The 288,358-nt window shown below is 42.9% G+C and overlaps 4 protein-coding genes and 2 pseudogenes across 8 annotated transcripts in view; 5 read left to right on the top strand and 1 right to left on the bottom strand.

Moving 5' to 3' along the window:
• The window catches only part of TMEM61 (transmembrane protein 61), a 12,584-nt gene extending 7,564 nt beyond the window's left edge, over positions 1 to 5,020 (top strand). The window contains exon 4 of the mRNA XM_039474561.2: positions 4,572 to 5,020. Within this exon, the coding sequence (XP_039330495.1) occupies positions 4,572 to 4,839 (268 nt within the window). The 3' untranslated portion in view covers positions 4,840 to 5,020. The remainder of the gene's footprint in view (positions 1 to 4,571) is intronic.
• A 6,837-nt stretch (positions 5,021 to 11,857) lies between these two features.
• Positions 11,858 to 26,536, top strand: BSND (barttin CLCNK type accessory subunit beta). Its single transcript, XM_003921515.4, has 4 exons — positions 11,858 to 12,311; positions 19,173 to 19,267; positions 21,395 to 21,667; positions 22,588 to 26,536. Exons 1-4 carry the CDS (start codon positions 12,135 to 12,137, stop codon positions 23,000 to 23,002), a joined length of 960 nt encoding a protein of 319 aa, XP_003921564.2. The 5' UTR covers positions 11,858 to 12,134; the 3' UTR covers positions 23,003 to 26,536.
• A 19,203-nt stretch (positions 26,537 to 45,739) lies between these two features.
• On the top strand, positions 45,740 to 70,580 carry PCSK9 (proprotein convertase subtilisin/kexin type 9). Of its 3 annotated transcripts, XM_010346832.3 has the most exons (13): positions 45,741 to 46,292; positions 50,858 to 51,049; positions 53,511 to 53,634; positions 54,773 to 54,928; positions 59,154 to 59,287; positions 59,500 to 59,641; positions 62,516 to 62,712; positions 63,866 to 64,049; positions 64,685 to 64,858; positions 65,155 to 65,303; positions 66,112 to 66,289; positions 67,191 to 67,372; positions 69,140 to 70,580. In XM_010346832.3, the coding sequence occupies exons 1-13, from the start codon at positions 46,089 to 46,091 to the stop codon at positions 69,353 to 69,355; spliced, it is 2,232 nt and encodes a 743-aa protein (XP_010345134.1). In that variant the 5' UTR covers positions 45,741 to 46,088; the 3' UTR covers positions 69,356 to 70,580. The 3 variants fall into 3 exon arrangements, with proteins under 3 accessions (XP_010345140.1, XP_010345134.1, NP_001266928.1); XM_010346838.3 differs by lacking the exon at positions 67,191 to 67,372 and having other exon boundaries at positions 45,740 to 46,292; NM_001279999.1 differs by lacking the exon at positions 54,773 to 54,928 and having other exon boundaries at positions 46,089 to 46,292; positions 69,140 to 69,355.
• A 1,478-nt stretch (positions 70,581 to 72,058) lies between these two features.
• On the bottom strand, positions 72,059 to 232,460 carry USP24 (ubiquitin specific peptidase 24). 3 transcript variants are annotated; one of them, XM_010350843.3, is made up of 68 exons: positions 231,888 to 232,460; positions 184,102 to 184,267; positions 182,529 to 182,596; positions 178,933 to 179,076; positions 178,122 to 178,244; positions 173,165 to 173,200; positions 172,493 to 172,558; positions 168,775 to 168,840; positions 166,187 to 166,261; positions 165,171 to 165,329; positions 163,201 to 163,315; positions 162,891 to 162,994; positions 160,406 to 160,513; positions 160,103 to 160,198; positions 159,851 to 160,012; positions 159,611 to 159,658; positions 154,169 to 154,276; positions 153,366 to 153,515; positions 152,647 to 152,778; positions 151,714 to 151,825; positions 149,610 to 149,686; positions 148,493 to 148,633; positions 148,253 to 148,306; positions 147,120 to 147,235; positions 144,277 to 144,343; positions 143,941 to 144,051; positions 143,140 to 143,238; positions 142,847 to 143,020; positions 138,868 to 138,953; positions 138,616 to 138,709; positions 136,697 to 136,852; positions 133,439 to 133,536; positions 130,410 to 130,505; positions 130,067 to 130,295; positions 129,217 to 129,376; positions 127,945 to 128,100; positions 125,927 to 125,997; positions 125,106 to 125,266; positions 116,742 to 116,803; positions 113,819 to 114,010; positions 112,717 to 112,834; positions 110,348 to 110,492; positions 107,600 to 107,719; positions 106,816 to 106,941; positions 106,044 to 106,142; positions 104,752 to 104,834; positions 104,232 to 104,373; positions 103,894 to 104,013; positions 103,250 to 103,470; positions 102,797 to 102,921; positions 101,230 to 101,371; positions 99,573 to 99,723; positions 98,485 to 98,580; positions 97,689 to 97,792; positions 95,294 to 95,407; positions 91,720 to 91,816; positions 89,563 to 89,679; positions 89,068 to 89,160; positions 87,112 to 87,214; positions 85,565 to 85,686; positions 84,580 to 84,693; positions 82,977 to 83,042; positions 81,167 to 81,233; positions 79,608 to 79,686; positions 78,569 to 78,644; positions 77,772 to 77,858; positions 77,270 to 77,380; positions 72,059 to 74,813 (listed from the first exon to the last, which is right to left on the bottom strand). In XM_010350843.3, the coding sequence occupies exons 1-68, from the start codon at positions 232,206 to 232,208 to the stop codon at positions 74,751 to 74,753; spliced, it is 7,860 nt and encodes a 2,619-aa protein (XP_010349145.2). In that variant the 5' UTR covers positions 232,209 to 232,460; the 3' UTR covers positions 72,059 to 74,750. The 3 variants fall into 3 exon arrangements, with proteins under 3 accessions (XP_010349145.2, XP_039329773.2, XP_074236975.1); XM_039473839.2 differs by having other exon boundaries at positions 184,102 to 184,264; positions 231,888 to 232,452; XM_074380874.1 differs by lacking the exon at positions 231,888 to 232,460 and adding an exon at positions 224,776 to 231,138.
• Positions 232,461 to 239,432: 6,972 nt separating this feature from the next.
• On the top strand, positions 239,433 to 240,418 carry LOC101049212 (glycogenin-1 pseudogene; annotated as a pseudogene).
• A 28,009-nt stretch (positions 240,419 to 268,427) lies between these two features.
• On the top strand, positions 268,428 to 269,456 carry LOC101048900 (DNA-directed RNA polymerases I, II, and III subunit RPABC1 pseudogene; annotated as a pseudogene).
• The last annotated feature ends 18,902 nt before the right edge of the window (positions 269,457 to 288,358 follow it).

The raw sequence follows: 288,358 nt of genomic DNA on the forward strand, positions 1-288,358 counted from the left end.
GTCCTGTTGAGAACGCATGCATTATACATACCTTTTTATCTACTTATTTATTCAACAAAGTATGGAGTGCGCCTATGTGCCAGGGGCCCGCGTACATATCTCCTGTCCTTTCCATTGCCTCCAAGGTAAGAATGACTGTTGCGTCTGCAGAAAAGGAAGCGAAGGCATAGCTAGAAAGTGGCAGGGGCCTGCTGGCTGCATAGCTGACATTCTTCCGCCCACCCCACTCCTAAGCTCTGGATCCCTGGGTGTGAGGGGCTAAGCCGGACTGCCGTGAGCTGACCTGGGACCTGGGACCCGGATGCTCTTCTTCCCTGTCTTAAGTAAGAGGGAAAATGCATTCTGAGTTAGAGAATGTAGGAGTATTCCCACCACCAACCTGTGACTTCTTAGAGCTAGAGATGGTGCAGAACATCTCATAGGTTGGCCCTCTGTGTCTGTGGGTCTGCATCCATGATTCAACCAACCATGGATCCTGGTTGGCACACAGTAGGTGCACAGCAAATCTCAACTTTTCCTCTAGGGGACATGGTGGAAAAGAGGCAGTCTCTGGTGGTGCCTGCTGTGGGTTACTTCAGGTCAGAAGCAAAGCCTTCCTGGGCAGATGGCTTGGGCAGGTCCCTTCTCCCTTGGGCCTCAGCTTCCCCATTTATTGATCTACTTATTCTTTCACTCACGTACCAAATACTGATTGAGCATACGTAGGTATGCTGGGTCCCATCCAGACAGGATCCATGAGAAAAGAATTATGTCTGTGCTAAACATATACAAACTTCTGTTTCTTGTCATCATTCCCTAAACAATATAGCGTAACAACTATTTATACAGCATTTACATAGTGTGAGATATTTCAGGGCCTTGGGGATTCTCCAGCCAAACCCTTCACTTCTCAGATGAGAGACCTGGGTCTCAGAAAGACCATGTGACCTACCTTGTCATGCAGTGAGTTAGCGGTCAGTTGGAACCAGGCTGGGTCCCAGATGGCCTGGACCAGAGCCTGCTCCTCCCAGCCAGCCAGGTGTGAGTACAGGGGGTGCGTGTTGCCTGTACACACAGCCATATTGATGCAACAGGGTCTAGGCACAGCTGTGTCTGGCAGGTGGGGCCCCTTGGCCTTCACTCTCAGCGGGTCAGGGAGGAAGCCCACCCAGGAGGCCACAGGGTGCCCCCTAGCCCATCAAGCTCCAAGACCCAAGTCGTAGACTCAGAAACTGGGTAACTGGGGGTCGAGGAGGCCGCTTCTGCTGTGGCGCTCTTTCCTGTTCCGAGGCTGACCCAGTCCAGCTGCCTGCAGAGCCCAGCGTCTGGCCCCTTGGGTGGCTGCTCTGCGATTCCTGGTCCCAGGCACCTCAGTCTCTGGTGGTACCTGCTGTGGATAACTTCAGGTCAGAAACAAAGCCTTCCTGGGCAGATGGCTCTGACAGGTCCCTTTCCCTCTTGGGCCTCAGTTTATTCCCCATATATATATCCCCATGTATTCATCTACTTATTCTTTCATGCATGTACCTACTATTGATTGAGCATACTTAGGTATGCTGGGTCCTACTCAGAGAACTGACAGTACCGCAGTGAGCAACACAGAGAAAACCCTGCCCTCAGGAAGCTCATCTCTTCAGTGTAAGTCCCCTAATGAGGCAGCTGGAATGGGGCTTCCAGCAGTCCCTGTCCTTTCTTTTATAAGGTGGGAGTCCTTGAGGATGTTACTTAGACCCTCTGAGATGTGTCTGATGCCCCATCTCTCAGCAGGCGTGACAGACCTTTCCCCTGTGGTCGCTGTCGGGCTCATATGGGGTAGAGTTAGGGAAGCGTGTACTCTGTAGCTGGTGCACACATCCGCTTTCTCTGCCCTTCCTGTTTTAGTTTACAGTGAGCTCTCGTGCCCACTAATTGATTTGAGCCTCAACTGCTTATGAGGTAAGTGTAAGGACTGGGTCCATTTGACAGCTGAGAAAACTGAGGTGAGGAGAGATGAGGTGGCTTGGGGGAGAGGTGTGACAGGTGGACTTAGCTTGAGCTTTGCAGTCAGGCAAAGCTGCGGCTTTGCCACTTAGTTGACACGTGACCTTTACTCATCCATAAAATGGGTGCAGGCCTCTACCCCCCAGGTAGAGGTCGTGAATAAGAAGATTCCAGCACTTAAGTGTTAGGCAAATTGTATTCCATCCCTTGTCCCACTCCTGGCTTTGCCTGACTCTCCTGAAGGGCGGTGGAGCTGGCACCAGGCCCAAGTGTCCAGCCCCCAGCAAGCTCCAAAGAGTAGGGTGAGCCCTGGCCTCCGTGGCACTTCCTATGTGGGGAGACCACCATGGCCCCACGCAGCTGCAGAGGTGCCACATCCAAAGGCACTGAGAATGGGGACCTGCTCCCAGATGGTGCCACGTGGCTGCCCTGCTCGCTGAGTTCCTGGCATCCTTGACGGTGACCTTGGTGACTTGGAGCTGGGCCGGCCCAACTGGCCACTAAGGTGATAGAGGTGGGGTGAGGGCTGCTTCACGTCTGTCCTCTAAGTAAACTTCCTGCTGTGAGCAGAGCTCACGGGCACCTGTGCCCTGCCCTGCCAGCTGTCACCTGCTGGGGTGGCCCCAGACCTATCCAAAGCCTGTCTCAGGTGTCCAGGGCTCCAAGCGTGGCCGGGGCATGGCTGGGAGATGAATAGTCAGGAGATGGGGCTTTGGAAGCTAATTACTCACACTTCTCTGATTGTTGTGAAACATTTTTTTTCCCATTTTTTCTTTCCCTGGATCTGAAAGGGGAATTATTATCCCCATTTTACAGATCAGGAGAAAGAGTTTCACAGAAGATATGAATGTGGTCCAAGTCACACAGCAATAGAACTCAATTTGCCTGCCTCCAGGAGCAATATTCTCTGTCCTGCCCTCATCTGCAAGGATGCTGGGAGCTCAGAGGAGGGCGAGGACAGGCACCTCTCAGCTTCCTGGGCTGTCTTCCAGAGAAGGAAGGAAGGTCTGAGAGTTCACAGGGGCCCTGGACAGGGAGTTTCATGTTTGGGACTCCCAGCTGGTGCCCTGCCCTGTACTGACCTACAGGCTGGGTTTCAAATCCAGGATCCCATCAATCTGCTCCATCACCCTGGTCTGTGGCTGGGAGCAGTGAGGCTCCGCAGGCTGCTGTGAGGCTGAGAAGACACATTGCCAGAGAAAGGCCGCGTCTCCGGTGGGTGCTGGGTGTTCACCTGCGGGGCAGCAGCAGGTTCCCAGCAGGGGCCCCTCCGTCAGCCCTGGAGCTAAGTCCCATCTACTGCTTCTTCTGTTCCCTAGACTGGCCTCTTGCCATGGGCCCCTACTTGGTCTAGGCAGTAGGACCACAGGTATGGATTAAACTGCTTCCCAGCAGCTCCAAACCCACAAGCCCGGCAAGTGACTCAGCCTCTCTGAGCCTGTGGGGCCTGCCATGCGTGAGGCCTGGGATAAGCTTTGCTCTCCCACCCATTCCCCTTGCGATTCTGTTCACGACCCCACTTACGTCGCAGGCATTGAGTGCCGCCCTGCGTGAACTCATTTAACCTGCCCTCTGTCTGTGAGGCAGGTGCCACTATTGTGCCCCATTTTACAGATGAAACCAGGCCCCCATGAATGGAATTACTGATCTCTGACCCCTTGATCTCCCAGCAGGAACATGGCTGAGCAGGGAGGTGAACCAGCCGGTGCTTAGACTCACAACCACCCTGAGTGTTGGAAGGGACCTTCAGAATCACCCCCAAAGCAGGAGCAGCCCACATCTAGGATCAGTGACATTCCCACCCCACTCCCCACTGTGTGTCCCAGGTGGGGAAGGGGCATTGGATCCCCGGAGATGACCCACCGGGGCTCTGAGGGCGCTGACGGCCAGTCTCATTCCTGCCAGCTGGCTGGGGCGTGGGTGATCTGCCTCGGGGTCTGGCCTGCAGAGCCTCGGTCAGCGAGCCTCCAAGGACCTGGTCTCTGCCTCAAGCCCCTGTGGGGTGGTTTAGTTGGCCAGGGGTGGGGATAAGAATAGAGTCACAGGACAGCAAAACTGTCCAGAGGTAGAAGTGATTGATCTGGCAAGTGGTAAGCTCTTCATCCCTGGAGGTATGCAGGCAGAGATAATCACTTGGCACACATCAATCATATCGAAGTGTAAAGCATCCAGATGGGCAGAGGAATTGAGGTCTCTCATTCTGCCCTGAGCACCCCAGTTCTGACCTTGTAAAGGATATTTTAATAGGTGAGAGTCTTTCTGTCCATGGACCATCACTCAGTCTTTCAACAAACACCCCTCAGCCCCTGGACTCTCAGTCACTGCCCTAGGGTAAGACTTTGCCTGCAGAGAGAACTGAGGAGGCACAAGGAGGTTTTGGGGACACAGACAGGGAACTAACTCTCTGGATCAGGGAGGGGGTGGCGGGAAGACTGAGGGCCGCAGGAGCTGGCTCCTGCCAAGTTTCAACTATGTATATGGGCCCCTGGGGACCCGTGAAGGCTTGCAGCAGGGTGGGAAGCCTTTTCCGCCCCCAGCTTTCCTCACTGTCTCCCTGGCAGGCAGCAGCTCTGCCCCAGCCCCTGCTAACAGCCGCTCTTCTGTTTCCACAGGTCCCCCAAGGTGGTTGTCATCCCCACTTATGAGGAAGCCGTGAGCTGCCAGCTGGCTGAGGGGCCCCCAGCGCCACCTGCATACCCTACAGAGGAAGCGCCGGAGCCACGTGCCTCGGGGGACGCCCTGCTGGGCACCCAGCCCCCCTGGCCTCCGCCCAGCTATGAGAGCATAAGCCTTGCTCTTGATGCCATTTCTGCAGAGACAACAGCAATTGCCGAGCGCGCCTGCTCAGGCCTGGCTCAGACTGCAGCGGGAGGAAGTTAAAGGTTCCTAGCGGGCCCTGAATCCAGAGACAAAAGTGCTGTGCCTCTCCAGAGCCTTGTGCAGTGCCTGGGACACAGTAGGCACTCAACAAATGTTCCTTCGAAGGCTGTTCTATTTATCTATTCCTGTATAACAAGCCACCCACAATTTAGTGACTTAAAATAAATCCCAGTTTCTGATGTCTCAGGACTCTATGAGTTGCCTAGGCCCAGCTGGGGGCACTCTGCCCTCGGTGGCATGGGTGGGGCTGCAGTCCTCAGGGGCCCAACTGGCCAGAACGTTCAGGGTGGCACTCCTCTGGCCAGCAGTGAGCGGCTGGCTGTCAGCTGGGAGACTGTGCAGGTGAGAAGGCCGGCCCGCGGCAGAGGCAGAGCTGTGCGCACATCATGTTTCTAACCAGAAGAGCATGGCTCCGAATCCAATCACCTATGCATAGGCTCCACCACGCACCTTTTTTTTTTTTTTTTTGAGAAAGGATCTCCACTGTGTTACCCAGGCTGGAGTGCAGTGGCTCAATCAGGACTCGCTGCAGCCTCTTCCTCCCAGGCTCAAGCGATCCTCCCACCTCAGCCTCCCAAGTAGCTGGAAACACAAGCATGACCAACTCATTTTTGAAAATTTGTTGTAGAGAGGGAGCTTGCTGTGTTGCCCAGGCCCGTCTGAACTCCCAGCCTCCTGAAGTGTTAGGATTACGGACGTAAGCCACTGTGCCTAGTCTACCATGTACCATCTTAGTGACTTGGACAAGTGACTTTCCCTCTCTCTGCTTCAGTCTCCTCATCTGTAAAATGGGAATTGAGGATTCCCTCGAAGAACTGATTTGTGAAGAATCAATGAGATGGTAGCAACTGACGTGTGAGTGTGAACTCACACGGAGGCTGCAGTCAGTGGCGCTGTGCTACAGCACCAGATAATAAAGGCAGGGGTCTCAGCCCTAAGCCACGTAGTAAGTATGCAATCATTGTCAGTCCTATTAGTAGAGGTAACCCTCCTCCACCAAGTGCAAATTCAGCCTCTGCTCCCATACTTCCTGTGACGGGAAGCTCACGACTTTCGCTCACTTTGCAGATATGGCAGAAACACCGACTTCTGACCAGCTCCATTCTGCAGCCCGTCTCTAGCCCACCCCACTTCCATGAAAATAGGTGAAGTCACCTTCCCAGGGTCACACTACCAGCAGGGGTCCAAAGGCCTGGGGCTTAGTCAGCTGGAGAAGGGTGTCATCTGCAGAGCCTACTGTGCGCTGGGCCAGGTCCTCTGCCATTGTGTCATCTTCAAAGTGCCCTGTGACAAGTGGTGGTGTCAGCATTTAACAGGTGAGGAACTAGCCTCGGAGAGGTAAAAATCTCAGACACTAAAGTCACAGCCGGAGGCGTGGGGTCCTCCCTTCTAGGCTGTGTCATTGTCACAGTAGCTGCCATCTAATCTGGTCTTGGTCTCTCTGCTTCTACCTGAGGCTCCTGCAGTCTCTTCTCTGCCCAGCAGGCAGAGTGAGGTGTTCAGACCCAGGCAGATCAAGACCTCCTACCCCCACAGCCAGAACCTGGCATGGCTCCCAGCTCACTTTCAATAATGAAAGCCCAGACACTGGTCTGGGGAGAGGGGGGCTCTGAGGTCTGGCCTGAGCCTGCCCTCTCTCCTGACCCTCTCATCGCCTGCACTCCTCCCCCTGTTCTCTGCTCCAGCCAGTCTCACTGAGGCCTTCGCACTGGCTCTTCCCTCTCTCCTGAAACACTTCCTGGGGGCTGGCTCCTCAGAAACTGGGGCTCTTTTCTGGCCCTCTCCCTCCCTCATCACCAAAACCTGGATCCCTCCTGTGCCCCCCTCCCTTCCTGTCCTCTACAGTCACTGCTTCACCCTCCCCTTCTTGGTATTAACTCAGGACAATCCAGGAGTCTGGAGGTGTAGGTGTGAAGTGACCTTAGGCTGGACACACACACACACACACACACGGACAGGCGGGTTAGGTGAGTTAATGAGTGGCCAGTGTGACCAGGAGGCACCACTTTACTGGGCAGGTGCTAAAGGGACGAGGGTGGGGAGGGCCGGAGGCACAGAGAGACCTTTCCTGCCTTTCTCTTCGATCCACTCATCTGTGTCCTAACAGGAAGCCCGCAGGAGAATCCATGACTTGCTCAAGGTCAACAGCGTCATGGAAGAGGCTGAGTCAGGGCTGCAGAGGGAGACAGTCTCCTGACCAAGCCATGTTACTGTCCCCTTCCAAGCCGAAGTGGCCTCGCTGTGAACAGGGTTCCTCGTGCCCATGGCAAGGTGCCTGACCACGGAGCCACATGAGGGCCAGCTCTGCCACTTTGCAGCCACATGAGGTGCCCCAGCTGTGCCACTCTGCAGCCCGCAGGAGCCACTAGTTTGCTTGCTGGCGTCTTTTCTCTTGGACCCAACCATCCAGTTTCTTCACCTACTATTCAGATCATATCTTCTGCTGGCCACCAGAGTCTCAGATGATAGGGATCCTCAGAGTTCAGGCTCTCCTGCACTTTCCTTGGGTCCCTCCCGGGCTTCTGTTACCTGCTGGGTGGGCTGGTGATTTCTGCACCGGGAGCTCTCCACCTTAAATCAGCCCACCCCAGTCAGAAATCCCTATGCTCTCTGCTCAATGCCTCATTACTGCTCACTGGGATCTTTCTCTCTCTCATTGAAAAATTAAAATCTGGTTCTGGTCTTTCCCCTGCAACCTCATCTAACCTCTGTGAAAAATGTCAGAGACCTTAGCCCCAGGAGGTTTCCTGCCTGCGTTTCCTCTCCAGCCTCCCTCTCCCAGGCACGCAGATTCCATTCCTCGGTTCACACTCACATCCAGAGCCTACCTACTCTGTTCTAGCCCCCGAGGATACAGCAGTGCTCAAAACAAAGTCCCTACCCTGTGGGGGCTGGAGTTCTAGTTGAGGGAAACAGAGACAAGAGACAAGATCGTCATGTGTATGTATGATAGGTGGCTGTGAGCACCACGGAGAAACATGGGGAAAGGAATACAGGGAACCCCTGGGGAGGCGAGTCTGCAGTTTTAGAGCAGGATCAGGGAAGGCCTCACTGTGAAGGCGACATTTGGGCAAAGGCCTGAAGGAGGGAAAGGAGGGAACTGTGCAGCTATCTGGAAGAACAGCACTCCAGGCAGAAGGAACAGCAGGTGCGGGGCCCTGGGGTGCCCGTGTGTTCCCGGAACAGCATGGGGTCAGGGTGGTGGAGCGGGTGAGTGAGAGGGGGCGTGGCAGGAAGCCAGCTGAGAGGATTGATGTGCAGGTATCGTGGGCCAGTTATCCAGAGCCTTTCGGGTCATCTTAAAGCATTTGGCTTTTACTCTGATGAGATGAGGAGCCATTCCAGGGCCCCATGTAGAAGAAAGACAGGATCTGACCCAGTAGTGGGGTTGCAAAGAGACTTCCAAGGTCAGGGATGGAAGCAGAGACCAGGTCGGGAGAGAAACAGATGATAGAGGCTCAGACCTGGTGATGAGCAGTTGCGGGGGTGAGAAGTGATTGGATTCTTGTATCTTGGGGGTAGAGCCCACAGGATGTGGGTGTGAGAAAGCAGGTGAGGTTGGTTCCCTGGATGGCTAACTGGAAGGATGGGGGTGCGAGAGGGGCATGTCTGGAGAGGAGGAGGTCAATGCAGGCAGCCTGTGCACAGGGCTTAGAGCTTTCTCTCCTGCCGTGTGGGCGGTTACATGCCTCAGTGCCTTTGCACATGCTGGCCTCTGTGCCTGGAAGGCTCTTCCTGCCCTGTCAGACTCCAGCGCCTTCTCAAGGGTCCCTTCTGTGACTCTGCCCCTTCACCCTTCATCCCCATCTGCTCCTCCCTCTGTTTTGTGCACCGTCAGGACCCTCATGCATCGCAGCGCCATTTCCACATTGTGCCCAGAAGGTGCCCCAGAAGTTAGGACTGAGCGCCATTCATCCTTGAAGCCCTCTGTTTACGAGTTCCTAACACCTCAGTGTCCCCCACACCGTAGGGGCTCAACCAGAGATCCTGAGGACCTGGGTCGACTCCTAGCTCTACTGTTTGTTCCCAGGTTCTGCCACGTTGGGTCGCTCTCCTTGCCTGCCCGGGCCGGGGTGTCTACCTCTGTCAAATGGGGTGCTCTTTCCCTCCCTGCCTCGGGGCGTCTGGGGAGCCCGCTCGGAGGATCCCGAGAGCAGGGGTTGGCGCGCCCTCTGCCGGAGGACGACAGGCTCCGCGCGCTCTGCTCCCCCGTCCCCGCTTGGCCCGGGGAGGTGAAGTCAGAGGGAGCGGACGGCAGGAGATGAAGGGGAGCTGCTGCACCCGGACTTTTCCAGCGCACCCTACACACATGTCCTCATTTAATCTCCAGCGCGACTCTGTGGAAGAGCTTAGGTGACACCATTTTCCTGCGCGCCTACTTGTTTCCTGCTTGTTACTGAGTGTCTTACTCGTTAGTTTTGTTTGTTTGTTTGTTTGTTTTTAAGGGGAGAAGCAACTCAGAGAGAAGAGGAGCAAAGAAGGCTGTAAAGGAAAGAAGGCGCGAGAGGAGGAGAGTGCCCGGGTGACCGCGAGGCATCTGAGGAATGGCTGAAGACCAGATCCATCTACGTGGGGCTGGGAGGGGGTCCCGTGACCGCTCAGTCGCCGACTCCGCGGAGGGAGACTTTGACCAGCCCCTGCCACTCTGCGGCCTCGGTTTTCTCGCCTGTGAAACGGGGCCGATGACTCTCCTCCCCGCGGCGACTGCTCTTCACCGGTCCGAGCCCAGCCACCCACCCCCGGGGGAGGGGCCTTGCCCAGCGCGAGCTACGACGGCCGCCGGGGGGTGCACGAGGCCCTGCGGGACCGCGGCTGCGGAGACCGTTCCCGCCGCCCCCCTGGGCCCCAGGGCTGAGGTCCCTGGGGCCTCCGTCTCCTTGCCAGGGAGGAGGGGCACTGGTTAGGTGACACGAGACTCGCCGTTTCTCTTCTCTGAGCCTGTAGCAGATGATAATAACATTTCCCTAGACGGTCTTGCTTTGTTAATAGTGACAGCTTACAAAGCACTTGTCCCTTCCCAGCCCTTTATGTCCCTTCCCTGTACAGAACCTGGGAGGCGGCTCAATAGCTATCCCCGATCTGCAGGTGACAAAATTCAAGCCCGGAGCAGAGCTAAGAACCAGTCCTGGCCATGACCTGATCGCTCAGTCATCGCTCAGCCAGGGCCCCTGAGCTCCCTCCTGGACCTCCTCTGCAAACCGTTAAGTGCACCCTCTGTACAGTGTAAACTGTAAAGTGTAAAGCCCACCCTGAGGGCTGGCGCTGGTGGGAGCGAGGAAGGAGAAACCCCTCTTGGAAAAAGAGCCTGTGGGAAGGACGCCCAGTTAGAGGGGCCGCTGTGAGCACAGGTGTGGGGCTAGGGAAGAGCGCCGCCCTGCTGGCCGGAGGGAGAAGAGCGGACGCCATCAGGCAATCCCCAAGCCTCGCAAGTCAGCGACTGCATCGGCGATTTAACCCCGTATAAACGCCAAGTAAACGTTCTCTTGTAGAGTCTGATGATCTTTATTTTCCTGTAATCCTATAAAGGAATCTGATTTCTTCCATCAGCCTGTCCCCAGGACTAAAACGCCTCATTAGTGGTATTCTTAGGAAGGCATCTTCCTAGATCAGGCAGCAAGGAACTGGAGAAAGTGGCTGTCATGGTCACTTACACCCTGCAGGGTCATTAATTCCCAGTGCCTTAGAGGTGGGTGGGAGGCAGCTCACTGAAAACAGACCTGGGTGGTGGACAGCGTGTGAATGTGAAGGGGACAGAGGAACCCAGGGGGGCCAGGCCTGGAGACAGCCTGGTACTGGGAGGTACCATTACGATTCCCATTTTACAGAGGAGGAAACTGAGGTACAGGCATCTAAAGGTATCCTTTAGAGTTTTCATGTATTCCTAGCCGTATGTGTAATTTAGTGATGGGAAGAGCACTGGTTTGGGAGTCCTGGATTCTAGTTCAAGTCCTGTTCCAAACTCTCTATGACCTTTGTCTTTTTGAGCCTCATTTTTTTTCATCTGCAAATGGGACCCCAGCCCCTGTTGCACAGAGCTACACGGGGTCATTATAAAGATAAGAGAAGGCCGGGTGCAGTGGCTCATGCCTGTAATCCCAGCACTTTGGGAGGCCGAGGCAGGTGGATAACCTGAGGTCAGGCGTTGGAGACCAGCCTGGCCAATATAGTGAAACCCCGTCTCTACTAAAAATACAAAAATTAGCTGGGCTTGGTGGTGCATGCCTGTAACCCCAGCTACTCGGGAGGCTGAGGCAGAATTGCTTAAACCCAGGAGGCGGAGGTTGCAGTGAGCTGAGACACGCCGTTGCACTCCAGCCTGGGTGACAATGTGAGAATCTGTCTCAAAAAAAAAAAAAAAAAAAAAGACAGAGAGAGAGAGAGAGAAGAGGTGATATATAACCTGATCATGACCACGCTGTCCCACAGGAGAGAAGCCAGAATCCAGACCCAGGCAGCCTGCCTCACCAACAGAGCCGCACTGTTCAGTTGCTGCAGTTACGCAGTATCATGCTGTGGCAAGGCCCACGGCCTCTGGGTTCATGTTCCATTAGCTCTGCCATCTCTAGCTGTGTGACCTTGGGCAAGTTACTTGTCTGTGCCCCAGGGTCCTTTGTGGAGTGGGGATACTAGTAGCTGCCTCATGGGGTTCCCTTCAATGAGTTAATAGCTGTAACATGTTTAGAATGGTGCCATGCACATAGTCGCCTGCCAGTAAATATGTGTCATTATGCCTGAACCCCGGCTAGGCACATGTCCTGGAAGAGTGTAGAATTCTTCAGGATTCTGAAATGCCAGCCTGTGGGACCCTGGAATCCTCCAATAGCAGCATTCTAGCCTCTCTTGGCTGCAGAACTGTACCCTGCTTCCCAGAGCTGGAAGGTGTGGGGCTGCCTGTCCACCCAGCTCAGCCCCATGGTAGGCAAATGAGGTGATGTCAAAGCCTTGGCTGGGGCCCAGCCCCCGTAACCTCCCACTCTCCCTCCTCTGTGTGCTCCCTCACTCAGATTCACACACACCCCAGACCTGCCGGGCCCAGAGGGAAGGTGAGAGGGAGAGGAGTAAAGGTGGCCGGGTGGGTATGTGGGTCCGTTGAAGCGAGCCGCCTCCAGCCCTGTTGAACTGGTGGGTCCAGGGACCAGAGCTGGACCGAGAGGGATCTTGCTGTCCCCTGAAGCCTTGAGTTGTAGTGATTTCAGAGCGTCTTCTCTCCTTGTGTGAGCCTGTCTGGGTGTTTAGGCTGAACCGCAGCCACCCCTCTGCCAGGGCTGTGCAGGCCAGGGCCTGGCCAGGCAGCCATGGCTGATGAGAAGACCTTTCGCATCGGCTTCATCGTGCTGGGGCTTTTCCTGCTGGCCCTCGGTACGTTCCTCATGAGCCATGATCGGCCCCAGGTCTACGGCACCTTCTATGCCATGGGCAGCATCATGGTGATTGGGGGCATCATCTGGAGCATGTGCCAGTGCTACCCCAAGGTAGGTGGCGGGGGGCTGGGTGCGGCTAGGTCACCTGGGGCCAGGAGGGCTGGACACTGTGCCTTTATGCCATGACTCACCCGCCCCCATCCTTCAGTTGTCTTTTCATTCTTCTCATTTTGACTTGGTCTTCTTTCTGCTCTCCTGAGCATCCATCCCACCCACCCATTCATCCACACACTCACCCACCCACCCATTTATCCATCCACACACCCACTCATCCATCCATCCATTCATACACCCATCCACCCATTTATCCATCCACATGCCCACCCATCCATCCACCCCTCCCTCCCTCATTCCCTCCCTCCTTCCTTCCCTTCCTTCTTCCCTCCCTCCCTCCCTCAGCCTAAGGGTTGATCAGAAGGCCCCTGGATCTGGAGCTCTGAACCAGAAGCTATGGTGTAGACACAGTAAAGCGAAACACGCCATTCATATGCTTAAAACAAACGCTAATGAATGCTGAGCACCTGGCGGGCACGCCTACATTCAGGGTGCCGTTCAGCTCTCATCCTAAGCCTTTTGGTGCCTTCTGTAGTTCCACATTCTGAGCCTTTCTGAGGTCCAGAAGGAGAGGCCCCAAGCTAACAAGCAAGGTTTGGATTGGAGCTCAGATGCATGTCATCATCCGTCATCTTGGGTCTTCTACTTCTGGGTCCCAGAGCTGCTGAGAGCTCTGGAGTAGGTCAGGTCTAACCTTGGTGGCATGCACTGGGCAGTATCCTTTAGAGTCTTCATGTATTCCTAGCCTATGTGTAATTTAGTGATGGAAAGAGCACTGGTTTGGGAGTCCTGGGTTTTAGTTCGAGTTCTGTTCCAAACTCTCTATGACTTTTGTCTTTTTGAGCCTCATTTTTTTCATCCGCAAGTGTGACCCCAGCCCCTATTTTGCACAGAGCTTCACAGGCTCATTTTAAAGATCAGAGAAGAGGTGAGATATAGGAATATTTTGTAAACTGTAAGGTGTTATATATAGATGAAGGGCTACCACTGTTACTGATACCGGTCCTCCAAACAGCTGTGTGGAATGGAAATGGGAGGAGGTGTAAACCTTCAACATCTAGAGAGCCTAAGTGACTCCCAAGGTCACACAGCTGGTCAGGTACAGACCCGGGAGTAAAGGAGAGAAATAGGGACTCTAACTTGGACTCCATCTCTAACTGCCTGGGAGACTTTGCTCACGCCCCTTTCCTCTCTGAGCCTGGTTTCTCATTTGTACAAAGTGTGAGTAAGGAGGAGTGGTGGGGAAGTGGGTATATCTCGGGGTCCTCCTGGACCTAACATCTAGGGCTCCAGGCCCAGGCAGACCCCAGCAACCCCCACACCTCCTCTCCTCCCACCTGGGTGACTGTGCTCAGGGCTTCAGGGAAGGAGGGGGACGGCTCCCGGAGCCCGGGCAGGCTCTCCCCAGCCCCGCCCCCTCCACAGGCCAGCCCTGGGCTGTCATTCTGTTCAGTGCTGGAGCGGTCTGGGCTGGTTTGTAGTCATTTAGCAGGCAGTTTACAGTCAACTTGCCTCTGTCTTTGCAATTCCCTGAGCAGAGGTCATCAGGAGAAATCCCTGGGGCTAAAGCCACCCAGGTCACCACTGCCATCGTAATCCTCCCAGTGAGGAGGCTGGACCCTGGGGGACAGCAGAGGGATGGCAGGGATGTGGAGGGGCGCATCCTTCCTACCCTCCCCTCTTAACTAGAGGTGGCTCTGGAGTGGTGGGCAGGTTGATGGGAGTGGCAGTAGAGGGGAGGGAGGGGAGGAGGGAATATTGCTGGTTATTAATGAGTAACTGTTGATAGATTCATGTGTTCACATGCTGTGGAGGCAGCGAGGGGGACTGGAAATGGCACATGCTGTAGTGACCTCCAGGCCCAGATTCAAATCCCTGCTCCTTCATGTCCCACTACTGTGACCTTGGCAGGAGTCCCCACATCTGCCCCCCAGCTCTGAGCCTTGTACGGCCAATTGGGAGAACACAGTGGGATCGTGTGTGTGTGTGTGTGTGTGTGTGTGTGTGTGTGTGTGTGTGTGTTGGGGGACACCTGGAGACCTGGCACCGTGCCTGACATGGAACGCATGTGACGGCATTGAAGGCATTGTTCTCAGGATTGAGGATTGGTATTTGTGACACTGGGTGGGGGGGGTCTCTTCGTGAGTGCAGGTGTGTGTGAGTGTGTGTTTCAGAGATGCAGGCTGATAGAGCCAGCACAGGCTGACTCCAGGAAGGGAAGAGAGGAAAGCATATTGCAAACCAGGGAGACATTCAAGTGGCGAGCTCCCTGGATCCTGTGTGGTCTCACTGGTGCCTGGGCCAACATCGCCTGCGATGCTCATGCCTATCCTGCCCTCAGCCTCCTCTCCTGGCTCTCTGTGCCGGATCCAGGGAAAGTTTCAATGAATGGGGAGACAGAAATAAAAGGAAATAGAATCAGCTAATTAGAATACAGAGGTGAGGGGCAGCCAATACCAACATGCATTAAGCTGTTCGTGTCTTTTAGGGGCTAGAGGTCTGGTGGGAGAGACTTTTTGCTGCCTGATGGGGAGGAAATAGGCTTCACAGAGAAGGTTAGCTGACCTTTGTAGGTGGGACAGGAGTTCAACAGGCAGAGAAGAAGGGGACAGACATTCTAGGCAGATGAGCAGCATGATCAAAGCAATGTAACTGCTAAGTAAATTACAGCAATATGGTGAAAGAATCAGAACAATGTGGTGAAAGAATAAAGCAAGTGGGCAAGCGTGGGTATGAGAGTCAGAGGGGAGGAAGGTAAAGGTGGAGAGAGAGTGGGGCTCAGCTCTTCAGAGCCTGGAACGCCATGGTAAGGAATCTGGAGCTGATCCTTTAGTTAATGGGACACGACCAGCTTTGCAGTTTGAGAAAGATATCCAGAAGAAGGAAGGTCTGGGGCAGCCATATCAGGGGGGAGGCTTCTTCTCTGGTCCTGGTGAGAGCTGACAGTCATCTGGACTAATGCAGAATTTAAACCCAAAGCTGTAGGAACTCAGGTGACATTTACAGTTCACCACACGTAGAGTACCTGCTGTGGTTATGCATAGCACCAGCACTTCCACTCAGGTTATCTTACTGAATTTCTAAAGTGGACCCGGTCAGATTTGGTGGCCAACTGAGCCCCAGGCATGACAGAAGAGAAGGGATCAGGACAAATCAAATCTAGTGTATGGGGCAGTTGGAGGGGCTGAGCCCGTTAGTGAAGATGGGCCTGGGGAGCTGTGAGCAGGGAAAGGAGTGCCAGGGAGAGCAGGGTCTCTGCCGACACATCCCCCATTCCTCACTCCTGCCTGCTGTGCTGGAGCCCAGGACCAGGGGCCCAACTGTGGTCTCCCTCCCTCTGGAGATGGCTCAATGTTCTGCCTAAACACAAATCTGAGTGTACGCTCCTGCTGAGAACTACTTCAGGACTCCCCATTGCCTCTGGACAATGTTAAGCTTGGTTTGATGTTCTGGTGGTCTCCATGGTCTGATATCCCCTCCCCAGCTTCAACTCTGCCTATTCCTACTCATCAAAAAACTTGTATTTTAAGATGCTCCATTCTCTCCTTCTCTAAGCTTTTCATAGAGAAGGTGATGATGATAAAGATGGTGATAATGAGAGTGTGGTGGGGATGGTGAGGGTGAGAATGGTAATGGTAATAATGATGATGATGTCAGTGATGGTGCTGGTGAGGATGGTGCTGGTGAGGATGGTGATGGTAAAGATGATAGTGAAGATGATGGTGAGGATGGTGATGGTGAGGATGATGATGGTGAAGATGGTGATGGTGAAGATGATAATGGTGGAGATGATGATGGTGAGGATGGTGCTGGTGAGAATGATGATGGTGAGGATGGTGATGGTGAAGATGATGATGGTGAAGATGATGATGGTGAGGATAATGATGGTGAAGATGATGGTGAAGATGGTGATGGTAAAGATGATAGTGAAAATGATGGTGAGGATGGTGATGGTGAGGATGATGATGGTGAAGATGATGGTGAGGATGGTGCTGGTGAGAATGATGATGGTGGGGATGGTGATGGTGAAGATGATGATGGTGAGGGTGACGGTGAGGACGGTGATGGTGAAGATGATGATGGTGAGGATGGTGCTGGTGAGGATGATGGTGAAGATGGTGCTGGTGAGGATGATGATGGTGAGGATGGTGATGTGAAGATGGTGATGGTGAGGATGATAATGGTGATGATGATAATGATAATGATGGTGGGTAAGGATGGTGATGGTGAGAATGGTGATGATGATGATAGTGATGATGATGGCAAGGACAGTGATGGTAAGAATGATAATGGTGACAATGGTGGTGATGATGATGATAATGATAATTATGGTGAGGATGGTGATGGTGAGAATGGTAATGCTGATAATGGGATGATGGTAATGGTTATGATGGTGATAATGATGATAATAGCGATGGTGATGATGGTAATTTTTGTGATAATAATATTTATGGTGATGATTGATGGTAATGAGGATGATGATGGTGATGATGATGGTGCTGAGTAGGCTATGAGGTAATGAGGCAGAGGAAGAGGCAGCTTCTAGGAAGTACAGTACCAGCTAGGAAGTACAAGGCATCCTTAGTGGGGGTGAAAGATGCCCAGATCCCTGCTTAGTTTTCCTCCCTCCCTCCCTCCCTCCCTCCCTCCCTCCCTCCCTCTCTCTTTTCTTTTCCTTCTTTCCTTTTCTTTTTCTTTCTTTCTTTCTTTTCTTTTTCTTTCTTTCTTTCTTTCTTCTTTTTTAGAAACAGGAGCTCAGTCTGTCACTTAGGCTGGAGTGCAGAGGTGCAATCATAGCTCACTGCAGCCTCGAACTCCTGGGATCAACCAATCCTCCTGCCCCAGTCTCCCAAGTAGCTGGGATGACAGGTGCACTCCACCACACCTGGCTAAGTTTGTGATTTATTTATTTTTCTTTTTTTTAGAGACAGGATCTTGCTTCATTGCTCAGGCCCTCTGCTTTATTTCTAGATATCTAGGGGAAGCTCACTCCTTATAGGAGTTCAAAGGCCCCCTCCATCCATCATTTCCTTCTTCCCATCAGAATGGAGCTTTCTTAGTGCACACAAGTATCTTGTACTTACTTCACTCTGTGGGAAGTGAAATAGGGAAGTGCTATTTGTGAATCTGGTATAACACTGCAGAGTCTCAACAAATATTTGTTGGAAAATTTTCAGCTGAAGAGAAGCAAGACTCAGGGAAGTCAGACAACAGAATCATCAGTAGCATCAAGTTATGATTTACTGAGCAGTTACTATGTGCTGGGCACCATGCTGAAGGATTCCCTACATATGATCTCATGAAATTTTCACAGCAACCTCAGGAGGCAGGCATAAATAGCCCCATTTTAAAAACTTGTAAAATACATGTAACATAAAATTTAGTTTCTTAAACATGTTTACGTGTACAGTACAGCTAAGTACATTCACACTGTTGTCCAACCAATTTCCGGAATGCGGTGCATCTTGTAAAGCTAAACTCTATACCCGTTAAATAATCTTATGACCCTGCTCCCTAGTCCCTGGCAACCACCATTCTGCTTTCCGGCTCTATGGATTTGACTATTCTAGGTGCCTCAGAAAAGTAAAATCATACAGTATTTGTCTTTCTTTCTTTCTATTTATTTATTTATTTGAGATGGAGTTTCACTCTTGTTGCCCAGGTTGGAGTGCAACGGCATGATCTAAGCTCACTGTGACTTTCGCCTCCCAGGTTCAAGGAATTCTCCTGCCTCAGCCTCCAGAGTAGCTGGGATTACAAGCATGCACCCCCACGCCTGGCTAATTTTTTTTTTTTTTTTTTTTGTATTTTTAGTAGAGACAAGGTTTCATCATGTTGGCCAGGCTGGTTTCGAACTTCTGACCTCAGGTGGTCCATCTGCCTCAGCCTCCCAAAGTGTTGGCATTACAGGTGTGAGCCAACATGCCCGGCCCAGTATTTGTCTTTCTGCTCAGCATAATGTCCTCAAGGTTCAGTGATGTTGTAGCATGTGCCAGAATTTCTATCCTTAAGGCTGAATAGTATTTTGTTGTGTGGATAGACTACATTTTGTTTATCCATTCATTCACCAGCAGATACTTGAATTGCATCTACCTCTTGGCTCTTGTGAATAGTGGTGCTCTGAGCATAGCTGTGCAAGTATATCTTCGAGGCTAGCCCCTTTATACAGAGGAGCACAGAGAGACTGGGAAGAGAGATGACCTGCCTAGGGCCCACAGCGAGGACCTGGCAGAGGAGGGATCCTCAACCCGTCTCCCAGTCCCCTCAGGCAGAGCTCCTCTCCCTTACCCACTGCCTCCTGCCTGATCTGCCTCCTGCTGTACCACGTAGTGCCCTCCTAGGGCTGGATTTGCAGAGACCTCTTCATTCCTGAAAGCTCAGGGACAGGGACGGGTGGGCATAGCTTCTCTGTCACCCACTGCAGCCCACGTGCCAAAAAAGACATGAGAATGGCTTGCTTTCCACTCATTCACCAAATATGGATGAAGGACCTACTATGTGCCAGGCGTGTGCTGGGCACTGGACGAAGACCCCTGGGAAATGACAAAAGGTGAACTCCCCAAGGACAAGGTTATCTCTTTCAATTCCTGCTGCTCCTAGTGCCCGTGACAGTGCCTGCGCACAGCAGGTACTCAGTAAGTTGAGTGAGTGAAGAAGAACCAGGGAGGGAGCAGGGGCGCAGAGGTTCATCCTCCCTCTGGCGCTGTGCCCCAAGCAGGCCCCTCTCCTGCCAGGCAGGGAGGCTTCCATGGTGCAGCCTGTCTCCCAGGGTGCATGGAGAGGTTTGCCGATTCCCTGGGGGCACAGCAGCCCCCACCCTGGTCAGCTGCACAGAGGCTGTCTCTCCTTTGCTTGTAGATCGCTTTTGTTCCTGCTGACTCTGACTTCCAAGGCATCCTCTCCCCAAAGACCCTGGGCCTGCTGGAGAATGGGCTTGCTGCTGAGATGAAGAGGTAGGTGCCAGGCCTGCTGGGCAGGGGAGCAGTAAGCCCCATCGGCAGTCTCCCCTGACTGAGGAGAGTGAGGGAGAGGCTGGGAAGGCTGTTTGCCTTCTCACTTACTGAGAAGGTGTCATTAGAAATTAAGGACTGTTTTTAACTCTCAATTCTGTGAGTCAGGTGTTATTATTCCCATTGTACGGATAAGGAAACAGACCCAGGGAATTTGTCTTGTTAGGGATGAGACGGTATGTTACAGGGAATACAAGATCTCCATGGAGCAAATCATACAGGGAAACGTACTGTGAGAAACACAGTGAAATAGTCACAGGAGTGACTGCTAGGCATGGTGATGGCCAGGGTACTGCCCTAGGGCTCTGCTGCCTACTCACTGCATGACTTCGGGCAAACTACTGACCTCTCTTTGTCTCGTCTGTAAAATGGGGATACCCATTGTACCTATCTCCTAGGACTTCAGGGAGTGTTAAATGAGGTAATATATGCGGAGTGCTAAGAACAGAACCTGACACACAGTAGGTCTTCTATGAGTGTTTGTCATCATTAGTAAGTGCCTTCTGTGTGCCAGAGACTGAGTCAGGCATGTGTGCCCATCATCTCCATCAGTCCTCATAGAAACCCTGTGAGGTGGAGGTGTTAGGCCCCCCTCTTTTTTTTTTGAGACGGAGTTTCGCTCTTGTTGCCCAGGCTGGAGTGCAATGGCGTGATCTTGGCTCACCGCAACTTCCGCCTCCTGGGTTCAGGCAATTCTTCTGCCTCAGCCTTCTGAGTAGCTGGGATTACAGGCATGCTCCACCATGCCCAGCTAATTTTTTGTATTTTTAGTAGAGACAGGGTTTCATCATTTTGACCAGGATGGTCTCGATCTCTTGACCTCGTGATCCACCTGCCTTGGCCTCCAAAAGTGCTGGGATTATAGGCTTGAGCCACCAGGCCCGGCCACAAGCCCTTTATACAGATGGGAAGGTTGAGGTTCAGAGAAGTGTAGTCACAAACCCCAAACCTCATGGGGAGTCAGTGATGGAAGCAGGGCCTGAACTCAGCAGTGATGGAGGCGGGGTCTGAACTCAGGCCTGATCTGGCTGCAGACTGTTTCCCTCACTGGAGGTTTTGAGCTCTGGCTTCCATGGCACAGTCAAGACTGCTCCAGCTCTGGAGGGGCTGTGGGACCATCAACCCCCTGGGCTGTGACTCTGTGCTCAGGAGGCCTGACTTCAAGCCCAGGATCTGTCGGCTGGGTCAGGGATGCTCTCTGCTTTGCTTGGGAAAGTGGATGATAATGGCATTTTCTGCCCCTGGCACACAAGGTGAACAACTGTCTCAGTGGGAGTGAAGGGGATACACCCCATGGGTATGGAGGCCAGCCTGGGGTCTGTCTCAGTACTGGTTACTTGGGGTGGGCTCCTGTGATGGTGTGGGGGCTCAGGCCACCCTGGGTTCTGAGCTCTTCCCTGTCATTTCCCGGCTGTGTGACCCCAGGCAAGGGCCCTAGTCTCTGAACCTTACTTTCCAGAGGGACTGTAGCACAGTGATAGAGAAATGAAGCCTGGAGCTCCAGTGCCATCACCTAGGGTCCGTGTCACCTGGGTACTAGTCTGTTAGAGACTCTGTGCCTCCGTTTCCTCATAGTATCTCCTGTAATTATGAGAAGGATTAGATGAGCCAACTAACAGAGCCTGGCAGGAAAGGAGCGCCATTGCTGTAGACCATTATTGCTGGCTATGTCCTTGTCTGTAAAACGGCAATGAGAATTTCTGCCTCAAGGCATTGTCTAGAACAACGGGTTGATAAGCATACAGCCTTTACCCACCATCTGGGAGCCAGCAAACTCAATGTTAACTGCTCTTCATTTTGCCATTGCATCTTTGTGGTTAACTTTGGAGACATCGAGTGAAAAGAACACTGGGTAGAGAGTCAGACTTGGGGGCAGGCCAGAGCTTTGCCACTTAATTTACTCACTTTGCTGGGCCTCAGCCTCTTCATCCCTGAAATGGGAGCACTAACACCCCAAAGGCTTCTTGTGAGATGAGGGGAGACCGCATACCCAAGGCAAACGAGTCGGGGGAGAACACTGCTGTTTGCTGAGCGACTCTGTCAATCTGCCTGTTCTCTCTCCCTCTCCAGCCCCGGTCCCCAGCCCCGCTATGTCCGGCTGTGGGAGGAAGCCGCCTATGACCAGAGCCTGCCTGACTTCAGCCACATCCAGATGAAAGTCATAAGCTACAGTGAGGACCCCCGCTCCTCGCTGGCCTCCGAGACGGGACAGCCGAAGCTGGGAACCAGTGATGGAGAAGGTGGCCCTGGTGACGTTCAGGCCTGGATGGAGGCTGCCGTGGTCATCCACAAGGGATCAGATGAGAGTGAAGGGGAAAGAAGGCTAACTCACAGCTGCCTCGAGTGAGTGCTCAGAGGGCAGGAGTGGGGTTCTGCCCAGTTCAGGGGTTAAAAAGGAGAGGAGTCGGGGACCACCAGGGGGTGGGTGGGGACATTGGGAGTAAGGAGAGAGCAGTGGAGTGTGGGGGATGTCCTGAGATGTGGCAGGTGTGGCAGACAAATGAGCATGGGCTTGGGAGTCAGAAAGGCCTTGGTTCAAATCCCAGCTCAAGTGCTGTGTAGCTGTGGTAATTTCCTTACTTTCCCTAGCCTCAGTTTCCCCACACAGGAATGATCATTCCTGCTGCCCAGAAATGTTGAGATTGAGATAGGGCATTTAAATGCCTGGCATACAGCAGCATCTTGCTGGCTCTGAATGCTCGTTGTGAGTAGTAGGGGACCAGGAGCCAGAGGACCTGAGTTCAAATTTGGATCTGCCTCTGGCCTGCTCTGTGACCTTGGGCAAGGCACTCTCCACTCTACTCGCATCCCTGTCTGTCTGTGCACTGGGCTCCTCATTCATCCGTGTATCTATTCATTCCATCCACATTACTCAGCACCAACTCCCTGCCCAGCCTTCATTGGCATCAACCCCTGAGGAGCCCTGAGTCCAACGGGGGAGGAAAAGACACAGAGGGACGCCCCAGAGTAACTGGGCCTGTGAGCAATGCAGGAGAACCTGAATAATTGGAAAAGTAGATGAGTGACCTGGTTCAGATAATAACATAATAATGGTCCTATTTCTTGAGCACCTACTATGTGCCAGGCATGAAGGAAAGAGCTGCAGGAGTGAATACTGTTATTTCCTCCACTTCACAGGGGGAGGAAGCTGAGGCATGGGTAGGTGGATTAACCTACCCTGGGCCTTGCAGCTAGTGGCTGGAATGTGGACCCAGCTATTCTGACTCATAGATGCCCTTACCTTGTGGTCTTTGCCCCTGCAGCCCCCCAGCCTTTCCTGAGGGCCCTGCCCCCTTGGCTTCCTTCCAAGATGACCTGGACATGGGCTCCAGTGAAGGCAGCAGCCCCAACCCATCTCCACACGATGGGGAGGAAGCTTGTTCCCCACAACAGGAGCCCTGGGCCTTCAAGTGCCCTCTGGACCGTTTCCAAGACTTTGCCCTGATCGATGCCCCAACGTTGGAGGATGAGCCCCAAGAGGGGCAGCAGCAGGAGGTAGTCCTGCCCAACAACTGGCAGCAGTACCCAAGGACAAAGGTGGAGGAGAAGGAGGCTTTGGACACAGGCGGGGAGGAACCCAAGGAGGAAGAGGAGGACCTGTACTACGGGCTGCCAGACGGTCCCGGGGACCCCCTCCCAGACAAGGAACTGGGTTTTGAGCCTGACACCCAGGGCTGAGATGGTTGTGCTCCATAGCTTCTAGTCTGGAACTGTTGCTAACCCCTGTGTGACAGCACAGGGCCTCAGTTTCCCTATCTGCAAAATGGGATGATATGGAGGTTCAAATGAGATGGTGCATTTTGAGGATGGTAAAGAAATGCACAGGGAAGGGATGATGACTATCAATGGATGGCTGTTTTTCCAATAGTTAGTTGTCTTCAGCTAACCTTTGAAGGCAAAATGTGATTTGTTTACGTTTGCAGCAGCTGTGGCCCTCAAAACCATTTTCCACCTCCCCCCAAAGCAGGTCTCTGACAGGGACCTTCCTTGGTGCTTCCCCTGGGCCCCTGATCCTTTCTGAAGGCCTCTCAGGGTTCCCATTACTATTGTGTCTTATCGTCTGCTTGGTAGATGGCGTGATCCGTCTTCATGCAAAGGGAGCCTCATCTCCTCCTGGGCCACATTCCTCCTGCAGCTTCCATTCCTCCTTTGCCAGGACGCCAAACCTTCTGTGACTGAGCCCTGCTGACCTCATTCTCTCTGCTCCTCCAATTCCAAGCCTGGCTGCCCCGCCCATCTTGTGGCTCACATTCTTGCCCAAGCTGTTCTCCTCCACCAGGATGCCCTTGGCTCCCTTTTCAGCTTGGCAAATTCATACTCATCCTTCAAACCCCTGCAAAATTGGCCCCCCTCAGAAAGGTTTTCCTGATGTCACTGCCTCCTGGAACCAAGCAGTCTTGCTTTTCTGCACTGCCTCTGGGACCTGTACATTGATCAATGTGGCATGGCTGCCTGCCTCCTGTAAAGGGCAGCGTCTTGATTTTATCCGCCTTGGGATCTCCTGTGCCCAGATGGGCTTTTCTGGCCTGGCCCAGAACTGGTGGTCATCAAGGGTGTACAGAACTCACCAGGACCCGGGAACCTGTTGCAGACAACACCACTCTCCCCCACGCTCCCAACTTTTAGACTCATAGCCCTCTTACTCTCTGGCATTCAAACTTCTAAATGGTCTGATGCATTCACAAAGCAGGCAAAAAGCCCTCAAAGGAACCCCATCCCCAACCCCTGCCTGTGGAGTACATTTGCTTTGACTTGGAATTATAGGTGAAATTCAGCTTCCTGGCCTCCTTCAGTTTGAATGGGTTGGCTGGCCAGGTGCAGTGGCTCATGCCTATAATCTGAGCACTTTGGGAGGCCGGGGTGGGTGGATCACTTGAGGCCAGGAGTTGGAGACCAGCCTGGGCAACATGGCGAAATCCCATCTCTACTAAAAATACAAAAATTAGCTGGGTGTGGTGGCACACGCCTGTAGTCTCAGCTACTTGGGAGGCTGAGCTGGAGGATTCCTTAAGCGCAAGAGATGGAGGTTGCAGTGAGCCAAGATTGCACCACTGCACTCCAGCCTGGGTGACAGAGACCCTGTCTCAAAACAAAATGGAATAGGATGGCATTTAGTGAGCATCTACTATATGCCAGATATTGAGCTATGATCTCTAGGGGTAAAGAGACATGAACTACTGACACTGTCCTTGCCCTCAGAGGGCTTACAGTCTAGGGAGCTTGATTTCCTTGTTAGAGACAGAGCACAGAGCAGAAGCTGAGGTGGGAACAGAGAAATAAACAATGGACACAACAGAGGCAGCAGAGTGACAGCTCCCAGCTGTTTGGGGCGGTGGAGCATGGCGGTAAATAGCTCAGGCTGTCTCCGCAGCCCTTGAAGACATCACTGTATCCTATTGTAGTATCTCTTAGTGACGCTATTATGCTGGTCTCTGCAAAGCCTGTCTGTGCCCCAACCCAGGACTGTGGCAGCTGCAGAGAAAATGGCAGTAACACTACCTCAAACCAGGACACACCCTCAGACCTGTGCCCTGGGCCACCTGGAAGCCGGAGACCTTCACCTGGGCTATGCCTCCAGGTTGAGGTTGGGGGTCCCAGCCTAGGGAAAGAGATGCCCCTGTGTGCTGGGTCACAAGGTCACGGCCCTGGGAACACATTCCTTTTTCTTTCTGGGTCATTTCTGCCTCTGCAGTGAAGGATGTCACAGGGCACACCCTCTCTGCTGGCATGACATGGGACAGGTGTTTCTGCTCACAGCCATTGAGTCTTTGGATGAAGTGAGGGGTAGCGCGCTCCTGTGCTCTGTTGACTAAGGCAGGGCAGCCTGCAACCCACATCAGAAAGAGCACCAGCACCAGGGCTAAAATAAAACCACTTTCAACATTTAAAGGGGTCACCTTCACTCACCTGCAAATTCTTTTCTTTAAAAGAATTTAAAGAAATTCTCATTCCCTCGGGCAGGATAACTGAGGCCTCATCTAGGAGGCACTACAGGCCCTCTTTGGGAACTAAGTGCTCACTGCAGTGGCAAGACTGTGGGGAGCGCTGGGTGGTGCTGACTGAGGGGAGCGCTGGGTGGTGCTGACTGAGGGGAGCGCTGGGTGGTGCTGACTGTGGGGAGCGCTGGGTGGTGCTGACTGAGGGGAGCGCTGTGTGGTGCTGACTGTGGGGAGCGCTGGCTGGTGCTGACTGTGGGGAGCGCTGGGTGGTGCTGACTGAGGGGAGCGCTGGGTGGTGCTGACTGTGGGGAGCGCTGTGTGGTGCTGACTGAGGGGAGCGCTGGGTGGTGCTGACTGTGGGGAGCGCTGGGTGGTGCTGACTGAGGGGAGCGCTGTGTGGTGCTGACTGTGGGGAGCGCTGTGTGGTGCTGACTGTGGGGAGTGCTGGCTGGTGCTGACTGTGGGGAGTGCTGGGTGGGGCTGAATTTCAGGAGTGGCCCCACACCCCTGAACCATAACTGCAGGGGGGGGTGTTAGACTTAAGCAAGAGCCTCTGGGTGCTGGGCCTGCCACCAGGGAGATGCTAACCCCTCTGCAGGGGGCTAGGGTAGTGGAGTGAGATGGTGAGACTTAGGCTTGGTCTTCCTGGCTCTTGCTGCATGATGGGGAAACCGCACACCTGATCTGCCCAGGAAGGTCCTGGTCGACCCCCACTGCCTCTGCTAAGTTAGGAGGAGGCCCCCTTTCCCTCTCAGATACCTCATGCAGGTGATAGAATATGTTACTCTCAAAAGCTTCTCATCTGGATAATACAATATATGACCTTGGGCAAGTCTGGCTGCTTCTGCAGCCCTCAGCTTTCTCACGTGCAAATGATAGATGAAGTGCATGTATTTGGAATCTTGCAGTGTTATGTGAAGCGGGTATTTGCTGGAACCTGTTTAGTCAATGCCCTGCAGCCAAAGACCACCAGAGCACACCTGTAGTTAACAAGCTGGGTTTCTCGTGGCAGCAAGGTGAATGAACACCAGGCAAGCCGGGGGAGCCTGAAAGCAGTATTAGAAAGGACTAGTAGCCAGGCGCAGTGGCTCAAGCCTGTAATCCCAGCACTTTGGGAGGCCGAGGCGGGTGGATCACGAGGTCGAGAGATCGAGACCATCCCGGTCAACATGGTGAAACCTCGTCTCTACAGAAAATACAAAAAAGTAGCTGGGCATGGTGGCGCGTGCCTGTAATCCCAGCTACTCAGGAGGCTGAGGCAGGAGAATTGCCTGAACCCAGGAGGCGGAGGTTGCGGTGAGCCGAGATCGCGCCATTGCACTCCAGCCTGGGTAACAAGAGCGAAACTCCGTCTCAAAAAAAAAAAAAAAAAAAAAAAAAAAGAAAAGAAAAAAGAAAGGACTAGTTATTTGGGCCTGTGTTCGGCAGCCTGGGGAGGATTGAAGGAGTGGACCTGCGCTCTGGACTGGATGCTGTCGGGAGTCGGGGCTCATTCTATGTTTGGGCATCTTCTTCAATCTCTTCTAGGATAAAATAAAATAAAACACTGTGCTTCACGCCCCTCGCCTTGCCAACTTGCAGTCCCCTCGCCTTGCCAACTTGCAGTCCCCTCTAAAGCACCAGGGCCTCTGGGGCAGCCCCTTTCCACTGGGAGAAGTCCTGGGGGAAAGTGGGGAGGCTCTGAAATGGCCAGGAGGGGCTTTTTGAGGTGGCAAAGCCTGGATTCCAGCTTTCGGCCCCAGGCTCCGGGTGTGTGTGCCAGGGTGAAAATGCCTGCTCTTGGTCACTCTCCTGTCAGGTCAGAGGGACTCTGGAAGTTTCCACTCTCTGGGGAGAGAAAGGCCCTGGAGGGACGGCCCCTGCCCTTAACTGGAAAGGGTGGGAAAGGAAAGGCAGGGAGCTTGGGGACAGGGAGCCTGGGCTCTGCCGACTGCTTGTCGTGACCTTGGGCACACCACAGCCCTCCCTGGGCTCCTCTCTCTTTTCTCTGTGAGATATGGTGGGGGTGGGCAAGATTCCACTTCTGCTCCCAGTCCCATATCACTGAGTGCCAGGCACCACCACACCTGTCCCCCCATCTGGTCCTCGAAACAGCCCTGGGGGACCAGTCTGTCAATTCCACATTGCAAATGTTTGTTCAAAATCCCGGACTCTAGAATCAGAAAGACCAGGTTTCACCTTCAGCCTCTGCCAGTTCCTTGCTGTGTGGCCTTGGACAAGTCACAGCCCCTCTCTGAGCCTCAATGTCCACATTTATGCAGTGGGGAGGATCATACCTCCCTCCTGGGCTTCTGTGAAGAAGAACTGGGTATAATGGGTATAATGCCCCCGGCACATTGTAGGTGTTTAGACAATGTTGGTCTCCTTTCCCCTCTGGGTCTCTTCCCTCATCTATGCAGCAGGGAGCCACTGTCCTGCCTATAAATAAAACAATAGGTGAGTGCACTCACCAGGAGGAAGATGCATGTAAAGGCTTCTTGCAAGGGGTAAAGAATGTCTGTGTGCCCGGTGCAGAGAGGCAGGCAAGCCCAGGGACTAAGGCGTATAAAATGCCTCTTGCGGGGCGGGGCGGGAGGGGAGCAATATGCTGAGTGAGAGGGGCAGCACCCCGAAGCTCCTTTGAGGAGGAGCAGGATTGCCTGTGCTGTCAGACAGGTGCCAAACAGTCTTCCAGGCACCTGCTGAGTGCCAGGCGCTTCCCATAAATCATTTTATTGAATTTAATCTTTCCATCTGCCCTGAAAGATGGGCGTTAAGAAACTGGGATTCAAACGTAGGTCCTCTGAGCCTGTGCTCTTTCCACGATGCCACCTGGTCCACACATAGTAAGACTCAACAATGCACCTGCTGTGCTCTGCCTGCTTGATTTGATTTTAGCCTCGCAGCTTGCAAGGTTGGTATGCTGTCCCCATTTTATTTTTATTTTCATTTTCATTTTGAGACAGAGTTTTGCTCTTGTTGCCCAGGCTGAAGTGCGGTGGCATAATCTCAGCTTGCTGCAACCTCCACCTCCTGGTTTCAAGGGACTCTCCTGCCTCAGCCTGCCAAGTAGCTGCGATTACAGGTGCACGCCACCACACCTGGCTAACTTTGTATTTTTATTAGAGATGGGGTTTCACTGTGTTTTCCAGCTGGTCTCAAACTCCTGACCTCAAGTGATCCACCCACCTTGGCCTCCCATAGTGCTGGGATTACAGGTGTGAACCACCACGCCCAGCTGTCCCCATTATATAAATGAGGAACTGAGGTTCGGAGAAGCTGAATAATTTGCCGGTCCTTGCAGAGAAGAGCTAAATGGAGGAGAGGAGGTCAAGCTGCAGGGCCTTCTGTTCCTGGCAGGAATCATCCAATAGCCCCAGGCCATTCTGACCCGAGTGGGACGGGAGAAAAATCAGTATCAATAAGTCAGGCAGCAAGGTTCCACTGAGCATCTACCTGGGCATTTCTCTGTGCTAGTGTGGAGGGAGACACGCACTCCCACGACTTCCATGACTCTCTACTGCCCACAAGATAAAAGGCAGATTCCTCAGGCTGGCATTTGAGGCCCTTTGTGATCCAGCCCCAACTGCCCCATCCAGCTGATTCATCGGCATGTGCCCCTGTGCAGCAGCCCCGGAAACCTCACCTTTCTAGCCACCCTGCCTTGGCTCATGTTGTTCCCTCCACCTGGATGCCTTTCATCCCCTTCTCTGACATCCCCCAAATGCTACCCGTTCCCTGGAGCCTGAATGAGCCCTGCTCTCCCTCCCAGGGTGGAATCCGTCCCCACTGCACCCATTCCTCGAGTCCCTCCCAAACCGCGTGTCCTGCTCTGTCCCCAGCACTTCTGAATGACTAGCTGTGTGAGTACCAGTCTCCCCACCTGGACTGGGGCCTCTTCTCACCCATATTTCTATCCCCAGGACTTAGCAAGAGCAAGGAACAGTAGTACTGGTGGAACAGAGTTGAACCGAACGTGGTTCCCATCCTGAGGGTTCACTGGCCCAGGGGCAAGGACTGCTAACCCAGGGATGCGGATCACCCGCTTTGGAATAAACAGTGCTGGGTTTGAGATGGGGCTTCCCTACGGGCCAGCTCTGTGACTTTGGCCAGGAGACTTAGCCTCTCTGGCCCTCAACCTCCTTATGAATAAATTGAGGTTAATGATATCCACCCAACAGGCATGTTGTGAAGATTGGATGAGATCATGTGTATTGCGTGTAGCATGCACCTGGCACCCGGTGAATCCCCAGGAAAGTCAGTTATCATTATTATTATTTTTTTTTTAAGATGGGGTTTCACCATGATGGCCAGGCTGGTCTTGAACTTCTGACCTCGGCCTCCCAAAGTGCTAGGATTACAGGCATGAGCCACCACGACCGGCCATCAGTTATCATTATTAGTGTCACCTGCAGAGATGATGTTACAATGTAGGCAGCAGGTGCTACAAGCACTGTGTCATCCAAGCACAGGTATAACTCAAGCTCTGGATCGTCAATGCTTCCAAGTGCATGTCAATGGACCCGGCTGGGCTGGTGGCATCAGCTTTAAAGCTGGGAAGCTTTAAAAATCCAGTGTCCTGGAACCATCCTCAGAAAAGTCTGGGCTGGCGTGGATTTCGCATAAGCAAGCCTGGTGATTCTAAAGTGTACAAGGGCTTAGTTGTTTGTTTTTCCTAAAGGAGTTATCAAGCACTGGATAGCTGGTTGACAACTTAGAGGAGGTGGGAATTGCGAGCCAGGATTTAAAACAGTAGAATGAAGGGGTGAGGGTATCTCAGGCAGAGGGCATGGCATAGGCAAAGCCCTGCAGGAGGAAAGGAAGAAGGAGAAAGTGGTGGAGGAAGGAACAATAGAGCTGGTGGAACAGAGTTGAACGTGCGTCTGACCCATGCCTGTCTCGGGGGAGCCTCTACTTCCCCAGTGGTGGAGGACAGGGTCAGAGGAGGCCACAGCTTGGCCGTGGGACTTCTTGAATTCCTGCCATGGAGCCCAGATTCATTCTGATGGACAATGGTGATTCATTGATGGTTCTTGAGCAGAGGAATGCCATGAAAGAAATGTTCAGATCATATGCCGGCTAACAGCTACAAAAGGGAATGGGGACACATATTGGTGGCAAGAAGGCTGGCTTGTGCCCGTGGCAGGGATCTCGTTCTCAACCTGCCCTGTGAAGGGTTTTTTCCACTCCTGTCCCTGGGTGGATGCCGGGTCAGGACTGAAGCTTGCAGAGCCAGTGTCCTGCGTTCCTCGTTGCTGACCACACACCCAGCAGAGCAGGGCAGGGAAGCCTGCGGCAGAGGCTGCTGCTTCCCACCCACCAAGACACCAGAGCCCTGGCCAAGGCAGTGCTCAGTTCACAGATGACCCAGGGCAAGGGCAAATGAGGGCCCCAGTGACTCAGGAAGTCCCCAGGTCAGAAAATGGGTCCCGCTGGTGATTCTGCAGATGGTCCCCGCACATTCCAGAGAAGAGCAGACATGGGATGGTGGGTAGGTGGGCAAGACCAGGCTTTGGGGACCTGACTGGCAAGTCTGGGGGTAGCAAGGGCTAGATTTTATCCCATCATGTGTTCATTTGTTTGTTCATTTGCTCATTTATTCTTACTACAAACACTATGCACCTGCTTCGTGCCACCCCTGTGCTAGGTACTGGGGGCACAGACATGCGTCTGACCCATGCCTGTCTGGGGGAGCCTCTACTCCCCCAGGATAACTGTGGAGTGAGCAGTGACAGGTCAGTGCTGAGCAGAGGGAATCACGGCAGGGATCTGACCCCACCCAGGGGGTCGGCAGGAGCTTCTCAGAGAGGAACTCCCACCAAGCTGTGTCCCAAAGGATCTGCTAGGGAAGAACAGGGAGGGAGAACAGCTTGGGCAAAGGTTCAAGCCCAGAGCCACCCCACCATGTTGCAAGATTGACCTGGGGTAGATGTGAACTGAGCTTCGGATAGGAGAGGAGCGCGGCTGGAGAGGATGTGGATGAGGGGGTGGCTGGGGACTGCACCAGGGTGGGCTGTGGGTGTTGCTCTGGAACACATGGGAAGCCCCAGTGATGGACAAGGACAGAGCTACAGTTTCCATGGAAGGAGAGCTTTGCAGGGCAGGAACATGTATGAAAGAGGTTACAGTGCCTAACAGCGGGGGTGGGGAGAGAGAAAGCTAAAAATCGGATGGGAAAGGAAAGAGAATTCATCCACTGTAAAGATTTGTGATCCCACAAAAGAGGTAAATGAAAACATCGGTTAGCCTCGGGGAATGCAAATTAAAACAACAAGAAGCTATGTTTCATCCATAACACTGACATCATTTTGTAAAGATGATATAATAAAGGTAATAATAGATGGTGCTGGCAGACTGTGGAGGAACAGAGCTCTTTCTGATGTTGCTGATGGGAATGGGAGTGGTGGTAGCTTTTCTGAGAGAGCAGCATTGGCAGCTGTGAGTGTCTCCCCAGGGGCTGCCCCTTCATTCTGCAATTTCACAGGTAGGAATTGCTCATTTATTCTAGTGGGTTTTTTTGTTGTTGTTGATTTTGTTTTGAGACAACGTCTTGCTGTGTTGCCCAGGCTGGTCTCGAACTTCTGGATCTTGATCCTCCGGCCTCAGCCTCCTGAGGTGCTGGGACACAGTGCCTGGCTTTATCCTGAGAATTTACCCTAAGGAAAAAATCAGACAACTGTGCTAAACTATACCTACAGAAGGCTGTTTATCATAGCATTGGCCATGGTAGATGAAATGTGGACAGAATCTCAATGTGCAGCAATAGGAGATTGGTTAAGTCATCCTGCTACAGCTATTCAAGAGGCAGATATATGGCCACTGAAAATGTCGATCCTCCTGATTGAATCAAATCCCCTATCACCCCTCTCACAGCACCACGAATTTCTCTCCTTTGTAGCATTTATTATCATCGTAATTTTACATTTCTTTGTGAATTTCTTTGATGAATTTCTATGTCCTTCATTGGACGCGAAGCTCCGTAAAAGCAAGGACTCCATTACATTCATTATTGTACCCTCAGTGCTTAGCTAAGTTCCTGGAACACAGTATGCTCACAATAAATTATTGTTACATGAATGACTGAATCTCTATTTTGTTATGTGGACAGATTTTGCAGTGTATAATTAAGAGAAAGAGAGCAGATTATAAAGAAGCATGTGTGCTGTAGCAGACATTGTTAATTCTCTCCTTCTTTGGTTTTGTTTGTGAGGGAGGACTACGTCCCCTCTTTCAGTTAATTAACTATGATTGGTTCAAAGCCAATCATGACAATCCTTTTCTCTGCTGCTGGAGGTGGTTCTGGCCAGTGAGACCTAAATCTGTTGGGGGTCACTTTCTGAAGTTTTTGCTTTCATAATAAAAATGCAGACATGACTGCCTTTGCTGGCATTGAAAACAGATGTGGCTGGAGCTGCAGCAGCTATTTTGCAACCATGAGAGAAATTCCAAGAAAGTCACAGAGATGCTGGACCTAACATTTTTGAACCAGTGAACCACAGCCAGCAACCACAGATATGGTAGCTAGGAAGAAAAATGAGTCTCTGCTTCTTTATTTTTATTTTTTTAAATTTTAAATACGATGGGGTTTCACCATGTTGGTCAGGCTGGTCTTGAACTCCTGACCTCAGGTGATCCACCCGCCTTGGCCTCCAAAGTGCTTGGATTACAGGTGTGAGTCACCACGCCGGGCCGAGTCTCTGTTTCTTAAATAATTATACTTGCAGATTAATGCCCCCCGCAACAGACACAGAGTATGATTTTATATGTGTGTGTGTATATATATATATCTGATCATATCTGCATATATATCTGATCAGATATAGGATATATATCTGATCATATAGATATGATATATATCTGTATATGCAAGTTGTTAAAATGCACCCTTTGAATGAAGAGACTCCCCAGACAGGCTTTGTGTTTATGGCTGTTTATTTACCTGAGTGCAGGTGGGCTGGGCCAAAAAGGGCGATAGCGAAGGGTGGTAGGATAGGAGTTGGTTTTATAGATTGGGGCAAATATTTTGGAGAGGGGGCAGGGGTGTTAAGGAGTAAGATCAGTTACAGGGGTAGGGGTGGGCAAGGAGTAGGCATTACCAGAAGTTCAGTTACAATGGCAGGTGGGGCAGGGAGTATTTGTGTTATCATAGTAACAGTTAAGATGGGAGGGTGGGGGAAGCTGAGTTATCAGGGATAATGGCGAACGCAGGGGTGGGAGGTGGGGAGTCAGGGCAGGCAGGACTTCAGACTTTCTGGGTTCAGACTTGCAGATGGAGGCCTGACTCAAATATGAATAGAAAAAATTAAAGTGATTATATCAGGGTGGTAGGATTCCCTTGATATTTTTTGTTTTATGAAGTTTTTCTAATCAGCATGTAAATAATAACCGGAAAAAGACCTTTTAACATTCAGAAAATAAGCAATCATGATAATTCTTTTTTTTTTTTTTTTTTTGAGACAGAATCTCATTCTGTTGCCCAGGCTGAAGTGCAGTAGTGTGATCTCAGCTCACTGCAACCTCCATCTCCTGGGTTCAAGCAATTCTTCTGCCTCAGCCTTCTCACCGAGTAGTTGGGATTACAAGTGCCCCCCACCACGCCCGGCTAATTTTATTTATTTATTTATTTAGTAGAGATGGGTTTCACCATGTTGGCTAGGCTGATCTCGAACTCCTGGCCTCAAGTGATCCGTCCACCCTGGCCTCCCAAAGTGCTGGGATTACAGGGGTGAGCCATGCCCAGCCTAATTCTACTTTAAAAAATAAATAAAATGTTAGGCCCCCAGGAAGGAGATCACTCCCATGTGACAAGTGAATTTGAAGGAAGCTAGATGACCACCTGTGGCCATCCTGGGGCACGGATTCAAACACCAGTGGAAGGCTGGACTTGACCTACAAAGGTCCCCTCCAAAACAGGTGTGATTCCAACCTTCTGTGGGAGGCAGGCAGGCATCATCACCCCAGGAAAATGGATGAAAACCTGAGGCTATGTGAGGAGACGTGATGTCTCTCAGTCACCACAAGGACATATCTGTCCTCACCTGGGATTAGGCCTCCAGGCTTTTGCTGGCCAGCCTGCCAGGAGGATTCTCAACAGCATCAGGGCTATGACAAGGAGAAGGAGGGAGCCCGGCCCTGCAGCTGGGGCAGCTGTGGGGTCTGCAGGTGGTGCCGAAGCCTGTATTGTCTGTAAACACAGATTTTCAGCAAGCCAAGTGTCACCATCTCTTCCCACAACAAACTAGGGTTATCTGTATGAAAATGACCTTGAGGAAAACTAGAGGAAAAGCAAAAAAAAAAAAAGTGTCAGCAAAGAAAGAAAAGAAAAATACACTAGGGAAACTGTTTTGTTTTGTGTTTTTGAGACAGTCTTGCTCTGTTGCCCAGACTGCAGTGCAGTGGTGCGATCTTAGTTCACTGCAAAATCCACCTCCAGGGTTCAAGCAATTCTTTTGCCTCAGCCTCCCTAGTAGCTGGGACTATGGGTGTGCGCCACCACATACCAGCTATTTTTCTTTTTTTTTTTCGTATTTTTTTTTTTTTGAGACGGAGTTTCACTCTTGTTACCCAGGCTGGAGTGCAATGGCGCGATCTTGGCTCACCGCAACCTCCGCCTCCTGGGTTCAGGCAATTCTCCTGCCTCAGCCTCCTGAGTAGCTGGGATTACAGGCACGTGCCACCATGCCCAGCTAATTTTTTGTATTTTTAGTAGAGACAGGGTTTCACCACGTTGACCAGGATGGTCTTGATCTCTTGACCTCGTGATCCACTCGCCTCGGCCTCCCAAAGTGCTGGGATTACAGGTGTGAGCCACCGCGCCCGTCCCCTTTTTTTGTATTTTTAGTAGAGATGGGGTTTCACCATGTTGGTCAGGCTGGTCTTGAACGCCTGACTTTAAGTGATCCACTTGCCTTGGCCTCCCAAAGTGCTGGGGTTACAGGCGTGAGCCACTGCGCCCGGCCATAGAGAAACTTGATTCTCTCCTCAGCAAACACTCTCAGGGTAGCCACTGCAGACTTTGGGGACACAGATGGCAAGGACAGCAGCCGCCGGCATTCCCCACCAGCAGCCCCTTCTACACGCCAGCAGGGTCATTCTCAGCCGGGTCCACTTGGCCGCTGATTTGATTCTTACCTAGTGAGTAGGTGCCATCAGGGGTGAATCAGACACAGCACTGCTCTGCAGGAGGAGCACGGGTCAAAGACGAGCACATGCAACAAGGATCGCTTCAGGGTGGAGATTTTCTTCTTCAGTAGAAGGAGACTGGGCCATCAGGATGTCTTCATGGCAGTGTCCACTCCGGTGAGGACTCTGGACTTAACTGTGATGCCCGTCCCCCTTTTCCTTTTCCCTTAGAATGGGATAGACCAGCCTGGAGCAGCTGGATGTACCATAATGACGCCAGTAACCATATTTTCATCTATTTCTTTTGTGGGATCTCAGATCTTTCCAGTGGATGGATTTCCTTTCTTTTCCTGTCTGATCTTTAGCGCTCTCTCTCTCTCTCTCTCTCTCTCTCTCTCTCTATCTCTCTCTGTTAGGAAGTGTAACCTCTTTCAGACATGTTCCTGCGTATTCTTTGGGCAGCTCTGAGCATTGTCTTCTGCAACCTGAAGTTCAAGTCATCTGCCTGAGCCTGGGGTTTCTCATCTCAATAACAGGGTGCCAGTCAATGCCTCCCTACCTCTTCCTGGGAGCAACTTTGCTCTTCCCTGCCTGCGGTGGCAGATCTAGACCCTGCCCCTGATTCCCTGTGGGGCCTTCCCCAGTCTCAGTTTTCTTCCCGCTGTGGTGGGACAGAAGTCCTGCCTCCCTTCCTCACAGGACTGATCCTAGGCCTGAGGACCTCACGGGAACCTTGGTGGTCATTGCTGTGTTGGGTTTCCGAGCTCTACCCTTCTTCCTGGCTCAGGTGGCTGACTTCTCTGCACCATTAACATCCTGACCACGAGGTGATGGAAATAGTTTGGCCTGGGGGTGAGGGCTAGGGGCCCCTGAAGCAGCTGAAGGTACATTCCTCCCAGTCTCCACCCTCACTTGCCCTGGGGCCCAGGCTGCTGGGGATTCTTTCCTTTCACCCTTGACCTCAGAGCACTGATGCGAATTGGGTGCATGCCCTGGGGGTCCTTTGGATCCAAATGGCTAGGCTGGTTGACACAGTTGGGTGTCTGTGTGGAGGAGCGGGACGGCCATCTGACCACTCAGACCCTGTCCTTCCTCCCGCTCCATGCTTGCCTCACATGATGACTTTCGAAAGCAGTTTCAGATCTGCCATCTCATTTGGCTTTGAGTCTCCCCAGTGAGGGTGGAGTAATTGCCACCATCTTGCTGAGGAGTGAACTGAGGCTCAGAAGGGGCAAGCTGTTGCTGAGGGTCACGCCATGGATTTATAGTAGAGCTGGGATTAGAACTCACGCTCTGGATCCCTGCCTGGGTAGTGTCCCATCTGCCACCAAGGCCTGGCTTTCGCCTCCAAAGGTCCCCTTCCTTTGGGGACAGAGAAAGCCAGGCAGACATGTCAGAGAACAGCGACATCTCTTCCCTTTCTTTTCTCCCCACCGTAGCCACTGTCACCACCCCTCGAGACTGTGCTCACCATCACACGGCCTCTCGCTGGCCCCTGTCTCCAGGCTGGACCCCACCACACCCACCAGAGGGATTCTTCTAAGCAGTAATTGGACTCTAAAACCACTCTCTCCAGACCAATGCAATTTGGCCTGAAGGGGGTCCAGTCTGTAGGAGCTGCTGGTCCAGTGGAAGAGATAGTCACACAGAGGACTCCCTTAGTAAAGAGGAGAGAGGGAGCATGGGACAGAAAGTTCAGGGAGTGCAGCCTGGAGGAGGGGACCCTCCTCGGGGTGGGTCTCCTGAGAATTATCAGGCAAAGAATGCCGGGAAGGGCATTCCAGGAGGAGGGACTAGCATGCGCTGTGGCTGCAGAGTGAAGCTGGCAGCCTGGATGGCTTGAGGCAGTGCTACACTTTCGGGGAGTAAATCTGTGGTTCCCACACTTTGGGCTGCCTCAGTATCTCCTGGGGAGTTTATGAAATGCAGATTTCTTAAAGCGGTAAGGGGGTGTAGGAGGAGTTCCCACAGCCTCGTTCCACGGTTCTGATGCAGGTGGCCCCTGGACCATGCTTGGAGAAACACTGGCAGGACTGAGGTGGCTTTGGCCGGGGCACTGCGGAGAGGTCTGGGGTGGAGGCAGAGGCGGCGTGCGCCGCGGGAGCTCGGCCCTCTGGGACAAGCGTGGATCCTCTTGCCCATCCCCCGTCCCTACTGACACGTTTTCTCCTCTTTTCATCATTCTCTGGTGCTCTCATCATCACTCATAGGCTGAGAATGAATTTATTACCTATTTCACTCAACTATGAGGCTGCGTGAGGAGAGGGATTTTGTCTATCTTGCTCACTGTAGGACCCCGGTGTCCGTAACACGGAAGGCGATTGAAGGAGCTTGTGTTCTGTTTGTGTTTTGTTTTTTTTAGGGTGGAAGAGATCTGAGTGTGCTCAGAGGCTGGCGGGTAAAGGGGCGAGTAAGCTGCGGTGTGGACAAAAGAGACAGAGACAGCCAGGCAGACCTGTCAGAATAGCCACATCTCTTCCCTTTAAAGCGGCAGGGAGGGAGGAGGTGCAGGGTGGAGAGAGGCTGCCTGTGGTAGGTGCCAGGAAGACCCCAGTGGCTTCCTTTTCTCCATGAAGTGGCAGGTAAGGGGCTTCCTGGGAAGAGAAGGGAGAAGAGGAGCGGGTGGAGACTAGTGATTTGTGTTGGGCCCGGAGCCATTCTCGAGCAGGGGGAGAGGAAAGCATTTCTGAGGCTGGCATGTTGGTCACGACCCTCTTTTGTTCAGAATCTGCCTTGGGCTTGAGAGGCTTAAGACCAGCCTCCCATCCCAGTGTCCCGAGCTGGGCTATGCACTGCTTCCTGCCAGCATTATAACTAGACCACAGATCCGGAGCTACCTCCTCCAGGAAGTCTACCCAGATCAAGTGCCCATCTGACTGAGCTCCCGCAGCACCTAGCCTGCCCCTTCTGTGAGACTTGGCTCCTCTCCCCTCTTATCACAGATACCTGTTCTCTGATCTGCCTCCCTGTGGACTCTGAGGGTGGGGCAGAGGCTGATTCAGCTCAGAGGTGAGAGCAGGTGCCAGCCGCTAATGGGCTGGGCTGGGCCTGGGCGATGGGCAGGCGGTGGACTCCAATGACCGGCACCTGGTGCCCTCTGCCGGCCCAGCTGGGCAGGGCTGCTGGTCTGGAGTGGCAGGAAACTTCCTGGGAGAGGCCTGGTTCTCTGGGCCCGGCCCTCTCTCCCTATTCCTTCCTTCCTCCCTTCCTGAAACTTCACTGCATCCTCCAAATCCTAGTCCAGCACCAGCAACTCCCTGCTTTTCAACAGCCTCTGGCAGCGTTTCCGTCCCTTTCCGGCCCTGACTAGAAGACCCCTGTCCCCCAAAAGACGCTGCGGCCGGCCCTGCAGCCCTGCCCCAGGAGGGGTGGGGTCTCCTTGCTCTCAAGGCCCCGGTCTCTGGACCACCATCCTTCTCTCCTCCATAAACTTAGTCCTGCGCCACACAGCAATGTTTCGGGTGACAACAGACTGCACACGTGACAGTGGACTCAGGATTACAGTGGAGCTGAGAAACTCCTGTCACCTTGCCTAGAGACGTCTTAGCCATTGTAACGTTGTAGCACAGTTCCATAAAAAAAAAAAAAAATTAGCATAGCCTAAATGTACAGTTTTGTTGTTGCTGCTGTTGTTTTCGGAGATGGAGTCTTGCTCTGTCACCCAGGCTGGAGTGCAACGGCAAAATCTTGGCTCACTGCAACCTCCGTCTCCTGGGTTCAAGGGAGTCTCCTGCCTCAGCCTCCCAAGCAGCTGGGATTACAGGCACCCACCACCACACCTGGCTCATTTTTGTATTTTTAGTAGTGACTGTGTTTCCTCATGTTGACCAGGCTGGTGTTGAACTCCTGACCTCATGATCCACCGCTTCTGCCTCCCAAAGTGCTGGGATTACAGGTATGAGCCACCATGCCCCGCCAATGTCCAGTTTTTGTAGTTCATAGTCACAAACAGTAATGTCCCAGGTCTTCACTTTCACTCCCCACTCATGCACTCACTCCCCACTCACTCACTCACCCATTCACCCACCCACTCAGCCACCCACCCACTCATTGACTCACCCACCCACTCACTCACCCACCCACCCACTCATTGACTTACCCTCCTACTCATCCACTCACTCACCCACTCACTCACCCTCTCACTCACTCACCCACCCACCTACCCACCCACTCACTCACTCACCCTCCCACTCACTCACTCACCCACTCACCCACTCACCCACTTACTTGCCCTTTCACTCACTCACTCACCCACTCACTCACCCACTCAACCATCCACCCACTCACTGGCTCGCTCACCCTCTCACTCACTCACCCACTCACTCACCCACTCACCCACTCACTCACCCCTCACTCACCCATTCACCCACCCACCTACCCACCCACTCACTCACTCACCCTCCCACTCACTCACTCACCCACTCACCCACTCACCCACTTACTCGCCCTTTCACTCACTCACTCACCCACTCACTCACCCACTCAACCATCCACCCACTCACTGGCTCGCTCACCCTCTCACTCACTCACCCACTCACTCACCCACTCACCCACTCACTCACCCCTCACTCACCCATTCACCCACTCACTCACCCTCCTACTCACCCACTCACCCACTCACTCACCCTCTCACCCACCCACTCACCCACTCACCCTCTCACTCACCCACCCACCCACTCACCTACTCACTCACCCACCCACTCACCCACTGACCCACTCACTCACCCTCTCACTCACTCAGTCACTCACCCACTCACCCTCCCACTCACTCACCCACCCAGAGCCACTTCCAGTTCTGCAAGCTCCATTCCTGGTAAATGCCCTACACAGATGTGCCAATTTTTTCTTTTATACTGTATTTTTACTACAGTATTTTTACTATACCATTTCTACGTTTAGAGTTGTTTAAATGCACAAAGACTTACCATTGTGTTACAGTTGCCTACAGCATTCAGTACTGTGCTGTACAAGTTTGTAGCAATAGGCTGTCTATCCCATATAGCCTAGGTATGTCGTGGGCCAGCCCATCTGGGTCTAAGTATATGATGTTCGCACAATGACAAAATTGCATGACTGTACTCAGTATTGAAGTTCCTGTCATCAAATTACACGGGAAGGCGTAGCTCCGGCTCATGGCCCCTGTCTCCTGCTGGGGGATTTCAGCATGCTCCTAGAGAGCAGGTTGCATGCTCTGGTCTCTCAGTCCTTCCGCCTCTAGAGACCTTGCATGCCCCCTTTTCAGCCTCCCATTCCCACCTGCACACTCCGGCCCTTGTCACTACGGTAACATTAGCTCCTCCAGAATCTCCATTCCAGACCCCCCTTTCTGAACACCACCGTCCTCTTCTCCCACCTCCACCGCTTTTCACGGATGCCAGCCTTTCACCTCTGCCCTTGCGCCTCTCCCCTCCTCCCAGCCCAGACTTCACGGTCCAGCCTGCCCTCCATCCTCCCCACACCCTCATACTAGTTCCTGTACTCACAGGGCAGAAAACCCACTCTGCTTAAACTTAGCCACCCCACCACCTCAGCTCCCGCACCCGGGCGGCTGAGCACAGCCAGAGAAACACACATGCTTTCTGGTCTCACTCACTAACCTCACGCCTCCGGTGGGCCCTGGAGGCGGTCCTAATAACCCACTCAGCTCCCAAGTCCATTACATTGCCTGACTTATTTATTTTATTTTTTATCTCAATGCAAACATTTATAATAGTTACATGTTGCAGGCGACATTCTAAGCACGTTAAGAATATCAACTCATGCCGGGCGCGGTGGCTCACGCCTGTAATCCCAGCACTTTGGGAGGCCGAGACGGGTGGATCATGAGGTCAAGAGATCGAGACCATCCCGGTCAACATGGTGAAACCCCGTCTCTACTAAAAATACAAAAAATTAGCTGGGCATGGTGGCTTGTGCCTGTAATCCCAGCTACTCAGGAGGCTGAGGCAGGAGAATTGCCTGAACCCAGGAGGCGGAGGTTGCGGTGAGCCGAGATCGCGCCATTGCACTCCAGCTTGGGTAACAAGAGTGAAACTCTGTCTCAAAGAAAAAACAAACAAACAAACAAACAAAAATAAATAAATAAATAAAGTTTCTCTATAACCTGGAAGCACCCTCTGCACCCTTCCTCACTTCTACATCTCTGTCTTTCTGGACTTTAAAAAAAAAAAAAAAGAATATCAACTCATTTCTCACGAAATCTGTGAGGTACATTCTATAACTATGGCCATTTCATGGACGAAGAGATACACACACAGGAAGAGACTGAGTGACTTGTCCTGGAGCTCAGGCCCTTGGCCCCGTGCAGGGCTGCCCTGCCCCCCAGGCAATGACTGCAGCGTGCCTTCTCCTTTCTCCTTAAACCTCCAAGTCCTTCTCCCCCAGCCTTCCTTATAGCAGCTGCCTTGCTTCCTACTGCAATGAGAAAAGAGATCCAATAAAGAGAGCACCTCCATGGGCTCCCAGCTCCGCATCTGCCCCCTACCTGCCTGAGCCTCCTTCTCCACCTTCTGGTGATTCTGGCTGTGCCCTGTCTAGAGGATGGAGCCTCCACCTGTGTACTAGGAGCTATCTCTTCTCACCTCCTAAGGGACAGTCTCCACTCTCCAGCACGGCCAGCTTGTCCCTCTCAACTGTATCACTCCCATCAGCTCTGGGCCACCACCCATCTTCCTAGCCTGGTGCTAGGGATGCCAAAGATGACCTGACTCAGACAGGTTGCCTGCTTCTGCTGAGTTCATGACCTGTGGGGGAGACAGATGCATTCCCTGACAGTTAGGTTTGCAGGCATCCCTTTGTATCTGTCACTTTCCAATGCAGCCTTTATTGTGCTTGGGAGGAAATGCCCTGACTTCAGGGCAGCAGACAGCTGCAGCCCTGTCGCCCTGACTTCAGGAGGGAGAGCCCTGGGCTCCAATCCTTGGCCTCTTGGGCTATGGAAAACAGCTGGAAAGGGAGTCTAAGTCCACTCTGACCCATAGCTGTGTGATGTGCACAAAATGCTCTCCCTCTCTAGCCCTCAATTTTCTTGCCTATTAAACAGAAATGATAGTCCCAGCTCAGCATGCCCCACAGGGCTGGGGCGAATGAGACAGGAAGGGTGAAAATGCTTTGTGGACAAAGAGGAGGAGTTCTAAGTGGCTACAGGAGAGATGCCACGTATATTTTACAATCTTATGCTTGGTTTTGTTTTTTTTTTTTTTTGAAACAGAGTCTCACTCTGTTGCGCAGGCTGGAGTGCAATGGTGCAATCTTGGCTCACTGCAATCTCCGCCTCCCAGGTTCAAGTGATTCTCCTGCCCCAGCCTCACCAGTAGCTGGGATTACAGGCACCTACCACTATGCCTGATTAAGTTTTGTATTTTAGTAGAGATGGGGTTTCATCCTGTTAGCTAGGCTGGTCTCAATTTCCTGACCTCAAGTGATCCGTCCTTTGTAGGGATATGAATAAACCTGGAAACCATCATTCTCAGCAAACTGACACAAGAACAGAAAATCAAACACCGCATGTTCTCACTCACAGGCGGGTGTTGAACAATGAGAACACATGGACACAGGGAGGGGAGCACCACACACTGTGGTCTGTTGGGGGGAAAATAGGGGAGGGACAGTAGAAGATGGGGAGTTGGGGAGAGATGGCATGGGGAGAAATGCCAGATATAGGTGATGGGGAGGAAGGCAGCAAATCACACTGCCATGTGTGTACCTATGCAACCGTCTTGCATGTTCTTCAGATGGACCCCAAAACCTAAAATGAAATTTAAAAAAAAGTAGACTATCTCTGAAAAGATACCCAATAAATATTAAATTAGGTATATTAGTTTCCTGGGGCTGTTATAACAGGTTACCACAAATATGCTGGCTTCAAACAACAAAAATGTATTCTCTTGCAGTTATGGAAGGCAGAGTTCTGGAATCAAGGGTTGCAGGGTGGTGACCTCTCCAGAGGCTCCAGGGGAGGAACATTCCTGCTTCTTCCAGCTCCTGGGGGCTCCTGATTCCGTGGCTTAGGTCAGCACAGCTCCAGTCGGCATTTCCAACTTTACGTAGGTGTCTCTGTGTCTCAAGCATCTCTCTCCTTTCTTTTCTGATATCAGTCATTGGATTCAGGTCCTATCCTAAACCCAGGATAATCTCCTCATGTGATCCTTAGATCAACTACATCTGCAGACATCTCATTTCCAAGTAAGGTCACATTCACAGATTCCAAGAGTCAGTCTTGGACTGACCCTTTTGGGGGACACCATTCAACCCACTACCACGGCTAACTGGTTTTCCCTGGGAAGGTGGGGGTTTAGGAGTGGGAGGAAAATGAACTTTTCACTGTATATTCTTTTGAACTATTCCAATTTAAAAAATCATTTTCATGTAAATTTAAAAAAATCGAACATCCATATGCAAAAATAACCCCTCCCTTGTGAAAAGGAGTATGCCTATTTAAAATGTTAAAATGTGCACTCATACCAATGGTGGCTGCAGACTCCAAGTTTCTGAGTTTGGAGAAGGTAGCTAGGGAGCGTAATAGTGAGTTCTGTCTATGCATTCAGGCTGTGAGGGGAAGGCAAGGGCTAGAAGAGCATCTGAGGGAGAGTAAAAGTGGCATTTTTTGGGGGGAAGCCTTGAGGATGCTTGTGGGGGGAAGGGAAACAATGACACAGGAAGAGGGATTTGGAGATAGGAGGAGAGGAGATAGTGGAGGTAGCTGATCCCTGCGGAGGCCAGATTGGGGCAGGCGAGGGTCAGCTGAGTATAGCAGGATGGTCCCCTCTGCCCTGAAGGAGTAAGGCAGGAGGGGAAAAGGATGAGTATTGACCCAGAAAGCACTTGTTGGGGAGGGGAGGCCCCAGAAGAGGCATCTGACTTACCCTGATTGCTGGTATCTCTCAAGGGTTATTTGCTGGCCAGGGCGTAAGGGAAGGTGGGAGGAGGTGAAATAACTCCTTTGGGCAACTTCTGGGAGGGGTAATGGGTGAGGGGTGAAAGCCCTGCCAAGTGGCAGGAGGCTCTGCTGGGGCTGCCCCTCAAAGAGTGCAGTGGAGGATATGGAATGAGAAGTGACTGCCCCTCTGGTTCCATCTGTCGCAGAGCCTAGGGTGCTTCCTTCCTCCCCCCCACCCCCTCGTCAGAACATACCCATTACATGCTGGACAGCGGCCCCCTTCCTGGGCCTGGGGACATCTGTGTCCCTCTGTGCACAGGCTTCACATCCCCTGGGTTCAAGGTAAGAACACTTGGTGGGTGAGAAGCCAAGGTCCCAAAGGGGAAGCAGCAGGGAAAGTTAACTCCCATCTATTCTTCCTCCAGGAGAAGGCCTTTTGATGAGGAAGCTGCCAAAAGCAGCAAATACAACTCCGGTCACAGGCAGCAGGAGGAAAAGCCAGCTCTGCCACTACTGTCCGCAAACCATGAGCTCCTACTCTGTGCGGCGATGGCGGGCTCAGTGGGGATAGCTCTGACCTTACCTGATGGAGTCACTGTCAACCCCTGGGCTTCACAGTTTTTGTGCACTGGCCCTCTGGAGTGAGGTCTTTGCAAACAAAGTGGAAAGGGCACCAACTTTGGACTCCAGCACCTAGATTCAGAGCAGATCATTTCACTCAGAATCTGCTGTGCAGCTGCAAGGGAGAATCATAAAGTCTCCTTTGTTTCTTCCCAGTATTGACAACCCTTCCAGAAAGAGCAAGCCTCATGTCATGCCACATGTACAATCTGAGGCCAGGAGCTCTCTTTCCCCTTTTCATCTTCCTGCCTGGTACACAATAGGTGTTTACTGGATGCTTGTCCAGTTGAGTTCTTGAACATGGTGTGTAAAAGGAATCTTTGCAAATTGAATCTTCTGAAACACTGAGCTTGTGCCTGCCATGGAATTCTGAATGTACCTGTATGACGTCTTTGCAAACTTAAAACCTGAATCTTTGCAATATAAAATCCCTTGAAATTCATGTAGGCTGGACATCAAAAGCAAGCAGTGTCTTCAAGGAACAGCTAGTTGGTATGGTCAGTGTGCAGGGTGCATAAAGGGCAGAGGTCGGAGGGGATCCAGGCTAAGTTAAGAAGGCTGCCAGGCAGGATAAGGCCGATGGAAAGAACTCGGTAGGGAGTGAGGAGTCCACAGTAGGATTGATTCAGAAGGCTTACTGGTCCGCAGGTGACAAGAAGGACCCAGGAAACACTGAAAATGTGGGCCCAGCAGAACTCCCACGCAGGGTGAGAGGCGGAAGAGGAGGTGCCTCCAGACCGCCGGCGCCTTCCACCCAGTTAGAATTTGGGATTTTTTTCCTTCCCTCTGCGCGTGATCTGACGCTGTCTGGGGAGGGCGAGGCCGAAATCTGATCCTCCAGTCCTGGGGTTCCGTTAATGTTTAATCAGATAGGATCGTCCGATGGGGCTCTGGTGGCGTGATCTCCGCGCCCCAGGCTTCAAGCACCCACACCCTAGGTTTCGCAGTGGCGTCGAGGCGCGCAGGGTTGCAGTCGGGCGTCGACGCTCAGTTCAGGGTCTGAGCCTGGAGGAGTCAGCCAGGCAGTGAGACTGTCTTGGGCTGGGACGCGTCGTTGCAGCGCACAGCTCCCAGCCAGGACTTCGCGCGCCTCTTCGCACGCCCTGCCCCTGAGCTCCAGTTTCTGCACCGTCCTCCCCGCCGCAAGGCACAAGGCGCTGCGGGCGTGGATCGCGCACAGCTTCTAGGTCTCCTCGCTAGGACCGCAACCTCTCCTTTGGCCCTGATGGGCACCGTCAGCTCCAGGCGGCTGTGGTGGCCGCTGCCACTGCTGCTGCTGCTGCTGCTCCTGGGCCCCGCAGGCGCCCGTGCGCAGGAGGACGACGACGGCGACTACGAGGAGCTGGTGTTAGCCTTGCGTTCCGAGGAGGACGGCCTGGCTGACGCGCTCCAGCACGGAGCCACCGCCACTTTCCACCGCTGCGCCAAGGTGAGGGCTTAGAGGTGGGAGGCCAGGGCAAACCTGCAGCCAAGACGGTGAGGTGGTGTTTCCTCTCCGGCCTCAGTTTCCCCCCATGTAAGAGAGGGAGTGGAGAGCAGGTATCCGAGGGCTCTTTGCTTGCCACGGTATTTGGGACTGCAGGCAAGGCGGCGGGGGAGGACGGGTCGTGGCAGAGAGAGGGGACAGTCGGCTCTTCGGGGACGCGCTTGGGCGTGCGGCTGCACTAATCAGTGGGAAGGTTCGCGGGGGTGGGAGACTGAGAGGCCGAGAAAGGGCTAGCAGAGCACTGCCAGGATCTCCTGCCCAGATTTCACTCTCCGCCCCGCCGCGGCACAGGTGGGTGAAGGAGTTAATGCCTGGAACGCACTGGGAGCGGCACCGGGCGCAGAGGAAGCGGGCTTACTATTATTGTGGGTTCTGATTTGGTTTGGTTAAATATGGGCAGTGGAGGATGAAGGGCCTGGAGCCGAGACAGGGGCGGAGTGGGAGGGACGACAGACTCTGGGAGCGCGAGGCAATTTCTTTATGGACCCAGAACTCTTGCTCTGAGTCCATCTGTTTCAGCTGAAGGAAAGAACCAGCTGAAGGGCCAAGGGAGACGGGCGGAGTTATTCTCGAGGCCCATTGGTGTCCTTTATAACTCAGGCAGGTAAGGGCCCTTGGTGCTCTGGGGCCAGAGGTGGCGCGCCTGGTGCTGGGACCCCGGAGCTGAGCCCCACCCCCTGCTGACTGGCTGGCTGCCGACGGCGGGGGCGAGTTTGCTTAACAACTCTGCCTGCATCAGGCCCTCAGGCTCTGGGAAGCTTCTTCCCGGGGCGGGGCCGCTAGTTTTTTTCTAAGTATTACCAGCCTAGGACTTGGCTGAGGTTGTGTCCCCCAGCTTAGAGTCAGATCTGGGTCTGAATCCTGCCTTCCTCTCACTAGCTCACTAGCTGTGGTGCTTGACAAGTTACCTAACCTTGAGCTCCACTGCCTGATCTTTAAAAGGGAGGTGACAATCCTCCCTAAGGGTTCAGTGGCAGCAGGTGGGGAGATGAAAGTTCTGTTGACCCCGAGTGACCTCATGATGCAAGCCCAGGGAGGGATTACTTGCAGTTTTGTTCCTGTCTGCGGTGTGACCTGTTGGTGACATCGTCTCCAAACCACAGCTCCTGGGGCAGAGGGGAAAATTCTGCCACTCACAGCTGCCGGCCCACCCTTCTGTCTGAGTGTGCTCAGTGGCAGGATGTCGTGCCCTTACTCAGCTCAGTGTAGCTCTCTTCCTTGTTCCCTGAGCCTTTGACCTTCTAGAGGGAGGTTGTGGGGTTGTGGCCAGGATAAGAAAGGACATATCAAATTACCACTGCTCCAAAAAGCCTGTTCTGGAAGTAGCGAGTACCCCATCCTGAGAGGTGAGTAGGCAGAGGCTTCATGACCACCTGAACCAAGCCCTTGGGCATGTTTCTTCTCTGGTGGAAATTTGGAACACATACCTCGTCAACTTTATTTATTCATTCATTCAATGGATATTTTGTGGGACTCAAATTTAGAATGAAAATGGTTTTTGGCAAGCAGAAAAGGATTTTTAGACCAATCTTTTTTTTTTTTTTTGAGACGGAGTTCCGCTCTTGTTACCCAGGCTGGAGTGCAATGGTGCGATCTCGGCTCACCGCAACCTCCGCCTCCTGGGTTCAGGCAATTCTCCTGCCTCAGCCTCCTGAGTAGCTGGGATTACAGGCACGCGCCACCACGCCCAGCTAACTTTCTGTATTTTTAGTAGAGATGGGGTTTCACCATGTTGACCAGGATGGTCTCGATCTCTTAACCTCGTGATCCACCCGCCTCGGCCTCCCAAAGTGCTGGGATTACAGGCTTGAGCCACCGCGCCCGGCCCCAGACCAATCCTTTTCTTTTAGTCATGAGAAATTAAGGCCCAGAGAAAGGAGGTGCATCCGAGTGCATTAGAACGGGGTTTTCAGAACTCACATTCCACTGCACAGTGTAGTCTCCCAATTCATTCAATTTTTATTTAGCAAAAGGCATTTTAGATGGGTCTTTGAAGCATTAGTAGGAGTTTAGCAATGACAGTGTCAGGAGAATTTTATTCTAAGAGTAGGAGGTACCATGAACAAAGGTACAGAGCTGGGAAAACCAGAGGTGGAGGATAAGGAGCAGGTGTCACAGTTCTTTTTCTTTTTCTTTTCTTTTTTTTTTTTTTTTTAAGATGGAGTTTCCCTCTTGTTGCCCAGGTTGGAGTGCAATGGCATGATCTCAGCTTACTGCAACCTCTGCCCCCTGGGTTCAAGTGATTCTCCTGCCTCAGCCTCCCAAGAAGCTGGCATTACAGGTGCCTGCCACCACGCCTGGCTAATTTTTGTATTTTTAGTAGAGATGGGGTTTCAGCATGTTGGCCAGGCCAGTCTCAAACTCCTGACCTTAGGTGATCTGCCCACCTCGGCCTCCCGAAGTGCTGGGATTGTAGTGTGAACCCCCACACCCAGCCTCCACAGTTCTTTATCCATCTTCTGAAATGTAAAATGTTCTGAAAACTGAAAGGTTTTTTTTGTGATTTGATTGATGGTAGCACCTGACATGAACTGCCATGAGATGATTTTTAATCCATGTGTGTGCATATGCATATTCATATATTTTGCTGCACAGATTACAGATGCAGCTCCAGATTCCTCCAAGCAGACTCTCTGATTGCTCATTACTGCCTTTCTAAAATCCAAACAAGTCTGAGGTTCAAAGCTGATTTGGCCCTAAGGCTTTGGGTAATGGGGTGGACTCTGTTCTACTCTGACTGGCATCCAAGATGCATATATACAGAGATGTGGGTGATGAGGCTGCAAAGGTGAGCTGGGGTAGCGGCCCAGGAGGAGCATGGAGTTTGGACTCGATCCATTGGGCCAGGCGTCCCCAAACTATGGCCCGTGGGCCACATGTGACCCCCTGAGGCCATTTATCCGGCCCCCCACCGCACTTCAGGAAGGGGCACCTCTTTCATTGGTGGTCAGTAAGAAGAGCACAGTATGCGGCAGCCCTCCAACGGTCTGAGGGACAGTGAACTGGCCCCCTGTGTAAAAAGTTTGGGGATGACTGCATTAGGCAGTGGGGAGCCAGTTCTTTCTTCCTGTTCTTGAGCAGGTGTGTCTGCTTGAGAGCAGTTGGAGCAGACAAGAGGTAAAACCAAATGCATCATCTGCAGACAGTGACTGCTCTAGTTTGTTTGTCCCCTTCAAATCTCATGTGGAAATTTGCTCCCCAGTATAGGAAGTGGGGCCTAATGGGAGATGTCTGGGTCGTGGGGGAGGAACTTCCATGAAAGGCTTGGTGCCATCCTTGTGATAATGAGTAAGTTCTCCCTCTTATTTCCCTTGAAGGTTGATTATTAAAAAGAGTTTGGCACCCCCCTCCCTTCTCTCTTGCTTCTTCTCCTGCCACGTGATTGATCTCCACATGTGCAGGCTCTCCTTCACCTTCCGCCATCAGTGGAAGCAGCTTGAGGCCCTTACCAGAAGTAGATGCTGGTGCCATGCTTTCTGGAGAGCCTGCAGAACCAGGAGCTGGATAAATCCCTTTTCCTTATAAATGACCCACATTCAGGTATTCCTTTATATAGCAACACGAGAGAATTAAGACAGTGGCCCTGACTACTCTGTCTAAATTTAAGAAGTGTTGCCGCCGGGTGCAGTGGCTCACACCTGTAATCCCAGCACTCTGAGAGGCTGAGGCGAGCGGATCACCTGAGGTGGGGAGTTCGAGACCAGCCTGACCAACATGGAGAAACCTGTTTCTACTAAAAATAAAAAATTAGCTGGGCATGGTGGCGCACTCCTGTAATCCCAGCTGCTCAGGAGGCTGAGACAGGAGAATCGCTTGAACCTGGGAGGTGGAGGTTGCGATAAGCCAAGATTGCGCCACTGCACTTCAGCCTGGGTGGCAAGAGGGAAATATCATCTCAAAAAAAAAAAAAAGAATTGTTGCCTTTGCTCACTTCATCATCCCTTCTGCCTGCATTTCTAGAGCATTCAGCTGGGAGATTTATACTACCGTCACTCCTGACCTTCCCAGCAGACCTATGTCATAGGTACTACGGTCTCTACAATACGGCGGAGCTATGTGAGGCTCAGAGGTGGAGTGATCTACTCATGGCCGCACAGCCAGTAAATATTGGAGCTGGAATTCAGGTCCATGGTTTTCTGGCTTCCAAGCCCATGAGTTTCTCCCTCAATTTATTCTAATTGGGGCGTGGGGGAGGGGGTGGCCAGGCCCATAGAGAGCTGGGTGCAGGTACAGAGGAGAACCTGCTTTTGAGTGTGGCTCATGGTTCCTATTCCTGCCTGACTGCCACATTTGGAGGTGTTCTATAACTATGTGAATAATGATAGTTGGCCTATATGAGTTTTTTAATTTGCTTTTTGGTCTGCATTTGGTAACTTCTTTATCATTTCCTATACTCTGTGGTGTCTCTTTTGTTGCAATTCTAACTTGTAAGTAGGGGTGAGATAAAGTACACGTAGGGTTTGCTGGGTTTCTTCCATGTCATTGTGTTCCTCCTTGCTTGGGGTCAGGAGCCCTGGAGGCTGCCTGGCACCTATGTGGTGGTGCTGAAGGAAGAGACCCACCGCTCGCAGCCAGAGCGCACCGCCCGCCGCCTGCAGGCCCAAGCTGCCCGCCGGGGATACCTCATCAAGCTCCTGCATGTCTTCCACGACCTTCTTCCTGGCTTCCTGGTGAAGATGAGCCGCGACCTGCTGGAGCTGGTGAGCCACCCTTTTTGGAAATGGCACTTCCTGACAGGGTTGGGCCACTGCATATATGCTGGGCACTCCGCTTAGTAGGCCCATTGCTGAAAATCAGAAGGGGACAGCAAGTATGCATTGAGCACCTACTGGGTACCAAGGACAGCAACTGCTGGCTTTCTGTATAGAATGCCCTTTAAGCCTGGCCATGCCCCAGTGGTATGTCCATCTTCATTTGAAGATGCGGAGACCAAAGTTCAGAAGGGACCACACAGATGGCTAGGGGTAGAGTCTGGATCAAACCCAGTGGTCTGCCTGCCAGCCATTCTTGTGCCAATGCATCTGCTACCTATGGGAACCCATAGGGATAGGCCCTGGGATGTTCAATGGAGCCTGAGTCATTTGATAAAAAAGCATGACTCAAGGGTCCAAAATTTCATTGAAGCTGCTCCTTAAAGTTCCTTCTCTAGGACAGGGTGGCTCTCCTCCCTCCTGGATGTCACATCTTTGGTGGAAGGGCAGAAAGGGGACTGGGTATTCTCCTCACGCTGGCCCTAATGCTTCAAATCTTAAAAAAAAACTTTCTTGGTTTGTTTCTGTCCCACCTTCTAGCCCACCCCTCTCCCTGGCCTCTTGATGAGAACATGTGTCATTTTCACACTGATTCTCCACATGGAGGGAGTGGGTGCTTCTCAGCCTCCTGCAGACAGCGGGGCGCAGGCTCTTGTCCAAGGTCACACAGTGTGATGGGCAGGTCAGGGTCTGGACCTGGGTCTCCTAGCTGCACTGCATTGCTGCCCCATGGGTAGTCAGCTCAGCATCCAGTGGCTGAACAGCTACCGCATGCCAAGGCCTGTGGGGCCATGACAGGGATTGACAGGGTCCCTGCCTTGGGAACCTGGCACCTAAGCAGAGGAGGCTGACAAGTCAATGCCTTCCAACAGTCTACTTGACACACATTTCCCAAGTGCCTGCTGTGTGCTGCAGAGGCGAATGTGACACAGCCCAGGCCTTTCCCTTGAGCTTACAGTTCAGGAGGAGAGGCTGACCAGCGGCTGCCAGTACCGCTGGCTATGGGACAATGTGCTCAGCACTGGGGAGGGGCGAAGAAGGTGCCCGCATCGCACCAGATGGCAGGCACAAGCCCCACAGGCCAGGGCACCTGCTGAGAGGAGAGGAGGTGGAGCAGAAGGCTGCAGACATTTGCCATCAAGAGCCAGGCTTCAAGCTGGGTATCCTACCAGCCTAGCTCGAATCCCACCCAGCCCCTTATTGGTTTGTCTAACCCTGGACAAATGCATTCACCTCTCTGAGCCTCACTCCCCTATCTGTAAATCAGGCATAATAATGGGAACATTCTTTTAAGGACTAAATGAGATTGTGAAGCATTCAGCAGATGCTAGGTACCCGCTGAAGTGTGGGCAGGTTAAGAAGCCTCTGGGGATAGCAAGGCATCCAGGGACCAGTTATGGCAGGAAGTTGTTACCACCTAGGTCTAAAGGGTAAGGAGTGGGAATAGTTTTCCCTCTGCCCAGCTGGAGCTGGTGGCATGGAGAGGCTGCCCATGGGGAGTCAGCTGAGGGTTCGGCACTGCCAAGTGCAGGGAGTCACGTGGCTGTGAGGGAATGGGGCAGATGCACACTTTTTTTCTTTTTTTTTTGAGACAGAGTCTCTGTCACCCAGGCTGGAGTGCAATGGCACAATATCAGCTCACTGCAACCGCGCCTCCCAGGTTCAAGCGATTCTCATGCCTCAGCCTCCCATGTAGCTGGGATTAGAGGCATACACCACCATGCCAGACTAATTTTTGTATTTTTAGTAGAGACGGGGTTTCACCATGTTGGCCAGACTGGTCTCAAACTCCTGACCTCAGGTGATCTGCCCGCCTTGGTCTTCCAAAGTGCTGGGATTCCAGGCATGAGTCATTACTCCCGGTCGCAGATGCACTCTTGTCCCTTCAGCTCCTGCTGGTGCCTCGCATTGGCTGAGCCCAGCTGAAAGCTGTGCCAGGGAGCTCGTGCTGCAGTTTGCACTGAGCAGGCGGGAGAAGGATGGGAATAGACTGGAGGACAGACAGAATTGCCAGTGCTGTTATGTCACGATTCAGGCATGGAGTCCAGGGCCTGAGCTTCACTCCATGTCTGTCCTGCCCAGAGCCTTGGCACAGCCTGGCTCCCAGACGAGATGTCAAGTTCAGAATCCTCTCTAAAAGGAATCCTCTGTGCCAGGCTGCGTTGCAGAGATATGGGAGTGCTGGGTTCCCAGCCTGAGCAAGGAGTGAGAAAACTCCGGCTTTTCCAGTCTGTCCTCCAGGGCACCAGGAGGGAGTCAGGGACAAGGGCTGCGGTCTGCTGGGACAAGGTGGGAGGCTGCTGGGCTGGGATGTGGGGATAGGTTTAACCAGGTGAGGCTGGGCTGTGGCTGTGTTTGCTGCTGTCCAAATGGCTTAAGCAGAGGCCCTCGGCCTCTCTGGCTTCTGCAGGCCCTGAAGTTGCCCCATGTTGACTACATCGAGGAGGACTCCTCTGTCTTTGCCCAGAGCATCCCGTGGAACCTGGAGCGGATTACCCCTGCGCGGTACCGGGCGGATGAATACCAGCCCCCCAGTAAGATGCCCCTCTGTGCCTTCCCTCCCCATCTAAGCTGAATTTGTTTGCTCTGCTCTGGCCTCGCCTCCCTGCCGGTGGTTTCCACCTCTCAGGGGCTCTGGGACTCAGCACCTCCACTGACCCCTTTTTTTCTGTCCCATCCCCAACCTCTGCAGCCCACACTGCCTGCCTGCCTTCTGCTCCACAAACGCAAAAGTCTTTCCTTAAATCATCTTCTCTTCCTCCTTCTCTCTTGTTTTCCTCTTCTCTCCATTCAGAATGGCCCAACAGGCTCCACTTACCTTGGGGAGAGGGTTAATCTGATGCTGACTCTACCTAGACCCCCCAGGTCTCCAGAACTCCCAGTGCCCTGCAGACTGGACCAGATCCTGAAGGGACAGACGCAGCCTGGTCTGGGGGCCCTGCCTAGCTTCCTGTTGTGCTGCTCCACCTGCCTCCAGCTCCATTAGGCTTTGTGGGGCTCCCTGCATGGGCCACTTTGTGTCTTCCGTCTGCCTGGTGTAGCCTGGCTATGGGGGGAGGGAGGAGGAGAGGCCAAGAAAAACGGTCTGCATTCTAGCAGGGCCTTGCAGGTGGCAATTATTTAGTCGGGGAAGACTACATGCACCTGGTCTGAGGAGAGGCTGAAGGGTTCTCACCGGACTGTGTTAAGTTTGAGGTGCCATGATGTGAGGTCTGGGGCTCAGTGCAGAGACGATGCAATGTGGTGAGTCCATGCAACATGGGGCCAGGACACAGAGCTTGGGGTGAACTCAGCTTCCAACCCTTACTGGTTCTTGTGGGGTCTTGGGAAGCCACTTGCTTCTATGAGCCTCACCTTCCTCATCTGTAAAATGGGCATATAACCCTGTCCCTGTCCTCACAGGTTGCTGTGAGACTCCAATGAGGTGAAGGATGTGCAAATATTTTTTGGAACTGACAAGTTGGGGGACTTCTGAGTTGCTGCCATGGCGACAATCAGAGCTGGTGGGCAGGGTGTGGAGATAGGGTGTGTGGGGGGGACATCTTCTGGCAAGGGTGTCAGCAGCGGAGGTGAGGGGCCTGGCTAGTTGTGTGTGCTGACCTGGCCTGAGCCGCCTGTGGCCAGGGAGAGGACAGGCTCCTGTGTAGCAAGAGCCTGTTCCTTTCCAACCAGGCCAGACCTCTTCAGTGGAGTCCTGGAGCCCCTGCACTTCACATCGGTGCCCCAGGGACCTCCCGGAGCAGGCTAATATGAGACTGAGAGGGACACTGGCAGAGGGTCACCGAGACCCCCGTCCCGGCAGAAGAGCGAGGAGATCTTGCCCCCCAGGTTAGCTTCCTAGCACTGCTGTGACAAAGCACCGCACCCTCAGCTGGAACAAGATGATTCTCTGCAGTCCTGGGGGACAAAAGCCTGCATCAACTGCGGCGGACCCGCGTTCTCCCCGGGGGCTCCAGGGGGGAAGCTTCTCTTGTCTCTTCCGTCTCCCAGCGGCGGCAGCACTCCCATCTCAGCGTCTGTCTTCACACAGCCTTCTCCGGGCCTCTCTCCTCTTCACTGTCTCTTAAGGACTCTTGTTGGATTTCGCGTCCACTGGATGATGCAGGCGGATCTCATGGGGAGAACTTTAACCACAGCTGCAAGGACCCTTTTTCCAAATCAGGTCACAGCCACAGGTCGTAGGGTTCCGATGTGAGCGGATCTCTTTGGCAGCCACCGTTCTCTCCTCTCCCTTGGGCCAGAAGCAGACACGAGGTCCCTTCCTCTCCCTAGGACGCCCGTGGATTACCCCCTCCCCACTTCCCCTGAGTGGCTATGGGAAGTGGCAGGAATGGCAGGCAGGGGTGTGGAACCCCTTCGGGAGTCACATCAAGGTTTCGGCTGGAGGAAGTCCTCCCGGAGCTGCGGGGCTGGCGTGGGGCAGCAGCCTCTTCACTCACGGGGAGGCCATGAGCATGGGCGCTGGAGCTGGCAGCCGCTCTCAGACCCAGCCCCTGCACTCTTAACTGTGTGACCTTGCGTACGTCACTCACCCTCTCTGAGCCTCAGGTTCCTCTGCAAAAGGGAGGTAATGATAACCCTCACCCTGGGGGGCTGTTTAGAGGGTTAAATGAGTTATTGCTGTAGCACGCAATTATCTGTCAGGTATTGAGTGAGGTGCTGTGATTTTAGCCCTGCTTTCTTTTTTACCATTCAACAATAATGTCTTGAGCACCTACTGTGCACTAGGCACCATATTAGGTGCTGGGGATACAAAGGTGAACGTGGGGGATATGGTCTCTGTCCCCAGCAGTGTATCCAGAAGATCGATCCATTCCTTAAACAAATGCTGCTTGGCACAAATTGTTCTGGTTGGGCTGAGAGCTCTGAAGGAGTGCTGGCAGCTGTGGGTATGTGTAACTGGCAGAGGGGTCAGGAAAGGCTTCCTGGAGGAAGTGTGTTCCAGCCAAGACCTGCGGGGGCCATTATTAACCAGGCAAAGGGGACAGTGTGCCAGCAGAGGAATGAACAAGGACAGAAGCTGTGCAGAAGGAACTGAGGCAGGCGAGACCAGCGGGGCCTGGGTGGCCTCCAGGGCAGCTGTGAAAGGAAGAGCTCGGCCACAGTCTGAGCTTCTTAGGCATGGCACGGCTGCCTGGTGAGAGGGGATGAGCTCCTTGCTCTGGAGATATGCAAGCAGGACTGGGCTCCCACCTGCCAGAGGCCACAGAGCTTTGTGTAGCAAGCCAGAGGCTGGAAGAGGCCACTCCAAGGCCTCTTTGCCCCTGAGAATGATGGCTCTTCTTGAGGCCACCTTGCCACGCTGTCAAAGGCAACAGTAGCAGCCCCTGCCTCACACGGGGGGCGGTGGTTGGAAGATGTAGGGGGGTCTAGGAAATGGCCCGGGGGCCCTGTGTCCCATCCAAGCCGGGCCCCTTCCCAGCCTCTCACTGGAAGGAAGCCCAAGGAGGTTCCTGCAGGGGTCTTGGCTTGCGCTTTTGCTCCAGATGTGGAGGCCATGGTGGGGTCGTGGGCCGTGGGTGGGCATTCCAGGCTTACAGCCTCTCTCCTAGCAGTGTCTTACTAAGAGCTGCCCCTTCGCCAGGCCCACCTGCCCTCTGCTAGCCATGCTTGCAGCCTCCTGACTCTGTCCCAGCAGGACAGCAGGCTGGTGTGGGCGGGCAGGAACCACCTGCATTTAGATGGGTGGGGCTGCCTCCCCGAGCTTCCACCTGCCGCTGGCCCAGGGATATGACTTCACCGTGGTCACATCATCTTCCAGCGGACCCCAGGTACAGCTCCTGGAGCAGATGGCGGTCCCGAGTACAGGTGGGCCCAGAAAGGACTCTCACCTGGGCTAACGCAGTTGCAGCCTCAGCTCACTCCTCACCCACGAGGAGCATGGACTGGAAGCCTGCCCAGTGGGCCTTCTGCTTGATGTGCCTTCCGTGGCTTCTGTCCAGGGAGGGAAGCGGAGATGAGCCTGTGTCCTGCAGGCTGTCTGCCAATGTATCCAGTTGTCCCGTCAGCCTGGAAGCTCTGAGGGAGAACCCTGGGCTGCTTCCTGAGCACCTGCGTCCCCCACAGCCAGCACGGGGCCTCTGACAGGAGCACACTGGCCATGGCTTATAGGCCTCTACCCACCTTGTCATGTGTCTGCCCCTTCGACATTCCACAGCCCAGCTCAATATCTAGTGGTTCCTCTAGGGGGACCAGCACCCTTTGGTCTCCGATGTCTTTAGGTGGGAGCTCACAGCACTCTCAGCCACTCCTTCCCGGCATAGTACCAGGCACTGGCAGATGCCCGCTGATGAGTGAAAACTCCTAACACACTCAGAGAGCAAGGACTCTGCCTTATCCCGTGGCCTGGGAGGAGAGGTAGACTGCTGAGGACCTGCTCAGCATGCTATAGAAGTCACCAAAGTGCTCACGGGCACTGATCAGTGGAGCTTCCTGCCGAGACTGGAGGCTGTAGGGCAGGGTAGACAGTGTGTGTGCAGGCTGGGAACTGACTGCCTTGCCCAGCCCTAATGGCATAGTGGATGGACGGGAGGAAGTAAGACTAGGGGCTGACCTTGCCTGAAATTAGTGTGGGATCTCAGAGCAGCCACTGAATTGCTCTGTAGTGGGCTAAATAGCAGCCCCACAGACACATGCACGCAGACAGAGCCTGTAAGCCTGGCCTTATTTGGAGAAAAGGTCTTTGTAGATGTAATTGAGCATCTCAAGATGGCATCATCTGGATTCTGCAGTGGGCTCTAAGCCCAGTGATGTGTCTTTATGAGAGAAAGGTGGAGGGAGATTTGAGACACACAGGAGGGGCCACGTGGAGATAGAGGTGGAGATTGGAGAAATGTGGCCACAAGCCAGGGAGCACCAGCAGCCACCAGAAGCGAGAAGCGGTGATGCAGGGTTCTCCCCTGGAGCCTTCACAGCTGAGTTTGGGAATTTGTTACCGAAGCCATAAGAAGCGAGTACACGCCCTGAGCCTCCTGCACTTGCTCGCCTGTCCTGAGACGAGAATCTGTACTCTGCAGCATATTTGGAGGATCACTGTGAGGTCCACGGAGGTGCTGCTCAGATGGCACTTCAGAAGACTCAGGAGGACCCTGGGGCAGGAGCAGGTTGACTGACAGCCCCCAGGGTTGCCCTCTGGGTCCACCTGAGGCCCTGCTTCTCCTGGCTGCAGGGGTTCCAGGGCCAGGCCATTTCCGCTGGCGCAGGACTCTGTGTGCGTCCAACCTGCCTCAAGTTTTCCTTTGGCCTGGCTGAGTTTCTGAGAACTGCGCTGAAGCGGACGTGCTTCCTTCCTTGCCTCCCTTCCTCCTGCCTCCCATCTCGGTCCAGCGGGCTGGACCTGCCTTGCAACTGTGAGCTCTCACCACGTCCTCCCAACCTTGGTCCTGCGCAGGCGACTCCCCCCGTGGTTCTCTTGCGGCTTCTACCCCAGTGCCTGCTTCTTGGAGAATCCAAATGGATCCAGTTAGGGCTGAGGAAGTGTCGGGTAGGCTCTCGGTGACTGTTTTCTCTGAGGCTGTGACTCGTGCGAGGCGGAGGCAGCTCCTGTGAGCCCTCCCAATGCCTCGTGGAGTGGAGAGCACTTGCACCTGGGGCCAGGAGGCCCACACTCACACATCCTGTCTGAGCGCAGCTTCCTCGCTCTAAAACGAGCCGGCCGGCTCAGGTGGCCAGACATCACTGTTACTCTCCTTTTAGTCTTTACATTTTGTCTTTCTCTCAGGCTCAGTGAGTTGTGAAAGGCTACGATAGGGGCTTGGTTTACTTAACACTATGATATTTTTTGAACCTTCATATTATTGTTGCATATTGACATTAACGTGAAGGAGCAGGATGACTTGGGTCCTTCCTGGCAGTGTCATTGCCAGCTGGCGGCCTTGGACAGTTACCTGCTCTCTCTAGGCCTCCCTTTCCTTGTCTGTGAAATACAGAATAGGATGTAGCATGTGAGGAATTTTTTTGGAGGTTAAATGAGTGAATGTATTTACTGTGCGTTAACTGTTAAGGTTGACTTCACGCTCATTCCCTCCTCTCCCTTAAATGTCACCTTGGAAAGACGGAGGCAGCCTGGTAGAGGTGTATCTCCTAGACACCAGCATACAGAGTGGCCACCGGGAAATTGAGGGCAGGGTCATGGTCACTGACTTTGGGAGTGTGCCCGAGGAGGATGGGACCCGCTTCCACAGACAGGTAAGCACGGCCCTTCAACATGAGGGCTGCCTCTGCCCTCATCCCCATCCTGGAGGTGGGTGGGGACTGCTCCCCAGGAGCGTTGCAGCTGTACTGCTGGGCTGCCCCCTTTCTCAGCTGTCACTGTCCCCTCCTTGCCATCAGTTGTGGGAAGGGCCACCTGCTGATCTGTTATGGGATGGTGGGGGGTCTTCCTCATGTTGGTTGAGCAGGCCAGCAAGTGTGACAGCCACGGCACCCACCTGGCAGGGGTGGTCAGCGGCAGGGACGCTGGTGTGGCCAAGGGCGCCAGCCTACGCAGCCTGCGCGTGCTCAACTGCCAAGGGAAGGGCACGGTCAGCAGCACCCTCATAGGTGAGTGATGGCCCCGGACAGTGCTGGTCTCTCTCCATCATGGACCTGGCCTGGGAGGTGGCTTGGGCTGGGCCCAGGAAGAGCTAATGTCTCCTAATCAAGAATGCTGTGGCAGCCTCTGCCACAGAGCCGGAGAACCAGAGTGTCAGGGCTGGCAGGGTCCCCGGAGGCCACAAGTGTAGATGAAGAAACCCAGGCTCTGAGAGGGTCATGCAGGTAGCCAGGGAGTTCAGTCTTGACCCTGGGTCAGTGACCTTTCCACAATTCCACACTGCTCCCCTTTTCAAATCCGGTGACGTCTTTATGTCTTTTGTGATGTTATCTTCCATGTAGAGGGACTTGAGGTGATCGAAGCAAACTTTTTCTATCTTCTGCTTACATACCTCTGAGACCAGGGGACTCACTCACTTGCATGACTGGGCCCTGCAGGTCACCCTGGCCAGGCAGACATGTGGAGGAACGGCAGAGGACTTTTTCTAGACTTTTGCAGGTGACTACATTTTGTCCACCCGGCAGGCCCCGTGTGAAGTCCAGCTGAGAGCTAGGACTCCAGGCCTGTGGACAGAGAAGAGGGAGGGTGCTGTCTCTTCCTGACTTCCTGCTGTGGCCAGACATTGAGCAAAGGCCTTTGTACAGCATGTCCTGGGGCTGGCCTTGCCATCGCTGCTAAACAGTTGATAAAACCAGTCCAGAGAGGGGAGGGGACAGCCCGGGGTCACACAGCTCAAGCTGGTGACCTCACTGGGGAAGGTGCTGGCTCTGGGCAGCAGCTTGACTTCCACTGCAAGCCCCAGGCCCCAGGGTCAAACACTGGCTCTGGAGCTGGCAGAGGCAGCCCACGGGACTGTTTGAAAGGCTGAGAAAGCCCAGGAGTCTGCCTTGTGCTCCACTAGTTCTGTCCTGAGACTTTCCTACAGAGTACAGGTTTTGAAATTCAGTTTTAAAGGTAAGAATCAACCTTCTGTCCCATCAGGTGACCCCTCGTACCTGTCCCACCCTTTTATTGACTGACCTCGGCTCAGGCAGGCCAGTTCCTGAAGGTCAGTGTGTGGAGGGGAGGCTGCTCTTTCACAGAAAGGCTTCCCCAGGCCTGGTGCTCTGGCCTCTGGAGGACTTCCCGGAGAAGTCCCTTCTTTGGGGTCCCAGTCAGTGCATGGGAAGCCCCTGTTGCATTACCTGGCAGGGGACAGGGACCCAGCAGTCACTATTGCATTCATTGCCACCGCTGTTTCCTCCTCTGTAAGCAGGTGATTGTGTGTTGAGTCTGAGCAAAGAGATAAGCACATAGTAGGTGCTTAACTAGCAGCTGCAGGCCGGGCGCGGTGGCTCTTGCCTGTAATCCCAGCACTTTGGGAGGCCGAGGTGGGCAGATTACCTGAGGTCAGGAGTTCGGGACCAGCCTGGCCAACATAATGAAACCCCGTCTCTACTAAAAGTACAAAAGTTGGCTGGGCAGGGTGGTGGGCACCTGTAATCCTAGTTACTTGAGAGACTGAGGCAGGAGAATTGCTTGAAGGTGGAGGATGCAGTGAGCCGAGATCATGCCACTGCAATCCAGCCTGGGCAACAGATTGAGACTCTGTCTCATAAATAAATAAATAACTAGTAGCTGTAAATGTGGCTATTGTTCTTCATCTCCAAACTGAGTGCCACTCCGCTCCCTCCCTCTGTGGTGTGAGGGGCCTCACTAGCTGTCTCCTAGGAGGAGCATGGCTGTGGGATTCCAACTCCCACCTTGGCCACGGCTCCTGGAGATGTCTCAGAGGCCAGGATGCAGAAGACTCCCACACCCCATCTGACGGGGAAGAAGCTGTCAGCTCCAGGTCCCCGTGCACGTCAGGGCCAGAGCTGATTTAGGCCCCCAGTCTCCAGGCCACTGGGCCAGAGCTCACAGGCTGGCAAAGGGTTAGAACTGTCATTGGTGAGAGTACCATAAGGTAGACCATGGTCTGCACCAAAATGGGGCAATGCAGTGCCACCGAGACCAGAGAACCACACCCTCAAGGGTGGGGAGTTATGGTATGGGGGCCCTGGGCATGGAGGCTTTTAATTCTTCAGACAATCCTGGGAGCAGCTGTCACTGTTTCACAGAGGGTGGGGCCACACAGCTGGGGAGAGGCCAAGCAAGACTCCGTTTGAGTTTGTGTGGATCCAACACTTGCGACCACGGTGGAGGGGCATCTGAGCCCGCTCTCGGAGACTGGCAGGGGGAAGTTGGGCAGGGCCCAGCTCACTCCTTCTCATTCCTCTGAGATTCATCCTCTGTTTCCTGGAAAGGGATAATAAGGTTATTGTGAGGATCCCATAAGTTCATATATTTAGACACTTAGAACAGAGCCAGGCACACAGAAGGACCCACGGTTGGCTAGTTTGATTGCTGGTGTGATTGCTAATATCTTCCAGTTTGTATTGGCCAGGGTTCTGCAGACAAACAGAACAGGTAGGATGTATATATTAAAGAGTTTCAAGGAATTGGCTCATGTGACCGTGGGGGCTGGCAAGTCTGAAATCCGCAGGGCAGGCCAGGCAGGCTGGCAATTCCTGCAGAATTTGATGTTGCCCTATTGAGTCCTAAGGTAGTCCTGGGCAGAATTCCGTCTTCCCTGGGAGACTTCAGTCTGTTCTCTCAAGGCCTTCAGTTGATTGAGGCCCACTCACGTTATGGAAAGTAACCTCCCTTACTCAGTCTTCTGATTTAAATGTTAGTCACATCTAACAAATATTTTTGCAGCAGCATTTCCACTGACTTTTGACCAAATATCAGGCCACCAAGTTGATCCCCCCCAAATTAACTATCACTCTGTGCCTGTAAGGGAGGGGCTGGGGAAGGGGAGCAGGTCTCCCCAGGGGGTGACCTTGGCTTTGTCCTCCCAGGCCTGGAGTTTATTCGGAAAAGCCAGCTGGTCCAGCCCGTGGGGCCGCTGGTGGTGCTGCTGCCCCTGGCGGGTGGGTACAGCCGGGTCCTAAACGCCGCCTGCCAGCGCCTGGCGAGGGCTGGGGTTGTGCTGGTCGCCGCTGCCGGCAACTTCCGGGACGATGCCTGCCTCTACTCCCCAGCCTCGGCTCCCGAGGTAGGTGCTGAGGCTGCTGCCCCACGGCCGGGGGCGGAGGGCGGAGAGGCAGGTGCTAAGGCTGCAGCCCCAAGGCAGGCGGGCCCCGTCGGCTTCTTGCGGCCGAATCCTTCTAGCTTTGGGAGGAGTCGCCAGCGACCCAGCCATGCGGGAGGCTGGGGACAAAGTGGCTGGAACCTCCACCATCCCAGAGTCTGAACAGCAGCGGCCCAGCCACGCCCCCATGTGGCGGCGTCCACGTAGCCACGCCCCCAGGTTCCCCGTGGGTGTGCTCGGGCCTGAAGGTCTCCTGGTACCCGCCCCTTCCCCATCTCCATCCCCAGGTCCTGCGTACTCTGCCCAATACTTTTAGGGCCTCCCCATTGTCCAGCTCCCTCCGTGGCTCCATGAGTGACCACTTGAGCAAGGCTAATGAGAATGGGAGCTGTTGAGGGCTCAGACCTCTCACCCGAGGAACATCCAGAGCGTGTGCCGCATGCCCGGTGCAGTGTGGCTGCGGGGACACAGACACGGAGCCTCTGCCCTGAGGAGCTGGGGGGCAGTGACCGTTCCTTTTCTGACCACCACTCCCCGGACACCTACTGTGTGTCCAGTTGTCAGGACATTGAGGAGAAGGAATCTTGTTCCACTTCAAGTCTGAACTTCAGATCTGTGTGTGCGCACTCCTGTATGTGCACATGCGTGTGCGTTGGGGGCGGGGATTGCGGAGCAGATGCGTTCCTGACGGTGCAGCCCAGGCCCTCCCTGGCCTATGAGAGGCTTCCCTGGCGGCCGAATTTAAAGGCATCAAGCAAACAAAACCCATGATATCTTCTCTGCCTTGCCCTCTTAATTCCCCCCCAGTGGCACTTAGGACCACCTGATAAACCGAATAGTTTCCTGTTTGTTTACTGTCTCTCCCCCAGTAGAATGTAAGCTCCACAGGGGCATTGGAAATGGTGCCTGACTATGGTAGGGACGGAGGGGAGCACCAGGGCGGGCAGGGGTGCCAGAATTCGGCCTGGGAAGTCAGATTTTCTTTAGGAGGGGACATTTGAATGGAACCCAAACAGGTGTACAGCAGGTGGCCAGCCCAGCTGTCAAGGCCTCAGTCTGCCCCTGCAACCCCTCTCTTGGACTCCTGTCTCTGCCACCCACCTCCTCACCTTTCCAGGTCATCACAGTTGGGGCCACCAATGCCCAGGACCAGCCAGTGACCCTGGGGACTTTGGGGACCAACTTTGGCCGCTGTGTGGACCTCTTTGCTCCAGGGGAGGACATCATTGGTGCCTCCAGCGACTGTAGCACCTGCTTTGTGTCTCGGAGTGGGACATCACAGGCTGCTGCCCATGTGGCTGGTGAGTCACCCCACCACCGCCTCGGCCACTGTGATGCTAACAGCCCCTTTGGCAGTCAGGGTCTGTGCCGGGACCTCCTGTGCCAGGCTCTGTGCGGGGGGACCGGAGATGAGGCAGGCCTCATGGTGCCTCAGTCTGATGAGGGAGGTGAGTGCACCAAGGGAACACGAGGTCAGGCCTGTATTAGAGGGAGCCCAGAGGAGGCACGTGCCCAGCCCGAGGGTCAGAGAAGGCTTCTTGGAGGAGGGATATTTGATCTGGAGCTTGATGGATGAATAGGAGCTCACCTGCCCAATAAGACAGCAACTCCCAAGGCTTAGAGGTGTGAGAGGAGGCTGTCTTACCTTACTGAGTAAGGAACTGTAGGCAGTTTACCTTTGGGAAGAGAGCTTGGTGTCTGTGTGTGTGCATGTGTGTTTGTGTGTGAGTGTGTGTGCACATGGGCAGGAGTTCCCTGCTGGGGCAGGAGGGCCAGGCCACCTTGGGCAGGTAGACAGTCTACCTTCAGGAAGAGAGCTTGGTGTGTGTACATGTGTGTTTGTGTGTATGTGTATGTGTTCAGACATGGGCAGGAGTCCCCTGCTGGGGCAGGTAGACAGTCTACCTTCATCTTTCACTGTTCACCCCTTCACTAGGTATTGCAGCTGTGATGCTGTCTGCTGAGCCGGAGCTCACCCTGGCCGAGTTGAGGCAGAGACTGATCCACTTCTCTGCCAAAGACGTCATCAATGAGGCCTGGTTCCCTGAGGACCAGCGGGTACTGACCCCCAACCTGGTGGCCGCCCTGCCTCCCAGCACCCATGGGGCAGGTAAGCAGGATGGCAGGGTGGGCAAGTCCAGGCTGGGGCTTGGGAGGTGTGTGTGACCTTGACAGTCTCTCCCTTCTCCCTTGTCTGTGTAAGGAGGATGATGCCACCTTAAATACGATTAAATGAGAATGGGGCTCTGAAAGGGCTTTGCAATATTTTCATAACATGTTTTTATACAGACAGTTGAGTATGTTCTTTAAGCCCTCCTCTCACATGAACTAAAGATTTTTCTAGGGTCCGTGGTGGAGCTCCCCTCACTCCCAGAACCCCCTCCTCACCCTGGGCCCTTTTTGCAGGTTGGCAGCTGTTTTGCAGGACTGTGTGGTCAGCGCACTCGGGGCCTACGCGGATGGCCACAGCCATGGCCCGGTGTGCCCCAGATGAGGAGCTGCTGAGCTGCTCCAGTTTCTCCAGCAGTGGGAAGCGGCGGGGCGAGCGCATCGAGGTGACCGCACCCCTTCTTCGTGTGTGTGTGCGTGCAGGTGCACACATGTGTGTCAGCACTGGGCCCTCAGAGACCCCCAGAAAGCCCCTCTGTCCTCCGGACTCCAGCCCTTCTGTAAGCTTCAGGGCTGGCCAGAGCGGGAGTGGGACACTCCTCATCTCACTCAGTTGGAGGCTGCTGGAGAGAACCACAGCAAGAAGGGTTTCCTGGAGGCTGCAGGACAGTGCTGGATGGATTCTCAGCGCCCATCTGGGTGTGAGCGTGGGGCAGGGCAGTGTGAGGGTCAGGGACATGCTACTCTGGACTCAGCCATCTCACTCAGATGCTCCATGCTTCTGGGAGCTGAGAAATCTCAAACCAGCAAAAAGGGGGAATTGGTGTTGATGCTACGGGATAGTGCACAGATGCCATCTGGCCATAGCATTTTGGTGGAAGGGCAGTGCCCAGCCAGGAGAGTGAGGAGAGGCAGGCATTTCTGGCCTGGGAGATGGTGTCCCAGTGCTCATGTGAGAGGCAGAGCGGGTGGGGTGGAGCTGACTGGGTCCTTGCTTTGGCCTCTTGGATTTCTCTGTATATCTCCATTTTGAAATCACCCCACGTTTGGAAGAACTTTCGAGTATTCAGAGCTGCCCCTTGGCAGAACAGTCTACCCTGGGCAGGAACGAGCTCTTTGTCCCCGGAAGGCTAGAAGCAGGGTCTGGCTGGCAGGGACACTGATGAGGGTGCTTGAGCTGATCCTGTCTAGTCTCTTCCTGTGTTTTCAAAGCCCATTCTAAAGCTGATTCCCATTTCTGTCTTTGACTCTCAGGCCCAAGGGGGCAGGCGGGTCTGCCTGGCCCACAACGCTTTTGGGGGCAAGGGTGTCTATGCCATTGCCAGGTGCTGCCTGCTACCCCAGGCCAACTGCAGCATCCACACAGCTCCACCAGCTGGGGCCAGCATGGGGACCCGTGCCCACTGCCACCAGCAGGGCCACGTCCTCACAGGTAGGAGGCTGGGCCTGCCCGGGGGTGAGGAGGGTTCCCTGTCTCCTTATGCATCCACTGCCCTCGAGGCTTGGCCCTAACAAGTGTGATCGGTGAGACTTGAGCCTGACTTTCCATGGCATACTCTGGTCCTGCCACTTCCATGCCCTTTGACCCTGGGCAGGTGACCTTACTTCTCCTCATCTCAGCTTCCTCCTCCATAAGAGGGAAAAGGGTATTAGCTGCCTCATTGGGTTGCGAGGAGATGGGCAGCATCTAGGGCACTGGCCGGGAGCGTGGCAGGTGCTTTGCCTAAGGTGATGCAGCGCAGCAGAGGTGGCTCAAGAGAGGCCCCAGGCTGGGCTGAACGGAGGGCAGACCTTGGTTTAATTTCACTGCCACTCAATAGCTGTGTGACCTGGGCAAGTTACTTAACATCTCTGTGTGCCTCATTTGCCTCATCAGAGGAAATGATGGGTGCTAAGCACTTAGCTTAGTGCTGGGACAATAGAAATTCTAGCTATCGTTACTATTGTTGTCATCACCCATTGCTTTAAAATTTAGTCTCTGATATAGGCAATTATTGCCTGGGGAGGGGCTGGGGGGAGTTTGAGCATCTGAGGCCATGGATCCCCTGCCTCATTTCCTCCATCTCTGGGTGGAGAGGAGATGATGTTTTTCCTGAGAAACTAAGGTTCAGAGAGGTTGAATGGCTCTCCCAAGGTCACACAGCTGGTCAGCAGCGGAGTTGAGAACACAGGAGTCCTGGTGCTCAGGCCAGCATCTCTTTTCTTCTTTGAGTTGTTTCTGGGTTTCGTAGCTCTTGCCTCAGACCTTAAAGAGAGACGGTCTGATGGGAATGGGCACTGGAGAAGAAGTGTCCCAGCATTTCGGTATCTGAGCTGGCCCTCCTCTGCCCCAGGCTGCAGCGCCCACTGGGAGGTGGAGGAGCTTGGCACCCACAAGCCGCCTGTGCTGAGGCCGGGAGGTCAGCCCAGCCAGTGCATGGGCCACAGCGGGGCCAGCACCCACGCTACCTGCTGCCATGCCCCAGGTCTGGAATGCAAAGTCAAGGAGCATGGGCTCCCGGCCCCTCAGGAGCAGGTGAAGAGGCGCGTGGGGCCGGGTGGGTGGGGTGCCGCAGGGTGGTGTGTGTCTGTCCTGTGCAGCTTCTCTATGTCAGTTTGTGCCACCACTGTGACATGGTCATGCATCAGAGTGGCGGTTTGTGGGTAGATGCTGTGGGCAGCTTTGGCCATTGTGTGGACAGCACATGTATGTGTTTGTGTGTGGCTGGGTCTGTTTTTGCTTTTGTCCAGATCAGTAAGGTTTGCTACGTGGGTACCCCGCTCCACTTTGTGCAGAGATGGGGTCTTGCTATGTTGCCCAGGCTGTTCTCAAATTCCTGGGCTCAATTGATCTTCTGGCCTCAGCCTCCCCAAGTGTTGTGATTACAGGCAGGAACTATTGCACCTGGCCTCACAGATCTATTTAACAAACCTGGGAGGTTCTCAGGGTCAGGAGCAGCACTGGGCTCTGAGGACACAGAGCTCTCAGCCATGACCCCGAGGGGGTGCCTGAGCTGCAGGCTGAAGGTTATTAGCATGACCAGCAAGGCGAGAGAGGGCTCTGCTGAGATTAGTGAGGCACGTGCCAAGCCCTGGAATGTGAGAGCCAGGCCTTCTAGAAACCTGGGTGTGGACATGGCCAACAGTTGCTCTGTAACGCTCCTTTTTAAAAGCCAGTGGGAGCTTCTTAAAAGGCAACCCTGAGGAGTCCACTCTTAAGTGAACTCAGACTTGGTTTTAAAATGCAAGTCTGTGTTCATTCAGGTCTGGATGGTGCATTCCTCGAGAGCAAAAGACTGTCTTGGTCTTGGATCCACTTGCCCTGTGTGCACTGAGGGCTGCTAGGCTCCAGGTGCTGCTGGTTTCAGGCGCTGGGGAGGGATACAGGCCGGTCAGACATGTTGTTCTTCTTCCCGGAGCATCTATTTTAGTGGGCGAGGACAGAGAACAAACCAGTCAATGATAGAATACTGAAAAGATGCTATGGAGGAAGGGAATGGCGTGGGGGTGAGGTCAGCAGAGGTCTTGCTGAGAAGGTGGAGGAAACAGGCATGAGGACAGGGTAGAGAACACGTTCTAGGCAGAGCAAAGGCCCTGGGAGGGGGATGTGCCCGGGGGTACCAGGAGGCCAGAGAGGTAGGAGCAGTTATGAGGCGGGGGGTGCCTCAGAGGGGACAGGGCCAAGTCAGGTGAGACTTGAGGGCCACGAAGGGGTCTGGCCTAGGAGGAGTGTGATCTGGCCTGGCTCTGAACATCTCACTGCAGCCCAGCTGCTGAGCTGAGAAGAGATGACCAGGGCCTTGTGCAGAAGCAGGGAGACTGGAGGGTCCAGGTGTTGGGGCAGGGCTCAGCCTGGGGCTGGAGATGTGGCAGATACTGGAGTCTGAAGGGAGCCTGCAGGCCTGGTGGCTGCATGTGGGCGGGAGAAGGGGAGGACGGCAGCAAGGCTCGGGCCCCTGGACAGATGGAGTTGCCATTAAGTGGGATGGGACAAGCTGTAGGGTCGTCAGTTTCAGAGGGAAGATGAGTTTGGCACTGGCATGGTAGGCATCTGTCTCCGCACCTCCTCAACGCAGGCATGAAGCAGGAGCTCACGGGTTTGGTCAGTGAGGGTGCAGAACCGCCGAGGCAGGAGGTGTGGGCTGGAGATAAGCAGTTGTGTCCCAAATGGGCCCTGAGCTGGCGAGGGCCGTCTGCATTTCAGCCCCACAGCGGGATGTCGGGGCGGGAGAGAAATGAAGTCTGAGTGAGGGTCCCGGCCATGATGGACATGTGCTTTCTTCTTCTTCTTGGGCTCTGGCAGGTCACCGTGGCCTGCGAGGAGGGCTGGACCCTGACGGGCTGCAGTGCCCTCCCTGGGACCTCCCACATCCTGGGGGCCTATGCTGTAGACGACACGTGTGTGGTCAGGAGCCAGGACGTCAGCACCACAGGCAGCACCAGTGAAGAGGCTGTGGCAGCCGTTGCCATCTGCTGCCGGAGCCGGCACCTGGCGCAGGCCTCCCAGGAGCTCCAGTGACAGCCCCACCTCAGGACGGGTGCCTGGGGAGGGTCAGAGGCTGAGCTTTCAAATGGTTCCGACTTGCCCCTACCTCAGCCTTCCATGGCCTGGCCCGAGGAGACAGGGATACTTACACCTTCCTGGAGCTGCTGGCCTGACCCTTGCATGGGGCGGGCTTCTTGCCTGGAACTCACTCATTCTGGATGCCCCCTCCTATGGTGGAGGTGCCAGGAAGCTCCCTCCCTCGCTGTGGAGCATTTCACCATTGAAACAGTGGAGCTGTGCTCAGGTTCTGCCAGCTGCTGCCAACATGCTGACGCCTGTGGGCAGAATGATTTTATTGAACTCTTGTTCCGTGCCAGGCATTCAATCCTCAGGTCTCCACCAAGAAGGCAGGATTCTTCCCATGGGTAGGGGAGGAGGTGGTAGGGGCTTCAGGGACAAGCATTGTCAGGGGGTGAGTGCTCACTGTGAAGCCCCTTAGGGCTCCCTGATTAATGGAGGCTCAGCTTTCTGGATGGCATGTAACCAGAGGCTGGAGACTGATGTGTCCCTGGTGGTCATGGGCTGTGCCTTGGTTTCCTGAGCCACCCCTTACTCTGTTCTATGCCAGCTTGTGCTAATTAACCCAAGGGGTGGCCTGCAGGGAGCCGTCAGCTCGACTGACTCCGCAGTGTGCAGTGGTGCACGTGCCGTCTCAGCCAACCCGCTCCACTACCTGGCAGAGTACACATTTGCACCCCCACTTTACAGAGGAAGAAACCTGGAACCAGAGGGGGCATGCCTGCCAAGCTCACCCCGCCAGGAAGTGAGCCAGAAACCCGGACTGTGCTGGCTCTGAAGCCAAGCCTCTTCTTACTTTACCTGGCTGGGCACCCCATTTTTACAGGTAACAGTGAGGCAGGGAAGGGGAACACAGACCAGGAAGCTCGGTGAGTGATGGCAGAACCACGCCTGCAGGCACGGGACTTTTCCCGTATCACCTCGGCCTGATTCACTGTGGCCTGGTGGAGATGCTTCTAAGGGATGGGGCAGGTGGAGAGGGACAAGTGTCCCTCCTTGAGCACCAGCCCCACCCAAGCAAGCAGACATTTATCTTTTGGGCCTGTCCTCTCTTGCCTTTTTACAGCCAGCTTTTTTAGACCTGTTTTGCTTTTGTAACTTGAAGATATTTATTCTGGGTTTTGTAGCATTTTTATTAGTATGGTGACTTTTTAAAATAAAAAACCAACTTTGTCCCTGACTCTTGCTTAGACTTGAATACCTAGGGTGATGGCTTGCTTGTACTAGGACCTGGGTAAGTTTGTTAAATAGTTGAGTAAGCCAAGTATTTGAAGAGTTCTTGTATCCTGAGTACAAGTATTTGACAAGTACTGGTGATGTGAGTTTATTCCTACGCCTGTCCTGGGAGTGAAATGAATGTCTTCCTGCAGCTCCCCTGACCACCCTGGCAGTCAAAGTGCCTCCTCCTTGCTGACGGGTGCCCTACGGCACGCTAGATGCTCTGTTGTCCTGATCTCCCAATGCCGTTTTCATTCTTTTCTCCCCAGTACCTGGCACAAAGCCTGACCCAGAGTATTTATGGGATAAGTTAGTGCCAGATGCTTCTGTAATGAGCCAGTGCTATGTCCATGGCCATCTTTCATGATTTACAATTCAGAACAGTGGCTCACACCTGTAAATCCTGGTACTTTGGGAGGCTGAGGCAGGAGGATTGCTTGGGTTTAGGAGTTCAAGACTCTGGGCAACATAGTGAGACCCCAGCTCTATAAAAAATTATAAAAAATTAACTGGGTGTGATAACACATGCCTGTGGTCCCAGCTACTCAGGATGCTGTGGGAGGCTCGCTTGAGCTGGGAGGTTGAGAGTGCAATGAGCCATAATTGCATCACTGCACTGTAGCCTGGGTTACAGAGTGCATAATGATCCCATTCAATGTGGGACCTCCTGGCCCTTCCACTCTAAGGTTAGTGAGGACAGCTGTCTGAAGCAAGTTCTATCTCTACACAGCCCATGTCATCAGGAATCTCAGGCAAAAATCTTCCCAGATTACATTTTTGGACAATTCAGTGTCATATATGGAAAGCATTCAAGAGTTGACAGATGGCAATGGCTCGAACACCCTGTGTATCTCTGCCCATTGGAACCTATGCCTGTTGTGCAGCCCTGGACTCTCACTCTCCTTCCCTCCCCAGGATATCATGTGTCAGCTGGTTAGATATCCACACCGACAGCCCTGTGATGTTGTGACAACTTGGTTCTTGCAGAGGGTTGGCAGATGGTCACCAGGAATGGGGGAGGAAGGGGTGTGACTTGCAGGAAGAAGATCTGGACTAGCAAATAGGGAAGGGAACCCATGTGAGCAACGCTGGACACTAGGACTGAGACGGACACCTGTGCAATCTAGCAAGAAGCCCAGCGTGACCAGTGACACAAATCTATGCTGGGGACCACTTGGGAAAGTGGAAAGCTTTGGTGGAGATGAATGTAGACCATCAACCTAAGTTCAGCATCCTCCTCTAAGCTTTGCAGATGAATCCTACAACAGTCAGCCTCTCCAGACGAAAGAACAGAAAAGGCTGAGAACCCACAGTCTCCTTTATCAGTGTTAAGTGCTAAGAGGAATCATAATACCATTTAGCACCAGGCACAGGCCCGTGCTGTTCCGCCGCCCACTACGGCTGTATTCTGCTGTATGAAAAATCGTGAGACACCAACTCTTTTATGTTTTTGAAAAATTTATTTTATACTCTTAGAAGCTAAGAACTTTGCCACGCATGAACCAAATTTTGAATTAAGGTTCTTCCCTAGTGTATCTACTTCCGTTTCAAATTTTATAAACAAGATTTTATACACAAGAGGTAGCAGAGGAAAATTCCAGTCTGCTTGTTCCAAGCTCAAAAGGTAACTGCACACACCTCAATGTTAGCAGGGAAGGCGGGGCAGGACAGGGTAAGTTTGATGATACGGCGCTCTAGTTCCTAAAACTGATTGTAGTTGTCAGTGACTATGTGAGGACTGCAGGAGAAGTCATGGTGAGATGCCCGCTGGGATGCTTGTTTTCTTTCCCAGGATGCCTTCAGCGGGCAGAATCGGCCATCCTAAGATTGGCCTCACTAAGGGAGCTGCTTGAGAACACACAGCATTGAGTTAATTGTGCAATTCCTGCTCTGTTTGCAGACCATTTTGAAAGGTTTATAAAAACATCTTCATCCAAAAAATTGGCAGTAAAAATGACAACTCTTCCAAGGTAAGCCTGTCATAATTGTCACTGTTGTACATTAAAAAAAGTCATCAGCAGGTTCACTGACTGTAGCTGTCAGAAATCAAGTGGTTACCAGCAAAGTGAAAACAATGGTCACTGCAGCAACGACGTAAGCAACATGAATTGAAGCATACAATATATTCTGTGGGCGATCCTGATGAAGCTTTACAGTGAGGAGAGCAGGTGCTGGGGTGTGGAAGGCGTTGTTTCCATAGGAAATAAGGGGACTAGAAGTGGCGATTTCACTCCTGATTTTGGGCTCCTGAGAGTGCAGTGGCCAGCGATGACATCCCAGCGTGGATCACTGCCAGCATTTCAAGGTCACGTCCCACACAATCTCTTGGTGAGGATGGGGGTGGAGAGAAGGTGAGGAGAGGGTAGGGGAAACAGTAGGACATGAAGCATTCACGAACTCAAAACCAATGCTGGAACATGACATTTCAAACTGCAAGAACATTGGAATTGTCTGAAGTTTGCCACTCGCCTCTGTCTGTTTCTCTAAGGGTACAGTTCTGCTCTTAAGTGCTGGCCCTTCCATCTTCTTCGCGTGTTTGACAAAGGCCATCCCGAGCCTCCAGGAAGTCACAGAATAACAAAGTGAAGTCTGACGGCACAGAAACCCTCACTGTCAGACGATGAAGTGACTGGGCCACGGCGAGAGCACAGCAATGAGACGCCATCTGCCTGGCCACGTGCCCACACAATGCCACAGCAGCCAGACTTTGGGGCTGGCTGCGCCTCTGTGACTTGGCAAATCTCACTGACAGTGGAAACCTGGCACTTCCTAAAGCTCCCTAGTTCTGTGCACGGTGAGAGGAAAATAAGGCAGAACCTGTAACTAAAGGCAAAACAGGGCTGAAAATGTGAGCAATTCAAAATACAAAATGTACAAAATATTTATGAAATACGTGGGTGTCATTTTTCTCCCCCACCAAAAAGGGAGCTGGTATAAATGAATGAATGGTGCTATACTTTGGAAATACAACTAAATAGATGGTTATTCAATTGCTTTATATTTATTTCTGGGAAAATAAATCTTAAACCCTGACTGTCTTTTCGGTGTTAATTAGTCATGTTGAGGAGAAACAATTCTCAAATTCCTTCTCTGCATTAAAATTACTATGAAACTCGCAAACAGTATGTACCAACTCAAACGGTTAACTTCATATACAACCAACACCAAGGGTTTCAGTAATTATGTTTTAAGCAAAAGCAAATGATTGCAGATCACATGATTTAAGACTACAGTTTATTCAATATGTCTCCAAGCATTAAAAAGATAATTTTGTGAAGTCAAACTCAGTAAAATTATATCTTAAAGTGCTTTTATTTTGCTGTTTTAAAAATCTGTTTGGGAAACAACTTATAACTTCTTTAAGTGACTGATGTCAAAGAATCCACCCTGTACTTCTGGAGAACACAGCATTTTAAAAATTGCTCTTTTCAATCCCAATTATATCAGAAAAATACCTTCGAGACCTTAATATTTCCCAATTTTTCATCTTGATCCTGGTAACCTTTCATCAAGATTCAAGCTTATGCATAGGGTTCTCATCTAGACCCATGTGAAATTCTATACAAATAAGGAGACATATTAAATACAAAGGTCTGTGTAAATTGACTTCTTTAACTACAATTTTACAATGAAAAGGAATTTTATCACATATGTTTACATCATTTTAAATTGGATATTCCTGTTCAATGTTACTGCAAGATTAAAAATTTGCCCCCATATATCTAAAAGCAGCTTGCTTTTTTCCTTAAAATATAAAAACCAAAGGAATTTCTTTTGTAGCATTGCAGAGAAAGCAACAGCTTTATGCTCACTCTTGTATGTTCATGTAACAAAAAAGTCTGCCACTGGCTTTATTTCTGAAAATCTCCACAGAAATGTGAATCCACATATAGACCGCACTCCCAGGACAGCTGATCCACATGCCGGAATTCTCACTGCCAAACAGCTCCCAAACCTGCTAGCGGCCTAAAAACGCTTTCCTTGAGAAATATGCGATCCGCCGAAGTCACAGCAGCTTTCCCAGTCCAATCTGCAGGTTCTTCCAAAAGGTTCAAGGATGAAATTCTGACTCCAAGAAGGTAATGAGCATCCAGTATTGTGACTTGACTCCTCTCAGATTGGGCACGTGCCTCTAGGGATCAACGTCATCAAGGTCACTTCTCAACTCGCCAATCATCATGGGAGATTCTGAACCCTGAAGAAAAGAAGAGGAAGCTAAAGTTCAGATGGTTAGAGAAAAGGTTTTCTAAGGCAACTGAATTGTGTTCTAAAATTTAAACATGTCTTTGCCTGGCAATTTAATGCAGTGTTTATGACAGGGTAAGAAAACATGATAACTATTACATCTAACATTTGACAACTCATTATTATGTAAAACATATACATTTCTATGCTCTCATTTAGTCAGTGAAACAACCCAGTGACTTGTCTAAAGTCACAACGCTACTCCACACCCATGTGAGAAGACAGAGCAGTGATAAAGCCAGGAGAGGCATTAGTGACTCCCTGCCATGCACCTGTTAGAGATGGGCTCTGGGCCACTCCTGGGTCTGAAGGCTGCCTCTGTTACCATCTGTGCGGCCTTTGGCTTACACATGTGGTGATCATTCTGAATACTCACTGTGTGCTGTGGGACTCATCACGCTGGGGTGGGGAGGAGCAAGGACAGTCTGGAAGTGACAACCTAAACTGAGTGAGAGTTTGGGGTGAGTAGGAGGGGTCTGAGGTGGAAGGAAGAGAGTACATTTGATAAATGAAATTCAGAAAATGGAGTCGGGGGGTGCACAGGGGCCAGATCAAGCAGGACTGGGTTGAGGATTCTGGCTTTTCTCCTCATAGTAAAGGAAAGCCTTTGAAAGGTTTTAGCTTGTGACCCAGAGGGAAGCAGGACTGGAGGTGAGAGGATCCTTACAGAGATCAGGAGAAGAGGGGCTTAGACAGATGGAGGAAAGGGATGAGCACTCTTTAGAAGGGAGCTGTCTGGGATGACACGGGGGTGCTGTGTGTGAGATAAGGAACACTGACTGAGGGCCAGCTTCGGAGGGGGCAGGGAGCAGGGGCTGAGCACGTTGAGTCTGAGGTCTTTAAGGTATGCCAAGTAGAGAATGTCGAGAACAAGAAAGCTCGCTGTTCATGTCCAGAAATCCAAGGTGAGTGCGGAGAGAGTACTGAGTGTGGGCAGGAGGACACAGGTCGGAGACTCCACGAGCCTTTACTGGTGGCCTCGAAGAGGCTGTACTAGGAAGGAGATGGAGAAGGAACAGCCAGAAAGGTTCGAGGAAAACTATGAGAGAGAAGTGTCAGGAAAGCCCCGGAAGAGAGTGTTTCAAACAGGAAGAGCACCAGGAGCGCCAGAGGATGCTGGGGAGTCAGCTAAGATGAGGTCTGCAAGATGCAGGTCACCTGTCACCCCAACTGCTGAGGTGGAGAGAAGAGGAAGGGAGTCGGGGGAAGAGGCTGAAGAGGGAGTGAGAGATGAGAAAATGGGGAAAGTGAAGTTTAGAGAATTATTCGAAGTTTGGCTGCAAAGAGAGGAAAGAAGGCAGGGGCAACAGGGAGAGGCTTTGACAGAACAAAAGAGAAGCAGTGTGCTGAGACACTGCTGGGTAGGGTCTAGCAGGGAGGGAGTGTTCCGGATACCGAAGAGTTACATGCATGCACACAGGAACACTAGAATGCAACGCTCTGCCATGGTGGGGATGAGCTTTGGGTGGACAGAGGCAAACTTCCCACTGTCACAGGAGAGGAGACAAGAACAGAGCAGATGCTGGGGAATTAGTGGCCACAGGAGCTCTCCTGTGACCACTTTTATTTTCTCTGCAAATGGAGCAGGTGATGAGGTGACGTGTGGAGTGACCTTGGGCTAAGTCACATCACTGTGCTGGGCCAGTTACCTTTCTGTAAAATCAGGGTGACAGTTCCTCAAATGGTGGTTATGAGGATCTGAAAGGTAACACTTAAAAAAAAAAAGACACCCACTACATCAGCAACTTTCATTTAATGGGGCCTATTCTGTACCAAGTACTGTGAAGGGACCACAGAAGAGACCGCTATTAAGGAAGGTTACAGGCTACTGGAAAGATTTAATAATTACAATTAATTACACTGTTCAGTGTTTGCACACAGTGAGTGTTCAATACATATTTATATTCTTTTTCTACTATCATGATTGGTATTAAAACTGTTTTTTTTTTTTTTTCTTTTTTTAAAAAAAATAAACATCAGAATTTTCTTGGACTCCCCTGGTGTATTTCAAGGGCATGGGAACTTTTCTTTCATGCATCCATGTTTCCAGGAAGGCTGGTGAGAGCAAAAGAGGGACTTTCAGTAACCTGGCAAAATAAAGTGAACAAGCTGGAACAAATCCACCTGTGGCCTGTCTTCATCAGGACTACCTGCAGGTTGATTAGGGTGGCTGGCCACAGACACCTCTATGAAGGCCTTGCATTCACTTCATACTGCAGCACTGCTCAGCCCTATAAACACACGGTTAGTGTGTGCTGAGCTGAGAGCACTAGAGGGCAGAGCTGGTGTCTCTCTGGACTCACATTCCAGAGGAGGCATCTTGTTTTCCTGGACTGTGGAAATTCTTTTTGGAAAGCTTAAGAGCAAGGCTGCCCTTTGCACACAAGGACATGCTGACAGTTATACCTGCTGCAGATGCCTGTCTCCGTTCTCATTGGCAGGACTGCTCTCCGACCCATTACTGCTTCCTGATTGCTCTTTTTCATTCAACAAAGCTGTGGCATACGCTAATGTGTCCTGCAAAAGATTCAAATACAAGATGACAAAGTTAAGGGCCATTCAGTGGCGGCAGCAACCACCAGGGAAGACCACCTTTCATTTGGCCTTCTGTGGTACCAGAGGCCTGAGAGTGAGGCCTTCATCACAGCCACTAGAACCCCTCAATCCCTGTTCACTTTTGTGACTAGACTGCCCAACCTGTATGACTTTCCTTTTAGGCAAATAATCTGCACATATTTGCATCAGTGTACACCAATCTATTGTCTTTTCATAGAAATTAAATTGTTTCTTCTGCTTATTTTCATTTTCAACTCATATCTCTCTTCTCAGAGGTTGCAGTTTCTGAGAAACACACTGAAAATCCTCCATAAGGGATTTAAATCACACGAATACAAAAGACGACTCTCACCTGAGCTGAAATGGTTCGCTGAAAGGTTTTTCCAGTTGATGTTTCATTAGAGACATTACTCTGTGGTGTCCAATAATGTTCTGACATCTGCAATGAAAGGTCAAAAATGCCATCAGAGGTGACAAATAAGCCCCTGTGAGTTCACAGCTTCTACCATTAGATATTGAGTCTTAAAAGCATCCAAAATAGGGTGTAAGTCTACTCAGACCTTCCATCACATAAGGTGATTCAAGACCTCAGTCAAATTCTAGACCTCAGTCAAGACCTCAGTCTTACATCATCATCCCTACCTTTTCCCCTATGAAGTTAAGACATATGTATTAAGACAAAATTAATGCATACAAGATACAAACTGGGCCGGGCGCGGTGGCTCAAGCCTGTAATCCCAGCACTTTGGGAGGCCAAGGCGGGTGGATCACAAGGTCAAGAGATCGAGACCATCCTGGTCAACATGGTGAAACCCCATCTCTACTAAAAAAGTACAAAAAATTGGCTGGGCATGGTGGCGTGTGCCTATAATCTCAGCTGCTCAGGAGGCTGAGGCAGGAGAATTGCCTGAACCCAGGAGGCGGAGGTTGTGGTGAGCCGAGATCGTGCCATTGCACTCCTGCCTGGGTAACAAGAGCGAAACTCCGTCTCAAAAAAAAAAAAAAAGATACAAACTGTACCAAATAAACGTTTGAAATCTGAAAACACTTTAAGGTTAGTCTCCATATTCAGTTTCAGAGACTTTTCCTGACAAGATGTGCTATTATTGATTCCTGTGTTGCAGCTAGAAAGATTCAATGTTCAATTACCTTCTTCTGTAGCCACTGCACAGCCCAGCTCCAGTGGTGGGAATTCTCCTTGAAGTACTCCTTAGCTGCAGGACACCTGGTGACCGAGGAGATTTTTGTTAGCCAAGTTCTTTCTTTGCAAATATACTTGTTCCTAGTACTTCTCTATTTTGAAATGTAAATGCTAATTTCATTAAAATTCAGTTGTCTTTATATTTATGATTCTACTTAAATGGAGTTCCGAGAGTAGTCAAATTCATGGAGACAGAAATTAGAATTGCTTCCCCAGTGGCTGGGGGAAGGGAGGAATAGGGAGTTATTCTTCAATAGGTACCGAGTTTCAGTTTCAAAAGATGAAAAGAGTTCTGGAGCTAGATGGTGGTGATGGTTGCACAACAATGTGAATGCACTTAAACTCACTGAACCATACCCTTAAAAATGGTTGAAATAGTAAATTTTATGTTATATACATTTCATCACAATTAAAAAAAAAGAACCTTCATTTTGCACTCAATCAGCCTGTGTTCAAGTTTTCGCTCTATGATCCTAGGCATGTCACTTAAACCACCCATGATACGTGATTCACGCCTGTGCTAACCGCCTGAAGTTGTTATAAAGATAAAATAAGATAATACAGGCAAGGTTCTTGGCACAGTGCCTGGGTTCACAAACACTCAGGAGCTACAGGTGTGAGAGGCTATTTTGAGGTTGGAACCTAGAGCCTGAAGAGCTGGTGGCTGGGTTACACTATTGAGAGACCTTGAGTTGAAGCTCATGAACTCTTGCTCTTAAGGCTTCCATATCTGCCCTGATTCCTGACCTTCTGACATAGGGTCTGGTGGGTGACCTTTTCTGGGATTCTTTAAGATATGCTACTCTTTTAATACTCCCCCTCATAGTTTTTTGAGCTCATTCTAATAGGGTTCTGTACCTTCCAAGCAAGCATGCCCTGACTGAGTCAGATTCTCCAGGTATCAAAACCGGGCACGTTTTTCTTCTGGTCATATTTGACTTGTAATTAAAACACCATTTCCTCCCTGCATTTAAAGTTGGCACTTACTTTTGAGCAAGAGTGACAAGAAATTTAACACACTGGTAGCAGCGACTGCTATCCACATGATTACTGTGGTGCATCAAAGCTGAAGGAAGAGAAGAGGACATTGTAACAATAAAGCACTCAACTGAAAGTGGCTCCAAGTAACAACAAGCTCTCTTGTTCTAAGAATTGGCAAACTATTTTAATAAACTGATAAGGAACAACTTAACTAAAAGCATGGCAGTGACTGACTTAACAGAATCTCCAAATTCTAATGGGTAGAAAGACACACTACTTTAAGTATGTTAAAAAAAAAAAAACATACATGGTGCCACAAGTTTGACTTTTAGGAGGACTGAACAGGAACAAAACTTTTTACTGCCTGATTATTCACCTCGAGACTTTTCCACATGCCATATTACTGACAGTAGTTATAACACTTTTAATTTGATAAATGAAATTTTATGATACTAGGGTCAGTGCAGCAATTATCACGTGGTCTGTGTTTTAGGGATTTAACCACAAATAGGCCAGGCATGGTGGCTCCTGCCTGTAATCCCTGCACTTTGGGAGGCCAAGGCGGGTAGATCACTTGAAGTCACGAGCTCAAGATCAGCCTGAGCAACATGGCAAAACCCTATTAAAAAAATATAAAACTTAGCAGGGCTAGTGGCATGTGCCCATAATCCCACCAACTTGGGAGGATGAGGTGAGAGGATCACTTGAGCTCAGGAGCCAGAGGTTGCAGTGATCTGAGATCAATGTCACTGTATTCTGGCCTGGATAACAAAGTGAGATCCTGGCTCAAAATAAAAAAAATAAAAATAAAAAAAATAATACTTGGTCCTGCTCTTGAGGAGTTTATAGTTTTTAAGTTCCAGAGAGCCTGTGTATGGTTCTGACTAGAGTACACCATTCCAAATGGTGGCCTGAAAAGCTGAAGCTACAAAACTTTTTAGTTTAAATCTCCTTTCTACCACAAAAGGAGGCCCTAAATCTCTTAATACATAGCAAAATCTAAAATAGACTCAGATTAGTGGAAATACAGGTAAATGGTGGAAGCTGGCTAAAATTATTCTTAACTAAACCTTTTCTAATAAATAGCTCAGGAAAGTCAATTGAGCCTTCTGAAAAAGAAAGTCCTGCCAAAAAAACTTAAGAGTATACAGTGAAAATATGATTACGCTCAAACCATAGGTAAAAAGACATTCACATTTCATGAGCCTGACAACATCCTGAGTCTCAGGTTTCAGTTTTTCTCTCCCCAGTGGCTACAGAGTACATCAGGGAGTGGGCATTAGCTTGTTGAATAAAGTTCACAGCACTCCTGAATCCTACCTGATCTGGTAAAATAATGCCAAGCTACACCTTACTGACTAAAAGTAGGAGAACATGTAGGGTGAGAAGATCCCTGGGTGTTAATTCTTCTGATCAGAATGAGGAAGCCCAGTGGCCCTGACCAGATTTGTACTGTATGAGTCACTGTAGATCCACCGAGAGCAGCAGGTGGCAGAACTGGCCAGAACAATAGACTATCCACATATCTACTGTAGACATTTGTGCATAAGGTCAGGCATACTTGCCTAGTAATCCATTTTCTGTCTCAAACACAAATTTGACTCGCTCTACTTGTATGGGATCTTCAATAACCTGTGAAAGGAAGAAACAAAAGTTAGTAAATGAAATAAGAAGCTTGTGTCGTAGCCATGGGTGCTTTTTAAAATAATTCTATTCAAGAGATTAATTTAGTGTTAAACAACAACAACAACAAAACCAATACAGGACAGGCACAGTGGCTCATGACTGTGATCTCAGCATTTTGCAAGGCCAAGGCAGGAGGATCACTTAAGGCCAAGAGTTCTGAACTAGCCTGGGCAACAAGTGAGACCCCGTCTCTACAAAAAAAAAAAAGTTGGGCACAGTGACATGTGCCTGTAGTCCCAGCTATTTGGGAGGCTGGGGCAGAAGGATCATTTGTGCCCAGGAGTCTGAGGCTACAGTGAGCTATGACTGTGTCTAGCCTGGGTGCCACTGCACTTCAGCCTGGGCAACAGAGGGAGACTCTGTCTCAAAAAAAAAAAAAGGGTAAGAAAACAAAAACCCAATACAAACCAGTATTACATCACTGCTAGACATCTCAAATATATCTTAAAACTAAGATAAAAAACTATTAAGTAATACTTAAAGATCCGTTCATTTCCTACATATGTGTTGCTATCAACTAGATCTACAGTTCTCTGTGGGTTATGAGGACATATACTCTATGATCCTAAGGATAAGAGGTTTATGCTTTAACTTGCTTACTAAAAATGTGAAGCTTTGCTATCAGAGCTGTATTTCTAGTTCTTAGTACTGAACTATGCATGGTATATAAACTACCAATATACACAATGTTCATCTGCCAACAAAAGTTTTGACAGATGAACTATATATACGTTTGTTTGTTGTTGACAGATTAACAATACACAGTCCTACCCCTAAGGAGCAATAATCTACCAAAGGTTGTAAAAGCATTAGAACCAAAAGGAGGTAAAGAACTTGAAAAGTAAGCTTTTAACAAATGGCACCCACGATGTCTTTTCTTACTCAAAACTCTTTGTTAAATGCCCAGTCTGTGCCAAGCCCTCTATGAAGTATAAGGAATCCAAAGGAAACCCAGGCCCTCACTCTCTACGGAACCTCTGGACCACACTCATGTAACTCATAACCAGTCACCAAATCCCACTGATTCTCTTTCCATAAGACCTCTTGACCTGTCTGTTCCTTGCCCCACCACAGGCCCTGTTATTTCACACTTAGAATATTCCCAGACCCCTAAATGCTCTTCCAATTCCTAATCTTGTATCCTTCTTTAGCCCATCCTTCAATGTAACTGCCAGAGGATTTTTTTTTCCCCCTGCTACTCATACTTCTGAAACTGGAAAGCATCCTACAATTGGTTACATTTCAGTTTCATAGCTCTTAAAAATATTTTCAGTAGTACATATATATAATCAATAGTGTCTGAGATTCGATGATAAACTGTAAAGTCAGAAATTCACCTCTGAGGATGACTGTAAAGTTTAACCCTAGCAACATCTGTGCTAACACAATGCCTTCTCCACTGTGAGGCCCTGGCAAGGGTTAACCATCACCTAGCACTCCCCTTCACTCTGCACTACAGCTGCCTGTGTACTTATCTCACTCCCTCACTCAACTTTGAGCTCCGAGGAGGTAGTTTTACTACTGCTCACCTCTAAACCAAATGTATTAAATACGTGACTGACGTGAAGAAGACTCAATAAACGCAGACCAAATGAATGGAAAAACAATAATGACATAATTTTTTATTTATAAACACTTGTCGACTAATACATTCCTAAATAAAAGTGAATCAGAACAGTTATGACTTACCAATATTTCATGAAGTAGTTGGAACGTATTCTTTAACTCATGGGGTGGAGCCGTTTCTAGCTGGTTCTGAAATATTTTTTAAAAGCATAAAAATTTCAGTGGAAAAGATAATAAACAATGCTAGATTCAAACCCTAGTTCTATCACCATCTGGCTGACCTTGAGCAAGTCAATTCCCCTTTCTGGGCCTCAGTTTCTCAAATGCTAAATCTGGAACTGAAATGAACAACCTCTAAGGTTCTTCCAGCTGCAACACTCTGATACTTCACTATGAAATTAGGAAGGAAGAAAGAGAAGAGATTTCAAGTCACTAAACAGATCCGATTTTACATATGTCCATATGCTAGCATGTTTTCCAGAATATGCTGGTAGAGCTACAAGTATACAAATGAGAAGCTGGGTGCGGTGGCTCATGCTTGTAATCCCAGCACTTTGGGAGGCTGAGGCGGGCAGATCACCTGAGGTCGGGAGTTCGAGACCAGCCTGACCAACAATGGAGAAATCTCGTCTCTACTAAAAATACAAAAATAGCTGGGCATGGTGGAGCACGACTGTAATACAAGCTACTTAGGAGGCTGAGGCAGGAGAATCGCTTGAACCTGGGAGGCAGAGGTTTCGGTGAGTGGAGATTATGCCATTGCACTCCAGCCTGAAACTCGGTCCAAAAAGACAAAAACAAAACAAAACAAAACAAACAAACAAAAACAACAGATGAGAATACTGAGTTAAGGATGCTATGAACGAAGTACCTAAAAAGTCAGCTTATTAAATAGAAAAATGTGCCAAGATACGCTAAGCAAAAAAGGTAAAATTCATAAAACACAGTCCCCTTCAGCCATTTTAAATAACATTTATATGTATAAAAGGTGGGAAAGACCATTGTGTTAAAATACCACACTTCCAAGAGGCCAGGTATGGTACTATTTGAGCCCGTCACATACTATACCACCTCAGCGAATCCTCACAACCTGTGAAATCAGTCACAGAGGAGGAAACTGCCCAAGGGCATATAATGAGTAACTAGCAAAGGTAGGAACTTAATCACTTCTGACATAGGCCTGTACAGAAAAGGCTGAGGGCAAAACATATTGTGGTAAGAGTCTAAAGACATAATCTACTAATCGCCTGCTTCTTGTTAAGACTACATGTATCACCACTATAAATACTGGTGCAGAAAAGAAGGCATGCAGGAATTCTGTGGGCAGAAACTAATATATACACAGTGTAAATGCATGCAAAGAGGCCTGGAGGGAAACAGCAATGTAACAGTGTCGGTCCCTGGGGTACAGTGGGCAAGGATGACTGCTGGTGACCAGAGTAGACTTTGGTCTCACTTCCCTTTTATTTATTTTTTTATTCTTTTCCCAGCCTATATTTTTTCTTTTGGCCTCATTTCTATGCTTAAATTCTCCCCAAAGAGAGTGTAGTAATTTATCTATGTAATTAAAAATTAAAGATTAAAAATGAATCAAAATGAGCCTATGCTATCATGATTAGGAGAAACAAATTCCGAGAACAAGCACACTGCATTGGGGCAAACAAATGCTCTCCTAGAGTCTCACATAAAGGCTACCTGGCTATGACTAGTTTAACTGAGGTCCTACCTTAATGAAATGCAGCATCGTGAAGGAAAAATGCTCATTACAGAAACAGCAGTACACCACCATCTCAATGAGTGCCAAGAGCGAACCCGTCAGCTCCCGCAAAGCAAACATGACCTGGTGGGAGGACGTAACAGAGTCAGCTCTTCATGTCACAGGTAACAGTCCATCTGTTGTTGCTGCCTTTAACTCAAATCTTCCAGATTTTAAGATAATTAACACTCTCTCAAAACAGAGTTTCTTAACTGTGAGAAGTCTATAGATAGATGCCAGGGTGTCTAAGCCGGACTGAAATTTTACACAACTTTGCGAAAATGTGCACTTTTTTCTAGGAGTTGTTTCCATCAGTTTTTCAAAGGCAAAAGCTTCCACAATTAAAAAAAAATCAACAATTTATCCAAAAAATATTAAGCCAAAAAAAAAGATGTATTAAATAGCACAACACTGTTGATTTACTTAAAAAAAAAAACAGAATTATATTGTTCATAGATTCACATATCTGTCAATCAGTTAGGAAAGGAGGACTGGAAGATGGCGTCCATAGCTCTGTTGGAAGGGGAGGGTTGGATTGAGGGCTGAGCCATACAAGTGCCACGATGGAGAGCTGAGAGCAGCCCACCCCATCCTGAGGTTTAACAACATGTGTGGTTCATAGTTGTAGTATTCCAGGACCAGGGACACACAAGAGAGATTGGGGTCAAAACCTCTACAATGAATGAAATGATTTTGATGGGTGAAGTGCCATTTACCTCCCTCTGGGGCCCTGATTGGTAGCTGGCTGGGCTGGACCAGGAGGTCTGGACCTTGGCTGAAGAGAGGACTAATAATATTCTCTTCCACCAATTATTCTTTTTGACATATAAGAAACTTAATTTGAAAGAATAATTTCTTCTCTTAACAATACTCTTCATGCCAAACACAACTAATAACAAAAAGCAATTTTCCTCAAATAGGAGAAAAAAATGGCTTTAGAATAACAAGTACATACCTCTAACAGGTAAGGTTTCCCTTCAGACATGAACAACAAGGCTTCTACCTCCTCATGGAGGGGCAGCAGAGGGCTTGAGGGAGCAATGCTAATGGGTGGTCGCTGCTTAAATACGCCAGGAGCTTCAGGAGACCAAAGAAACAAAACAGAACCTGTCTCACCTGGTGTTACTCCACAGAATACACACCCATAAGGAAATATGCCTCCTTCAAGACTTGCACACACACTGAGTACTCACACAGGCGGATCCCTCACAGTCTAGAGGATACCTAGTGATTTCTACTTGATAATATCTCAAAGAGGTAAAAATATAGTCCACAAAATAGTGCCGAAAGCTGCCACTGAAGAAGTGGAGAAGACACTTTTGTTCCTCAAACAACTGTTCCCAAATAATGGCTAACACCAATTATGCTAAGCAGAATCAACCATATGGAAGGAGTTACCTCATTCGCTAGAAAAATCAGAATGCATACTTTAATTTTCTTTACAAAACTGTCTGGACTCACGAAATTAGGTAGCTTTGTCTTTTTAGATGAGTCAGAGTTTAGTAAGCAAACTCTACCTTACAACCATCCAAGTGTTCCTCCAATGTTCCTTTAGACAATAAACATTTCTCTTGTCAGAATGAGGCTCTCTGTTTTTTAGTTTCCTGCCATTAGACCTTCCTAGCAGCTTCTGGGTCTGAGCTTGCATTTATGCCTTGGCTTCTAGGCTACTAACTAGCTATACGACCTTGTGGAGGTTACTCAACCTTTCTGTATCTTAGTCTTTGCGTCCATAGGCTGGGACGAACACTCCTCATAGGTTTGGTATGGGGATCAAACACAGTACGTTTAAAGCACTGTTGTGCTTTAAACAGAATAAATTTAAAGCACAGCACATAGAAAACACTGAAAAGCTGTTTGGTTGTATTATTACTATGGTTGTTGTTACTATCATGACAAGGCCTGGGAAGAGTATAAAAACAGTACATACATGGGTTAGGACACTGGATAATCATATAGGACAATTGTTTTTTTTGCTGTATTAAATGATGACTGTGCTACTAGTTCTGGGAGGGAAAATGGAAAATGCTACCAACTATATCTTACATACAAATGTATTTCGATGATGTGATTTATTTCTGCATCCCCTTTGTTTTTACAAAGTACTTTATCTCATTATCTTGTAATACCTGGGGAATTATGTTTTTAGTATTTTGCACTGAAGATCAGAACGATCAGGTGGCTTGGTCAGGTTCACACAGCTAGAAGACCCACACCATGGCTATGCCTCCACAGTATCAGCTCAAATTAAGGTGACAAATGAGCTCTGAATTAGCCTTTAATCCTAGAGAGTTATTAAAAAAAATACTTATATACCCTCTCACCTCCCCCAAATAAATGACTCATTTTCTCTTATGACAAACCAGTAAAATATTACCAAGTTTAACGTGAATTCAAACAAAAATTTTAAGTGAATGAGAAACAAGGGAAATTCACTTAATTGCTATTATTACTCCCCAAGCTAGACAAATTCAATACCTCTTTAAGATATGTTAAGCTTACCAACATTCCTTTGGGATGAGACATCTGAATGCAAAACAAGTAATGCCACTGTATTGTGAAGATTCCCAAATTCTCGTGCTTGTGCTGAACTCCATCGACGTATCTGTCATCAGAGAAGATAAAATGGCTGTCAGTGTTTTAGTTAGAAAAAATATGAAGAGGAAGGGAGAGGGTTTGCTGGCTCATAATATTCTGGGCTTTAATTATTTCTCAATGCTTGATAGAAGAGGTCAAAGTACAAGAAAACCACAGGTTTAAGCCAGCTCAAAGGGTTCTATTAACTCATATTCTAAAACCAGTCCCTTCAGGTATTCACTTTAGGTACTGAGTGTTTACAATGTGCCAGGTAATCTTCCTGGGCCTCAGTACAACGGAAAAAACCCTGAGGCTGGAGATCTGCAGGTCTGGCCCTGCCTCTATCACTCACTATGCTGTATAATGTGGGTGAGTTCTTCACCACAACAGTATCTGAGTTCTTCATGTACTGGCAGAGATAAGGCTACCTCCTTATTCTGCCTACTTTGTGATTTTTGAGGACCAAATGAAATATAGAAGTGAAAATGTTTTCAAAAGTAAAAATGTGCTCCATAGATGCAAAACAGTATTAATTACATGTGCAGCTGAATTATAGTGAATTTAAATCAATTGCTAGTGTCAACGGGGTCTTAGATATGGAAGAGCTTGAAGTGGAAAAGGGATACTGTAAATCTCAACATAACATCAACACACAGAGCACACGACGGTGTCAGTACTTGTTTTTTTAACACTGAAGAGGAAGCTGAGAGGAAGCCTAGGCTGAAAAGCTGTCTTTTGTAGCCTGTGCAATGTGTTACATACAGTGGAAAAGGCTCCGGCTTTGACACCAGCAGAGCTGGGTCTGAATCCCTGCTCCACCAATGCATTAGCTTTGTGACCTTGGATAAGTTACTTAACATCTCTGAGCTTTAATCCTTGCCTGAAAACGAGGATGAAGCTGCTTAATTTTACTGAATTGTGAGTAACAAAGTATACCACCATAAAGTGATCAGTTGTATTGAGTACACAGCAAGTGCTCCATAAATAGTACTGTTCATCACCGCATGCTAGCATTTCATATATTTTCAATCTATCGAACAAAATATAATGGATGGGAGAAACACAGCATTAAAGGAATTTCCAACAGGAGAGTTGGTTTTGGATACATTCAACCCTATTATGACAAAATAACCTCAGTAAGCCGAGGTGGGCGGATGGCTTGAGCCCAGTAGTTTGAGACCAGCTTGGGTAACTTGGTGAAACCCTGTCTCTACACGAAATACAAAAATTAGCCAGGTGTGGTGGCATGTACCTATAGTCCCAGCTACTAGGAGGCAGAGAAGGGAGGATCGCTTGAGCCTGGAAGGCCTAGGCTACAGTGATCCCTGATCACACCACTGCCTCCAACCTGGGTGACAGCAGCCTGGTGACAGAGTGAGAGCTTGTCTCAACCAACCAACCAACAGAAAAACCCAAAACAACTATCTTTTCATTTGAACAAGAGTATTTATTATATCTGCAATATCATTCAGTTTATAACAGCACAACTTCGCATTTGAATTCTGACTGTGTTTTCAGCATCTGACTTAAAAGGACCACTACCAAAATAGTCTTGTTCACAGCCCCAGAGAGGAAGTAGAAGACCCCAATGCCACCTATTCCTTAAAGGTTTTTGAAATCCCTTCCCCAGTCAGAATCCATCTTTCCCTCTTATGACACTCACACTTCACATTTTGATTGACATTCTAGTTAGTAATTTCCATGGGTTATTAGACTAAATCCTATGGAGAAGCTGTAAAAATAATTTAACTCCAAAGAATTTTAAAGTCTCCTAGTGCTTAGACTTTTATGAAATTAAAAACATTTATCACCTACGAAAAGGGAACACAGTGGCTATGAAAATCATAGCCATTCCACTAGAAACATAAAAGCAGTCCTTACCTGATTGTTCTGCCGACTGGCCCCTAGGAGAAAGCTGATCATGTGTCGCAGAGCTGAATGCCTCAGAAGAAGATCTCCAGCCCTAATACCTTGCTGTCACAAGATATTGAGAATAACAAATTATATTTCTATAAAGACAAAAATTTGTTTTTAAAACACAGCTAAATAAGTTTTAAGGAGTCAATATATTTTTTAAAAATAGTATTTCCATATAAGAAAGTACTTGTTAAAATCTAATTTAAAAAACTCCTGGAGCCTCACATTGGTTCACAATAACTACTAAACAATTAACTCCTAGTTTTAATGCAGACTTCTACTGCTATCAATAAGCAATGATACTCACCTTTATCAGAATTCTTAGAAGTAATATAATTCACAAGTTTTTTAAGAATAAACATAATAAAAAACATATAGAACTTTACTAACCAGTCTGAAAAGTTTTTAGAGTATAAATCCTCTGTATTAGGAAAAGATATTAGGAAAGAAATTATTTACCTTTTGCACAAAAGTGTTGAACAGGAAAAAGTACTGAGCACAGTTTTTACAATTTTCTGGAACGTCTTTATCGAGCAGAGCAAGTAGTACCTCCAGCAACTGATGAAGGCTTTTTAACTGGTTAGAGGAAAGATAAAATTACATGAAGAAAAAGAACATAAGACAGACATTTATAACAGGATTAATTTGAGGTAAATCATCATAAGAACAAAAGGAAAGTCTGATTGATACAATCCAGTCTCAGATTCAGATGGACTTAGGCTTTGAAGAGCAAAAACAGAATTAACCATTTTACCTTCCAGAGAAAGATTGGTACCATAGAAATAATTAAAAGAAAAGCTTAGTTTCAGTTCCTAGATTTCAGAGTCAAGGGCATGATGCTACCGCCGAGTCACATTTTCTCCAGAGCCAGTATCTCTCTGTCTCTTAAAAAAAGGTGGGGTGTTTAGGGAAGACATTTCTGAATCCCTCCCTCCACTATGTTGCTTCTTCACATAATCACAGATGCAAAGAATAAAAAACACAGACACAGGCATAGGGGCTGGAAACCAAGCCGATGGAGCAAATGGAGAGCAACAGCCTGACAGAATGACAACGGTGATATCGACTCAGCCGTGAACTTACTTGAGAGCCCGCTGACGCCTCATGGAAAGCTTTGAAAAACATTTTATTTGTTTAGAAACCATTTTGGTTATGACATTGCTTCTTCTTTCCCTCCCACCCCAACTGTTTTTGGACAAGTCCCTAGAAGTTCATCTGTGATCTAGAATTAAGACCAGGCTTACTACTCTTGTTAGTTCGTTTCCTCTGAAGATGGTATTCATACTCTGCAATATTCCCATCCATCCTGTCACACCCATTATGAATACAGCAAAATTTAGCATTTACACAGCACTTCAGTTTCAAAGTACTTTACAATATAAAGTGGGTGGCAAGAGGCACCATTTCCATTTATGGGGGAAATAGACATGAAAATCCATCAGCTGGGCATCAGACAGAACTCACTGAGCAAATGGCTTCCAAGTGTATAGCTGCCATTCCCTTCTCTTTCTGCCACCTGCTGTACTGTCTTTAGAGGCTGGTGGGTAATATGCTACAGCCTGACCCCATCTGTAGGGAGGCTGCACTAACTCTGCCTTTATCCTTTATTTGGGTTGGTACATGGGAGGAAGGAGGAGAGTGATGTGGTCCTTAAGTTAGGAATTCTTGATGCATCTTAGAAACTTCCACAGGGGATGGAGCAGTGGCATTTGAACTGTCGTCAGCAGCTCCGATGGCTTATATTCTATATTCTGCATCCAGGTAGGGTTTTGTTTAAAAAAATAGTTCTGCTATTTAAGCTGATCAAAACCACTGCCTTACAGTAAACCTCAACTTCCTAATGATTCCCGGAATTGAGACACAGTCTTTTAGGACCTTCCTAACGGGCATATTTGACCGCCTTGTTCATGGAACTAAGTGCTTGGGTGGCAGGTACTACATCTGGATCAACATCCTCCTTATAGGACTTACTCAAAGTTGCACAGCAAAGCCAACATCTGTATTTGAAGCAGTAACTTCTAGAATCTGTTAGTTCATTGAGGAACAATGCCTCCAGCTAACATTTATAAGGAGCCAATTTGTTGTGAAAATAACATTTTTCAAAGTTTTCCATGTAGTGTCAGCTGTTTGAAACAGCAAACTTGGGAAGTAACTGCTGTATCTGTAAGGACTTAATGCCCTTGGATGAATGGCACTATTTGGTTTGGTTGCCAGCTGCAGGTTTAGATTAGGAAAATAGCTTATGAGCGAAGAGACAAGGCCAGAGGTGGCTCAAAATGTCTGCTGGTCTAGATGAGTCTCCAGACACAGATTAGTCTCAGTTCAGAGAGATCTAATACAAGTTCTTGAGAGAGGACTCTGAAAAGGGAATGTTTCTAGAGACAAAATCCCAAAGCAGACCGAAGCAGGCCTGAATTCGGGGCCTACCCTGGTGTTTGGTATGTGAGGAGGAAGGGACAGAATGCCTTCTCCCTGGCATGTACCAAAAAGTCAGTTCACAAAAGGTGTATTTATGTGGCAAAATTACCAGACTCCAATCCTAGGCTCTATTACCTGCAATTTAAAGTATTTGGTAAAAACACAACGTATAAATAACGTTTTAAAAACGAGACCGACCTTATCCTGATAAAACAAGGCACTGTCTAGGGTTTTCTCCAGAATGGTGGCCACAGCAACTCGTACTTCTCTCACACTGCACTCCAGTAAGAAAATCCTGAAAGAAAGACAGGTGGTATGAGAAAGCAAGATACACTGCCATGACCTCAACCTTCCCAACACAGGTCCCACCTAACAGCCAAGAAACAAAAGCACAGTCTCCTGACAGTGTTAGCACTTACAGGCCAAGTGGAGCTTTCCAAGGTCACTTCACTTCTGCTTATTCCTGGTAACTCTAATGCTACATATTAGCCGACACGGCTCTGTTCAAAATTCACTAAGATTCTAAGTGGCAACTGTAAGAAAGTTTACAACATAACAAGTACTCCCATAATGTTTAGCTTTAGAGGTCCAATCAGACTCAGGCACAATTCTCTTAGAAGGAATACCTAGAGGATGCAAACAGATCCAGAATATGGGGAGCTCTACAGAATAAACAGTCTTCTCCCCAAACAAATGGCATAGCATACAAGGCGAAGGCAGGGGGAGTGGGGCAAAGGAACAACTGATGGTTGGAAGAGCCTTAAGAGACACAGAAAGCGGCCGGGCATGGTGGCTCAAGCCTGTAATCCCAGCACTTTGGGAGGCCGAGGCGGGTGGATCACGAGGTCGAGAGATCGAGACCATCCTGGTCAACATGGTGAAACCCCGTCTCTACTAAAAATACAAAAAAAAATTAGCTGGGCATGGTGGCGCGTGCCTGTAATCCTAGCTATTCAGGAGGCTGAGGCAGGAGAATTGCCTGAACCCAGGAGGCGGAGGTTGCGGTGAGCCGAGATCGCGCCATTACACTCCAGCCTAGGTAACAAGAGCGAAACTCCGTCTCAAAAAAAAAAAAAAAAAGAGACACCCATGTGTGGACTTCACTGGTTCCTGATTTGTGCAAACTCAAGGGTAAAATGACACTTCTGAGACCTCTGGAGGAAATCTGAACATGGACTGGGTATAAGGTGATATGAAGGAATTAGAAATTTTATTGGTGTGATAATGGTAAAGTACTTAAAATTTTTTTTAACTTTTCTACTAGAGATAAACTTTACCTTCAGATACATGCTGAAAATTTATCATGAAATGATATGTCTGAAATTTAAAATCCTTCAGAGTGGAAAAAAAAAGGCCTGCATGTAGGTTGTGAGTGAACGCTGATAAAGCTAAGACAAGACAGGCAAATGTCCACAACTTGCCTGGAGCCTGGGTACAGGAGAGGGCTCATTCTGCCTACTTCTATGTGTGTTTAAACATTTCCACAATAAAACACTCTTAAAGATGTAAAGGATCCTTCATGTTAGTAGTCTGAATTCTTTAGATCAATCTGTAAGCAACATTTACTATGAATTATTTTTTTTTTTTTACAATTAGAATTACGCTTAAAGAATTGCCTTAAAAGAAGACTACACTGAGGGGCTGATCTAAAAGAGAACACCTTTATATTTAAAGTTACTAAAATACTAGTAAGGTACATATCCTTATTTTTTAGTTGTAAAAATGACAACCTATCTTAAAAATTATAAAGAAATACGTAATCAGAAAAAAAGATTATGACATCTTCAAACATGAAATCACAGCAATTGATAGTGATGAGTAATTGGTCTTTATAAAGAAAGAAACAAACTACAGTTTCTCTGGAGATATTTAAAAGCAGGCCTGCTTGGATATAAGGGAATGAATAAAATATTTGCTATGTTCCTGCCTAATGGATGATGTTTCTGTAACATTCTAATGCTTGCCTAATGCTCAGGAGTCCTATTGGAAAGGTATTTTGGAATCAAACTAGAAAAATGGTTATCTCTAATGTAAACTCTAAAGGGAAACACATACAGCACACAGCACTTCAAAGAAATGTTTACTCTTTTTATGAATTGTATGGATATACGCATGCATGCATGAATAACTATTTGAGGGCTCGCTATTTGCCAGTCTCTTTTTGTCTAGTAGGGAATGAACTGAACCTGGCCCTCAAGAAGCTGAAATTTTAGTGGAGGAGATGGGCAGAAGAACAGGGAGCGGACTAACAGGCAAACATCTGTTAGACTGGGTGACTGGAAGCTGCCTCTCAGAGTGAGTGCTATGCAGGCTGATCTCTGAAGGAGAAGCCACTTCCTATGCAAAGAGGGGAGGACAGTGTTCCATATAAGGAATAACAGGTGAAAAGACCTTTAGGCAGGAAAATAAGCTCTTCAGGTCTAAGGAACCAACGAGCCAGTAAGGCTAAAGCCTGATAAGCAAGGACTGAGTCAAGGAAAGCCTGGAAGGACAAAAACCAGATCAAGCAAGACCTTGCGGGTTATTGGGAAAATTTTGGATTTTATTATGAGTGCAATAGGATTCCGCTAAAGAATTTTTCACCAGAGAGGTAATGTGATCTAATTTGTTTGAAAAAGAACAGTTTTGTTGCTGAATGAGATAGATTAGAGGAAAAAGTGGTGATATCAAGTAGGCAAATAAATGTTTGGAATTCAGACCTAGAGATGGAAGAGGGTGTGGGATCAACAGTTCTGAGAAGATCTCTTAACTTATCACCAGACTGTGATCACCGTGTGGAAGAGACTTGCATTTCTGAATTCCCTGTTGTGTGTTTGTTTTGAGAGAAAACAGCATATTTGTATGCTGACAGAAGTGATCTAATAGAAAATTCTAGAAAGTAAATATGCAGGAATAAGAGTGAGATATTAAAGGGTCAACTTTCTTGAGAAGGTCTGCACTGCACATGCAGAGAGATTCATTTTGAGAGAAGAGAGGATACTTCCAAAGAGCAAGCTGAAACAGACTCTGGCAGGTGCGTGGCATCTGTGGTTGGAACAGGGAATGCTCCTTTGCTAATCTGTACTTTCTCAGTGAAGCTGAACAGTGAGGAGCAGGCACAGCTGAGGCAGAGTGAAGGGGGAGCCCAGTGGGAATAGAGGAGACGGGACACCAGTGACCACAGCAGTGCTTGCTGGAACCCCCAACACATGTAGAACTTCCAAGAACAGGAGAAGCTGACCTGATGAGGAAGATTGGAAGTAAAGTATAAATATTCATAGCATTTTGAATTTCTGCCAGAAAAGCAAATGTTTCTTTTCCTATTTTTTTTAATTTCAGGTACACAGGTAGATGTACTATCATAGGTAATATACTACCAGTAGATTTTTGAAAAATAATTTTTTAGTCAGAATCCAAACACCGTTAGACAATACTGTGAACTGTGTGGTAACATGGGATTGTTTATCTCTTTCCACCAGACTCTGAGTCCCTGAGGGAAGAGACTTGCATCTCTGACCCCCTTGGGCCACAGCAGGGCTTTAGGACCCATGTGCCTCTGAGCACCCGGCAGGCGATGTGCCTCACAGGCTCTTCTTGTGGTCACTGAATACTTGCCTGAGATGATTTTGGAGTGATCTGAATAATTTCTTCACTGTTTCAGTGAAGAGAGTTTAAAATTGACTTTAATCAGAAAAATAACTTCAAGTTGAAATAAAAAGGGTTGTAAGAAACTTCAATCTAAAACATTGCAAGAGACACACACTTCTTTTAATTAAAAGACTCAAACACTTACTTTATCAATTCTCGTCCTTCAGAACTAATAAAATATTCAACTAACCACTGACAAGCATCAAAACTTTTTGAAAGCAATGCTTCAATGGTAGCAATCCATTCTTCAGTATCAACCCTTAAAAAAAAGCGGAGACAGCAATGTTAGGAGCATGACCCCAGCCAATGACCCCATGCAGTGCCACTCTCACTGGTCCTTATCATTTCTATGTCTGTCTGTCTATCGTGGGTAGGGTGGAGGGATAAGAGATACTCAGTGACGGCCTACTACCACGGCTCAGTGTACTCGGCAAGCCAATGCTTTGCATTCCTTGGCTCCTCGTGGTGTGGCTCATCTTTCCCCACAAACAAAAATGTGTCAAGAAGCTTAGACTTTACCTCCTTCCTTCTGCATCTTCATCAAACAACTCTAATTGGAAAAAAGGTCTGAACTACAGCATTTTGTTTCGTTCAATATTTTGCTCATAAAATGTCCACTTTCAGAATAGCTTACACTGACATTTTTATATTTTATTGCTAAAATCATTAATTTTCTACTTTATGGAATAAAAAAATATATTCAGGCAGAAAAAAACGTATAGTGACTATTTTACCCATGCCCTTGTAACACTTCTCTTAATGTCCTCCAGTGTCCCAAAATGATCATTGTGTGCAACGACCATATAAGCAAAATGGAAGTAGTGTGCAATGTGTAAACGGCATGAGCAAATGTCACAAACAAAAGTGACCAAGTGTCCTTAGTTAATCCTATGCCAGACACTAAAAGAAAATACATAAAAAATACACACTAAAAGAAAATACACACTAAAAATAATACATTATTTTTCTTTTTCAATCAAATAATAAAGACTGAGATCACTTAATATATCTGTGATTATTACACATAAAAGTGAAGTTGTCACTCTATTTTTTTCTTTTCTCAAGAGTTTCTTGATTACAAAATCTGTCCAAAACCCTCTCCATACTTTGAGAAGCTCACTTCGCTAGTGTGAGGGAAAAGACTGGGAACTTCAGTGGTCTTTTAACTCTAACTGGTCTCCTCACCCTGGGTCCCCCCTTACTCTCGGTATAACCTACAAATCACTGCTCAATACTCTTAATTCTTCACTTATTTATTCATAGAACAACTACTTATCCAGAACCTAAAATGTATAAAACCAATGATGTGATAAACCAATAATGTGATAAAAACCAATAATGAGGCCAGGTGCAGTGGCTCACGCCTGTAATCCCTGTACTTTTGGAGGCTGAGGCAGGCAGATCACCTGAGGTTGGGAGTTTGAGAGTAGCTTGGCCAACACGGCGAAACCCCATCTCTACTAAAAACAGAAAAATTAGCTAGGCGTGGTGGTGCATGCCTGTAATCCCAGCTACTTGGGAGGCTGAAGTAGAAAAATCACTTGATCCTGGGACACAGAGGCTGCAGTGAGCTGAGATTGCGCCACTGCACTCCAGCCTGGGCGACAGAGACTCCATCTCAAAAACCAAGAAACCCAAATAAGCAATGTTGAATAAAATACAGTCATGCCTGTAAAGTTTCTAAGGCAGAGGTCCCCAACCCCTGGGCCATGGACCATTACTGGTCTGGGACCTGTTAGGAACAGGGCCGCACAGCAGGAGGTAAGCAGTGTGCGAGTGAGCATCACAGCCTGAGCTCCACTTCCTGTCAGATCACAGGCAGCACTAGATTCTCACAGGAGCACAAACCCTACTGTGAACTGCACATGTGAGGGATATAGGCTGTACGTTCCCTATGAGAATCTATCTGTCCCCGCAACCCTCCCTTTTGTGGAAAAATTGTCTTCCGCAAAACCAGTCCCTGTTGCTAAAAATATTGGAGACTGTTGTTCTAAGGCATTACTCTGAATATACTTCCCTGTTCAAAAACCATCCATGATCTCCCACTGAACAAAGCCGAAACTCCTTGCTCTGGTACTACAGGCACTCAGTGAGTTACAAACTCAACATTCACCCTGAGCTCCAGGAGTCTCTCACACGTCCTAGTAAAACACAATTAGTCACTCATCATTCCCTAGGCAAGTCTTGTCTGTTACTCAGGTTTTTCCCTTCTGCCTAATATGAAACTTCTGTGTTTCTGTTTTGCCTTTTGAAACCCTGTGAGGACATACTCTAATCTCCTTATTTGGATATGATTTTGCCCAATCCCAAGACGTACAGAATTTATGTCTTGGTTTAAATTCTCTGGTTAGGCATTTTTCTTATATTGATCAATTCTTTCCATTAGACTAGAAGTTTCCTAAAGCTAGAGACTATGTCTTAGTCATCTGAATAAAATTAGGTGGCTGCTTTCACAATATTTTAAAATTATAAATTCAACTTCAATTGAATTAATCAGTGCCCTTTGTCACAACAAATTATCAAAACCTATCACTTCTCACCTGAGTTTCTTCTTTGTCCGTAAATAAGTTTGAAAAAGGAATTGAATAGCAAGCTGTAAGCTCACCTTCGCCATGCAAGGATAATATGGATGCTTTAATTTAGTCTAAGAGAGGGAAACAAGAAAGGGTATTTTTCACAGAAGTTTTATAGATTACACACATTGTTATGAACTGAATATGATACACACACGATATATGATATACATATGATAAAACTTAATACTAATAAGAAGAATCTAGCCAGTTCAGTATCAAAAATGTTCCATTTAAATTTTTAAAAAGGTTAAGAAAAGACATCTTCTTCATTTCTTTTATGAAATTCTCTCAAAACAGTTGTTAGACCACAGGATGTTAAGTGATCAAGAGACTAAGAACATTTTTTTCCCTTACTGGCATATTATAATCATGGTACTCAAGGAAAATAAGTAGTTCAAAGTTAATCTTGAGTCTTATAGTAATATTTGATCACAAATTAGGAATCTCCACAGAGCCCAGTATCCATTGACATGAGCTCACAGTTATAGCTATTCTAAGATACTTTTATAAAATCGAAACAAGGGCCCTTTAGAAAGCCAGAATGTGAAAAACTCACATCTTCCCGCCATCTATATTATAGATTCAAAATACTGCTTGCAATTTTAATATTACCCATTAAGGGCTACATTTACGGGAAAATCGTTTTGCATCTAATCTGAATGCTAACTACTAAGAGTGAGGATGAATCACTGAATGCTTTAGCTAAAAGATATTTAATTGTAATCCTTTCTTATTTCTAACAATCCAACTAGCTACTTACAGCATTCAACGAAGCTAAAGACAAAACAAAACTGAAATAATCACTACTGTACACATCTCTATTCTTCATAAACTTGAGGTTCTCATCTCTCACCATCTACAAAAGAAGATTAATAATTATTTTTCTGAAATATTCAATATGTGAAGGACATTTCTAATGATATGCAAAAATGATAGGTAAAAAGGGCTTATATAAAAAGTGAATTATAATTTGTAATTCCCCTTTCTCAAGTTTTGAACTTTTAAAAGAGGGGAGAGAAAACCTTCCTTTGAAATATAAGATGTCATGAGAACTATTATTCATTAAACCATACCCTTTTGGGAAATTCAGATAAACTGCCATGTGAAGGACAAGTGAATTCTAACTTGGTGTTTTGGGTAGAAGGGGACAAACAGAGCATTCCCAAACACAACCAACTGCATGCTTCCTTTGTGCTAGATGGCTTAATTCTCTTTCTTTCTTAATGAAAGAATCCATATTTTTCTCAAATTCTCTTGTTCTAAATACTGAGCTTTTGATTAGTGTATAAAGACAGTTCTGAATTTAGATCCTTGCCCTGTGACACTGGTACATCCCTTCTCCTTTTCAGAACCTGTTTTTCCATCCAAAAAATGAGAATAAAACCAGATAATACACAATAATTTTTTACAAATTAGAGATGTGCTTAAAGCACGTGGCACACAGTAGGTGTTCAATAAATAATGGTCATTCATTGTCTTATTAGTCCTACTCAAAGGTTATGAACCTTGTTTTTCTCTCCGGATGAAATAAGTTGATTTCAGCAACGTGGTTTCTTTACTACCCACTCCCCACAACTCTGTTTTTCTGTGACATCTCACACACGCACAGCGGGTCAGTGACTGTGCCTGTCAGTCCTGAGTGTGCATTCATACTGGTACTCTTAGCACTCCATGGCGCTAGCACTATAGCCCCCACTCTGGTGTGGCATCAAAGGCTCATGAGACAAGTGTGTAAGACGATGTAGCATCAGTGGCACGACTAACCTGGCAGGAGTACTTTTGGCCTACTGGACACATTCTGATGTCCACGTGGATATTCCCCCTTAGAATATTTTATATGGTTCTTACCTGGTATATTCGTGCAGGCATTTTCTCCACAAACAGTCCTTTCTTCTCGCCTTTTTTAACCAGCTTGGTAAGAATAGACAGCCGGTCATTGTTAGGCCTATGGGGCCGAGGAGATGACTGAGGTGAAATTTCTGGTGAAGATGGAGCTGACCTAAGAGACAAAATCAGAAAAATTTGACTAGTATAAAGTGACTATTGTTTTAATAGTTACTAAGACTTGCCAAATTCATATAAACAGGGTATTAGACTTAAACTATTTGATTATTATACATATATTGAAACATAAAACTGCACAATATTTAATATCACAGTATCACATGAATATATACAATTATAATGTGTCAATTATGAAATTAAAAAATGCAATACCTTCCAATTAGTTGGGAGAACTGACTGACATTATAGAAGATAAAGTATTACAGGAAATTAAAAAAAAATTTTTTTTGAGACAGTCTCGCTCGGTTGCCAGCCTGGAGTGCAGTGGTGTGATATCGGCTCACTGCAACCTCTGCCTCCCAGGTTCAAGTGATTCTCCTGCCTCAGCCTCCCAAGTAGGTAGCTGGGACTAAAGGCAGGCACCGCCACGCCCAGCTAACTTTTTGTATTTTTAGTAGAAATGGGGTTTCACCATGTTAGCCAGGATGGTGTCGATCTCCTGACCTTGTGATCTGCCCGCCTCAGCCTCCCAAAGTGCTGGGATTACAGGCGTGAGCCACCACGCCCGGCCCTGCGCGACATATTTTAACACAAATTTTTTATTTAATTGGCATATGAGATTTAACATTTAATAAGCACAAAAATGAATTCTTCCTACATATTATTGTGAGATATCTTTCCCAACCGTTAAAAAGCAGTGAAATAAATTTATCGTAGAGCCACACACTCAAAATCTTGAAAGAACAAAGTGTTGAACCAAGTTTTCAAATTTAATAAAATACATATAGTCATATTTCTCACATAAAAAAGTAAACACTTTCCTGATACAATATATTAAAAGGCAAATTCGCTGACAATAGCACCTTTAAAAAAAGAACATTCTGACGGTGTTGGCACAGTACTATGCTTTGGACAGAAAGTGTACTCAACAAATGCTGCTAACGTTAAAAAAAAAAAAAAAAAGTCCAGGTGTGGTGACTTACACCTATAACCCCAGCACTTTGTGAGGCCTAGGTGGGAGGATTGCTTGGGCCCAGGAATTCCAGACCAGCCTGGGCAACATTAGGAGACCTTGTACAAAAAACAAACAAACCAAATATCTGGGCCTGATGCCCCTCGCCTGTGGTTCCCGCTATTCGGAAGGCTGAGGTGGAAGGATTACTTCAGCCTTGGAGGTCAAGGCTGCAGTGAGCTATGATCATGCCACTGCACTCCAGCCTGGTTGACAGAGTGAGACCACTCTGTCTCAAAAAAACAAAAAACAAAACACTTTATTCTAGAATGAAATAACTTATGTGCATGTTTCTAAATACATAACAACTTCTTGCCAATAAAATAACCAGGGAGCAATAAGAAAAGGAATTTATTTTCTTTTTGGAATTCTTTTTAGAATTTCTCTCCAGCTTAGCTAACTATCTTTGAAATCTCAAACAGTATATTTTCATAGACCACATCATCACCACAGAAATCACAAAGCAAATTACATGGAAGAGACACTTACAGAGAGAGATCCTCAGCTTCCTGCCGTACAACGCTGACACGACTTTTCTTTGGTAATACTGGGGAGTTCTGATCAGACACCCTTTGGTAGAAAAGCATATAGGCATTCCAGTATCTTCGGCGTACATCAGTGTATGGGTTTGCTTTATAAAAAGACATTAAGAAAGATGTCTGTAAATAAAAGTTTTTCTTGTCTTGACAATCTAAAATAAAGGGCCCATTATTCCAGCAAGTAACTACTCACTAAATTTGTAAAATGCAAAGTAAAATGTGGGTCTCTTTAGAGTACTGCTTAGCATGGAAGTCAGGGTGCTTCAGTTCTGGGCCTAAAATTGATCTCTCACTTGGAAGTGATATAGGCGGGGACAAGAATAAGGGAGCAGTATGGTAATGGAGTAAGAGAAAGAAGGTAAGTATTCTAAGGAGTACTAAACATGAGCAAATAGCAAGTGACATTTTAAAATACGTTCTCTGTGGCACAGGATGGGAAAACTGGCCTCTCTTAACCATTTCTGCAAAGAGTGGCCAAATTTAGGTAAAGTCTGACAATATTATATCCAACCTTTAAAGGTTACCACCATAAGATGCATGGCTATAATGGCATGCTAACACAATCTAATACAGTGACTCCAAAGAGGTAAAAATTTAGAAACACCCCTAGAAGATTTCAAAATCAGGATCTGGAAATGCTAAGGTCTCAGCCAAATAGCTTTTTATCAAATAGCAAGTTCTAGCTGGGTTTTGCTATGTACTTCTCCTTAGATTCTTTTTTTTTTTTTTTTTTTTTTTTTTGAGACGGAGTTTCGCTCTTGTTGCCCAGGCTGGAGTGCAATGGCGCATTCTCAGCTCACTGCAACCTCCACCTCCTGGGTTCAAGCAATTCTCCTGTCTCAGCCTCCCAGGTAGCTGGGATTACAGGCATGTGCCACCACGTCCGGCTATTTTTTTTTGTATTTTTAGTAGAGACGGGGTTTCACCATGTTGGTCAAGATGGTCTCGATCTCTTGACCTCGTGATCCACCCTCCTCGGCCTCCCAAAGTGCTGGGATTACAGGCGTGAGCCACCGCGTCCAGCCCATCCTTAGATTCTTTTTGTTCCTGGGATCGGGGGTTGTGGAGGGAAAAGACTGCTCTGCCATACTGCATAATAAATACGGTTTTAAAGACACAGGTGCTAGAAATGTCTTCTCTAATTAATCATAACTCTATATAAGTGAAAAGGAAACCTGAAAATTTTAGTGGATAACTACTTCCAAAATTATTTTTAAGGTTCAATTTCAGTATTCATTAGTTTCTCTGATGTTCATTTCATCCTTTTAACCTACTCCCAGCTTCCCAACCTATCCCTCAAGGTTGTTGTAAGAAGTTATTCTTAAAAATTTTTATAAGCAGCTTGAACATTTTCACTTGAGCTATTAAAGAGCTTGCTTATGGTTCTATAGCTTGAAGAGCAGTATTATAAAAATAAAAAATCTGTTGTTTTTATATAAAGAATACTATTAATTTTCATAGAAAACTATAAATTAAAAAATAAAACTAATGGGAAATATCCATTTATAAATACTTACTTTGATCATAAACTTTTGGTCTATATTCTCCTCCAAAGCATTCATACTCCAGGGTCTCATCATTTAGGTCAAATTCTTCTATAACTGTGTCATTAAATTTATACCACTTTCCTTTTCCACACCCTCTAGAGCCCAAGATCAGACAAACATTAGATGGTTAAAAAAAGCAACACCCTCATCCTTAGCATTTATCTCTATGTATTGCCTACAAATTAAACAGGTGATTACCATTTGAAAATATCTAAGAAATACGTAGCAACAGTTAATTCAATTTCTAAAACAACTTTTCAAATTGAAGGGGTAAACCCAGTTGCATTAAGCTTTAAAACTTCAAAATGAAACACAGTCAAGAACAATGCCAAAGTGTCTCTGCATCACAGCAGTGAGTATGGATGATCACAGAGAGCAGGGGATGGCAGAAAGTGAGTCAGTGCTGCCTCAGGAAACCCTTACCGCCTGTCCTTAATGAAGGAATAGTAGTGGCCTGCGTGTGCCTGCCCACTGTGTACGATGACGCCGACAAGTTCATAGTTTTCTGTGAGGGCAACCTTTTTTCGTGGGGATCCTCCACCTCCCTGATCCATACTTCGCCCATTTTCCCCAACTTCAGAAGAGGAATCCTGGCGAGCCATTCCTGAAACTGTGTAAGGCTCCATGTTTAGCATCCAAGGAAACTGTGTAAGGGCAAAAAAAACATATTAATGTTGATTAGTAACATACACAGCAGCACCCAATTAGGTCAGATCCAAACAAGAGGATGTGTTTTCCTGGTTTAAGCTAGGAACAATTACTTCTCCAATTCAAGTATAAAGTCTCAGAATGCTAAGTCTGGGAAAGTCTAAAGCAGCCTCTGGTTTGAGCACTAAGGAAGGCATTTTCCCTCACAGTAATCACTAGGATGCCTTCTAGAAATGAGGGCTACTGTTTCCAGATCGGCCTATTCCAGTAGCAGCAGCGGCCCAAGACAAGGGGCTCTTCATAATGCTGAGACAACAGCCTTACACATGGTAGATGAAATATGAAAACAGAAAAAGGAAAAAAAGGAGTGAGTGAGAAAATGAATGGTTGTGAAACATTTCAGGAAGAAAAAAAGTTACCCTTATTTGTTCATCATATTTAATGGAGCGTCCACTTTCCCAGTCAAATCCAAATCTCATTAGGTGAATTACCAAGACGCTAGGTAAAGATTTAATGCAGGTTCTTTTCACTGTTATTCTCTAAAAAAAAGCAAAAAAGCAAAAATGAATGATCTCCATGGAGAAAATAAAACAGCACAGTAATTAACGCAAAGGCCTTTTGGACCCATGTAAAAACAAATAAGGACACAATGTAATGGAAATAACAATAGGAGCTTAATACTGATTTTACATAAAACAAAGACACACTTCGTGAATAACAAATTGATTTTGTTTTTTAAAAAGGGCAAACATAATACCTTTTCTTTACACTTTTCACAGTAGTACGCATTACTTCCCTCTAGAACTTCTCCTCTGACAAATTGGTCCAAAGAAATTTCCAAACTCTGACAAGAAGTCACTCCAAGATTGAGAGCCATGAAAGCTTCTTCACGCTCATACCTGATTAGGAAATAACAGAAAACCCATAATCAACAATGGGATTTAAAACTCTTCAATTATCATAATACCTAAGCTGGAACACAGAACTACATTTTTAATCTGTGAGTCCCTCAATATTTTAAAAGTCCGTTACTAAGTTAAAATGCCACTTTGTGACAATTCAGAATTGCTTAAAATTATGAATTTCAATGAATATTTTCTTAAGGTCACAAAGAAATTTTGGAAGTAGAAACCAAAGAAATTTAAGTCATTAAATACTTATAGATCTATTGAGAAAGAGAGTGAGTTCTAAGTCTCTTAACAAATGTAAAATTTACAACACACTAGACAAATCACTTCAAAAGGCATTTTTCCTGTGTCAGTGATATCTTCACTCACCTGTGAGGACAGTCTTTACAGATCTTCTGATCAGAGTAGATGCCCTGAAACGTATTCTTAAAAATTTGGTCTCTTCCCATTTTCTGTTGGAATGAAAAGTTATAATTTAAAGTGATGCCTCCAGAACTTATGAGCATATAAAATTTTATTAACACACTGCAATTTAAGCACCAAAATAAAATGAGTCATTATGGTCGTGTCAGCTTGGCCCCACTGTCAGAGTGATGCAGATGATGCGGGGGGGGGGGGGGCGGGGGGGGGAGTGGAGGAGGAGGGGGGATGGGTCAGGCAGAGCTGATAACAAAAGAGTGTTCTCCAGGGTGATTCTGAATCCTTCTCCCTGTGCCACAAGGACTAAATTAGGGGCAACTCTCAGCACTCTTTTCTTTTTTCTTGTGGATAGAATGCCATCAGTTTGCAAGTTACTTTAAAAAAAGAAAGGAAGAACTGTGCCTACTGATGAGAGGTCAATGCTGGCAGTGACTGTGGGATCTGAGAAGGCAATACTGTTTAGGAAGTCTGCCACATGGCTTACGGGTAGAAGTAGAGAGCTTTGGGTTTCAATAGTACCACAAATAACTTTTTAATCTGGCTCCTTTGCCCCTTTGCTCCTTTGCCAGAGCACTCTCTGCTCTGCACAAGGCCATCAGCTCACTGGTGACTGCAGCACTCTTCTGAGGCCAGATTATTTCAGTGGACATACAGTAAGAATACATATGTAGGAATGTTTATTACTATGTAGTAGAGATTAAGAGTTACATACTTTATTGAGTGTTAGATGAATTAAGAAAATATACAATTCTAGGCCAGGCACAGTAGCTCATGCCTGTAATCCCAGCACTTTGGGAGGCCGAGGCTGGTGAATCACTGGAGGCCAGGAGTTTAAGACCAGCCTGGCCAACATGGCAAAATCCAATCGCTACCAAAAAATACGAAAATTAGCTGGGCATGGTGGTGCACACCTGTGATCCTAGCTACTCGAGAGGCTGAGGTGCAAAAATATCTTGTACCTAGGAGGTAGAGGTTGTAGTGAGCTGAGACTGTGCCACTGCACTCCACTCTGGGTAACAGAGCAAGACTCTGTTTCCAAAAAAAAAAAAAAAAAAAAAAAAAAAAAAAAAAATAGAAAATTCTATTGATCTGTGTTATATTTTGATGTTTAAACGCAGAATATATTATAGTTCTTATGTTAAAGATAATTTCTGATTTGTCAGTTTCATAGTAACCCCAAATTCTAAGACACTATTCTCATATTATAATTAGAGTTTGAGGGAAAGTAAAACTTTTATTACCTTGAGATATTCATCCATCTGATCAATGAGACTAGTAAAGAATTCATATGCGTCCTGCTGTTCTCTCACATAAAGTTCTTTATTCCACATCTTGAAAATCTATATAACAAAAATTAAATGTTTTTAAAGGAAAAGTAGCAATTTCTGAATGTGGTAGAAAGGGAACATGAAAGAGCACTTAAATGCTTCTAAAAACTAGGTTCGCTATTAGGATATGGACATTTCTAGTGAAGTGAGCCTAGCTTGTGTTCAGCCATCCACCCTTTTTGCTAGTCCCCTCACAATCATGACAAGTCTCTGAAATCAGAAGTGGGTACTGGGTAAGATCTAGGCCATGGAACAGGGAATTTCTACCTTAGAAACTAATCAACCTGGGGAAAAACACAAGGTGATTTTCCAATATGTAAAACACAGTAAAGCAATGTTTAAAAACAGTATTCTTTATTTAAAGACATTAGTAAACCTGGCACAGGGTCAGGGGAATGATTTGAACAAATACTTCGAAGAGCTAAAATAGGAATCATGAAAAATATTCAAAATAGTTAAGATGTGTAAATCCCTAGGAATTATGAATGACAACTATTCTCAACTTTTTAATCATTTGAAACTAAGTACCAATTTCAACAACAGTACACCAAATCCTTTTACGGTTTCTTGGCAAGGGGATTACTAAAATTAATAAAATCAAGAAACCATTATCATTAGAGAAAGAATGCAGCCCAACTCCAAATATTTAACATCTTTAAATCTAAAGAGTTACTGGGTGAAATACCTTCCAAAAGTTCTCAGGTACATAATACTGCAGCTTGCTTTCCATTAAATGCCCAAAGAGAGACTGCACTTGATAAAACACGCTATCATCTGGATTGTCTGTGTCATCATCTACCGACAGCAATGACTGCAAAGAAAAGAAACGCATCAAGCTAGAAATATTTAAACTGCTTCACCGGAAACTGACATATGTACATGTTAGTATCCACATTACTTTTTAAGAATGTTATGTATGTTTAGACATGGCTATAATGGTGCAGATATTTAGCTTCAATAATTCCTAGCTGGTGTAAATAAACAAATCATGTCCTTAAGCTCTGATTATTACAAAAAAAAAAAAAAAAAAAAAAAAAAAGGTCTAATAATACCGGGATCTCTACAGGAAATAAGTGAGGCCAACACACATGGAATACTCTCAAAACCACTGACTGCCATATCATAAGCTACTACCATATTATTGTAAAGTGTTCACGACAGACCCTATATATTTCTAATATACTAAAACTGTCAGTAACTTTATGGAATAGAATTTAAAAACAACCTCGGAGTTCAAAAATCACATTAGGTCATGTCCATCTGTAATACAGGCAGCTTATTACAACAGCAGACTTACAAGAATGTGTAATTATATACAACGTGTCTCTACACATTTCAGAAGCTACTGAAGAATCGCAAGTTATGTCTAGTCTTAGCAAACCCCCAAAGCAATAAAACAACTATGAAACAATTTTCAAGTAACACACATATCATCCATCATACCAAACAGGATAGAAAAAGGAAATCACCTCAGGGAGTCCAGGTTGCATATACAGCTGCTGGAAGACTGCATTCATATAACAAGTTGCACCACCATTCCTCAGCCCCACAAACCCTGAACTGGACCTGCTATCCACCGGGGGAAGGTACTGGGTAAGAGAGGAATAGAAACAATGGAGGAGAATGAACATCTCTGCCAGACACATTTACACTACAGCTATGTGGAAGATGCATTCATAGATTTACCCATCTGGCATGCTATGAAAGCTGTGCTAGCAAAACCTATGTTCATGAAGTACTTCTGCAGATGCTGATACAATTATCAAATACTGCTATCTCAATGTTGCTTTTTCATTCATAAAGTACCTGGCAGACAGGTGTGTATTTGTTTATCTATTTATATAGTATCATTCAAAAAATATTTATTAAAGTACCTACTAATGCCAGGCACTGTGCATGGGATATAAGAGAGAACAGAAATGTGCATGGCTCCTGATCTCAAGGTGCTTACAGTCTATTAGGGTTAAGAGGCATAATCAAACAAATGTACTAATATACATTCACAAATTGAGGTAGTACTCTGAAAAAAAGGGCTATGAGTCTAAGAAGTGATTACCATGAAGGATCCTGACCAATCTGGATGGTAAAAGAAGGCTCATACCGTAACTCCTTTTAGAGAAGGTAACATTCTTCTATTAAACCTCTTTCAGTAAACATATAATTAAACAGGTGACTATCCTACCAATTTACTTATAGGTGTTTTGAAATAATGTAGCCCCCAGTACAGAGCTTTTCTGGTTAGAAATGATCCAGAAAAAGCTCAGTGTATAAAGTTCAACACGGAATTTCTCCAAGTGGAAAAGGATACTGTAGTTTAACACTGTGAAAAGCGATTCCAGCAAGATCTTGGTTCTCAAGTATCTGCATCCATGTAATAACCAACTAGCAGACAGAAATGAATAGGTCTTCTAGACCTCAAGGAATTGTTAAATATTACTTACTCTTCATTAACATCAGACATATACTTAGAGCAGTATTATTTCTAAGACCTAATTAACACTGAAATTTATTTGTAGTCCAAAGCACAGATTTAAAAAAAAAAACCTGGTTTATAACAGTGCTAAAAATATAAATTTTTATCTAACACAGATACTGCCTTCACTATGCTGATATAATCCGTGATGTAAAAAAAAAGTACAAACAATTCATTTAAATCTGATTAAATAAATGCATACAAAGTAACATAACATAAAATAAGTAACATAACATAAAACCATTTTGATCAATCAAAACCATTTCCAACTTATGAGGGCCCACATTTCTTTTTTTTTTTTTTTTTTTTTTTTGAGACGGAGTTTCGCTCTTGTTACCCAGGCTGGAGTGCAATGGCGTGATCTCGGCTCACCGCAACCTCCGCCTCCTGGGTTCAGGCAATTCTCCTGCCTCAGCCTCCTGAGTAGCTGGGATTACAGGCACGTGCCACCATGCCCAGCTGATTTCTTGTATTTTTAGTAGAAACGGGGTTTCACCATGTCGACCAGCATGGTCTCGAACTCTTTACCTCGTGATCCACCCGCCTCGGCCTCCCAAAGTGCTGGGATTACAGGCTTGAGCCACCGCGCCCGGCCGAGGGCCCACATTTCTAAGTCTTCGTAAGTGCTATTCCCTCTATTTAGGACACCTGTCCCCGCTTTCCGACCTAACCTCTATGTTCTATAATACTTAACTCAGGTATCCAAAGGCTAAGACTGACTTTCTGTGATGTTAGAGAACATAAAAGGCAGCTTTGAAAGCATCCTCCCACTTCTGGTCTGGTATTCCAGAGCACCTGCAATGTACCTCCCTCTCACAGATCCCAACCTACACTAAGCTGTTTCTTGGCTCCACAGCTTTGTTCATACTCTTCTCATTACTGGAAAGGATTGACATTCCCACCTTGCTTCACCTAGCTCACTAGTTTTTATGGCCCTATCTTTAAGTTTCACCTCTTCTAAGAAGCCCTCTGAGATAACACCAGCTGGTGGTGAGGTGCCTGTCTGTGTTAGCAGCGCATTCAGGATATACCTGTATCTTATATTGTAACACATTATATTGAAATTATCTGCTTACGATCCTGTCTCTTCTACTATACACTGACCTTCTTGAGGGCTAGGATCGTATTTTCACTTCTGGGCTCCCAAAGCCTAACATGTCCTTAGCACATACTAAACTCAACACATCTTGGTTGAATTTAATGGAACACAGGCTATACTGTGATACAGTCAATGTTTACTTGACTTGTATCTCCAGGGCAGGCGTCCCCAAACTTTTTACACAGGGGGCCAGTTCACTGTCCCTCAGACCGTTGGAGGGCCGCCACATACTGTGCTCCTCTCACTGACCACCAGTGGAAGAGGTGCCCCTTCCTGAAGTGTGGTGGGGGGCTGGATAAATGGCCTCAGGGGGCCGCATGCGGCCCGCGGGCCGTAGTTTGGGGATGCCTGCTCTAGGGTCTGGCCTATGCCAAGCATAAAGTTATAGGTCAGAATGCTACTTTTTACTATCTACTAACCAACTTGAAAATGCCTTTCCCTCTTTAATTAAAAGGATACCATTTCATAATATACTTGTATATTAGAGTAATACTATAGCTTATACTTGATTTGACTATGTGAACACAGTAAGCAAAATAATATTGACTTTCTTTGTGGTCAGCAGAATGCAGATACAGTCTTAAAATTGTATGTTTAAGAGATCATTCTAAAAAAACTAAGTTCATTAAGGTCTAGAAAACCTACATCAAACTCCTTGGTAAGAGCAGGGTCAGGTTGGTGATGCATAGAAAGCAGTTCTTTTATAATAATTTGAAGATTTGAAGGTGAACTATCAGCCAACATTACAAGAACTTCGTAGGCTGCCAATCGGCTATTTGCTGTACTACACCTAGAAACAAAAGACACAGTCATTGTCAACAGTGAATAATCTACTTAAATTACTTATTAAACTAAATCAACAGTTGAAAGTAGAAAAGCTCCAATTCCTCAAACATACTTAAGACAGGTCTAACCCCAGACATCTAGTAATCTACGGGTCATGGATACAGGAGGAATTAATAATTATTTTCTTGGTCTGACGATAAAGTAGCAAAATTCTTTCACTTATGACCAGAGTAGCCTTATCTAAGGACTGGATTAGCAAGAGTGGAGGAGAAAGAGTCAGGAGAACTCTGTAATAAAGATGACATGGGAACAACTGTCTTTCAGTTAAAATAATTAATAATTATTTTCTTGGTCTGACGATAAAGTAGCAAAATTCTTTCACTTATGACCAGAGTAGCCTTATCTAAGGACTGGATTAGCAAGAGTGGAGGAGAAAGAGTCAGGAGAACTCTGTAATAAAGATGACATGGGAACAACTGTCTTTCAGTTAAAATAGGTAGATAGACAGATTTTTATCGCCTAAAATCTGAATATGTAACTGGTAGAAAAAGAAAGCTATAAAAACCAGAATAGATAGCCATAAACATTTTATATGCCTGAACTGTCTATGAAAAAATGGAGACAGAAATACTGTTTGCTAAATCAATTCGTTTAAAGTGAAACAAAAGATGACTAGCAAACATTCTGCATGAAATCAAAGGCTTTCTACACTGCCTGCCTTGTGGCAGAAATCACTTTGGGGATGGACAATACCTCACTGTAACCAATACTAACCTTGTATTACTGAGGGATCACTGGTCAGGAAGGATACACAGAAAAGAGGATAGCTAACCTCTGAATGAAATACTTAATGGAGAGTAGGAGGCGCTTAAGGGGGGTTGTGAGGCTTTTGGATCAGTATGACACCAGGCACTGAGGACAATGGACACAAAGCTGGCACTGTCCTTTGCTTCTTGTCTGGACTTCAGGGTTGCAAAGGACAGTAAGAAAAGAATATGGAGGTGCCATTTACACAGGCTAAACATTAAAAGTTGTTTTGTTACTGTGATACAAAATAGCATTACTTCTGAAAACAGTCTCTGTGTACTTTAAATCTCTTTCTTCCTTGCAGGTTTTGGTGGGAAAAGACTGGGAGTTATTGTGATAAATCAACACCATTCAGTACAACGGGGAGGGATGAAACAAATGTTTCCTTTTCTAGTCAAGGCACTGTATATATGCTTTTTAAAAAAACAAAAACACTCCTTCCTCCTTAAGGAGGAACTACATTTATTAATAATAAAACTGCTAAAGATATGTATCTTTTGTGTTTACTGAAAATTAAAACATTCCCTTGTTTCTGCTGCTTTAATAAAAGACTCCCATGGACCTCACACCAGATCTTCCAAAACAAGGTGGGGTTAGCAATGAGGCTGGGAAGCACAGCCTGAGGAACACCCAAGAGTTCTAATGAAAGGTTTTGCTTTTTCTCTTACCTAAAACAGATTTTGCTAATGAGGCAACTCTAGGTAGAGAAATATTTATACATAAGACACCTCTTAGGATTCCTCAAGGCTTATTATGCCTTGCCCATTTCAATAACCATGGAAATCATACAGGAATCCTTTTCACTATAAATAGTAAATCCTCAGTTTCTTCAGATTACTCAATTAGCTCTGGTTTTCACGAGAAAGGAACAAAGTTAGTTAGATTTAGAGCAAATGAGATAGCAGCTTGTAGCTCTGCCTCTTCTTCCTATCTCCAAGAGTATAAATACCACTCAAGTAGGATCAACATTACAAAGAGATCTTTCAAATTTGTACCCATAAAACACAAAATTTGATTCCAAAATTCCTACTGTAATAAACCATGAGCAGTTGCAGTCTGCACTCGGCAAACAACAAGGCTCATGCACTACAGCACCTATCATTTTCTCCTGAGAAACCCTCAAGATTTTACTCAGAGCCTATTTACTTTTACTTTGGATGTAATTCTTGTAACCGGCCACATTTTAATTTGTTCTTCCATTCTGATGATACTAATGGTACCAGCACACTTGCTCTGTGCTTCCTATATGCCAGGCAGGTTTTATGCTAAGCCCGTTCACATGCACTTCTTCATTTAGTGGATAACACAGGCTACACAGACTCAAAGATGAAAGACAAGCTCCAAGTTAACAGAATCTTTTTGGACTAAAGTTTCGAATTAGAATTTTTACCAAAACTGAACACAACGTGCATTTTCCATACTTTGGATGAAAGTCCTGTTGACTGATGGCGGCACTGCCAGCTGGAGAATGACTATTTAAAATAATTCTAGAAGCTCGGAAAAGGAAGTCATCTAACAATGGTTTAATGAGTGATGAACCTGGAATAGAGCATAATATTCATGTTGAAGAGGAACACATATTTTCATTCAAAGATCCTATCTTGCACTTTTTTATCAGAGCAGCAAAGGCACCCAAGGCCACCCAATAGCAGGGCATTTAGTTTAATTTAATATTTATTTTTTGAGCACTTACTACATGGCAAAGCTTGTGGGGTAGAGGGTCAGGGATGGGTGGAAGGAACAGGGGACAGAATACAAAGATAGGCAGGTAAGGGTGTGTTCCTTTATGAGTTTACAATACACTGAAAGGAGTCAGGCTTTCACTTTAGAAACACAAGTGCCAAGAACACCACAAGGCAGAATGATTTAAGTAAACAGTTCTTACTCTGGGCATGGGGGGAGGGTACACATAAGGGTTTCTGAAACTTTTAAAATCTTGCCTCTTTAGTTTAAAATGATATACCTTTCTCTCTGTGGTTAAGAATCACTCTTTTCTATGTATCCCCAGTAGCCAAGAATATTTTGTAGAACTTGGTTTGTGTTATAAAAGAGATGGATAATTATTCATTTGTCTTCTGAATACAATTTGTATTATAACAATCTTTTACAAATTACAGGTGTAACCCAGGAGAATCTCATATGTACCCTACCACTGGAGGGCAGGGGTGCTTAGGGGCTACCTCCCCAGATGAGAATAACCCTTAGAAGACACACAGTAAATTATATATTATAAAGTACATAATAGCAAAAAGAGAAAAACCTACTTGAATTATAATTCTTACCTGGTAGTAAGAAGTTACGTGATCCAGCTGTTTTGAATACTATAAAATTCTCTATGTGGTTTAATGACAGATGTAAAACACCCCTTAATTTTGTTAGCCACTAAAATTACAATTTCCCACTGTTAAGGGTCAATTTTCCATGAAACACTTGGCATGTATCTTATTTTCCCAATTACACACAACACTGGCAATAACCAAGCACTGAAGAATCTGCCATGTGATAAGATGAGGCAATAATTACCAAGCATTTCCTTTTCTGCCCCACAAAGTGAAAGAAGGGTCTTGATGAGGCGTAAGTGCCCTGCCAGTAAGATGTTGTCCGCTTCACTGGTCTCACATTCAGCTGTGCGATTAGGTTCGAAGTTATCCAGCCAAGTAATCTCATCTTCAAGCATGGTAGCTGGGCTGATCCTTAACTGCTCCATTTCTGAAGCTAAGAAGGAAAAAAATCCATTACAAAGAAAGGATTTCCCTTTATGGAGTTAAAGTCCTGAACTAAACAAAGCAAGGTCAAACCCCAATCTTCCACTTCACAGATCTTAAAAAAAACTGTCATTAATACTGGATGTGGTAGTTCACAACTGTAATCCCAGGCTGAGGGAGGCTGAGGCGGGCATATCACGAGGTTAGGAGTTCAAGATCAGCCTGGCCAGAATGGTGAAATCCTGTTTCTACTAAAAATATAAAAATTAGCTAGGCATGGTGGCATATGCCTGTAGTCCCAGCTATTCAGGAAGCTGAGGCAGGAGAATCACTTGAACCTGGGAGGCAGAGGCTGCACTGAGCTGAGATTGTGCCACTGCACTCCATCCTGGGTGACAGAGCAAGACTCTGTCTCAAAAAACAAGCAAACAAACAAACAAAACACATACATACACAAAACTGTTATTAACAAATAGTAGGCAACAGCTGCTGCCCACAGGGAGTGAAGGTGCCCTCACTCATATACCACTTATTGGTTGCCTCCTCTGTGCAGGTCACTGTGCTATATATGCTGAGGCTCTAAGACGAGGGAGACAAATTCTTGCTCCTGGTTTGGTGGGGGTTAGTAGAAGTCCCAGGAACAAAATCTTCTAGAGAAAGAAGGGGTAGAAGGATTTGAGGAGAATCAACACTCCTGCAGTGTGACCTAAGCCAAAGGAGGGCTGAGTTCTGCAAAGGAGAATGAGGTCAGAAGTACAGCTGCCAGAGTCCAGGTTTCTAAACGATGAGCCAAACTCCTGCGAACTACTCTGTTCTTTTGTATTATGTGTTTCACTTGCCCTTAAAACAAGGATTTAAAGCATAATTTCATATTGGAAGTTGAGACTGGGAGGAGATGAAGGGTAATTACGTCCTACTTTCACTGCACTGCAGTGAGAAGCAAGCAGGGTCTCTGTAAGGGGAAGTTAAGAAGGACCATTTAGGGTCAGCCAGAGCTGGACTGGCACCAGATACAAACCCTATTTCTACCACTTACTATGTGATCTTGTTTCCTTATTTATGCAATGGGGCCAGTACCTACACTGCAGAGTGCTGTGTATGAAGTGCTAGTGTAGGCACTGACTTATGGAAAATACTCAGGAATTGGCAAATATTGTTTGTTTCAAGACATGTTACCTGAGAATTAATTCCCCTCACCTCCTAAGATCCTAACAAGAGATCCTGGGTCCCTCATTTATCACTCAACAGTACAAGGAAGGAAGGTCTATATTAACAACTCATTCATTCATTTTAAAGTTGCATGTGTGTAGCCAACTCATGATTCCTTTCCTTGCTGCAGAGCAGGAAGCAAAGCCTGGATGGCTGCTGGGCAGCTGTCCCTGGGAGCCTGGGTGGAAACCAGTGTTATGTTAGACTGTTAGATGGATATACAGTCCACCCACTCACTAGATCCAACAGATCTTCTCTCTGAATCAAGACATACACTCAGACTGTATTAGCTCCCTCTCCACAAAACCACTTCCACCGCACTGCTCAGAGCAGTGCGTCCTGTTTTTATATTTGGAGACTCTGTCTTAGTCTGTCGCCCAAGCTGGAGTGCAGTGGTGCAATCTCAGCTCACTGCAACCTTCACCTCCTCAGTTCAAGCGATTCTCTTGCTTCAGCCTCCCAAGCAGCTAGGATTACAGGCACGTGGCACCACATCCAACTACTTTTTTGTATTTTTAGTTAAGACAGGGTCTCGTCATGTCGGTCAGGCTGGTCTCGAACTCCAGACCTCAAGTGATCTGCCCGCCTTGGCCTCCCAAAGTGCTGACATTACAGGCATGAGCCACTGCACCCAGCCACCTCCTGTTTTTGACAGACACTTACGAAACTGATGAAGGCATCTGCCACCACAGAAATGTTGTTGAGGATTATTCATCACTATTTTTATGTGTCCATTACATGATAGCCTTTGTATGAAATTTCTTTTAGGCTTAGGTGCTGGGAAAGAGATTTGTTTCTTTTGAGAAACTATTCTATTTCTTCTTACAGGGTATTGAGAACAACTAACCATATGCTGTTTCCCTTTTACCTTGGCCTTCAGAAACCTCACAAATTAATTCTGAGGTTTATTTTTCTTCCTGGCCTTGACATTCTTTACCAATTGCTGTTTTTGATGATTCTGATTTTTATTTTATTAATTTCCTGTAAGCTGAAGAAAATTCTTTGTGAAGAGTAGAGAATAAACTCTTGATCTGAACTAAAATTTACACAGAGCATTCCAACATACATTTGCATTATTTAAAGGTAAGTACAGATTATTAAACTCTCAGCACACTAACAAGAGAATTTCTAACAGTGATACTTTACAACTAACACTAATGAACTGACTTCTAACACCATCAACCTATTGCAATAAAGATTCCCTCTTTCTTTCAGCAATCAACCTTCAAAATTATAACAGACTACACTAGTGAGAAAGACCCTTCATAATAGTTTCGTATCAGTGTAATTAAAATAAGAGCCTTTGACAATTTTAAATATCAACAAATCTCAATTCATTAATGACTGGTTATATAACAGAAGACACTGGTACATAGGTTTATATGTTACTCTCAAGGGAAAAAAAGTTCAACTTCAAACAATTGTAATTTTATTTACACTTGAGATATGTAAATTGTATTAAAAATGTCTGTGTGACTTTCTCTTCTATTCCTCCCCAGCCCCTCTCCCTTACATATTAGTCATTTACTTACTTGTCAGATCATCTAATAATTGGCATCTCAAATCAAAATACTCCATGCACTGAGATAACAGTCTAAAAAACAGAAAGGTTTCAGTTACTAATAAGAGGCTGATTTGAAAATAAAAAGTATTTTCTTTATAAGAACAAGTTAATAAAACAACTAAGATAATTTTCCTCAGCATAACTATTTTCATATTAATTTAAATTCTATATTTTAGCAAGAGGCATACTGATTTTACTAATGCAGATATGATAATAGAAATAACAGTGTAAAGAGAGGGAAACACTAAATTTATCACATCTTAAAATAATATAGGCACTGATTGCATACATAATACAGTCATTACATTCATTCATTTAAATTTCAACCAGTGTCTACCAAGCACCTACAAATACCTGGAACTGTTTTGGGAGATTAGTGAACTTAAAAAGGTAGACAAACAACAAATTAGAAATATACACATCTGTCAAGTGGTAATAAGCACTGAGAAGAAAAATAGAGCAGAGTTAAGAAGAGAAAGAGACAGGGAAACTATTTTACAGAAGATGATCAAATAAGCTTTTTCTGCAATTACAGTAGTCAGCAGCAAAGGTTTTAGAATCAGACCCCGGTTTTAATCCTGGCTCCCTTACTTACAGCAGCTGGGTGTCCCATGGACAACTATTTCACCTTTAACTTTCAGTTTTCTAACTTCTAAAATGGTCATTATTGAAAATAAAAAACACACGCATATACACAAACATACAGAAAAGGCTCAAGCACAAACTAATGATGAGAATATATAATGAACCAAGAATTACGGTTATCAAAAATGAAGACAATAAAACTGCTGAACTCATTAGGCCAGTCTGAGGATTAAAAGAAAAACATACATAAACAGTTTAGTATGTTATGTAGCATATAGTTGGCCTATGGTAATTGCTATTATCATCACCAAACTATTTTTTTCCTGGTATTTAGCATGCAACTATCATCATCATACTATTGAGGGAAAATATGTACCAAACTTGGGCATTAAAAAAGGCTGTGAGACACAATTTTTAAAATTATGCAAACATATAAAGATTCAATTTGATGTGAAATTAGATAGCTCTACTTTCAGCACATTTTAAAGAGATTCTTAAAGAGTATATGTTAAAAATCTCATCTAATGCTTTCTGCCTCTTTCTCAAAACTTACAGTACCTTAATATTAAATAAAAATTTAAATCTTAACATGTAGTTATATTAAGTAAACTGACTTAAAACAAGTATTAGCACATAGCTTTAACTTCTTAAAAAATGGCTTATACATTTATACTGAAGAATCACTGGTTCACCTGTTCAGAAAAATTTTAACTAGGAAGAGCTGGAATTTTAAAGTAAAAAGTATACAAGAACAAAAGAAGAAATTTTGAGTTTTAAATTCAGATGTCTACTGGGGGAAGCCATTCTCTGAAATATGATTTTAATATCACTAAAGCATTATTTTTTATTACCAGAAACATACAGCTAATGTCTAATTCAGCTTCAATCTTGATGGTAAATATAATTTTTAAGTTTTGGGTAAATTTTTAACATTTCTAAGTCATTCACAATGATCTTATCTCTGAAACCAAAATCTTGACTTCTTTCTCAAACATTTGGAGTGTTAAGACAGAAGGTTAAATGTTTCAAAATAATATTTATGTAGAAGTCTGGATATGGGGGCCAGAAATCTCTGTATATTGGAAAGTGCATGATAATATAACAAGTGTTAATATACACATTTAATCCTGTAATAAAGACTTGCAGACAACAAATAAAATTATAACTGTATTTGAGAAATTCTGTAGATTATACATATTATATCTGGAGAACAGAGGTATTAAAAAAGTCAAGAATGGATCAAAGAAACCAGAAGGGAAATTAGAAAATACATTAAGACAAATGAAAACAAAAATAGAACTTGCCAAAAATTATGGGAAATATCAAAAGAAGTGTTGTGAAATGAAAATTTATAGCTATAAATGCTTACATTTATTTTGTTAATCTTTTCAAAAACCCAGCTCCTGCATTCGTTGATTTGTTGAAGGGTTTTTCATGTCTCTATCTCCTTCAGTTCTGCTCTGATCTTAGTTATTTCTTGTCTTCTGCTAGTTTTTGAATTTGTTTGCTCTTGCTTCTCTACTTCTTTTAATTGTGATGTTAAGGTGTCGATTTTAGATTTTTCCTGCTTTCTCCTGTGGGCATTTAGTGCTATAAACTTCCCTCTAAACACTGCTTTAAATGTGTCCCATAGATTCTGGTATGTTGCATCTTTGTTCTCATTGGTTTCAAGTAACTTATTTATTTCTGTGTTAATTTCATCATTTACTCAGTAGTCATTCAGAAGCAGGTTGTTCAGTTTCCATGTAGTTGTATAGTTTTGAGCAAGTTTCTTAATCATGAGCTCTAATTTGACTGCACTGTGGTCTGAGAGACTGTTTGCTATGATTTCCATTCGTATGCATTTGCTGAGGAGTGTTTCACTTCCAATTATGTGGTCAATTTTAGAATAAGTGTGATGTGGTGCTAAGAAAAATGTATATTCTGTTGATTTGGGGTGGAGAGTTCTGTAGATGTCTATTAGATCCACTTGGTCCAGAGATGAGTTAAGTCCTGAATATCCTTGTTAATTTCTGTCTCATTGATCTGACTGCCTAACATTGACAGTGGGGTGTTAAAGTCTCCCACAATTATTGTGTGGGAGTGTAAGTCTCTTTGTAGGTCTCTAAGAACTTGCTTTATGTATCTGGGTGCTCCTGCATTGGGTGCATATATATTTAGGATAGTTAGCTCTTTTTGTTGCACTGATCCTTTTACCATTATGTAATGCCCTTGTCTTTTTTTGATCTTTGTTGGTTTAAAGTCTGTTTTATCAGAGACTAGGATTGCAACCCCTGCTTCTCTTTGCTTTCCATTTGTTTGGTAAATATTCCTAGACCACTAGACAGACTAACAGTGAAAAAAAAGAGAAGAATCAAACAGACACAATAAAAAATGATAAAGGGGTTATCACCACTGTTCCCACAGAAATACAAACTACCCGCAGAGAATACTATAAACACCTCTACATGAATAAACTAGAAAATCTACAGGAAATGGATAAATTCCTGAACACATACACCCTCCCAAGGATAAACCAGTAAGAAGTTGAATCCCTGAATAGACCAATAACAAGTTCTGAAATTGAGGCAGTAATTAATAGCCTACCAACCAACAAAAGCCCAGGACCAGAAGGATTCACAACTGAATTCTACCAGACGTACAAAGAGGAGCTGGTACCATTCCTTCTGAAACTATTCCAAACAACAGAAAAAGAGGGACTCCTCCCTAACTCATTTTATGAGTCCAGCATCATCCTGATACCAAAACCTGGCAAAGACACACCTAAAAAAGGAAAACTTCAGGCGAATATCCCTGAATACTGATGCGGAAATCCTTAATAAAACACTGGCAAATCCAGCAGCATATCAAAAAGCTTATCCACCATGATCAAGTTGGCTTCATCCCTGGAATGCAAGACTGGTTCAACATATACAAATCAATAAATGTAATCCACCACATAAAACAGAACCAATGGCAAAAACCACATGATAATTGCAACAGATGCAGAACAGGCCTTCGATAAAATTCAACACCCCTTCATGCTAAAAACTCAATAAACTAGATATTGATGGAATGTATCTCAAAATAATAAGAGCTACTTATGACAAACCCACAGCCAATATCATACTGAATGGGCAAAAGTTGGCATCATTCCCTTTGCGAACTGGTACAAGACAAGGATGCCCTCTCTCACCATTCCTATTCAACATAGTACTGGAAGTTATTGCAGCACTATTCACAATAGCAAAGACTTGGAACCAACCCAAATGGCCATCAATGATAGATTCGATAAAGAAAATGTGGCACATATACACCATGGAATACTACGCAGCCATAAAAGAGGATGAGTTCATGTCCTTTGCAGGGACATGGATGAAGCTGGAAATCATCATTCTCAGCCAAGTAACAAAGGAACAGAAAACCAAACACCACATGTTCTCACTCATAAGTAGGAGTTGAACAGTAAGAACACGTGGACACAGGGAGGGAAACACCACACTCCGGGGCCTGTCAGGGGGTGGGGGATTAGGGGAGAGATAGCATTAGGAGAAATACCTAATGTAGATGACGAGTTGATGGCTGCAGCCAAGAAAAATACCCAATCGACAACCTAACTTTACACCTAAGGAACTAGAAAAAGAACAAACCAAACTTAAAGCTAGCAGAAGGAAAGAAATGACAAAGATTAGAATGGAAACAAATAAAAACAGAGAACAGCAAAACAATACCAAAAAGAAAAAAAAAATTCACTGAAACCAGAAGTGGGCTCTTTGAAAAGATCAACAGAGCCGACAAATCTTTAGCTGAACTAAGACAAAAAAGGGAGAAGGATGAAATTACTAAACTCAGAAATGAAAGTGGGTATGTAACTACCAATTTAACAGAAATAAAAAGGATATAAGAGACTACCGAAAGCAACTGTACGCCAACAAATTAAATAACTTACATGAAGTGGACAAATTTCTAGAAATACAAAACCCACCAGGACTGAATCAGGAAGAAATAGAAAAGGTAAATAAACCTATTCAGCAAGGAGATTCAGCAAGGAGACTGAATCAGTAATCAAAAACCTCCCAACATAGGAAAGCCCTGGACCAGATGGCTTCACTGGTGAATTCTACCAAATATTTAAAGAATTAACATCAATTCTTCTCAAGCTCTTGCAAAAAAACTGAAGTGGAGGTAACACTTCCTAATTCATTCTACGACACCATTATTACCCTGATACAAAAGCCAGAAAAAGATACCACAAGAAAACTACAGACGAGTATCTCTTATGAATGCTAATGAAAAATCCTCAACAAAATACTATCAAACCAAAGCAGAGAATTTAAAGGATTACACTGCATAAAAAAGTGGGTTTGACTCCTGGAATTCAAGTATGGTCCAATGTATGAAAATCAGTATAACACCACATTAAGGGAAAAAAGGAAAAAGACCCATATGGTCATCTCAATCAAAGCAGAAAGCATTTGATAAAATCTAACCCACTTTCATGATAAAAATACTTAAACTACAAACAGAAGGAAACTACTACAACATAATAAAGCCAGATATGAAAACCCACAGCTAACATACTCAATGCTGAATGACTGAAAGCTTTTATCCTAAGAGCAGGAACAAAGATGCCCACTTTTACCACTTCTATCCAACATAGTATTGAAGGTTTCAGCCAGAACAAGTACGCAAGAAAAAGAAATAAAAGGCATCTAGATTGAAAAGAGAGAAGTAAAATTATCTATTAGCAAATGACATGTTATTATGCATTGAAAGTCCTAAAGTTTCTGCAAAAGAAACTGTCAGAAGTAATAAATAAATTCAGCAAAGTTGCAGGATACAAAATCAACACAAAAATCAGTTGTGTTTCTTAACACTAACAATGAACAAACTGAAAAGGAAATCAACAATTCCACTTAAAATAGCATCAAAAAGAATACTTAGGAACCAACTTAGTCAGGAAATGAAACAGTTGTACAGTGAAAACTGCAAACATTGCTGAAAAAAATTAAAGATGATATAATGAAAAGACATCTTGTGTTCAAGGACTGAAAAGACAAAATCTTGTTGTGATTACTATTCAAAGTCATCTACAGGTTCAATGAAATCTCTACCAAAATCCCAAAGACATTTGCAAATACAGAAAAACCCATTCTAAAATTCGCACGGCCTCTCAAGGGATCCCTCCAAGTAGCCAAATCAATCTTGAAAAAGAGGAACAAGGTTGAAAGACTCATACTTCCTGATATCAAACTTAGTACAATACTACAGTAATCAAAACAGTGTTATGCTGGTATAAAGACAGACATATAGACCAATGGAAGAGAAATATATAACTCAAAAATATGGTCCTGATTTTCATCTAGGACACCAAAGCTATTCAATGGGGAAAGGATAATATGTTTAAAAACTGGCACTGGGAAAACTGGATATTCACATGGAAAAGAATGAAGGCAGATCCTTACCTTATACCACATGCAAAACTAAACTCAAAATGCATCAAATGCCTAAGTGTAAGAATTAAAACTATACAACCCTTAGAAGAAAATAGGGGTGGAACTTTTGTGATTTAGGATATGGCCATAATTTCCTGGCTATGACAGCAAAAACACAGGCAAGTAAAGAGAAAATACATATACAGGACACCATCAAGAGAGCTAAAAGACAACCCACGGATTGAGAGAAAATATCTGCACATCATATTATCTGATAAGAGATCAATATCCAGAATATATTAAAAATTTAACAATAAATAATCCAAATTAAAAATGGGCAAAAGTCTTAAAATAGATGTTTCTCCAACGAATATATATGAATGGCCAACAAGCACATAAGACGATCAACATTAATCAAGGAAATGCAAACTGAAACCAAAGATGCCAATTCACATGCATTAGTGTAGCTACTATCAAAAACAAAACAAACAAAAACCCTAGAAAACAACAAGCATTGGCTAAGATGTGAAGAAACCAGAATCCTTATACATTGCTAGTGGGAAAGAAAAACGGTACAGCTGTTGTGAGAAACAGTCTGGTGGCTCTACAAAGAAATCGAACACAGAATTACTAAATGATCCAGCAATTCCACTTCTGGGTAAACACCCAAAACAACTAAAAGCAGGGATTCACACAGATATTTGCACACCTATGTTTGTAGCTCCATTCACAATAGTCATGTTCATCTACGGATGAATGAATATACACATATGGTTTATATACACAATGATATATTATTCAACCTTAAAAAGGAAGGAAATTCTGATTCATGCTACAATATGAATAAACTTTAGGACATTAAGCTAAGTAGACACAAAAGAACAAATACTGTATGATTCCACTTATACGAGTTACCTAGAGTAGTCAAATCTTTAGAGACAGAAAGTAGAATGGTGGCTGCCATGGGATGGGGGAGAGGAGAACAGGGAGTTACTGTTCAATGGGTACAGAGTTTCAGTTTAGGATGACAAATGAGTTTTGGAAATAGACAGCTGTGACCGTTACAACACAATGCTGCGGAATTGCACACCTCAAAATGGTAAATTGTCAGTGTATTTTACCACAATAAAAAAATTTAGCAATTCAAAAAAAATCTACATTTGTCTTTGAATAGTCTGTTTACATTCTTTGTCCCTTTTTTAACTTGGCTGTTGGTCTTTTGTTTAATAATTTATAATAGTTTTCTCTCTCTCTCTCTCTCTCTCTCTCAAATTAGCTTATGGTCTGTCACGTAGATTATTTTGCAGATTTATTTTCCCAGTTTGGTGATTGACTTTTGACTTTGAGGCATTTTTTTCCTATATAGAAAATTTTAATTTTTATGGAGTCAAATTTATCAGTCTTTTATTTAATCACTTCATGGGCATAGTGTTTCAGTTTCAGATGATGAAAAAGTTCTGAAGATGGACAGAGGAGATGGTTGTCCAACATTGTGAATGTACTTAATGCCACTGAACTGTACACTTAAAAATGGTAACTTTTACATTATGTATATTTTACCACATTAAAAAGAAAGTTGAGGCTTAGGTATCTCAGGGGTTTGGCATGGTTCTAGCACCTCTTTCCTTTTAGGGACCTAATTTATAAAGCACATAAACAAGGAAAGTAGACATTGACTTCACACATCTCCATGACACCTTAAATTCCCCACAGCAGGAGCTGTGTGGTAAGGATGAGTCAGAAAAAGTAGTATGAACCTGAGGTCAGTGTAAGACCTCCTACCTCCTATCCTGGGACTAGACGGAGAAACACATGCATGGAGGCTCACCTGCAGAGGTAAGATGGGGCAGGCAGAACAGTCATCTCAGGAGCCTGAACTACAGCTCTCTTATATACTCAAGTATGTACAAAACCAAGAAAGCAAGATAGGAAGACACCCCAGCTACCTCTAGACATGGAACTATGAAATCACTGAAAAAGTGATATATACAAGAGGAGAGGATCAGTATAGCCTCTACCCAGTGACGAGGCTCAAATAATTCCAGGCTCTCACCAATCAGGTGAGCTCCTTTTTCTCTCTGGGGTAGATTAATCACATGGGGTGAAGTGAAAACCGGGGATACGGAGAAGAAGGCCTGGTAGTAGTTCTTCTAACTCTCTTATCCTAAATGTGGAGAAAAACAAATGCCATCTTTCGGGGCCCAAATGTCAGAAGAAAGGAGGAGAAATTCTAGTCATCTCAATAATGCACTGTGGACTTCAGGGGGGCAGTACACAAATTAGCATTTATCTTTTCTCTGTATAAGGTAAGCGTTTCCATTTTTATTACATACCTCTGATTGACTCCTCTCATAATACTAGTTGGAGACCAGAGAGGCAGCTGAGCCGTGAGGATGACGCCTAGAAGAAACTGATTTGGCTTCTGCACATCTGGATGCGCTGATGTGTCTGTCTGACTAAGAGTGTATAGCTGATCACAGGCAACCCGGCGAATCTGAAATTATGTGACCAGCAGCAAAGGACAGACATAAATCAACTTCTTACAAAGTGATTTTCTTACAAAGACCACACTATTTATTCACTCAAATTATTGAAGGACATTAGAAAGGTATAAATGTTTTAGTGTTTAATGGTAAGGTTTTCACAGAATAAACTATGGCTAATTAAAACTTAATGTGGTTTGGGAACTGATTTCCCAAATTATTCTACTCTAATCAATAGGTTTATAACTTAATGCAAATGAACATAAGAAAAAAGAAAGTTTAAAAGTTAATCCTCAAGGTCATGTAAGAAAGTCAGAACTATAAAATCTAATGATAGTTTATGGCTTGAGGTTGACCTTTCCTGATTCTAACATGTGGATGCTTAATGCCAGCTGCCCTTGCAAGCTATGGACAGACACTGGTTGTAACAAAAATAACTTAATAACATTAGTCTCCTAACTTATGGTAGAATATGGAGGAGGTAGCAGGAGGAAAGGCAGTAGAGTCCAAATGGTTATTTGGACTTTTCTTTCATGGTCTGCAGCCCCTTTGTACACTCCCTAACAGACTAAATGCTACTCCTGTATTCTCTGCAATGTCACAGGTAGCCGAGAGAGCTCACAAAACAACAGGACCAAAGGAGTTTTGTAAGTAACATAAAAAATCCTTACCTCAGAACTTGGTGATCCGAGCAGAATATCGATGATGAAATCAGCAACACAGGGCAAGTTATAGAAAGATGCTAATAAGAAGAAATGGGGGATGTGGGTGTATGAAACAAGTTAGGTAATGCATTTTCAAATTTGATCAGTTTCTTAAGCTTAGCTTAAGCAGAAGTTCATCTCTTTTACATAGAATGGGAATTCAGGACCTTTTACAACTGCTTTCATGCCTGTCCCTTTACCCCATAAAATTCTAAGCTGCTTAGGAGAAGGAACATGTTTTAGTTATTGTTGTGCCCCGTATTTTAGCACAATGCCTTGCACAAACTAGTTACAGGATAAATGTTTTGCCTTGATAAACTATCAATAGTTGCAAACTATAGAATATACTCTAAAATAAACTTAAAAATGATAACAGATAAAAGCTTGGAGGGCAGTTACAATTTTTTCATCTTGATGTGAAAATATCTCTAAGTTTCACAATTCTAGGAAAATTAAATCAAGCAGCTAAGAGTAGGAATAGCACACTTTTTAAAAGTGGAGTTGCTAAGACTTCATTTCTGAATATTTATTTATTGAGAATCTACTACACATCAGACAGTGTTTGGGAATTGGAGATTCATCAGGGAACAAAACGAATAAAAGTGTCTGTCCTCATGGAGCTTACAATCTAGCTGGGGAGGGGACAATGACAATAAACACAATAAATAAGTGGATTATTTTGCATGTTACAAAATGATCAATGATATAGAAAAAAATAAGGTAAGGGGTCTGGGTAGTGCTGGGGCAAGGAGAGCATTGTAATTTTTTTTAAAGGTGGTCAGGGAATGTCTCATTTAAGCATACCGGAAACAGGAAACAAATAGCCAGTGCAAGGGTCCTGGGGAAAGAAGGTATGCTGGCTGTTGGGGAAACAGCAAGGAGTCCAGGGTGGCCGCAGCACAGTGAGTAAAGGGGAGAGTAGAAGCAAAGGCACAGAAGCATCAAGGGGGTACACTGTGTCTACCCCCTTGTAAAGATAATGGCTTTTACTCGGTGAACCGAGAAGCCACCAGAGGCTCTGAAAGAGGAGTGACACACTCAAAGTAAAATTCAGAAGGTCTACCCTGCTTGCTGAATAGAGAATGAACGGAAAGGCAGAAGCAGGGAGATGAGTTAGGGCACTCCTGCTATAATCCAAGTAGGAAGCAGTGGCAGCTCAGAGGGCACCAACAGTGAAGGGGTTGCTAAGGGGAAGAATCTAGATAGGGCTTGAAGGAGGATCTGCTGACAGATTAGAAGCAGAGGGTGGAAAAAAAAAGATATCAAAGATGAAGCCAAGGTTTTTGGCCAGAGCAACTGAAGAATAGAACTGCCTTTAATAAAACTCTAGGGTGACATGGGCAGGATTAGGGAAATTTAGCTCTGGAAATGAGAAGTTTGGGATGTCTATTTGATATCTAACTGGAGATATCAGCACAGTGGTATAGGCCATAGACCCAAATTTTGGTGTTGTTAGCATACAGATGGAATTTAAGACTGTGAAACTGCATGAGAGCACCAAGGGAATGAGTGGAGATAGAGAACAGATGAGGAGGAGCTGAGTCCTGGGGTGCTCTCATGTTAGAAAATGATTAGTAATGGCCCCTATTCACCAAAGCCAACAAGAACGATGAAAGGGCGAATCTTAAGTTACACAATTTTTAACATTGGAGTCATTATCAGGAATGGATATACAATTCCAATTCTGTAATTTATGAACTAGTAAATTTGGATTGTTTGAATTCTTAAACTAGACAGCAAGCTCCTGGCGTGCAGACATACTGCCCTGGTGACAGCTGCTGTGGAACCTTGTATACAGAAGGTGCTCAATAAATATTTCTTCAGAATGAACTACTCTAGCATTATTCTTAGCTACTCCACATGCCAACTTCTTGCCCTTTTTCGTTTTGACTCACAACCTTATCTATGTAGAAATGTAAATAATTGCCAACAGAAACCTGGCCTTTCACTGAAGGAGATTAATCATAAACAAGCCTCCTGCATACCCAGTTGCTGGCTCCGAAGCTGTAGGCACGTAACAAGAAGAGACAAAGCCTCTCCGGCAATCAGTGAGTCTTTGGTGGATACAGACTGTTGTCGAACACAGATTCCTGCATGCAGGGCTACTGGTTCTCCTTCACTTCCAGAGCTGCAATTGCTTCCTGAAAACAGGCAAACAGAAATGTACTGTGGATCCTACAGGAACTGCCCAATCCTTTAATCTTTTTATTATATGTTCCAGAATCCTCATGTGACAATAAATATGTCAAGAAAGCACTTAGGTCTAAGACACCAAAGAGATTTAATCACTGTATCTGAAACACTCTTAACCACTTTGTCTTTAAAACACATTTGCAGGCAATCAAAATGTGTTCACAAGGCAAAACTAATTCCAGGTGATAGAAGAATAGCACGATTTTGTGGGAATGAGGGAGCCCTGAGCCCTCCTGAGGACATCAGAAATGCTTCCTATCATGTAACTTGATGTAGATGGGTTATATGCATATAAAAATCCTAAAAATTCCCATACACTTTACTGTATATATGTCAAAATTTTTAAAACTTCCTTTATTATTGAGGTATTTCTAAAATATAAATTGTGCAAGAACAACAAAGCTGGGAAATAAAGCTGTATTTTAAAAAGGCCTAATGAAAAATAACCTGGCAAACCAAGGAAAGAACTGTTTTCCAGGACAGAATTCTACATGAATTTGTATTATAGACATATTGGTTTCATGACACTTTTATACTCAGCTAAGCTAAAAACTGTTGGTTTCTCCACTTACTCTGTGTTTATAAATATGTTTCTTCTTCTTCCTCTTTTTTTTTTGAGACACACTCCCAGGCTGGAGTGCAGTGGCGTAATGTTGGCTCACTGCAACCTCTGCCTCCTGGGCTCAAGTGATTCACCTGCCTCAGCCTCTAAAGTAGCTGGGACTATAGGCGCCCACCACCATGCCTGGCTAATTTTTGTGTTTTTAGTAGAGATGTGGTTTCACCATATTGGCCAGGCTGGTCTCGAACTCCTGACCTGGTGATCCACCCAGCCTCCCAAGGTGGTGAGATTACAAGCGTGAGCCACTGTGCCTGGCCATAAATATTTTTCTTCTTAAGTATCACATATATGTAGGAACATGCATAAATACTAAGGTTATACACAGCTTGATGGATTTATACTCAGGCTCACAAGCAAGAGACTCTGGCAAACCTACACACAGATAATTCTTATGGTTATTTCTTGCGCAGTGTTCGCATTACTGTCTCTTTTTAATCAGTACCTGAACTGCTGAGTCTGTTTCGAATTCCAGCAGGACACAGAGAATTACTTTCTTTAATTGGCTGGCTGCTCCCAACAAGATCAAGCCGTCCAGCAGCTGCAGCCCATGACAATCTCATGAAACAAGCCACAGTAGAAGTAAAATCGCTTACTTCCATCGTCTAAAGAATGGAACAAGAATTACGAGAAAAGGCAATACCTGAACACATGCCCTGACCTCTATGACCTTCTTACAGGTCTCAGTTTCATAAGCTTCCTTTCCCTCTAAGGTCATCCAGAGAGATGGCCTCTCTCAAGCTGCCATCCTGCTCAAGGACTTTCAATCCCTCTTTTTTTAATCTGTAAAACAGACTGATCTTCATGCTGTGGCTTAAAATTACGCTCTACCGATTTTTTCACTTTCCCCCTTTCCCACATACTATGACCTCGTGACCCCCCATAAGCTCTGGTATTTCTACTTTGCACATATGTTCCCTTTTGCTCGAACAAATCTCCTTTGTCCTAACTTTCTAAGTACTTATTTCAGTGTATCTAATCTTCATCTGTTCTTCAAGGCCTAGCTCAAATGCCATCTATAACATAAAATCACCCATCACAGCCATGTGTGAAGGAAATTATTCTACCTACTTTGAAGACACAGAACGTTTTTGTCTTGTGGTTTTACAACACTTCATACTCTCAGCCTGGAATTATAGTTATTTCTGCCCTAGTGATCTCCTGCTAAGTCACCGTAAGTTTCTGGAAGGCAATGTTCATGTCTTCATCATTTATATATCCCCATGGCACCTCTCCCTAAACAAGACTTTCTGAATAAGAGGTACTAAAATGTCTTGAATACACAAATCACTTGCCTGTATTGCAACTCGAGCAGCAGGGATGATTTCCTCAACCCTAATAGAAGACCTATCAGACACTGACAACTGTCGGTAGGATGACTTTTCTGGGGTACCACATAAGGACATCTGTCTGCTTGTCTGCCGGCTGACATTCCGGAATGGGCGGGAAGAAAGTGCTTCTATGCCATCTTTGGTGAGGTCTTCATCTAATAACGTGGGCATTGTTTGTCCAACAAGTAAAAATCTTAAAAAGAGACAGCTAGACTTATTCTGGGTCCACTTCATACTATTTAAAATATGATTTGAGAAGAAAAAGTCAAGTATTGCCTTGTGAGACTTAGGCAATACATTAACATACCTTGCAAGCTGTAAACAGATGGAATAAACACCTTGCCTTGTTTCATAGTCTACTTCTGATGGGATGGAATCTCTCTGCATGACATTTACAACCAAACTTCAAAAAGAAGAAAAAAAGGCAGGATATTAAAGACTTCTATTTCATTTTAAATTTTCCATAAGTACAGTACAGTAATATAATTAGTCATCAATATTATCAATTACTTAGTTTCTACATGATTCTGTCATACAAAGATCCTACATACATATCGTAATAATTTCCTATGATACCTGTAAGTTTCCAGTTTACCCTGCTTCTGCTCTTGACTCTCTACCTTCCAAACCTATTTTCAAAAGACAAATCAGGGTGATCCTTGGAAAATATAAGTCAGATCATGGCACCTCCAATCTCCTATGCTGAAAAACAGCAGAGTCTTCATAGTAGCCTGTAAGATCCTTCATAATTTGACCTCTGGTATCTCTACAATCTCATGTCCCAGACCTCTGTCTTGTCTTGAGTATGGGAAACACTGTCTCATTCACTCTGCCCCAACCACACTGGCCTCCTGTGGTTTCTGCAGGCACCAGGTAGGTCCCCATGCATGAGTATGAACTGGCTGCTCCTCTGAAAAGCTTTCTTCTGGGTCTTGCTCCCTTATCTCCTTCAGGTCTTTGCTAGATGTCACCCCAGTGAAGCTTTTCCTGATCACCCTTCTGAAAATCACAGCACCCCCAATCCCTGCTTCTTTACTTTTCTTTACAGCTCTCCTCACCATCTGACACGTATTTTTACTTATGTTTATTGTCTCCCCCACCCCAGACTGTAAGTCTCATGAGGATGTGGATTTTGGTCTCATCTACTCACTGCTCTGTTCTCAATGCTTAGAACAATGTCTGGTACATGAATTAACTGACATACACAAATAAGCCAAATGTTAACTGCCTTTGACAGCCCTATAAATGGCTGAGTGATGTAAGAGGAGTTTTTACTAAAAACACCTCTACAGTGTTGAACACAGAATAAAGCTACATATGTGTGCCAGACCTCCTACAGTACTCAGGAATCCTTTTCGCCATCATTTCTGTTTCCCATCGCCTTGACCTCCTCAAGGTCCCTACCCAGTTTCTCCATGCCAGACCTCCCCACAGGAATTCCTTCAACCATCCTCTGCTCAAGCTTCAAGCTGGTCTCCATGCCTTCCTCACCCAGAGGAAACGGCATTCCTACTTCTTTCTAGAGAAAATCTCCTTCCAACTGCAGTACAACCTGACCCCATCATTTACCCTTTTTCTTGTATTTTTATTCTTTTCTCCTTCATTGGTCCCTTTTAGTTAGCCTATGAAGAGAACCAAGTCGTCTTCCACCAGCTAAAATCGAAACACAAAAGCCAACTTTCCCCTCAGGTATCTTCTCTTTAATTTACTATCACCCCTTTCTTCCCACTCATCTGAAAGCAGAGATCTCTATGCCCTGATGCTACCTTCCTGCCTTACACTTGCCACTGAGCTCTGACGGCTGGATTATGCCCTCATGATTTTACTCATACACTCCCAAATTTCTCATGCCATTCTCCACTTCAAGCACCCTATCCAAACTATCCACTTCACATGACTCAGAAGGACTTTGTATGCAATCAAATTTCTTTCTCTTGCTTTCCTCTGTTCCTCCCATCTCTCTCTGTGTTTACTTCCCATACTGACTAATGACTCACATTCCCCCACTCTACCAAGCTAGAAACCACAGGGCCATTTCATAAATGTCCCCACCCTCTACCTAACTAGTCATAAATGTCATTCTGTCATTGTCCTTCATCTCCTCTCTGGATACTGTCAGCTCTCAGTCTTCCTCTTCTCCAGTCTTTCCCATTTCCCTTTGTCCTCTTCAGTGCTGCCAGAGTAACTGTTCCAGGTAATTCTCGGCTTAGAAACTGCCTGTTTTTCCATGGACTATAAGACAATGCTCATATTCCCCAGTGAAACCCTCCTTGACATGTTTCTCTCCATCCTTTGCTTGAACTTCACCAGGCAACTGAGGTTCCCAAGACAGGTGATATATCTTCATGCTCTCACTCTCCCCTCCTTCCATCCCAGCTTAGAATAACCCTTTCCCTCCTTATTTACCCAGAGTATTTCTAGGTAAACAATTTCCCAATTCCTACCTCAACAGTCACTTTCTGTGAATCATTTTCTAACCTTATGACTCTAAGCAAATCCAACCAATTTAACCAATACTTTCTCGCCCCCTCCTCCCCACAAGCACTTTTTATATGCCTGTTTTAATATTTTATTTATTTTTTTTTTGAGATAGGGTCTTGTTCTGTTGCCAGAGTGGAGTGCAGTGGTGCAATCACGGCTCATTGCAACCTCTACTTCCCGGGCTCAAGTGATTCTCCCACCTCAGCGTCCCAAGTAGCTGGGACTACAGGTGCATGTCATCACACTCAGCATTTTTTTTTTTTTTTAATTTTTAGTAGACATGAAGTCTCACTATGTTGCCCAGGACAGTCTCAAACTCTTGGGCTCAAGTGATCCTCCTGCCTCAGCCCCTCAAAGTGTTGAGATTATAGGCATGAACCACCATGCCTGGCCTATTTTAACACTTATAATATACCTAATAGTGTGTTACAACAAACCTAGCTGTTTGTTATTCTTAGTTAAACCATCAGCTGCCTCTCAAAGGCAGAGATAATATCTAATTTATCTTTGCATCCCCAGCACTAATACCTTGCACAAAATGGATATACAGGGATCAAATTCACCTTATTTCAAACTGACACGAGACACAAAAGAAACAGATACAGCCTCCTGGCTTCTACTCTTCTTGAGAATTTTCCCCACTACCAGAGGGGAAAGAGACATGCTTCCATACATTTTTCAAATAATCAGAAGTTATAATGAATTAAAATACTCTAAAGGACTGAAACATCATTCCTTCTTATTACAACTCTCACAATGAGTCACATGATATCTCGTACGAATAAGCAAGACTTTGCAAGAAAAATTAACGAAAATAACCATATTCATTTTTGGCAACTACACTGAAACTCTAACCTCAAACCCCCAGCTTTGAGGAAGTTTTCACAGAAGGATTTGGCACAGCTTCTGGCCATGTCATCATCAGCTGTTGGCATGAGTTTCGAGCTTAGAACCTAGGAAAGAGATAAGCACAGTTATTCATCCACACATTTTCAGCAGAAATTACTCCTTTACTAAATAAAACATTCGGACAACTTGAGTTAGAATCTCTTTAAATGCTGCACACTGTTTTTCCCCCAGAAATATATGGAAGCTGGTGTTTCACAATAAAATAATCACATCGTCCCTATTCTATTTACTTTGGAAGAAAACTCTTTCTGTTCTAGAGAAAGCTGCTATGTTCTTTTCATGAAACTGGCAAAAATCAAAATCTCAGGCCCTTAAGCTTAGATAAGAACAGATAATTTCATGTGATATTGATATGCTAGATATGTTCTTTAGGAAGATATAAACCAAAGTTTTCTAAAATAGCCCATATATTAAAAATGCAAAATGAGTTCCCCAATAATAACTCTATAACTCCTATTTATTGAACATCTACAATGTACCAAGCACATGTAGCACCTACTTTGTAGGTGAGAGAACTGAGACCTGAAAGTTTAAGTAGGTTAAGTGACTGCCCACCCAAAGGCACAGGGCTAGAATTCAAATCCAGATGCAACTCATTCTAACACTCATTCCCTCCTATGATGCTGTAAGACCTACCTAAAGTGGAGTTCAACTGAATATTTTGGTTGGGCAGAATTTCACATAAATAGCCAATCCACAGGCAAGTCTACATATCTAGTTCATATTCTACTTTTACCTAGCTGAGAGATCTCGGCCATACAATGTTCTCTTTTGCCCTAGTTTTCTCATCACTAAATGAGCACAGTAATTACCTTTACAGGAAGACTGATGGATTACATACTACAGCACAAGCTTTAAGGTGCTTAGTATAAGCATCAGTAAAAAACAAATAGTAAACAAGTGCTTATGTAGTTAGGATTTAATAATAAAAACTCCTATTGCCTCAATCTTAAACTAAATGTAGTTCAACATCATTTTCTATCCAAAAATCTGCTTCTATGAACCCATGAGTTTTATGAGTTTAGAACTTAATGTGGGATTTTATTAAAGATGCCTTCCTCCTAGGTTGCTCTTGGAGAAACAGGCCCACCAACCTGGGATAATGAGCATTAAATGGGAGAAAAGGAACCTGTGCTCTTCTAAAGCCTTAAAGCATATCTAGCTCTTCGTCTATATGTACACCCTGACTCCACCCTCCTCATGCTTAATGGACAACAATTTAATGAATTCACAGGTTTCTTCAAAGAAACAGAAATATCCACTTCGAAGCTTCCTAGCAGGTAATCAAAAGTTAATAAACAAACTGCAAAGAAATGAACCTTTTCACTGACAGCAAAATAAAAGCTTTTGGGAGGGTTAGGTTTCCTAGTATTTTATGTATCTAAAGCACAACACAAAATATCAAAAGAATTCACACTTACTGAGAAGTCCTAAAATGATACTGGAAGTATTTTACTACTGCAGTGCTATGGCTCTAAGATAATGGAATTTAGATAGTTGATGGCAAGCTAGGCCCTTTGTTGGACCATTCTGTTTTTCTAGGCACTATCAAATGTGGGTGTTAATAATTACACCTCAACTTTTTGGAGATAATCTTTCAAAAGCAAATGACAGATCTGGCAGGAATCACAAGATGCAAATTCTACAGGCTTAAATTGGCTAAAAATTCCTAAGCAATTTTCTGTTTTGGAATACTGTATGTATTTTATTTTTTGACATCTGTTTATTAAACAGGGTGGACATTAAGCTAGTATTTTCATTTCAAATAAGCCTCCTCAGTATGCACCACAATCTAAAATATAATCTAAATAGAAAGCACTTTGGTATTCCATGCTGTTTTTATAACTTAATACTACACTGAATGCTACTACATTTCATAAAATTAATTCTTAAACACAACAATGACTCAACCTTGAACATGATTTCCATGCTGAATACTGCATATATTTTTAAATGTCCACATTAAATAAGGACATGCATAATTTTAAAAATGTTTGCTAAATATTTTTTCCTTTTTAGCCTACGATATCTTTCTACGAGAACGATTAAGGCAAATATGAAATGTTATCACATCTTGAAGCAACAAGATATTGCTTGTATGAAAAGTTATCACATCATATAAGCAACAAATGGAGTGGGAAAATGAATGACTATAATTACATGCTCCAAATTAGGTTGTCGCATGAAACGAAACCTGGAAAAATGCAGGTATCCTCTTAAAAATTTTGACTTTTGTGTACTTAAGATACATGATATAATAATTAAGTTTGCTTAGGCACTGATATGGGTTCTTCAGAGCCTGAATGTAACTTCCTAAGACAAAGCAAAATTATTCAGGGCTTTATTTTCTTCAGACCATAAGTGGTATGAGGGTCTGATCTATTATTCTCCAAGAGCAGAAGTGATTCAGTTGGTCACTTTCCCATAGTGCTTTGTTTACACTCAGCCACCCAGACTCAGTATAAACAGCAGGCGTCCCCAAACTTTTTACACAGGGGGCCAGTTCACTGTCCCTCAGACTGCTGGAGGGCCGCCACATACTGTGCTCCTCTCACTGACCACCAATGAAAGAGGTGCCCCTTCCTGAAGTGCAGCGGGGGGCCGGATAAATGGCCTCAGGGGGCCGTAGTGTGGGGACGCCTGATATACAGCTTCCGTATGTCTTACTCATAAGATCTTGGAGTGAATATCTTGTCTTTTCAACTCTGTTCCCTTTACCACCATGACTTGTAGACAGTAAACAATTAGTAAATGTTCAGTGAACTAAATGTATTAGTTTAAAGCTTCTTTTGGGGAGGCTAATTACAACAATCCCCTGAAATTCATATTTTGGAAGTGAAGACACAGTGAGAAGGTACCATCTACGAACCAGAAGGCCAGCCCACACCAGACACCAGATCTGCTGGTGCCTCAATGCTGGACTCCCCAGCCACTCAAGCTATAAGAAATAAATGCTTGCAGTTTAAGCCACCCAGGCTATGGTGATTTGTTACAGAAGACCAAATGGGCTAAGGCAGTAATAAAAATAAACTTTTGCATATTCAAAGGCAAAAAAGTTTCCATTTATTATCTATTTCTTAAAACTAATTTTCAACCAATCATCATGTAACAGAAACCTATTTACTGATTTCTGAGATCTGAAAGCATGAATCTAAAAATCCAAACAGATCTGTCAATGAAAAGAAAAGAATTTAGGTTTCTTACTTCTAAGTTGTAGAGCACTCTGAAGGTAGACATTCCCGGGGCAAAAGATCGAAACAGACTTTCTAAAATTGAACTGGCACTTGGCTGATGCTGTTGCTTTGACGATAAGGATGGAGATTTTGAGGACTGAGAACTTGATTCAGACAGCAATGTTTTCTAAGTTTAAGAGAATAAAAAATGACATAAACTTTCTAAAATGACAAATTAAAGAGAAACAGATCTTAGTATATGTTCTAATATTCCTTTCCTCTTTAATATAAGCCACACCAATGCTATTTTCTTTCTTTCTTTTTTTAAATATATATTTTATTGTGTTTTAGGTTCTGGGGTACATGTGAAGAACATGCAGAATTGCTGCATAGGTACATACATGGCAATGTGGTTTGCTGCCTTCCTCCCCATCACCTATATCTGACATTTCTCCCCATGTTATCCCTCCCCAACTCCCCACTCCCTGCTGTCCCTCCCCTAGTTCCCCCCGACAGACCCCAGAGTGTGATGCTCCCCTCCCTGTGTCCATGTGTTCTCATTGTTCAACACCCGCCTATGAGTGAGAACATGTGGTGTTTGATTTTCTGTTCTTGTGTCAGTTTGCTGAGAATGATGGTTTCCAGGTTCATCCATGTCCTTACAAAGGACACGAACTCATTGTTTTTTTATGGCTGCATAATATTCCATGCACACCAATGATATTTTCTAAAAATTAACTTCATAAAACCACATTACTATGTAACTACTAAAACTTCATCATACAAATTCTAAACTTCATCATACGAATTCTAAATGTTCAATAAGATTCAAATACTACATGAATGCTTTTGAGTATGTATTCTAAGCGAATACATGCTCATTTTAATCTGCTTCTGTGTTTAAAATTTGTATCTCTAAATACTGATAAAATTACAAGATTGCTGAAGTGGTAGAATTGAAAAATTTGTTAAGCTAATACTAGTGATATATTTTATAATTACATCAGTTTTCTTTTCCTTCAAATTAATGTATAAGCAATAAATGACGTGACTGAGCTGGTCTAAATTTCTACCACTAAAATATAAAATATATAGTTCTAACAACTTTTTCTACATGAATTTATTCTCCGAACTTAAACAATATGATAGGTAAGACACAATTTCAATATATAGATAAATCTCTTAAGGAACGCATTTTAACAATCAACAAAAATGAACTTTAAATATCAAGTGAAAAAATTAAATGATAATCCATTCATATAAGCAACTCGGACATATGCAACAATCAGATTCAAAGAGGCACCATGACTAACAAAAAAGTTCTCAACTGAAGCAGAACTAGAGTCTGATCTGGGACAAGTAACTTCATCTCTCTGAGCTTTGGTTTCCTAATATATAACAAGAGGAGGTGGAAAGGTATATGATATTAAAGGCTCTTCCAGTTCTAAAACTTGATGTCATTATTGACTTTATATAGGTACTTTAAGTTCTGATTTCCATTTATGGACAAGGTATTTCTCTTTCTTTCTTTCTTTTTCTTTTTTTTTTTTTTTGAGACAGAGTCTTGGTTTGTTGCCCAGGCTGGAGTGCAGTATATAATCTTGGTTCACTGCAGCCTTGACCTCCTGGGTTCAAGCCATACTTCTACTTCAGCCTCGTGAGTGGCTGGGACTACAGGTATGTGCCATCACACCAGCTAATTTTTTTTATTTGTAGAGATGGGGTCTCTCTACATTTCCTAGGCTGGTCTTGAACTCTGGGGCTCAAGCCATCCTCCCACCTTGGCCTCCCAAAGTGTCGGGATTATGGGCATGAGCCACCGCACTGGGCTGGCAAAGATATTTTTCAAAAGAAGAAAAAACGTTATGGGAAAGATGGTATCATATGACACCAGTCACTGAATTGTGATATAAAATTGCCATGTTAGTTGAATAGCAAAGATACTCATACCTTCCTTCCTAAAGAATCAAGTTGATCAAGGGCTTCCTGAATGGCTGGATCGGTGGGTATCAAGAGCAGGAGCTTCCGTACTCGTAGAGTTATCCTGAAGTTTTTCAAAGATAATTTTTTTCATATAAGCCATAGTTTAATAGCAAAGTCCATTAGTACATAATATAAAGTAAAATGCATTTCAAGTGAAAAGTTACTTGGCTCCCTAATGTTAGTAACTTTCTGCCAAGTCTCACAAATATTTATATTTACCTTGGCTCTTCCAGATTGGCGAGCTGATAAAGCATGTCGAATACATTACAGACGAGAGCCATCACTACACCAGGGAGGGATTTCTCCTGATGGAAAAAAGCAAAATAGAAATTCAAATTTACAAAAGAATGTTCTTCTTTCCTAATCAAACTTACAAATAAAAATACAAGTTCTGAAAGGCTGGTGACTGTAAAGCTTGAGGGAAGCACAGTGCTCGTCTGTACTGAAGAACACCTCATAAGAACATACTCGAGGAGGTATCACTACCTTCTAGTGTGTATTACTTGCTCTCCCTCCTCCTGGCCACCTGCTAGTCAAGGGACTAAGGCACCAAAAGGCAGGCACAGTAAAAGAGAGGTAAAGCAGAGGGGATGTGTAATTAATGTAACAGAGAGCAGGCACCGCTGAGCTAATCACTGCTTGCCTGCAGGGAACAGGGTGAGTGATATGAAAACAAAAGTAGTGTATTTATGTATCGACATTCACACACAACAATAGATATATGTAATTTAAGTTGAGAAAAAGAAGTTACCATGTTTTTTTCCTAAAGATCAGAAAAGACAAAATGGGTGTAACTGCACAAAAGAAATTCAGATATGATTAAAATACTATTTTCTGGTTATAAGGAGTAAGATATCAGACATCACACAATGTATTTACAAGTGGAAAGATTTTTTTTTTAAATCAACACCCCCTCAAGTGGAAAGATTTTTAATAAATTCAGAATATGAAACAGTTAAAAATTATTAAACTTGAAGATGCTATGTACACTGTTTTTGTTGTTATTTAGCTGCCATAATACCATTCAGAGTGCGATTTATCTTTAAAATTCTTGTTATATATGAAATATAATTTTTAAAAAAAATTGAGATGGAGGTCTACGTTGGCCAGGCTGGTCTTGAACTTCTGGCTTCCAGTAATCCTTCTGCCTTGGTCTCCCAAACTGCTAGGACTACAGGCATCAGCCACCACACCCAGCCTTGAAATACAGTTAACTTTGACAACTACACAATACCAAGATAGGCTGAGTATCCATAATTCAAAAATCTGAAATGTGAAATTCTCCAAAATCAGAAACTTTCTAAGTGCCAACATGACACCGTAAGTGGAAAATTCCAGGCCTGATTTCATGTGACTGATCTCTGTCAAAGTCTGGTTTCATGCACAAAATTATTTAAGATGTTGTAGAAAATCACCTTCAGGTTATGTATATAAGGTATATATAAAACATAAATAAATTTACGTGTTTGGCTTTGGGTCCCATCCCCAAGATGTCTCATTGTGTATACGCAAATATTCTAAAATCCTAAGTACAACTCAACTAGAGTTCTTTGATATCTCTAGTAAGGTTTACGCTCTGTAAATCAAAAAGATGCAGTCAGCTGAGCGCAGTGGCTCACGAGGTCAGGAGATTGAGACCATCCTGGCTAACACAGTGAAACCTCATCTCTACTAAAAATGCAAAAAATTAGGTGGGCATGGTGGCGGGCACCTGTAGTCCCAGCTACTCAGGAGGGCTGAGGCAGGGGAATCACTTGAACCGGGGAAGCGGGGGTTGCAGTGAAGTGAGACTGTGCCATTGCACTCCAGCCTGGGCAACAGAGTGAGACTCCATATCGACGGAAAAAAAAGATGCAGTCACACAAGGTCTTACATTTGGAATTAAAGGAATATATATATAATAACCTTGGGGGAAGAAACACTATATGTCTTTTAAATACCTTTGTTTTATATTAGCTTGCTTTCTAGACTATAAAAGCCTAAAAAGCAGAACAGTCTTATGCAGGTTTGTACCCCTGGAGTCCTGACACAAAGAAGTACAAAATAAACTAATTCATGAAGTGATTCAAATACCAACTGAGTACCCATCATGTTCTAGGCACTGTTTTAGGTGTCGAGGATGCAGCAGTGAGCAAAACAGAAGAAAATCTGCCCTCATGAAGCTTATATTTTATTGGGGGAGAGAGACAAACAAGATAAATAAAATGTATAGTATGCTAAAGAAAAAATAAAGTAGGGAAGGGAAACAAAAAGAAATACAGGGGTGGGAAAGAGGCTGAAAATCTAGACAAGACTGTCAAAGAAGGCTTGCTGAGAAGGCAGCATGTGAGTAAAAGCCGAAGAAAGTGAGAGTGAGCCACCCGCATATCAGGAAAGAACAGTTTAGGCACAGGCAACAGATTGTACTGTTTAAGGATCAACGTGGAGGCCAGTGCAGCTGGAGTGATGAGAGGAGCAGCTCACAAGAGACAACCTCGGAGAGGCTATGCAGGGCACATTAGGAAGGTCCTGAAGGTCCCAGTAAAGCCTGGCTCTTATTCTGAGTGAGACAGGAGCCACTGGAGCTGAGGAGTGGCACAGTCTGACTTATGTTTAGTAAGATCCTGGGCCGCTGGGTGCCCTGTAAAGAGACTGAACTGGTGTAAGAGTAGAAACTGTGAGACCAGTTAGGGCACTACTGAAACATGCCAGGTGAGGCATGGTGATTGCCTAGACTGGTGTGCAAGCTGTGGTTGTAGAGAAAAGCAGCTGGATTCTTGATGTATTCTGAAGGTGGATACAAGGATTTGCTCATGGACATGGGTGTCAAAGAAGGAACCCAAAGATTCTGGCCTGAGCCAATTAGAATACTGAAGATGCCATCATTTGAGATACAGCAAGATTGTGGGAAGAAGAGATTTGGGGTGGGATTGAGGTAGTGGGAAAAAACGTATAAGGAGCTCAATTTGGGATATATCAGGATTAGGTTGCCTAGTAGACACTTGAGATGTTAAGTGGATGGATACATTTATTTGAACTTCAGCGTAAAGCTAAAAACTAGCAGTTAGCAATGTATATACAATATGCAGAGATTGGAGACTGGATGAGATTATTAAGGGAATGACTGTAGATAGAGGAGAGGTCCAAATATTGGACCTATACACACTTTGTTCAGAATCTCCATTCTAGGTTTTGTATGGGCCACGACATATAAATTGTTAGACTCTGGTGTGATTCAGGACTACTACTGTTTATATTCTGAAGTGGTCAGAAATGTTACTTAAGACTCAGTCAATGAAAGAAACTATTCAAAGACTAGTTTTAGATTTTTATCTTCTTAATCCTTTCTGGAAATCATGATTCCAAAGGTCCGAAAGGGAGGTATGTCCTAATAACTGCAAGAATTTAAAACTAACACAAACTTAGGAGTTTGAATAAAGCATAAATTTAGTATAAAAATATAATGTAAAATGGCTCTCCCAAATGCTAAATCAACATTATACTTCATTGAGAGAATACAGGATCTAGAATGGGGCTGCAAGCTCGTTCCCATTTTGGGTATAGAGATCAGGGAGATGAGAAACTGACAAATGAGACAAAACAAATGACAACGACAACAAACCAGGCAGAGAGGCAGGGGAAAGTTAGGCTAAGTCTTGAAAGCCAAGTGAAGAGTGTTTCAAGGCGAAGTGATCACACGTATCAGCTTCAATGAAACGTCAAGAAGATGAGGACTAAGAGGTGGAGGTGAGAGACTAACTTGAAAAGATCTTATCAAGAGAGGATGGCAAAAGAAAAACTGGAAACAAGTTTAGACAACTCTTTCCAGGGGCTGTGCTGATTTGTCAGTTCAGTAACTGACAGTGGAAGTTGAGGGAAGAGGTTTCTTTTTTTTTTTTTTTTTTTCAGATGGAAGAAATAACATGTTTGAACACTAATGGGAATGACACAGTAGAGAGGAAAAAAAATTAATGAATCAATGAAGAGAGAGATACATGAGAGGACAGTGAGTGACCAGGCAGAATCATTCAGTGATTGATTCGGAAGACTGGTAAATTATGTATCTTCTTTCAGCTGAATCCCAGCATTTGTTATACAATTTGGAAGAGTCAAAACTTGTCTGAGAGAAAAGGGTATCATCATCTAAACCCATATGGGCACATAAAAAGACAGTGATTGTTAAGTTCTTGTTTTTAAATTGCAATTGATCACCCAGTACCTGCTCCATGGCATATGAAGAACTAAAGGCCCCACTGCTGCTGCTGCTGGAGCTGGTTGAAGAATCTGCTGAGCTCCCAGATGGGGTTCCGCTGCCAGAAGTCTTCACTGTAAGGATTTGTTCATCAGAAAATCCTAGTTGGTGGAGTAACTTTTGATCTTTATTCACTGTCAGCTGCAAAAAGTGGTTTCTTAATTATTGAGAGGGAAAGGAAGAGGAAATTATTCATATCAAGCTAAATGTTTATATGATAATCTGTTTATTATTCATAAAAACTGCTTATTTAAACCTACCAGGCTATCATTTGTAAATATCTGTATATTATCCACAGGAGAGCACAACTGCTTGGCTATTTTCCACCGGACACTCCCTATGGTTTCATTACTGTGAGCCTGTAAAATAAAATTAAACATGTGAGAGAATTCATTTATTTATTCATTTAAACAACTGTGACTGAGCATCTTCTAGGTACTGGGCACTGTTCTAGAAGCTGGGAATACAGCAGAGAACCTAAAGACAAGAATCTCTGCCCTCATGAGGCTTCCCTTCTGCTATAATTAAATGTTCCATTCCACACTCCACGTCCTCCCCATTATGCGTGGAATGAGACAACAAGCCCTTCTTCCACTGCAGTGCTGTCCACTCTTTGCCTTTCTCACTATGCTCCCCTGACACCAGTCACCTTGTTTGCCTTTGTACCTGCTGCTCCCATTGCCTGGAATGTTCTCCCAAGCAAACATCATTTAACCTGTCAATTTACTCAAGTTTATGCTCAAATGTCACCACCTGAAAGAGATCTTCCCTGTGTACCTCTACCTAAAATATTTGGTGCACTCCCTTCACCCTCTTATCACTCTCCTCACCACTGCAACCTGCTTTACTCTTATTTGTTCTTTATAATACTTATCACCACGTGACATTATATAGTATTTATTTATCTGCCTGTACCCCACAGTTTCATTTCAGGTCTTTATTCTACATCTGTTTGCAAACAGCCTTTAGAATGATTATTCATGCGGCTATTTCAATCAAGACTGCCTTATGAAAATAATAAGACAACATAAAAATGACTACAGATCTTAATGTAAACCTACCTCGACAGTGAAGGTATCTTTGGTAGACTCATAGGTAACATTAAGAGTTAAAAGATGTCCATGAAATGAGGCACCATGAGGTAGAATAGTTCGTGGAACAGAGTAAAAATCCTTAAAAAATATATAAGTCAAATCAGATAGACAGCACTAATAATAAACACATCAAAAATACATACCTATGTATATATGATGAATGAAGATGCTTTTTTAAGAAAAGAGAGGCTAGCTGGGTGTAGTGGTGTGTGCTAAACTTCCAGTTCTAAGAAGGCTGAGGTGTGAGGATTGCTTGAGCCCAGCCTAAGCAACACATGTCTTAAAAAACAAGAAGCGGCTTACCTCTATAGTGATCACATAGCGCTCTGCCAGAAGCAGCAATCTCTCAATTATTACAAGTTTAGTGGATCTATGGATTAACAACAACAACAAAAAAGTTTTAAAATGTATTTGAAGTGAATTACTGATCTGAGCTCAATTCTAATCTGTTTCACCAAAACCACAATAACAGTTAGCACAGTAACAGTTAAAATTCAGTCAAAGACTGAAACTTGTGAATATTAAACTTCCCCATTACCCAATGGGGAGGTGGTTCCACCAACTCACAGCTGTAGCACACAGATGGAATAAGGGAGAAGCCTATACCTTCTATGTTTCCTTTCCTTTTCTTTCTTCTACTTCTTTAAACAGTTATTCCATAAACGGAGAACCTAGGTTTCGTTAGGTTAGATAGGCCTATCTGTCCATTAATCCATTAAGAATGAAATCAGTGAGTTTGACTCTCATTAGTCTTACATAACTAAAGTATGACATACAATTCTGCAGACACATGAAATCTGACAAAGTTCTGAAATGCCTGAGAATTAGAAGACATACAAACCAGTAAGTATAACACAAACAAAAGTTGCTATCTAAAAATGAGATCTGAGGTCTCTTTTGGTTGAAGACTTATGAAATCTTACTTAACATCTGAAATAATCAGACTGTAATATTTGGCAGCTTATACAGTCACAGCCTCATACTTTATTAAAGAGAACACTCCTGTGGTCCCAGCTACTCAGGACGCTGAGGCGGGAGAATTGCTTGAACCCAGGAGGCGGAGGTTGCGGTGAGCCGAGATCGTGCCATTGCACTCCAGCCTGGGTAACAAGAGCGAAACTCCGTCTCAAAAAAAAAAAAAAAAAAAAAAAAGAGAACACTACATGTATTAACATTAAGAAATGAAAACCCAAGTCTCTTTATTTAAACATTTTCCATTCCAGAGAGTCAAGACATTTCAAAGAGGTATATTTCTAAAACTGAAAAGAGGTACTACCATTTTCCAACAATTGGTCTGGCATGCTGATTAGCAGTACTTAAAATTTCACTTAAAAACAGCTGGTTAAACACATTTTAGCAGTTCTATTAAATATATTTAACAGAATTCTAAATTATTCTAGTCTATGGGCAAGAACTAGAACTTGAAATGCAGATGAAAAATCTTCAGAAAACATCTAAGTCCATAAGTGAGTGAACTACTGAGTGAACTGTTTTTTTTAATGTTGCCTCAATAATGAATTAAATCATAGACAGTATTATGAAACGCTGTATAGATGACATAACCCTCCCCCTTACCCCAAGTTGGAACAATTATGGGTACTGAAAAGTTCTTTCCAAACTAGTGAAATGAGATAAACTACAATGTTCTGGTTCAAATCCGACTTTGAAACTATATATTCTTATTAACCCTACTTAGAGTTTCTAATAAGAATATTTTAAAATTATTATGTGGTTTGTCTCTCCAGTCCACAAAATATGAAATGATTCAGAATAAAAAGCACTTAGTAAAGAGAAAAAAACAAAAAGCGTACTCATTTAAAGAAGCAAGAGTTTGGATATTCTAACCCAATACCACATAAATACACTTACATTCTGATTTATCAGATAAATGAACCATTAAGGAACTAAGTCACAGAGACGGACTATACCTTACAAACATGTACTTGGGAATTCTTAATATACATTTTAAATGAAAGTCTATTTGAGATATACTTCTAAGAATGTGGGAATGTGAAAGTCATGTTAGTGTTCTTATCATCAGTTGAATCTATATTATTTCTGCCACTTAAAAATGAAGTCTTAAAAGGCTGAGTTTATTGGCTTCCTTCATATTAATAAAGTAAAGTGACACAGTATTAAATTCATTTTAAAAAAGAAGAATGGGGGAAGGGACCCACTGCCTTGATTCCCCCTTTTTAAAGGAAGGCTTTAACAATCCCCAATTGTGAATAAGAATAAGTAGATATTCTGGAGTAGAGAAAGACTCTGTGAGTACCCATCACTAGAGGGCAGCAGCAGAGTGAGGTACGGAGAGCAAGCCCTTCTCAGAGCCCTCGCCAGTTTCCTGGGAAACAATGACATGGTGCTGCTTACCAGCAGAGGCTCATGAAAACCCCACAGAAGTACTTTAGTTACTTCCATCTAATGTTCCAAATTATGCATTCTTTATCCTGTATCTCCTGTTCATGAAATTTGAGTTTGGTGTCTCCTGTAGTTCTCTGATATCAAAGAACTACAGGAGACACTAACTCAGATTTCATCAAGAATATCTGAAAACTCAAAACACAGCAATGTGATTAACAGACAATGTTCAGTTTAAAGTTTTAACACAAACGTGGGGATAAAGTTCTCATAAAATTATTATTTGAATAATATTTTAGTGACTATTATATTATAATGCATAATTTTGATTGATCATCATCTTCTACTTCATTCTGCTTACCCTATTTATGCCCTGAGTTTGACTATTCAATGAGAAGATCTAGGTAAATATTTTAAACTTAAAAAAATCAGTCTGGTAAAATGAATATGGTATTTCATTCTAAACAGTAAATTCATACTACATAGAATAAAAGTAAAATGAATCAAATAAAAACTAAAACAAGAGGACCTGTCCACCAAGTAGAAGGGTAGGGACAGGGCAGTACTCGGGTGGTTCTGGTGATGACCTACACACAGAACTTCCAAAGAGACAGATTCAGGAGTGTGTGATGGGGAACATGTAACTCTCAGGATTATGACGGCTTGCAAAAATTATGATATAAAATGAGGAAATCAATAACTGAAAAACCTACATAAAAAATACCGACCATTTAAAAAACATCTGATGTATGTGTGTTGTGTATTTTTTACTTCTGATCACTTACCTATATGGAGACTGAACTGAGGTTGCTACAGTTGGCATGGCAGTTGCTGTAAGCATTTTTGTTGCTCTGGTCACAGCATGTGTTAGAGTGGGGCCACCAAGTGCTGAACTGGCTGCCTAAAAAATACCAAACAGTCATTCTCTATCAGGGTTTCTCAACCTGGCTCTAGTGACTTTACGGTCAGGACAATTTGCTATGGCAGAGGACTGTCCTGGGCATTCATTGTAGGATGTTTAATAGGATTCCTGGCCTCTATCCACTTAGGGACCAGTAAGATACTTCTGGTTGTGATAACCAAAAATGTCTCCAGATATTACTAAATGACCTCAAGAGGTAAAATAAGCACCAGCTGAGAACTAGTGCCCTATATATGATAATACTTACATGGGATCTCATATAGGGGTATTTGAATACCTGAATTTTTTTTTATGATGACATATTTGGATAGAAGTCACAATTAGGAAAACACTGTACATATTCTAGCACATAGTTATCAACAGTAAGTTTAACTTACTGAAATTTGGAGGCAGCAGCATTTTGTGCTTTTGAATATTTTTTGATTAGATATAAAACTTAAACGAGCATATCAACTGAATATGAATATTTAATGCTTTAACCATCATGCTAGAAATAAGAGAGATACATGTGAGACAGCATTACACAGCAGGCTTCTAATGGACAAAGACAACCAACGCCACCTACTACTAACTGTCCTGCTGTGTTTTAATAACATTTATGGTAGAACTAGATGAAACATGGGGAAAAATAAGAAAAGAAGCAGTGCTTGTATAAAATACCTAGACAGAAATAGAAAAAAAAAGAAAAAGATTCTATTAGAAATATGGAATGTATAGACGACCTATTTTCTGAAGACAGTACCTATACTCCAAAAGGGGAGGAAGGTAGATAGAGTGGGGAAGACAGGTGATGAGAGGGAGAAAGATTTCCTATAAAGTACACTTAGATACTGGGCAAACATCTGTCCCCTATGCCAACATATGGTACTATTGATAAATTCTTCAATAGGATCCAGCCACAAACATCAGCATAACAGATTATCTAAAAATATAAAATTAGGAAAAGGAAAAAAAGCATTTACTTCAAAGAGAGGTTAAATAAAATTTGCTACTCACTTCTAATCTTGTGTAGCAATCAGCAATAAATTTCTTATGTAAAGATACCGAATCCTGAAAGAGTATATGGAAATTACAATTAGTCCTTGGCATTTAATTGTAATCATTATTCAGGACAAAATATCAAAATAAAGAAGCCAATTTTTGGTCATGTCAAGGATCATTGCTTATCACTAAAATATATATATATATGACTTTCTGCTTTTTGTGTATGAGAAACTTCTTTCCTTAGATACCTACCTTCTTTAATCTAGGATTTAAATTAATATAACTATAGTTTATGATTAGCTGAATAGCTTCGTTAGCAATTTCTTCATCAGGTGATTCCATGGCTATTTTCCAAATGAAATCCATTCCTATCAATTCCAGCTTTTCTACATACTGCTCAAAAGAAAAAAAATTAAATTAGAAAGCATATCCAGATCACAAAATTACAAAATCACAGACAATTATTTTGTTACACCATGAGTCCACACCTCTTCAGTTCAATATGAATTAAGGCTGCAAAACCTCAACTACATATGAAAACAATAATATGGAACTTTAAAAAGCACCCAACCACAGACGCACTGGGCAAATTCCATGGGTACCAGGACAGGTATGGCGATATCTCTTTAGACATCCCTAGACTCAAACTGGACATCCAGTTTGACAGGCTACTGAAGAAGAAATAGAGCAGGAATGAGATGGGCACCATTTTCATGAGCTTTTCTTCAAAAGGAAACACACTCAAGCCTGAAGTGGTCACTAACTCTTGGGGCTCAATCTGGTCTTTCTAAAGCTCAGTAAGAAACAGCATTCTTACCATCCAGGAAGCCATGTCCTGAATGAAAAGGACTCGGGGAAAAAAAAGTTAATTTTTGCCCCCACCTTTTTAAAAAGGCATGTATAAACATAAATATAAGCTGTAGATCCTAGTTTTCTTGCTTCACTGTCTATTCCTATATTTTTCTCCCCAAATCCCTGCCATTGTGATCCTAGAATGATGACTGTGCTTGCTTTTTAGGTACATGTGAATTGTTGGATCTGATGAGTTGGAAGCTTAGGTAAACGATCCCTGCTCTGCATTCATGTAGCCACAGGAGGCCACTGACTGTCCCTAGATCAGCCAGAAACAGCGGGAAGTGAGGAGAGAGTGGTGTCCTCCCGAGTAGCTGGTGAGACAGGGTAGTGCAGGAAGGAGCCTCCCTTACACTCTAGGAGAAGCTCTGTTATCAACGTAGTAGCTGGCAGTCAAGGAGATGCCATTCTTAAAAATAAAATCCATGTTATCTCTCAAATATAACACATTTTTTTTTCTGAAATCAAGTTATACTAGATTATCCAAACTATCTAGATTTGAGAATAATGTACTTACCAACTGAGCTCCTTGTCTTTTCAATCGATGATCACAAAGATTCACATTTTCAAAAAAAGTCTTAAATAAGTTAAAACCTGTAATTATAGAATGTCAAATAAATTCACGTACTCTAGGTAACACAGATAATCAACGAAAAGACTCAAAGTGGTTCAAGAACTAAAACCATAAAACTCTTGGCAATGGTTGCTTAGCTATGGTACCAAAAGCAGAAGCAACAGAAAGAAATGTAAGTAAATCAGATATAATCAAAATTCAGTGCTTCAAATGACACTACCAAGAAAGTGAAAAGACAACTCACATAATGGAAGAAAATACCTGCAAATCAAGAATCTGATAAGGAGCTAGTATCCAGAATAAATAAAGAACTCTTACAACTCAACAATAAACAGACAACCCAATTTTAAAATAGGCAAAAGATTGTAAGATTTCTCTAAAGAATATACACAAATGGCCAAAAAGCACATATAAATAGATGCTTAATATAATTAGTCACCAGAGAAGTACAAATTAAAACTGTTACATTTGGCTGGGCATGGTAATCTCAGCACATTAGGAAGCTGAGGCAGGTGGATCACCTGAGGTCAGGATCGCCTGAGGTCAAGCCAGGCTGGTCTTAAACTAAAACTACAAAAATAAATACAGAAATCTATTAGAAATAACAAAAATTAACTGGGCACGGTGGCATATGCCTACAATCCCAGCTGCTCGGAAGCTGGGGTAGTTGAATCACGTGAACACGAGAGGTGGAGGCTGTAGTGAGCCAAGATCGTGCCACTGCACTCCAACCTGGGTGACAGAGCTGTCTCAAAACAAATGAACAAACAGACAAAAAAACACCCATGAAATTTTGATACCATTTTATAACCATTTAGGATGTCTAAAATAAAAAAAGGCAGATAATAACAAGTATTGGTAAGAAAGTGAAGACACTGGAACTCTCATACATTGCTGGTAGGATTACAAGATAATGTGGCACTTTGCAAAACAGGCAGCTCCTCAAAGGTTAATTATATGTCACAATCTGACTTCTAGATATACATTCAAGAGAAATGTACTCGTAGCTACAGAAAAACTTGTACATGAATGTTTATAGCAGTATTAACCATAATATCCAAAAAGTGGCAACCATCAAAACGTCCATCAGCTCATGAATGGATAAATAAAATATGGTATACCCACATAGTGGATTATTATAAAGCCATAAAAATAGAACAAAGTACTGATACATGCTACAACCTGGGTGAACTGTGAAAACATTATGCCTTAACATTATGAAAGAAGCTAGAGACAAAAGATAACATTGTATGATTCCACTCATATCAAATGTCCAGATTAGGCTAATCCATAAAGACAGAAAATAGATTAGAGGCTGGATAAAGGGAGGAATGGAAAGTGACTATTAATGGGTATAGGGCTTATTTTTGGGGTGATGAAAATATTCTGGGATTGGAATAGAGTGAAGGTCACATAATTTTGTGAATATACTAAAAGCCACCAATTGTACACTTTAAAAAGTGAGTTTTATGGTATGTAAATTATATCTCAATTTAAGAATTCAATAAAAAGAAACACCTGAGAGGAGGATTTCCATACTTTAATAGTTAATTTAATTTAATGATAAATTTTATTTTATGATATGTAAATTATATCTCAATTTAAGAATTCAATTAAAAGAAACACCTGAGAGGAGGATTTCCATACTTTAATAGTTAATTTAATTTAATAATAAATTTTATTTTATGATATGTAAATTACATCTCAATTTAAGAATTCAATTAAAAGAAACACCTGAGAGGATTTCCATAATTTAATAGTTAATTTAATTTAATAATAAATTTTATTTATTAACAGTAAATAGTTAATATTATTCTGAATCCTTTAAAAAGACAATTTGATCTAGCAGGCCATATGATTTAAACACTAATTATAAGATTCCATTCATATAAAAAGGAATTTGAGTACTAAATATGTTTTATATGCACAAGAAAAATTCTAGATATTCCTAACTGTTTAGTTGCTTCTGAGAAGGAGGATTACAGGTAAAGGAAAGAATAACACTTCTTACTTAAAAGTACTGGAAAAAATGAAAGCTTTTTCCTACCATTCATAGTGATTTCATATGACTCCAATTTAAGAATTTTCTCCTTGAATAGCTGCTGCTGCACATCACTCTCAAGATCATGCTGCCCTTTTGTAAACCATTCAAAACACATCTGTGGAGTAAGACAGTATTACTCTATAACTAAGATCTATTGCAGGCAAATACATATTCCAAACTGGAAAAGTAAAGATAAATTAATACTTCAAATGTTTATATTGTCAAAATACCACTCAAAGCTAAAATGCTTGGAATTCTGAAATTAAATGAAGCAGTTACTAGCCATCTTTTCTCTAGATAATGAAAATATCTACTCATATTTTTCACTGGATTTTGTACTTGGGTTTTTCCATCAACATTTACTGCCTGCTTGCTCCAGGCACTATGCTGGGCACTGTCACACAGTGAACCCTTTCAACAAGTCTATAAAATAGTTAATATTATTCTGTCAAACAAGATGAGGAAATGAAATTCACTGTTAAAAAATGTCAAGGCAGGTGTTTTGCTCCTGATTTAATCTATCTTTGGCTGTTTAATTATAGTTTAAAAAAATTTGTCCAGGGACCAATTCTTTTTTACTGTTTTTGGGGTGCAACATCATTATAGGAACTCAAAGTTTTCTGTTGGTAACTTAAAATTAGTTTCATGTGGAGGGGAAAAGAACTTAAAATATATCTAGAATTCTTTATCTATACTTATTTGGTTAAATTTGGTATTTTATCGAGAATGGTATCAAAATTACCAAAGAACTTGCACATTTATTTTTATCATGAATATATACTATATAAAACATTTTTTCAGCACTTCCAGTTCTTGGCCCATACTATTTATGCGTATATAAACTGAATATAAAGTATTTAGAAGATGTGAGACATACAGAAAAAATGAACTATGTAACATTTCTTCCTTCCTTTATCCATAATACCATCTTCTTACCTCTCTATCTAGTTCACAAACATCCTGGCCAGTCACAAGACACTCCCAGATCTCCCTGGCACGATTCCAACCCAGATACAGAGTAGCTTCTTGCAAGAAAAATGCCAGAAATTTTAGATGTGCCTCTAAATACTGCAAAAAGAAATAATGCTACTTAGTTAACTCCAGGCATTCATTCCTAAAAGCAACATTAAAACAAAACTAAACTTTAAATTTTAACAACAGTTTTACTTAATCCTTTTTCATATAATTTAGGGTAAAGTAAATACTAAAAATAAAAATCTGTTTACAAGTTGGTAGTATAACGTAATAGAAGCTATCTCAAGTCTATTAGAAATCTGATTGATTTTGGGTGTCAATAAAACGTAATTACAGCAATCTCAAAGTAAAATACTATAAACTCACAACTGATGAGTTAAGATTTTTCCTAATTTTTAAAAAGACAATAATATTACTGATCAATTGATTTGAAAAACAAAACCCATTATCCACAGAATTAACAATTATTATTTCAGAACAAAGACAAAAAAAGATGTTCATTCCTTCATCATATGAAAGATAACCCACAAACATCAAGATACAAAACTGTTCCATCATTATAAAGATAACCTCATACTACTCTTTATAGTTACAGCTAACAAAAATTCTTTTTATAGTACAAGTATAAAAAGGCCAAATGAATGCTGTAAATCATGAAGCAAAAACACAAGGCCTGATACCTCCCGGTAAGTGTACCGGCCATCCACTAGCGTTGAGCCACTTAAGCCTCCCTGCCCGGCCACAGCAGCTGCAAGCCGATGACAAGCGATCAAACTTCCAGTTACCAATTTCACTATTTCAAAATTTTTCTTCAAGTCTTGAATGATGCTCTTGGCAAAAACAAAACAAAAAAAGTGATAGTGAGAACCTGCAGTTATTCTGTTGGTTTAATACTGCTATTTAAGGATGTAGTCCTAGGTGAGACAAAGCAAACATAAGAATTTCCTCATTCAGTATTTCCTATGTACAAGTAAATAAAATCAATCTGTACATTTACTAGAAAATAAACTTCTTTACTAACATTTGCCATCTAAAAAATATTCCTTTTATTTAAAAAAAGTCTTTAAAAATAACCATTTCACTTCCTGTCCACTTTTCTGGATCATTCTTCCCAAGTCTATATACTGAGGAAATTCTAGTACTTTAAGCAAACTAATCCTTTTGTCTTACAAAACAAGCTTTACAATCTTTTCAAACCAATTTTAAAACTACCATTCTAACTTTTAAAAACTGGCTTAATTATTTCAAAATCAAGCAAATAAAAAGGAAATGAGTTAAGGAGATATATATATATATATAAAGTTCCACAGAAATGAAAGCAGAGTGATGCTTAAACTCAAGATTACTAAATAAATGATGTAAGTGAATTACATTAATAACCCAAAAAACAGTGACTATAAACTCAGTAATTTTAGTCATGTTTTGTTATTATATAAGGTCATGCAAGTAACTGCGTAATAATAAAAAATAGCTATACCCTTACCTTGTCTTGCTTTTGATAGGTTTGTTTTATGAATGAGCGAGTAATTTCATGGAGCTGACGCAAAGCTGGTACCACCCATACAAACTGGGGATTATTAAGCTGAGATGACTAGAGTTAAAAAGAAGTTACATTAATTAAATTTAGAATAAACAGCAGATTCATTTATTGGCTATAAAAAATTTCCAAGTCAATCAGGTTTACTGTTACACATTTTATTTCACGCTTTATATTGACCATTTATAGCTTATCTCCATGCACTCATAAATCAGTCTTCAACTTCTTATTCTGCATGCAATTTCCTAAGGACAAGAACTGCAAACAGGAGTGGATGTGAAGTGACAGTAAATGTACAGGGGTACATCAGCAAAAAACAGACAACAAGGAATTAGCAACTTCAGAGGATAGATTAAGTAGCACAGGCTGCTAAGTCATGTTGACACAAAATAAATTGATGGCCAAAGCTTAACTTGGATAATACTGAACTGGATGGTGGAGTAAGAATATTGCTTTCTATAATTATATGATTAAGATACCAATGATATGATCAAGACACTGATAGTGGTCTAAATACTAAAGAAAATATTCATAATCTGTATTTCCTAGTTAAAACACTTTCATAAGAGGTAATTCTACCTTTTATTATTACAGACACTTTACACTTATACTGTACATTTTTCAAACATTTTCAAATATATTGTTTCTGAAACTGCTACATGACAATCGAGATCTTCATAGTACAATCTAAAAAGTCTACTGTTCATGTAATACTCTTTATAAAGAGAATTGCTTTTTTAATAAATAGCATCTTTCGAAATATGAAATTTCAAAATTCGGTAAAAATTTCAGTTTAAACATGACTATTAAATCTCTAACCAAAAAGCTGAGTAAAAACTTAAGTCCTCAGCATTCTTCAGAGGCTAAAGTTTTTGTTTTAAAGCCTCCTTGTTCTATCGAGCCTTAGTGTAAGATGAAGACTCTTGTGGAGGGGAAACATACTTTTGGTGTCTTTGTAGAAAAACATCTCACTATTGAATATGTAAATATGAGCAAGTTATTGTTACACAATACTTTTTTCCTTGCCTCATAGAGATCAGCCAATCATCAATCAGCAAATACCGTATTTCCTAGATTCTAAGACACAGACTTCATATATTTTAACATTTCTAAAATTGACACTTTAAACAATTATGTCAAAAGAAACTCACTAGCCACTAGGCACAGAAGTAAGTTTTTATATAGCTGTGCTTACCTGAGTATGTGCAAACTTAGCTGTACACAAAAGGTATTTGTTCATCTACCTGTCATTTCAGTTGTTACCTGGTATAGGTAGTACCGTAAACAAGAATGGCTTTCTCACTTAAATTTGGAACACTAATTTGTTACTTAAATATTATGAAAAAGATTACACCCTAATGCGGCACTAGCCAGCTGTGTGCATCAACACAATTAAAATAAAAGAAAATGGTCAGTGGTCTCACACTAAAGCATTTTCCAAAGCCAGGGGAAGTTGAGATGACAGACTCATACTCTTTGAAGGGCTATATCACTCAGCAGTAAATGTCTCTCTGTCCTAATCTGCACCTTATTTCGAGAGAAAGTGTTTAACTTTTAACAGTGTACACAACTCAATTATGAAAAAAAGCAGCTTGAGTTTTACAAAAGAGAACAAGCACACAAAACTCCATATTCATCAACATGCCTCAAAATTACACAGCCAATCTTAAAGATTTCAGAGACGTTCAAAGCATTGCTATATATAATGCAAAGCAGTGTGCTCCTATGAAGCTGTTCATAATTGTTCAAAAAAAGGCTTAGACTCAACCTCTGATTAAGAATCTAAACCAGTGGTCCATAACTGCAAAATGAACAGCTTCTTTTCTCTTCTTTGCAAATTTATTAAGTCTGAGATGCAAGCTGCAATCACTGGCATCTTAGAATCACAGAAATAAGGTATATATATATAAAAGGCCAACTACTTGTGAAATTAGCTGGAATATTTCTGGCTACACTGTAAAAGTTGCAAAATGACAATAATAGAAACTGTAAGGTTTATATCCAAACAGATACCTTCCCCAAAGGATTAGAAAATTGGGACATAAATATGAACTCTTCAGCAATAAGCAAATATATTAAAAAGTATCATCATGGCCAATTAAGTCAATTATAATGACCATATTTTTATTTAATATTGAAAATTATCCTTTGAAGTTAACTCATGATACAATAAAATTCAAAGAAAAAGTCTATAAAATTAGAATGCAAGAATTATTTCTGATAAAGCCTTTTTTAAGTTTAGCAAACAGGAAAGATGTTATTTATTTCAACTTATCTATGACATGGTGCCAAGTTACAAGAAAAATTTAAATTACTCTTTTCCAATTATAAAAGGGGCAAAAGATTGTAATGAACAATTAAAATGAAGATATCTGATAATGTCATGGAGTGGAGGTTTCATAAGAAGGAGCTAATGGGATGTCTAAATTGGACTCAACATTAGATGAAGCCTTAGAGGTCAATTGGTTTAGCCTGCAAACCTATGCCTAAATTCCCTTTATTCATTTTTTTATAAAGTGACTGACTTACAGTATTTCCAATGATGAGGAACTCACAACCTCAGAAGGAACTGAGTTCTGTTTTCAGACTGTTCTCACATAAAGTTCACTGACATTGAAACATGCTTCTACATAACTTTTTAGGAGACAGAAAAAGTAAGCTGAATGAAACTTCTCTGTAACAATGCTCTTCGTATTTAAAGAAAGCTTTCATATTTTCTTGAGTTCTCTTGTCTCAAAGTTGAACATTCCCACTTTCTCATCTGTCTGCTTTTCCAGATCTATCCTTTTACTTAGGACCACGGCAAAGTTTTTTGATTGGGAGGACGAATTCTAAAAGTATTTTCTCCTGTACTAACCACATCATATGAAAGTATCTGTACTGAGGATATCTTGCTACTCTTACTTTCTGTTAGGTGTTTTGGCAGTAGAGATGATTCAGCTATTATCTATGTGAGGCTTTCGGCATCCTCATAGGGTGAAGGGGATGAAGTAAGAGGAAGGGAAACCAACACTGGCTGAAAGCCTGTCAGGCACTATAGTAGGTGGCCTGAAGATAAACTACTTAAGGAGTATGCAGATAAAACTAACTGAGGAAAAATGAGTTTCTTTTGGTTTAGTTTTTTTTTTTTTTTTGGATGGGTACATTTAAACTTTTTAATTGAAGAAAAACAGAAGTGAAATAAGAGGGAAAGGACTGGGGTAGACAGTGGAAGGTATAGAAGCAGCAAAGGAAAGAGGACCAGGGGAGCCGAGGGTACCCTGCAGAATCTACAGAAATAAAGTTAGGAAATCAAGATCAGAATTTCTGAACACAATAGTGGAACTTGGGAATTTTAAGAGTGTCAAAAGCAGGGGGAGGGGGAATCAGTTGGGGGAATAGAGGTAGCTGAGGGTGGGAGGGGAGTTAAGAAGTGGGTGATCTTGTCTTACCCTTTGCTTAGTTTCTGTGTAGCCTGGCAGGGAGACATAATCCCCAGTCAGCCCACCTTGCTGCCTGGCAGGAAAGGGCATAGCATAGAAAAACACCTTTAGTGGAAGTAAATAATTCACCCCCCTGCCTGGAGCCATATCCAGGGGGCTCTGATCTTCCTACTGCCCCCCTTCAGCAATGTGTATTTTGTGAAAGTCCATGAAAGCACTTAGTAAATAAACTGAAAAGTGCTACATAAAAGGCAAGATGTTATTGTTTGGAATGAAATAACGGTACACCAGAATTTCTTTATTGGGAGCAGTGGGGAAATAAAAAAGAAAGAATATTCAAGTTTCACAAGTAACTCCAAAAATTCTTTTACTTTTTGAGTTTTGAGTTTTGTTATAAAACAACAGACATGAATGAAGTGACTGCAAAGAGAAGCAATAAAGATGCAGTGATGCAACTGACTAAAAAAGCTAAGAAATGCTTAGCTGCAACAAGGAAGGAATAATGGTCAGGAGGAATATTCTGGTTTCAAACGCCGTTTCCCTGGAGGGAGGGAAAAGTCCATTCAGCTTTGACCTTTTATATACAAAGAAATGGGTCTATTGCTGAGAAGAAAAGACCATTTTTCTACAGATATCCTTTTCGTATTACTATTACTACTGAAGGTTACAAACGTCTTCAATAACTCTAAATGAATTTTACTCATAAAGAGAGACTGCTAAATTATCTGTATCACTGAGCTAAGGAAACTAGAAAAATTCAAACTGTATTTGAGTGAAAAGAAAGTAATGTTGTTGAGTCAAAAGAAAAATTCCTCATAACCTGAGAATTACCAGCTCTAGTTTCCAAATACCTTTTAAAATCTCTAAAGCTGGGTTACATGTAGAAAATTCACTTGGTCACATTTCAGTGTCAGAAATATAAAACATAAAGTTCACCAATGCCCCCAACTAAACTTTATGACCAAACCCAACATAAGAAATAAAAGCCTAAGAGTCTTTTAATATACAATAAAAATTAGTTAGCGGTATCCAAGTTCCTTTAAAGAAATACTTAACAAAAGCCAAGAAGTATGTTTTACCAGTGAAATTACTAAGCCACTAGCTATCCTACCAAAAACTTTTCTTATGTGAATAATAAAATGAAAATCAGAAAGTGAAAGCTTTCCCCGTGCTAGGTTTTCAGTTTGGTCTGGGCACCCTGAAGGCCCAGGTGAGAGGACAGTGCTGCTCCAATAGGGGCTGCTGCAACAATAGACACACAGTCCAGTGAGCTGGCCACTGTGATCAGCCCTCTCAGAGGAGAGGCTTGAGGCTTAGGGACTGGAACAACAAGAGAGCTGCAATCATTACTGCTCAATCTGCAAACCACCACCTCCAAGGACAGTCCACAAGTTCACAGTAACCTAGAGCCCCAGTCCCTCTTGTAGAAGTCACTATCCAACCCTGCCTTCTAAAAGCAAGCCCCAGCAACAGGTACTCACTGAGTGACTTTGCCTACAGAATTACTCTAGGAACATGTCTAAATGAAGAACCCGAAACACTACTATGTGCCATCAATGACTAAACCTCCTTCCCTTCTCTCATTCTATCAACGTTCCTCCATTTCTCCCTAATGGGAGAAAAAAAGTGTAATATTTCTTTAGAACCCACTGTACTTATTATGCATACCTTGGATTTAATTTCAAAAAGAAAAACTAAGTTGAAAATCTTTTAATTTTATGACAATTATATGATAAAATTACTCTCTGAATGTGACACTAGATTTTTTTTCCCATTAAGGGTCAGTAACTACCCAAGCTTTAAATAATAAAGCATAGGTCATAAATATTTAGACATCAAGCTTGACTATGAACATTACTCTAAGAAACACTAAAACACACTATTATTTTAAAACTGTGATGCAATTTATTAAAAGGAATTATTAAACTAGTATACCTTTTGGTTGGTTCCATCTGCAAATTCTTACCTTGAATCCATCCTTCTTGTTTTTTTCCAAACCTGACCATTCTCCAGGCTGAAAATTCATTTTAAGAGAAATATAAGTGACTTTGTAAAAGCAATACTAATTTCCCAATCTTTAAGGTAAGAGCTTCTAGACAGGGCATGTAGTTTAATTTATGTAACAGGGGAGGAAAATTATTTGGCTCTAATTACTCAGGGAATACTGTTGGTCTAACAACAAAATCAGATCAAAGCTGAAACCAACCCTCTTAATATCTTCTATGCACTTGATGATGTAGCTCCTCTTGATTGCTTCTTTCACTGCATATGCATCACTAAGGATTGTCAGGTGCTCCTCCAAGGCCTGCTGAATAAGGCTACTGGGCAGGGTTGGAAGATGAGCCAGTTCCCAGAGTACGTCTAATACCTACAATAATATCACATATGATCAACCAGCCAATATGCAAACAGCTGCTTTGAGCATTTGTAGCTAGAAAAATCCATTTGATTCTCCTGCCTTTCCAGAAGTGGTCTCAAAGCGAGCTTCCCGGCCTATTCGTCCAATCAGGCTCAATAGCTTCTGTCTTACTCTATCACTCTCAGTCTCCCAGCTCTGTAGAATGGAAAAGACACAGGAATTGCTTCACGATCAAACTGGCAAAATATGCAAAAACTTTAAAGTTGAGCTAAAAACAGTAACAACATAAGAAAAGTACATTTAAACACTGCTAATTGGGGAGTGGGGAGGAAGGGTTCCAGGACCTCAAAAGAACTTATTTTAAGAAAATTTAAAAGTAAGCAAGTCTGACTGAATACATACCTTCTGAATGAGAACAAACAAATGATTAAGCTGATCTGAATTAAATTTCACAGCCGCTGCAGCAATAATAGTATGAATGTTCTCAATCACAGTAGATGATTGTCCTGACTGGAAAAGGAACCAGTGGAATAAAGTTAAGTCTTGGAACATGGAACAACCTAAGTCTTCCCCCTGGTAATTTACAGAAGCATAAGCAAAAATATAACAAAGATAAACTGACTGTAGTCTAATCAGCATCTACCTGCATAACAATACTGGCAATACTATACGAAGCAACCATTATTAATTGTTATCAGCTGGCCTTATTTAAATTCCTAGCAGCATTAATTCTTTAAATGAACAATGTAAAACAAAAACAAAAAACAAAAAGCAAAACCACGAGAATCAAGTTCTCAATCGGACATATTTCACTTTAAGAAGAGAACAAAGTATTTTCAAATGCTAAAAGATTTAAACTGATTGAATTATAAAACAAATGTGCCCACTTTGGGCATTTTATAAATGATCCTGAAGGTTCCAGTTGAGCATATTACCTGCCTTATTTTTCATTTTACTCATATTTTGTGATTTCAATTCATGTTTATTTATCCCATGGGCAATAAGTCTTTGCTGCAGAACTATAGACCCTATTGTCAACCTTAAGGTTAAAATTCACTTTATAACCTCAATTGTGTCACTGTCATGCCTCATTGTTCGTGTGAGAGACTGAAAGACAAGAGGACATTTTAGATTCAATTTCTTAAGAATTTTCTCAGCATCTACTAGGTATGTAGAGTCATTGATTGAATGTAGTAGGAATATACAATATATAAGTCATGGTCTCTAATCTTTCAACCTTATGTGGATTCGAAATTTATACTCGCAAAACAATTACTACATGAGTGTATTCCACCAAGGTCAAGACATAGGAAGTAATATCTTGGGTCCTGGGACTGTTTTCTTTTACTCCTGCACCTGATTTTTTGTAGTCTGCTCTGTAATGCTGGGCTGGGAGCCTGCCAACTACATTTCCCAGCTCCTCTGCCAGCTATCTTCCTGTTATGTTCTGCCAATGAGAGGAAGTGCTGGGAGGTGAGCAGCAGGATGAAGGATGAAGTATGCGTGAATCAGGCTCAGAGTGGATGCAGATGCTGGTTGTAGCAGCAAGGGACTCTGGAAACCTTGGTGCCAGGAACACCTCTTTGACAGTTCCAGCACTTAAAAGTAAAAGTATCTCCAAGAGCAGTTTCTTTTCCTTGAACTTAATATCCCTTCTTTCTTTTTGTTTCTACAACATTCTCTTTTTTTTTTTTGTTCCTCTACCTTACCTAGCAACACCTTTGTAAACAGTCCCTTGTAGTCAATTCCCTCTGTTTGATATACCTAGCATAGTTTCTGCTTCCTGACTAGATTCTAACTGATACAGTGACTAACTTAATATAGTCAAAGTGTGCTCCAGGTTTTTCTCTGGCTTACCAACTAGATGTAGAATAATACCATTAATGAAATAGACTGGAGAATGATTAGGTTTGGAAATAATGAATTTGAGATGCCAATGCATTACACATGTGAACGTGTGTTACATATTTAGATATATTGCACTGAAGCTCCAAGAAGACACCCGAATTAGAGATATAATTCATAGAGTCAACAGCATACAAATGTTGTCAAAGTCATAGGAGTTCCTGCAACTGACTTATGAAAGCTAATGCAGTGAGAAAGGGGCTAAGATCTAAGGCAGGCGTCCCCAAACTACGGCCCGTGGGCCACATGTGGCCCCCTGAGGCCATTTATCCGGCCCCCCGCCGCACTTCAGGAAGGGGCACCTCTTTCATTGGTGGTCAGTGAGAGGAGCACAGTATGTGGCAGCCCTCCAATGGTCTGAGGGACAGTGAACTGGCCCCCTGTGTAAAAAGTCTGGGGACGCCTGATCTAAGGCATGGAAAAAAAACCAAAGTCAAAGTAGAAGAGAGTAAGTTAGTAAAGGGGACACAGAAAGGAATGCCAGGAAAGTTAGGAAAACCAGCAAAATGGACTATGACCCAAGTGAAGAAAAAAGAAACTGAAGACTGTGTTGGATTCTGTCATACCTCTTGACAGTCCTAGTAAGATGAGATCTACAAACTTATCTATCATCCTTATTTAATAGGGACTAAATGGGGAAAAAATATTAACAAAAATAAACAACATAATCAAAAGAACACTAGACTGATAAACAAAGACACACACCTATTCCTAGCTCTGCTACTAACTGCTATATAACCTTTTCATTTTTTAATTTAAAAACTGAGAAGACCAGACTAGATCAGCAGTTTGAAACTTCTTGTGGTGAGTGGAATTGTTTCCAAATATACAATCTTAACAAAAACCTGAAACTGTAAAGTGGATTAGCTGCTTTGTTTAAAGCAAGATAAAGGTTCTGTTTCCCTGCCCATTCACCACACCCCTCCCTCTTCTGTAGTCCAAAACCATTAAGAAAAGGCAAAAATAATTCTGATCAACCTACCTGTATCTTCCAAATTTTAGTGAGCTCATCTAATGATAATTTACTGCCCAAGAGTTCAATAATTCCCTTTATACGGTCACAGTATTGTGCTTGGTCTATGTTGCCTAATTGAGGAAAACATGAGAGAGAGAAAGTCAGATACAGTGAACACTGACTCTCTAGAATTATATTAATTTAAAACAACAGTAACTTGCTATAAGATCATTTAAAAGGAAAAACAGTCAAAGCAACAATTTTGCATACTTTTTAATACAAAGACATATTACTTAAATTATGTTAGGTAATTTTCATTTTTTTGAAAGCAACTTACCTTCCAGTGCAATTGACAGAACTGAGTTTTCAACTAGCCAATCTAATAATCTGTCTGTATCTATAGCATTCTTCACAGATTTGGATAAAGTGCTATCTTCTATTAGTTTGGTTACCTAAAAAGACAAGATTATTGTGACTGAATCTAACATACATTATCAAATATTCATATATACATAATTTTTATAATGTTACAATATGCTTTGATAATTAGCCTAAATGTACCAAAGGCCAGTTAAAAGAAGTTACCATTTGTGATGTCACTTTAAAAAGAACATGGAGGGCCAGGGCACAGTGGCTCACACCTGTAATCCCAGCACTTCGGGAGGCCACAGTGGGTGGACCACTTGAGGTCAGGAGTTTGAGACCAGCCTGGCCAACACAGAGAAACCCCGGAGTCTGAGAGCAGCCTGGCCAACATAGAGAAACCCTGGAGTTTGAGACCAGCCTGGCCAACATAGAGCAACCTGTCCCTACTAAAAACACAAAAAATTAGCTGGGTGGGGTGGTGGGCACCTGTAATCCCAGCTACTTGGGAGGTTAAGGCAGGAGAACTGCTTGAACCCGGGAGGTAACAGTTGCAGTGAGCAGGGATTGTGCCATTGCACTCCAGCCTGGATGACAGAGTAAGACTCCATCTCAAAACAACAACAACAACAACAACAACAAAAAACGCCAGGAGCGACGGCTCAAGCCTGTAATCCCAGCACTTTGGGAGGCCGAGGTGGTGGATCACGAGGTCAAGAGATCGAGACCATCCTGGTCAACATGGTGAAACCCCGTCTCTACTAAAAATACAAAACATTAGCTGGGCATGGTGGCACGTGCCTGTAATCCCAGCTACCTACTCAGGAGGCTGAGGCAGGAGAATTGCTTGAACCCAGGAGGCGGAGGTTGCGGTGAGCCGAGATCACACCATTGCACTCCAGCCTGGGTAATAAGAGCAAAACTCCGTCTCAAAAAAAAAAAAAAAGAACATGGAGTCATTCTTACAGCTCTCATTCCCTGGACCACTGCTAATTACTCAGGGATGAACATTTAACCCAGACCTCAATCAGAGCACTATGTGGAAAGTACACACAAGTGTCCGGAAGACACTTCATATACAGAAAGAGTCAGTCTCTCACTGGTGATGGGAACTGCAGGATGTGAAACATGGGATCTATTCATTGTCTTGATCTCTACCATATGAAAAATGTTGAACTGTAGGCAGAGAGGGAGCAAGGCCAAGATACGAAGAAAAGCACGGATGACACTTGGACAGAGTCCTGACAGTGGGTGGATCTCAAATTCTAGTTGTTCTGTTGCCCACATGTGCCCGCCCTTTCTTGGTCTGGCTATTCAATCCTTCATTCATGTGAAATAACCCAGCCTCTTTTCAATAAACTCCTCTTTTGTCCTAAAATGGTTCAAGATGAGTTTCTTTCACTGGTACCACGAATCCTAACTATACAAAACTGAAGGAAAAATAACTGAATTTTAACTGAACTGCATGGGCTCCATGTGTCACACACCAAAACCAACTGCACTGTTTCTGTGGATTTAAGTTCAGGAAGCTACAGAAAATTATTTCCATTATTTCATCTCGACCAACACTGTTGCAGTCAGTTTGTTTTTGTCTCAACCCCAGTTACAAGATTTGGTTTAAGTAAACTTACATCTGAAATAAAACAAAATGAACTGTACTCTTAGAGCAAAAGTGAATCTCAAACTGTATATTCTAAGGGATTATATTCTAGGAAATTTCACAAAAACACTAAATACTGTAAATATTTCAGATGTAAATTTTGAAAGTAACACAGAAGATGTCTTTACTAACAATTATATAAAAGACAACATTTTATACATATCGTCTTTTTATATGACTATAATAAATCATTCATATTTCCCATTTTTATATTAACAAGCACAACCTTTGGTAGACCTAAGTAGCTGTACATTAGGTCTTATAGAAACGAATGCAAAACTTACTTCTTTGAGAGAATTCATTTTAGCACTAAAATGTGGTGATTTCAGCATGCGTAGCAGAATGTCTAGTCGAAGGTCATCCACAATTGTCACCAGATCCGGTTGGAAGCGCATGCAAAGTAACTTAATGGCAGACAACAGCTCAGGGATGCTAACCAATCTCTTTTATTTAATAAAAACAAAAAACAAAAAAGGAACTGTAAAGACATTTTTATCCCAATTCTTATAACATACACAAGAACATAGGGTAACAACAGTCTGTCGCTATCTGATATTCTACAAGGCCAATTAACTTCATTTTGCTTAGAAACAAAAGTTAGCACACGGGAAAGGGAATGGTCCTGTGAACAAATTAGGGTATACAAAATAAATCATGTTAAATTTAAGTGGCAAAATTGCTTTAAACAACTCTAGGTAAGTTTTTTTTTTTTTGAGACGGAGTTTCGCTCTTGTTGCCCAGGCTGTAGTGCAATGGCGCGATCTCGGCTCACCGCAACCTCCGCCTCCTGGGTTCAGGCAATTCTCCTGCCTCAGCCTCCTGAGTAGCTGGGATTACAGGCACACGCCACCATGCCCAGCTAATTTTTTGTATTTTTAGTAGAGACGGGGTTTCACCATGTTGACCAGGATGGTCTCGATCTCTTGACCTCGTGATCCACCCGCCTCGGCCTCCCAAAGTGCTGGGATTACAGGCTTGAGCCACTGCGCCCGGCCGGTAAGTTTTAATCCTGTATTATTTTTAAAGCTTCCTCTATGCCAATTGTGATACTATCAACATCATGTTAGTAAAATTCTGAATGGTATCACTTACTAAGAACACTATATTAACTCTATTGACTGAGGTAATGACTATCACTGATGCTTCAGAAACAGCACTTTTTAATTAGAAAATGTAAAGTTAATTTGATGTGAATGCATGTGACCAGAATCCAAACAGCATGGTGTGTGAACCCTGCCAAGTCTTGGCTCTGCTGTGAACTACTGGCACTAGGGCCTATCTGGCTGGAGAGAGCGTTTACCTTGTCTTTGAGGTCTTTCTCTTCCACGCTCCGTACATCCTGGATTGTGGTAAGAATGACTGGGTCTAGCATGGGCTGCAGAAATAAAATGCTAGTTATTAAGAACACTCAAAGCTGTCCCCAAAGTAGAGAGAGATAGTGCTTCTTCATCTACAATTTCCAAAGAAGAGGGTGCAATGAAAAGATAAAAATTTTTGTATTAGGGCAGCACTAACTATCTAATACTGTCAAATAAACCTTTAACTGACTCTACTTAATTTGAGGTGCCTCAGCTTCTTTAATATCTTATAAAAGTATCTTACAAAGGTAATTTTGAAGAGTGACTCAAGATACACAGTCTAACTTTTAAAACACTAAGCATGAGAATAAATTGTTTTTATAATAAATATTTTGTTTAATTTTTAAAAATGAATATAAACACAGACCATGAAAAATATGCTGTCATATGAATTACTTTGGCTTACTGATGTGAATGAGGCCTATAGATGAAATTCATACAATACATTGCTCCAGAATGGTAATGGTAGCACAACCAGATAACTAACTCTAAAGAGTATGTGAGAATGGTAAAATATTAGCCATGAATACATCTAAATTATCACTTCCATATAAGTAAGAAAATATTTAAAACGTAGCTGATGAAGAAAGAAGATAAACAATATTTGGCTGTTAAAGCCAAGAATAGATTAGCAATGAGCTAAAATGACATCAGGCACTTATCCAGAAGAATTTCTTCATTTACACTTATGCCAATTGTACAGGAAGGAGAGAGAGCTGTTATGGTTGAGAATCACAATTTTCTTTAAAGCATGTGCTATGCCCTGTTTAATCCTTACTGCAACTCTTGAGATAGCTATTATGATTACGGCTATTCTACAAATGAGAAAAATTGAGGCATACAAGTTAAATAAGAGTCTTCTGAAGTCATACAAGTAGCAAGTGGTAGAGTCAACTGTTATGTAAGTAACATGTATTATGGTATAAATTAATTGCTGAATGAATTTAATTTTGAATGGTTTGACATAATTAAAGATGAAGACAGAAGTGCTTGGTTGGGAATTCATACACTTCTTGTTCTTTTTAAAGTACATTCTGTTTATATATATAAAACCTACAATTTCTAAAGACCTTAACATTAGTTAGCAGCTGGGATATTTATGCTAAATTCTCTTCCACAGAGCAAGGCATGAGTAAAGAGCATGCATTTAAAACCCAATCAGACCCTCAATATTAAATTATCAATGTTTATTATTAAAATATTACAAAGTCCAATCACTTTGCCTCTTTATGTCTTAGTATTTCAGCTATGAAATTAATGACTATATCTATATGCTTAATAAACTGAAGGAGCATTAGCTGTTTCTAAGGAGTTTAATATACGGAATGAAGAAATATATAAACAACTATCCTATGTCACCTAAAACTCTTGCAGTATTACCTTGACATCTAAAGAAAACATTTAACATTTAGAAATAACAGAAATTGGCCAGGCACAGTGGCTCACGCTTGTAATCCCAGCACTTTGGGAGGCCAAGGCAGCTAGATCACGAGGTCAGGAGTTTGAGACTAGCCTGGCTAGCATGGTGAAACCCCATCTCTACTAAAAATACAAAATTTAACTGGGCATGGTCGCTTGTGCCTGTAGTCGCAGCTACTTGGGAGGCTGAGGCAGGAGAATCGCTTGAACTGGGGAGGCAGAGGTTGTAGAGAGCTGAGATTGTGCCACTGCACTCTGGCCTGGATGACAGAGTGAGACGCTGTCTCAAAAAAAAGAAAAAGAAAATGAAAAAGAAACAACAGAGATTTCCAGAACCTACTAAAAAAAAAAATCCCATCTCCCTTATTAAAGTGGCCCTAAGTAAATGTGACATTGGAAAGAAGGAATAGTGCATTTAAAAATACTGCTCCAAAGGACACTATGCTTTCAAAACCACTTATGGTGATTTTTTAAAAGCTCTAAAAAAGTTACAAGGTCCACTGACTTATTTATAAAAATAAATAAATAAATAGAAGTATTTTAATGTGACATTTTGTTCAGTAAAACTTGTTAACTGAAATGCAAAGGAAACAAGATAGTAGAATAGGCTTTTAGTATTAGAAAACGCAACACTCCCAGCTTGACTGTTCTATGACCTGCTGACTTAAAATCCTACCGAGGCAGGAAATCAGACAAGATGTGCTGTTAAGCTGATATTCAAAAGTGAGCCAGTAAGTGAGCCTAGCCGATTTAATACATAAATACTAATCTGATTTAATACATAATGGCATTGATTCCTTAAATAATCCTGTGAAGCAAATAAGGATATGCTGCCTACTTTATAGATAAGAAAATGAAAAATAAATAAAAATTATATTTGATAAAATGATAAACTGAAAAGGTAAACAGCCTTCTCAAATGTTAGGTTTCCTATACTTCAAATTATTCAATAATTTTTATTATCTGATGGCATTTTTATTAAAAGGATAGCTAATGCAAAAAAAGGAGACACTCTGGATTAAAGACCATTCTGAATAACCTGATAAAAGGAAGTTATTACTGCTTGCATGTCTTCAATCATATGAAGTAACGTGAAATGGTTTAATCCTACCTGTACCACAGAGGAATTGAGGTACTCTGCACACACTCCTAAGGGTTGAATCAATGCTGAGACAGCCTGGAAAAAGACAGTGAAGATTAGAATTACAAATGAGAGGATTTTTTTTCCTGTCAAAATTAAACAAATCCCTTTTCACATATCAGAGAAAAATTTAAATCGTGATTTGATCAAATCATGAATAAAAGACTAGAGAAATGAAACTCCTGGATAGAAAGAACTGATATAAAGATGTCAATCCATTTAAATTATTATAGAAATTTAACGTAATTTATATCAGAATATGTCAATAAAACTTCTTTGGAGAATTAGATAAAATGATTTGAAAGTTATATTGTAGAACACTAAACTTTTTTTTTTTAAAAAGGAAAGAATAGTTGAGGAGTGAAATACTCCTTAAACCAAAAACACTGAAGGCTTACTTGAAGAAAATTATAAAACTTTACTGAACTAAATTAAAGAAGCGCAAATAAATGGGGAGATATAATGCTGCTAAATGAAAAAGATGAGTATTGTAAAAACATCAATTCTCTACACATTGACCTATAAATTTAATGCAATTCCAAACATGATCTCAGTGGAATTTTCTGCAAGAGAACCTGACAGGTTCACTATATCTAGAAGATTAAAAATATGGGAACAATAAAAAAAAATGTTAGAAAAGAATGATACTGGGCAGAAGTGGCACTACCAGTAAAGAAAACAATGTTGCAACAGTACAGAAATGAACCAAAGAATGAATGAATAAACAAATTACTGGAACAGAGGTCCAGAAACAAATGCATTGGCACATGGGCCTCTAATATATTATTAAGCCAGCAAATACAAATAATAAGGAAAAGAGAGATTACTCAGTAGAGGATCTAACAACCATTGGTTACCTATTTGGAAGAAAATAAAATTGAATTCACTTAGAATTTATTTATATAAAAATACTTATATACATATAAAAATGTATAATTTTCAAATTTATATAAATAGAAAATTATTTATTTAAAAATAAATTCTAAGTGAATTCAAGAACTCAGTTAAAAAAATTAAAATATGAAGGTATAAAATATATATTTTTATAAACTTCAGGTGGGAGAACATTACTTAAGCAAGTTAAAAAACTTGTAAGCCATTAAGGAAAAATTCGACTGCATAAAAGATTGAAACTTCAATATAGCAAAAGCCACCATCAATAAAAATGAAAAGCAGCAAAATACTAGGAGAAAAGATATACAAACATGCAAAACAGATACAGCATTGATAAGTTTAATATAAAAATAATTCCTAAAAATAAAGCAAGTCACCCAAAAGAAACCAAAATAAACTAGGTCAATTCATAGAAGAAATACAACCAACCAATAATCATATGACAAAATACTCAAGTTCATTAAGAAATCAGAGTATTACATATTAAATAATAACTTTTTTTGGTCCATCATACTGGAAAACTGAAAATTGAAAATATTTAGCACTAATGAGACTATTAAAATGGGTTTGTGGGAGTACAGATGGGCAAAACCTTTTTAGAAAGACATTTAGCACTGTCAATTATAATTTTAAAACAAATATACAGTTGACCCTTGAACAAACAGGCTTGAACTGCATGGGTTCACTTACATGCAGAGTTTTTGAACCAAAGAAAGACTGAAAATACACTATTCCCGGGATGCAAAACCTGCATCTATGAAGGCTGACTTTTCATATAGAGAAGTTCTGTGGGGCTGACTGCAGTATTTGAGTATACAAGGATTCTGGTATACCCAGAATCCTGATACCAATACCCCCGTATACCAAGGAATGACTGTGATCTTTAACTTAGAAATCTCTCTCTAGGAATTAATCTTTCAGAAATAGTTGCATGTACATAAAGATTTATTTATAAGGAACACTCTCTATAACAGCAAAAACATAGAAATAATCCAATGCCCATGAATAATTGTATGCAACATGGTCCACCATTTGCAGAAATATACCACTTGCAGTCATTAAAAACACTGATAGTACTAACCTGGAAAGATGACCATGATATTATGTTAAATGAAAATATACAACTAGGTATAGCTTGATAATTTGGGTTTAGGAGAAAAAAAGAGAGAGAGAGAGAGAGAAAGAACATGCACAGATTTATATAAATTTAGGGAAAAGCCAGAAAGGCATGTATTAAACTGTTACCTAGGAAGTAGGTATGTGTGGGGATCAGGAGGAAGGATGAGCAACAACATTCATTTCTTGTTTTGTACAGGTGTTTTTAACTGGTGGGATTGCGAGTGGTATTTTTTTGCCCAGTATTTCTAAATTCCAAAGTTGTACTCAGACTTAATAATATGGCCTAAATTTATTCTGGGACACCGCCAGCTTAACGGGTCAGAAATCCAGAACTTGTGAATTTTAATTATACCTGTTTCCTAAAAGAGTCCCAACCTTTGGAATCTCTCCAATACCTGAGTGTTATCATCCCCTCAATACAACCTAAACAATACAATTCTGGGTCAAGTACAGCAGACAACACAATTGTTCTGAAAAATGGTCTGACCTTAAGGAAAGATCTTGCAAGACTCTTTAACCTCATCACATTTGATAATAATGAGGGCTAAGCCCAGATTCCCATCTTTCTATCCTCAGCCAATTTTCATCCAAGGAGGGTAGAAATTTAGGAGTGCTCTGTATTTTTTTTTTTTTTAAACCCTGGATCTGAAGAGGTTTTGCTTTGGTTTTGCTTTTTAAGTTGTTACATACTGTCTTCCAAGGCAATAAAGTCATTTCCAACCTACTTGATCTAATCAATGGGGATCACAAGGACAGTTCAACAACCTAGTTAACTCCCAGGGAAGCAAGAGGAGGCTTCTGCATCGGTGTCTGTAATCTGGCAGACATCTGATCTTCAGGCTACACACTGGGTGGCAAGAAAGGGTCAATCTATTACTACACCATCAGTCTCTCTCCTTGACCGTTGCTATTTCCTTCATCCAGAGAGGGACCAAAGGAATCAATTAGTCATGGTTTCACAGAAATAACTGCAACTGTAAGCACAATCTTTAACACTTAGGTATATTATTTTCTGCACTGATGAAATTACAGCAGATAGCACAGTGTCTTATTCATGCCAAGTATGTGATAATTTTTAATTGAATGATTAAGTCATTCGAGAAAAGAATAAAGTGCTCTCAGCAACAAACAGGTTCATAGTATCTGAAAAATTAAAGATCAGTTATTCCCCTTACTATGAGGTTCTATGTTTTGAGAAAATGAAGTTGAAACAAACACTGCACCTGATGGATGAATCTAAGCGCCCATGTTATAGCCATCTGTTATCTAAAAGTTTTTGTAACACCAAAAAACTTACTAAACATGAGACTATGAAGTAAATTCTGATTTTATATAATCATTTAACTGAGCCATAAAATTGTTACGCATATATATACTTGCCACATATAGCAACCAACTTTAAACAGTAAGATAATTTCATGTAACCATTACAGATTAAGAGAAAAATACCATAGGTAAAGAAAAAATAATGAGAAAAAAAAACTCTACATGGCAATTTGGTTATAATTAGGAGTAAACATTTCATTTCTTTGGTTATCAAGACCATGGAATCTCTCCTCTAAAGATGAGCCTTTAATTTAACTTTTAACTTGGCATGTCCAGACCCTGTCCTATGGCTGTACACCAACTCAAAGAAGTAAACTTCCACACTGGGTATAACAGTGGCTTAACTTACCCCAAGTTCTATATCTTCTGAATGGAGCTTGGCTTGGATTGCTGCAAATCCACCTAATTCTCCAAACTGCGAAGAAAAAGGGCACATATTAATTTAATTTTTTAATTTTTTAATTTTGAAAATTTTTTATTGGTACATAGGAGGTATACATGTTTATGGGGCACATGAGATGCTCTGATATAGAAAGGCAATGTGAAATAAGCACATCATAGAGAATGAGGTATCCATCCCCTCAAGGGTTTATTCTCTGAGTTATGAACAATCCAATTATATTAAGTTATTTAAAAATATACAATTATTATTGACTGCAGTCATCCTATTGTACTAGACATATTAATTTTAAAATGCTATATATTAATAATTTAAGCAAGGAACTAAAGCTAACATTCTACTCTATCACTGTGCTCTGTAATATTGGTCTTGAGAGAATCCTTGCATTGATCCTTCTAATGCTCCTGTGGCATACTGAAGATAGTACTAAGTCCAAAAGCTGATGTTTACGTGCCAGTATTATACATACAAAAAAAGGAAGAATCTATTAAATCTAGTCCTTAAAGCATTTTTTTTTTATTATTATCTGGAGTTGCCATTTGCTTAATATACCAAACTCTAGGATATCTCATTAGAAAATTGAAAATATGCCACATGACAATATTAATAAAAGTTGTATACCTTATTCACCAAATCCACAACCCATCCATGAGGCTCCTATGAGAAAAGAAAACCAAAATTGAGATGGCAATATAAAAGCTTCCCCTGAATCTGTACGTTTCTTTTATCATAAATGAAAAGTTAGAGGAAATATTATAAAATTATAAAAACTATTTTCCAAGTTTTTTCCCAAATGCTTCCTAATATGTCTTTAATGTTACTGTACATAATTTTGGGAGTCTGTAAGTCTGTATTTTGATGAAATTGCCACAATGTGGGGCATCTGTGCATTTTTGGATAGCTGAGATCAGTTGTTTAGCTCTCCAACATACAGGATGACTTGAGTTAAATTCTCTAAAGAAGTTTTATTTTAGAAATAAAAAATTAATTATTAACATAAAAAGAGTAACTCAGTAGTCAAGAAATGAAAAGTTTTAGTCCTAGTTAGATCATTAAATAATGCTCTCAGGAAAGCTCTCTCTTCTCCTCCCTTTTCTTTTCTGAGCATTCACTGTTCTAGTGACTAGATATAGAACAGCGACTAGGAAGAGATGTACCTGTTTTTACAAAGCTCATATTCTAGCAGGCTCAACAAAACCAAGTAGAGCACCATATACAGAAGACAATTCAAATTGTGCTAAGTCTCACAAAAGAAAAAAGCAAAAAGTCCTCAAAAGGAAAATAAGAGCTTCCTCTACTTGGGGTAGTGGTCATGAAAGACTTCTCTGAAGATGTCATCTGCAGAGGAAGAGATAGATATAGCTGTTTAAAGAACAGTCCAGGCAGAGAGGCTAAAATAGCAAAGGTCCTGGGATGGCAGAAAAGAGCCTGCTGTGTTTAAAAAACTCTCCCAGCTGGGATGTGGTGAGCCAGGAGTGGCAGAGATGAGGTTGTACAGAGAGGCAAAAAATGTAGATCATGGAGACACTTACAGGACATGATTAGAAAGAAAGCAACAGAAGTATTTTCAGCAAGAGTGTTTCATATTTTATGATCACTCGTGCAGTTCTGTAGAGAATGGAATGGAATGGATGAATGGGAGAATAAGACATGATCAGACACAACCAGTCAGAAGGCCAGTGCGGTATCCAGATAGTTCACAGCTGTGCGTGGAGTAGGATGGCAGCAGAAGGAGGGGAGAGAGGTCAACTGGAGACATATTAGAGATTAAATCAAAGGACTTGTTTATGGTTTGGTTATCCTTTATTCAAGGAATGAATCCTGGCTGACTCCTATGTTTCTGGCATGAGCATCTAGATAGATGGTGATGTTACTTACTGAAAAGGAGAATGAATGCCAGGGAGGCAAAATGAAATTCCACTTCAGACATATTAAGTTTTGGCAACTAAAAGGAGATAATTGACTCTTCAAATCTGATATATTCAGAGAAGAGGTTTAAGCCACAGAGATATGAACTCGAGGACCATTGGCCTAAATATGACATTTAAATCCATTAGAGAAAGTATAGTGAATAGAGAGAGGAAGCCCTGAAGATCAAAACTGGATAGAGGTGAAGAAGTCAACAGAGGAAACATGGCTTGGGGGCAGGCAGAAGCATAAGGTGCTGGAGTGCCCTGAAAGCCATGGAAGAAACATCTCCAAGGAAGGAGCAACTGTGACCAGTGCTATTGATGGGGTCAAGGGACATTACTTTCCAATCTGGAAACATGAAGGGGTGTTGGTGCCTTAAGAATGATTTCAGTAGATGTCGGACAAAAGCAGAATGGAATGCCCTGAAAAGTTGGTAGACTTCAGTCTAGGTATCCTAAATGGCTCTCCAGCTGAAAATAATACTACTGGATAAAAACATTAAAATATAATCTTTTAAAACATCTAGGCTGTGTTGGCAAAAAAAAAAAAAAAAAAAAAAAAAAGCTCAGAAGTTTAAAACAGAGAAAACAGGATCCCATCAGGCAGGAAGGCTCTGAAGCCAGCTTCACCCACAGGCAGCTGTGGAGCCCTGGTGACCTTGAGCTTCCATTTGCGGGAGAAAAGGGACATAAAGCCCAGGTTGGGACAGGGTGACTCAAAAGGTACTATAACGTAAGGCTAGAACTAAAGGGCTACATCCTTGGTATCAGATGAACTGAAATAGATTTACCTTCAGAAAGGGAAAATAAGGATGCCTAAAGGGAGAAAAACATTCTCCAAGAATTCATAACCACAGAATTGCCCTCATATTCATATTAGTGCTCAAATTCATGCTGACGTTATGGCCTGAAAAACCTTAAGCTGATAATTTATTCTAAAATGGTTACAGAATGGAGTGCTTCCAGGTACCTGGAAGAATAAAAGTAAATCCTTTTTGGAAGAAAGAACTTTCAACTTAGGCCTCAAACCACCCTCCTAGATGAAATGCTAAGAAGCATGAGTTCACAGAAAAATGAACAAACAAATAAGTGTAAACGTATTTCTATACACCTACATACACACACAAAGCAAGTGAGTAAAGCCAGCAGAATCAGACCTATGGATATCAAACACAGAATATAAAGTAAGCATTAAACAAATTAGGGATTGAAAATAAGAGTCAAGAACATGAGACAATAAAAAATTAAAGAGAGTCAAATAATAACCAAACAAAATTTATATAAATGAAAAATTCAATAACTCAAATTAAAGATTTAAATAAACAAGTTAAACAGCAGATTAGATACAAATAAAAAAATCAGTGAATTGTACTACTATAGATCTGGAAAAAAGTTATCACAATTGCAACATAAGGAGACAAAAGACGGAAAATGTGAAAGGAGTTAAGGGACATGGAGGACAGACTGAGACAGTCTAACATGTATCAAGTTTCAGAAGAAGAGAGACTAACGGGGAAGAGGCAATATTTTAAAAGATAAAGGCTGAGAAATTTCCAGAACTGATGTAAGACGTTAACCCTAGATTCGGAAGCCCAATGAATCTGAAGCAAAATAAATAAAAAGAATACCATGGTTAATCATGTTGGGGTCAAACTTACAAACTAAAAGAGAAAGAAATGATTTCAAAATACAGCCATGGAGAACAGACAGACTTCTAATAAAAGAACCACAGTCATACCAATAGCCAACTTCTCAACAGCTATAATCAAAGCCACAAGACAGTCAAATGGTTATCTTTAATATTCTGAGAGAAAAAAAATATCATCTAGACTTTTGAACCCAGTGAAAATACACACTTCAAGGAATGAGGAAGTTCAGGCCATCAAAAACCAAGCCTTACCCACAAACAGAACCTTACTAAAGGATTCTCTATAGAGTGCACTATCACTTTGCTGGGTAAAAAATGATAGGAGGGGACTAAGACAATGCACAATTAAGATGAAGAGGAAATGAATCATTTGAGAGGGGAGTGAGCACATCCAACATTCTAAGGTCTTTATGCATGGCTCAAGAAGGAGAAAAGATACTGGTGAAATTTAGATTTTGCTTAGTAAATTAAAATTTTAGGGTAATCACTAAAAGAATAACTGAAAGAAAGGACATGGAATCTTGAGGAAGTCTGGCTCAGAAGGGGAGGAGAGGACCATGCTGAAACTACAGAGGGATACGATATTAAAGGCAGAATATTTAAAGATGGGAGATACCGGATCACGCTGCATACAAAGGTAACAATCCAATAGCAAGGAAAAGATTGAGGATACCAAAGAAAGAACAGAAAGCAGAAAGGAGGTATATGCTTGAGAAGGCAAGAGAAGAGGGTATCTAGAAGAGAGAATTCCTTTGTGGTAATGAGAGGAAACACAAAGACTGCACCTTTCTGGGTCTCAGTGGATGCATATGTAAAGTGAAGGAAGAGAATGCATCTGCCAAGAGCTCACTATAGTGAACCATATTCAGTATTTGTATATATATTTGTCACTTGATCCTCACAACGCATCTGAAGAGAAGGTTTTGCATTTGGGGAGGCAGTGCTGCATATGGTTAAAGAACACTGACTAGCTGCCTGCGTGGGTTCTCCCTATAACTAGGTATGGGAATTGGGCAAGTACTTCACCTCTGTTTCAGTTCTCACCCATGAAATGGGGGTAAAAATAGTACCCAACTCAAAAGAGCTGACGTGGGGATTAAATTCCAAAGAACATATTAATTGTCCTTTCCACTCAGCTCTTTCCTCCTCTCTGGCAAACTGTCTGACTCCCCAAGGTGGAAATAACCACTTATTCCCCTGGATTCTATGCATAGTACATGTTATTATAATTCTACCCACTGTTTATCATGCTGTCATTTTTTGTTTTCATATTTCCTCCACTCTACTACAAGCTAGAAATCACATATTATTACTATTTATATTAAGACAGGACTGTGTACTTACGCTTATATCTCAAACTTAGAATACTGCTAGACACATAGTAAATGTTAAATAAACAATTGTTGACCTAAACCTCTGCTTCCACTAAAGCAGTGGACAAGTTTTCTATTGATTAAACTCAATTTCTTTCAACTGTTTCTCAAACCAAACAGTGTTTTAACTAAAGAATTGCTTAGATTATGCAATTCTTGTGAGTATAGTGTTCTTGCAGACTGTAGTCTTTTGAATATAAAATATATTGGTTCTAGGCCTGAAAAAGCAAAAGTTTTAATGCATATGAAGTTTTAAAAAAAAACTATATACGAGGTTAACTACTGGATTATTTTTTACAGGTACAATGAATCATTTATTAATCATTTCAAATGCTCTAGTCTCTGAAATCTAAGAAACTGGAACATCAACTAAATTGGGGTTCTGATAACCTGATACGTGACACTAAAGATAATTTCTCATTTCACTAAACAGCATTTCAAACCTATAAAATCTTCATATTAGTTAAGAGCTATAGAAAAATATGCACTATCTGAAAAAAAAAATGTAGGTGATTTTATAAGCCAGATGGGATATTTGTCATTTTTGAGACTGTTTTAATCCTTCCATATAAACTGTCATTTTCATAGCACAAAAAAACTTTTTCAATAGATTTTTCTATAAAAATATAAAACTAAACTATGTTTACCTTTTGGAAAGTCGATACAGGTGAAACAGCAAACATATTTCCCTCTCCAAACACTTCTGCCCAATTCCTTTGAGACACTTTCATTCTGTTTTTAAAATGGTATTCATTATCAGGATTGAAAGCCTAGATTCAAAGAGAACAGAGAAACATTATTATCTATTTCTATAGCAACACATATTAGCATGAGAAAAAAAGATAAAAATATAGCCTTGGACTCCCCTCATTAATGGAATCTTTCAAGGATACACAGAAAGCATACGCCTTAGCTAGTGCAGAGGCGCTGAAAACTAATCTGCTGTTCTCCTGTCCTGTTCAGTGTTCCCTGTGAGGGAAGAGGAGGTGGTAACAGGATGAGGTCTGACTCAAGGCACTGTGATGCCAGTGTCCCAGGTGTGCTAGGGCTACTGGGGACAAGATGAGCAACAGAGGCACTGAAGGCAGAAGTCAGGAGGGGAAAATATGAGGGTCCCATCTTCATGCAGCTGCTGTTACCTGTTGGGGGAAAAGGCCAGAAAACAAACTGCATCTACACGAACATTCCATATGAAAGTACTTAAGAATGAATAATCAGGAAGAGATAAGGGAAAGGCATTGAATCATTCTGTAAGTTGAAAAACCCATTAAAATTAGGAAAGTACTTCCTACAAACTGAGAACACAAGATAGTTGCTCTGCTTTTAAAATAAAGACAAAGTATTCTAATATCCTTAATGATAAAATCATTATGACTCATTATTAATTACCAGTCAGGGAACAGCAAGTATTTTAAACAAAATCAAAACATAAAGTACTTCATTTTAGAAATACTATACCATTGTAAGCACACCCAGGAGACCAATGGGAATTGGATCTTGTTTTATTCTCTCTGCAACCAGCTCTATTAATAGCATCAACATGTTGTAGATTCCTTCATGAATTTCAGTACCCCACTTGTGAACAGCACTTGATGTCAGGAGCTATGAAAACATAAAGGATAGTCTAGAGTCTCACTTGAAAAAAGAAAATATATCTACAGTTTACCAGGTCCGTCTCAAATAATTGAGAGATTATGATGAAAATACTTTGTCAATGCAGATGACTGGCTTTTAAAAGACCCATAGCTGTAGTTCATCTACTTGCCCATTTATTTCAAAGTCAATACGGAGTTTGGCTTTTGAATTTTAATTCTCTTACACTAAAGCACTTTGTTTAAAAGAAAAACTTTATTTGGTCCTCTACTTTTCATAATTACTAGGGGAGGTCAAGTGGTACAGAGCAAAGTAAAAATCTGAGATCAATTCCAATATTACTGTTTTCTAGCTGTGTGGCCCTGAAAAAATCTACATGAGTTCTCAAAGGCTCAGTTCTCTCATCCCTAAAGAGGCATAATTCCTATCCACTTCACACATATGTTATAAGGACTAAAAGATACAACAAACATGCAAGGATTTTATAAATGATAAGGCATTATTAATATATCTTGATGGCTGGCTGCCCATATTAATATTTCTGGAACCTAAGAAATGAATGCTGTGTTGCATGGATTCTAACAAACATATCCTTTGAACACTTTTTAACATCTCAGAGATAGGATAACATTTTTTTCTACCTGTTGACTAGATGACAGTAGGACTCAGAATGTGGAAAAAAAAAAAATCTTAGAAACACCTTAACAGTTTATTTTGCTTGTGTTTTCCTTTTTAGTATGTACAAAATAATATTTAATTTTTGAAATGTTTAAGCAAATCTAAAATAGCTCTAAGTCTTAAGACATTCAGCTGTTTAGTTTACTTTGTAGCTATGTTTCTTAAATACAAACCTCAAATGTAAAACAATGGTACAAATCTTTTAACTAGATAGCTTCTTAGATTCCTCAAAATGTAGAGAAATTGGATGTCTTCTGGTCTTTGGGGAAGTGTGGAACATGTACCAGCACAAAAAATGAGAAATCAAAGGATTTCACTTAAATTGGTATGGTGGTTTCATGTTTTTGTAAGATTTTTCAAAGGGAAAATACTATGTAACAAAAATTTCATCTTGGCCTCACTGAGAACCTCTTTAAAAAGAGTAGGTTGAAAGAGCCCAAACTATAATAGCTGCAGAGAAAAACCTCAGTTCCAGATTTTCTAAATACTAATTAGGCACAGTATTTGCTCAAATTAGCAGAAGTCATAAGATTGATTTTATATAAACCAACGAGCTACTATTTTTGCAATTTTTTTTTTGCCTGACTACACATCCCTCCTATACTTAAAAATTAAATAATGAAGCAAAACAAAGCAGAGATTAACATTTGAGAAACTTCAACTGATCACAAAACAAAAATGTATGTGGATTAAGCACCAATCCCTCTGGAGCCATTCCATTTGCCCATTTTTCACTCTGAAAATACAATTCTGTCTACATTCTAGAAGAGATAGGGAAAGGCAGGCAGTACATCGTGGGGAAGATGCACGCAAGGTTTAAAGATAACCATGCATTAAGGCCAAACCTGAATTATCTTTTCTGCCTGAATATACTAGAAAAATATCCAGGCTAGCCTGAATGTAAAAGGTCTTTGGAAATGACAACAAGCTCCTTTGTGCACCTTATTCACGGAATCATATATTATTCACACCCTTACTTCAAAAAGAAAATGTGAGGCAGCTTATGAGAAAAGCCTGGAGAACTGGGGAGAGGGATGGTCACTGAACCGGGAAACAAAGCTAGGGTAGTAGTACCAATTATATCAAATCCTCCTGAGTTTTCTGGCAGAGAAGCCTAACGGCACACACAACTCTGTAGCTCTTCTGATTTAATAAAAGCAAGTATGCCTGACTGACAGGGAAGAGAACCTTTTTAATAGCTCTAAAATGCAAACTGAGTAACGTAAGGCAGGATACCTTTGTACTCATAGTTTTACAGAAAAACAACCAACCATGTGACCATTTATTATACTGCTACTAACAGCTGAGGGCATGAGACAAAACAGTTTTCTGAAGTACCTCTGCAGAGAGTAAGAGTATTATACTCCAAATGTGCAACTTGCTGGTGAATGGACTGGATACAGGGATTTCTGGATCTGGAGATCCTCAACCTTTCCTTAGACGAGTAAGTCCTTTTCCACAACTCTGAATACATTTTTCATTTTAAGTTTATAAATCTACTGTGATATGTGTCACAGTATGTTACATTATAACAATTTTGCTATTTTTATTTTACTTTTTAAAAAATTTTGTAGAGACAGAGGTCTCACTATGTTGCCTAGGCTGGTCTTAAACCCCTGGCCTCAAGATGTCCTCCCACTTTGGCCTCCCAAAGTCCTGGGATTATAGTGTGAAGCACTGTGCTTAGTCAATTTTGCATTTTTTAAAAAGCTGATATAATTCTTCAAAGTTTAAAATTATTTTAAACTACAAATTGATAGATGAGCTAATCTAAAATGGAGATAAATCTTGATTTTATATCATCTCTGCCCAAATGACAACTTGAAAAGATTTCTCCCTTTTTTCAAATATGAAAAAAGGTATTTTGCTTATAAAATTAATTTTATTATTTTTAAAGGCTTCAATCAAAGGAGACTCTGTCTACCAAAATGCAGCTGGGAATAACAATTTGCAAATGAACTGTTTGCTTTTCTGCATCTTAAGATAAATACAAACATTACCCGTCTGTAGTTCTAGTGACTTATTTGTATACTGGACAAAAATGGATGTCAAAATCCAGAAGTTAAGTCAGCAAAATAATCATTCATTCACCGTTTTCTGAGCTCTTTCTATGAGCTGGGCACTTAGTTACATGTTGGGGGAAAATAGCAGTATCTTAACAGACACGGTCCTTGCTCTTATGAGGATTCAACTCATCTGCTAAAAAGGGAGGCTGATTCAGTCTGCTTTTAGAAACACAATTCTTGTGATCTCTTATTTCCATTGTTAAGAAACACTACTTTCTAAGACATGTGACCTGAATGGGAGCAAGCGTATCACTCTGGCTCAGAAGAGATGCTGCCATATGCATGCTATTTTGGCAGTGAGAGTACCCAGCCAATCTTTCAGTAGTTTAAAATGTCTTCTCCTGTCTCACACACTTAAAGTGGCTCATATTTTGATAAGTGTATACTGTATTTCTATGTGCCACAAGTCTTTGTTTACTAATATGTGCAATATCCCAGTATAATTAAGTCTTAACCTATTCTTTAGCAATTAAATAGTAGGAAGTATTTATTATTAATAAAAGTTGTATTTAATCAGAGACACAAGCAAACAATATAAAAGAAGTAAATCATTCATAAGCCCCAAATTCAGAGCTCCTTTTTTCATATTAGAGGATTCCTCAGTTGAACAAGATTCATACACTGGTCTCATACATAAAAACTAAAATTACAACAAAAAGCTTTTCTTCCTTTACCCCACCCCCACAAACCAAAATCACATCAGCTCATTCTTCTTACCTTTTTAAATGCTTCAGGCATACACCTATCCATAAATCTTTTACAATTCTCATCAGACTCAGAAAGACCTTAGCAAAATAAAAGTATTTTATTCAGATCTTTGGTAGTTTGTAAAAATCATATACATCATTCTAAATTCATAAATATGGAACTATGTCATAGCAACCTTAATTCTTAAGAAATTATTTGAAAGTAGAATATATATCTTTGATGAAGAAAAGGCTGAGAAACAACCATAGCATTAGATTAAAGTTGTGTTTCTATGTCAGAGTAACTTCAACGATCTGATTAAATAGCTAATAAAACACCAACAGCTGCTACTTACTAGCCATTATTATTTCCCTAAAAAGTTCTATAGAAACACAAATATTTTCTAATCCCAGAACTTTGAGAGGCCAAGGCAAGAGGATCACTTGAGCCCAAGGGTTTGAGACCAGCCTGGGCAACATAGTGAAACCCTGTCTCTACAGAAAAAAAGCCAGGTGTGGTGGTGCTTGCTTGTTGTCCCAGGTACTTGGGAGGCTGAGGTGGGAGGATCACTTGAGCCTGAGAGGTTCAGGCTACAGTGAGCCATGATTGTGCCACTGCACTGCAGCCTAAGCAACCCTGTCTCAAAAACCAAAAAACAAACCAAAAAAACCGACACACAAATATTTGCAATAAATGCCAAAGTCACTCTTCTTCCCTAAAACAAACCAATGAACTCTGTTACACGGATTTGTGTCTGGCACAATTCACATAGTAAGTGATAAATACCAATTTAATTCCCTGTAAAATCATCTTTTGGAAAAAGCACATTTCTTTATTAAACTCAGTAATGGATTTTGCTTATCATTGGGAATACTGCTAAACACACTTTCTTTTTTTTCAGACCCACTGCTTAGCATAATAGTGCCTAGATCCTAACAGGCGCTCAATAAATGCTACTGCTGAGAAGCCAATCAGAAATACACCATAAAAGGATATTAGAGTTAAATCTAAACTAGTCAAAATATTTCCTTTTGATATATCTTGCATTTATTCATAGAAGTAAACTATGCATACTCTTAATAAGAAAAAAATTCCAAAGAACACTGGCCCTATTCATAACTGAATTCAATATGAACAATAAGTTATTTTCTCTTTTTTAGTACAGGTGTTTGTATTGACACCCATTCTTCCAACCTAACGATATTTTATTATTCTACTAGCTTAATATTTATAAAGCTTAAAACAATGTCGAGCACTTAATAAGCACAACAAATTGGTTAAATATTACTTTCTTCTCTTAAAAAAGAAAAGCTATTGAACTGAGCCTTAATTTAAAGTGCTCCAAGCTTCTGTAGAAAAAGTTAATTTCAATTTCCATTAAGCTTTTCAATTATATTTTAAATAATCTTATACTCTATGGAAGGTAGAAGCAAACAGTTAATTTAGTTCAAAGCTTTTCTTCTGCAGGAGATAAGTGAAGACTAAGAGAATAAATGATCTGTCCAATATCATACAGCTAGGCAACAACAAAGGCTAAGATTAAACTCAGGCCCTCTACGAAACAAATGTCCAAAAACAAATGTTCTCATGTCTGAAAACTTACCAAGTCTTGCTAGGTAGGTTGATGCCAACAGGCACTTGCCTAGTGATTCTTCTCGCTTGTAAGGGATGGACCAATGATCAGTCAAAACACGGCTTTCCAGTTCATATAAATTTGTTGTAGGGAACTCAATTCCTTCCCCTGAGCAGTTTCCATTTTCATCATTCTTCTGACAAAAAGGGATAAGATAAAAAGCAAATAAACTAATTAGTGATTACTCTAAAAATTTCACATGTAACACAGAGCAGATACTTAATCAACGGTAGCTATTAACACCAATAGTGTGGATTCTACCTTTCTTTCTAATAATCAATCTTTCACCAATAATATCTCAAATATTCTCAACTTTTATCATTCTGGCAACCCTACTTGCTCTCTCAGAAGGTGACCTCATCTCTTTCTTTAAAAATGAACTGTACAGTGGTCTGTTTTGTTGATCTTTTCGAAAACCCAGCTCCTGGATTTATTGATTTTTTGAAGGGTTTTTTTGTGTCTTTATCTCCTTCAGTTCTCCTCCGATCTTAGTTATTTCTTGTCTTCTGCTAAGTTTTGAGTTTTTTTGATCTTGCTCCTCTAGCTCTTTCAATTTTGATGATAGGGTGTCGATTTTACATCTCTCCTTGCTTCTCATGTGGGCATTTATTGCTATATATTTTCCTCTAGAGACTGCTTTAAATGTATCCCAGAGATTCTGGTATGTTGTGTCTCCATTCTCGTTGGTTTCGAAGAACATCTTTATTTCTGCCTTCATTACATTGTTTATCCAGTCAACATTCAAGAGCCAGTTGTTCAGTTTCCATGAAGCTGTGCGGTTCTGAGTTAGCTGCTGAATTCTGAGTTCTAACTTGATTGCACTATGGTCTGAGAGACTGTTACGATTTCCGTTCTTTTAAACAACTCTATGCAGATAAACTAGTAAACCAGGAAGAAATAAATAAATTCCTGGACACTTGCATCCTCCCAAGCCTAAACCAGGAAGAAGTCAAAACCCTGAATACACCAATAATAAGGTCTGAAGTTGAGGCAGCAATTAAGAGCCTACCACCCCAAAAAAGCCCAGGTCCAGATGGGTTCACAGCCGAATTCACCAGACGTACAAAGAGGAGCTGGTACCATTCCTTCTGAAACTATTCCAAACAATTCAAAAAGAGAGAATCCTTCCCAAATCATTTTACGAGACAAACATCATCCTGATAACCAAAACCCGGCAGAGACTCAACAAGAAAAGAAAACTTCAGGCCAATATCCATGATGAACATAGATGCAAAAATCTTCAGTAAAATACTGGCAAACCGATTGCAACAGCACTTCAAAAAGCTTATCCACCATGACCAAGTAGGCTTCATCCCAGGGATGCAAGGCTGGTTCAACATACGCAAGTCTATAAACATAATTCACCATATAAACAGAACCAAAGACAAAAACCACATGATTATCTCGATTGATGCAGAGAAGGCCTTTGACAAAATTCAACAGCCCTTTATGCTAAAAACCCTCAATAAACTAGGTATTGATGGAACATATCTCAAAATAATAAAAGCTATTTATGACAAACCCACAGCCAATATCATACTGAATGGGCAAAAACTGGAAGCATTCCCTTTGAAATTTGGCACTAGACAAGGATGCCCTCTCTCACCACTCCTATTCAATGTAGTATTGGAAGTTCTAGCCGGAGCAATCGGAAAGAAAAAGAAGTAAAGGGTATTCAATTAGGAAAGGAGGAAGTCAAATTGTCTCTATTTGCAGATGACACGATTGTATATCTAGAAGACCCCATCAACTCAGCCCCAAATCTCCTGAAACTGATAAGCAACTTTAGCAAAGTCTCAGGATACAAAATCAATGTGCAAAAATCACAAGCATTCCTATATACAAATAATAGACTTAATGAGGGCCGAATCAAGAACAAACTGCCATTCACAATTGCGACAAAGAGAGTAAAATACCTAAGAATACAACTAACAAGGAACGTAAAGGACCTCTTCAAGGAGAACTACAAACTACTGCTCAACAAAATAAGAGAAGACACAAACAGAAGGAGAAACATTCCATGCTTATTGATAGGAAGAATGAATATCGTGAAAATGGCCATAATGCCCAAAGTAATTTACAGATTCCACACTATCCCCATGAAGCTACCAATGACGTTCACAGAACTGGAAAAAAAAAAAAGCCTTAAACTTCATATGGAACCAAAAGAGAGCCCACATAGCCAAATCAATCTAAGCAAAAAGAACAAAGCTGGAGGCATCACACTACTGGACTTCAAACTATACTACAAGGCTACAGTAATCAAAACAGCATGGTACTGGTACCAAAACAGAGATATAGACCAATGGAACAGAACAGAGGTCTCAGAGGCAACACAACGTATCTACAACCATCCAATCTTTGACAAACCTGACAAAAACAAGCAATGGGGAAAGGATTCCCTGTTTAATAAATGGTGTTGGGAAAACTGGCTAGCCGTGTGCAGAAAGCAGAAACTGGACCCCTTCCTGACACCTTAAACTAAAATTAACTGCAGTTGGACTAAAGACTTAAACATAAGACCTAACACCATAAAAACCCTAGAAGAAAATCTAGGCAAAAACCATTCAGGACATAGGCGTAGGCAAGGACTTCATGACCAAAACACCAAAAGCAATGGCAACAAAAGCCAAAATAGACAAATGGGATCTAATCAAACTCCAAAGCTTCTGCATGGCAAAAGAAACAGTCATTAGAGTGAATTGGCAACCAACAGAATGGGAAAAAATTTTGTAGTCTATCCATCTGACAAACGGCTGATATCCAGAATCTACAAAGAACTAAAACAGATTTATAAGAAAAAAACAAGCCCTTTCAAAAGTGGGTGAAGGATATGAACAGACACTTTACAAAAGAAGACACAGATGAGGCCAACAAAGATAGGAAAAAAATGCTCATCATTACTGGTCATTAGAGAAATGCAAATCAAAACTACATTGAGATGCCATCTCATGCCAGTTAGAATGGCGATCACGCCAGTTAGAATGGAAACAACAGATGCTGGAGAGGATGTGGAGAAATAGGAACACTTTTACACTGTTGGTGGCAGTGTAAATTAGTTCAACCATTGTGGAAGACAGTGTGGCAATTCCTCAATGACCTAGAAATGGAAATTCCATTTGACCCAGCATTCCCATTACTGGGTATATATTGAAAGGATTATAAATCGTTCTACTATAAGGACACATGCACACGAATGTTCATTGCAGCACTGTTTACAATAGCAAAGACCTGGAACCAACCTAAATGCTCATCGATGATAGACTGGACAGGGAAAATGTGGCACATATATACCATGGAATATTATGCAGCCATCAAAAACGATGAGTTTGTGTCCTTTGTAGGGACACGGATGAGCCTGGAAACCATCATTCTCAGCAAACTGACACAAGAACAGAAAATCAAACACCGCATGTTCTCACTCACAGGTGGATGTTGAACAATGAGAACACATGGACACAGGGAGGGGAGTATCACACACTGGGGTCTGTCAGGGGAAAACAGGGGAGGGACAGTGGGTGGTGGGGAGTTGGGGAGAGATAGCATGGGGAGAAAAGCCAGATATAGGTGATGGGGAGGAAGGCAGCACATCACACTGCCATGTGTGTACCTCTGCAACAATCTTGCATGTTCTTCACATGTACTCCCAAACTTAAAATGCAATAAAAAATAAAAAAATAAACTGATTAATGTAGAAAAAAAAATGAACTGTACAGGCAGGGCGAGGTGGCTCACGCCTGTAATCCTAGCACTTTGGGAGGCCAAAGCAGGAGGATCACTTGAGCTCAGAAGTTCAAGACCAACCTGGGCAACACAGTGAGACCCTGTCTCTCTCTAAAAATAATAATAATAATAATAATAATAATAATAATAATAAACTGTCCGTTTCTCATGATAAAATATCAAAGTCACCTCCATCAACAGTCCTCCTGTTTTCACCTCTCTTTTCTCACTGAGGGGATAAATTCTTCAAAGAGGTATCTATATTTGCCATCTTCATCTCCACACCACACATACTGTCAGGATTCATTCCTGACAATACCCCAATCTTCATTTCAGAGTCCCTATTCTCCAAAATGGCTACTATGAAGGTCACCACTGAACTTTTTTTCACTAAATAACAATTATGTCTCAGTCCTAACTTTACCTGTTAGGAGTATACGACCTTCTGCCCACTCCCTCCTCTTGAAATGCTGGCTTCTCTTTCCTGCCTCCTAGAACAGCACACTCTCTGCTCTCCTCCCTTGAGTCTGGCTGTTCTAGTCTGTCTCCTCTTCTGGTACACCTTCTTCTTCCTAGTCACCAAATAACTGAATTCCTCAGACCCCACTGTTAAGCCCTCTTCTCTTTTTGTTCCATCTATTTCCCTGGTTGACCGCATTCACACTCCAAATCTCAATTACCTCCTATCTGTAGATGCCTCATACATTTCTATCTCCAGCTTAGACACTCCAAATCTCAATTACCTCCTATCTGTAGATGCCTCATACATTTCTATCTCCAGCTTAGACCTCTCCTATGAGCTTCAGGCCCACAAATGAAACTGCCTGCTTGACATCTTCTCTAATTCAATGTTTGCCCCAAACCAAATTCATGATCCTTCCTCCATAAATCTTGGTCGACTTCTTGTGTTTTCATCACAGTGAATGGCACCAGATTCATCCAGTAGCATAGCCAGAAGCCAGGGGATCATTCGAGACACTTTGTTCTCCCATCGCCATCCCCAGGACCTGGTGATTGGAACCCATACCTTTCTCTCTAATTCCTCCTACTTCTGTCCATCTCCACAGCTACCACCTAGCCCCGGTGTATGCCTAGATTACTTCACCAGCTTCCTGCCTGGTCTCTCTCTACCTCATAAACACATTTACTCTCCACACTGATCTTCATAAAGCCCTAATCTAATGTTAACCTTAAATCTTCATGACTTCCTTTTGTTCTTAAGAGAAGTCCAAAAAATGTTTAAACTATTTTACAAGGCCTTGAATAGTCTAACCTCTAACTCTCTCTCTCCAGCTTTCGGCACTCCAGATCATTTCTCTGGGATTTAGCTTATGGTCCTACATAAAGCTCCCTGTATCAGACTATTTTCCCAAAAGACCACAGCAGTATTTCTGGCCCCACATACTCTTCCAGAACCTTGTCACTCTTCATCATAAAGTGGCATTTACTTCCCCTGGATCTGAACTAGGGTGGAATTATGTGTGTGCATGCCTCAGTGAACAGAGTATGGCAGAAACAGACACATCTAAGCCTGGGTCATGAAAGGCGATACAGCTTCCTCCTGGCTCTCTCTTGGGACACTCCCACCTGCAATGCGGACACCATGTCCTGAGGGAATCCAGGCTAAATTTAGAGGTCCCATATGGGTGTTCTGTCCAGCAGTCTCACTAAGGCCTCCCTGGACAGCCAGGCGCTGAAGACCAGAGAAGAAGCCTTCTGATGAATCCAGCCTCCAGTCGTCAAGTCATCCCCAGCCTTAGTGTTCCAGCTGAGGTAAACTGCTGTATGAATGCATTCCCAATAGAATCTATGGGCACAATAAATGGTTGCTTTATGCCACTATTCCTGAACTCATCTTTCTGTCCTCTTTAACCTATTTAACTCCTACACATCTTTAATTCTTTCAGGGAAGCCTTTCCAGAACTTCCAAGCTAGACAAATTCCTCCGGTTAATATATAACCTTCCCATCCTCAACGTCTCCTTCACAGTACTATTTACTGTGTAACTTTACATTTATCTGTGATTTATGTTTGCCCCTCACTAGACCAAGCTGCCTAAGGGCATGGACCCTGTCTATTTTTGGCCAACTCTGTATCTCTACAAGCTGGTACCTAGCATGATGTAGGTATTTAATAAATACTGGGTTTTTTGTTTTTTCTTGAGACAGAGTCTCGCTCAGTCACCAGGCTGGAGTGCAGTGGTGTGATCTCAGCTCACTGCAACCTCTGCTTCCCAGCTTCAAGTAGTTCTGCTGCCTGAGCCTCCCAAGTAGCTGGGATTATAGGCAGGCACTGCCCTGCCCGGCTAATTTTTGTATTTTTAGTAGAAATGATGTTTCACCATATTGGCCAGGATGGTCTCAATCTCTTGACCTCATGATCCGCCCGCCTCGGCCTCCCAAAGTGCTGGGATCACAGGCATGCACCACCATGCCCAGCCACATATTGTTGAATGGAAAAATAATCCCTATAAAGCTTCAACTATTAACAGGGTAACTGCTACACTTTCCTTCAGTTCTCACCAGGTTAATTTGTAATAAAGTAAACTAGACCCCGAATTGCCTAATACCTATACTAGTTTTTTTTTTAAACGACATACTCTCACAACTTACTCTATAATTTAGTCATTACAAAATAAAATAATCCCATTAAAAATCATGTTTAGCCTCAATGAAGAAAAAGACCATAAATATAAAGCAGAAATAACAAAACAGAAAAAAACTAATTTCAATGCCATAGCAATGATATCTAAAGAAATCCAACACATTTCTCCCCCCACCACCACCCTTGCCAAGGTTGGTAACTGACTGAGAAAAAAATAAAACAAAAAATAGGAAGGTTATTAAGCATCGAAGACAAGGTAAATTGGGGAAGGGTAGAGGGAGGGGATGATGAATTAAGTAGGCTTAGAATTGCAATGCATGGGAAAAATTCAGTTTTCAAAGTGTAACACTTTTCCGAAATACATTTAATTCATAAGTACTATACATAAAGCAATTTTACTTAAAGGAACCTGATGGGACTCAAAGAGTAAAAACTGTAGGATAGTTCTAAAATTGCACACTTGTTAAATGCTTAAATTTATTACTTAGGATTAAAGTAGAATTAAGTCTAAACAAACAAAAAAAATTCACCTGGCTGATTCTGAAGTGGGTATATGTCATTACTATGGCGTATCTATCACTAATTTCTATAGAGTTAACACATCGAATCATATACAAAATCATCAAATGTACCCAGTAGCTATAAAAACTAAGAGCCTCTTTGGTGAAAGAAACAAAAGCCCTCTAGCATTATCAGTGTTAAGGACTGCATCGTGTCAGCTCCTCCAAATCCAAGTCATCTATTGAAGCCCTAACCCTTAATGTGACTATATTTGGAGATAGGGCCTTTAAGGAGATAAACAAGGTTAAATGAGGTCATAAGGGTAGGGCCCTAATCCAATACAACTGGTGTCTTTATGAGAAGGGGAAGAGACATCAGAAATCTCCCTCTTTGTCAGTACACAGAGGAAAGGCCAGGTGAGGACACAGAAAAAAGGCAGCTCAGAAGAGAATCCTAACCAGAAACCAACTCTAACGACTTCTTGATCTTGGACTTTCAGCCGCAACTGTAAGAAAGTAAGTTTCTATAGTTTAAGCCACCCAGTCTCCAGTATTTTGTTATGACAGCCAGTTCAGGCTGAATCTGAAATGGGTAGATTTCATTACCCATGGAATATCTATAATTAATTTCTACAGAAATTAATAAATCAAACTACATATGAAATCGTCAAATGTACCTAGCAGATATTAAATCTAGAGCAAGGGGGGAGATCCTTATTATGTGCCTCCTGATATGGTGAACTGTGAATGGCACAATTCTCACTTCTTCGATATTCCCACCAAAAATGTATAACCTGAATCTAATGATGAGAAAACTCAAAATGAAAAACAGTCTTTTTATTTTTTTTGAGATGGAGCCTTGCTTTGTAGCCCAGGCTGGAGACGGTGGCACCATCTCGGCTTACTGCAGCCTCTACCTCCTGGGTTCAAGCGATTCTCACACCCCAGCCTCCCGAGTAGCTGCGATTACAGGTGCATGCCACCATGCCCAGCTCATTTTTGTATTTTTAGTAAAGACAGGGTTTCACTGTGTTGGCCAGGCTGGTCTCGAACTCCTGACCACAAGTGATCTGCCCACCTTGAACTCCCAACTGCTGGGATTACAGGCGTGAGCCACTGTGCCTGGCCAAAAAACAGTCTAAAAACTGTCTAGTCTCTATTCTTAAAAAATGCCAGAGTCATGAAAGACAAGGAGACCAGACAAATATGACAACCAAACACAACGTGGTATCCTAGACTGGATCTTGAAGCAGAAATTATTATGTGTTTTATTTTACATTTTGGCTTCAAGGGACTTAGTACTGGATCAATGTTAATTTCTTGGCTTTGATAAACATCCTAAGGTTAAGGGAATATCCTCATTTTTAGGAAGTATATAAGGGTAAAGGGGCATGATATCTGTAATTCATTCTCAAATAGTTCGGGAACAACAAAACACACACATTTTATACACACATTACATTATATATGTCTGTATATCTAAAAACATATATACAGAGGGAGAGAAATAAAGCAAATGTGATAAAATGTTAACATTTAAAGAATAAAGGTTACTTCTCTGTAAATGTAAGATGTTAATTGTAATCCCCAGGACAGCCATGAAGAAAATAAAAATATATATAGTGAAAGAAACAAGAGAATTAAAATGATACACCAGAAAATATGTATTTAATATAAAAGACAAGAGTAATGGAGGGTTAGAGGAACAAAAAGATGTAGAGATTAGAAAACAAAGGGCAAAGTGGCAAAATGTAAATCCTGTCTTACCAGTAATTATATTAAATGCAAATGGACAATAATCGAAAGGTAGAGGTTGGCAGAATGGATTTTTAAAAAATATACAACTATATGCTGTCTACACCAGACATAATTTAGACAAAGATAAAAAGAGATTAAAATAAAAGGATGTAAAAGATACTATATACACATACGAGAGCTGGAGTGACTATATTAGAATAGACACTAAGGCAAGAAATCCATTAGTAGAGACTAACACACTTCATAATAAAAAGGTCAATACAACAGAAAGATAAAAGGATGAAAAAATAAATACCCTAAAAACAATAACCAGAGAGCTGGAGTGGCTACAACAACATTGGGGGAAAAAGACACTGTGAAAAGAAGTTACCAGAGACAAGAAAGGTTGTTTTTCTTTCCTTTTTTTGGTTGGGGGGAGGCGAGGGGGAGGACAGGGTCTGGCTCTGTCATCCACACTGGAGTGCAGTGGCATAATCTTGGTTCACTGCAACATCTGTGTCCTGGGCTCAAATGATCCTTTGACCTTAGCCTTCTGAGTGACTGACACTAAAGCACATACCACATGTCTGGCTAATTTTTGCATTTTTTTTGTAGAGATAGGGTTTTGCCATGTTGCCCAGGCTGGTCTCGAACTCTTAAGCTCCAGTAATCCACCTATCTCAGCCTCCCAAAGTGCTGGGATTACAGGTGTGAGCCACAACATCCAGCCAGGAAAGGCTATTTTTTAATGATAAAAGGTTAATCCATCAGGAAGATATAACAATTATAAACACATATGCATCTAACGACAGAGCTCTCAAACACAGGAAGCAATAACTGACAGAATTAATGAGAGAAATACACCAACAATAATAGTTGGAGACTTCAATACCTCACATTCAATAACAGAATTAGGCAAAAGATCAACAAGGAAACAGAATACTCAAATAACGCTATAAACCAACTAGACCTAAAACACATTTACAGAACTCTCCACCCAATTACAGTATAATACAGATTCTTCTCAAGAGCACATGAAATATTCTCCAAGATAGAGCATATGTTACATTGCAAACAGGCCTCAACAAATTTAAAAGAATTGAAATTGTACCAAATATGTTGTCTGACTGCAATGGAATTAGAAATCAGCAGAAGGAAATGTGGAAAACTAAAAAACGTGAAAATTAAACACACATTCTTTAATCACCAATGGCACAAAGAAGAAATCACAAGAGAAATGAAAAAGCCCTTTGAGATGAATGATAATTAATATCACACAAAACTTATGGGTATAGCAAAAGCAATGATTAAAGGAGAATTTGTTTTGGCATTTTTTTTTTTTGAGATGTTGGCCAGGCTTGAATGCAGTGGCACAATCACAGCCCACTACAGCCTTGACCTCCAGGACTCAAGGGGATCCTCCCACTTCCCAGCTTCTGAGTAGCTGGGACCACGGCTGCGCGCCACTATGCCCGGCTTATGTTTTGTTTTAGAAATAGGGTTTTGTTTTGTTGCCCAGGCTGATCTTGAACTCCTCCTACACACAAGTGATTCTCCCACCTCAGCCTCTTAAAGTACTGGGATTACAGGTGTGAGCCACCACGTCTGGCCATCAGAGAGAAATTTTTAACTGTTAATGCTTACATTTCAAAGGAAGAAAGACTTCAAATCAACAACCTAACCTCCCACCTTAGGAAACATGAAAAGGAAGAATAAACTAAACCCAAGGCAAGCAGAAGGAAGGAAACAGAAAAGATTAGAGTGGAAATAAATAAATTAAAATATAGATAATAAACAAAACCTAAAGTTGGTTCACTGAAAAGATAAAAGGGACAAATCTTCAACTAGATCGATGAAGAGAAAATATTCAAATTTAATAATTTAATAATCAAGAATAAAGGAGAAAACACTACTTTTTACTTTCTTTTTTTGAGACAGGGTCTTGCTCTGCCACACAGGTTGGAGTGCAGTGGCACAATCATGGCTCGCCGCAGCCTTGACCTCCTAGGCTCAAGCAAATCTCCCATTTCAGCCTCCTAAGTAGCTGGGACCACAGAGGCACACCACCATACCTGGTTCATTTTTCTGGCTTTTTTTTTTTTTTTTGTAGAGACAGGGACTCATCATGTTGTCTAAGCTGGTCTCACACTCCTGGGCTCAAGTGAATCTCCTGGCTCAGCCTCCCAAAGTTCTGGGATCACAGGTTTGAGCCATCTCACCAGGCTGAGAAAACATTACCACTGACCTTACAGAAATAAACATGATGAGCAGGCGTTTGGGGGCGGCAAGGGTGCATAAAAAAAAGAAAGAAAGAGAAAGAAATACCCGTGATTAAAGATAGACTACCAACAAATGTATGCTAACAAATCAGATAACCCAGGTGAAATGAACATTTCCTAGAAAAGCATAAACCACCAAAACTGACTCAAGAAGAACAGAAAACCTGAAGAACTGTACCAAGTAAAAAGAATGACTTGTAATCAAGAACTTCCCACAAAGGAAAGCCTAGGACCAGATGGCGTCACCAGTCAATTATACAAAATGTTTAAAGAACTAACTTCAATCCTCAGTCCTCCAAAAAACAGAAAAGCAAGGAACACTTTCCAACTTTTTTATGAGGCAAGTATTACCCTGATATTAAAAATGGACAAAGAAATCTCACATCCATTAGGATGGCTTTCATAAAAATATAGAAAAATGCTGGCAAGGATGTGGGGAAACTGTAACCTTTGTACATTGCTGATGAGAGTGTAAAACTGTGCAGCTACAGTACATATGGTGGTTTCTCCAAAACTTAAATGGAACTGCAATGTGATCGAGCAACCCTACTGGATATACACATTAAAAAAAACTGAAAGAAGAGACTTGAGCAAATTTTTGTACACTCAAGCTCATAACTGCATTATTCACAACAGCCGAAAAGTAGAAACAACCCACATGTCCATGAATGAATGAATGGATGAAGAAAATAATTATCAAGCCTTTAAGAAAAGGCATTTCTGATACATGTTACAACATGGAAGATCTTGAAGATATTATGCCAAGTGAAAAAAGCCAACCACAGAAAAAGAAGTATTATATGATTCCACTCATATGAAAGTACCTAGAGTAGTCAAATTCACAAAGAAAGCAGAATGGTGGTTGCCAAGGGCCGGGTGCAGAGGGGAGTAGGGAGTTAGCATGTAACAGGTACAGAGTTTCAGCTGGGGAAGATGAAGTAATTCCGAAGATGGATGGGACTGATGGATGCAGAACAATGTGAATGTACTTAATGCCACAGAACTGTACACTTAAGAATGAATGAAATGGTTAAATTTTGTTATGTATATATTATCACACTTTAAAAACACACACACACACACACACACACACACACACACACACACCCCAAACCAATATCCCTAGGAATAGTGACATTTGTGTTACAGATATAACCAGCAAACCAAATAAACCAGTAAACCAAATCCAGACAGATATCAAGAGATCCTAAACCATGACCAAGTGGTACTTTTCTCAAAAATCAAGGTAGGTTTAGCATACAAAACAAACAAACAACAACAACAAAAAACCAATATAATAACACTGTAGTAATAGAAAAAAGGACATTAAAAAAATCACATGATGTCATCTCAAGTGATGCAGGAAAAAAATTCACAAAATGCAACACCATTCCATGATTTTAAAACAACAACAACAAAAACATGCAAACTAGAAATAAAGGGGAACATTCTTAACCCGTTTAAAGGCACCTACAAAAACACCTACAGTACATATCATACTTAACCGTGAAATATTGAGTGCTTTTCTCCAGATCAGTAATGAGACAAAGATGTCTGCTCTCACAGCTTCCACTCAAATATGCACTGGAGTGTCCAGGCAAGGCAATTAGGCAAAGAAAAAATAAAAGGCATTCAGATTTAAAAGGATGAAATAAAACTGCTATTCACTGATGACATAATTTTGCACAAGAAAATCCTAAGTAATTCACCAAAATAAGTACCAGAACTAATAAATGAGTTTAGCAAGGGTGCAAAATACAGTATCAATATACAAAATGCAACTGTATTTCTATACATTAACAATGGGTAATCCTAAAATAAAGAAAATAATTTCATTTACAATAATATGAAAAAGAACAAACTACTGAGGAAGTACAAGACTTGTACACTGAAAACTACAAAGCATCATTGAAAGAAATTAAAAGAACTAAATAAACGAAAAGACATCCTATGTTCATGGACTGGAATTTGAAACTGTCAAGATAACAATATTCCCCAAATTGGTATACAAGTTGAACACAATCAGCATCCAAATTCCAGTTAGCTTCTTTGCAAAAAATGACAATCTAACTCTAAAATTTACAAGGAATAATCAAACAACAAAGTTCAAGAATTCACATTTCCCATTTTCAAAACTTACTACAACCAAGTTACTATAGTTCAAACTTGGTTACTACTTACTTGGTTACAAACTTACTACAACTTGGTTACTACAGCAATCAAGACAGTGTGGTGTTGGCATGATGAATCAATGGAATATAACTGAGATTTCATAAATAAAACCTGGTATTTATGGTCAATTAATTTTTCAACAAGAGTGACAAGACAGTCTTTGACAAAGGCATAAAAGCAATCCAATGGAGGAAGGACAATTTTTTCAACAAATGGTGCTGAGACAACTAAACACACACAACAGGAGACTTTGGCCAAGACAGCCGAATAGGAACAGCTCCAGAGCACAGTTCCCAGCGACAGTGACACAGAAGGCCAGTGATCTCCGCATTTTCAACTGAGGTACCACGTTCATCTCAATAGGACTGGTTGGACAGTGGGTGTAGCCCAAGGAGGACAAGCCAAGGCGGGGTGGGGAGCTGCCTCACCCGGGAAGTGCAATAGGCAGGAGGGCACTCCCGACTACCCAACAGAGGCCATCCGGCACGTTTCCGGCCACTCCAGAGCTCCGGTTCAGATGCTGAGCTTCTCCCATGGTCTTTGTAGCCCGCAGACAAGGAGATTCCTGCATGCCAACAGGTGCCGCGGGTTTCCAGGGCAAATCTGGGCAGGCGATTCAGCCGGCACCGTGAGTTCCCAGCACAAATCTGAGCAGCCGTTTTGACTGGCGCCTGGAGCGCCTACAAGACTGAGTCACCCATACCCCTGAGAGGAAGGGAGCTGAAGGCGGGGAGCCAGGTGATCAGGCTTGGCGGGTCCCACCCCCACAGAGACCAGCAAAGTGAATCCCACTGGCTTAGGATTTTCGCAGCAAGCAGAGCAGTTTGAGCTTGACTCTGGACAGTTGAGCTCCCAGAAGGGAGAGGCGACTGCCAATACTGAGGCAGATCTACCCTTATCTATGTAAACAAAAGCACAAAGAAGTCTACACAGCAGCTAGAGGGAGCCTGCAGCAGCTCAACAATGCCTCCGCAGGCAGACTGTGACTAGACTCCCTCATTGCTGGGCAGGGCATCACCGAAAAAAGGAAGCAGCCTGTCAGGGACTTATAAGTAAAGCCACACCTTCCTGGGACAGAGTGCCTGGGAAAAGGAGCGGTTTTGAGTTCCCCTGCAGCAGACCCAAACGTATCCTGCCCAGCAACTCCAAAGGGAGCGAAGGAGCTCCAACACAGCACTAGAGCTAAGACAAGGGGACAGACTGCCTTCTCAAGTGGCTCCCTGACTCCTGCGAATCCAAAGAGTCACTGCATACAGGAGAGCTCTGGCTGACATCTGGTAGGTAACCTTCTGGGACAAAGCTAACAGTGGAAGGAACAGGCAGCAATTCTTGCTGTTCTACAGCCCCCGCAGGTGATTCCCTGGCAAGAAGGGTCGGGAGTGGACCTCCAGCAATCCTGCAGCAGAGGGGCCTGACTGTTAGAAGGAAAACTAAAAAACAGAAAGAAATAGCCTCAACATCAACAAAAAGGATGTCCATTCAGAGACCCCATCCGAAAGTCACCAACTTCAAAGATGAAAGGTAGATAAATCCACAAAGATGGGAAGGAACCAGCGCAAAAAGGATGAAAACACCACAAACAGAATGCCTCTCCTTCTCCAAGGGATCACAACTCCTCACCAGCAAGGGTACAAAACTGGATAGAGAATGAGTTTGACAAATTGACAGAAGCAGGCTTCAGAAAGTGGGTAATCACAAACTTCTCTGAGCAAAAGGAACATGTTCTAAATCAAAGCAAAGAAACTAAGAACCTTGAAAAAAGATTAGATGAAATGCTAACTAGAATAACCAGCTTAGAGAAGAACATAAATGACTTGATGGAGCTGAAAAACACAGCATGAGAACTTCATGAAGCATACACAAGTTTAAATAGCTCAATCGATCAAGCAAAAGAAAGTATATCAGAGATTGAAGATCAACTCAATGAAACAAAACAAGGCAAGATTAGAGGAAACAGAGTGAAAAGAAATGAACAAAGCCTCAAAGAAATATGGGATTATGTGAAAAGACCAAATCTACATTTGATCAGTGTACCTGAATGTGATGGGGAGAATGAATCCAAGCTGGAAAGCATTCTTCAGGATATTATCCAGGAGAACTTCCCCAACCTAGCACGAAAAGTCAACATTCAAATCCAGGAAATATGGAGACCACCACAAAGATACCCCTCAAGCAGAGCAACCCCAAGGCACATAACTGTCAGATTTACCAGGGTTGAAATGAAGGAAAAAAATGCTAAGGGCAGCCAGAGAGAAAGGTAGGGTTACCTAAACAGATGCCCATCAAACTCATAGCACATCTCTTGACAGAAATCCTACAAGCCAGAAGAGAGTGGGGACCAATATTCAATATCCTTAAACAAAAGAACTTTCAACCCAGAATTTCATATCCAGCCAAACAAACTTCGTAAGTGAAGGAGAAATAAAATCCTTTATGGACTAGCAATTGCTGAGACATTCATTGCCACCAGACCTGCCTTGCAAAAGCTCCTGAAGGAAGCACTAAACATAGAAAGGAACAACCAGTGCCAGCCACTGCAAAAATGTACCAAATGGTAAAGACCATCGACACAACGAAGACACTGTGTCAACTAATGGGCAAAACAATCAGCTAGTATCAAAATGGCAGGATCCAATTCATACATAACAATATTAATCTTAAATATAAATGGGCTAAATGCCCCAATCAAAAGATATAGACTGGCAAATTGAATAAAAAGTCAAGACCCATCAGTGTGCTGCATTCAGGAGACCCATCTCATGTTCAAAGACACACATAGACTCAAAATAAAGGGATGGAGGAAGATTTCCTAAGCAAGTGGAGAGCAAAAATAAATAAATAAATAAAAATAAAAAAGCAGGGGTTGCAATCCTAGTCTCTGATAAAACGGACTTTAAACCAACAAAGACCAAGAGAGACAAAGAAGGACGTTCCATAATGGTAAAGGGATCAATGTAACAAGAAGAGCTAACTATGCTAAATATGTATGCACCCAATACAGGAGCACCCAGATACATAAAGCAAGTTCTTAATGACCTACAAAGAGACTGAGACTCCCATACAGTAACAGTGGGAGACTTACACTCCATTGTCAATACTAGATCAACGAGACAGAAAATTAACAAGGATATTCAGGACTTGAACACAGATACGGACCAAGTGGACCTAACAGACATCTAGAACTCTCCACCCCAAATCCACATAATATACATTCTTCTCAGCACCACATCACACTTACTCTAAAATTGACCACATAATTGGAAGTAAATCACTCCTCAGCAAATGCAAAAGAACAGATATCAAAACAACCAGTCTCTAAGACAGTGCAATCAAATTAGAACTCAGAACTAAGAAACTCACGCAAAACTGCACAACTACATAGAAACTGAATAACATGCTACTGAATGACTACTGGATAATAAAATTAAAGCAGAAATAAAGATGTTCGTTGAAACCAATGAGAACAAACACACTACATACCAGAAACTCTGGGACACATTTAAAGCAGTGTCTAGAGGGAAATTTATAGCATTAAATGCCCACATGAGAAGTGAGGAAAGATCTAAAATCGACACGCTATCATCAAAATCTAGAGGAGCAAGATTAAACAAATTCAAAGGCTAGCAGAAGACATGAAATAACTAAGATCAGAGCAGAACTGAAGGAGACAGAGACACAAAAAACCCTTCAAAAAAATCAATAAATCAAGGAACTGTTGTTTTGAAAAGATCAACAAAACAGACAGACTGCTAGCCAGACTAATGAAAAAGAAAAGAGAGAAGAATCAAATAGCTGCAATAAAAAATGATAAAAGGATATCACCACCAATTCCCCAGAAATACAAACTACCATTAGAGATTACTACAAACAACTCTATGCATATAAACCAGTAAATCCAGAAGAAATGGATAAACTGCTGGACACTTACACCCTCCCAAGATTAAACCAGGAAGAAGTTGAATCCCTGAACAGACTAATAACAAGGTCTGAAGTTGAGGCAGCAATTAATAGCCTACCAACCAATAAAAGTCCAGGTCCAGATGGGTATACAGCCAAATTCTACCACACATACAAAGAGGAGCTGGTACCATTCCTTCTGAAACTATTCCAACAATACAAAAAGAGGGAATCCTTCCTAACTCATTTTATGAGACCAACATCATCCTGATACCAAAATCTGGCAGAGACCCAACTAAAAAAGAAAACTTCAGGCCAATATCCATGATGAACACTGATGTAAAAATCTTCAATAAAATACTGGCAAACCAAATGCAACAGGGCATCAAAAAGATTATCCATCATGATCATGTAGGCTTCATCCCACGGTAGCAAGTCTGGTTCAACATATGCAAATCAGTAAATATAATCCATCACACAAACAGAACCAAAGACAAAAACCACGATTATCTCAAAAGATGCAGAGAAGACCTTTGAAAAAATTCAACAGCTAAAAACTCTCAATAAACTAGGTATTGATGGAACGTATTTCAAAATAAAAAAAGCTATCTACAACAAACCCACAGCCAATATCATACTGAATGGGAAAAACTAGAAGCATTCCCTTTGAAAACTGGCACAAGACAAGGGTGCCCTCCCTCACCACTCCTATTCAACATAGTATTGGAAGTTCTAGCCAGAGCAATCAGGTAAGAAAAAGAAATAAAGGGTATTCAATTAGGAAAAGAGGAAGCCAAATTGTCTCTATTTGCAGATGACATGATTGTATATTTAGAAGACCCCATCATCTCAACCCAAAATCTCCTGAAACTGATAAGCAAATTCAGCAAAGTCTCAGGATACAAAATCAATGTGTAGAAATCACAAGCATTCCTATACATCAGTAACAGACTAACAGAGAGCCAAATCATGAGCAAACTCCCATTCACAACATTCACAATCGCTACAAAGAGAATAAATTACCTAGGAATATAACTAACAAAGAACATGAAGTACCTCTTCAAGGAGAACTGCAAACCACTGCCCAAGGAAATAAGAAAGGACACAAACAGACGGAAAAACATTCCATGCTCATGGTTAGGAAGAATCAATATCATGAAAACAGCCATATTGCCCAAAGTAATTTATAGATTCAATGCTATCCCCATCAAGCTACCACTGACCTTCTTCACAGAACTGAAAAAAACCACCTTAAACTTCATATGGAACCAAAAAAGAGCCCGCATAGCCAAGACAATCCTAAGCAAAAAGAACAAACCTGGAGGCATCACGCTACCTGACTTCAAACTATATAAGGCTACAGTAATCAAAATAGCATGGTACTGGTACCAAGACAAGAGATACAGACCAATGGAACAGAACAGAGGCCTTGGAAGTAACACCACACCCCTACAATCATCTGATCTTTGGCAAACCTGACAAAAACAAGCAATGGGGAAAGGATTCCCTTTTTAATAAATGGTGCTGGAAAAGCTGGCTAACTATGTGCAGAAAGCTGAAACTGGACCCCTTCCTTACACCTTATACAAAAATTAACTCCAGATAGATTAAAGACTTAAACCTAAGACCTAACACCATAAAAACCCCAGAAGAAAACATAGGCAATACCATTCAGGACCTAGGCACAGGCAAGGACTTCATGACTAAAATATCAAAAGCACTAACAACAAAAGCCAAAATAGACAAATGGGATCTAATTAAACTTAAGAGCTTCTGCACAGCAAAAGAAACAACCATTAGAGTGAACTGGCAACCGACAGAATAGGAAAAAATTTTTGCAAGCTACACATCAGACAAAGGGCTAATATCCAGAATCTACAAAGAATTAAAGCAAATTTACAAGAAAAAAAAACAACCCCATCAAAAAGTGGGCAAAGGATATGAACAGGCACTTTTCAAAAGAAGACATTTATTCGGCCAACAGACATATGAAAAAATACTCATCATCACTGGTCATTAGAGAAATGAAAATCAAAACCACACTGAGATGCCATCTCACTCCAGTTCAAATGGTGATCATTAAAAAATCTGGAGACAACAGATGCTGGAGAGGATGTGGAGAAACAGGAACACTTTTACTGTGTTGGTAGGAGTATAAATTAATGCAACCATTGTGGAAGACAGTGTAGCAATTCTTCAAGGATCTAGAAACAGAAATACCATTTGACCCAGCAATCCCATTACTGGATGTATACCCAAAGGATTATAAATTGTTCTATTATAAAGACACATGTACATGTATGTTCACTGCAGCACTGTTTACAATAACAAAGACTTGGAACCCCAATCCAAATGCCCATCAAGGACAGACTGGATAAAGAAAATGTGGCACATATATATACACAATAGAATACCATGCAGCCATAAAAAAGGATGAGTTCATGTCCTTTGCAGGGACATGGATGAATCTGGAAACCATCATTCTCGGCAAACTGACACAAGAATAAAAAACCAAACACCACATGTTGTCACTCCTAAGTGGGTATTGAACAATCAGAACACGTGGACACAGAGAGGGGAACATCACACATTGGGGTCTGTTGGGGTGTGGGAGGCTAGGGGAGTGACAGCAGGGGATGAGGAGGGATAACATTAGGAGAAATGCCTAATGTAGGTGACAGGGGAATGGGGGCAGTAAACCTCCATGGCATCTGTATACCTATGTAACAATCCTTCAAGATCTGCACATGTATCCCAGAACTTAAAGTATAATAAAAAATACATAAGAGAGAATGTGATGCAATAACCAAAGCAATACACAAACCTCTATCTATTGTATCAAAAAGAAATTGAAGACAGAGCCAGAAAGGACATTTAAAGAGATTCAAGTATGAACTTTGTAATAGATAATATTGTTGTATCCATGTGAAATTTCCTAGGTTTAATAATGGTAGTGTAATAATGTAGGAGAGTGTCCTTATTCATAGGACATAAATACTAAAGCTAAAGTTTTTAAAGTTGAGATGACAAAATATCTGGAACTTATACACAGATGTATGTAGATACCAAATAAAGGAGAGAGAGAGAGGGAGAAAGTAAATGTCACAAGATGTTAACACTTAGTAATTTAAGTGGATGTATGCAACTTTATCAACAGTCTGGCAAAAATGTATGCTTCATAACTTTTTTAATAAGTTATGAGAAAAATAAGAAAGATTTTATATGTTTTTATTGAATTTTGGTATTTAATGCTGTGAAAAATTCTGAGGCCAGCTCAATTTTCATTCTTTTGCAATTAACTTGTTTTTTCCCTGGATGTTTGCAGAATTTTTTTTTTTCATTTTTCCTTGATGTTGTAATATCTTGAAAAGATAACCTAGGTATAAATATTTTCACTTATTTTGCTTGAAATACTGTATTTTCAATCTGCCAACATGAATTTAAACATTAACATAAAAGAGGGCTCAGCCTGACTTCACCACTACACAATATATTCATGTGACAAAACTATACTTGTACCATATAAATGTATACAAATAAAAAAATTAAGGGCAAATGTAAGCAAGCTTTCTTGAAAAACAAAAAAGAACTCAGGAAAATTTTCTTGTTACATATTTGTAACATAAGCAAAACTACTGCTTGCATTTAATTATTCAAATAAATTTCAAAGAAACATCAAAAAGAAAAAAGAATGAAACGACTCCCACCTCAAACCACATACTAAAACTAACTCAATGTAACACAAGAGTAAATCTTCATGACCTTGGATTAGGTAATTATTTCTTGGAAAAGCAAAAGCAACAAAGGAAAAAATATATTGAACTTCATAAAAAATAAAAACTTCTGTGCACCAAAGGTCACCATTAAGAAAGTGAAAAAAGAATCTATAGAATGAGAAACAATATTTGTAAATCATAGATCTCATAAGAGATTTGCATCCAGAATACAAACAAAAAACCTCTTGCAACTCAACAATAAAAAGACAAATAACCTAATGAAAATGGGCAAAAGATTTGAATAAATGTTTCTCAAAAAAAGATACAGAAGTGGTTCACAAAAAGATGCTAAGCATCTTCAGGAAAACACAAATCAAAACCACAAGATACCACTTCACAGATACTAGGATAGCTAAAATTTAAAAAGATAGGAAATAAGCCAGACACGATGGCTCATGACTATAACTCCAGTACTTTGGGAGTCTGAGGCGGGTGGATCATCTGACATCAGGAGTTCAAGACCAGCCTGACCAACATGGTGAAACACTGCCTCTACTAAAAATACAAAAATTAGCTGGGTGTGGTGGTGGGCACCTGTAATCTCAGCTACTAGGGAGGCTGAAGTAGGAGAATCACCTGAACCTAGGAGGTGGAGGTTGCGGTGAGCCGAGATCGCGCCATTGCACTCCAGCCTCGGCAACAATAGCGAAACTCCATCTCGAGAAAAAAAAAAAAAAAAAAAGACAGGGAATAGCAAGTATTGGTGAGAATGTGAAGAAATCAGAACCTTCACACATTACTGGTTGATTATAAAATGGTGCCACTAACTTTCCAAGACAGTTTGGTAGTTCCGCAAAGGTTACACAGTTTCCATGACACAATTCCATTCCTACATATTTTCATAAGAGAAGTGGAAACATATGTCCATATAAAACACGTGTACACGAGTGTTCATGGCAGCATTGTTGCTAACAGCCAAAAGCTTTCAAAATTACCCAAATGTCCATCAAAAAGAATGGACAATCCATTTTATATCCATGTGTTATATCCATACAATCAAGTATTTTTTAGCTCTAAAAGTGAACAAAAATACTGATAAGTTACAGTATATTGAATAAGCATAGTGAGCTGAATGAATTTCCACAAAAATGAGTTCTGAAGTTCAGTTCTGAATGAACTCCAAAAATATATTAAGTGAAAGAAGCCAGACACAAAAGGCCACATATTGTATGATTCTGTTTATATGAAATGTCCACAATAGGCAAATCCATAGACACAGAAAGTAGACTGTTGATTGCTGGAGGATGAGAGGACGAAGAAAAAGAAAGTATGAGGTTTCTTTTGGAGGTGATGAAAATTTTCCCAAAATAAATGGTGGTGATGGCTGCACAACTCTGTGAATGCACACTTTAAAAGGGTGAACTTTATAGTATGTGAATTATTTCTTAATAAAGCTATTATTTAAAAGAGTTGATTTACAAAAATGAGTTCAATGATTATAGTTACTAAACAAGTATACATCTAAGTACTGCAAAACACAGAGTTGTACCTAACGATCTGCAATAAAAATTTAACACATATGGCAATTAGTTTTAAAACAACAATTAAAAAATATTATGTAAGGCCAGGCACAGTGGCTCATGCTTGTAATCCCAGGACTTTGGGAGGCTGAGGAGGGCAGATCACTTGAGGTTATGAGTTTGAGACCAGCCTGACCAACATGGTGAAACCCCATCTCTACTGAAAATAAAAAAACTGGCCAGAGATGCTGGCAGGCATCTGTAATTGCAGCTCCTCAGGAGGCTGAAGCAGGAGAATCACTCAGACCTGAGAGGTGGAGGCTGTGGAGAGCCAAGACTGCGCCACTGCATTTCAGCCCGGGCGACTCAGCAAGACCGCACTTCAAGAAAAGAAAGAAAAGAAAAGAAAGGAGAAAGAAAGGAAAGAAAGGAAGAAAAAGGAAGGAAGGAAGAAAAGAAAGAAAGAAAGAGAAAAGACAAGATAAAAAGAAAGTATTATTTAAGACTTAACATGTGAAAAATACCATGCTGCCTCCTAGATAGTTAACATTCTTAGTCTTAAAAATGGAGGGAGCAGTGTGTTATACACAGGGTTAAAGAATGATACAAAGCAGCACTACATCTTCAGGAGGGTGCTGCCAATACAAAGAGATAAGCAATCACAGAGGGGAAAAGGATAGCATAAACCAATGTGTAGGCTGGTTTGATATTTTGAGTTATCCCTTTAAGTAGAGCCTGTCCTTAGCAAAAATTACATACTGGGCAAGAGAAAACATGCAAAGCAGCTCAGCATCGTCCTATGGCAAAACAGTCCTATCTCCCAATAGACATAATGTACTGGGCTTTTAATAAGATGTCTGGAATTTACTATTTTCTCATTAGATGCCAGATCCAAATGATACAAAAGTAACCAGTAATGGTCACTGATTCTAATTAAAAACATATTTATGGAGAGTGCTATGCTCCAGACAAAATGTTCAGTGCTGAGGAGAGAGATACTGACACAATTCTTGTCTTTAAAGAACAGGATAATGTGAAAATAGAGAAAGGGGTGGTGGGTGCCAAACCAGCTTGTGGATGTCCATGTATATACGCAGTGAGAGCAAATATGTATACACAGTTGAAGAAGTTTAAAGGAAATGGTGCTCCAGAAAGAAGATTATAGATTATTCTATTTCAAAACCAGTATTACTTTATTCTTCAAGTGCATTAATAAAACGTGAACACTTTTAGCCTTTTGACTACTTGAGTCAATATCTTTGCTCCTTTTTATCATATTCCATCAACTTCATTTAAAATTAAAAAAAAAATTATAAAATATTTACAATAGTCACATAAATCCAGCAGTTCTTAGGAGATGCACAGCTCTGACACAAAGGTAGAAGAGAAATGAGCTTGCCAACAATTATTGAATGTCACTTTTAACCTGAAAATTCTCTTCTTTTTTTTTGAGATGGAGTCTTGCTCTGTCTTCCAGGTTAGAGTTCAATGGCACGATCTTGGCCCACTGCAACCTCTACCTCCGGGTTCAGCAATTCTCCTGCCTCAGTCTCCCAAGTAGCTGGGAGACAGTGCCCACCACCGCACCTGGCTAATTTTTTGTATTTTTTTTTAGTAGAGACGGGGGTTTCCCCATCTTGGCCAAGCTGGTCTTGAACTCCTGACCTTGTGATCCACCCGCCTCAGCCTCCCAAAGTGCTGGGATTACAGGCGTGAGCCACCACACATGGCCTAAGCTGAAAAATTTCTAATAACATTAAATCCAGTGTATTAATTTGTTCAAGAAAAATGATACAGATAAACTAATGTGTTCAATTATGATTTCTAATTAGTCAGTTTAGGATTAAAATAAAAACAACATTGTTGGACACATACTAATATATCTTCAGTATTTCTGGCTACTTTCTAAATAGGTATTATTTTTAGGCCCATAAATACAAATGAAAATATAAACAAGTCTCTGTAACTGCCATATTACTTTATAGTTTCATAAATATGCTAGGAATTCAAATAGTTGTGATTATGACTTCATCTGTGTGCCAAATGTTTGGACTAGTAAGATCAATATGGCACTTTTTTTTTTGAGACAAAGTCTTGCTCTGTTGCCCAGGCTAGAGTGCAGTGGCGTGGTCTCTGCTCACTGTAACCTCTGCCACCCAGGTTCAAGTGATTCCCCTGCGTCAGCCTCCTGAGTAGCAGGGATTACAGGCACGTGCCACCACACCTGGCTTATTTTTTGTATTTTTAGAAGAGACAGTGTTTCACCAAGTTGGCCAGGCTGGTCTCAAACTCCTGACCTCATGATGTGCCCACCTTAGCCTCCCAAAGTGCTGGGATTATGTGTGAGCCACCACATCCAGTCTGGCACTTCCAATTTTTGGAACTGCCAAGTAATTGATAAACACTGTCACTGTATAGTATGAATCTACCACCACACAGTTTAGCAAATACCTTTAGGTTTAAAATATAGATTATTTTGACAAAAATATCTTTCTGCATGCTATCTTTCATACTAAAAATTGTAGTTAGACATGTTTGTACATATGTTGCTATCCATATCCAGAAATCTGCCTGTTTGAAAAATGCAAATGAACCAACCTAAGTACAAACAACATCTTAACTGAGAGTTAAGTACACATGCACACAAAATCTACCTAATCCTTGTACATGATCTTTAAAAAATCAACATGCAAACTTTCACGTTAATAATAGAGTTTAATATTTATTTAGAAAAGTACCCTTACTTTTTTTTAGAGACAATAAACTGATTACTCTTGAGACCAACAAGGATACATTATTATAGTTTAAGCCTTCTTTCTTGAAAGAAGTAAAACCTACTGGGGAGGTACCTACCACCTGCTAGTTTAGAGATAAGCTCCCGTCTGCCCACTGACTCAACAAATACAGATAAAGAAAATTATTCAACTTAACGGATAAGATACTGCCAGTGTGGCTTAAAGTTTATTTGAATACTAAATTCAATTACTGAACTACGCTATCAACCAACGTGTACTCAAAAGAACCTCTGTCTGATCAATACATGGAAAAATGAGGATGAGACTGATTTCCCCATGATTATTTTAAGCAGATTTGTCTATTATTTGTTTATTACAACAAACAATTAGTAACATATACGTCAAGATCTTAAGGAAAAACATGTAAACATGGCCATTTGATTCCAAGTCACTAATTTATAATAACTTCCATTAAATCTTGAGGTTTTCAGTCCCTTGGTTATTCAGGTAAAGTCAGTCCTCCACAACCATGGGTTCTTCCAGTTGTGGACTGAAAATATTTGGGGGAAAAAAATGAATGGTTACATTTGTGTCGAACAGATCCAGACTTTTTTTTCCTGTCATTACTCCTTAAATACTTAGAAAATAATGTATTTACAATTTGCAATTTATATTATAAATAATGTACTTACATACAGTATAACAACTATTTGCACAGCATTTTTATTGTGTTAGGTATTACAAGTAATCTAGAGATGACTTAAAGCACACAGGAGGATGTGCTTTGGATACATGCAAATACTACGTCATTTAATATAAGGGATTTGAGCATTTAAGTATCTGCAGGGCCTGGTTGCGGGGATGATCTTGGTATCCCCAAAGGGGTCCTGAAACCACTTCCCCACAGATACCAAGGGAGAACTGTATTTGGAATACAGAGAAACAAGGTTTTCACGAGAAGCGGTTGTTCTATAATCCAAAGGTGTTATCTTACATATAGAATATAACCTTCATTTAATATTTAAAGTTTGGGACATACAGATGATCGATTCCTGGATCCAAAAAGTAGGTAACTGCTCCAGTCCCAATTTCCTTAAGGCATCTCCTGTGACTGGAGTTATGCTGCACCCTCACTTTTAGCAACCAGCAGGAAGGAGAGATACGGTAAAGGGGATTGAGAGCAATATGAGTGAGCAGCAAAGGAGAACTAATACATCCACGGAGCAACTAGCTGCTGTATGTCAGAAACAGTACTAGTAACTATGGAAAAAGTGTACATATAATTTAATTTTTCACAAACCTTAGGATGTAAGAGCATCCTCATTTTTTACATGAGCAAACAAACTGAGGCTCAGATAAGGCAAAGTTACTTACCTAAAGTCACATTTCTTATGATCACTTGCCTAACACCAACAGTCAATGTGTTCAGACTGGAATAAAAATTTAAATTAAGCCTTCCCCAAATCTCATGCTCTAGATTAAGCACATTTGAAAGTATTCCAATTCCTCCTAAAACTGGTAGCATGGCATGGCCTCGAAAAACACCAATGCAGAATAGAGGCAAAATACTTTTACAAGAAACAAACAGAACTAATAAAATGGACCCCAAGCCAAGAATTGGGAAGGTAAGAAAGGATTATCCAGTAAAACTTATTTTCTTCCAAAGCACTAGTATTTTTTAACCCATCAAAACTTAATCTAAAGCTCTAGATAAAGAGCTGTCTAGCATAAGCAATCAACTTTCATTCTTAATTTTGCTGAAATTTCCTTTACTAAGTATTCCCTCCTAACAGATCTAATTTGAGTCTTTCACTACCACTTGCTGGCTGTGTCACCCTGAAAAAGCTTCTTAATCTATTTGCCTTTGTTTTCCTCAATGAGGAAAAGAGAGCATGGTGCCTGATTTGCAGGATTCCTACACAGATGAGGGATTATATACTACAGGGCCAGCTACAACACACAGCAACATGAGAAATAGAGGCCCAGGCTGCGAGCAGTGTGCGCATGCCTATAATCCCAGCGCTTTGGGAGGTTAATGTGGGTGATCACTTGAGCCTAGGAGGTTGAGGCTGCAGTGAGCCACATTCATGTCACTGTACTCCAGCCTGGGCAACAGAGGAAGACCCTGTCTCAAAAAAAAAAAGAAAAAAGAAATAGTAGCCCAGACTGTTCCTCAGGCTTCAGATGAGTCTTTCTTTCTCCCTCTCTTTCTCTGCTAAACTCTAACCTTGGTGCTCTCAGGGTACTCCAGATTTACCATATCCACAAAGAACTCAAGTGTTGTAACTCCAATCTTTTACTTCTCTAACGTTCCTAATGTCTGGAACTGTGTCATCTTCCCCACCAGCTGGTCATCACACCACAATAATTCTGCCTCATAAATTTCTTCTGAATAGTCTGTCCCAGGCAAGCCTGCTTACTTGAGGTCTCTGTTGTGTGTTGCATGGACTGGGGCAATTTGTAACTTCTACCAGTCCATATACCACTCCTGTGCCTCCTCCAAAGGGCCACCAAAATGACCTTCCTTAAAACAAAACAAAACAGAAACCCCAACCCCAACCCAAACCAAAAAAAGGAACCTGATCCCATTGCTCACTAGCTCAGAAGGCTCCGTTTGCTTCCAGCCACCTAAAGGTGCCTAGAAAGTAAAAGCAAGCTTCTTGTGTTGGCAGACAAGGTTCTTCATCCTCTGACCACAACCCATCACAATATATGGTTTGCCACTTTTCAAACCTTCTGCTGGAGCTACTACACACAAGGCCCTGTCATGAAACCATGCATAGCTGTAAGCTGTTCTCTTTACCTAGGTTGCCCTTTCTCGGCCTGGTAAATTCCTACTTCTTCAAAGCCAGTTCAAGCATCATCTCTCCAACAAAATTTTCAAGGGTCGATGATTCCTCCAACAAAGGAAGGTATCTGTCTTCTATTTTTATATAGAATTCTCATTCAATATCTTCCAGAGGTTATGAATACATCTATGAATAATAAGACAAACATATTCTGCCACTGAATCTTGGAAATATTCTTTCTTTCAGGGAAAAAGACAATTAAGAAATTACAACTTCTTGTTAGAAGTATTATTGTAACAGAGTATTATGAAAGTACATAAAGAGACCCATTCAGCCTTTAAAAAGAAGGAAATCTTGCTACATACTATAAAATGAACAAACATCGAGGACATCATGCTTAGTCATATAAGGCAGTCACAGAAAGACAAATATTGTATAGTTCCACTTATATGAGGTATCTGAACTAGTGAAACTCAGAGTGGTGGGTGCCAGGGGCTGGGAGTAGGGGAAAGGAAAGGTTGTTGTTTAACAGGTACAGAGTGTCAGAGTTGCAAGATGAAAAACTTCTAGAGATCTGTTTCACAACAATGTGAATATACTTAACACTACTAAACTGTATGCTTAAAAAAAGATGATAAATTTTGTTATGTGATTTTTACCACAGTTCAAAATCATAGTCAAAGATGCCTACTAAATGAAATCATACTTAAGCTGAGACCAGTAAATATCTACCTTCTTCACCACAGCCTCATATACATAGTTAATTCTCAGTTCTCACCTTACCTGACCCATCAGCAACATTTAACATAGCGGATCGATCCCTCTTTCACTTGGTTTCTAGGACACAGTTCTCACTTGGTTCCTCACCTCACCAGCCACTCCTCAGTCTTCTTTCCTGGTTCTGCCTTACCATCCCAGTCTGTAAACATTGGAGCACCTTCAAGCTCAGTTCTCAGACTTCCTCTTTATCTATAGGCACCCCCTTGGTGACCTCAGTGTGTTGAATCTAACGCAGTGTTTTCTACATGATTTTCATTATCATTCTTCCAAGGAAACCTTTAGACATCTTCTTTTTAACCATCCTGTCCCCGACAAAATTAAATACTAAGGAATGACTGTGTTGGGTAGGACTGAGTTTTGGTAAGATACACTGTAATATCTAAGATTTTTTTCCATCTCCCTCAAGAACCAATTTCTGATCCCCATAGAGTTCTATTACTCCTCTTAAGAACAGTTTAATGATTAAGCAGTATCACTACATTGAAGACTCACATTTTGGCTCCAGTACAAACCTCTTCTCTGAACTCCAGGCATATATCCAACTTCCTTTTTGACAACTCCACTAGGGTGTTTCATAGGCATCTGAAATTAACCTGTTCAAAGACAAACCCCTGATCTTTCTCACCAGATCATGGTATCTCCCTGTTTAAAACCTTCAATGCCTTCCATCCTATTCTGACAAAAAGTTATTGTGACAGTTGCCTGCAAGGCCCTAATGGGGAGCTGACCTCTGCTCATCTCCTTCTGAGTTCCAGCCATACTGGCCTCCCTGCTGCTCCTTCAGCATGCCAGCCCTGCTGCTACCCAGCGTTTTTGCATTAGGTGTTCCTTCCACTTAAAGCAGGAGTTGGCAAAGTAGAGCCCACTGCCTGTTTCTGTATTTACTGAAAACACAGGCCTGCTTATTTGCTTATGTATAGTCTATAGTTGCTTTCATACCACAATAGCTGAGTAGCTACAACAGAGACTATGTAACCCACTAAGCCTAAAGTATTTACTCTAGGCCCTTTACAGAAAACGTTTGCTCACCCCTAACTTAGAGTGCCCTTCCCTCTGATAACTGCAGTCTGCTTCACCTTCTTCGGGTCTTTGCTCAAATATGACCTGCTCTGTGAAGACTTCCTTGAATAATCTACTCAAAAAGCAGAGCTTGTCACACCCCCTACCCACTGCTGTGCAACACGATCTCTCTCCTGTGCCGCTTTATTTTTTTCCATAGCACTTATCATCATCTGACAGTCTACATTTCACTTATCTTGTTTGTTGTCTCTCTCCCTCATTAGGATATAAGCTCCAACCCGGCAGAATTGTTTTGTTTGTTCCATTATCTGTAACAGTCCCTAAGACAGAGTGGGCTCAACAAATATTTGGTATATGAATGAGTGAATGTTAAGACTTAATACATGCTTATGAAATGAAAGAAGGGAAACAGATCCTGAGCACTGAGAATTGTATGCGTGTTCAGGCATGAAAGAGAAAGTATGGCATCTTTAAAACACTACCTTCATAACATCAAATGCTGAGCTGTAGTAAACTTCACCTTTTTAAGGTTTGGTTCCCCATTAAGAGTGTGTTACTCAGCGGAGCTCTATCTAATTCTCTGCTCTATCTCTAGTTTCTATCTGATACCTAAATCACCTGTACAACATCCCCAACAATATCCCAGAACCTCTGCCTAAATGTATTCAGTGACAAGGCGCTTAGAACATTTTGAACCTGTTCCTGTTTTGCCTGTTTAACTGAAATCTATCTCTACATAACTTTGACTAATATCTTACCTGACCACAATTAGATGGGATGTTATTTTCTGGGAAACTTCATTTTCTCATTTGTGAAAAGAAAATGCTATGTGCTTTACTCATTATTTTAACTACAAAGGGTTTCTGTAAGTACCAAATAATGTATGAGCAATTACAGTTACCTAAACTGCTCTTAAAAATGCAATCTGCACGAATTTTTACTTACAAGAATAAAATTCCACTGAAAGCACATTCATATTTCTTTTCTTTTCAAAAGTATTAAAAATAATTGTTTGGTTTTTAATAAAGACAAGATCTCGCTATGTTGCCCAGGCTGGTCTCAAATACCTCACTTCAAGCAATCCTCCTACCTTGGCCTTCCAACATGCTGAGATTACAGGCATGAGCCCCCATGCCAAGTTTACATTTCTCATTTTGGAAAGACACTCCATTTTCTTTCAAGCAGTATGTTCTAATTTGCCTTAGTCCTTATAGCCATAAAATAATTCATTAGGCTTAACAAAAAATGAGTACAGGGAGGATGAAGGCGTTGAGAATGAAAGGAAAAGAAAGCAAAGCATTTCAGTTTTTGTGTGTAGAAAGAATACAGAATTGAGTCAAGAAACATGGTGTTAAGTCCCACCATCAGCCGTGTGATTTTAGACAGAGTTTCTTAACCTTGATTCTACTGACATTTTGCGCTGGACAATTCTGCTCTGTGTACTGTAAGATGTTTAGCGGCATCCCCGGCCAGTAGCACCTCCCTAGTTGTGACAACACAAAAATATCTCCAGACATACCTAATGTCCCCGGGGTGGGATGACAAATAATCCCTGGTTGGTTAAGACTTGATATCTTCATACCTCAGTTTCATCTATAAAATAAAAATATTTACCTACAGATCCAAGATCTCTTCTGGATCTAAAAATACTAAAACTCTACTATAGATCAAAATATAGGCTGTTGACAAATGCAGTCTTACTAATGGGGAACAAATTATGTAATGAAAGAAGGTAAATATTTTTGTTCAGTTTTCCTTAATACATAGTAAAACATCCTTGGGTATTTAAAATGATTCAATCATAAAATCTTTTAAAAATAAGAGATTTGAACTAGACATTTCACAAGTATCAGTATAAAAAGATGAAAAGACCATTCTAGAATCTGGATTAAAAGAACATGATAAGCAGGCCGGGGATGGTGGCTCACACCTGCAATCCCAGCACCCCAAGAGGACAAGGTGGGTGGATCACTTGAGGCCAGGAGTCTGTGACGAGCTTGGCCAACAGGCAAAATCCTGTCTCTACTAAAAATACAAAAACTAGCCAGGCATGGGGGCGGGCACCTGTAATCCCAGCTACCTGGAAGGCTCAGGCACGAGAATCACTTGATCCTGGGAGGCGGAGGTTGCAGTGAGCCAAGACTGCGCCAATGCACTTTAGCTTGGTCGAAAGAGCAAGATTGTGTCTCCAAAAAAAAAAAAAAGAACATGATTAATAGATGCAATGCATACTTTTTGATTCAATCCTAGATGATGATTTTTATAAAAGCCTATAGAGGATATGTTTAATATAAGTGGAGAATTTGAATATGAACTAAATAATAGACAATATTATTAATGTTAAATTCATTTGGTAGAATAATAGCACTGTAGTTCTGTAAAAGAATGTCTTTGTCCTTAGGAGATTCATACTAAAGTATTTAGGAGTCAGACGTCCTGACATTTGAAACTTATTTTTCAAATAGTTCGGAAAAAGTGTGTGTGTGTGTGTGTGTGTGTGTGTGTGTGTGTGTGAAAGAGAGAGAGAGAGGAGCTAAAGCAAATGTGACAAAATGTTTGCAAAGACTGAATTTTGAATACTGAAAAGATGAAGGGTATGCAAGTGTTCACTGTATTGTTCTTTCGACTTCTGTAGAGTGTAAACTGTTCAACATAAAAGCTTGGGAAAAATACATCTAGTATTATATCAGTCCACTTTCATGCAGCTGATGAAGACACACCCGAGACTAGGCAATTTACAAACGAAAGGGGTTTAACTGGACTTAAAGTTCCAGGTGGCTGGGGCAGCCACACAATCACGGTGGAAGGCAAGGAACAGCAAGTCATGTCTTACATGGATGGCAGCAGGCAGGCAGAGAATGAGGAAGATGCCAAAGTGGAAATCCCTGATAAAAACCATCAGATCTTGTGAGACTTATTCACTACCATGAGAACCGTATGAGGGAAACTGCCCCCATGATTCAATTACCTCCCATTGGATCCCTTGCATAACACGTGGACTTGGGAATTATGGGAGTATAATTCAAGATGAGATGTGGGTGAGGACACAGAGCCAAACCATATAAAATGTCAAATCAAATTATACCCAGTTTAAATTGTAGCAGACCATTTTCTAATACCTTACTAAGTACTTTCCCGCAACATTCCTCACTATCAGAAGTTCCTAGGATAGTTGGAGGCCCTTATGGGGATAAGCTATATTGAAAAAGCAATCCAAGTAACTCTGATCTGATGTTGGCCATCCCTAGCAACTCTTTATAACCACTGGAATAGGTTATGAATCCCTTAAAAGCAGGGGCTGTATTTTAGCTCTCGGCAGCCAGAAGAGAGCCAAGGACACTGAAGATTCCTCAGTGTTGGACAAATGGTTACCATACTACTGTTTCTTTCCTCCTTCTACTCTCCCTCCACATGCCTTTTTTTTTATTTTGGGAGGAGAAAGGAGAAAAAATGAACAGTGTCTCAACAGCTTTACTTCAAAATAAACTCATTTGGATTAATACTATCATCGTTAATTATTACAGAAATAAATAAAACAAACAAATGTGACAACTTGAAACAAAACTAACACTAAAAAGTTTTCTGCTTTGACTATACTGTGACGTTTTCTCTTTTCTCTTTCCTCTTTCCTCTCTGGAAATGACAATCTCTGCAAATAATCTTCTCCATACTAAAGTAGAGCTCACCTAAGTGATGTAACAAAACCATATAAAAACAGGCTGGCAAACAGTCCTTCCTACTAAACGTTTAAAAAGGGTTTGTTTCTTTTAACATCCACTATGTTCTTTTCTTGTGTGCAATATTTTTCTATGCAAGCTAGAGAAAAAACATAAAGCAAAGGAAGTGGTATAGAATACCAAAGTTCAAATTTAACATGTTATATCCAAAAATTGTATACATTATAAAGACACCAGCGATAGCTCAAAAAAAGTTCCTTCCTACCAACTGTAATACAAGGTAAACACTATGACAGAAATCTGTTAAAAGACTACAAAAAAAAAAAATGCTACTTTTAAGCTATAGTGTAGGGTATTTTAGGCAAAAGTAGCTATTTGATAAGAATGAACGGGGAAGATGTGTTCCAAAATGGTGATGCAAGTATTTTCCAGATCAGATTCTCTGGTTCAGCTTATTATCTCCTGTGTCAACTGTTTCCCTGAAGTTTTCAGGAAATAGAGAAAATCAGACACTGCTCTCAGAAGACTCAATTTAGGCCTGGGCATGGTGGCTCACACCTGTAATCCCAGCACTTTGGGAGGCCAAGGCAGGTGGACCACAAGGACAGGAGTTCGAGACCAGGCTGGCCAAGATAGTGAAACCCTGTCTCTACTAAAAATATAAAAATTAGCCGGGCACGGTGGCTCAAGCCTGTAATCCCAGCACTTTGGGAGGCCGAGGCAGGTGGATCACGAGGTCAAGAGATCGAGACCATCCTGGTCAACATGGTGAAACCCCGTCTCTACTAAAAATACAAAAAACTAGCTGGGCGTGGTGGCGCGTGCCTGTAATCCCAGCTACTCAGGAGGCTGAGGCAGGAGAATTGCCTGAACCCAGGGGGTGGAGGTTGTGGTGAGCCGAGATCGCGCCATTGCACTCCAGCCTGGGTAACAAGAGCAAAACTCCGTCTCAAAAAAAAAAAAAAAAAAAAAATTAGCCAGGCGTGATGGTGGTCACCTGTAATCCCAGCTACTTGGGAGGCTGAGGCAGGAGAATCACTTGAACCTGGGAAGCAAAGGTTGCAGTGAGCCAAGATCACACCACTGCACTATAGCCTGGGAGACAGAGCAAGACTCTTTCTCAAAAAACTAAAGAGAGTCAATTTCATAAGGGTGACAAAGGAACAATGCCAATACAATGGGATATGACAGAGGTATGCAAGGGTTTCTATTAAAACTCAAGAAGGGATGTTTAACTAGGAGGAAAAGAAGAAAGACTGAGAGGAAGTATAAAGGAAGTCATCAAGTTCTAACAGAAAATCATTAGCAAGAGAGGTTACCAGTACAGCTGGTATGTTAGCATTCGGAGTCTCTTGGGACTTGCTGGACTGAAGGAAGGAGGATGTTCCCACCTTATCTCTGCCAGCTGCAAGAGTGTGTTAAATCAGTTTTGTAGAGAAAGGATCAAGTGCAAGGATCAAACTGATACCACACAGATAGTGCTATGGAATAGCCAACTATGGCAAGAGGAAAGAGAGAGGAGAACATGCCAGGCAGGAGGAAACAAATGTACATAAGCAAGGAGTCATAAGAGGATATGGCATATTTTAAAACTGACTTCCTCTTTAAGCATCCTCTAAGAGCTCATCAGTATTTGCTGTTTTATTTTTGTATTCACTAAAATACATAACCTATGGCAAATGTTATATTTTCAGTATATTAACACCATCCCAAGGTATATTTCAAAATGTTTAACTTCGGACGAGCACAGTGGTTCATGCCTATAATCCCAGCACTTTGGGAGGCCGAGGCAGGTGGATCACCTGAGGTCAGGGGATCAAAACCAGAGACCGGTAAACATGGTGAAACCCTGTCTCTACTAAAAATACAGTTAGCTGGGCGTGGTGGTGTATACCTGTAATCCCAGCTACTTGTAAGGCTGAGGCAGGAGAATCGCTTGAACCTGGGAGGCAGAGGTTGCAGTGAGCCGAGATCATGCCACTGCACTCCAGCCTAGGCAACAAGAGCGAAACTCTGTCTCAAAACAGCAATAACAACCACCACCACCACCACCAAAATGTTTAACTTCAAACCTACAAGTATATAACACATCCCAGGAGATACTTGTAATCATTAATGTTTGATACATAGAGAACAAAAAGGCTATTTTAAGAAACTAAACAACACACATCTGAAACAGAAGATGATTAAATTAGGTAGTATACTGTTTCAAGCAATTTGTATACCAACTTTTTTTTTTTTTTTTGAGTCACAGTCTCACTCTGTCACCCAGGCTGGAGTGCAGTGGTGCGATCTCGGCTCACTGCAAACTCCACCTCTCCGGTTCAAGTGATTCTCCTGTCTCAGCCTCCTAAGGCACCGGGTCTACAGGCACCCACCACCATGCACAGCAAATCTTTGTATTTTTAGTAGAGATGGGGTTTCACCATGTTAGTCAGGCTGGTCTCAAACTCCAGGTGATCCACCTACCTTGGCCTTCCAAAGTACTGTGATTACAGGTGTGAGCCACCACACCCGGCCGGTATAGCAACTCTTAAAGCTTATTTTTAAAACATTTAATACCATGTGCAAATGTGGACAGACTCAGGCAGGGGGTCACTTATATAAGGATGCTAAGTCGAGGGACCCACACAGCACCTTCACAAGTGATAGCAATTCCTCAGTCTTCCTTTCCTCAACTCCCACCATTTTCATGAACTTAAGAATAACTGAAGTTAAAAAGTACCTAATGAGAAAGCAAGCTAAAACTGTAGAATAAACATCTTTAAGGGTGAGTACAATGAGACATTTTAAGTGAGAGAGATCATATTCATAAAACTTTTACTACAGTATATTGTTGGAATTGTTCTACTTATTAATTCCTATTGTTAATCTCTTACTGTGCCCAATTTATAAATTAAACTTTATCGTAGGTATGTATGTATAGGAAAAAACAATATATATAGGGTTCAGTACTACCTGTGGTTTTCCAAATCCTCAGGGGTTCTCAGAATACATCCCCCACAGATAAGAGGAGACGTTAGTGTATATCTAAGAAAGGAAATGTGATGATTAAATAGAGACAGTTTATGAGGAAGGATATATTAAAGATAACCTACAGTCAAAGACTTCCTCATGTCAGAAGAACATTATGGTAAAGTAAACAAGGTACATCTGAAGAGGCAGAAGGCTGGGTTCCTTTTCTGACTCTGCTGAGACAAGAGTCAAGGTCTTCCTCCCTAAGCTGACAAGACTTACCACCACCAGATCTCCATGATCCCAGCTCTGAAACAAATCATTAGTTTTAAATCTTAAAGTTTCAACTTTTAGTTTTGCCTACTGGAATAAGCAGAGGGAAAGGCAGGAAAGAGCTCTACAGATAATTTTGCTGTTTTATAAAGTATACCTTGCTAAATAATCTTAGTATTTCTCTTCCATATTCTAGTCATTATGAGCAGGGAGAATACAAGGTAACTGCATCATTTCTAACTTTTGATTCTCTTTAATAAATGCTTAAAATTCCTTTACCACAGACATGTTCTATACTTCAACCATAAAAAACTCTAGTAATAGAAAGCAAACAGAACTTGCTTGTTATTCTCTAAAGGTGTCAGTATATCTGCATATACACCATGAACCAATTGTTTTAATGGTATAAATCATATATTTTTGGCTGATATTATTCAACACTGAGAGTCTGGTTGCTCAACAGACACCTGACATTTTCTCAAAACTAAATACATTATATACATGTGTGTGCATGTGCACATATAAAATATTTTAGCTGTTAACCAGGGAATTACAGGATGATCTGCTGCTACTCCAACTCACCAAAATATTTCAAAATGAGGTAGACATCATGAGAAGTGAATTACTAAAAGAAAAATCATTAACATTTTCCAAGTTTTAGCACAGTCCAGTCCAATATAAAACTGACCACAGGTCGGGCCCGGTGGCTCATGCCTGTAATCCCAGCACTTTGGGAGGTTGAGGCGGGTGGATCACCTGAGGTTGGGAGATGGAGACCAGCCTGACCAACAGGGAGAAACTCCATCTCTACTTAAAATATAAAATTACAGGCATGGTGGTCCATGCCTGTAATCCCAGCTACTTGAGAGACTGAGGCAGGATAATTGCTTGAACCCGGGAGGCGGAGGTTGCGGTGAGGCAAGATCACACCATTGCACTACAGACTGGGCAACAAGAGCAAAAGTGTCTCAAAAAAATAAATAAATAAAATAAAACTGACCACAAATGCAAAACACTCATAATAAACTAAGCAGTCCCAATGTTATTAATGCCAGACAGGTTTTTATTTACAAGTATTGCTATTTCCACCATAATTAAGTTTTTCTAAAATTACCAAGTTTCTCTAAAGTAATTTTTTAAAATCAACAATCATTAAGAGATTTTTAGCCTACAATAAGACCAGTTCCTAAAGCCATTTCTCTTTTACGGAAAAGCAGATACATTCGCTCTTTTAGGATAAAAAGTAATGCCATTTTATTAATGTAATTAACATCACTCTTTAAAAGATACTGGTTGAAAGAATCATCAATCTACTAATATTAAACATCTAACAGGCAAATAAATACAAATTCTGTATATTCTATGACACTAAAGAAATACTCCTTGAAAAAAATATCATTTGGTTTCTTGGCAATGGGTACCACTACGGATTAAATTACATCACAAAAAAATCGTGAGGCACTATCAAATGCTTTTTGATCTAAGTTTTCATATTTAACTCACAACTTTTCGAGGCCTCTCTCTAGTTTCTGAAATCAAATATTAAGTTTATTAGACTTAGGGCATAAGAAATCAACTAGCCTTGAAATTATAATAGAGAAGAAATATGTCTGATTTTTTTCACCATTGTATTTATTTCTAACATCTAGCTCAGTGCCTAGCACACAGTAAGTTCTCAATAAAAATTTACTGGTTATTTTATTAGACTGGGTCATAGCTGTTTTGGTGCTCTGACATTTTCAGTATAACGCCTATTCTAACCATCTGAATTTGATCTAAACCATTATTTAAATCCAGTTTTTATTCTGAGAACTCTTTATTTTCTACTTAATAAAAACAACAGAAATAGCAGTCCCACCTTCTTAAGAATGTGCAAATAGACAAGAGAGTACATTAAAGTATACAAATGACAGAAGTTAAGTAACAGATGAGACTGTGAGCAGAACTATCAAAGGCCCCACAATGAGTAATACTGCCATAGGTCACAGGAACAGAGGTCACCAGGGAAGGCTATATCTGCCAAATATGTGTTTCTATCCCATCCCTTTGGCCAAAAAAGGAGCTCTAAACACAGCTGTTTTCAAAATACAGTACCACAGAACCTTGAAAGTCTTCAAAAATGGCAGATAATCTAAAGGTCAATCAAAGTACACATGGGAGTCATATATAACAATGTCCTAAAAACAATTAGCAAGGCGAAATGCTGTGAGATATGGGGGCAGGACATGGGGAGCATGAAGAAAACAACAGAAAGGGCAGGAAAGGCAACTAAACAGAAGCTTCATCAAAGCTTAAACTGTGACTCAAATTCAAAAAGTCCTGCTGAATTGCATCTTCTGAGCCAGTTTTCTTAAAGCTAGAAATAACTACATTAATAGTCAAATGTGAATTCTAGATTTTAAAAAATAGCTCCCAATGATGTGCTAGGAAGCAGTATACTTTTTTCCACATTTCAATTAGATAAAAAGCAAATTAAATCTTTTAATATTTCATTTTCCTCAATAACAAAGTTTTTGAATAACTTTAGAGTCTGCAAAATTTTCCTAAGAATTATGCAATACTTAATCTTTTTAACTACTCTCATTTAAACCGAGTTTGGTTTGCTTTTAACTTTAATGAAGTTTATATATATTTTAAAAACTCATTAAGAAAAAAACTCTAAAACTCAGAAAAATAGGGAAAGCATAGCCCATCACCCCAAAATAACAGTATTAATATTTTAGTACAAACTTATGTATACATGAGAGGCCTCATAGCTTTTCTCAAAGGAGTCAATGAATGAAAAAATTAACATTTTAGATCTAGTCTAAGGTGCCCAGTTTATAGAGGAGAAAATGAAGTTTCAGAAAGGCAAGATGACTTGCCAAATAACAGCAAGCAACAGAACCCTGAACAGAAAAGTTCAGTCTCCCAAATTCCTAGCTGAATACTCTTTCACATACCATGAGACTTTTTATTTTATTTCATTTAAGATTTTCTTTCCATCCAACCACTTAGTCATCTCTCTATCCAATTAAATATTATCATAAGCCAGAAGTACTAAGGACACAGAGATAAAAATAGTCATGCTCAATGCCTAACGGGAATTAACAATATACATGTGAAAACACAGAAAATTTTCGAACTGAAATGTTTTACGTGGTGTTCATACAAAATGCAGTGGGAGAATGTAGTGTTGTAAGACAAATGTTCCTTATAGAGAAGTGGCAACTGAACCTCGAAGAATGGCTTTGTGTTAGGTAGAAGAGATATCAAGGAATAGGAATGAGAATGGGGAAACAGCACAAGAGAGAGGTTCAAACAGGAAGGCAAGAGATAAGACCAGATAGGTAAGTCTGGAGACCTCGAAAGAAAAGTTTACGTTTTACCTATACGAGATGAGGAACCACAAAACCATTTTACCAAGATTATTCCACAATTAAAATTTACATTTTAGAGAGATATTCTTGTGCCAGCGAATAGCGGAGAAAAACAGTTAAAAAAAAAAAAAGGCGGGGGGGCATGAGGCAAATCAGAGTAGTAAAAGTGAGGACAGAGGGAAGGGGCATGAAAGATATTTAGGATTAGAATTCAGAGGCTATTCCATAAAAAAGAGAGCAAGGAGTCTAGAATAACACACACGATTAATAACAGTGTGACTACTCACACAGTACCTTCATATTTTCTACGACCTGAAATATATCTTAAATTGCTACCAAGGCCAGGCATAGTGGCTCACATCTGTAATCCCAGCACTTGCGGAGGGTGAGGCAGGCAGATCGCCTGAGCTCAGAAGTTCGAGACCAGCCTGAGCAACATGGCAAAACCCTGTATCTACAACAAAACAAAAACAAAAACAAACAAACAAAAAACTTGGCCAACTGTGGTGGTACACACCTGTGGTCCCAGCTACTTTAGAGGCTGAGATGGGGAAGATCACTTGAGCCTAGGAGGCGAAGGCTACAGTGAGCTAAAACTGCCTCACTGCACTGCCACCTCGGTAACAGAGTGAGACCCTGTCCCAAAAAATAAAATAATAAATCGTTACCAAAATGCTTTATACTATAGATTACCAACTACAGTTCTCAAAAAGCAATTTAACGTTCAACCAAAATTGACAATATAGGAGAAATGGAAAGGGAAGAAAAAAGGAAATGCTGACCTGTTTACGAAAAGCTGGGTTTTAACAGCACATGAAGCAGAAATGGAAAAGTCTTGGATTTGAATCTGTGACCAACAAATCTTTCTCAAAAGGATTTTAATTTCAGAAACAATTTTGGAAACCTACTGATTCAGGAGGTGAGTACAGTTGGCTCTCTGTATCCATGGGTTTCATATATGCAGATTCAACCAACTGCAAATCAAAATTATTTAAAGAAAAAAATTGAAGATAATACAACAATAAAAAAATACAAACAAGAAACAATATGATGTAATAACAGTTTACACAGCATTTCCACTGTACTAGGTATTACAAGTAATCTAGAGATGACTTAAAAGTCTACGGGAGGATGTGCATAGATTAGATGCAAACACTAGGGACTTGAGCATGGCGGGCAGGGTGGCATCCTGGAACCAGCCCCCTATGAGTACCAAGGGATGATTATATTGTGTGGCTTAGTAAGTAATGGTTTTATAAAATATTCTTGATATAAACTTAAGTGAAAGCATAATAATGTCAAGTGAATTTCACAATAGAAATAACTGGTTTGATGCTAGGAAAGCAAATTGTATGCTGGAACAACTACTTGTTAGTGTTTATCTTTAGAAGTGGGAAGCCTTTGGTGCTTTAGGTACTTTAAGTACCTAAAGTATTACTTATTTTTTAAGAGAACAATCACATCTTCAACTCAGCCCTTGAAAAAGATTCCACAGACTGTTGCATAATAGCTGAAACATTTTAATTTCTGGAAAGACTGTAGGGATACAATTTAAACCTACTTGTGTTAGCTCTTCAGGAAAAATAAAAACAAATCAAAGCTATGGTTATATGTCCCATTAACTAGCTAAAGTTATCACCTCTAAAACAATGGATTCTACTTCTCACACATAACATATATAAAGAAATAAAAAATGGAAGCTACCAATGGTGGGAGCAAGGTTTCTCAGTAGTGGACAGACAAGTGACCCTGTAAACATACCATGAAAACAAAATGGTTAAAATACTTTGCCAAAAACTCACCACAGAGATTACTGACGAAAAACAATAATGCTGGCCAGGTGTAGTGGCTCACACCTGTAATCCCAGCACTTTGGGAGGCTGAGGTAGGCGGATCACTTGAGGTCAGGAGTTCGAGACCAGCCTGGCCAACCTGGTGAAACCCCATCTCTACCAAAAATACAAAAATTAGCTGGGTGTTGTGGCAGGTGCCTGTAATCTCAGCTATTCAGGAGGCTCAGGCAGGAGAATCGCTAGAAACTGGAAGGCAGAGTTTGCAGTGAGCCGAGATTGCACCACTGGACTCCAGCCTAGGCAAAAGAGTGAAACTCTGCCTCAAAAAAAAAAAAACAATAATGTTACCTACTACCAATATGAGCTTAAGAAAAATTTTTATGCCAGCTGTTACTAAAAAATATAACACTAAATTAAAATTCCTGATACTGATAAATACAAGCTTAAAAAAGAAAATAAAACTCCCTAGAAAAAAAGGGAGAAAAAATTACCCTTCTGAAAATGAAGCACAATTCTCTTAGTAGTACCTCTGCATCTAGTATCATGACTCAAATGTCCTCAAATCTCAGTTCTCCAGGTGTCAGAAGCCTACTTCTCTACCGATCCAACTTTCTTCTTCTTCTTTCTTTTTTTTAGGAAAATCTTAAAATATATTAAACATTTAAACATTCCTGACCCTCAAGTGTGGCATCACTGAAAACACAGTTATCCTCTCAGGGCCATGAAACACATAAAGCTGTTTCAAATCACCCTACACAAATCGGCTCGTGTGATTTGGTTGAATCGGCTTTTAAAGCTTTCCTGTCCCCTCCCTGACCACTAAGCTGCTACTGTCACTTCTCACTATTGTCAAATGGGCTTGTCTCTAAGAGCTCATCATCTTGTGTTTAGACTACCATAAACCATTCTAATTTGATAGGAAACCTAATATTGAAACTTGTTTGAACTATATTTTTTTTTTCAAGTTTAAACACAAGTGAATGAAATGCATGAGCTTTAGTGCACTTAGAGCACTCAGTAAGTGGACTGCATGAGCTTTAACACATTTATGAAGGTGTTCTGAAATGGTTCAATCGTATGTACTTATGTGTTTACCTCTTACTTCTCTTTAGGGTTCCATATATGGAAAATTTCCAAGAAAACTCAACTCCAGATTTGAAAGATTCTACTAAATCTTTCTTAATATTAAAAGTTAAAAAAAAAAAAAAAAGCCCTCCTTCACAATCGGATTCAAGTAATTGGTATATGATATTGTGGGCAGTAAGTATAAAAATACTTAAGTATATGAACATATTTTTCTATTAACGTTGAAACCTTTTCCTCAAATTGTTAAAACATTACAACATTTACTTTTCTAACATTGAAATTGGTTTCAAAATTTAAGCTAACAATATTATTATGCTGCATAAGGCTGTCACAATCTACTGTGATTTCACTAAAACCACATTCACGGACACAGAAAAGGTACTCCCTTCATACCAAATTACATTCATTCTAAAAGTGAATGGCCAGGTAATTACAAGGTGAGACTCCAACCATTAGATTAACTCACAGGCGTAATTCCCAAAGGAGATAAATACATACACACAGACACACACACACAAACACACACACACACAGGTTCAAAAATAAATTCTTATTTCAAAATTAGGCTATACTGATTCATCTTTAATTCTCTATTTTTATTTCATCTACTTTCAACTGATTTGTGAAATTATTTCATTTTTTATTCTAAAGCCTTTAAAGGACTTTTTTGTTTTTGTTTTTGTTTTTAAATTTACCAAATAATGGTAATTCACAAACCACAGGTCATGTATTCAAATCACTAATAGTTAATTAAAAGCTAGTCATCTGATATTTACTCCACATTCATACTAGGATTGTTGTATTTTAGGAAAAGGAGAACATGAATTTTAACATATACCTTAATCATGCACATTGACAGTATTACAATTTTAATCCATTTATAATTACCACTTTCTACCAAAGGTGAAAAAAAGAAACAGGAATGAGTTAAGGAACTATAAATAATGTGTTTTTCATTTTTATGTGACTTAGACATACTACAGCAGGACCAACTTTGGGGCTCTAAACTTAAAAAACAAAAAAGCAATGAAATCTTGCAAATACTTCTGATAAAATAATACCTCCAGAAGCTTTAGTGCACTTAGAGCACTTAGTGAGTGGAGTGCATGAGCTTTCATGCACTTATGAAGGTCCACATTAAAACAGGAACAAAACAAGGAGTTCACAATGTTTGTCAGATCACAGCACTAAATGTCACTTTTGGGGATGTTAATTAACGGCACTAGACATTTAAGAAAGGTATTTCCTCAGTTAATACAGAATTTCCTTCCAAAAACTTTCATTTTAGTATTTTCTAAAGACAGAATAAAGAAACTTAATGAATAAGGTATTCATTATACTATTCATGTATGAAGGTATTCCTTATGGATAAGGTACAGTTCATAATTGTTAAATTCTGTAAGATGCACAGGATACCTGGTTCAGATTTCTACTGATCCACAGAGGGATTACAAAGGCCCAACTCTTGCAGTTCTGTAGAGAACAGAGCAACTGGTATTCCCCTAGCAGGCCAGAGGAGTTTATGTCAGCCATGCATTAAAGAGTGAAGAATTCTGACAGGGGGGTGGTTAAAAATCAGAATAAGTTATTTAGAGCAGCTGTGAGAGCTCATTCTCTTTAATAATAGAACAGACTCTTATGTGCCATGGAATGATTTTGAAGTAATGCTATTCAAAATCAAAACTGGACAGCTTCTTAAAGTCCCTTCCAGACCCAGAGAGCAAGAACATTTACATCCAACAATACTGGTGAGAACCAAAGACATCTTTTGTGCAAAACGCTGTCTTTACTTACTTAATTGGAGGATATTAACAAGGTGGCTTTCCATGCAGTTCTGGGTTTTGCTAGGTATCTAGGTCTTTTTTATCTGCATTCTCCTTGCTTCTACTAAACCGGAAGTTAACAGCTTTTACTGTTCAAATATTAATTTTTAAACCAAGTCCTAATTACAGCAGGGCCCCAAACTGATTCACCTAACTAGCTACATGACCTTGGGCAGTCATTTCTTGTAAAATGAGAGGCTTGGACCAAGGCTCACTAGAATGTAAACTCCATGTTCTGTTCACCACTCTCTTCTCTGCCCCTGAGACTTGAAGGCATTAAGAGAAAACCACTGCTAACCCCAAACTACAAGTATTACAAAACTCAAATCATTTTTCTTTTCTAATCAATTCCTAAACAGATTTTATTCTGTTTTTCACATTTGTAAAGAGGACAATGAAACTGAAATTTCCTATGCAGCAAATAGAAATGTATGTAATTTAAAGTACTCAGTCTTTAGAAATAAAAAGGGTTAACTATATAATAGCTGACAAGCTTCACCCAGTTTTTTTACTACTCTTTTCTTCCTTCCCTTTAACCCATTACTTTGTCCCATTTCTTTTTCCTTTGAAAGAAAGGCCAAAAGAGTGCAGGACTTAGAGCAAAAGGGCTGGCCTGAGTACCAGCCCCACCTCTTCTATTAACTGACTCTGTGGGGACAAGCCACTTCCCCTTTGGGGCCTGAAGGCTGCATTTGCTAAATAAGGGAGCTGAACTAATTATTAATTTCTAAAGTCTGCTTCAAAAAAAAATCTATGATTCACCTTATATTCTACCCATTATTAGATTCCTAATGCTTTGACTGGTGCTCATGACATCATTGCACGGTAGCCTCAAAATTTGTCATTCCTTCATTATTTTTCCTTAGTATCCACACTGTTACCAAACAAATTTAATCCTAAAGCCATGAGTTGAACAGAGTGAAAAGCACACTGGCTTTGAAGTCAAAGAGATCTGGCTTCAAATTCAGCCTCTGCCACCCACTACATAATAGTATCCCTAAAAAGGCTATGCTAAGTCTCTCACCAAGGGTTAAATAAACTGTATAATGCACCTAAAGCAGGGCCTGACACATTGTAGATGCTTGATAATATTTATTACCTTTCCTTATTTTCCAAGATCAAAAGCCTCAGTTTCCCACTGTGTACACCAAGGATGACCAAGAAGTGGCACGCATGAATATTTTTAAACCACCCAAGCACATTCTGGGTTAAATGTTCCCAAAAGGCTCCTGTGTGTCAGGAAAGTGTCAGCCTGCCAATCTCTGTCAATATGCTTCATGGGTAAAGCAGCCTCAGTCACCAGCTCCTTTTCAACTCTCTAAAGTAAATGGTGCAGCCTCCCTCCCCCAGGCCAAATCCACAGGTCTAGGGGAAATGAGGACTTGATGCACTGCTTCAAAAAGATGGAGATTTTCTGGATTTTTACCAGAAAGCAAACTCCTCAGCCTGTCATTCACATTAAGAAGCCACTCCCAACTCTTCGTACTTACACGTACTGTCAGTAAGCTAAGGTTGGTGCTAATGTTAACATAAATGCACCAAGCATTGTAATTAAAATTTATTTTCCAATCACAGGAAATTAAAAAGTATGACAAAAGAAAAAAAGAATAAAATTTCTCACATAATGAGGATACACTGGGCTTTGCAGAGTTACACAAATACCTTCTGAAAAAGCAACGGCTTTCTTCCTGATTTCAAAACTGGGTCAAAACTGGAAGGAACAAGGGAGGAGTGATAGGAACTGGCAAAGAGAAGCTCATTTCTTAAAGTGATTTAAGTACAGTTACTCAAGAATTTTTTAAAATTCCCAAACTAGGAATAATGACAATCTTTATTTCCATATACTAGTCAATGAATGACACAGCTGAGTTACTGGGTTACAGAGGGCAATCTAGCAACTGTGTCTAAGTGTGAAAATCAAAGAAATCTTATGCAGAAACCTGTTTTTTTTTTTTTTTTAAGTGTCACCTTCTTGCCCAAGCTACTTCAGCCCCAGGAGCTGCTGCAGAAGCATACAATTAAGAGGATATAACACTGCTCAGGAAGAAGTCTTTCAGAAGGCTTAGCTTCATTAAGAATTAACCAAATTCATATCTCTACCTAACAACACAACCCCAATCATTTGAGATCTCTTCTCTTCTGCGGTCAGGCCAAGCTGCTCTACTGGCCCCTGAAATGAACTAGCCAATGAATCTGACCAAAATTCCTGCCATGAGCTGCTATTTTCCTGCAAAGTAATTACTCAAAATGCTTCTGGTCGATCTTTTTTTCTTGATTGTAGGAAAAGTCTGTTTTATTCCCCCATGTTCCTTGCTCACATCCCAAACTAGACAGACACAGTTTTACCCCCTAGACTTGAGGGCTCTGATCAAAGCTATTAGCCTCAAGACTCCTCCTCCACTCCCATTGGGGTCCCACCCTGTTCCACGACCCTCTGCATAGCACCCTCAATACGACTACTGTCTCTTTCCCCATTCTAGTTTTCTCTCATTTCTGACCTTATCAATGACCAGCACTTCCTCTTTACCCAAACCTGGTCCCAGCTTTATCTTCCAATTCCATTCTCCATCCCTGCCTAGACCCTCCTCAGCTCCCACCCCTTCCCGGGCCTCCCACCTCTGCCCTCTCAGGGCCATCCCCACTGCTCTATCACCTGATCTTACCAAGACCAGTGCCCCCAACCCAGACTTCATTCAAGTCCTCATTCCTGGCCCCTGCCCGCTCCCTCTTCATTTTAAAACCTAAATGCCCCCTCTTTCCGACCCTTGGCTAAAACCCCAACCCCAACAGTTTTCCAGGGATCCTATAAAAGACCACTACTCTGGCCGGTCCACACCGCTTTTTCTGACTCTGAACCTGGTGCCTCCGCCAATCCTTCACTGAAACCTCGTGCCAATAAATCTCCGACCCAGCCTAGTGCACTAGTACCCCATTTCCGACCCCCTACTGCACGCGTCCTTCCCACCACACGCTCCTGTGTCTGTCTTCTCATCTCGGGTGATAGCCCCAGAGCCTCCTCCCCATCGTCGGCGTGCAAAGCCGGAAGCCTAAGGGACCCCTCATGACCCCGACCCACAGCCCTGCTCCGCATCCCTAATTCCCTTTCACACCGCTCTCCTAAGGGTCTCTCTCCCCACTTAACCCTAATCCAGTGACTTCTGTTCCCAATGGATCCTGGGGCTTCTCTCTTTCTCCGCTCCACCCCCACTGAAGCCCCCGTCGAACGCCCTCTCCCCACAGCAAGCCCAGCGGGGTGTGTCCCCTCCCAGGAACTCCGGCCCGGTGGCCTCCCACGGAGGTCAGGGTAGCCCCTCTCACCTCAGCGTCCACCACCTCGTGGTAGGCGGGCGGGGGGTCGAAGCCGCCCCCGCCGCCAGTGCTCCCACCGCGGGAGGGGCCGCCGCCGCCGTCCCCTCCGCCGTCGCCCCGCGGGACCCCGCCGGGCCCGGGGCTGGGGCCACCGCCGCTGTCCATGGGCTCGTAGCCGCCGTAGTCGAGGCCCGGCCGCTCGTTGGTGAGCAGCGCCACGGCCTCGTTGATGTCGTTCTTGGCCAGGCGCAGGGCCTTGCGGATGGTGGCGGGGTCCGAGAAGCCCATGCACAGCAGCGTGGTCATGTGCTGCTCCTCCTCCGATTCCATGGCTCGGGCCTCCCGGCCGCTCCGGCCGGCGCACGGCGAAGCTGCGGGTCCCGGGCCTGGCGGGCCGCGCGGCGCAGCCTCCGCGCCGCCTCCGCGTCCAGGTGGGCCCCTGCGCTCCTGCCCCGCGTGCTCCGCAGCCGCCGGGCCAGGCTGGGTGCCGGCGTGGGTGCCGCGAGCCGAGCTAGGGCGGTGGGGCGCTCAGGCGCGGCGGCGGCCCGGCCCAGCCCTGCGCGCCGCCATGTTGGCCTCCTCCCCCTCCGCCTCCTCCTCCCCGGGCCGCGGGGCCGCGCCTCCGCTCCCGGAAGCGGCACGGGAGACCGTGCTCGCCGTCGCCAGGCTAGGGGCGGCGGCGTACTCTGTTGGTTTTAAATAAAGGAGCGGAGGGAGGGGCCGCGCCACGGAGCGTGCCTAAGGCGAGAGGGCTGCGGCGCGGCCCGGCGGAGGCGAGGGGGACTCTGCCGTCGTCGCCACCGCCCGCCCATCTCGCGGGCCACAGGTTCCCCCGGGACGGGAGGGGCCGCCGCGCCGCGCAGCTCGCAGCGCCGAACGTCGCCGAAATCCCCGGGCCGGCCGAGCCTCCGCAGCCGCGGCGCCGCTTCCCTCCGTCCGAGCCCCCAGAGCCCCCGCCGGACCTCCCCCCGCGGACCCGCGCACCCCGGCCCGCCCCATCCTGGAGGGAATTCCCCGCGCGGCGGCCGAGCGGCACCTCCACCCCTCCACGCCGGCCTGAGATGCACCGCGCTCCTGAAGGAAATCCACCCTCATCCCGCGCAGATTCACCCGCCACGCTGCCTGAATACGCCTCGCCGCCCACAGAAATTCCTGCCCAAACTGGACGCCTGGACCGCCGAGCTGAAATTCACTCTCAGGGACACTCGACCCGAGCCCCGCCAGCCCTCGCCGAAATCACCCTAAACCCGTCGAACTGAACTCCCAGCTGTCCGAATTTTCCTTCCGACACTGACTGACTGACCGACCACCTGTCTCCGCCAAACTGACAACTCTACCGAACTCTTACCCTGAAATTCCCTGAGAGTCCAAAATGTTTTTCCAACCCGAAATCTAAATCCCATTTCTCTGGATGAAAACCTCCAGAAACCCAGACTCTGACTTCCTTCTGCCACAGACTCGTTCGTGCATCGCGGACATCACCTTCTCACGTTTTTACCGCAGTGTTTGGCTCCGGATTCTCTCTTTGTCCCTGCCTCTTGGGCAGCATCCCATCCCTGTTTCTTTCTGCCTTTGAGCATTCCTCTACACTTTTAAAGGCCTGCTTTCTTTGCTTTCTCTTCTCACCTTTGGCTTTGGCAGTCTGGGGCCATATCTTTAGTTCCCTTGACTCCACCATCTAAGCCAAGGTGTCCAATATTTTGGCTTCCCTGGGCCACATTGGAAGAAGAAAAATTGTCTTAGACCACATGTACTAACAGTAGTGATAGCGGATGACATTAAAAAAGAAAATCTCACCGTGTTTTAAGTAAGTTGGCGAATTTGTGCGGAGCTGCATTCAAAGCCATCCTGGGCCTAAGTCCTTGCTATTTTTCCTCTTCAGTTTTCTTCCATTCATAGTTCTCTAGGTTGTTTGCCCATCCTTTCCTAAGATCCGGATGCTTATTCCTTCTTTCGAATACTACATACTTGCTAACTGAAATTCACTTCCTAATGCCCTCATTCTGTTTTCTTCCTGAACCTGAAATGCAACTAACCTTTCCTTTTCATCCCGTCAAACCCCTGCTGTTGCCAACCCAGCACTGACTAAGATTTCCACATACAACAAATATTAAATGAGTGGCAGTACCCAGACATTTTCTTTGCACTCTCACTACTGGCATATTTTGCCCTGAACCATGAACCCTTCATACTTAGTAACTTGCCATCTGTATTTATAAGCACCAGCAATTTGATTTACAGGGTGAATTTGTCACTATGTTTTACTTTTAAATGAATTACTGCATTTGTTGTTTCCATTAAAAGCTAGATTGTAAAGACTAGTCCTCATATCCAAAGCAAATAAAGTCTCTTAATGTTCTAATTAAAAATAACAAAAGGAAACCTTCTTACACTTCTGAACAACAATGACAAAAAGGAACTTGCCAAGAAGGAATGCCGGCCAGGTGCGGTGGCTCAGGTCTGTAATCCCAGCACTTTGGGAGGCCAAGGCGGCAGATCACGAGGTTGGGAGTTAAAGACCTGACCAAGATGTTGAAACCCCGTCTCTACTAAAAACACAAAAAAATTCGCCAAGCGTGGTGGCGGGCGCTTGTGGGAGGCTGAGGCAGAGAATTGCTTGAACCTGGGAGGCAGTAGTTGCAGTGAGCTGAGATCGCAGCACTGAACTCCAGCCTGGGTGACAGAGTGAGACTTGGTCTCGAAAGGAGAAAAGGAAAGAAAGAGAGAGAAAGAAAAAGAAGGAGAGAAAGAAAAAGGAAGAAGGGAGGGAAGGAAGGAAAGAGACTAATTGGTTTGGGTCACAATATAAGAAAATTTTATTAAGTATTAACTTCTAGGTACACAATGAAGTTTTCAGTATTTATCTGTGACATATGAAGAACAAAGCAATATAAACTGATGTAAGCAGGCCGTCATAGGGTACATGCTGAGGTATTTATTCAACAAATTGAATAAATTTATTCAATAAATAAATAATTAGTAAGTAATGTATTGAATGAATTTAATAAATAGAATAAAAAATGATTATATTTACTGGGTGCCAGGTACTATTTTTGGGACAGACAAAAATGTGATGATGGTTAAGTGAGGGCATTCAATTCTGCCCTGCGTTTAAAGAGTTAATGACTAAGAAATGAATTACAAAGAGAGAGAAAATAACAGGTAACGAAAAAATTGTTTACCACTAAAATTTGAGGTAGAATCTAAGAGGTCATGAGAGCCAACTGAATCATGTGGCACATAAAAAGACTCATCAGCAGTGGCAGGTTTATAGAACATGACAGGAAGCTGTGCTTACTGAGAAAAGCAGAGAAGGAAGCAGAGAAAAACAAAGTCTGTGATAAAAACTGGAAAGGAGCCACAAAAGGCCACAAAAAACAAGGAAGTCCATTTTGAAACCGGATCCTGGAGTGACTGAAAAGCCAGAGTGTCATCTGAGGATGCAAGTAGTATAATCATACTTTTGCACGTAAGAAAGCAAGCAAGTACTTTAAACTCTGTGGAATTGGGATAGCGGGGGTGGGGCCTATGATATGAATATTCACACTTCTCATTTACATTTTTATTTTTATTGCAGTAAAATCTGGAAAATGTTCAGAAGATTTTTAAAAATTTAAATTACATTCAATTCCCATAATCGTTCTCCAGAAAAGTTAAAAAGGAAAAGAAAAAAAGTAGCTACTTCTAAAAGTAAGGTATGATGAACTATCTTGAAAACAAAACATGAGAGTTTTCTCATGTTAATTAATAGTAAATTTTTAAAATTATTTATTGAATGTCTGCTCTGAGCCAGGCTGAGGACTAGGGAGGTAATTGTGAGCAAAACATTTACACAGTTTCTGCCCCTTTGGAACTTACTGTCTATAATAAAGGGAAATAGACAAAGAATAGTCATAAAGTGTGATAGGTGCTTTGATGGGGGAATTTCAGGATATAAAGTGCAAATTCTTGCCCTCTGTGGGGGTAATTACCAAGTCTTGGCAAACTGAAAAGTTTCCCAGAGAGGATGATCTGATAGAAGGTTGGAAAGACACTAAAAGGAATATGAAATGAGGGGGAAAGTTCCAAGGAAGAGCATGTGCAAAGGTCCTGTGGTGGGTGAGAATAAAGCCATTTGAAGGAATTATAAACCAGTGGAATATAGCTGGAGTGTAGAGTTCTAAAGTGATATGGATTGAGCATTCCTAATCTGGAATCTGAACTGCTCCAAAATCGGAAAATTTTTTTTCTTATTATTTTTTGTTTTCTTATTAAGAGATGGGGTTTCACAAAGTTGCCCAGGCTGGTCTTGAACTCCTGAGCTCCAGGAGTTCAAGGAATCCTCCGACCTCAGCCTCCCAAAGTGCTGGGATTACAGGTGTGAGCCACTGCACCCAGCCCAAAATTAGATTTTATTTTTTTTTTTTTTTAAGACAGTCACCCTTTGTCGCTCAGGCTGGAGTGCAATGGCACAATCACTGCAACCTCTGCCCCAGGTTCAAGCGATCTCCTACTTCAGCCTCCCGAGTAGCTGGGATTACAGGTGTCTGCCACCACGCTTGGCTAATTTTTATATTCTTACTAGAGCTGGGTTTCACCAAGTTGGCCAGGCTGGTCTTGAGCTCTTGATCTCAAGTGATCTGCCCACCTCAGCTTCCCAAAGTGGTGGGATTGCATGTATGAGCTACTGTGCCCAGCCCCCAAAATTTGAGTGCTGACATGATGCCACAAGTGGAAAACTCCGCACTTGACTTCATGGGATGGGTTGCAGACACGATATGGGTGGAAATTGAAAACCTGCTCTTGTTTGTTGTGGTTTAACAGCTAGGGATGATACTGTGATGTTTAGTTACCCTGACCACATTATTTTTTCACTGTATTAAGGGTATGTTATGTTTTTTACTGTTAAGTACTTAAGTGTAAATGGTGTAAAAAAAAATTGCTTATTGGCAGCATATATATTGAGAGTCAGGAATGATGGTGATGCCAGACAATCATAGATTGTCTACATCAGTAGCTCACGTAGTGACACCTCTGCTTTCTGATGGTTCAGTGTATACAAACTTTGTTTCATGCATAAAATTAAAAATTTTGTATGAGGTAGCTGCAAAAGTAATTGCGTTTTTGCCATTAAAAGCAATGTGAAAAACTGTAATTACTTTTGCATTGACCTAATCTAAAATTATTTTCAGACAGGGTGTGATAGCTCACACCTGTAATCCCAGCACGTTGAAGGGCTAAGGCAGGTGGATCATCTGAAGTCAGGAGTGCGAGACCAGCCTGGCCAACATGATGAAAACCTGTCTCTGCTAAAAATACAAAAAATTAGGTAAGCATGGTGGTGGGCACTTATAATCCCAGCTACTCAGGAGGCTGAATCAGGAGAATTGCTTGAATGTAGGAGATGGAAGTTGCAGTGAGCTGAGATTGTGCCATTGCACTGCAGCCTGGACAACAATAGTGAAACTCTGTCTGAAAAAAAAAAAAAAATATATATATATATATATATATATATGAGCTGGGTGTGGTAGCACACATCTGTAATCTCAGCTACTCAGGAACGGAGGCAGGAGAATTGCTTGAACCCGAGAGGCAGAGTCTGCCGTAAGCTGAGATCACACCATTGCACCTGCCTGGGCAACAGGGCGAGACTCCATCTCAATAAATAAATAAATAAAATTATCTTCAGCTTAAGTGTATATGGTGTGTATAAAGGCTGGGCACAGTGGCTCATGCCTGTAATCCCAACACTTTGGGAGGCCAAGGCGGGCATATCACAAGGTCAGGAGATCAATACCATACTGGCTAAGACAGTGAAACCCCATCTTTACTAAAAATAAAAATAAAAAAATTACCAGGCTGCGGTGACTTGTGCCTGTAGTACCAGCTACTCAGGAGGATGAGGAAGGAGAATCTCGTGAATCCTGGAGGCAGAGGTTGCAGTGAGCAGAGATAGCACCACTGCACTCCAGCCTAGGCAACAGAGTGAGACTCCGTCTCAAAAAAAAAAAAAAAAAAGGTTTGTATAAAACAAATGACTTTTGTGTTTATACTTGGGTCCCATCCCTAAGATATCTCATTCTGTATATGCAAATATTCCAAAATCCAAAAATGTCCAAAATCTGAAAAAACTGTGGTTCCAAGAATTTCAGATAAGAGATACTCAACATGTGGTAGTGAGAAAGGAAGCTAGGAAGGTAGACAGACGCCAGTTCCAAGATGGCCATTTAAATTGTGAAAAGGAGACTGAACTTCATTCTGAGAGAATAGGAAGTCACAGAAACATTTATGCAGAGGAGAAAAGTGATGCTACTTAAATTGTAAAAAGATCAACCTAACTGCAGTTTGGAGAATGGTTTAGAAGGGAGGAAGAGTGAAGGTAGAGAACCCAGTTAGGCAACAAAACAAGTTAGCCTTCTTAGGTAACCACTTTGAAATGAAAAGTTGAGTTTCGTTTTCTTATGCAATGTACAATTTTTGTCTTTTGTCTTGCTTTGAAGCAGTTTTATTGTGATATGTCTAGATGTGGTTTTCTTTGTATTTATCTTCAACAGAGTTTGTTGAATATGCCATTTGAGGTCTTCCATTAGCTTGGAAAATTCTTGGTCATTATTTCTTCAGATATTGCTTTTGTTTCATTGTCTCTTTCTTCTCCTTCTGGGACATTAATTACATAAATGTGAGAACTTTTCACCGAATCACATTTGTCTCCTATGTTTGTTTATTATATATACATATATATATATATATATATATATATTTTTTTTTTGAGATAGGGTCTCTCACTGTTGCCCAGGCTTGAGTGCAATGGTGTGATCCCAGCTCTCTGCAGCCTCAACCTCCTGGGTTCAAACAGTCCTCTCACCTCAGCCCCCAAGTAGTTAGGACTAGAGATAGAAGCCACCTGCCTGGCTAACTAAAAAAATTTTTTTGTAGAGACAGGGTCTCACTGTGTTGCTCAGGCTGGTCCCAAACTCCTGGGCTCAAGTGATCCTCCTGCCTTGGACTCCTAAAGTGTTATATTCTTCTGTCTCTTCATGCTCATCTCAATATTTCCTTCTGCCTCTCTTCTCATTCACAGATTCTCCTGTCAGCCAAATCTAATCTGCTTCTAAGTCTACTTATTGTGTTCTTAATTTTAAGTTATTGTATATATCTCTATAAATTCACTTTAATTTTTATGACTTCTACATCTGTGCTGAAACTATCTTGTCATTTAATTTCACAAACATATTAATCACAGCTGATTTATAGTTTTGTGTTTGATAACTTCCATAACTGGATCTCTTGTGGGTCTGTTTCTATTGTCTGATTTTTCTCTTTATTTTCAGTCACTTTTTGTATTTTTATCAGCATAGTGTTTTGAAATGGAAAATTGTGTTTTAAAAACTATAGCGATGACCTGAGGTTCTAGTTGATGTATTATTTAAGGGAGGATTCACTTGAGTTTGGGAGTATGTATAATAAGTAATTTAATTCCCACTGTGCCTCCTCACTGGCCAATGCTCCCTTCCAGTGCCAGCTTCTCTGAGCCACCAACCTGCGGCTACCCTGGCTGCTGTGCCTCTGGCAACACCATGACAGATCAGGCCTTTGTGACACTGACCACAAATGATGCCTATGCCAAAGGTACCCTGGTCTTGGGCTCATCTCTGAAACAGCACTGGACCACTAGGAGGCTGGTGATGCTTGACACCCTGCAGGTCTCAGATTCCATGAGAAGTGTTTTAGAGACAGTTTTTGATGAAGTCATCATGGTAGATGTCTTTGACAGTGGCAATTTTGCTCATCTAACCTTAATGAAGAGGCCAGAGCTGGGTGTTATGCTGGCAAAGCTCCACTGCTGGTTTCTTACACAGTATTCAAAAATGTGGATTCATGGATGCAGATACTCTAGTCCTAGCAAATACTGATGATCTTTTTGAGAGAGAAGAATTGTCAGCAGCACCTGACCCAGGATGGCCTGACTGCTTCAATTCTGTAGTCATTTATCAGCCTTCAGTAGAAACATATAATCAGCTGTTGAGTCTTGCTTCTGAGCAAGGTAGTTTTTATGGTGGGGACCAAGGCATACTGAACACGTTTTTTAGCAGCTGGGTGACAGCAGATATCAGAAAACACCTGCCATTTATTTATAACCTAAGCTGGATCTCTATATACCTTTACTTCCCAGCATTTAAAGTGTTTGGGGCAAGTGCCAAGGTTGTGTGTTTCCTGGGACGAGTCAAACCATGGAATTATACTTATGATCCCAAAACAAAAAGTCATGATCCCAATATGACTCATCCCGAATGTCTCATCATCTGTGGTAGAACATCTTTACCATCAGTATTTTACCTCTGCTTCAACAATATGGCCTTGTCAAATACACCTGCTCATATGTAAATGTGGAAAATGTTTCAGGAGCCATATCACATCTGTCCATTGGGGAGATCCCCACTGTGGGACAGCCTGTCCATTCAGAAGATTGGAAGGAGTGGTGGGAACAGGGCCAGGCTGATTACGTGGAAGCAGATTCCTTTGACAACCTCAAGAGGAAACTTGACACTTACCTCCAATAGAATCCTGTGGACACATCCACTTCACAAGCCTTGTTTCTGACACTTATTATCAAGAGCTGGGTCGAGAAAAGTCTGTTACAGTTGCTAGAGGTTTTCACTAAAACTTAACAGATGAGAGGTTTTTGTAGGACAAGAGGTGAGAACTGGGTAAAAGTTGTGAAGCAGCGCTGGGCACGGTGGCTCAAGCCTGTAATCCCAGCACTTTGGGAGGCCGAGGCAGGTGGATCACGAGGTCAAGAGATTGAGACCATCCTGGTCAACATGGTGAAACCCCGTCTCTACTAAAAAATACAAAAAATTAGCTGGGCATGGTGGCGCATGCCTGTAGTCCCAGCTACTCAGGAGGCTGAGGCAGGAAAATTGCCTGAACCCAGGAGGCGGAGGTTGCAGCGAGCCAAGATCACGCCATTGCACTCTAACCTGGGTAGCAAGAGTGAAACTCTGTCTCAAAAAAAAAGTTGTGAAGCAGCAGTTCTGTTATATGGACAGTGTTCTGCTTTTTAATTTCTTTTAAATCCTATTTAGCTTGTTTCAGAAATTCTCACTTTTGTTGACTGCCAACGTATAAAGTAAGGGAAACTCAATATTAAGCTGTTAAGATGGCTATATCAGTTCTTAAAATCTGCAGAGCCTGGTTCCTAATCTGTCATTCCCTTCAGAAGCAGACATGGCACCTGTTCCTTGCTTGCTTACGGGTTGTACCTACCTTTCACTAGACCTGCATTTTAGAATTTTCCAGTGCTGCAAGAGTGAGTGATTGTAATTCTGCTTTCAGGTAAAGATAGCCTATATTAACACTGCTGAGTGATTCATAAACATATCAACGAATAGCATTAACCCATTATACTTCCTCATCTTAGTGTCTGAGAGGTGGCCAGTTTTCTATGTACAGTAAGGCAGCATGCTAAAATGCTTTTGTTCAGCGCTGTAGATTTGAAAATAGCAGTGTGTTCTCTGATGGTTACCTGCAGTGGCACCCTGTATGTAAAATAAAGACTTATTGCTGTAAAAAAAAAAAAAAAAAAAAAAAAAAAAACAATAAATAAAAAGCAACTTAATTCAATCAGGAATTAGGAGGGTTTTTGTGGGTTTTCTTGTTGCTGTTTCTGGTTTTTGTTTGTTTCTTTGAAGCTGGACCTCAGTCTTTGTGAGGGCTAGTCTATTTTTGGCGCATCCTTACTTGTAGAATTCTTTAGGGTTCCCAACTGGTTTAGTTGTTTATTGATGTATCTCAAACCACTTCGATAACTGTGGCTTAAAACAATAGTGATTTCTTATCATTCTCTGGGTTGACTGGACAGTTTTCCATTTGGTGTTGGCTGGGATCATTCGTAAAGCTGCATTCATCTGGGCACTTGGCTGGGGCATTTTGGTAAGCTTTCAAATGACATCTCTATATAATATTCCACCCCCCAGGGCCTCTCCACATGGCCTATTTCTCTACTGGGATAACTTTCGCGTAAGCATGGAGGCTAGATTCCAAGAGGTACAACCCAAAAGTACAACTCCCAGTGAGCAAGTGCATATTGAATCTTTGTCCTTTTGTATCACCTTTACTAGCATACTATTGATAAAAACAAATCACATGAGCCAGATGCAGTGGTGCACACCTGTAGTCTCACCTACTCAGCAAGCTAAGGCAGGCGGATTGCTTGAGGCCAGGAGTTTGAGGATGGAGTGTGCTATGGTCACAGCTGTGAATGTGAATAGCTACCACACTCCAGCCTGGGCCATATACTGAGACCCCCATCTCTAAAGAAACAAACAAAAGAAAACAAATCACATGGCTAAGCCCAGAGCCAATGTGAAGAGGACCACCCACAGGCATAAATCCTGGAAGGTTTGGTTCACTAGCAGCCACTAATATAACATATTACCACATAAAATGAAATCCTATGGTGTTTACCAGAGTACTTCCTCTTTAGTGGCTTCTGATTTCCAGTTCTTGTCTTCTCAACCCTGTACGCTCTCCTCAGCTTTTGCACTTCTCAGTTGCTGATTAAGAATCAGCAAAAACGTCAAAGGAAAAGCAGAACCAAATGATGGGCTCACCTCTCTGACTTCCTTTCTCTTTAGGATTGGACATTTGAGTTCACAGTGTCTTGGAAACTTTCCAGTGCCTTCAAAGTTATATTTCCTATATTCTTCCCAGCTTTTCTAGTTGTTCTCCATAGGAGGGACGGTCTTAAGCAAGCTGATCTGTGTTGGCACCTCACAGTGCCCCAGGAAGTAGAAAGAGCTCCATGAGAAGTGACTGGCTGGGTCCCAAGACTTCTAGTCTTGGAAAATCCCTCAATCTCTAGCAGGGTAGGGGAGCAGCAGAACCACCTTTCCTCAGAGTACCTTAGCCTATGCAAGCTTAGACTGTCTTCCTTTCACTGTTAACCAGTATTAACCAGTTAACCAGTTCTTCTGCAGTCGGAAAAATCAGGAAGGGCCCACCAAGTACCAGTGGGCCCTTCTTGATGCTGTTGACTTCAGAAGAACCCTGCAACGTGAATAAATCCTCCTGGAAGGTAAATGGGGGGACCCTAATTATGACTGTAATTCAATGTCTCGATGTTTTAGCAAATGAAGGTTCAGGTGAGTTTTAATTTGTTTCAGAAAAGAAACAAAGTGAAATTAAATTTAATGTACTAGATTTTGATGTATACAAATCGATATCTATTATATATTATGTTTGTTTTAAAAAAAAGCAACCAGAAAATTGTCATCAATATTTATACCTTGAATACTCTGAGTATTGATTTTTTTTGAGTAATAGCTTTCTTGAGATGTATAATTTACATACCATACAATTCACCCACTTAAAATGTACAATTTTAGTTTTTAGTGCATTCACAGATATGTACAACTATCACTGTTGGCAATTTCAGGACATTTTCATCACCTAAAAGGAAACTCTGTAGCCTTTAGCTATTTCTCTCCCATTTCCCTATTCTCCCCAGTCCCCCCAGGAACAAGCAACCACTAATCTTTTTGTCTCTATAGATTTATCTATTCTAGAAAATTCATAAAAATGGAATCTTATGTGATCTTTTGAGTCTGGCTTCTTTCACTTAGCATACCTTTTCAAGATTTATTTATGTTACAGTGTGCATTAAAACAATATTCCATTGTATGGCTAAATAGCATTCTGTTATATGGATATTGTGTTTATCTATTCATGATGGACATTTGAGTTGTTTCCAACTTTTGGATATTATGAATGATGCTATAAACATTTAAGTAAAAGTTTTTGTGTAGACGTATGTTTTCATTTCTCTTGGACATAAACCCAGGACTTGGATTGCTGGGTCAAATGTTAACTCTGTTTAACCTTTTGAGTAACTGCCAAATTGTTTTCCAATTTTATGTTCCTACCAGCTGTGTATGAGCGTTTTGAATTCCACACATCTTCTCTAATACTTAGTAATAAGTATTAAGTATCTGACTTTTTTTTTTTTTTTTTTTTGAGACAGAGTTTCGTTCTTACTGTCCAGGCTGGAGTGCAATGGCGCAATCTTGGCTCACTGCAACCTCTGCCTCCTGGGTTCAAGTGATTCTCCTGCCTCACCCTCCCGAGTAGCTAGGATTGCAGGCATGTGCCACCATACCTGGCTAATTTTGTATTTTTAGTAGAGATGGGGTTTCTCCATGTTGGTCATGCTGGTCTCGAACTCCCAACCTCAGGTGATCTGCCCACCTCAGCCTCTGAAAGTGCTGGGATCCACTGCACCTGGCCAAGTATCTGACTTTTAAAATTATAGCCACACTAGTGGGTATGAAGTAGGATGGTTGTGGTTTTCATCTGCATTTCCTTGATGACTAATGATGTTGATAATGTAGTCATGTGCTTATTGGCTATTCACATATATTCTTTTGAGAAATGTTTAATTTAAGTTTTTTGCCCATTTTGAATTGGGTTGTCTTTTATATTCTAGATCCACAACATTTATCAGATGCATGATATTCTGTGAGTTGTCTTTTTCACTTTCTTGGTAGCATCCTTTGAAGCACAAAGATTCTAAATTTTGATGAAGTCTAGGTTATCTACTTTTCTTTTATGCCTGTGCTTTTAGTGTCATATTCAAGAAATCATTGCCAATCCAACGTCATGAAGCTTTTTGTCTATATTTTCTTCTAAGAGTTTTAAGTTTTAGGTTTTACATGTAAGTATTTGATCCTTTTTGAGTTAATTTTTGTATGTGAAGTGAGATAGGGTCCACTTTCATTCTTTTGCATGCGACTATTGAGGTCCCAATTCCATTTGTTGAAAAGATTATTCTTTCCCCATAGAATATTTTTTGCGCCCTTGTCAAACATTAATTGACCATAGACATGTGGGTTTATTTCCAGAATGTCAGTGCTATTGCATTTATAGCTATATGTGTTGATCTTTATGCCTGCACCACACTGTCTTGATTATTGTTCTTTTATAGTAAGTTTTAAAATCAGTATGAGTCCTCCAACTTTATTCTTTCTTTTCAAATTGTTTTGGCCATTCTGGATTCCTTGGAATTATATGTGAATTTTATAATGAGCTTGTAAATTTCTATAAGGATGTCAGCTACAATTCTTATACATTTATAGGGATTGCATTGAATCTACAAATAAATTCGGAGAGTATTACCAATTTAGCAATATTAAGTCCTACCATCCGTAAACACAGAGTATCTTTTCCATATATTCAGATCTTAATTTTTTTCAGCCATATTTTAAAGTTCCTGGAATATAAGTCTTGTCCTCCTTCTTTTTTTTTGAGGGGGTGCGGATTTTTTGCTCATGTTGCCCAGGTTGGAGTGCAATGGCACAATCTCAGCTCACTGCAACCTCCACCTCCCAGGTTCAAGCAATTCTTCGGCCTCAGCCTCCCAAATAGCTGGCAGGACAGGCTTGTGCCACCACACATGGTTAATTTTGTTTGTTTTTGTTTTTTGAGACAGCGTCTCATTCTGTTGCCCAGGCTGCAGTGCAGTGGTGCAATCTCAGCTCACTGCAATCTCCACCTCCTGGGTTCAAGTGATTCTTCTGCCTCAGCCTCCTGAGTAGCTGGAATTACAGGTGCTTACCACCATACCGGCTAATTTTTTATATTTTTGGAAGAGATGGGGCTTCACCATGTTGGCCAGGCTGGTCTCAAACTTCTGACCTCAAGTGATCCACCCATCTTGGCCTGCCAAAGTGCTGGGATTACATGCATGAGCCACTACGCCTGTTCTTTATATATATGTATATATATATATATATTTAGTAGAGATGGGGCTTCACCATTTTGGTCAGGCTGGTCTCAAACTACTGACCTCAATGGATTCACCCACCTTGGCCACCCAAAGTGCTGGGATTACAGGCATTAGCCACCACACCCAGCCAAGTCTTATTCTTCTTTAGCTAATTTATTTCTAAATATTTTATCTTTTGATGCTATTATAAATGGAATTGTTTCCTTAATTTCATTTTTGGATTGTTCACTGCAAGTGTATAAACATACAATTGGATTTTACATATTGATTTTGTAACCTGCAACCTGGCTGAATTTGTTTATTTATAATAGTATTTGTGAATTTCTTAGGATTTTTAATACACAGGATCATGTTGTTATCTTGTATATTAATGATATATAAGGTAATATATCTTATATATCTTGCTAATCTGGATGCCTTTTATTTATTTTTCTTGCCTAATTGTCCTGACTAGAACCTCCAGCAGAGTGTTGACTGGAGGTGGTAAGAGCAGCCATCCATGCCTTGCTCCTGATCTTATGGGGAAAATACCCAGTATTTCATCATTAAGAATGATGATAGCTGTGGGTTTTTCATGGATGCCCATATAAAGTTGACAGAGTTCTCTTCTATTCTTTTTCTTCCTTATTTTTTTTAATCATGAAAGGTATTGGATCTTTGTCTCCAAATGTTTTTTTCTTCACCTATTGAGGTAGTTGTGCCATTTAAAAGAATTCCATTGATACGATGTGTACTTTAATTGATTTTCAGATGTCAGACCAACCTTGCATTCCTGGAGTAAATCCCACTTGGTCATGGTATATAATTCATTATATGTGGTACTGGATTCAGTTTGCTAACATTTTCTTTTAAAGCATAGTGATGATATTAGGGAAAGAGAGCAATTACTTTTAAAACACTTAATTGTTTATTTTATTTTATTTTATTTGAAACACAGTCTCACTCTGTTGCCAGGCTGGAGTACAGTGGCATGAGCTTGGCTCACTGCAACCTCTGCCTCCTGGGTTCAAGCAATTCTCATGCCTCAGACTCTCGAATAGCTGGGATTACAGGCATGCACCACTACACCCAGCTAATTTTGTGTTTTTAGTAGAAACAAGATTTTACCATATTGACCAGAATGGTCTTGATCTTCTGACCTGGTGATCCACCCACCTTGGCCTCCCAAAGTGTTGGGATTACAGGTGTGAGCCACTGCACTGCGCCAGCCTATTTTATTTATTTATTTATTTATTTATTTATTTATTTATTTATTTTGAGATGGAGTCTTGCTCTGTCGCCCAGGCTGAAGTGCAGTGGCACAATCTTGGCCCACTGCAACCTCTGCCTCCTGGGTTCAAGTGATTCTCCTGCCTCAGCCTCCCGAGTAGCTGGGATTACAGGTGCCACCACCATACCTGGCTAATTTTGTTTTTTTAAGTGGAGATGGGGTTTTACCATGTTGGCCAGGCTGGTCTCGAACTCCTGACCTTGTGCTCCACCTGCCTTGGCCTCTCAAAGCCCTGGGATTATAGGCATAAGCCACTGTTCTGGCCTTATTTTTTTATTTTTTAATTGATTAATTAATTAATTTTTTAGACAGAGTCTTGCTCTGTCACCCAGGCTGGAATGCAGTGGCACGATCTTGGCTCACTGCAACCTCCACCTCCTGGGTTCATGTGGTTCTCCTGCCTGAGCCTCCCAAGTAGCTGGGATTACAGGCACCCACCACCACACCCAGCTAATTTTTGTATTTTTAGTAGAGACGGGGTTTCACCATGTTGGCCAGGCTGGTCTCAAACTCCTGAGCTCAAGTGATCTGCTCCCCTTGATCTTCCTAGGTGCTGGGATTACAGGCATGAGCCATGGTGCCTGGCCGAGAGCAATTACTTTTAGAGGACTCTAAGTTCTGAGTCTGAACTGCCAGAAAAGAAAAAAAAGTCAGTATGGACAATGAAGAAAACTGGAAGAAGGAAGAGAAAAGATAGTTCTTAAGTTTACCTGTCCCTTAGTAAAGACAGTATATTCCCAAATGGAGAGTCATTTGAAATTTAATGTGGTATTGTCCTTCACTTCAGAAATAATGTGACAGATCTACTAACAACCCAACATTAGCTTTTAGTCATTTTTTCAGCAGCAGCAGGAGCAGCAGCAGCAGCAGCAACGAGTTGTTCTGAGCCCCCATCACTAAGGCAGACCTATTTCCTGGGCACTGCAAATTGGTTCCACTGCCTCCACTTTGGAAGACCTTTTACTTATAGTAGTTGAGCTGGATTCATATCCAGTAGTCCACAGCATTTAAAAAATGCATGATATTGGATTGCCAAGTAAAGAGGAGACAGGGGAGGTAAGACCAAGGTTTTGACTGCCAAAACCTCCCAGGGCTCCCAGAACTTTGACTTTTCCTTGATTCTTTGGGCAGTAGGCAACCATTAAATGTTTTGAGTCAGGGAATACCACGATTGAAGCTGTGCTTTGAGAAGATTAAACTGGCATTAGTGCATTGGATATAAGAGATCAAATAAGCAGCGGGGTGATGAGAATGAAAAGCAGCTTGCATAAGTAAGGTAAATTCTGCAGGATCTGTCAATTAGATTTGACAGATCAAGGGAAAGGAAAGACTACTAGATTTTATGGCTTGGTAATTGAAACAATGCTGGTGGTATTATCAGAAGTCAGAGTTTGACCAGAAGGAAAGGTGATGGCTTTGGCCTTAGATGGGTTAAGATTTAACTAGGAAAGTTTGCCTTCAGACTTCCACGATCATATCCCATGTAAACAATTGGAAACTAAACAGCCAAAGCCAATAAGCATTTACAAGGAAAGGACATTGGGACTACTTAATTTATAAAGTAAAAAGATTTAACAAAAAAAGAGAAAGATGAAGGATCTATTTATTTCTCTGATGACCTGGTTCCTAGCCTTTAACTCAGCTTACTCACCTACTCGTGACACTATATGCCAGGTGAAGCAAGCAAAGCTCATTTTGGGAGAAGTGCCCCAAGCACACACTGTCTTTTTTTTTTTTTTTTTTTTTTTTTTTTTTTTTTTTTTGAGACAGAGTTTCACTCCTGTTGCCCAGGCTGGAGTGCAATGGTGGGATCTTGGCTCTCTGCAACCTCCGCCTTCTGAGATCAAGTCATTCTGCTGTCTCAGCCTCCCAAGTAGCAGGATTACAGCAACCAGCCACCACTCCTGGCTAATTTTTGCATTTTTAATAGAGACGAGGGTTCACGATGTTGGCCAGGCTGATCTTGAACTCCTGACCTCAGGTGATCCGCCCGCCTTGGGTTTCCAAAGTTCTGGGATTAAAGGCATGAGCCACCATGCTGTCCACACTGTCCATTTTTACCCCACTCTTCCTCATTTTCATCTCTCTGCTCCTGGATAGCTGGTTCCATATTCTAGCTTTCCATATTGCTTTTGATCTGCATGTGGTCTCTTCTGGCTATTGGATACCTCTTTCCATGGGCTCTGAGAATGCTCAGATTTCAGCAATCGCATAGTTTCTAGCAGAAGACTTCCTCTGCCAGTCAACCCCTCAAAACCCTCCTGCTTAGACTGACCCCAGAGTCTCTGCCAGGAGATGGAGATTGGGGCATTTTATCTTAATTAGATTAGTAGGTTTAGCTTCTCCAAAGCCACATTTTCGCAAGGAATATTTGAGAATATGTAGTCATAATGTAACAGCTTGCAATTCTGTTTCTTATTCTATAACTGATTGAAAATTCTGGTAAGGAGTATGTTACCTTGAAGAAATGTTGAAACTCATTGTTGAGAATAGAAAAATTGACTCCCCTATATGTAGCTGAAAAATTGGGGTTTGAGGATTTTAGTTCTCTCTGAAACCATGAGGACCTAGCCCTCGGGCTCCAGTTCAATTCTAACATGATTTAGAAGTCTGCTTCATTTCCCTGATGTTGAGTCACCAGGCTGGATTAATTTTCCAGGGTGTTGAGCTAATTATAGGTTAGTGGAGGAATGGACTAAATCAAAATGGCAACAACTGAAAAAGTAGCAGGGCACTCTGGGTTCTGCTCGAATGGAAAGCTATTTATAACATCACAATTGTATGGTTACTATTAATTAATAAGCATTGCAGTGATCCTCAGTTTTCAAAGATGTCCACCATCATTTTTAGTTAATCTTTCTCATCCATTACTGCATTCGTTTTATATGAAGGGCAGAGCTCATGAATTACTTGCCTGAAGTCATGTCTGTGGCTAAGCCAAAATTATACTTTAAACAGATGAATAATAATAAAAATAATACATCTGCGGAGTGTTTGGCAATTTTCAAAGGATCTTTCCCTTTGTTATTTCATGACACTTTATTCTTCACACTTACTAAGCATCCCCACGAAGGTTTTCTGCTGGGTAGCTGAGGATACAGTGAAGAGGGTTCAGTTTATGGGTATCTTGGTTAAATTTAAACTGAGTAGGAACATACAGTAGCAACATGCAGGAGTTTAGAGGTCTGACTTGTATAATCTTTGCTCCTCACCACCTCTTGTTGTTAGGTTTTCTTGACCTTTGAGGACCCATAGAGCAAACATTCAGTCACATTAACTCTTTGTTTTATAAGGCTTTAATTTTGTTCCATTGAAATCTAAAATGTATGAATCTACAGAATTTGGTGTCAAGAAAAGCCTCAATTTAAAAACGTTTAGTTAATCCAAAGATGACTACGTTAGAATATTGGAATACAATTTCCAAACAGCTTAGCTGATCCCGGTGTCTGCTCCGAAGCTTCACTGCTGTATACCATTTCCGCTCTCTTTTTCTCACTCAACACCTGGGTTTTTCTTGACGCTCATAGGTCCAGGATATCCATACACTACAGTTGATCCTCCCAGAACCTTCTATACTCCCACAAGCAAAGAAATACATAGTTGCATAGATTCTTAAAAGGTCATGGAGTCTAACATTGTCATCTTACAAATAAAGAAACTGAGGCTCAGGGAGTTGAAGTGACTTTTCTAAGTCCCATGGTAATTGCCAGCACTGGGGTAAAAGCTGTCAGACTTTTGCTTACGTAGAAAAGGAACTGAAAGTCATCAGAAAGTCAAACACCCACTGTAGAAGTATTTGCCACAGCACTACTGAATTAGCCACATATATCATAAAGTGGTTTCCAAGATATTCAAAGATGCTCTTTGACGTAGGGGTTTTGTGTTGGGGATTCATGATGCAGATTTGAAGATCAGATACTCTGGAAAGTCCCTTAGGAAGGAGTTTGTTTAATAAAGCATTTCTCAAATCATTTCTTTGTTATTTTCTTCTCAAAGAAAATCTGGTAACAGTTTGTGTAATTAGTGTTCATTGGTGATAGTGAAACTTTGATGAACAAATAAATGGTATCTGTTGAAATGAAGCGGTACATCACAAGCAGGATGAACTGCTGGGTTCTTTGTTACAGGTCATTTAATCTTCACAACATCTTAGGATTAGGTATTACTATTCTTACTCTACAGATGGACTCGGGGCTGGTTGCATGCGACAGAAATTGAGCTCAAACTTACTTAAAAGAAAAGAAGTGTTATTAGTTCATGTAACTGAGAAGCTTGGAACATTGAAACCAACAAGGTTCTTTCTCCTAGCTGTGCTTCTGTGTTTGTCAAGTCTATTCGTCCCTTTTGCAGACAGATGTCCTCCCAAGAAGGAGGACATGGCGGTGCACAGCTTAGGTTCACTCTCTAGCACTCTGCAGCTAGAGAAGAAAGGACTGCTGCCAGCGCTGCTTCACCAGGTCCTGGAGAGGGACACTGGCCAGCAAGGCCAGTCCCTTTGCTGTCTGTCTCTACGGAGGAAAATGGGTACCGTTGTTACCTGAGAGGGGTCCTGATCCAGACCCCAAGAGAGAGTTCGAGAAAGAATTCAAGGTGAGTCCATCCAGTAAAGTGAAAGCAAGTTTATTAGGGAAGTAAAGAAACAAAAGAATGGCTATTCCATAGGCAGAGCATCCCTGAGGGCTGCTGGTTGGCTATTTTCAAGGTTATTTCTTGATTATATGCTAAATAGGGGTGGATGATTCATGAGTTTTCTGGAAAAGGGGTGAAGAAGGATTCCCTGAACTGAGGGTTCTTCCCTGTTTTAGACTATGTAGGATAAATTGCATGGCGTTTGTAAACTGTCGTGGTGCTGGTGTCTGTCTTTTAGCATGCTAATGTGTTATGATTATCATATAATGAGCAGTGAGGACTTCCAGTGATCACTTTTGTCACTCAGTTTGGTTTTGGTGGGGTTTAGCCAGCTTTTTTACAGCATCTGTTTTATCAGCAGAGTCTTTGTGATCTGTATCGTGTGCTGACCTCCTATCTTATCTTGTGACTTAAGAATGCCTAATCTCCTTGCAATGCAGCCCAGTAGGTCTCAGCCTTGTTTTACCCAGCCCTTACTCAAGATGGAGTTGCTCTGGTTTGAATGCTCCTGACACCGTGATTAGTTTAGATTGACTCTCATACCCTCTTTGTGGCAGAGGAGATGTGTTTTCAGAAACCCAGAAAGGAGCTTAGACGAAACAGTAGTCTCATAGCTAGTTAAGTGATGGAACTGAGATTTGCGCTTTGGAGTCAGATCTGTCTGACTCCAAAGTCCAAGCTTTTTTTGTTTGTTTTCTCTGTGGTTCATTGTTTCTATGATTTGGCTTCTGTCACCTTGACTCTCCTTTTGTCCCTCATCACCTTCTTCAGTTTCCCAGTTTTCCTTACTCATACCAGGGAAGCCTCCTGCTTCCATATATAATGAAGGCTCAGGGACTTCTGACTCCTGGTGACCTCGCTGATTGAGCCCTGGAAGTGTATTCTCTCCTTCGTTTCCCTCCAGACTCTCACTGAGAGAGTTGTAGACTCAGGGGAAACACAGGTCTATGGCCTGCCTAAGAGAGGACCAGCCCACACCAAGGGAAGTGTCACCGCCTCCTCGTCCCTAGTGGATGCCACCGAGCCTGAGGAGGACATCCTTTTTCTTAATCTCCTTGAAACCCCGGCAAACTTTGCCAAAAGGAAAGGTGTTCCCAGTGTGTTGTTAATTGAACCTTAGTTGCTTGGCAGAAGATAGGTATGGTTGCTATGTCTGTCAGTATGCTGTTTTTGTCTATTGTACCAGAAGGAAATGTCTGTGTGATGTCTTTTTAATTTGCCGAAGAAGGATAAGTGTTCAACCCTTTGCACATTTATACTTAAAATGATTTTTCAAAGTTAACATAACTGCAGTGCTGTGGGATTGTCCTTAAAAACAGAAATTATGACTAGCCATAATAAATGACACATTTTGTGAATGTCATCTCTCACAAAGTTGTTGTGAAACTTAAAAACGATAAAGCATGGAAACCACCCAGCGCCAGGCTTGGCATATAAGTTTCCTTTCCTCTTATTCCTTTTCCAGCTCTTAGGGTAATAGAAGCCAGAACAGATAAAATTCCTTTGTGTATGAGATAGGAATGGCTTTGGCAGTAAATAACAAAAAACTCAACATAAGAGCATAAAGAAATCTTTTTCCCTCACCTAACATTAAGTCTGGAGGTGGAGTCTGTTGGTTTGGTTTTAGTCTGGGAGCCCACTAAACCTATGGCCAATAGCTGTTCAATTCTCCCGGCCTTTTCTTCAGGCATGTTGGCTCATGGTTTCACAATTGCTGCCACAGCTCCATGTATCATACTAATATCTTAAGCAGGGAGGAAGGGTAAGTGACCCACCTAGTCTTTTTATCAGGAAAGCAAAAAGCATTTCCAGACCACCACTGTTTATCCACCAGCACTTTTTTTTTTTTTTTGAGACAGAGTCTTGCTCTGTCACCAGGTGCCAGGCTGGAGTACAGTGGTGCCATCTTGGCTCACTGCATTCTCTGCCTCCTGGGTTCAAGCAATTCTCCTGCCTGAGCCTCCCTAGTAGCTGGGATTACAAGCACATGCCAACACACCCAGCTAATTCCACCAGCACTTCTTATGTCTCATTGACCACTCAGCTCCACGGGAAGTTGAGAAGAAGAGTACTTAGCTTTTCCACCCTTTATAAGTAGAGGTAGCTGAGGGAGAAAATGGTCAGGAGTGGGTCTTGGGTCAGCTGACTTGTAATATTTGCTACACTGACGCTTTTGGTGTAATTCTCAGCTGTTCTGCAAAGCTGGGGAGGGGTTTGGAGTTGGTGGTCAGTTAGCAAGAGTCAACTTTGCTTTCTCCCCTTTGTCTAACTAAAAGACCCAGTGGAGCACAGTCAGATCCCATCTGGGACATACAGGGACGTTAAGCTGCACAGTCAGTAGAAAGCCATTTCATGGGAACCAATTGTTACATTTTTAGGAATTTTGTGAGCCAGCTGATACACACAGACATTATTAAAAATTGAATTATAGGCTGGGTGGGGTGGCTCACACCTGGGTAATCCCAGCACTTTGGGAGGCCGAGGCGGGCGGATCACTTGAGGTCAGGAGTTCAAGAGCAGCCTGGCCAACATGGCGAAACCCCGTCTCTACTAAGAACACAAAAGTTAGCGGGGTGTGGTGGCACATGCCTGTAATCCCAGCACTTTGGGAGGCTGAGGTGGGTGGATCACCTGAGGACAGGAGTTTGAGACCAGCCTGGCCAACATGGCAAAACTCCATCTCTACTAAGAATACAAAAATTAGCTGGGTGTGGTAGCACATGCCTGTAATCACAGCTACTTGGGAGGTTGAGGCAGGAATATTGCTTGAACCTGGGAGCTGGAGATTGCAGTGGGCTGAGATCATGCTACTGCACATCCAGCCTGGGTGACAGAGCAAGACTCTATCCCCGACCCCAAAAAATTGAATTATATGAACTTATAATTAAATGTGTACGAAAAGATGATAAATACGCAAAGACCATCACAAATAACACTCAAATGCTTTACTACATTTTGCTACTATCCTCTTGGGGATATTTATGTCTACTGAATCTGTATCTGATGTTTATGTCTACTGTATGTGTATGGTATTTTAAAAATGTGTTACTGTGCATTTCTTCCCATCTCTGTGTTTAGCAGCAGTATGTTGATGGCTTTAAATTGGCCATGGGACTATTTAGACAAAAAGAAATCAGCAAATGCCACAAATCTGTGTGTTTATTTGTTTAAGAGGATTAGTTGCTGAACATTCACCAGCACACCACTGGACATAATCCTAAAAACCAGTAATTTGGAGATAGGATGGAAATATATGTACATTTGGAACAAGTAGGTAGGAATTTCCAAACAATTTTCAGATCCCTGCCAGAGATAAAACACAAACAAGTGTTTCTTGTGTTTTAAACCAATGCAATAAGAATGCACTTTAAAGGCTGCTTTCTTTTTTGCAGGGATACAGAGAGAGGTGTCATTTCTTCAGCTCCTGGTACTTAAGAGTCATTCCCGAACAATAGTGTTCATTGTCACTATCATCCTTAACCCACTGCACACCTACTATAGGTGAGTTTCTGAGCTTAACCAAGTGACATAAAAGATGATCTCTGTTTTCAAGGAGCTGATGATTAAACTGGAATATTCACAGAAAAAAATAAATGAGAGAAGTCTGTTCTGAATGCTTCATACTTTCTCTTCACAGCACTTACCTTGATTTGTATATATATATGTATATATATACACACACACACAAAAGTTTATATATTTGTGTATATATTATCTATACATATACATATACACACATAGTGTATACTTGAGTAAATGTTTGTTTCATGCTGTGTCTTCCATTAGCCTACAAGTTCCATTAGGGGTGACAGCTGCATCTCATTTGTTCACAGCAGTGTCCCTGTATCTGCTCAATGTCTGGCAGATAGTAGGTACTCAATTAATGTTTGTGGAATGTACATAATTAAATGAAATGAGCACTATAGACAATTGAAGCTGTAGGAGGTGATAGGAAGGAAACTTACCAATGACTGGAATGGTTGGAAAGGCTTTAAGGAGGTGCTAGGACTGGAGTAGGACCTCAAAGGGAGGGTAAGGCATAAGTTAGGTACATGACACATTCTACAGAAGATGTGTAAGCCTGGAATGGCATGTTTATTCCTTTTGTTGGAGTTGGAGCAAACCCAGTGGAGCTTCTGGGTTAGGGTCACTGGGGTTATATTCAATTGAACTGTGGTATTACCTGGATTCAAATGAGCCAGATGCAATTTGAGAAGCAAATGCAGATCAAGGCTGAGAAGGGAACTCAAGGTTGAGTGAAAAGAGCGATATCCATTTGGAGATCTAAAGGACAATTTTGAGGTCACACCTGAGAGACTGGGAAGCAAAAACGCAGGTTGGCAAGCAAGGCTGCAAGACACAGAGTTTTAGCCAGTGCCCTTCTCCTCCTCCTCCTTCTCCTTCTCCTCCTCCTCCTTCTCCTTCTCCTCCTCCTCCTTCTCCTTCTCCTCCTCCTCCTTCTCCTTCTCCTCCTCCTCCTTCTCCTTCTCCTCCTCCTCCTTCTCCTTCTCCTTCTTCTCCTTCTCCTTCTCCTCCTCCTCCTTCTCCTCATCCTTCTTCTCCTTCTTCTCCTTCTCCTCCTCCTCCTCCTCCTTCTCCTCTTCTTCTGCTTCTTCACCAAGTAAGTTTTGTTTATTACAACATAAAACACTTATAGCTTGTTAGAAACTTATACATAAAATAAACAGAGCTTAGAATGTGCTCTTTTTATTATGATTATTTTAAATTAGAGAAGGGGTCTTGCTATGTTTCCCAGACTGGTCTTGAACTCCTATACTCAACTGATCCTCCTGCCTTGGTCCCCTGAAGTGCTGGGATTACAGGCACATGCCACCAGCCCTGGCCTAGAATATTTTCTTTCTTTTTTTTTTTTTTTTTTTTTTTTTTTCAAATTTTTTTGAGACAGAGTGCAGACTGTAATGCAATCTGGGTTCAAGCAATTCTCCTGCCTCAGCCTCCAAAGTAGCTGGGATTACAAGCATGCCATCACACCTGGCTAATTTTTGTACTTTTAGTAGAGATGGGGTTTCACCATGTTAACCATGCTGGTCTTGAACTCCTGACCTCAAGTGATCCGCCCATCTCGGCCTACCAAAGTGCTGGGATTACAGGTGTGAAACACTGCACCCAGCCTAGAATATTTTCTTGATGGTTATTACAATAAGAAAGAAAAATAGAATAACTTTGTTTCCCCACTCTGCATTCTTATTTCCTTCACTTTCTATTGAGCATTCAATATGTAGTTCAAGAGGAAATAAAATAACCCTCAATATCAGATTAATCTTAAAAGACTATTCAGGATAAACCAAAACATGTTTCTCACAAGGGCCAATTAAAGAAACAACAAATAAAAATCACTATAATTATTAATATATTTAAAATAATATGTATCTTGCCACAGGCTGCATTTTAGGATACTTATTTCAGGTATATTAGAGAAACTCTGGAAATACAAAAAAGATACAAAATTAATGCTAAAAGAGTAATTATAAATCAAGACAGAAATGATATTATGGGTCAGGTGCAGTGACACACACCCGTTATCCCACCACTTTGGGAGGCTGGGACAGGCAGATCACCTGAAGTCAGAAGTTCAAGACCAGCCTGACCAACATGGTGAAACCTCCGCTTTACAAAAAATACAAAATTAGCTGGGCATAGTGGCACAAACCTGTAATCCCAGCTATTTGGGGGGTCGAGGCAGGAGAATCACTTGAACCTGGGTGGTGGAGGTTGCAGTGATCCAAGATTGCACCATTGCACTCCAGCCTGGGCAAAAAGAGCAAAACACTGTCTCAACAACAACAACAAAAAACAACCAACCAAACAAACAAATAAAAAAACCAAAAAGAAATATTATGGAAGAATTGTGCACAAATCAAAGTGGGAAAATTACTTTAGAAATATGTAAGGCAAGATAAGAAATACCAGAAAAGAAAGGCCTTTCATTTTTCAACCAAGATTTGCTAAAAGGTTTTTGTTGTTCAGTAATTCACATTGATCTACAAAGACAGCATTACACAAAATAGACTTAAACTGTAATACAAGACGTAATATAAGAGATAAGATTACATAATACAAGATTTGTTTCAGTGAAGATTACTAACCAACAGAATACTGATATAATAAATATAAATGTCTTCTTTGTATACTTTTATTTTATTTTATTGTAAGAGGGTTGATAATGTATCATATCTCTTCTATGCTTTTTGCTTCAGGATATTTAAGGTAAAAACAAGAGATATACCCTGTGACACATTTAACAGGGTTTTTTCCTCTTGTTATTTATTCAATTGTAATTAAAGACTTTACCTGTAGAAATAAGTCACATAAAATCACAATAGAAAATTTGAACAAAACTGATAACTTCTAAATGTCATTTTATGAAACGACCATTCTATCTTATGATATATTCCAAATATATTAGGACAAACAAGAGTAAGATGATAATTCTATCTTTTCTTTCCTCTTACATCAGAAAAAGTAAGCAAAAACAACAAATAGGAATTGCCACCAGGTGCGTGGCTCATGCCTGTAATCCAGCATTTTGGAAGGCTGAGGCAGGAGGACTGCTTGAACTCAAGAGTTGGAGATCAGCCTGGGCAACATAGCAAGAACTTGTCTCTATTAAAAACTAAAAATAAACAAATAAAAATAAAAAATCAGCTGGGCATGGTGACACATGCCTATAGTTCCAGCTATTTGGGAGGCTGAGGAAGTAGGATCTCTTGGGACTGGGAGATGAAGGCTGCAGTGAGCTGCGATCATGCCACTGAACTCCAGCCTGGGTGACAGAGCAAGATCCTGTATCAAAAAGAAAAAAAAAAAAAGAATTGCTAATGCAACTCATATTTTAAATATTTATCCTGCACCTATATGCTGAATAAAGGAGTGAACAAAAAGCAAACTATATTGATTCAGTGATTAAGGAATAAATGTTTTATAGAAAACTTAAAGTTTTATTTATTTATTTTTATTTTTATTTTTATTTTTTTTTGAGACAGATTCTTGCTCTGTCACCTAGGCTGGAGTGCAGTGGTATGATCTTGGCTCACTGCAACCTTCGCCTCGCAGGTTCAAGCAATTCTCTGCCTCAGTCTTCCAAGTAGCTAGGATTCCAGGGACCTGCCACCATGTCTAGCTAATTTTTGAATTTTTAGTAGAGATGGGGTTTCACCATCTTGGCCAGGTTGGTCTTGAACTCCTGACCTTGTGATCCACCTGCCTTGGCCTCCCAAAGTCCTGGGATTACAGGTGTGAGACATCATGCCCAGCCGAAAACTAAAAGTATTTTTAGAGAAAGAGAAGAATTAAGTTTTCGTAAAAGACCATCTAAAACTAGAATGGGAGAAAAGATTCCTAGGGCAGGTCAATACTATTCCGAGTGATGCCAAATACCTATTTATGGAAACGAATTGTCTTTTTCCTCTGAGTTGCACCTATGCAGGACAGATGAGGCAATGACTGTGCACATTTACGCCTTGTGTTAGACAAGGGAAGAATGAAAAAGTCTGGCTAGTTCTTGTGCTCGTCTCTTTTTTAGAATATTAAGAAGAAAATGAAATGGAAAGAATGATTTAGAATGGAAAAATGGAGTGTAGACTGAGGATCATGAAGTCAGCTCATTTAAGGAAGTGATAGAACAAGTTCAATTAAAAATACGCTTTTCTATTATTTCAGAGCAAACAGAGGCAGTGTGCTATAGAACAGTATTTCTTAAACCTTTCTGTACCCATGAAACACCTACAGGTCATAAGATGCCAGTTCTGATTGAGCAGTTCTGGGGTGGGGCCTGCGAGTCTGCATTTCTAGCAAGCTCCAAGGTAAAACCATGCTTGCTGCTAGTCCAAGGCCAACACTTTGAGCAGTAAAACTGTAAAATTAATGTTAACCTAAGTCATAAAGAAGACAAATGAAACGGTCAGATAAATTTGTCCTGGGGAGAAGATTTAAAATTCTAGAAATTTCTTGGGGAGGGCTGGGTTTTCATGTAGTTTAGAATCTAAAAGGGCATTTAGACCCAGAGTTATGGAAGATAGTATAAGTCAGAGGAGCATGAAAGGCTGTTTCCAGAAAGGTAGCTACAAGCCAGCTTCTCCTCTGATTCTGAGCTCAACTTAGAAAATTCAAAGAATTTTCCACTTCTACCTTTCAAAGAATGGTAGAAGAATCAGAGCTTAGGGATGCATAAACTACTGAAAGCTCTGCCTAGAGCACAGACATAAAAGCACAGCAAGAACACAGCAGTGTATGTCTTGAATTAATCCTGGTTCAAGGGAAGCCTCAGGTCTTTATTTTGCTTAAACCCAAAGAATAATCAAATTGTATTATTAAATACTTCTATGTTCAGAAGAGGCGCTATGCTTATTTTTCTTTAATGTTTGCTTTATTAAAGGGAACTAATATGTACTGAGGACATAATGTTCACTTCACCTCTCACTGTTAAGACTGGTACATGAATTAACTCTTTCAAATTTTCATCCACCTTTCTATATACATCTACGACTGAGAATAACATACATAAATACATACATACTTACATATAGAACTAAGTTGATAATCAAATTAATGTATTAATAATTTATCGCTAAAAGAGACTGGCTCACAGTTTATTCTAAATCTCTGTTGCAAACCTGGAATCTTCTAAATGTCTGATTGATAGTCTGATTGTAGCAATACTTAGCGTCAGCTCCGTGAGTTACAAACTTGACATATTGAATGATTAAATCAAATTTAAGATGTGAGTGCTGGGCCAGGCGCGGTGGCTCACGCCTGTAATCCCAGCACTTTGGGAGGCTGAGGCAGGCAGATCACGAGGTCAGGAGTTCGAGACCAGACTGACCAACATGACGAAACCCTGTCTCTATTAAAAATACAAAAATTAACCATGCAAGGTAGCTTGTGCCTGTAATCCCAGCTACTCAAGATCCCACCACTGCATAGTGAGACTCTGTCTCCAAAAAAAAAAAAAAAAAAAAAAAGATGTGAGTTCTGGACTTGCACTGGCCAATATGGTAGCTTCAGCCCCATCTGACTACCTACATTTTAATTAAAATTGAGTAAATTAAAAAATTCCTTTCCTCAACCGCATAAGACACATTTCATTTCAGTAGCCATATATGGCTAGCGAATACCATATTGGACAGCATATTTTTGTAAATGAACATTTCCAGGATATTTTCAACATCACAAAAAATTCTGTTGAAAAATTCAATCCCCCTCCCCACTCCCTCTGCCTTCTTTTTTTTTTTTTTTTTTTTTTAGACAAGAGTCTCGCTCTGTCGCCTGGCTGGAGTGCAGTGGCACGATCTTTGCTCGCTGCAACCTCTACCTCCTGGGTTCAAGTGATTCTCCTGCCTCAGTCTCCCAAGTAGCTGAGATTGCAGGTCTGCGCCACCACACCCAGCTAATTTTTGTATTTTCAGTAGAGACGAGGTTTCACCATGTTGGGCGGGATGGTCTCTATTTCTTGACCTCGTGATCCACCCACCTTGGCCTCCCAAACTGCTGGGATTACAGGCGTGAGCCACCGTCAGTCTCATTTTAATGTTAACAGATCTTCTATGCATTTGTTAATTTTTAAGCAATTTACTATATTACCTAAGTCTGTTCTCGCAATCATCACATGGAAAATACCTAAGTTAATGTTGCCATGTTTTATAAAGCAGACTCACGACTGGGATATTTTTAGAGCCACAGTTGAGGTTAAAGACCCTGGGGACTTAAAACTTGTGCAACTTGTTTATGCCCCTCGTCTTTCCTCTTCTCTTTATCTGCTCTCTTTCCCTAGGTGATGTTATCCAATTCCACAACTTTAAATAGCTCTTCCCTTGGGCCTGGGCTGGATATCCAACTGCTTGACATTGCCATGTGAGTTCTAATAGGCACCTCAAACTTAATGTGTCTAAAAATCAAGCACTCTTGATTTTTACATCCCATCCTCCTGCCCAGCCTCCCCCCACCCGCCTCGCCTTTCCCATTTCATGGAATGGAATCTGCCTATTCTCCCTGGTACTTCTCAACCTTAATATTTCCCTTTCCTTCACCGGTCCTTTCCACCAAGCCACCCACAGCTAATCCAACAGGAAGTTCAATTAATTCTTCTTTTTTTTTTTTTTTCTGAGATGGAGTTTCAGTCTGTGGCCCAGGATGGAGTGCAATGGCAGGATCTCAGCTCACTGCCTCCTCTACCTCCTAGGTTCAAGCAATTCTCCTGCCTCAGTCTCCTAAGTAGCTGGTATTACAGGCATGCATCACCATATACAGCTTAATTTTTGTATTTTTAGTAGAGGTGGGTTTTCACCATGTTGGCCGGGCTGGTCTTGAACTTCTGACCTCAGGAAATCTGCCCACCTCAGCCTCTGAAAGTGTTGGGATTATAGGTGTGAGCCACCGTGCCTGGCCCAAGTTCAATTAATTTTACTTCCACAACATATCCTGAATCCAGTGACATCTCCTCTACTCACATACCTGTAATCCAAGATAACATCTGGGCCATTCTGATTAGCTTTCTAACTAGTTTCCCAGATGCCATTCTCGCTCTTCTGTCTACTCTCCACAAGAAACCAGAGTGATCTTTTAACAATGTAAAGTAGCCAATATCTGTCATGAACTTAGATGCAAAAATATTCAACAAAATATTAGCAATTTGAATCAAGCAATATATAAAAAATTATATACCATGACCAAGTGGGATTTATTCCAAAAATACTGGGCTGGTTCCATATTTGAAAATCAAATAATGTTATCCACCACAGTAACAGACTAAAGAAGAAAATTCACATAATTATATTGATTGATACAAAAAAATTTGACAAAATTCAATATCCATTCATGAAAACTTTTGGAAAAATAGATACAGAAGGAAACTTGACAAAGAGCATCTACAAAAAAATCTACAGATAATGTTATGCTAAATGTTGAAAGACTAAATGCTTTTCCTCTACGATAAGGAAAAAAGCAAGGATGCACTCTGATTACTCTTAATCAGCACAGTTGTGAAAACTCTAGCCAGCACGACGTAGAAAAAAAGCCAAAACGTACAGATTGGAAAGGAAGACCAATTTGTCCTGCTTTGTAGACAATATGATTGTCTATGTAGACAGTCCCCAAGTCATCTACCCCTCAACCCAAACAAAACAACACAAAAATTGCTACATCTAATAAGTTCAACAAGGTTACAAGATGAACACACACACAAAAGTCTATATGCTAACAAGGAATACGTGGAAACTGAAATTAAAAACACAATACCATTAATGATAGCACCAAAGAAAACGAAATACCTAAGTATCAATTTAACAAAACGAGTACAAATTCATATGCTAAAAATTACAAAATACTGATGAAAGAAATAAAACATCTAAATAAAAAGATAGTGATAACACTGAATGCTGTTGAGAATGCCAAAAATCAGGATCACTGAGAATGCAATCCTGGTGGGAATGTAAAATGGTTCAGCCACTCTGGAAAATATTTTAGCAGTTTCTTTTAAAACTAAAAATTGACTTAGCATACAAAGTTGCAATTGTACCCCTGCATATTTATTTCAGAGAAATGAAAATGTATATTCAATGTTCAAACCTGCACATGAATGTTCATTTATTTATAATAGCAAAAAAATGGAAACAACCTGGATGTCCTTCAACGGGTGAATAGTTCCATTGTGGTATGTCTTTACCATGGAATACTACTCATCAATAAAGAGGAAAGGACTATTTTTTCTTTTCTTTTTTTTTGAGACAAGGTCTTGCTCTGTCATTCAGGCTGGAGTGTAGTGGTGTGAACATGGCTTGCTGCAGCCTCAACTCTCTGGACGCAGGGCATCCTCCCACCCCAGCCTCCCAAGTAGCTAGGACCTGCTAATTTTTAATTTTTTGTAGTTACAGGGTTTCACCATTGTTGCCCAGGCTGGTCTCCAACTCTAGAGTTCAGGTGATCTCCCTGCCTTAGCCTCCCAAAGTGTTGGGATTACAGGCAAAGCCACCGCATCTGGCAAGAAAGGGACTATTGATACAAGTGACTAGTTGGATAGATTTAAAGGGAATTCTGCTGAGTGAAAAAAACCCATTTCAAAGGATTGCATACTGTATGAATCCATTTGTACAATATTCCTGAAATGTTGTAATTATAGAGATGGAAAACAGATTAGTGTTTTCCAGGAGTTAGGATTTGGGATTCTTCCAGGAGTTAGGATTTTGTGGGGAGGGAGTAGGAGTGCTACAAAGGGTAAATGGAGCCTTGTGGTAATGGGACAGTTCTGCATTTGATTGTGGTGGTGGCTACATGTTAAAAAATTGCCAGGAACTACACACACACACACACACACACACACACACACACAAGGGACACAGGAGTACCTGTATTACTGGTGAATCTGAATGAGCTCTGTGGATTGCAGCAACATTAATTTCATGGTGTTTGTATTGTACTATAGTTACATTGGGGCAGAGGGGGAAAGGTATATGAGACAATTTGATACTTTCCTGTGAATCTGTAAGTAAAAAGTTTAAAAATGTGAATCAGATTGTATGTGATCTCTTACTTTAAGTCATTTCAAGGCTCCCCATTGCAAGTAGAAGAAAATCCAGCTTCCTTACCTTAGATCACCAGCTCTCTGCCTAGCTCTCGCTGACCTCATCTCACTGCTCATCTTATTAACTGAGCTGAAACACACAAATCTCCCCTCGCACACACAGTGCTCTTCGTGCTCTGCTCCTTCCCACCTGGGAGATGTTTCACTTGCTGTTTCCTTCCTAAATAGGTCTTTATATATCTCACTGCATGTCTTGTTATCATTCAGGCTCACCTCCAGGTCACCTCCTGAGAAGCTTCCCTGACCTCCTGTTGAAAGCATTCTGTTATTCTCTAGGTCATTCTACAGTGCATTTTCTTCCCAGCACCTGGCATTACCTGCATTTATCTTTTATCTTTGTTTATTAGCTGTCTTCCTCCATTAGAAGGTAAACGCTAAGAGAACTGGGACCTTGCTGTCTCATTCATAGCATTGTCTCCAGTGGTAGAAAGTGCCTGGTGCTGGATTCCAAGGGACAGCCTATACCCACACACCCACAGATGTACGCATACCCACATGTCCACTAAAAAGGACTCCTTTTCCTCGCCTAGGTTCTGGACAATCTCAATAAATATAATAAAAGGGTAAAGACAGAAGTGAGAACATCACTTTTCTTATTAACAAGGGATAGTTTAGAAGCGTAGTTTAGACAATGCTCACTGGTGAATTAGGCAGCCTTACCCCACTGGGTCCCAGGCGGCTCTATAGTGAATTAATCCCTCCTTCACCAATGCCAGCAACATAGGTGCATGCTAAATATTCTGTGAATGAAAGAGGAAAGGAACAAAGTCTGTGATGGATTCCTGAGTCTTCACTCATATTGGGTCCCAGAATAAGGCACAGAAGTAGGACTGCTGATTTAAAGATAGAGCGCTCAGATGCAAAAGATGCTGAGGATAGTTGCAGGCACAGGTAGGAGACAGTCTGCAGAGTCTCCATGCCAGGTCCACACACTGAGACGCTGTTCAAGGTGAAGCTGGGGGTGGTCATACATCTTTTTTATCCACCCGCATCTGCTCATTTACCTGGGTGTGGTTTCTGTTATTTGGGGGAGGGGTAAGTGATTGCTGTTTCTATGAGCAGGCTCACTTTAGTACTCCTTGATGGTACAGTATTAAGCAACACACCAGCCTTAATAGAGTTTATGCCTGTATCACAACTCTCTTGTTTAAAAAATAGTGAAAGCACACCTAATGTCTACTTCTCAGCTACTATAAGGTACCATATTAATCAGAAGTGGAATCTTTTTAAAAGATAACCCTTGAGTTACAAATTACCACTACAGCAACTCCTTTAATGAAAAACGGAAGTTTTGGGGAGCCAAGCAGATAGTCTGGAGCAGTCTGGCTACAGCTGTGAATAAGAGACAAAAAAGTAATTGTCGGCACCATCAGCAGAAAAAGAAAGAATATGGGTTAGGCAGATACTGGTTATAAGCAAGTATGAGGAATAGAAACAACACCACTAATTCCAGCAGCCTTGACAAAGAAAATCTTTAAGAAAGAGGAAATGTTGTTTCTACTCTAAGCCACCATCACTAAATTATCTCATTGACCCAATATTGCTCAACACATAGATAAATTCAGCTTTTCTTTTGAGATGGAATCTTGCTCTGTCATCCAGGCTGGAGTGCAATTGCATGATCTTGATTCACCGCAGCTTCTGCCTCCCAGGTTCAAGCAATTCTCCGGCCTCAGCCTCCAGAGTAGCTGGGGTTGCAGGTGCCTGCCATCATGCTCAGTTAATTTTTGTATTTTTAGTAGAGATGGGGTTTCATCATGTTGGCCAGGCTGGTCTCAAACTCCTGACCTCAGGTGATCCACTTGCCTTGGCCTCCCAAAGTGCTGGGATTATATAAAATTTCTTTTCTGTTCTCTCTCTCTGGTTTGGTTTGTGTCCACCGTGCAAGGTTAAGCCCACCTGTATGCTTTGTCAAATGATTCAGTGGGGGGTGTGTGTGCGTGTGTGTGTATGTGTGTGTGTGTGTGTGTGTGTGTGCGTGTGTGTGGTGAGAGAGAGAGAGAGAGAGAGAGAGAGAGAGAGATAGGGGCATGGGAGGATAGAGGTGTTAGAGGTCTCTGTGTAAAAACCAGATCTACTCACTGTTCTGGAGTTGTTTTAAGATTTGAAGAGCTGTCACAGGTCGCTAAAGACTTGGTGTCTTAGCTTTTCACCTTGCTTTCCTGTGGAAGAAGAGACCCTGAGCACCAGAACAGCATGAAATTCAGGAAAGGGGAAGGTAAAAACAGAGTTCACTTAATGTCTACCTGTAGAAACCTAATCAGTGAAATAAACATACCTCTCCATGTCAGTCAAGGAGTTCATGGTGTTCAAGGTTGCAAGAAAAAAATCTCCACTAGTCAACATTTGAAAATGTCTTTTTTTTTTTTTTTTTTTTGAGATGAGGCTTCACTTCAGGCTGGAGTGCAGTCTAATCACAGCTCATTACAGCTTTGATTTCTTGACCCTCAGCCGTCCAAGTAGTTCCAAGTAGTTCCAAGCTGGAACTACAGGCATGTCACCATGACTGACTAATTTTTGTTTTAATTTGTTTTAGAGACAGGGATCTCTGCTACGTTGACTATGCTGGTTTCTAACTCCTGCCCTCAAGCAATTCTCCTACCTCAGACTCTCAAGTAGCTAAGATCATAAGCGTGAGCTGCCACACCGGACCTGAAAATGTCTTTCAGTCAGAAATTTACCCACATTTGTGAAAATACAGGAGCTGCACCAGATAACTCACAGAAAATGTTTTTGAGACAGACTTTGGAAATCCGCTTTTCTAAGCTAGAAAGAAAATGTAAGAGTCCCCGCTTGGTGCTTAAACCTATTCTCATGTCTTTATCATTGTTGGACTCGTATTGCCATTTAAGTTTTCTCCTGTTTATCCCTTTGTCCCCTAATGAAAAGGGGGACAAGGAGCATGTGTCAGTCAGGCTCCCTGCAGGAAGCAGAAGACACATTCACATGGAGTTTGGAAAAGAATTGAACAAAGACTACCTATTTACAGAGGTGAAGACAGGTTACAGAAACAAGTAAGGCTGAGGAGGCACCCAGGAGTAGCCACAGGGAGAAATCTGCTGCCCCTTGGCCTAAAGGGGCCTTGTGGGAGCTGAAGTCATGAAGGAAGAGCTCCTGGACTGGCATATCAGAGGGATCTTAGAGGGAATGCAATACCAGAACCCCGCGCAGTGGCAGAGAGGGATGGGGGAGAAGACATTGACCTCACGCTCCTCTAGCTCTTAATCTTCAACCAGCGCCTCCAGCAGCCAGACCCACCTGGAACCCGGAGGACAAGGGAGCCCAAGAGATATGGCCTGCAGCAATTCACTGCTTGGGACATAGTGCAGGCTACAGGAGGGCCCTGAAAAGAAGATAACAACAGCTATCATGTTGCCACCCCACGGTGGCAAACGGAGTGAATTTTGCCAATTACTATTGGTGCCCTTGATATTCCAGGGGAAAGAAAAATTGGACTCAGCAGATTCCCTCTGGATAGGACCAATCAGGAGAGAAGGTAAAAGTGGATGAGAACTTTGCGGTTTTTTTTTTTTTTCTCGTAATGAGCATGACATACCTATACTTGGGATATGCAAGGAATGAAAGAGGAAAAGAAGATCACACACTCTTAGACTGGTCTCCAGAGACAGTAGCAGCCCAGATTTGAAGTAACAGCCCTAGGTCTGGAACACTTTCTGGCCTATACCTGCCAGAATGTTGCTCCATTTTGTGAGGAATTCAGGCAAAGTTTGATTCAAGAAGTCTGTGTTCTTTGAGAAACTGTCTTGGCCATAGAAGAGCTGACTTAGCTCACCAGGTCTTGCATCCACAGGGAGCTTTTATTGCATGGTGTCCTCAGTCTGGTTGTTTCTGGTAGAGCCAGATGTGCACATATATTTATCAGAAATCATGTTGCTCGAGACAGGGATTATCTTGCCATCAGGGCTAGCTTTGTGGATGAATGTACAGAGAAGTGAGATTTGATGGAAGGTGAAAAGTACTTTCCAAATCCCAGTTTTTTTTTCAGAGGCCTGTTTCTAACTCATTTGTGTTGTTTACTCTGTCATCATTTGATAAATATTTAGAGTGCAATGTGTCAGACAGAGCTATCATAGCTCAACTGTAGGATACCCTAACTTGTGCAATGCCATAGCCCTGTCAGGCTCTGTACTTGACCCAAGTGACATAAGGAAAATATAGTCCTTACCCTCTTAAGAACATAATTGTTTGCATATGTTCACACCTGCCTTTTCTCCAATTAATTCTCTAAAGAACATGCATAGTGATCATTGAAAAATACAGTGTAGAGTGGCGACCGCCATGGACGAAGAGGAGGAGACATACCGGCTCTGGAAAATCTGCAAGACCATCATGCAGAGGAGCCCAAGGTAGGCATCAAGACCATCAAGGTGTACTGCCAGCGCATGCAGGAGGAGAACATCACCCGGGCCCTCTTCGTGGTGCAGCAGGGGATGACGCCCTCCGCCAAGCAGTCACTGGTTGACATGGCTCCCAAGTGCATCCTGGAGCAGTTTCTGCAGCAGGAGCTGCTCATCAACATCACAGAGCACGAGCTGGTCCCCGAGCACGTCGTCATGACCAAGGAAGAAGTGACGGAGCTGCTGGCCCGATATAAGCTCCGAGAGAACCAGCTGCCCGGGATCCAGGCGGGAGACCCCGTGGCTTGATACTTCGGGATAAAGCGTGGCCAGGTGGTGAAGATCATCCGGCCCAGCGAGACCGCCGGCAGGTACATCACCTACCGGCTGGTGCAGTAGCCGCCACCCTGTGCAGGTACCGGCTGTGGGGTCAGCCCCTAGAGGCGGCCACATGGACAGTGACCTGGTCACTTGCAGGAGGATGCCTCTGCTGGAGTCCAGCCCCCCCAGCTCTTTTGGCTGCTGCTCCTCTGGACTCCCCAGGGCAGGCAGCTCCCACCCAGATTCTCCCATCAGGGGGTGAGGCTTCCTGTGGATTCATGCCAGATATGGCCTCAGAGGAACCAGAACCCCCGCCCCTCCCCCAGGGAGGTCACTTGGTGCCCCAGGTCCGCGCCTAGACTGTGCAGAGTCCCCTGGCTTGGGGTCTGTCTCCCACCAGCCACTGCTGCTTCCTGGGCGCTCAGCCTCCCACCCCTCATCTTCCCTCCCCTCAGCTCCTTATTGGGCCTGTGGCGTTGACTTTTCCTCACACCTCCCTACTGTGGGGCCCTCGGTGTCTTCTCCCTGGCCCCTTCTGCCAAGGTTGCAGCTGCCCCAGAGAACAGACCCAATTAGAAACTTTATTCCAGCAAAATAAACGTGCCTGTGAGATTAAAAAAAAAAAAAAAAGAAAAAAGAAAAATACAGTGTAACCGTGTCCTCCTCTGCTTAAAATCACTCGATGGTTTCCTGCTGCCCAAAAGGTCAAGAGCAAAATCTTTCACAAGGCTCATGGGCTCTGAGTGAAGAAGACAGATGTAAATCACAGTACAACATGGGAAGTCCTGCAATAGACACTAACCAAGTGTTGGTGCTCAGAGGATAGAGCCTGGGGCTATCCTCTTGAAAGTCCCACACCATCTATTACTTGTCGTAAGTTTTAAGTACCTAAACAAAAACAATATTTCCTGGGAGGTGGATGGTGTTAATTTTACCTGATAACAATTTCCAGATCTACTTTATAGAAAATATTGAACATCTTTCTTTCTATGTTTATGTGTCTCTTCAGCAGTTAAGGATACTTAAGCCTCATATATCCTCAAGTGTTCTCCCTGGACCCCACTTCCCCCACTACTCATTTCTCCCCTTTTCCCTGTATAGCAACACTTCTCAAAAGAATTATCTTCTTTCTGGGAGGTCATCTCTGTCCTTCCTCATCTTCCAGCTCACTTCATCCTTTTTTTTTTTTTACAATACCATCATGCAATCAAAAGGATTCTCACAAAGGTTAACAACGGCCAGCATGTTGCTAGAATAACTGGCAACTCTTTAATTCTCAGCTTGCTCAGCTTGTAGCAGCATTTGATACTATGGATGCCTGCTCTTTCTCAAAACACTTGCTGCCTCTGGCATTTGTGCAACACATTCTCCTAGCCTTCCTCGTCTTTCTTTGGCTCTTCCTTCTTAATACTGTTTGCTGGATTACCCTCCTCTGCATGATCTTCCAACGTCATTCCCAAAGGCTTTTCTCTGTGTCTCCTTCTCTTGCCCCTCTATCCTCTTTCCCTAACTGAACTCATCCCCACCCATGGCTTCGATGATCACCTAAACAACAACACTAAAACTTCATTGCATTAGCCCCGTCTTCCCTTTTGAGATTCAGATTCACATATATCGACTTTTCTGTCCTAAAAGGCATGCCAAATTCAGCTGATTTAAAACCGAACTCATGATGTCCCATCTACCTCAAAACTGGCCTTTCTACAGTGACTAGCTCCACCACCTATTGACAAGAATAGCTTCATTCTTTACACCTTCCCTCCAATCCTCCCAAAGACCCAGTCCTGTTTTCTAACCCAGGTGTCTCTCCAGTCTGACCCTCTCTCTCCTCCCCCACTGCCATCTCCTAAGTCCAAGCTACCATAACCTCTCCTTTGAACTGTGGCAATTACCTGCTAATTAATTTGCATAGGTTCACACTTACCCCTTCTCCGATTAATTTTCCATCAAATACACACAGTGACCATGGAGAAATACAATGTAACCATGTCCCCCTCTGCTTAAAGTCACTCAGTGGCTTCCTGCTGCCTGGAAGGTCAACAGCAAAATCTTTCACAAGGCCCGTAGGCCCTAAGGTGATCTAGGTCATAAATGACCCAGCCCTGGGTCCCCTGCTTCAGCCCCAGCCCTTTTTCTTCCCCTTGCTCAGCCACACTGGCTTTCTTTCAGCTGTTCCTATTGTTGTGCTCCTCCTGCTTTGAGACCTACGGAGTGCCAGTCCTTTTTCCTAGATACCCACCTCTCTTCTTTTCACTAAATTACATAAACCAACTTTTAGATCTCAGATTAAATGTTCCATTCCCAGGGAGTCTTTCTTAAACTCTAGGGTAGATAAGCCCATTTCTTTCTTAGTCACTTTAAATTTGCAATCATACGCTTCTACGGTTTTTTGGTTAATGTTTGTCTTTTCCTCTCTCCTGTAATATTCATGATGTCTGAGTCCCTTTCTGTTTTCCTCAGTATAGGATCCCTAGTTCTTAGCATAGTACCAGGCACATAGTAGGTACTCAATCGCTTTTGGAAGAAAGAAAAGCCTAAAAAGAAGGGCCCAGAGGGAAAGTGACTGAGGGTAGGTGGATTACAACCTTGGGAATTACTCAGGGCAGATATAGACAATTTGGTGGATGGGTCATGATGGTGGTAACCCTCAGGCAGGAGAGAACTGTGAGGGTGTGTCAGGGACAGGAGGCCAGGTCCACAGGCACCCTCTCTGCCTCTGTAAGGCTACACCACGGAGGGGTTGGGGGCATGCACATTAACCTGTGAGTCCAAAGACCTGCTTTCAAGGTCTGGATCTGATGCTAACTAATGTGTCCTTTCCCTCTCATTCACAACTTCATCTGTAAGCTAAGACGGTGGAGTATTACAGCAGTCAGTGCTCTTAGTTGCAAAGAAGCAAATATTGCTTCTGGGCCGTTGAAGCAGAAAATGAACTGATTGAAAGAATGCTGGCCAGCTTACAAGATTACCTGGAAGCCTGGAGGCCCAGACCTAGAGGACAGGCACAAGCAAGGAAGACTGTGCAGACAAGCCAGGGCCGGAATGTCATGGAGGGACCAGACAGTGGCGGCGCTCCACATGCCAAGTGTCACAGCCTGCACCTGTGCCAGGAGTGGGCCCAACGAACCCCTGTGCTAAATTGGCTATGCTGTCCTTGGAAACTGGATGTCGCTGCCTTTGCTGCTGCCCTCGGAAAGAATTTGCCACTCCCTTCTTCTTTGCGTCACTAACTCCTGACTCACAAACCTGAGCAGGTGCATCTGACATTCTGAGCCAGATCATATTAGAGCCCTGGCTGCCAGGGGAAGTGAGAAAGCAGAACTTTCCAGAGAAAGAGGCAGACTCTACCAGCCAGCTTCACTCTTGAGACAGAAAGTTCCCCAGTGTAGGAACTGAAGGGTTCAGATTCTGGGTAGCCGTGAACATCACATATCCAGTACTAGGCCGTCTCCAAGTCTCTCCGTGTTCCTGGACACCACAATGAGAATGGATGTAGTCATCACATCAATATCATTCCCTCTAAATCAGCAGGCTCTAAGAGCTACATCGTCATTTCTTTGCTACAGACAACTGTGCTCTGTATTACAAATTCTTATTTCTAGGTACTTGAGAGACATACTCTGCATGTCCTTGCTTTCATGTTTAATTGAGCCACTGACACCAGCCTGTTTTTCCTGGCCCCACAGCCCTAAAAATAGGGCATTATTGAATAGCCCAATAACCTGGTCAGAACTCTCTGCCTCCCACAGGCCTGTGTGTGGATTCATGTTTTCAGTGAGCAGATGCCCTTTCCGTTAGATGATCTATTTTTAAACTTGCCAAATGTCAATTCTCTCTCAAATGACAATTCCCATTCTCAAAGACTCACTGGTGTGTTTGTTTGTTTTCCTGGTGGAATTTACTCTACAATATAAAAACACATTTGTCATTCATGGTTCTTTTTGGACAGAAGTAACATTTTTAAATTCTCGCCTCTCCTCTCTTCTTTTTTATTTGACTGAGAGCTCAGAGAATTTATAAAAAAGGGATTCTGGAAGTGCAGGGTCCAGGATGTTGGAGTAATTTATGCGCCTTCTTTTAATTCAGTTTCCACCATGTCTGCTTCCTTTTTTTGGCATTTAAAGTAGCCAAGCTGCAGGAGCAAAGCAAACTTTATAAAATCATTCAGTGTGAATAGCTGATTCCGGTTTAATTTGTTGCTACTTCAAGGTAGCATAGAGGTGTGAATATAAAGTAATACGACTGATGCTTAAAAACCTCTAGACATCTGACACATCCAAACGAATGTTGAACTCCTCAGAGAGTCCCCTTTGGATGACATTGCACTTGGTTTGACAATATTATCTTTTTACTCAAAGCAATTTTGGAATTGTTTTTCAGAATCATCTCCCTGACATTGTGGGTCAGGCCCTCCAGTGTCCTCGGTGCCTGAGAAGCATGGGGCATTAGCTCAGGAGATGGTTCTGTCCCACTCTTTGGAGAAGGTGTAAGAGAGGTGTAAGTGTGGTCGCAGTGAAAAGGGTATGAGCTTTGGAATCAGATGATTTGGGTTCAAATCTTCTCTCTCCCACGTACAAGCTTGGCCATGCTGCTCAATATCTTGAGGCATCAGATTCTTTGTGTAAAATGAAGGAAGTTACATCTTCCTTACAAGGTTGTCGTGAAGGTTAAATGAATTAATGTGTACAGAGTTCTGGCACCTGGTAAAAATTTAGAGTGTTAATACTGTTCTCTACGCCACTATGTCTTTTTTCTTCTTTTTTTTGTGAGATAAGGCCTCATTCTGTCACCCAGGCTGGAGTAAAGTGATGTGATCACTGCTCACGGCAGCCTTGATCTTCCAAGCTCAAGCCTTCTCCTGCTTCTGACTCCCAGGTAGCTGGGACTACAGGTGTGCACCACCACACCTGGCTAATTTTTATTTTTTTTGTAGAGATAGGGGTCTCATTATGTTTTCCAGGATGATCTTTAACTCTTGAGGTCAAGTGATCTAACCTGCCCTGGCCTCCCAGGGTACTGGGGTTACAGGTGTGAGCCACCCTGCCCAGCCTTCAACTGATCTTCCTAATACACCCTGTCACCAGCCAAATGAAGTTGCTTTGCCCTTCCTGTGTGTTTCTGATGGCCTTCCCTAAGGACAATCCCTTCTTTGATGCCCTCTTTCTCACTTCTGTATGTCTCAAACGACTTCTCCTTTAAGTCTGGCTCAAATAAAAATATTAATACTAATGAACAGAAAAGTTAAGCAATTTACCCAAAATCTTATGACTCTTATGCCAGCAGGAGAGACAGTCTCTGGGTCCAGGCTGCCAAACACCAGTGTCTACACTCTACAATGTCTACACTACAACATTAGGCTATGCTACCTACTTGTGTAACTGCCTCTAGAAACCCCACCTTCTTCAAGAAGCTTTTCAGATCTCTCTTAGAACAACACCCTCTTCTACCTTTGAATTCTATGCACTCCATTTACAAAGCTTTTCTAATGAAACCTGTATCTTCCCACAGGATATTAGAATCATTTGGTTACTGGTCTCAGCTCCCTGCTGAACTGGATATTTAATAAGTGCTATTTTTTTTCCATAATACTCTTCTTGGTACCTTGCATAATCTGTTGTGCTCAAGCATACTTATTAAGCAAATTATTTAAAATGTGAATCTGATTATGTCTCTCCTCTGTTTACAATGTTCCATTTCCGTTAAGATAAAAGCCAAAATTTTCAATGTAGCAAAAAGGTCCTGAGCAATGAGTTGCTCCCACCCTGCTAGCCTCACTTTACCGCTGCCTCTAGCTCATTGCTGTCCAGCTACCAGTGGCTTTTTGTCCACTCTTCAAGCCACCAAACCCCCCAGGACCTTCTCATTGGCTCTCCCTTTCCCTGGAAGGCTGGGTTCTCTTTCCCCACATTGACCCTGGCTCCCTCCTGTCATGACTGTTCTGATGACCTCCCCTTGTTACTTTGCCTCCGGGGCACCACTGCCCTTCTCGGGCATGGACGTGTAGCATTCTGGCCAGGTCTGACCAGTCCTGTTGGAGGGGCCAACCTGGGGGCCCTGGATCTGCCCTCACTTTCCTAGTGGGAAAGCCAGGCTGGCGGACCCTTGGAGATCTGGGCTCGACCTCTGTAGCGGCTTCTGGGGCAACAAAGGCTGCTTGTCCATTCCAGCTTGACCTGTCATGGAGGAGGTGAGCTCTGACTCCATGCCAGAGATTGATCCTGACAGTGGCATTTTCTGAAGGGACTTGTACCCTTCATCTCTCCTTGGCTCATGTATTCTGGCTGCCAGCAGGCCTGGCTCAAAGCCATCTTGGCAAAGAAAAATGTTTATAGCCTGGCTGGTTTAATTTTGTTTTCTTCCCACTTAATCCCAGGCAGAAATACCTCCAAACGGCTTTTATATTATCAGAGATAGGATGGGGGAACTATGCAGGGGAGGAAAGAGATCAAGACAAGGACATCTATGTTGGAAATGGGTTACTTCTCCATTTAAAAATAATATATGCTAGGCTTGGTGGCTCACACCTGTAATCCCAGCAATTTGGGAGGCTGAGGTGGGATGGATTGCTTGAGGCCAGGGGTTTGAGACCAGCCTGGGCAACATAGTGAGACTCTGTCTCTATCAAAAAAAACTTAAAATGTATGTGTTAGTTTTATAATAATTGGTAACATTTACTAAACATCTACTAGGTCCTGGGTATTGTACTAGGAATTTGTACATGTATTAGCTCATTTAGTTTCCTAACTATAGCCCCTTGAGTTAGGTCTTATTATTAGTCCCACTTTGTAGATTAAAGAGTTGAGGCTTAGGTAGATTAAAACATTTGCCCAAGCTTAGTAAGCAGGGCAGGTGGGCTTATAGCTGAAGATACGGGAATGCTTGCTGAATTTTCTGCCTTGGGAATGAGAATATCAAATTACATTGTGGTTTTGAGTGTAGGGATCCAGCGAAGAATGATCATCAAAACAGCAGATTCCAGAAAGATTCAAGTGTGACCCCTGATATTCCCCAGGTGACCACATGTCAATGATTTCTTAATGAAAAGTAATCATTGTAATTAGGAATGGATGCTTATTCCAGTTCACTGGGAAGCAGCCTGGTGCAAAGGAGAGAACATGAACTTTGAAGTCATATAGACCTTGGTTTGAAACTGAACTCAGACTCCTCTTTTTTTGTTTGTTTTTGTGACAGAGTCTCACTCTGGCGCCCAGGCTAGAGTACGGTGGTGCGATCTCTGCTCACCACAAACTCCGCCGGAAGTCTCAAGCGATTCTCCTGCCTCAGCTTCCTGAGTAACTGGAATTATAGGGGCATGTCACTACCACCCAGCTAATTTTTGTATTTTCAGTAGAGACAGGGTTTCACCACGTTGGTCAGGCTGGTCTTAAACTCCTAACCTCAAATAACCCACCCTCCTCGGCCTTACAAAGTGCCGTGATTACAGGTGTGAGCCACCGCGCTCGGCCTGAACTCAGACTCTCCTATCTGTGCAGCCTGGTACAATTTATGCAACATCACAGTGACTCGGTTTTCTTATCTTTAAAATGGTGCTGTGATTCATAACTCAAAGAGATGCAAAGATTAAGCTGGAAAGCACAGTGAAGTTTCTTGCACTGTTCCTGGCGTGTAGACAGTGGCCAATAGTGGTAGAGATGTTCTGATACTATTATTAATCTCCCTCTAATACATTATTGTTGGCTGATAATCCTACCATTAACATTTGCACTAAGGAATGCCATTTCTTGGAAGCCCTACTGAAAGAAAATGCCATAGAGGGGAAACACATTAAACTATGATCAGTCTGAATTATTAAGTCTTCCTTGTTTTTGAGATGGAGTCTTTCTCTGTCACCCAGGCTGGAGTGCAGTGGTGCAGTCTCGGTTCACTGTGAACTCTGCCACCTGGGTTCAAGCAATTCTCCTGCCTCAGCCTCCTGAGCAGCTGGGAATACAGGCGCCTGCCACCACAGCTGGCTAATTTTTGTATTTTTAATAGAGACAGGGTTTCGCCATGTTGGCCAGGCTTGTCTCGAACTCTCAAGCTCAGGTGATCGGCCCACCTTGGCCTCCCAAAGTGCTGGGATTACAGGCATGAGCTACCACATCCGGCCATTAAGTCTTAATCAATAATTAAGCTACACAGATGGGCCTCAACTTATAATGGTTCAACTTACGATTTTTTGACTTTATGATGCTGTGAAAGCCATGTATATTTGGTGGAAACCATACTTCAGATTTCGGATTTTGATCTTTTCCTGAGCTAGTGATAGGAGGTAGGGAACTCTCTTGCAATGCCAGGCAGCAGAAGTGAGCCACAGCTCTCCGTCAGCCACAGCATCACGAGGGTAAAACAAAACTTTACCACATACTATGTTGCCAACATCTTTCGAATATTGTGTTTCCCATCTTATTATGTCTGTAAAATACCCACCTGAAAACAATATTTAACACTTTATTATAAAATAGGCTTTGTGTTAGATGAGTTTGCTCAACTGTAGGGTAATGTAAGTGTTCTGAGCATGTTTAAGGTAGGCCAGGCTAAGCTAGGGTGTTTGTATGTGGGGTATATTAAATCCCTTTTGATTTAGGATAGTTTCAACTTAGGATGGGTTTATCTGGCTGTAAGTTGAGAAGCATCTGTTTATTGCACAAGCTTTCTGGAAAGTGAGATGGCAACTTATAGAAAAAAAAAAAGCCTGAAATTAGTAATACTAACAACAGCTGCCTCCATTTAGTTAGGGTCTATGATGGTTTCGTGTCTTTTATTTTATTGTTAATCCTTGTAACTACCTTGTGGGAATGATACTATTATCATTTGCTTTATGAGGCTTACGAAGAGATTAAGCAACATGTTTAAAGCCACCTGAAAGTAAGTGGTGAAGAAAGGATTTAAATCCAGGCCTCGCTCCAGTGTCTGCATTTGCCTCATTAAGCCTTTCTGTTGTCAGGCCTGGCAGTCCCCCTTTTGGGAAAATATCCTAAGCAAATAATTTAAAAAGAAAATAAGGTCATTTGTTAAAACAAAACAGAAACCAAAGGTATTTATAGCTCTGTTATGTTCATCGCCCAGCCCTGTGACCTCAAATTGGAATGGCAAGCTCCCACACATTAGCAGAAGATGGCAAGCATCAAAAGACAAATGCATGAATTACATCAGTAGAGAACATCTGAAGCTACCTTTAATAAAAAGGATGGGATCCAAAATGGTACCAAAAAGAATATGCATACACTTCTCAAAACTTAGGTGAAATGGATGTCTCTACGCTAGTAAAAATCAGAAGTATTTATAGAGGTATGCAAATGATTAGTATATGATGCTTCCTTCCTTGCTGTTGTATTTTTGGGCAGAGCGGTTTAAATATTGTATTCAAAAAAAAAAGAAAAGAAAAGAAAAAGAAAAAAGCATACTGAATCAAGTTTCTAAAAAAAGGAGATTTTTTTTTTTTGAAACTCTAGACTGAAGTGGTAAAACAAGCTTCTTTAAAACACTGAAACAAAAAGTAATTACTATCTTAAAGAGAGATTTATTGATATATGTATTTATTTACTTGCGATGAGATGTTGCTCTTTCATCCAGACCAGAGTACAGTGGCGCGATCTCGGTTCACTGAAACCTCCACCTGCCAGGTTCAAGCAATCCTTCTGTCTCAGCCTCCTGGGTAGCTGGGATTACAGGCATAAGCCACCATGCCAGGTTAATTTTTTGCATCTTTCGTAGAGGCAGGGTTTCATCATGTTGCCCAGGCTGGTCTTGAACTCCTGAGCTCAAGTGATCTGGTTGCCTTGGCCTCCCGAGGTGCTGGGATTACAGGCATGAGCCACCTTGCCTGGCCGGCTGGGTTTTATTTATTACAGTGTTTCTTTACTTGGAAGTTGAGAAATATTAGGGGTGTACTAGGATAGCAATAGAGGAGCTCTAAATTTTTAGCATATTTCATAAAACATGATGGACATTATATACTTTAACTGCGTATTTAAGCATCTTGGCAATAGTTTGATATAACAAAAGGATAGAAGATCTTGGGTTCTGTTGTCAGGTTACCTGTTTTTTTGTTTGTTTTGTTTTGTTTTGTTTTGTTTTTTGTTTGTTTGTTTTTTTGTGATGGAGTCTCACTCTGTTGCCCAGGCTGGAGTACAATGGCATGATCTTAGCTCACAACAAAGGTTCAAGCTTCCAGGGTTCAAGCAATTCTTCTGCCTCAACCTCTTGAGTAGCTGGGACTACAGGCCCCCAACCACCATGCCTGGCTAATTTTTACATTTTTAGTAGAGATGGGGTTTCACCATGTTGGCCAGGCTGATCTCAAACTTCAGACCTCAGGTGATCTGCCCGCCTTGGCCTCCCAAAGTGCTGAGATTACAGGCATGAGCCACCATGCCCAGCTACCTGGTTTTAATTCTAGCTTGTTACCTATTTGCTGTGTGATGCCAGGGAAGCTAAGCCCTTCTGTGTCCTTGTCTGTAAAATGGGGATACTAATGCCTACCTCAATGGATTGCTACCTAGTACTTGATAAAGTTTCCATAAATATTAGCTATTATTAAGCCATAAAGCTGCTTTGCTTTGATCTGGACTTGTATCAATTCAGTATGAATTTTATCTCAAGCTAACCAGAAGTGTTGATGGACAATTGTAAAAGCTTCTGATTGCTAAAATATGGATAAATAAATAAACTATGAGTCAATGTATTTTGGTCAATAAAATCTTTCAAAATTATAGGAGAGAGGAAGAAGAGAGGGAAGGATAAATGACAGGGATCCTTGGTGATAAAATCTGAGGATGAATACACAAGACAGATACATTTTGATAAGGACAAGAGGAATGGGAGGCCTGGGCAGAGAACAGAAGTGAAAGCTGAAGACACAACAGGCTTTTGCCAGAATCAGAGAGAGAGGATCCAGTCGTTGAGGTCTGGATTTTCCTGAAGAAAGATCATTGTCCTCCTCTATTCTCCATGTTTTGGTTAGATTGCAACACCTGAACCCAAACCAGGACTTGTAGGGGTGAAAGTGTGTTTCAGAAAGCACCTGTGCAACCTAGATGCTGGCTGGGGCGCCCCCTCCCTGGGAAGTCTGGTTAACCTCGACCTGAACCCAAACACGACAGCCTGTGACATCACGAGTCCTCTATGCAATTTCTCTCTGGCTCTGATCTCTTCCTCCACCTCCCTACTTTGAGCTCCCTGCCCCAAGTCAATTCAGAGGCAAAGCTCTGCCCTTCCACCAATTCTACAAACAACCCACATGCACCAATTCTTTTGTGAGCTTGGTTATGCTGCTGAAGATGGCTGGGGCAGATGTTGCAGGTTGGGGGTTCCAGCCACAGGGCTTTTTGCCTTCTCCCAGTTCCACTTCTCCATTTTCCAGGTCTCTTTCTGTTTCCTCCTTCTGGCCCCAATACAAGTGCCTCCCCTGCCTCACTTGGAGGAGATGTATTTTGCCAACTGAGAGAGTTTACTCATCTTAAGGGGAAGTCTGTTTGAAGTGTTTTTCCACTCACATACAGTTAGGAGTATTAGGCTAGACCAACACTGGTGGGACTATGTTTTATGCACAAGAGTGCTTAAAAATAATATATAATTATTGGCTGGGTGCAGTGGCTCACACCTGTAATCCCAGCACTTTGAAAGGCCAAGGTGGGCAGATCACTTGAGGCCAAGAGTTTGAGACCAACCTGGCCAACATGGTGATACCCCGTCTCTACTAGATATACAAAAAGTAGCCAGGCGTGGTGGTGCATGCCTGTAATCCCAGCTACTCTGGAGACCGAGGCAGGAGAATTGCTTGAATCCAGGAGGTTTCAGTGAACCTAGATTCCATCACTGCACTCCAGCCAGGGCAACAGAGTGAGTGAGACTCCACCTCAAAAAAATGCAAACAATCAAACAAACAAACAAACAAAAACCAAAAAATATTATTTAAAAATATATAAATTCTTATAAATAAACAGTGACCTATATGTGGAGTTTTGATAAAAGACAATGCCAGTGGTGGCGAGGCTCTAGGACTAAGGGTAAGTCTGTGGGGAGCCACTGAAGGATCTTAGTCAATTTATGCCATTAGACTTGTGCATTAGACTTGTGTCTTCTGGGGAGGTCACTCTATGCCGGCAAAATGACAGGGAGGGAAAAGTGGATGGGAGGAAACCACAGTCAGGAAACAAGAGGCTCAAGGATAAGACTTGGTGGTGGCAGTGGAATGGAGGGATGAATTCAGGAGGTTGAGCTTACAGAAATTAATGACGAAAGGATGTGGGAAGCGGGGGAAGGATTAAGAATTAGGGTGGCCCTCATCCTAGTTGGCTTGGAGCTTTACCAGTTATAAAACTTGAAGTCCTACATCCTGTGAAACCCCAGTCCTGTGCAAACCAGGAAGGATGATCTTTTCCTAGGCTTCTGACTTGAGAGAGTAGGGGGTTAGCAACACCATTCACCAAAAGGAAGAACATAGAAGAAAAAAGTTAGCAGAATGATAGGGTGTGAGGGACGGTGGTGTTCGGTGATAGCAGAATCTTAAATAAATGTGTTTGAGGTGTCTGTGGGATGTCTTCGAAATATCCATGATGTTATATCTGACATCACCGTGAGATAAAGATATCGCCAAGGCAGGCGATACAGGCTTGATAATAATAAACTGACAACCACAACCACCACCTAACAAAAATAGCCCAGATTACCGACTGCTTACCATGAGCCTGGCACTGTTCTAAGTACTCTGCATTTGTTGGTCTCACTTGACCCCTAGAGCAACCCTATAAGGTGGGAATTCTTATCTCCATTTTACAGTGGAGGAAACTGAGGCACAGAGATGATAAGAAACTTGTTTAAGGTCAAAAGTCAAAGGGTCAGTAGAGATGCTGGGGCAAACATCGCTGACCGAAGATGTTTTTTAAAACATATTTTACAATACCAAAATGTGAAACACATCACATCTAAGTAGGAGGTAAATAGCTATGTAAATTAGGATGTACTCAGAGAGGGATGAGCGAGCTCCATTTGTCCCCTGCTCTTACTCCAAGGGAAAGAAAGCCATGCTCCTCTTTCTATCTCCTGCAGTGGCTTCAGCTATGCTGGTTTTGTTCTTTTCTGCTTAGGCAGTGTCAGAAGGACAAGAAAGTGAGAGCAAAGATGAGGGGGAGTGTTGAAGACATGGGTTCTGATGCAGCTGCACCATCTTGGGGAAGTGGAAGAGAGAAAAAGGGAAATTTTAAAAGACATATTCTTGTAGCGCGAATCCCCTTCACCGCGTTAGAAGATACAAGCGAAAGGTGTTCGTTCTTTAGTTTTCTGTTTGCTGATGCCAGTTTCTGTGATGGTGGCAGCACTCAAGAGACAGGGCTGGGGGAATGGTTCTACCTGTACTGCCACACATTGTCGCAGGTTTCCAGGGCAGAGGAGGCCCTAGAAACCACCTGAACAGGACGGCAAGGGGAGTCACAGGAACTGAGAACTTACCACGTGCCAGGTGCTGGAACTGTACTCAAGCAGAGAGAAACCACAGCCCCGGCCTGCCGGGAGCTTCTGGCTTAGTGGGGGAAACCGACATAAACAGTTGTACTGTAATGCAGTCAAGAATAAGTGCTAGGAATTCCTAGCAGGAAGCACAGGCTAGGAGGAGCTTCACTTAGGTGGTGGTGGAGGGGCTTAGGCGGTCGAACAAGGCTTCCTGGAGGAAATACAGCTCGCCTAAGTCTTGAGAAATGAGAGAAGACAGGAGGGGAAAGATGCTCCAGAAAGAGGAACCTGTATGGGCAAAGGCGGTAAAGCAAGAAATAGCTTAGTGTGCACTACAAGCAAGTTAACGTGCCTAGAACAGTGAGTCTGAGCTGGGTAGTGGGGACTCCTGGGTCTTGGAAGGAAGTAGGGATTGGATGAAGAAGGCCCATGCTGGCCTGGTGTGGTGGCTCACACCTGTAATATCAGCACTTTAGGGGGCCAAGGCAGGTGGATCACCTGAGGTCAGGAGTTCAAGACCAGCCTGGCCAACATGGAGAAACCCTGTCTTTAATAAAAACACCAAAATTAGCTGGGTGTGGTGGTACACGCCTGCTATCCCAGCTACTGGGGAGGCTGAGGCATGAGAATGGCTTGCACCTGGGAGGTGGAGGTTGCAGTGAGCCAAGAATGCGCCACTACATTCCAGCCTGGGCAAATAAAGAGAGAGACTGTCTCAAAAAAAAAAAAAAAAAAAAAAAAAAGGAAGGTCTACAGCTAGGACGTTGGCCGGCAGGCTCTGAGACAGCAGGGCCCCAGTTATTTTAAGCAAGGGTGTAACTAGCCAGATTTGTATCTTCAATAAACCACCTCTGGAAGCCAGTGTGAAGAGAAAGGCTCAACCCAGGAAACCAGTTGGGGAGGCTGTGTGAAGCGGTGGAGAGAGAGTGGGCTCAAATTCTGGCTTGCCTGTTTCCTCGGACAGGTAACTCACCACCTCCCAACTCCCATTTCCTCGTCTCTAGAAAAGAGAGAACAAAACCTACTCTGAAGGGTTTTGGAAGAACAATTGCTAAGTGCTTGGCACAAAGTAGACACTTGAAAAATGGGAGTTACTGCTATAGTTCAGGCAAGAGATGATGATGCCAGAGATAAGTCACATAATGGAGATGTGGAAGAGGGATTAGATTTGAGAGAAATTATGGAAGAAATTCTGCAGACTTTTCAGTGGGAAGGCAGTGACATGTCGGGTGGGTAGGGGACAGGGAGACATCTCATTAGAATCTATTACTGTTCTTTGGTTATTAGCAGTAGGAAAACAGCTGTGGCTAATTTCAGCAAAAATAAAGTTAATGAATGTAAGCAGCCTAGCTCTCAAAATCAAAGGAAAAGCCCATTAACCAGACCTCAGAAAGGACGGAAATGGGGAGGCTGTGGGATCCAGGTTGTGGGAAGTAACGGGTAGTGTTAGGATGAACGTGCATCATTTGTGTTGTGTCCTCAGATCCCTTCACCCAACAGTCTGCTGCCCTTGAATGGATTTGCCCACACAAACCACAGTGAAGTGAATATTGGAGAGAGATGGGTCCCCGGAAGAAAAACAGGGTGCCATTATTAGGAGAAAAGGCTAAGAGATATTGAGTAAAAGCAATTAGTATCTTGGATGTCATGTTCTTCCTCACTGTCACAGTGATTGGCACAGCCCTACACACAGCTCTAGAGCTGGCACCATTAACCAAGAAAGGGAGCTGTATGTGGGGTTCTGCAGTGAACTTGTTGAGTTTGATTTTCCATATGGACTTGTGATATAAGTTGTAGAGTTTATAAGAACTCTAGGAGGGAGGCATAAAAATGGAAGATGATCAGTTTACAAGGGTTGAGAATAGATGAGCTTGGTCAGGGATAACACCTAAGAAAAGAATATTGGATTGAGAATCCCTGAAGAACTACCTACTAGGAAAAACAAAACAAAACAAAAAATAAATAAAAGAGAGAGAGAGAGAGAGAGAGAGAGAGAGAGAGAGAGAGAGAATATATTTTAGAAACTAAGAAGAAAGAGAGAGAATATGTATTTTAGAAACTGAGAAAAATAGTTTGGTTTGTGAGATAGGAGAAGACCCAGGAGAGAGTGGAGGTAGAATTCCAAGAGGCAGGAATCCCATTAGGTGACCAGTCACACTGGTTTGCCTGGATCTGTCCCAGTTTTAGCTCTTAAAGTCCCATGTCCCATGAACTCTGTCAGTCCTGGGTACACTGGGGTGGTTGGTCACCTTAGAGTCAGTAGTGTTGGCAGAGCAAGGGCAATAGGGAGTGTAGTATGAGAGACAGCCACCGGAACTGGAAACTGGGAACACCAGCAGCTGTAGCCAGAGCTATTCCAGAGGGTGGTGGAGGCAGAGGCCGGGCTTCAAGAGGGAAAAATGAGGGTGGCGGAGGAGGAAGAATGGAAAGTGCCGCCAACCCTTTTAAGAGGACTCACCAAGAAGGGAAGGAGACACAGGGGTTGTCAGCAGGTGAGCTATGCAGGATCAAAGAGGTGTTGTGTTGTTTGGTTTGCTTTCAGAATAGGAAGAACTTGAGCAAGTTTATAGTTTTTTTTTTAAGGTAGACGTGAGCAATATGGTTCGGCTGTGTACCCACCCAAATCTCACCTTGAATAATAATCCCCATGTGTCATGGCAGGGACCTGGTTGGAGACAATTGAATCAGGGGGCGGGGTTTTCCCACGCTGCTCTCATGATAGTGAGTAAGTTTCACAAGATCTGATGGTTTTATAAAGGCTTGCCTGCTGCCATATAGTATGGGCCTCTGCTCCTCCTTCACCTTCGGCCATGATTGTGAGGCCGCCCCAGCCATGTGGAACTGTGAGTCAATTAAACCTCTTTCCTTTATAAATTACCCAGTCTTTGGTATGTCTTTATTGGTGGCGTGAGAACAGACTAATACAGGGAGACAGCAAGATTGGACACTGGAGAGAAAAGGGAACATTCTATGGAACTGGCAGCAGAAGCTCATAGGGTAGAAATCAGAGGAGCAGAAGAAAGACAAAGCTTCTGGGCACTGGTGTAAATTCTCTTGCAGCACAAGGGAAAGTTCGGGGGTCCATACGTGGTTGCCTCTATTTCCTTAAATAAGTTGTTGAGAGTGTGTGTGTTACGGGGTGGGCAGTGATGGGACAGAGAGAAGAGCCAACCTTGGATGAGCAAAAGGCTGTCAAAGCTGAGGGGGGAGGTCATGAATCAGGTTGCCCAGTGCTGTTTTCTCTAGCAGCAGTTATTGAGCTTGGTGCAGGAGCAAACAGGACCAACCGAGGCAGGTGAAGCAGGAGTGCATGGTTGGTGAGGAGGTGGAGGAGAATGTCTCGCAGGCAAGGCAACCACTGGGCTGAGCTTGGGTAGCAGGGAAGGAACAGAAAAAGGTTGCTAGATTGGAGAGAATGGGGGAATCAAAGGCAAAGGAAATTATGGGTAGACCCATGTTTTTCCCCTGGACCAGAATGGCCTATAGTGATGCTACTACTCTGCTTGTTTGCCCTTGAATAAGTAATTTTGTATCTCTGGGCCTCAGTCTCCTCATCTGTGAGATCAACTCTAATCATGTATGATTGTGCAAACCAGTATTTCCCAGCCTCTTGGGCCTCTGGGTGAGGCACTCTCTGAATCTTCTATACTGGAGCTGCAGAGCCAGATTGAATAATTTTCTGCTCAGAAGGAGCCAGCCCTGGGGGAACACCATGTGAGATTTCAATTCATCAGGGCTAGGTGTCAAGTAATAGTTCCAGCTGCCATTGGCCAGAAGTTCACAGGCAGGTTGCTTTGCCTCAAGGGTCTCAGTAAATATTAAACAACACACTGGATGATCCTGGACAAGCTACTGAAACAATTCACTAATAGGTTGACTCAACCATCAAGAAAGTAAGTGGTTTCTAGCCGGACGCAGTGGCTCAGGCCTGTAATCCTAAAACTTTGGGAGGCTGAGGTGTTTGGATCACTTGAGGTCAGGAGTTTGAGACCAGCCTGGCCAACATGGTGAAATCCTGTCTCTAACAAAAATACAAAATTATCCAGGTGTGGTGGTGTGTGCCTGTAGTCCCAGCTGCTAAAAAGGTTGAGGCAGGAGAATTGCTTAAACCTAGGAGGCAGAGGTTGCAGTGAGCTGAGATTGCGCCATTGCACTCTAGCCTGGACAACAAGAGTGAAACACCATCTAAAAACAAAACAGAACAAACAAACAAAAACAGAAAATAAAAGTAAGTGGTTTCATGCTCAGTGTGACCAGGTGTAAGTGTGACACACAATGATTGTGGGAACAAAGGTACAGACAGAAATGTTTATTCCTGGAAAGGCCACTGCCTTTTGTTGGATTCCCTAGAAGTAGGGCCAGAGACAGATTCCTGTTCAAGAGGTTTATCGGGAGAATGCTCTCCGGAGAAGAGGAGAGAGGCAAGCAGCACAAAGCAGGGAGGAAAGCTGAGCCAGAGTGCAGTCCAGCTTCGGTCTGCTCCTACCGGTGTTCTGAAGCACACATTGTGCACATTCATTAGTCTCACCTAGGATAAGGGAGTGGGCCTTTTATACCCCCATGTCAATCCGTCATTGGCTGAGGTCTGTGGGCAGGTGAAGCAGGGGAAGAAGTAGGGTCGCCCCTCTGGTGAGGGTGGTACTTTTTGTTTTTGTTTTTGAGACAGAGTCTCACTTGTTGCCCAGGCTGGAGTGCAGTGGTGTGATCTCGGCTCACAGCAACCTCTGTCTCCCAGGTTCAAGCAACGCTCATGCCTCAGCCTCCCGAGTAGCTAGCACTACAGGCATGTGCCACCATACCCAGTTAATTTTTATATTTTTAGTAGAGACGGGGTTTTGCCATGTTGCCATGTCTCGAACTCCTAACCTCAGGTGATCTGCTCATCTTGGCCTCCTAAAGGGCAGATGGAAGTGGTCTTGTTTGGCCCAGGGCAATTCTGTGCAAAAGAGGGCAGCAGAATTTGATCAGCAATACTCATATCTGTTGGCTGGGAAAAAGGAACATGAACAGAATCCACTAGAGCTATCCTATGAATAGCAAATAGAAGTAGTATCTTCAGGTTTGTGGTGGATGGGAAATCATACAGAGGTAGATGGAAACAAAACAAAACAAAAAGAAATGGTGGTCTTACCATTCACGGAGATTGAAAAGCAATTTGAAGGGCATATATAATCAACTCATAAACATCACTCACCATCCCAGTGACAAACACTACAACTGCTCTCACCCTGCCACACATATTTATTAAATTTCACACTGCCAACAAAGAATTCTTATCCTTAATATGTAAAGAGCTCCTACAAATTGATAAAATTAAGACTCTGATAGTTACATAAGTGGCAGATTTTAACCAAGAATCCATTGAAGAGAAAATACGAATAGCTAACAGACATTAAAGCAAACATTCGGGGAATGCTGGGAAGATGGCCGCCTAAGAACAGCTCAGGACTTCAGCTCCCAGTGAAAGTGCAGAGGGTGAGTGAACGCCGCATTTACAGACAAACTCTTATTGCCCACAGACCAGGAGATACCCAGGCAGAGGGGTCGCCAGTGTCGCAGTCCCAGCCGGTGTGGCTGTTTTGGCCCCTGTGGGGCTGATTCCGCCCGCGCGGCTGCTGTGACCACTCCCTGTTGCTGCGGTTCTCCGTACAAAAACCACTGGTCTGGGAGCCCTCTTAGCTGGCGAGCAGAGCCCTGAGACGGCAGAATAGCCCATTCATCTGAAATAGCGAGTCAGGCCAGGAGATTCCTAGGCAAAAAATCCGCCAGGAGCCGGCGCCGCGGTTCGAGCCGACTCCGTGAGTCGCAGCACGGGAGATCCCGGCGCCCTTTCAACAAGCGACCGGAACTCGGGGTCGTTCAACTTAAAAGAAAAGACTCTGAGTCAGGGAGCCAGGTGATCAGGCTCGGTTGGTCCCACCCCTCCACCCCCAACAACAACGAAAACAAAAACAGTAATTGGAAACCCTCTGGGTTGAGCCCTTCAAACCAAGCACAGCTGAACCTGGACGGCCCGGCTCGGTGGGGGAGGGGCTTCCGCCATTACTGAGACTCTCCACCGCTATGGAGGCAGGCCCCTGTTGCCGAGGCAAC

This window comes from Saimiri boliviensis, chromosome 11, assembly GCF_048565385.1.
Source record: "Saimiri boliviensis isolate mSaiBol1 chromosome 11, mSaiBol1.pri, whole genome shotgun sequence".
Taxonomy (NCBI): domain Eukaryota; kingdom Metazoa; phylum Chordata; class Mammalia; order Primates; family Cebidae; genus Saimiri; species Saimiri boliviensis.

What these genes read in the sequence shown, in the direction of transcription:
- BSND (XM_003921515.4), top strand. Translation starts at nt 12,135, where the DNA reads ATGGCTGATGAGAAGACCTTTCGCATCGGCTTCATCGTGCTGGGGCTT. An exon ending in CTTGCTGCTGAGATGAAGAG is followed by an intron (nt 19,268 to 21,394) that starts GTAGGTGCCAGG and finishes CTCCCTCTCCAG; the next exon opens with CCCCGGTCCCCAGCCCCGCT. An exon ending in CTAACTCACAGCTGCCTCGA is followed by an intron (nt 21,668 to 22,587) that starts GTGAGTGCTCAG and finishes TTGCCCCTGCAG; the next exon opens with CCCCCCAGCCTTTCCTGAGG.
- PCSK9 (XM_010346832.3), top strand. Translation starts at nt 46,089, where the DNA reads ATGGGCACCGTCAGCTCCAGGCGGCTGTGGTGGCCGCTGCCACTGCTG. An exon ending in GCCGCGACCTGCTGGAGCTG is followed by an intron (nt 51,050 to 53,510) that starts GTGAGCCACCCT and finishes TGGCTTCTGCAG; the next exon opens with GCCCTGAAGTTGCCCCATGT. An exon ending in GGATGAATACCAGCCCCCCA is followed by an intron (nt 53,635 to 54,772) that starts GTAAGATGCCCC and finishes CTTTCCAACCAG; the next exon opens with GCCAGACCTCTTCAGTGGAG.
- USP24 (XM_010350843.3), bottom strand. Translation starts at nt 232,208, where the DNA reads ATGGAATCGGAGGAGGAGCAGCACATGACCACGCTGCTGTGCATGGGC. An exon ending in CCTTGTTTTATCAGGATAAG is followed by an intron (nt 89,680 to 91,719) that starts GTCGGTCTCGTT and finishes TCCTCTAACCAG; the next exon opens with TTAAAAAGCCTTCATCAGTT. An exon ending in CTTGTCACTCTTGCTCAAAA is followed by an intron (nt 78,645 to 79,607) that starts GTAAGTGCCAAC and finishes CTCGGTCACCAG; the next exon opens with GTGTCCTGCAGCTAAGGAGT.